The sequence below is a fragment of the Vanellus vanellus genome, assembly GCF_965231255.1.
Source record: "Vanellus vanellus genome assembly, chromosome: 3".
NCBI lineage: Eukaryota > Metazoa > Chordata > Aves > Charadriiformes > Charadriidae > Vanellus > Vanellus vanellus.
Genome location: NC_138907.1, coordinates 5,304,425 through 5,592,782, shown reverse-complemented (window position 1 = coordinate 5,592,782; position 288,358 = coordinate 5,304,425). Strand labels below are relative to the sequence as shown.

The window sequence follows — 288,358 nt, the reverse complement described above, 5'->3', positions numbered from 1 at the left end:
CAATTTTGAAGCAAGTTTTGGAACTGAGACAATGCCTATTTGCACATCAACAATTATTAATTGTTACACAATTACAATTATGTAATTGTTTCCACAGTTTTCTGGAATGCAATCTGTCTTCCTAGACTTTTTCTTCCCCAAACTGTTTTAAGTACTAGGAAGTTTTAGTGGCATCTTTCAAGCTCAACAAAATGCACCAAAGTGATCTCAAACTGCAGATTTTTTTTTTTAATGATATGATGATTTAGGCGCATCAGTGATTTCCTAATTCCTTGTGCTTAAAATATTCTCTTGAACTACCCAGAATTCAAGAAGTTTGAGAGATGCTGTATTTACTAATGCTGACAAAGGCAAAAAGCCAAAGCCACCTCCTCTAGACTTCAGAAGGTCAAACAAGAATAAACAGAGCCAAGAACTAGCCCAGAAATTTGGAACTAGAAGACGTGCAAACAAATCTTAGCCTCATTACAGTCATTATAACAAAAGTCCCATCAAATGTCTTCAGCGGGTACAGGGGGTTCGTCTTTCCTCCAAAAACATCCTGCTTCAGGCACTAAACACTCAAATTTCCAGTGCTGAAAAATACAGGATCTCAAATCCAGCAAAGCACATTACTATATACTTTTGCAGGACTGCTCTGCTTAATGTTGGCAGCCAGCATGCCTGGAGTATCAGGCATTTCTCACTCTCTTTCATTTCCTTATTTGACTTTGCTGACCCCAATTGTGATAGGCTGAATCACATCTTGTCCCCAGGCTCTCCAGTTCTACCCAGTCCTTACTCTCACAGGCACCCCCACTGAGGCTGGGGGATTTATTTAGAAGCACAAGAGTTCAAAGAGGTTTTGTATCTTTTTAATAAGCAGTTAATGCCAACACTTTCAGAAACAGCTTTTTTAGTGCATTTTTCTCCAGCTTTTACAATCTATTGTTGTTGCTTGTTCTAGACACTTAAACAGAAGTGACGTGTATGCAAAAAGGTTAGCTATGTAAATTTAGGTGTTCAAAGTGAATCCCTCTGAAATTTTGGATGTAAAGGATGAGCACATGCTCACAGAGCTATTTAGTGTCCTTACTATTGGATTTTCAAAAATTTCTGCTCCTCTATTCTATAGTGCCTACTACATCATAAACACTCAAAATAACAATGGACATTATAAGTATATCCCAAAGTGAGTGTTATTTCAACTATTCAAAATTCCTTAAAAGATGCCCAAATGCAACTCTCTGCTTTAAAACAAAAAAATGTTTTTCAGAAGTGCTTCAGTTGACAACAGGAGAATGATGTCCCTCCAAAGGGGATTCAGCCTTTCAGCAGATGTTGTTTAGTTAAAACACAGCAGGAAGGACAACATACATAATGATATTTACTTTGTTGCCTTTCTTCTTACAAAACATTGGTCCTATCTAAAAGGGAACAGTCAGATTTGCACAAAAGGCTTAATACCTCACATTAAACTAGGATAAATTATACTGCCTGCCAAGCAGCCACAGACAAAGGAAGTTTGTGCAATGGATATCACCAAACAAAACCAAAAGGGTGTGCTGTCAAATTGCTGCCCTTGTTCAGGAAGGGAGAGCAGTGTGGATAGCAGTTTCCCCAAACTCACCCTCAGCAGAGGCCTGGTGCAAAACACACCAAGGCCATGGGAAAGGATCCTGAGGCTTTGGGGGCTTTGGATCAATGCTATGGGACTCTGAATCATGGAGGAGTTGCTTCAGTTAAACACCAGTGCCAGGTAAATGCTCCCAGGTTTCAGGCTGCATGGTGACTCCTCACCTGCAACAAGCATTGCCAGAAAGAGTAAAGAGTACTGATCTGCTTCCACTGCCACATGATGTCAGAGGGGGAATCCCTGTGCCCGCAGAGACTTCCCCATAGCCTATCCTAGTGCTCAGTTAAACAGCAAACATGCCTTATTTATTATGCTACTTAGAAACAAAATTACATTTGTGCAGCCTAAACCAGAGCAACATCTGTAATTTGTGGCATTTCAACGCACTGCACTTATTGCCAGATTCAAAGGCACTGAGCTATGTGGCAGGGAGCAGGAGTCAAGCGTCCCTGTCACTTGAGTGCAGCACCACGGGGGAAAGAAGTCTACATAGGACTGCCCCTCTCTCTATGCCAGAGCTACCGAGTGAGAGTGAAGAATTTCCCTTGCTAGGGTGGTCCAGGGAAGTGAGGGGGTCACTCAAAAGCAGAGAGAGGTTAAATAATTTGTGACTTGACAACTCCGGAGAGCAGCCAGACCAACATCATACCCATTACCCTGTCATTCTGCAACATCTGCCTGTGACAGGATGATACATATTGCAAGGTATGACGAGCAATGTTTGCATTATCCTTGCCAAATTTAAAAAAAAAAAAAAAAAAAAAAAAAAAAAAGAGGAGAGAGACAGAGCAAAGTTGTCCCTAATGAGAAAAATAAACTTCCCAAATACAGACGTTTCAAGGCCTGCATTCTCACATCATGACCCAGGTTTCTGGAATAAATATCATGACGTATCAAAGAAGCATTTCCTTGAGACACTGCACCAGCAGTCACCGGGATATCTAGTATGTGAACCACGGCCACTGAGAAAGGGGAGTTATAGCAGGCAAAAGAGTGTACACAGTTTTGTATGGGACACTAACAAATAAGAGCTGGTCACATCCTTGTTATGAAGTAGAGAGGATCTTAAATTGCATGTGTCCTCAGAGTATATATGCTTTTAGCTCCAAAGAAAACAAATTATATATATGCTTGTCAGCAGTTTTAATGCAAAAAGACTTGAGAATGTTATGAACAACTAAATCAGATGATACAGAACTACTGCAAGTATATGAAAATGTGGACACTCTACCATTGGTGTACTTCCCCAAATTCAGGTCTTTCTTCACCTGAGTAAAGCCTACCTAACAGTTAGCAATGCAACAAAAACATTTCAAGGTTTTCCCCTCCCAGCCATTGCTTTAACAGTGGTAGACAAACACCCATTTAAGCTATATTGCTACCAAATATATTTTTCCCAGATCTTCTGCTTATTTTCTGAATAAGCTCTTCAAAACAAACAGAAAGGAAGACTACATTTTAAGGATGAATAAAAAAGCCATTACTATTATACAGTGTTATTATATCCCAATAATGAGGGTAAAAGCCAAATTTCCATGGAGGAGGAAAAGAACTAGTAATATACTTTTCAGCACTAACTATAAACATAATTCCTATTGTAGTGATGGAGAAAAGCAGCAGATTTCAGAGTACATAATGGAAGGCAATTTTAAATCTGTTTTAAAAAGGGGTGATGTACACAGATATTTGCATTTGCAAGCCCCTCCACAGTAATAACAAGTCACTGAACTCAAAAAAGCAGATCCCACTTCCCTAGCAGATCTTCACTGTGCTTTTGCATACTTGCTCATCAAAGGCTAGTAACCTTTCTGCTGGGTGTAGAGTTGCAAGTGAAAGACATTTGTCTGATCTGTCTTAGGTTCACGATCAAATTCAAGTAAGGATTTTTGGAATTGCCTCTTTGTGAAACTACATGAAAGGGATATTCCCATTTGCTTTCATATTTAACCAGGGACCTAACCAGAGCAAAGGGAATTTTCAAAGAGTGGCCCTGTTGCCACTGAGAAAGAAAACAGGCTGGCTATCACTCTGACGTTCAGATGTTATTAAGCCAAGCAATAAGAACAGGAGTAGCGTATCTACAGGAAGAGCTGGAGGCCAAGTGCAACTAGAACTAGTTCTCACCCACCCACTCCTCCCACGATTGCACCTTTCACAGAAGGTCCTGTGGAATGAGGAAGAGAAGAGCAGAGAAATACAGGTGCCAAGAAAATAAAGACATATAGACATATTCTTACTTCTCAAGCATTCTACCACACAACATACCTAAAAAACACACCTCACCTCCACTGCAGCTCTTCCTACCAAACTCAATCACAAGTCTTTCACCTTCACAAAGATTAATTGTACAGCACAGCCAGAGTCTGAACTCACAGCATGCTCACATCCAGGGCTCTCTATGCTTACCACTGAACTACCCAACAGGCTGATTGTCCTGTCCCTCCTTCTGAGCAGTCTGAAGGTAGCAAAGATCTGTGTAAACTCTTACAATAAACACAACTGCCTCATTATAGGCTCAGCAAATTATAGATTGGTAGAATGGTACAGATGGCAACAAAAGTAATAGTTATGGAAAAATGTCAGAAAAATAAATCTGAATAGCTACAGAAAAAGTTTTGTTTTTTTTTTTAATTTGAAATTGATCTGTGAATGTGCACAATTGAAAAATTAAAGCAACTCTGAACTAATTTCAAGTTTTCTCACCCAGCAATTTGTGTTACAGTTGTATTAATGATAGCTGCAAATGTTTGGAGAATAAAAATCACACAACTTTAATACAATTTCTGTGCATGGGTACTCACTAAGGAACAATCAGAAGTACATTGAAAGTACAGGATCTGGCTTTGACAGATCTCTTCAAATAAGGACAGAGTTAATTAAAAAATATACATCCCTCACTAGAATAAGCATTGCTCCCTGCAAGCAAAACCAGGGCTCACTACAGACAACAAGACTCAACTGCTGCCAGGTGCAGGATTTTGCAGCTACTGGCAGGGCAACGCTGGCTCCCTTGCAGGCAGGAAATGAGGCTGGAACACTGCGACCCCTAAGAAAAGGCAAAGACCTGATGCTGCTGGCCTTGTATGCAGATGAGGGGGAATTCACTCAGCAACTCATGATTATCCCTCTCCAGTTATCACCCCCTCATTCCCCACAGGTGGTCCCCTGCCCCACCAGGCCAGGGATGTCCCTGGGACAGTGGGATAACTTACAGCTCCTCTTTGTACCCACTATGTGCAATGATAGCAAAAAGAACAGGGGCAGCGTCAGACCCCTTGACAAAGCCCTCCCCAGGCATGCCCAGCTAGTGGCACTTGGGAACTTGTGCTTATGGCTGCAGCCAAGGGCACTGTGGAGACAGAGGCGGCAAAAGGAATAGGGATGGAATGAGACAGAACTAGGAAAGACTGACCAAAGAAAGAGAGGGAAAAAGAAAACTTTTAAGAGGAAAAAACAGGTGAAAATGCAAAATCAAGAGTGCCCACCATAAAGCAAACAAGGAACTGAGGAGTGAGGGGAAGAAACACAAGGATGAGTGAAAATGCAGACTCTGGAAAAGACTAGAGCACCACAACAAGGAAATAGTAGGTCAGAGAACAGAGAAAGAGCAGGCACAGGGAGCCCATGTTTTTGTTCAAGTTTTACTGAAAGTTTGGTTTTCTACAATGACCTTGATTGTTGGTTGGTTTAGTTGCTCTAGCAAAACAAAAACAAAACAGGAAATTCCACAGTTGCCTGAATCAAGAAATGTACAGAAGAGAAGGGAAATGACAAACATTTGAATTATTTTGGCAGAAATTCAAGTGGAAAAAATGAGTCCAGTTGATGTTTTCATTTTTAGAAACAATGATTTTAAAATTCTGTTTAAGAGATTTTTCTTATTGGTTAAGAGATTTTTCTTATTTCAATTGTTTGTTGGGAGAACATCTTGCATTGGCATATTTGATAATAACAGTAGGGCTTTTTAATCACTTAAAACAGTTGTTAACACTGTAACAATAGTTGTGTTTCAGTATTTGATAACTGAAAACTTCAAAATCTCAATGAACTCCATCGATATTGAATGCATGACAGCATCTGTCAACCTGAATTAATTTAGAGCCAGGCAACACTGACTTAAAGTTTATGCACAGGGCATGGTACACACTCAGGCAAACAGCATGGAGTATGCTTTCAAGTATATTTGACTGTACAAGCACACGAACCACCAATAACATCACAATATTTTTTTTTCCCCTTTATCTGAATCAAATACTAAAGTCAACAATATTGTGCCGGAGGTTTTGCAAACAAAAAGCCCAAGAAAATAAATGTTCCCAGTTTCTCAACATCAACAACCAGAATTTGTCTTTAATGCACAGATATAGAAAATAACATTTTATATGTGTGTCTATGCATGCATATAAACATTTTTTATTCATATAGCACATAGTTCCAAGCTTTTCAAAGGAGGAAACAGCATCTTTATAAGTAACAAACATTTTGTTTACTGTTTTATAAGATCTGAACTACAATGTTATCTCTCACAACTGCTAGTGTCATTTTTTATATATGTAACTATATTAGTAACGCCAATGTGTGATCATGCTGGTCATAACATGCTAGAAAATGTACTGAAAAGCATCGACGTAGAATTACCTCTTAATAACAAGGCCTCTTCCCATCACCAACTGTTGGTGTTTCCTTGAGGACTGGGTGGGTGGAAGCTTAATTTGGTTGCATAACATTCAAGGCCACATATTTTATGTGCTAAGAGCGCCTATTGACTTCAAACAGGAACAACAGGACCTAAACCAGGGCATAAAACATGGAGAGCATAGAAGAATCAATACCTGTGCAAAACAGTGTTAGTCAATTTAAATGTAACAATCAAGCATAATACCTGATGACTGGCAAGAGAGTAAATACGACTGTAAGTGTCCTGTATTATTTCTCCTTGAGATATGCAACAAAGAAAAAAAAAAAAAAAAAAAAAAAAAAGAGTTTCTCTATACATAGAATGAACAAGAACAACCAGATAACTCTAAAATATGGTGAAACAACAAAATCCTACCTGCAGCTAAAATATGAGATTAAGTTAAACAGGAAAAAAGTAGAAGAAATCTAAGTCTTCCTATTTGAACAAGCAATCATGTCTCTACTTTTCACCTGCCAGCTCCAGCTGTGCACAGCAATTAAACATACTACACTCACAGGCTCACACTATTGTCTTGTGGGATTTTTTGTTTAGTCTGTAGTAGATGGCTGCATTTTAAAATAATAATAATAAAAGAGAACTTTGTATTATAAGAACTCATGCCAAGCAACTACAGAAAATTTTGATGGCTCTTTCATTTCACATGGGGCTCTAATTTGCAACAATTACCTTCTTCCAGCATATGTGTGTTCCCTCTTTGTGACAGTGAATGTAAAAGCCAGGATAACTGATATTGGCGACAAGCCACTTGATATGACCTTTTCACTTAACTAGTTAACGCATTGGCCACTCCTGAGGTTTAATCCTTAATTCCTCACTTGGACAGAATGCTTATAGATCTGGGATTTTTTCTACAATGGATTGACCTATTTGTTTCAGTTCCCTTCATTTTCTAGACAATATGAACATCTCTGTCATTGACTAGAGCACACACCTTCATGAGATCAACAAAAATAGTGAGTTACAGTTTTGGTTTGTATATTTCTTTAACTTCGCAACCTATGAATATCAGGTACAATGTAGCACATCTGGAACAGACTTAACATGCTCCAAATAACGCAGGATTCTTTGCAAAAATATTCTCCTATAAAATAAGTCATCTCTATTTGTGGCCACCACTGGACTCACTGCTAAAATTATTATTTTAACAAAATGTCATCGTATTTATTGTGTTGCTAGTAACATCTTGGGGGTTTAGACTCTTACTATTTTAAAATTGCATAAATAAATTAGCATAAAAGGGAAATACTTTACTGAGACAATTCAGAGCCCACTAAATCAAAGTAAATAATCAAGAATCCTTTTTAAATGACTACTGGGTGCTATTCTCAGTTTATGAGCAATGTGTTTTTTATACCTCTTATCCAAGTGATCCTAGATATTCTTGTCTTCTGAGGAAGCTGGAAGCCACAGAAGTATTTCAAAGATGGCAACAATTCTTTCAAATCTATGACTGAAAAAAAAAAACCCTCTTGGATCCAATCCCACAAGTTCACATATCAGTAGTTTGCACCAATTCCTGCAAACACAAATTCCAGAGAGTTGTTGATGTAAACAATGTCACAGCAAAACTGAAGTTGATGGGTTTATACATTACTAACAAAGCTCCCCAAAGAACTCAAAAAAAAACCCAACCAACCCTCAAACAACTGACCAGTGCTACTGCTGAAAATCACCATTGGGGAAAAAAGAGCTCTGAAAATTAAATGTTAGAAAAGAGTTTAATCTATACATATCTACAACTGAACCAAAACGTTTCCTTACAGCTGAGACAGATTGTCGTAGAGCAGTACTTTCTTCCAGGATATGTACAACTACATGATCTGTTTTGCAGGGGAAACAGATCTTTTCCAAATGGCTGCACTGAATGTAATTTTCCATGCAGTTTTGACTGCAATTACCGACATTGCTGCTGCAAGCAAAGAAGGTGAAAGTTAACTGTGAGTTTAAGATGTGCTAAGCCATTAACACAATTGCCTTTTTGCAAAGTCACATCTTCAGTCAACAGCAAGATAACTTGTTTAAGTTTTGCTGATCAACTAAAGTTACAATAACTAGGTAGATTACTCTTTTTAAAGATTAAAACATGAAGCAGAATACTTGAGATATTCTCTTCCTATATAAAAATTCTATAACTTAAATAGATGCATATCTCTACTAGAAGAACTACTCTCCAGCAATGACCAGAGGGTAGTGTGGTATAAAAAAGCCAGCAGGATCAGATTAGGATAAAATTATTTAGTTCTTCAGTTTTAGAAACATCTAGTGTTTCAGCTGAAAGAGTCATCAGCAGAGTAATTGTCAAAGTTTAGCTTTATTAATGTCACCATAGTAAGTTACACTGCAATGAGGTGAAAAGGGACTGTTCACAGCTACCTCAGAGCTGCTGCTTGTTTGTCCCCATCTCGACCCTTCATGAAATACTTTCTCTGTAATAGAGACTAGCAGTTCATTAGTGAGGCTCATAGCTTTTTCTGATAACCTTAAATAGTACAAACATTTAAGAGAATTTCAGAGGTGGCTTTCAGTGGAATCGGTACTTCTGAATCACCGAGGGATCTTAAGAAACTTCCCTTGGAACTACAGGGGAATATTTTGCTATCTTACTGGCTCAGTGTGATTTTTAGTAGGAAAACTGTTGTAATTACAAATTAGGTTTGCAGATTCAAAACACTACTCAGTGTGACATCACCCAACTTTACAGCAGCTGTTACAACCTTAAACCTTTGTAGTGATTTAAATCTATTTGAACTCCTACAGTCCATTGAAGGCGACAGCTTTGCACAAAGGCTTTACTATACCATACTAATACAATTAAGCCTTAAAGCCCAGATCCTTTAAATTATTTCAGATGGACAGGCTGTCAGTCTCTACAAACATCTGTCACAAAGGGCCTCCAATGCTGCAAGGTCTTATTGGCAAGAAACAGCTTACAGGACTGGAGCCTGCCTTTGTATGGTAGCAAATAGGTACTTAGGTACTTAGGATGTTTTACATGTAACAAAACATTAGTGGGCTAATTGCTGAGCAATTATTTATTCAAACCTGAATCTTGGAATTTCTCAAAATTCCTGTCTTCTGATGTTTTTCTGTTGTTACTATGGGAGATGCAGAGCAAATATCCAAAAGCACCCCCTCAACAAAATACCATGTTACCTATAGAATCATAGAATTGTCTAGGTTGGAAGAGACCCTTGGGATCCTCGAGTCCAACCATCTACCCTACTCTACAAAGTTCTCCCCTACACCATATCCCCCAACACCACATCTAAACGTCTCTTAAACACATCCAGGGATGGTGACTCAACCACCTCCCTGGGCAGTCTATTCCAATGCCCAACCACCCTTTCTGTGAAAAATTCTTTCTTAATGTTCAGTCTAAACCTACCCTGTTGGAGTTTGAAGCCATTCCCTCTTGTTCTGTCATTAATTACCTGTGAGAAGAGACCAGCACCAACCTCTCTACAGTGTCCTTTCAAATAGTTGTAGAGAGTGATGAGGCGTCCCCTCAGCCTCCTCCTCCTCAAACTAAACAGTCCCAGCTCCTTCAACCACTCTTCATATGATTTGTCTGCTAGACCCTTCACCAATCAACCATTCTAGCCTTCTTGCCCACACCTTTCTCTTGACTTAGGCAGTTGTGTGCTTATTAGACAGACTGGCTTATTGAGTCAGCTGAAATTTATGCCCTCCTTAAGTACTTTCCAGGCAACTCAGTCCAATTTACTGCAGAGCTGCACATAAATCAGTATCACTGCAAGTGAAGGAATGAGAACACAACCAGAGAAAAAAAGAGGATCAGCGTCATCTGACCATCAAAATCACACCCTCAAATTAACGATAGCGCTAAGTGGGCTGTTCTGTAGGTAGTTCTCAGCCAGTGTAAGGGCTCATCTTCCAAACAAGATTCTGTGATCTACTGCCAAATTTATTCTGGTGTTGACTTAGAAAAGAGTTGGAAGGCTGAAAATGCTTCATGAATTATTGATAGCGCACCTTTTTGTACAGATACATTATTGTTTACAAATATTGTCACTATAAAAGGACAAGATGTGTTTGTTAATGCACCAGTTCCTATCTCCTAGTCAGTCAACAAGCCACATGAAAGGAGCAAGATAGATTCAATTAACACGTAACTCAGGATGTTTTATAAAACAGAACACTTACAGAATAACCCGTTTAATCTACTGCAGTTTTACAAGCTGAAATAATTTTTAAAAATTTGAACATACCTACAATTATTTTTTGTTCCTTTGTGTTATTATAGTTACAGGCCTAGAAAACTGGAGATTTTATGACAGCAGACTAATAATTAAATATTTGCTCAGATACCTTGAATGCATCGATTCAGCTTCTTTCTAGCTCCCTCCAAAATTCAATAAATCTATCAGTTCTGTCCAACTCCTCAATTTTCAATCATTCCTCTACAGTTCCCCCCTCATTATGTGATTTCCTTCATAAAAGCTCACAATCATGTTACTGTCCCATTCTCAGATATCCCCCATCCTTTTCACTCCCATTTCTACAGTTCTCTGTAACAAATGCCAGATATGTGGTTTTAAAAAAAAATAAAAATTAAAATAATTAAATCACCAAATTCCAGGAACTGCAGGTTTAGTATGAACTCTTAATATTATTACCCTAATAATAATAAAAACCCTCACAAACCTTGGTGATATTTACCAAGACTTGCTGTCTCTGGTCACACTAGACTTCAAAATTCTGTAATTAATCATCTTGATAGATATGAATATGGCAAATGTGCCTACTGTCACACACGCCCACAGACACAGTGAAAGGAAATTTCTGCCAGTATTTTCTTTACTTCTATAAACAATCTTTCATTTAAAGTATTTAACTATTTTGGTTTATAAATGTAAGATACTGTAGTAACGTAACAGCAAGTAAATTTACACAGTAAATCGGAGCCTTCAGTTTTTGTGATCATCAATAAGCTATACTGCTTATGTAATAGGAAATATAAAAGGGTCACACCCTAAAAGACCTGTCAAATATTTAAATTTACTAAACATGATCAGTACAGTGAATAAAGTTACCTCTCAATTTTAAACATAACACAGTGGAAGACCTCAGGTTCACAGTTATCACAGAAAAAAATTCATTTTTCCTGCAAATAATTTATTTTGATGCTCAGAAACTCAAAGTGCTACTAAATCAATGCAGGGAGTATCCCTGCATGGCAGCTTAAATGAATTTGAGAGCTTCTACGTGATCTAAATAACAGTTTTCTTGTCAGGCTTGCTAAAGAGTAGGACTAAAGAGCGGTACGTAAATTACAAGCATGTATCTACTTCCTCCTCACGATCTTAGAGACCAGGGGAAGAAAACAATGAATTACTGAGCTGAAATTGAGAACAAGTTCTAACAGCCTCACACACTTCAGCTAAATGTCTGCTAAAGAGTGAGAAAGTCACTGGTATAAAGCACTTGAATCCATCTGCTCTTTTCTCTCAGCAGGGGTTGTTTTATGTGGCATAGAGAAGAGACTTGGATGTGGGAAAACATTTTCTAAATATTATGAGCTTCTGAAAACTGTCTGAGGTGTCTTTCTGTGCCTAAATAGATCTCAAAATGCGATCACTGAATGCCACTTCTAATCGGACCTTTCACAAAATAAAACAGGAGAAAAAAAATTATTTTTTTTTAAAAGTGGACTGAAATCCAGAGTTACACACAATAGATATTTAAAGATTTAAGCGCAGAAAAAAGACCACAGGCCTGTCCCACTATGCTCTTTGCCCAGAAGGAGCCATCCCATACAAGTTTAAAATCATCCCCTAGTTCTAAATTGCAGCATTACATTTTAATACACATTGTTAAATATGAAGTAATATGCTTTTTTGCAAACATATTACATATAATCTCTGGTTAGTAATTTTTGAGAAAAAAAAGTGTTTTCCTCCAAATATGTCAGTAAGAAAAAAGGGCAAGTGAAGGAGCCTCTCTGCAAGACTGACACAGTGGAGCATGTCTCTGGGGAGCAGGGCCTTGCCACCCAACACACAGACAAGCTACAGCCCAGGGCTGTGCCTCACCTCCCCTCTGGGCCAGGCACAGTGATGGGTGGCTGTCCTGGTTTGAGCAACAGGATTAATTTATCTTTCAGTAATTTTACTTGTCACTAAGCTCTCTTCTAATGATCGGGAAAACTTCATTTTTGGAACTCTGGTGTCTGAATTTGTGAAAATACTTACTTTATAGCCAGCTATGGTACGTGGGTTTCAAGGTCTCAGTGTTTTCGAGCTCACCAGGTGCAGGGATGAGGAGCAGTGAGACCCAGGCACTTGACCCACACTGGCCAACAAGGTTATTTCATACCATAAACTTCACAGTCAATATAAATTAGAAAGTTTGCTGAGGAGTTTTCTCCCTTCTATGATGGCTGCGATCCAGAAAGCTTCTTGCCCCAGTGCTGGACCCCTGAGCCCTTCCCTTGGTCCTGAAGCCATGGCACTCGCAGTGTCTGACATTTGCTTCCTACTGATATAATGGGCTGAGTATAATCCTTGTATATTTTATATTGGTATTGGGATCAACATTGGTTCTTTAGTATTATTAATGTTAATTATTTAGTCTTATTCTATTAAATCTATTTATATTTCAACCCTTGGGTTTCCTTGTTTTTTCCCCAATTCCCCTTCCCGGGTGGGGAGGGGTCATCAGGTGACAGAACAATTGTCTAAAGGACCGTACATTTTTGTGGGTTCTTCAAATCATAACAGTGGCTCCCACTGGGGTCAGCCTGGCCATGTGGGAGACCTGGAGTGGGACAGAGACCACAGCAGCACTGTAAACTGCTCTGTAGGCTTATCAGGTGCCAAGGCACCTGCATGGGAGTCTGAACTGGGACCCAGGCAAGAAAAGTGGTGCTTTTTCATGAAGTAGAGCAGTGCTCATCCAGCCTCCAGTCCTGCAAGGCCATTGGCTTCACAGAGAAACGAGGATGCTCAGCACCTGAGTAAGGAACTTGAGACCTTATAACATAAGGCCACAACCTCCAAGTGATCATGCAATTTAATACCCTTGCTTGCATGTGCAGTCTCTGCAACACCAGTGGAACATCTTGTGTGAATATGTTTCTTTATCTTTTAGTTAAACACCAGTTATCAGGAATAGGAAATACTAAAAAATTTAAATCCATTTCTGGTCACAGTAAAAAACACCGAATATATTCTCAAGAGCAATACCCTGTATATAATGATAACAAATATGCAACACTGGGTGTGACTGCTCATACTTATGCTGTTTTGATTTGTCCATGACTGTCTGGGACAAAACACTCCAGTACTCTGTGCCATTAGTCAGAAGTTACGTATCTGTTACCACAAGAAAACTCAAGCCATGCAAAAACTACTACTAGTAAAAAGACCTGGAGGGAACCTACAATTCAGGTTATGAAATATGTTTATAAACTACATGTGCTCCAGTTCTCAATGTGAAAGTAAATTTCTCATTAGGTTTGCAGGCCAACTTTCGAAAGCACAGAAAAGGTAAACCATTAAGCAGTTAATACAGTCATATATATGTATAATGGACACCTCATGCCATCAGTGTTTTTTCCCCTCCATTGAACTTTATTCTCTTGTATCATTTTGCCTGCTGTTTGAAAAGAATTAAAATAGAAGGATTTAGAGTTGACGTGCATGCAAATTCACTCATTCTTTCACCATAAATTTGTGCATAAATGAAGAGCTAGCAACAGACCACATGTATTTTGACAAAAATAAAGGCACATTTCCTATGTTTATAATAATCCAATTAAGAGAGAAGGCTCAAAAACAATAACTCAAACCTACAAAAAGCAGACATTTTCAATGTGGCCACTAACAGGTAGATATTCTGCAATTATGTCCTTACCGTGAGTGCACTTATTTCTTTGTGCCATCACCACTCCTATCGGTATCAGTAATCTTCATCACAACACCCCATTTTCACATCCAAAAAAGTCTACACTTGTTCCCCTCACAGCATGCAAAACAGATGACAGGGTAACAGCTAGCAGAATTGCCCTTATTACCAGCAGAGGGATTTGTGAGGGGACTGAGTTAAGATTTACATGAACTAACATGTTAGTTGATCACATCTGAAAATACTTTTTTCTTATCCTGATTGAGATGCAACCAATTGTGCCAGATCTATGCTGCAGTCTGAGTCAAGTAAAAGAGCAAAAGACATGAATTGCAGGATAATATGAACAAGCAGCAACATTTAAAGCTGGGTGGCATAAGCACTGTAACACTATCACGGATCACAATAGTTATTACTCATCTGTATTCTCAATGATCTGCAAGGCCCCAACCTTATAACAGCTAATTTACCAAAGCAGGAAGATCCCAGTGGCTGATCATACTAAGTACATCCATCCCACAATACATGGAATCACACAATCACCTCAAAACCCACTTCCTTACCTACTAGGTCACAACGTGACTTTGATGCTTAAGTATCAAACAACCCCTTAACCTACTTTGAAAGTACCTAGGGGAGCGCATGTTCCAGTTCTACAGGGAGTAGATGAGAAAGGAAAACAAAGGTCTGCTTTAGACAAGAAAATGGATGTGGTCAAAGGAAGCATGCAGCAAGAGGTAAAAATAAAACCACACATCTTGCATGCTCCAAGAGCATTCATGTAACTATAGCTCCAGCCATGTGTATGCCTGGAGCTCATACCAAGCAGCATAATGCTACTCATCTTCCCTACCACTGCAGAAAAAGATGCTTTTCTAAATATTTTTTAAATCCAGGGGAAGAGCCAGGAGATCCTCAGGACTCTGGACTCCCCTCCACTTCTCAGTCCTACCCCGGCGCTAGCACTACCAGCTCCTTCCCGAGCAGTGAATGCAACATCATTAAACCCATCACTCAGCAAAAATCAAACCTTCTCACAGGATTTGGAGCCCTGAGGCCTAAGGGGAAGATGTTGAAAGTTTTATTGTGCTCCGATTCTTTCTGTATTAAACAACAGGCCCCAACCTCCCAGTCATTTTCCCTGAAGGGCTAATCACGTAATCATTTTTCAAGCTTTACCTCCAGTGATGGCCCTCAGATCCTAGGTTGGATGTAAGCATATTTCAACTCAGTCAGCACTTTCCACAGAAAATTTATTAGAAGTTTGCCTCATGCTAAAAAGTAAGAAATACTTTTTTTCTGTTCTTTCCAGCAATATCTATGACATGCCAGGCAGTTTCCAAACACCCTGTTCTTGCCTTGAGAAGTTCACAATGCACACCATAAAAGGACATGGGACAGGCAAACCCATACCACTGTGCATAAACATGCACACAAGAAGTTTGTCTGGACCTTGTGGAAGTCTCTTCTCCCCTGAGCAGAGGGATTCTCATCTGTCATAAATGCTGAGATAAGATGGGACCATTCTATTGTGACTTTCACAAAGATGATAATTATTCATAAGTTTCAGTCATCATGAGTCAGGTCCCTCACTTTCAATAACTCCACTAAAATATTCTTCATTGTGGTCTATTGTCCAGACAAAGAAATTAAAAGATACAAAATAGGTTAATCAAACAATGCAACATCATGCGAAGGAGACGTGAGTACTCACACAAGTCACCAACTAGAAATTGTGCTATCCTCCACTTCATCTTTTGAAGATGAAGGTAATGTAGTTTGACCACCCCCTGCTCCAAATATTAATTTATGTTGCAGAGAAACCTAAATTGTCCGTCACTTATCTAAGGTACAAAACCAAATCCTTTCTTTAAATCAGCTTAAATACATTATTTGAAAACTGAAGTATACCAATCTTTCCTAGAAAAAGTGTCATAATTCAGACACCAACCCTTCCTCTCCAATCACACAGGTAAATTTATGCAGTGAATTGCGGCTGATCTGCAGAATCTTGTCATAATTCCTTCATAGTTCATGACAATTCATAAAGAAGGAGGATGAGTAATTTCTCAAGAAAAACATTCTTACTGCACTTTGGAGATGATGTGAAATGTTATATGTTTATCCAATGAAATAGAATCTCTGAGCCTTTAGAAAAAGGTTTCTTGCTAGTGAAGTATTAATAAAGCTGAAAGAGAGGATCAAATAGCTGTCCAAATAACCATATCAAGATGATTTCACATTTACTTACTAACACCACACAAAAACCTGAATCAAAACACCATGAGGCAAGAACCTGGCATAAACCTCTCCTGTGAAGGTAATAAAACATAAAACATTGCTTCACTTCTAATCAGATTATCATATGAAAAGAGAAAGTTTTAAAGGCAAATTACACTTTAATTTAATCTGTATTTCTCTTTCAGAATTCTATTAGGATTTCATTCCAGGAGTGATGGAAAGATCATGACAGTCCCAGAAGCTTTCTAAAAACCGAGCCCCAACAGTTTCATGGTAAAATGCTGACGGTTTCTTCATCTGTTTGGATGAACAAGGTGGATCACAATGTGACTTCATCAGAAACTGTCAGGTGATTTTAGGCCAAGAATAACAATTTGTTTCAAGGAAATTTTTTTCCTTATTTAAGAAGAAAAATGCAAATGACAATAGCAGCGTAGAGTTAGGACTTCACTGCCTGCGAGCAGATAGACCACAGCTGCAACAAGAGGGAAAGTCACCTTGAAGTGTAATGCAATTCCCAGACCATTCAAGGTCCAGAAGAAATCCATTTACAGCTAAGATCTATATAAATATCGCATGCAAGAGAATGCCAGGACAGTAATGTGAGAAGGTGAGAAAGGAAAATGGACTATTAAGAGAAGGGAAATGAGGAAATACAGCTCAGGGATTCATTGGTTAAAAGAAAAAGTCATGAATGAAGCCTGATGTGGGACAGTATTCTGATATGGTCCTCAGAAGGCCAGGAAAGAGATTGCAGCATTACCTGAAAACGAAAAAGATATTTTCTTGCTTTTGGCACTTCGTGATTTCAAATGGAAACCAGATCTAATACAAAGTACAGTAATTTAGTCTTAAGTAAGGGACTCGGCAGGGAAAATGGTAAATGGTGGTATAAATGAGAAGAGAAGCTTTTCTTCAATAACTAGACATTTAGCTGGATAATCCCTGAGGATTCCTCCAATCCCAGATAAATTCTTGCCTGGCCCAAATCAGGGTACCCTTCAAGCCTTATTTGTACCCTTCTCAGAAGTCCTAAATGGCCACTGCAGCTGCCAGAAGTTTCAGTGACCTTCATCAGTGCTGTTTCAAATGAGCCTCACCTGGCACTCATGAAATAGGAGAAAACAAGAACAGGGAAAGGGGGAAAAGTACAGCATACTTGAGAGAACACTGTATTATCTCCTACATAACCTCAAGACTTACTCTGTCCTAATTACTGCAGACTTTTGCCTACTTCCAGAAGTGGATGCAAACCTAGATGTTAGCTGAGAACTGGGTGTGTCCAGCAATCCCCAGAACTAGAGTATGCAAAAAAACATCCTCCAAAGTCAAAGCAGTGTTATCAAAAATTGCCATATGGAGGGGCAACTCTTAACAGAGCTCAACTCATGAGCCACTTCTAAACCTGTGTGTAGGCATTTGTGATTCTCCAGTACTGCTGCGCCAACATCTCTGGTGGCTCTGGGGAAAAAAAGTGATATGAGGTAGTCAAGCACCTTCACTTAACATGCTAGAGGAAGCCACAGCAAGTTGACTGGTTGATTTCGCACAGACTACTAGCAAGTGCTTCTCTGACTACCTGTAAGCCACAAAAGCACTATGTACCAGTATGGTGAATATATCCCAACAGACAACTGAAGAGACCTCTTCCGTGCTAGGAATTTGTCAGCAAAAGTTGTAGTGAACTGAAAATTTCAAAATGCCACAGGAAATTATCAACTTGGAGGAAAATTCCCACATCCCCTTCTATAACGTACCTAAATTTCTTATTAGGGGAAAAAAAAAATAAATATCTATTTTGTTCAAAGAATGCACTTCTGCACAGAAACTTTATCAAAGCTATAGATACAGTGTATAGCATCTCCATAACAGAATGTTTCATTCATTTGCTCAGTCCAGTTCTTTGTCTTGGTAGAAAGAACTAGAAATTAGTTCTATGTGAGGAATAAATCCATAACAACATTTAAATCGCCAGCAGAGCCAGGAGACAGCAAGGTATACAACAGCGCCAACACTGTCGCAGAAAGGACACCTGACATGCAGATTAGTCACAACAACCATGTTTTATTGATTATAGCCTGTCATATGACAGTCCCTCTGCTATTTATGTACAATTAGCATCAAGTTTCATCCTGGGCTATTGCCACTTTGGATTTAATTTTACTTGGATCTGACTGCACATGAATGCATCTTCTACAGTTGTATTCCTTGGTGTGAGAGCTGTTTTCTCTTGAAATTGATTGGATAGATTTTCAATAAGGGCATAAAAGTGCTGCAATTCATAACTTGTGCCTTTAATCCACTGCTTTCAAAATGCACGTCACTGGTCTCAGGCTCAAAAAACATTTCAGGCAAGAACGGAGACATGAACTCAGATTAAGATTTTCTTTAGCTTTTTCACCCACAAAATGAGCTGAAGTTAATACTTTACAGTGTTAATTTGCACCTGCATTATGGCCAGCTGAGGAGAAAGGCAGGCTAGCTCTACCAGAAGCATGAGTAATCTCAACAGAAAATTACGTAGGTGGGTCAGGCAGCTCTCTCTTGAAATGCAGGGACCAGGCTCCCTGACTATTAAACCATTTTCTCAAAGGATGTCACGTTACTCAATGCCTGAGAACACTTGAGAGCTGCAGAACGCCAGCCCTGTGTTGAAAAGAGAGGGGCAGTGAAGCCCCACAGGTAGCTGTTTGGATTTTTTCAGAATCTGAAAAAAAAAAAAAAAAAAAAAGGTGTTCTTGAACAACAACAAAAAATACAAAAATTTATATTAGTCCTGTGTGATTGTATTTTGATTCAGCCATTTTGTTGAGTTAGCTAAAAGGTGGCATAAATATAGTTAAACATCAAACTCTATAGATGTATAGGTATCAAATACTACAATAATAGAAAAGCTTCAACTGGCACTCACAGTTAAAAAATGTGACAGAAACTTAAAGGAAAACCAGGCTTTGCTACTTTACAGACCCAGCATAATGCCCTGTAGTGTTAGCCAAGCTACTTTTATACACTATCTCTTCCATATAGGCTTCATGTTGGGTTTATCAACACAGAACATGCCTGATCTTGCCCTTTTTCCTCACTGCCCTGCAGTCAGTCACCACAGTGCTAAGTTCAAGGGCATTTAGAACATTATGGGAGACACTATGACACAACAGGCCCATGGGACAGTACACCATATTGCAATATAGTATGCTTGCAGCATAGTGTACTAATGTTTTGTATTTCTACACGATGCACAAACATTATGAACCAACTTTAAATTTCAGGGTCTTTTACATCACTGTGATGAAATCCCTCAAGAACTAAAGAGGTATAGGTAGAGAAGAAGATAAGCCTGAAACATGAACACACAAGAAGAAATCTGCATTGGTCTACAAGCTTTCTGGCTCCAAGTACACATACGCTTTTTGTTTAAAAACAACTGCAGTTAAGATATTCCTTTTGGACTCTAATGAAATCACAAAGTTATCACAGCTCCTGATACAGTAAAAGGTAAGAAAATAGAAGAGTTTAGGTTTTCTTAGGGTGGGGGTCCAGTTTAAAAGACTGGAAGTTTTCTATCCAAGTGCATATAGTTTTGGTTTGTGGGTTTGTTTTTTTTTGTTTGTTTGTTTTTGTTTGTTTTGGGTTTGGTTTTTTTTTTTTTTAACTTTGAGACAATCTCCTACGCTAAGCAAGATTTCTTCCCAGACCACTAGCTGACTACGGAGATAAATTCAAACCAATTTTTAGAGTCTCCAGCTGAGAACTGATGGTAGAACCCTTCTACCTCTCCCAAGTAGGTCATAGAGTACTTCTAATCAGTAAAAGCATGTTATTCTTTTTATCTGTGGCCACTTACTGGTCAGAAATGGATTTTAAGTAAAATCCATAGCCAAAACATAGTATTATGAAGTGAACTGCAATAAGGTATGTTACTGCTAGAGATGACCTTCTGCAATCTCAAGGAAAGCTAAACAAATAAACAAACTCCTGCAAGTAATTACCACTCTGCCAGGCTCACACTAAACAACCTCATGTACACAGATAGTATCCAAGTTACTCTGAGAGGAGCCTGTGCTAATATTGGCAACTGAAGCTCCATTGAAACACAGTCATGACAGAGGTCACAAATCATCTCTGGCAGCATTCAGAGAGTCTGTTCAGAACTGGAAAAGTAATGCTTATTCGCAAGCTGCTTATTTCTTGCTGTGTCTTGAAGGTATCTAGCGCTGTTTAAGCTTTAAGAAAAAGAAACAAACTTTGCCTTCAAACATTCTCAGAGATTGCCCAAAGTATTCTAAAGAGCAACAAAAGATCATCCTCCTTTTCACCCTTCTTAATAGAGTGACATATTCAGCTAAACAGCATGTTTCAATATCACCTCTAAGTGTTCTATGCTGTAAGTCTGACATATCTTTCTATAGTCAGTAGATACTATGGTAAATCTGTGGTGATGCTACAAAGGGCAGCCAGAACTCAGAACTAGGTTTTCAAATCAAATAATAACTAGTATCTAGGGCCCACAAATGAGAAGGATAAAGAAGGAGATTCTTTTTTCGCCTTTAGCTATCTGGTTGCTGGACAAAAATTTCTCTTTCCACATGATGTAACTGGCTGGTCTCTTAGAGAATGGGATTCCCCACATAGCAAGGAAACTTCTAGAAAGGTTAAATGGCATCATTTGTGTATGGAATGTTTTTGCCTGTGGGTTTCTCAGAAAACACACTTCCCTGCATGTACTGAGACTTCACAATGAAGTGTCAAGTGTCTTCTTTACTTCAGTCTTCACGGAATAGACTGTGATTAGATACTTAGTGAATGGGGACAGAGATTCACCTCAGAATATTTTTATCCCTGTTTCACTAATATGGGAATAGAGCTCATAAAAAGCAGTCAGTGTCCATTCAAATGGTCAGAAACAAGACTAGAAAGTAGGTCTTAGCCCTTTTTCCATTTGGTCACCCATGGACCTCAACACAATGGTATTTTATGGAGCAATTCATGAGGAAGGCCTAATGCTAAGAATCTCATGGGTAGTACAGATGATGAACAGTATAGAAGTTTGGAGACGGACTGATGTCTAGAAGTTCTCTTGTTCCCTTTACCACAAAGCTGAGTAGCCATTTAAATTAGCCTGCCTAAAGCTGTCTTTCTGTGTAAACAGCAGATTAGAAGCACTAAATAAAAGCATTGAAGTAATGTTTGAAATGTTGCAGTTATTGCATAAGGTTGTAATTAGTGAGTCTAGTAATTCTTTCCTAGACTCAGTGTTAACATGCTGTCTCACAAAGCGTGCAAAATAGTAGCAAGCAAGTGAAAACTACTACTTTTTAGTAGTTTGCAAGACATTTGTGGAGTATATTCCCAAAGCTTGCCTATATGGTTTAATTTTAATGCCTGCTATCAGCTTGTTCTGACCAGCACTGTAAATCACATCTACCTTGATAATCTAGACTGCTGGTATTTTGAATTACCTCTACTGCACCAGAATTTAGTTTAGTTTAGTCAGCAGATAGTGATATGCTTTCCAGGTACTTATAAGCTTACTGGTTGATCTGTATTTTAAAATACCCTGAACTGACAACATGCCCTGTCTGAAACTTTGAATTGCTCCAACTCTTATCTTTTCTGATAAGAGAGTTTCTACAAGGATGCAGTTATTCAAAACCACCACAAAATATGTCTGTATCATCAGTTACATCTAAGCATTACAGCCAAAACACTTGAAGCTTCATGATAGATCACTACTGGTTTGGGTCTCAAGGTTTCCAAGATCAGCGAGTTCCTGACCACTTTGCTGTCTTATCACTGCCTTTCTAAACTGCCAGAGATTCATGGCTGGGAGAACAGATTGGGGGTGGGGTGGGTTACGCTTTTATATTTGATAAAGAACTGTTTGGATCATTACAAGGTGTGCAAAGAAGAAAAGCCATATTTATCAGGAATTAATTTAACATACTTTACAGGAAGGTCTTTAGCACCGACTGGTAAAGGCTGCATTTCACAAATGCTTTGAAAGTGTTTCTGAGGAAGCCAAATGATACAGAAAAAAAAAGGATCGATAAATGTAACCCTTCTTCACTGTCATTTAAACAAAAAGCCAACACTCAGCCTATGCCATCAGGTCTTTCTCCATTGGAAGTTATCTTCCAGGTTAATTTTCTGCAGGAGTTCAGCTAAAGGCGAGTCAGGTATAGGTGTAGTGGGAGATGCCTAAGGTCTGTGTGCCCCGCACAGCAGTTATGCCCCTAAGCCATGTGATGTGGCTGTGGATGACTAATTCCAACTAAAGACAGACAGGCAGGGAAGCAGAGGGTGATCTTGCAGCTGAGGAACCAGAACAAAGTACAGAGCTTGCTTCTACCAGACTCCTTCATGATGCTGACTAAAAGCCACTTGCTACATCTGACCCTTAGGTCCTCATCCCTTCAAAATGGGAAGAATAAGGATACTATACTTCATTAAATTAAACTACAGGCTTTTTGTGGCAAGAAAAATAGTGTCATAGTATGCCTGTCATAGGTACTTAATTCTGAGCAACACCTGTTACAATGAGAGCTCAGACTTAAGATACTATTGAAATATACACAACAGTTTATGACAAGGAGAGATCCCGTCCTTTCCAAATAGCCAGACCCAAAACCTGCAGCATGACCCTCAGCTCCAGTTACAATTGTAACATGCATTTCACAAGGTTGTTTTTTCTAGACTTCCTTTTTATTTTGGAGGTTCACACTAGTTAATGAAACTTGTTTATATCTGTAGCACATGCATTCAGAATGCATGGGGGAATTATTACCTCATGCTGGTCAAACAATTCACTGATTTGTTTACAGAAAAACTGCGCTAAATAGCTGGACTGTTGTCATGACCCTTCACCCAGATCTTTTGATACTGGTTACTAGCATGTCAAGTAAAAATAAATTAAACAGCATTGAACAAGTTCCTACTAAAAGCATTAAGTGTAACTACAAAGATAAATTCCATATTATGTCTAACAAATTGTGCTCTTTGAGAAATAGCTTTCTCTTGTGGATGACTGACAGTTTTACACTAGTATTTACTACTAATTACCACTCTGTATCCCTATAAAACACAAATAGCTATAAGCAGATATTATTGTATAACTGCATATGTATGCTCCAATACAATACACAGTAAGGGACAAAAGACTCTGCAGTTAATTCTTAATGAAGCCCATTCCTATTTCTGTAGATCACTTTTCTCATACTGAGTCACATTTGCTATCATTTTTCTGCTGAATTATCATGCTTAAGATCACAATACTTTTCAGTGAACAAATACCAGCAAAAAATGTTTGCAGAACCTGACACTATAAATAGATTTAGATTAGGGTGAGTAAAGCAAATTTCCTTTATTATGTGATATGATAGATAACCCTAAACTCTCCTCCTCTCCTCAAATGACAACAGTCCTCTGCAGCAACACTTTCAAGCGCACTCCATCATTTCTACGCTGAATCTCTTCAGCAGCTATCACATTTCCGAAGGAGTGGGGTAGCTCTCGCAAGAGAAGCACTCTGCAGCCCAGCTAAGGGCTGTAAATTTCCACTGCCCAGCCTGCTGCTCATTGTGTGCCGCCAGGCTGCCCTGACCTTTCAGCAGCGCAGCCCCTCTCTTTGTGCCGCGTTTACGAGCGTTCCGGCGGCCCTCCGCGCTGCCGGCACGGGGTTACAACCGGGGGGGGGGGGGACGACGACGACGACGACACGGAGGAGGAAAGTCGGTGACAGAAAAAGCAAGTGAAAGAATTTAATCAGGAGATGAAAGCCGGAAGTGAGGCGATTTGCTAGACAGTTCCTGCTGCAAATAAGAGATCGATCCAGCTGCCAGTGAAGTTTGTATTGCGGTTACTATAAAGCAAGGAGAATCAGGCTCTTCGCCAGTTGTTTTATCGTGACCACAGAGCACACTGAGAACATGCATCTTTTCAGTCAAATCTCTTACCTAGTTGGCACACGTGAACACATAACTGATTTTGCAAATTAGGACCCTAAATACAGAGCCCTCTACTGAGGGGAGAAGAAATCTTAAATCCATACAGCTTTTATTATTTTTAAATAATCCCCCCCCCCCTTTTTTTTTTTAAGACAACTTTAGAAGGATACACGTATTTCTGCCTTTCCTGTCCTTCTTACCACCAAAGCTTCCCTTTTGATATGTGAAAAATCCAGCTCCTACCCTCCATCCTGACAGAGCGCCAGGGACAGCAGCCAGTGTGTGCCCCCCACCATGAACAGGGGGAGCTAGGAGAGAGGCAGAGCCATGGGAACAGCAGGACTGCACACACTGCTCCTACCGTGCAGAGTGCTCTGCTCTCAAGTCCAGATCAAGAGAATCAGTTGTCTGCTTTGAACGAATGCTCCCTCCTTGGTCATCCTTTACCTTTCCTTCTCTTACCTTTTAACATAATAAGGCTTTCTCAAAGGGCTGGACCCTGTGCTAAGCTCCTTTTAGCTCCCAGATCAAGGTTATAAATTGTAGGAGCAGAGAGAAGCCCAACTCGGAGTTTGCTGGGCTTTAAAAGCCAGCTGCCGGCTCCCTGTTGTCCTGGAACAGGGAAAGGGGTAGGTGCCATACCACCAGGTATGTGAAAGACCCTGGTGTATAAGCAGTAACAGAAGCCATATGAGGTTAAAAGAGGAGCTTGAGATTGCCTCTTTGGACTGATGCTAAAATCAGGGCTGTGCAGTCAGTACAGAAGGCAGCAAAAAAATTCAAAACGAAAGTTTCACTTTGGCAGGATGGGGAAGCTTGCCTCCTAATGTGCACAGTATCAGGGACAACATCAAGACAGAGAGGAGAGTTTGCTGCAAGATTTGGGGAGGCTCTCCTGACTTGTTAGGCCCTGGAGACTTAGCCTGTCCAAAGCATGATTTTAATGACAATAGAAATATAAGACATTATACTTTATTGCCTTACCATGTCCTGTGTTCTGCCTCCACTGTGTTTTCAGGTACAAAACATAATTCAGAGTGATCAACGCGATTTGATTTTAGTCACAGCAGAGAATATTTTACTCACAGGGAACAGCACAAGACTTCTTGCAATCCAAGGCTCTACCATCCTTTTTCTGGTCAATGGAGTTCCCTTGGGATGAACGGCACCTGCCAAAGCCCAGAGTTACGTCTGTGGTGGAATCACTGAAGCCAGAACAACTTTCCTAATTATTAGTGATCCACAATAATTAATGGACTCTTTTTCCCCAAATAAATTACTCCCATAAAGCTCAGAACTATGCTCTGCCTTTGATTGGTATCACCAATGCAAAACATGGGCATCTCCATCTGTTTGATCCCCTTTCTGAAAACAGGTCCAGTACTTGATAGCTGAGCACTACACTGCATCACCATGTGAATTTGAAGCATAGGTCATAGCTCCTTTTTCTCTATTTCACTCATCCTCTGAGGCCCTGTAGTCTCAGGAGGTCTAGCACTCACAGTTGATTCTGTTCTAAGGGCATATTTTTTTCCCCACTGACAGTAATTTCTATGATTAATTCTTAGATTAATTCTGAGATTCTATGATTAATTCTTACACCAGTATTATCCCATCATCTCTTCTCCCAAAGGGCTTTTAACTTGTCTTAACCTCATGACTGAATGATAGAAGGTATTAAGATTCATTGCCACTGGCTCTTCATCGCCTTCTGTGGTATCTTAGCTTGTCTTGTCTACTTCAAGGTGCCCCCCAGTACAAAATAAAACAAACTCTGTGCTGACTACATCAGGAATTGGTTGTTGTTGCTTCTGTTCTTGTCTCAGCAAGGAGAAAGCCTGCTATGCACCATGAATCCTTCTGAAGATGTTTTTACAGGAATAGTAGACCTTGGGACCCTGCTGTTGGAATTAATGAGAACCTGCCAGTTCCTGTCACAAAGGCAACCTGTCTGGAGAAAGGTACCATGTCTATCCCTTTGCTAAAAAAGGAAGACCTGTTACTGAAACAACAAAATAAAAGATGCTATCAGAAAACAAGGACTTGAGGGTAGGGTTAAATGTGAACACAAAAACAATACAAAAGAAGTATTTACTACCACATTGTCTTGAAATGGATGGACTTGCTAGAAACATCCTACTTATGTAGTTATTTACTGTTCAGACAGCGCAACTCCGTAGTGCCTTGGACTGGAAGGACCCCAGGCACTACTGCAAAGATGTTAGCAGCTGGGACTGCCAGCAGGCTACACTGTAGTTTTATTTCATTCTTCGTAAGCCACTTTATACCTCTGAAATGATACTTGGTGAGGTTGTGTTTGGTTTTTCAGTTGTTGGGTTTGGGTTGGGGGCAGGGGGCGGACAGGAAGAAATTGCAGAACTCAAAGTAAAAATTAATCAGCAAAGCTTCAAAGATATGCCTACACAAAAGAAAGGATCAGAGGAAGATACCTGGCAGAAGATAAAATGGTCTCATCATTCCTGGAGTTCCTAAACGTCTAAGGATATATTCCGCTTCAATTCCTGGCTTCTCTTAATACTATACAAGTCACCATCAATCCACCTATACTTGGGGCACATGCAAGATGACTGTGCTTTGCATGGACACAGCTCATAAAGCAAGGAAAGGCATTTCACTGAAGCATTTCACTCAAAAGGAAACTTGGTCCATGTTGTATTAAAGAACTTTACAAACATATGTACATTTAGCATATGTAAGCTGTGTGGGAGTTCTGCCAATTACATCCATGACAGCAGGACTGAAATGCAGAGGAATAGAAAATATATTTGTAATTTAGGAAGAAGAAACAAAGTTACTAGTGAAAAAGCACTCCCTATCTGAAATGAATTCACTGGAAATTAGGTAAGTAATGGTCCCTATTAAATTAAGGGTCTTTTCTTGCAATTAATAGGTGCAAGTGTATTGTGTAGGTATTTGTAAATCCACAGAATTAGATTGAGCTGCAAGCCCTTTGGAACTCAAGCCAGCAACCCTCTTGTGTAAATTTCTTAAAAGCTGCTACTTTTGAATAATTGTGATGCAGTAGTATCTACAAGAAAGTGTCTGCATAAACCTGCAAAGTTTGGACTATCTATAGCTGTTTTCTCTCAATTTTCAGGAGGCTGCAGACAAAGCATGTTTAATATATTAAAGAAAGTAAAAGTTAGCTTCAAAACTAAGGAGCAGTTTCCAATTTGCCCAGCGTAAAGGAGTGTTTGTTTTTTTTCCTTCCAGCAATACAAACTAGGTTAGATTTAGGTTCCTGCCCAAAACAGCTGTCTATAATACTTCCCACTGTAGTGAATCTAGTCCAAATTCATAGCCTTTTACATATTACAAAAAGCAAAAGAGTATTAAGAAAAGTAATTAAAAAGGGGATAAGAAGGAAGGCAGGAGTTAGAAGCTGCTTCTGGTTTAGACAATGAGAAAGTGAGATGTGCCAGAGTCCTACTGGAAATACATTTTCAGCCTTGCTCCTGGTTGGAGCTGGGAACAGGGTGCTGCAGCAGTCTTGTCTCTCTCAGGCTGTCAGACACAACTTGATATTCCTCTAACAATAACATCAGAAAAACTCCTAGCAAATTCTAGCAGACTTTGAAAGGAAAATACATAAAGAAAAATAAAGAAGTTATATACAGGAACAAGAATGTTGGAACTCAACTGACTTCAAACAAGTTGCATGGACAACTGTATACTTCACTTGTATGAGTCATGCTCTGATCGTAGTAGCTATAGTGTTGCAATAAACTATTCCCCTCCCCCCCCCCCATGAAAATTCATGTTAATTGTGCACCTACTTGTTCATTTTCCCAGGCACAACAATCAGTCACAAAGACACAAAGATGGCTGTTTTGGGCACCTACCTGCAAAAAAGAAAAAAATTGAAAAGCTAAATATTGTAATACTTTTCTGTATCATTGCATTTAATCCACCTTTTCATACTTAGATAAAATCCTGCCCTTCTGAAATCAATACTATCTTTCTTTAACTTGATATTTATGCTTTAAAGTGCAATCTAACATCAACTAATTTACTGTATTGATTTTTGTACCTGTTTTTGTAGCTGATAACATATATTAATATATACTAACGTATATATTAATATATACATATGCACTTACATAATTCCAAATTAACTAGAACATAAAGGATTTGAATATTCTGCCCCTCCAATCTTTCTGATTACATACAATTAGATCACCAACTATAATACCTATCAAAACTAGCTCAAAAATATATTATTAGCTGTTTATACAGTATTGTCAATCAACAAATCTAAAAGCCCTTTGCAAATGAGGTAAATACTTATGGAAAGGGTAAACCGAAGCAAGGTAAAATTAAGTGTGTTTTACTAGAAGTTGAGCCATAGCCTCCACATTTTTAGGCCAGGTAGCTATCCTGTAGGCTACACTTAATCTGAAAATGAGTCCTTGATTATGTAAGCAAGTGAAGCAGCTGGACCCCTGAACATGCTACTGAAGCATACAATCTTCTTCTAATGTATAAAGTTTTTTTTCCACTAATACTTTCTTGGTTTTACTCCTTTTGTATAGAACAGCCGTAACTAGATGAGAGGGACATTGGACCATTTGTGGATCCACTGTTTATGCCCTTGACAGATAAATAAGTGCAACACAACAGTGAAGGAAAAGCTCATTGCAGAATAATATTTATAATCAGAATGTACACAAAATGTATTAAATGCACAAGTGATAACACTTATGATACTGAAGCAACTGAGAATTGAATGCGAAATCTGAGCTTTACAAAAATCACAGAAAATACAATAGCCTATTATTAGGTTGTAGGATACAAAGACGTTTCAGCTAAAAGGCCTTATGTAACATCGCACTGTGCTATACTGAAGTTCCCCCATACTAGCAGCTTTATTACTCCAGGCTTAACACTGAAATAAATATCAGAGAAAATCCACAAGGGAGAATGTGAGGGTTTTTTTATACTCTATTATAAGCAAACGTGATAATGGAATATTGTAATTATGAATTATTATAGAAAAGTATGACTAACATGTCTAGACAAACCATGTTCACATTCACAACACAATCTACACCATCAATTTTGTTAAATTCTGTTAAAACATGACTGGCCTACCTGTAAGAAATGTTTCCAAGCTCTATCAAAATTAGGATAAAGAAGTTATAGGGCATAGTTGGAAAGGCAGGGGTCAGAAAAGGGTTAATGTACTAGTTTGCACTTTGACATAGCAATGTTTAACATTAGTTAGCACTTAAAACAGAGAAGACATAATAGTAACAACAAAATGTGCTAGCTATTTATGGTGAGTTTCCTTCTTCTACAACATCAACTTCAGTTGAAGTTACAATTCAGCCTCTGAACTGAAATGCAGATCCTATCCAGACCAGTAGATGGCACAAAGCATTTATTTCACTATGTTCATCACAATATTTATTGTAATGTCACAGAATCAGAGAATCGCCTATTATCTTCGAAAGTGTATTATACGTCCCTTTAACCTAAGAGTAGTAAATCCAAAGACATTATAAACTTCAAATGAATTAATAGCTCGTCCTAAAACCACTTAAAATAATATATATAACACTGAACAAAAATTTTATTATATACATGTCAAGAGGAAATAATCCTGCAATAGTTAGTAAGCAAACACTTTCTACATTTTAAGCCTGTTGCATATTCCTAACAATTGTTAATAATCTCAAATACCAAGTAAGAACTTGTTCAACGCTGCAAAAACGAATCTAATAAAAAGGCCCTACAGTGATACATGTGCAAAAGAATTACGCTAGTGAAGCTTTTAACTTCACCAGGTAAATCTATAGCAAAGAAGTGACTATAGGTAACAGTGAAAAATGCCAGGAAACAATTACAGCAGTTGCTAAAATATCTTGTGCCTTAGAAAATTAAAACTCTCAAACTTTAGAAGGGTAGAAGTAATACAAATCAGGTTAAACTCACAATGAAGGAAAAAAAAAAAAACCTATTTATTTTAAAACTAGGTAAAGATTTAAAAGAAACAGCAAAAAAATCACACCTAAAAAACCCTAATAAATTTGACAAGGAAAATAATCAAGAGCTCTAAGTCTAATAGCTTATAACCAATCATACAATAGCATCTAGGAAATCCACATCATTTTGGTGCCACATGGAACACACTTATCCAGTGTACAAGAGAACCAGTAGGTTTTAAACACCAAAAAATGCGTAAATATTTGCAGCTGAATCAGTTCATCTACAGCCATACTTCCAAGCATACTTCTGTATAAATCATTCATGACAGACAGTCATGGGTTATCAGGTTCTACAGAGGATCTTTCTCACCAACAGGAAAAACAGACACTAGAATATAGATAGATTGTTTTTATGATTTCAAAAAAGAATACACTCCCCTGAAACATACCAGTTGTTCGCTTTACTATTACTAACATGTTGGAAAACCTTAGTTCTTGGAAAGAAAAGAGAGCAAAGGAAGTGAATAACACTGAAATACAGGGCTGGGGAAGTACCTCATGTTCTGTAAAGCATGATGCTTGCTCTTGTACAATTTTGACACAATTCTGGGAATACTACATAAAGAAGAATCAGGCTACCTCACTTCATTTTTTAAGTTGAAAAGATAACCTATAGCTACATAATTATAGATTTAATTATACTTAATTTTATATTTTCTAAGAAATATTATGACATGTCACTTTACAGGGCAAATCACTTAGCTTTATAGCTGTTATTCACTGCAGAAGCAAATATTAAAAGCTATGCAATCATAGGGTAAATTATGCTCATATCTGTTGATCAAATTACAGCTTTATAACATGAGAAAAATTGTAAATAATGTGACAATTCATGGCTTAGTTATTTTAATAGAAAGTAATTTATCAAATAATTATGAAAAAGAAAGAAGCAGCTGGGTCTGCTGAGCTGGAATACACAAGCAAGGAAGTTTTTCTACATTGAGCCAAGAACTTATGAACTAAAGTGTTAATAGTAAGAGAGTCTTGATTTTTTTTCCTCTACTCCAGTACAACTGCAGGCAAAGCCCCAGTTAGTACTGTCCCTCCCACCTCTCATTAGATCTAGTGATCATGGAGATCAGTTCAACAGGCTGATCTGAAAGAAAAACTTTAGTTTTGACAGATTTGTCTTCTGCTGAACCAATCCACTTTGTGCCACATGCTTGCTAGATCCAACGCAAGGGGAGAAAGCGGGAACATGCAGCTAGCAGTGGAAGAAGCGCTTTTCCACACCAAAACCTAGTTATACCAGATTAGGTGTACAACCCAATTAATGACTGATTAAAAAGTGGAACAATTTAGTCTGGGACATTTGACAAGAGGTTTTTTTGATGGAAACATTTACAATTTTACAGATAAAACCAGAAGTAACAGATGTTTGCTCACTGCTGCAAAGAAACCATAGTAGCATAACAAAGTGACTTAATGAAATTTAGTGCCATATTTCCAAAGCAATATTATGACAACACCATTTTGCAGGGTAAATACCCTAGTTTTATTGCAGGGATGGACAGCTTGGCTGTTTGCCTTAATTCCTGAACATCTCAGACATCCACAAAGCACTTCCAGGTTGAAGTGGAGAGCAGTAACCCGGTCAACAATCACAAGAGAAATTTTCCCACTTGTCACTCCCAACAATCAGGCCAACGTTCTAAATTCACTGATCTCAGCTTACCTGGCAGTACAACACAACTACTTCCGTTGCATTAGCCTGAATACACAATGTGGTGTTTATGCCTACTGCAGGAAGACATGCTATGCCTGGTTCAGCATAGCAAAATTTTAGTAATACATTTGATCTGGTAGAGTGAACTTGAATAAAGCACTGCTTAGCATCACGAGACTGCTCTGTTTTGACTCAGTTCTAGGTACACTAAAAACAGATTTATTGTCCTGTGAAGCCATGGTTTATTCAAATCCCCCTCTCAATGCAGGCTGTAGGAAAGCACATGTTGCTCAACAGTGCCTTTTGAAAGTCACACACCTTCAGTCTGACTGATCATAGTCTCTCACACCAAGTAGTGGTCCTCAGTGAAGATATTCCAGAGGATTTTATTTACCTCTCGGTATAGCTTTGAGCACCTGATACTCTTGCTTAGCTGATTTCTAAAAATAAACTATGCCTTCCCTTTTTCTTCTGTATCCCTTTGGAAGTGGATCTTGATGCTTTGCTGCTGTCAAAACCTAGAGAATCTGAGGTGGTGACAAATACCACAGATACATCCTTTTTATACACAAAGATTTTTACTCCCCTGTCACCTTCTCATTGCACATCGTCTTCACACTCAAACCAGAGGTAGCACAGACTCATTGAAATATAACTGCTCCTCCTCTGAATTGTTGGTTTGCTAAGGAAGGCAATGAAGGCAGACTTCACAATCTTGATCATCCCACAGAGGGCTAAGCAGGGAATCAGATACCAGAAAGTTAACAGGAAGCTGAGGCAAACATCTGTCCATCTCCAGGACACATGAATTCACTCCTGACTGCAGCTGTTCCAGCTGAGGAGGCTATGCTGCCTCTCCACCTAACTCACACAATTTCTCTGTAACACATTCCTGCTAAAGTGAGCTGCACTGGTGTATATCTGCTAATATAGCTGTTTATAGTAACCCACCTCATTTTGATTTAAATGGATCAGAGAATGGTCATAGAAAAAGCTTAACTGGCAGTTCTGAAAAAAGCAGTAACAGGGATTAGCAATGTCTTTAACTGATATGTAACAGTACTGATGGTCCTTCATGGTGGAAACAGGGGGCAAGTACAGTGACTGTCACCAAGATAAAAGAAATTTGTTTCCATATTGAGTAAATTGTCGGTGTTCCACTCTAAAGAAGCAGAATAGTTACCTAGCATTGATGTTTTGCTTCTAACAAGGCATCCTGTCAGTGGCAACTTCCCAATGTTGGCAGAAAGCAGAGCACAAAAAAATAAATACAGACTAGGTATCTTTAGGAGTCAAGTAAAAGTGACAGTGTTGGAAATTTCCCTGGTGACTGCACTAAGACAATATCTATGTGTCTCATGAAGGATGCCCATATAAACACAGAAACAGACTGCAGCACAGATAACCTCGTCACAGCTATTAAGAAAAATCCTGGCCCAAAAGCAGCTGGTAGCAAACTGTCCTTCAGCTCTGGTAGTATCAATCTCAGTTCAGGTGTGACAGTAGATCTCATTCTTTGACGACCAGATTACTTCTCTGTTAATCTGTTCTCTCTCCAACTTGTGGAGCAAGAAGATTCAATGGATTACTCCTTAAATTAAACACTTGGGATATAGCAATGCCTTTGCTAAGCCTACACTGTGCTAAGCCCAAATTTACAGGACAAGCTTGGAATTTCATGGGACAGGACCCTAACACTGGTGACAAAAAGTCCTGAACTGTAAAATATCAGCATACTTAACATTAGTGTACAAACACAGAACATTTACTTCAAAGAGTAATTTTCAATTTTGCACCAGTAGTAATCTAAGGGTAGATTTGTAGCAGGTGGATCTCCGTAACACAGAAATGTTTGGGTTTTTAACCACACAAGGAGGGAAATGGGAAGAGATTTGTTCAAAATTCAAATCCCATAGTGTCTAAAGAAGACAGGAAGTGCTGGATCAGAAACAGGCCAAAAAGACTACCTCAGCAGGAGGTAGGAGGAGGATCAACAAGTGAAATTGCTCTTTGACAATGAGTATTGCTGAGATGGAAAGCACAAAGTACTGGCTGACAAAAAGAATAATGATGATTACAGTCACATGTGTTTTAGATACAAGATGATAGAGCAGACTGATTTATCCCAGCTGAACAGTAAAATACCCTTGTTATTGGCTATTTCCTTATAAACCTGGCTGAACAGCCCCCTCCAGGCTACAGAAATACTATATATTAACATTTAATCAAAAGTTTTCTTCCAGTAAAAATAGCATAACTACTATCCTACCAAAAACTTCAGAAAAAATTTCTATGTTAACAAAGGAAATACAAACTGCATTACAAAGATAAGTTAGTAAAAAAAGCTATTCTGGGTGACTACATAGGTATGGGTCTCCAAGGAGGCTTTTAGAGGTTCCTTCTCCCAACACAGTGACAGAAATAGGAGACATATTGAGTTTACAGATTGGTCAGCAGCACGTTCCATTAACTTTCCAAGGTCCTCAATTTTATTTTCCGAAGGGACAAAAGACACAGAATTTGTTGCTGAAATTAGCTTCCCTGGGTCAGGGATTACTATTCAAAGGGTGATTACAAACTAGAGGGTTTTTCTCTAGTCAAGGAAACAAATGCCATACTTAAGTATTTTAGCAACTCTTGCCACAGAGACAATTTATTGTCTCAGAACAATGAACATAAATACAAAATGAAATAACTCAATTGATAAATGCTGGCTACAATCTCCAGAGGAAAAAAAAAAACAAACCCACAAACAAACAACAACCCACAACCCCAAATCAGAATAAAACCTGCTTCTTTGGAGCCCTGTCAGCTTCTTTCTGAAATATGCTGATTTTGAACGACTTCCAAGGCTACCTTCTCACCTCTTGTGACAGTGGTTTTTTAGCTAACATGTTTGACTTCACAGTTTCAGGTCAAAAATATTTCCTCTGCAAACATGGGTAAGTCAAAGTCCACAGACTTCTCAACTCTCACTTTGTGTGAATGTTGCGAGACTTCTTTCCTACATTATTTTCTGACTTGGTAAAATTTTTGGGGGGATAGCATCTGTCTTTAGTTGTGTGTGGGTGCACCGTGCCTTTAACTACCAGGTCCCAACTAGTGGTACATTAAATCATAGTAGAACAATTATAAATAAAAATTATAGCTCAGAGGTAGAAACACTCTTCCCCCCCCCTTGTGGATAGCTATTGCAAAGCTACAATTAACCTCAATTAATAGGAAGGGTAAACTTTATACAGAGAATATGCTGTTCAGGTGTTCTTAATGAGAGCAGCACTTGGCACTGTTTAATCTGTCTGTAACAGGGAGCTCTGCTGGGGTGAAAATTAAAGTCGCTAAAGCTTAATCCAAGAGGAAAGTAGGTTCTCCCCCCTTACAAAAAGCAATTCCTCTAAAAAAGCTACCTAGTAACGTTAAGAATCTATTTGGACCCTAAGTGCATCAATAGGCCTTAATTGCCCAAAACAGCCTCATCCACACTCTGTCCACTGACCCATTTAAGCTCAAACTGAAGTCCCTAGCCCTTTTCTGAGCTGTGTAGATAGGTCTGTGCTCAGTCCTGTCCCCTGCTGTGCCTGACTTAAGTGGACTTCCTGGATTCCTGACCTCCAGCCTGCCTTATCACCACACATTTGTGTTATTTCTGACACAGTCATCACATTTCTGATGATCACTGGGCTGCACCCAGAATTTGTTAGTGTCACCAACCTCATCCAGCTACTGAAAAAATTATTTTCTGCAAACCTTACCTTAAGCAATAGTGTAACAATTAAGATCTTTTCCATTGCTCTCGCTGTTCCTTCCTCCTATTAAAATAAAAAAATATTAAAAGTGCCAGCTTATACTGCCTACAAGACTGGTGGAACTGACAAAAATGGATCAATTTCACTAAAGATAATAATATGAGAAGACTAAAACCTGTGCAGAACTGTCCTCTTTATCGTTTCTACTGTATGAAGATTTACAATTTCAAGTAATGAAGTTTCCCTCACATCCCTGGAGATACATTTTATATTCCATACACAAGAACTATTTCCTATTTGCTTTCTCAGTACTATCACAGTTCTTGTAACCTCTTGTGGACTACACAAAAATATAGCACTCCATGCACGCTATTTGTACCAATTATAGAACTATCACATAGACAAGCAGTGTAGTTTGATCTTTGTGCCATCAATCCAGGCTGCTAATCATTTTCATTTACCAATGAATTTTTAAATAACAGTGTTGCCCAAGGTAGAATATATCAGACAATGCATTGTAGAAAAATATTACTTCTCTTGAAGTCAAAGGATTTTGACTTCTGAATTTTAGGGGGTTTAATTGAAAAGTTCCCAGTGCATCTTAAATAACTTGATTTGTATGTAACTTTGCTTTTCAGTTGTATACTTTTGATGGAAGTTATATTGCATTATATTTCAGACACAGAATTAACTTGGTATGAAGGAGGGAGGGCAAACATCACCTGATCAGATGGCTGTTAACCTGGGAATGTCCTCATCAAACCTAAACAAGCAGGTACAGCAGAAAAACTGAATAAGAGTCTGGGTAAAGTAAGCGTTTGAGTAAGATAATTTGCTACAAAACCAAGAGTATACATTTCATTGTCTTATTTCCCCCTTAATTTTTTGTATTTCCAAGTTATGGTTTTATATACAGTTTAATTCATTATAAACCTGTACAGCTGCTGAAAGACAGTTCTGTCACACCCCCTCCTTCCCACTTAATCCTAGCTACATACCCATCCCTACTGGAAAAAAATGGTTCCTACAGCTACAGTGATCCATATCCAAGTTAAAACTAATCACTTTGTCAGATTTCATTTCAGTGCTGGCTTAAAGCGAATGTGAAACTATGGCCTCATTAATCAGCAAATTTTATCTAATTACCAGAATTCACAAGGGATGACCCTGCAACTGTAACATTTCACAGTTTCCATTCCCAAACTTTACGAGTTGTGTTCTCCCCTTTCATCAAACTTGTGACCCAAATACCAGCACACATGAACAAATTCCTATACCCCTTGAGACCCAGTTTGTACCTGCAATGGTCCCTGGCTCATAAATTACTGCTGTATTACATAGTGAAAAGTTCTTAATAGAAAATTCTCACCTGATTCTGCAAACTTTGCCTTATATGCACTTTATTCCTCCTGGTGTCAGGAGGTAGAGGAAGATATAGTGTCAGACTGGGAAGATTTAGACAAATCCTTTGTCCAGGCCCCTCTTGTAAAACTGGTCGCTGATCTCCACTACAAGCAATACAGCATCAGCCTAGGAGATGTCTTTGTTTCCTGCTTCGAAAATCTGTTCCATCTAGGATTTCAGAAAATACAATCATTTTATTCCAGCTAAACTAGATAGCTTGGTTTGTGTTTCTGTGACAAACTATTAATCTATCTTATATATGACAAGCATACGTATTGGAGAGAAGAAAAGCTTTTCTTCTGGACTACTTATGAAATAACACAGGGCTTTTACAAGCTCTTCTCACTAACCCAGCAAAGTCGGGCTAACAATAGCACATTTTCTTCTAGAACAGTTTACTGTATACATTTTTTTTTTTCCAAGAAAGTAACTATTCTGAAAGTTATAGATTATAATACTTATTTAAAATAGATTAAACATTTTAGTCATTATCTATTTCCATGAGAAAGTCTCCATGATTTCCCCAGAGTTCCCCTTTTGTGTGTAGTCTAGACTATCATAATAGATTTGACAATTATTTTTATTACATAACTTTGAAAACCAGACTCTCATAGAATTTGGTTGTTAGAAAATTCTGCTCTGAATAAGATCGGAAAATGTGTGGCTTTAAAAAAAAAATATCATGAATTCCTGTTGTTGGTTTGCTTTCAGAGTTGATTTCTCAGTCTAGAAAAGCTAAAGCCATTAAATATATTTTAGATTGTGCCAAACACGGCAATATCTATAGAGAGTTTTCCTTTTCCTATGCTTCCTGCTATACATAAGGAAGTAGTGGAACTCCTCATGCAAGTAAAAATAGAATTTGGCTTTAAATCACTATTCCAAATGATAGTAAAGTGATCATCCCAAACCAGCACTAAATAAAACTTGTAGTCACCGATTCACTAAGCTATCTGATTAAAAAGAGCCACATCAAAGCTGTACATTCTGCTAGTCACTCCCAGTTAAAAATTCTGAAGTATAAGTACATTTTTATTCTTTCTCATTATTTACTCCTACAGACAGAATACATTTCATAGTGCTTTGAGAAGTTAGGTGTAATAAGTAATTGTAAAGAAATTTTGTTGTATTTGTGGCCCTGATACTACACTGTTTACTGAAAGGGTGTTCCTCACTACCTCTCAACTAGACAGGAGAGACAGGCTTACATGACATACTATATTTTTATATTAAAAATAAGGTTGCTGTATATGTGGTTTCTGCTAAGTACCTTTATATTAAACTATTTTGGTGCTATGTTGACTTCCTCTACAATTCAACCTTCTGGACTACTTCTCTGTACTGTTTTACAGTTGGAAGGTATAAAAAAATTGTTAGTGGTGTTAAATGGAACAGATTCCTGCTAATGGATTATTGATTATACCCGAGTGATGTATTGAGTATCACAAGCAGAATGCTCTTCTCCCCTTTAGATTAAGGAACCTAATATATTAAAAATATTAACATTATATGCTCATTATTTTCATGAGGGAAAGTATTAAGCTGGGATGTACATTTCTGCTGCAAGAGGAGGTGGCATCTCTATTTTTTGATCACAGATTTTATGGAGTATTTTATCAAACTCACAGAACCCCTTTACAAAAAAAAAAAAAAAAATCAGTGTTAAGAGTTCTTCATTATTCTGCCATAACCACAACCTTGTTCAGCTGAAACACGTCACATATAATAATTTTCTACTTCCCCACCACCTTAAAGCTATCAATTTTAAACAAAGCAAGAGTGAAAGACTTAACAGATGAAGAGTGTAATTTTATTTCATATACATTGTCCTAGAAATTTCTTCTGTTTTGTAGGTTGCACGCTGACATGCAACTTAAAACTGAGATTCAGAGCCCCAAATCCTTTTCCATTTACAGTCTAGGACATATTAGATAGATTTCAGTTTAAGGCTAATTGCTGTTAGGTGACACTTAGCTAAAACATACTGCATTTCTTTCCTATAGCTGGAGACATAAATGCCAGTATTTTAGCTTTACTTTATAAGTTGCTGCTTCTCAGAAATAACTTGTGAAACAGGTTGGTCAGAAAAAGTCACCTTCACATAAAATCCTGGTAGGGGAAAAAAGAATCAAACTAGAAACCCTATGAATACACAAATTTTCAACAAAGTTTGTAATGAGATGAAAATGGTTAAAGGCACACCAGGTTTGCATCTGTAAAACACTGTCACACTGTGTTAATCTAGGCTTTCATTCTGATCCACAGTTCACTGGAATACTTAAAGGAGAACACATGCTTCTAATTACCAGTTTTCTCTGTGCAGGCAACTCTTAAGACCTGCATTTCCCAAAATATTGAAATCTAATTCCCTAGCAAAAAAAACCCCACATCCAGCCATCTTTCCTGCAGTCCCATAAGGAAAGATGAAATTATAAAAGGCCTGTCCATCAACATGTACTAGCTGGCTGTCTGTACGTGCTAGCACCTTCCTTGCATGTTTCACATTTTGGGAAGTAACTGCAGTTATTTTGACACAATGCTTTCTTATAGGGAGAAGTGAAGTTAACTTTTGACATTGAAGGTGTCTCCAACATCCCCCTTGGAAGTGCAGTGGCCTCTGTCACAAAAGGAATGCGTGGCAGCTTCCATTACAGTACTGTTAACCTCACATAGCACAAGGTTCACACAGTGCCTCCTTCTCCCAAATTCATTCATTGAAGGATTTGAACTCTCCGTGCACACAGACCACCCTAAAACAATGGCAAGCTTTTGGTTTCAAAAGTTTCTAAAAGTATGTATCTTTTCCTTCTTGTAGAAATGTACTCAGTCTTTAGATATTACCACAGATAACAAATGAGTCTAGTCTACCACATAACTGTGCACTGGCTGGGGCACTGACACCCTCTAACTTACTGTTCATTTAGAGCAGGACATTTCCAACAGTCTCAGACCAACAATACTTCCATTTGCTTTGGGGTAGGATGATTTCGCTCTGTGTCATTTTTAGACCAGGATGACAAGTTTCTCATTCTATCCTGCCTACAAAATAAATTGCTTATTGGTACCTGGACACAAAGAAACAGAGCTCGCAGGGATGCTCCCTTAAACTAAAGCATTCCAGAGGATTCTCACAAGGGAAAAAAAGATTCTAAGGATAGAAATACTCCTTTTTTATTTTTTTAAGTCCTACTTTTCTCTTCAGAGTGGGAAAGGCCAGCCACAAAGGAGCACGATCAAAGACTAAGTTTAGTCACAGGTATGACAAAAAAAAAAAAAGCAGCATTTTAAAAATATAGCTTGCCAAAGGCTGAACATTACTTTGTGGTGGACTGAAAGAGAGGTAAGAGTAAAAAGACAGTAAAGCTTACAACAGAAGACATCATCTCTAAATCAAGGAGTTCACTGTGAAAACCTTAAAAAAAAAAAAAAAAAGAGCCTTAATGAATTGGATCAAGATTGCTTGCACATGAATCATTTACAGCAGATATACTCTGGAAGCTACAAGCTCATCTTCAAAAAAACTTGGGAAGAACATTAAGAGTTTTTAGTTCAGCAAAGAATGTTATTTGCCTAAAATTTAAAGGGGGAGTTTCCTACAAATTGTTTCTTAATATCACCTCTCCAAGAAAAGCCTAAACAGTGACTTAGTTTCTACTCCTTTCCTCTTTCTACCCCTTTCTTTTTCCAACAACAACAAAAAAATCAATTAGTTGATTGATTTCCAAAATAAGCAAGCTAAAGAAATTTGTTTTGTAATTATGGTCCTGCGTTCACCGCTTGGGGAATATGCTTTAATTTCACAGGCTATTCAATATAGTACTGGGAAAGTGTCCTGACATAAGGATAGCCAAGTTGTATGTATGACTGTATGGAAGGCAGACAATGCATTAAAAACACAAGCAACTGCCTTGGGGCAGTTTAGAAGTAAGGCTCAGTTACAATGCTATAACTGGACTGAGATAAGTAGAAATTATATAGCAGTCTCACTTTGAGGCATAACCTGTATTTTATCCTAATGCTGATATGTTTATGAATTTGGCAGCCACAAAAATCTAGGAATTAGCATGAAAGTGACATCTACCACAGTGATATATCCTTGCATTCATATTCTGTAATCCACAATCCCAGTTACAGAAGGATATAAAAGACTGACAGTTGTTCCAGAAGGGGTTCTCTGTTATCTCTGGATATAAAGTGTTTTTTCAGATATCACTTCCTTTCTGTGGGCAGTTTAAATCAGATGAATGACTGAAAGACACATATGGTAAAACTGAAGAAGCAAAGATAACTGGAAAAAAATATAAGCCTGGATAGATGAAAATCAGCATTATGCAGCCATTAAGCATTGAAAAAAAAAAAAATTAGTGTAAAGCACTGTAAAGTTTCCAAGCAAATTTCAGCAAAGTTATCATATACCCATTGAAATCATGGAGAGGACATAGAGCTTCACCAATCCTGTAAATATCAAGAATTTAAGGAAGACACAACAATCATCTTTGGTATATCTATTCCTAAATCTGAACTTATTTTAATTGTTAAAGGATTATTGTCTCAAAAGTTAAACATACTATGCAAGAGGGGTAATACCCCAAATCAATATGTTATCACAAATAAGTATTAGCAGTTCAATTTTAAATAGAAAGTGGACTTAAGTAACAGACAATTGCCCAAAGGCAATTGTTAAATTTAATATCTTGAAAAGTTTATTGGGCAGAATCAATAGTCTATGCCAATGACATTTAGAGCACTAAACACTATGGACTATTTTATCTCAGGTTCCCAAACCACGTTTACAGTTTGATTCTTATTTTAGAACACAAACCCTATCATCTTTTTTTAATCCTTAAGGTACTTTAAAAGTTGCAATAGGTTAGACCAAAAAACAAGGCTAAGAAATAATATCAAAAGCAGATAAGCCAAATAAAAAAAAAAAAATCCCTTCTAAAACTAGTGAATGTTTCAAAGCTTACCAGATCTGGTTTAACACAAGGGTGACAACTTTGGGATCACCTCCTTGCAAGATTTTATTAACATGTCTTTACATTAGTCACTGTGTTAGCCAAAAAGCTCTGTTCTGGGACACATACCTCAGACTTAACACCAGTTTTCTGACACAGTTCACAGCTGCAGATACTAGAATCATAGAGCTTAACCTGTTAAAATTTGGGTACAGTTTATTCTTGAAGAACTTAAGCAATTTAGATAAAGATTTATTTCTCTTAAGTTACTGACTAATACTATATGCAAATATTCCTTTTGCATTATATATATGTATATCTCACTATGTTCACTTCTGTATTTACATACCAAGCTCCATTATAAAGGTTTTCAGTAAAAGTATTGTAAACCTCACTTATTTGAATGACTTGACTGGTGGAAGGGAAAAATTTCTTATCTTTCCCTTTGCCTTCTGACTACATTTGGGTATCAGGACAGTTCACATGAATATGGCAAGCAAGATTCGGCTAGCAAAAGAATTCAATTACCGGTGAAACACCACAAAGATTAAATCTTAAAAAGACTGCAAATGGAGAATTTCTCCCTTGTAATATACAGTGTTTTTTCTCAGTGTTTTGCTTAGTTCCTTCTTAGAATCTATTTTTCATGGATTTGTAGGTACTGTGAAAAGTTATTTTACAATCCTAAGTTTAGTGACTAATCCTTATTTACAGTTATATTTTAATTATCTTAAAAACTTCACCAAATAGCGTTCACAGTTTGTAGCTTTAGGAAGTTTATTGATGAAAGTGTCCCCACCCGTTTTTTCCTCAGCCATGTTTTACATATTTCATACCTTTGCTCTCTCTTCCTAAGTGTAAATTATTGATCATCTCCAAAATCATGCCCATCTGTTTATAACATACAGATAATGATATACCCAGGCTTAGCTACAATATTCTCTGAGCAGTCTCAACACTACTTTAAGGCAGCCACTACCCTGCTACTGTTCGAAGTGCTGCCCACAGATACTCCCTAATTATATTGCCCTTTCCTTTGCCCTGTCACTGAGCAAAGGCATACCTAATTTGCTCTCCACTTTCTCCCTCAGCTATTACTATCTCCCAAGTCTTCCCTTGTACTGAACTTCTCAGTTTTTCCAAGGGCACATCAGTTTTTGTTTTTCCTTTCCCCTCAGTTACATTCAATTTCCCATTTCCAAGATTTTTAGATTAAGTTGTATTATTTCTTCCTACTCAGTGTTTGTAACACCTAACTTAAGATCATTTGCCAATGCTGTTAATATTCTTATTACAGTCTCTCTAGAAAAATTTAAGAGACAGACAAGTTGCTTTCTTCCATGCAAGAATAAATTAACTAAAGGCAAAATCAGTCTGGCCAAACTTAGTAAAGGTAGAGTCAAACAAAAGTAATTGAATAATAAAGTATGTTCATTAGAAGCTCCCCCAAAAGAAAAAAACATAAAACAACACAAGATGCTCAGTGGGAAGAAGCTTGCTTAGGCAGGATTAGTTCTGCCATTTCTAGAATGCCATGAAGTAAGAGTGTAAGGACAGAACAAGTCCTCTACATTCCTTTCATTAGCCAAACATATTTCCTGGTCCTATCCCATCAATAATCATAGAACTGAGCTGGACAGCTGCATGAGAAAGCAGGAACTACAAGGCATCTTTCCCTGCTTTCAGGAGGAAGCTTTTGCAATGGACACTGAATGGTAAAGTAAAAACTCTGCAGTCATTCCACACCCCCCACCCCACCCAACTGAATGATTTGGGGAAAGGACCTTTACTGAAGAATGAGGTAGAGGCTGAAGCTGTTTACAATGACACTCATGACATTAACAGATTGTTTCAGTTGTGTGTTGCCCAGACATCCTTGGAAATTTACAGCTGGCAATTTCCTCTGAATGCCTCATTCCCTTCACTTCAGCCTCACTCAACACCTCCCTTCTCTTTTCTGTTGCCTTATTCCCCTTGGTTGTATTTTTCTTCCTTCCCTGGTCTTTCTGTTTACTAATCCTACTTCACGGAGTAAAGAAATTATGACACTAACTTGATGTTTTTCTCTTATTTGTATGACTCCTCCTGCTTTCAGAGCATCAGCTTTCCTAGGTACACACCACCTAGTGCTAGTATACCACCCAAGAAAATAGTCCTGTTTCTGAAAAGCCTCAGGAGACCAAATTAACTGTAACTAAGAAGTTAGCTAAACTGCTAAAGAAAGTTTACAAAAAGGGTGTTCAAAAACCCAAAAAGCTTTCAATAGTAAAATTATTTGCATGAAAGATAAAAGGAAGAGAGCTACACAGCTCTCTAGCTTCAGGGTTAAAGCTAGTAAGCACTACTTGCCCATGCGCATAATCTTTATTCCGTGACAATCTCAGACTACAGTGGCCCATCCCATCACCCATGAACAGTATGCGCAGGGATTAGACAAGCATTCAAAATATATTAAATCCCACAAACTGTAGGGCCCTTGTGAAGAACAAGCAGACTACGAAAGCTTATTTACTCAATTCTGCCCATATACTTTCCACCCCCACCCCCATCTTGGCTTTGTGGTTTTCATGGAAAGCTAAGATTTCCTCAGAAAAGGTAGAAAATAGCTCCTTGAAGTCTCTAAATAGAGGGTTGTATTGTATTACATGAGATTATTCCCATGCACTTCAGTCTTCCTTTTGTAAAGGAAAACTAAAGCTAAATATTCTTACAAATTTCCAACTTCATTCTATGTTATGTATTTCTTCCTCTGCCTAGGGAGTACTATCAGTGATACTGGCATACATTCATACACACTAAAAAAATATAATCACATCAGCTCAGAGGACCCAAGTTTCAGAGACAGTAAAGTAGCAACTGTTTGAATCTATGTGAAAGACCAGTATATTAGATCTGTAAACACTACTCCAATATGGCTCCATGATATAATACGTAGTAGTACAAGACAGCTAATCATTTCAGCATGTATTTCATCAGGCAGAAAACACTCCTGACAGTATTTATTAAAATAAAAGCTAGTGATATATGTCAAATTAAGAAAACAATTTGATCACATCAGGAGTTAAACTGTGTTCAAAGAGACCAGAAGTAACCAACATTTTCACATACAAAAATATTAGTGAATAATTATATACAGTAATACATAATTTCCAAGTTTTTTCAAACCGCTCAGGTTGGAAGGGACCTTAGGACATACCTTGTCCAACTTCCTACTCAACACTGAATTCAGACCAAGTTGCTTGTGGCTTTGTTGTGCTTAGTTATCTTCACAGTGAAAAATAGCCTTCTCGTCTCCAGTAGAAGACAGTATTTCAGTTTATGCCTATTGTCTCTTGTTGTCCTACCATGCTCTCAGTAATGCTCACTCTTTCTTGTAAGCTCAACTTCGGTACTGGGGGCTGCTAGTAGGTCTCCCCTCACCCATCTCTCTTCCAGGCTGAAGAAGTCTACCTCCCTCAGTCTCTTCTCCATCCTTGTAGCTGGCCTTGCATGGAGTTTTCAACATCTTTCTTGTACTTACGGACAAAAAAAAACAGGCATAGCGTTCCAGATGCAGCTAATGAGTGTCAAGTAGAGAGGAATAATCGCTTCACTTGACCTACTGGTTATGCTCCTGTTGATACAGCCTAACATGCAGTTAGCTTTTATCACTACCAGGGCACACTGCTGACCTGAAACCCAAGCAAGTTTTCCTATTGATTTCAGCAAGGCCTAAATACCAGACTGAACATCTAATAAAGGAGCCAACAGACAGGGAACAGTGGTAACAAAACAGCAAGCATAAGCTTACAACAACTGATAGTATGCCTGTGAGAAAAGTTGAGATCCAGACATACTCATCCTGTTAAAATAGCTGTTTTTTACATGACTGCCCTCAGTTTCTGAACCAGCCTTTACCTAGCTCCTTACAGAAGAGAGATGAGAAGTATTCTATTTGCTCATAGTACAGCATATTCAGCCATTGCATAAAGACAGGAGAGCCATTTCTAAGATTAAAATGTGTTATTTGAGATAAGCAGAGCCAGTGACACCACTTCCTACTACGTAGGAGCTAGAAACTATCCCCCTACTCAAGCACAGGATTTAGCTAGCAAACTTGCAAAGCTTGTGTTTGTTACTATTGCAATTTATTAAAAACACATTTCATTCTGGGGCATTACTGACACTTGATGAAAATGTGAAAAGCTGCATCTGCTTTTCTGTCTTACACAAAAATAGTTAACATTCAGTTTAAGAAACCAATTTCAAGGATTTAAACTCTTTTTTACTGCACAAAAAAAAACCCCAAAAAACACAAAAGAAGAAAATAAACAGAAGCGAACCTTCAGCACAGGCCAAAGGAGTTAAAAAAGAATCTGACTTTTAGGTCTCTTACATCAGTTTGTTTTGAACACCAGAGCTAGCTAGAACATCAAAACACACATAGAAACACTGTTTATTCTAAGCACTAGAGTTACAGCCCTGCTTTTAACCCATCAACAGCTTGCTATGTCTATACATTCTATTTGAATCACTTTCAAATTCAATCCTTTCAACTACAATGCTATCTTCAATTATAAGTCACACTGCAAAAACTAGAGATCTGTTAATTCTTACCCATGCCAACTCACCAGAGCAAGATAAACAAGGTGCGTTAAACAAAGCACTTTGTTACCATTATGACAGAGATGTTACAGGATGCAGATACTTTTATGCATGATAAAAAAAAAAAAGCGTTCACACTCCAGCTCTTAAAGTCCTTAAATGTTCCAAAAATTTTCCCAAGAGATCTGGCTTATGAATTAAGTACAGAAAAAAACCACAACAAGCAAGCAGCCCTCTGCTGTGACTGCTCCAAGACAACTGTTGCTTGTAAGAAAAGTCTCAAAGCTACAGTTTCCATTTATAAAGAGCAGAATAATTCACAATTTGTAAACTTACTAACTACAGACACATCACATAAATGTGTTTGTAGAAGCTTTGTGACCCACCTTCTTGAACTAAGGAGAGCTCAGATGATACACAACTTTCCATCACACCTCCTCCTGCCCCCCAACTCTCCAGCTGACCTGTGACTATCCTGGTGGCATGGCTATTTCTCCAGTAATACATCACACAGGACCTAATTTGGTATCACATGGTGTTGCATCTCCTCAGCTTCTGCCTGAAACATAACGTGTATTTGGATACAAGCGTGATTTCCCTAGCCATCCCTGAATTATGCAGAAAGAAACCACATAACACAAACCCACAAATTGAAGATTGAGTAACTGGAATCCCCACAGCAGTTTCAGAACTTGTAAGGCAGTCAAGAACCATAGTTATCAGAACTGTGTAAGGACATGTAATTATAGTTTATTTATTGAAGTGTGTTATGATGTGCATACTACTAGAAATCTTTTGGTGATTAGTACAGAGACTTAACCTTAAAATGTTACATTTCACAGAAGGAATGGTTTAAAAAAATCATAGAGAAAAATATAGGTTTTGAACACAATCCAGTAGTTTCACAGCCAAACACACACTATCTGTAAAAGCAGAAAGGTAGCAGAAAGACTTCAAAAATATACAACTAAGTCTCCTTTTTGTGACTTTGTAGCAACAGCACAGTCCCTGACTGTCAAGTTCCTTTCCATGAAGATACAAACTTCACACCAACAGTAATTTAGCAGTAATCTTTCTTTAGATCAGTTGAGATTTTCTGCACAATCGTGTCCCATGTCCTACAGTATTAGTATCAGGGAAAGCAGCTATACCAAAGCTAATTTTCCTGTATAAAAGGAGCCTGGTGTTTCTCAGCTAAACTTTGATTTATTGATTTAATTTTGACAGATTTTTTCTTTAGTGATTCTCTACCAGTGAGGAAGTGCCTGTTCAAACAGGAAACATATCATTACCCAATATCTAGTATTAATTATGTAAAGTGTCCTCCTTTTTTTGGACTGTGATCTCGAAAGCAGCCTCAGCTAAAGAAACAGATACAATGCAGAACCAATAACCTCCTAAGAGAGTATCACTCCTCAGTTCAATTCCGAACTACTGCACATTGCAATTTCATAATTTCACATAGCATTGTAGAGCTAGTAGCTTAGCTCATTTAACATAATGGAGTAAGTTCCCAGCATGAACATATAGAAACCAGTTAATAGACTCTTGGTTGAATAGGTTAGCTCCCTCTTAAATCTACCACCACCTTAAATGCTTTTGTAGAAGATAATTGATTTTTAAAGAAGCATGAAGCTTTATTTAAAGGTAAGCTTTAAGATATTGCCAGCAAGAACTCAAAACATTATATAAGTAGCTATCACCTATATGCAGTGAAAGTTACATAACTTGTAGAGAATAAATTGTTCTGATAAGGTTACCAATGTTCTCTGACAAAACTTCAACATTCACGTAGAAAAACTTGAGAAAAAAGCTTTATTAAGCTGGTGCTGTAGGTATCCTTCAGCTTAAGAAAACAAATACTGAAATGCTTTGCCAACAAAAAACGTTATAGGATAATAAAGAGTAGAAAAAGAAAATAGGGAAGATTTAGGCAGCTTGAACAACTAATCATTCTAATATTATTTAACACTTATGTTTGCATTCACAGCTTATAGCATGATCCCAAAGCCATTTTCCAGATTACTCCCTCCCTCCTTCCCCCCCTCCAACAGTGTCTCACGGCTGTCTGACCCTGTCCATTATCATCCCATGCACGCTATGCCAGAGTATTTCTTCCTATACTCACTCCATTCAATTCTGCTAGAGATTTTTAACAAAGCCATGGACAGCTTATCCTAGCCAGTTCAACCAAAATCTTCTTAGATCCTCTAGATGAAAAATAAACAGTAATTGAGAGGCTTATATTTCATATGCCAGGAGCTCAGACAACTACCAGTGCAGACCACTTAAAACAATAATTGATAAAGAAATTGTACATGTGGATTTAGGAGCACAGGTCTTACTACATCTCTCAATTTTCCAATTAATTTTTGTAACTTCTATTTTAAATAACTCAGGAATCAAAGGGCTTGTTTTTGTTAAGCTACTCTGTTAACTTCTATGAGTTCCATTTTATTTTACAGGTTGCTATAGTTTACAGTGTAAGAAGGTAGTTTGGCAAAGAATACTGGTATTAAAAATTAACCTCTCTATATCCCACTAAACATTCTGGAGAAGTCCATGGGACTGCTAGGGACAATTTAAAGCTTTTCCAGAAGACCACTACTAGAACTTCCAGATCTTCACTGTTCTGCCATTTTGAAACAAACCAACCAACCCCCACACTCCCTAAAAACGTGCAAAACCAAACATTTTGCCCGGTTTCTCAAAAACAACTGCAGGCTTAGTTTTTCAGCTCAGGGAAGAGATTAGGTTGATAGAAAAAGACCCTGGTTTTGTGAGCAAAAGTCAGCACTCCTGATAGGATAGACTTCTTTGTGAAGTCTCAAGATGAGCACATACAAGGTAGCATTATTATTATTTTTTTCTTTTAAACTGTGCAAAAGAGCTTAAGCATAAGCCTGCCTCCCTCCCAAGCACCTGGCCATAGCACAGGTGAACACCATCTCACAGTGCTACAGAGCAAGTTTCCTTTGGATACCACCAAGAGGACAAGGCATTCTACAAATAAAAAGTATGACTTCTGTGACAAGTTTCACTGACAGTGCATTGCTGTCCCAAAATCATAATCAAAGGGAAAGTTTTGCTTCAGACTAGGTGATGGACATTGCCAAGCTTGTTCCTAGATGGACATTTAAATACTTCATAATATTATCCTCCTCATAGAAATTAATTATTTCTGTAAGCTTTCTATAGCTATTATTTTCTCAAAAAAGGAGGTAAGTTTTTTAAGAAATGCATACACAGGTACTGAGTACCTTCACTACATGAGAGTTTTTTCATATGAGAGTCAGCAAGCACATTCTTCTGCTCCTTCAGGTAGCAATGAGACATACAACCATAGTCTGTTGAGTTTGCGCCACCACTGACAGGCCAGTCTCTGCCCTGAGATCACCCCTGTTCACATCCAGCAGACAAGCATTCCTCACACAGTTCAGGATTTCTCTTATCTGTGGGCAAACCAACCCTTCCAACCTGCACAGGCCTTGGTGAATGGAAGAGAACTGCCTAGGCAAGGAGTAAACCAGCACCCATCCCCTACTGTTACCCCTCCTGCCCGCACAGCCCACTCTTTACAGCTGAGCGTTTAGCCTCCTACCAGCCTCGGGACACCAAAGCACTGCCTCATCCCTGTGCTCAGCATCCCCCTCACTGACCGCACCCGCTCTAGAGAAGGAGACCTGCGAGGTAAGGCCCGCCATTGCCACACAGCCCCACGACACCAGCACCCCCTCAGGCAGAGCCCCCCCGCCATCTCATCGCTGCACTCTCACGGAAACAGCGCCTCAGCGGTAACGGGACGCCGTCCGAAGGGTACCCCGAGCCCTCCCGAACGGGGAGAAAGTCCCTTCTCCTCACAGACCAGCGCGCCCCCCCCTCAGGCACGAGCCCACAGCTCCTAACGGTCGCCGCCGCCTCTCGCGCGCCCTTCCTCTCAGCAGCCCGAAACGCCACGCTCAGGCACGCGCGTCACGCCGAGCTGCTGAGCCAACCAAAGCGCAGCAGCACCTGCGCGCGCGCTTTGCGAAGTGAAGGCGGGTCCGCCTTTGAGTGACAGCTCGGCTCGGCCTGTCAGCTAGCAGCGGCCCGCCCCCCCCTCTGCGCGCAAAACGCTGCTGGTGAGGGGGCGGATCCCCTCCATCGTCCCCCCCAACTCCCCCCTCCCCGCGGCCGCTCGCTCCCTCCGCCCCTCCGAGGCGCGCAGCGGATCGACAGGCCCTCCGGCCAATGACCGGGGAGGCCGCTTGCGCGGCGGCATGGCTCCGGACCAATGGGAGAGGCGGCTGGGCGGAGGCCCGAGGTTTCCAAACGCTCCGCGGCGCCATGGGCTGAAAACTAAACCGAGATGGAATCTCCCAGTCTGAACCGGTTTGAGCCGGTTCCGAGTCTGTGGCATTAGGAGGGGGAGACGCGCCGCGCTCAGTCCCTGCTACCACCACCGCCGCCTCGGCCGCCGTGCGTGTGACCTGCTTCGTAGGGGAGCCCGCAGGGGGAACGGCCGTGCGTGGCTGAGGGGGCAAAGTTGAGCGGCGAGCCCGGGGGGGGGTGGGAATGGGGGCGAACTGAGCGCCGGCCAGGCCGAGGGGAGGGCGGCAGCAACGGGAGTAGCGAGGAGAGACCCAGCCGCACGGCCCCGGGCCTGGGCAGCCAGCGACGCGGCAGAGAGCGAGCCAGGGCCCCGCCGCCGAGCCGGAGCTGGGGCAGCCAGGGCCACGAGGAAGGTAGAAGTTCCCCCCCTTACCCCCCTCCCCTCACACCCTTCCCCACCAGAGGCCTCGGGAGGCCGGAGCCCCGCGCTGATCCCCCTCCTCCGAACGAGAGGAGGGAAGCGCGCCCCGTCCGCTGCGCGCCCGGCGGCGGGCGGCCTTTGCGCCTGGGGCTGAGGGGAAGGCGCGGAGCGCTGCGCCGAGGGGAGCGCCCGCCCGGGGCCCGCAGGCTTGTGCTGGGCGGGTAGTGCAGTCAGGCCGGGGCCCGCTTGCGAGGGGGCAGTGTGGGGAGGAGAGGAGCGGCGCTGGTAACGCGCACCCAGCAGGGAGGGGGTGCTCTCGGCTTAAACACATCCCTCCCCCCTTTTCGGGTTTGGTGTGGTGTTTTTTTGTTGGTTTTTTTTTTCTTTTCTTTTATTTTTTTTAATTGGAGGGGGGGAGGCTTATTTTTGGTGGTGTTTATTTTCATTTTTTTTTTGGCGTGTGGTTAGAAACTTGGCTCACCCACCCCTACTTTTTGAAGGAAGAGGCTGTAAGAAACACCTAGGTAAGTAAGTACGGGGAGGACGGGGGGGGTGCGGGGGGGTGTTGCTGCCATGAGTAACGCGGGGGGGGGGGGGGGTGGCGGCACAGGAGCGGGAGAGGGGTACGGCCCTCCGTGTGCCCGTGAAGGCTCCGCTGTGGAAGGAGAGGGCGCAGTGGGCTCCGAGGAGGGAGCCCCGAGGGGCGGGGGTGTGTTTAAAATGGGGTTTGGGGTCCGAGCATCCTCGGCCTGGCCGAGCGGAGCGCAGCGCCGAGCCTGCCGCGGATGCTGCGGGGAAGGCGGCCGGCGGGGCGGCCCCGTCCCCCGTTACGAGGGGGCCGAGCGGGCGGGGGTTGGGATCGGGTACGGGCAAAAAACTAGGGACATAATCTGTAAATTATTAGGAGTGGAAGTTTCCAGAAATATTTTTTGTGTGTCTGTGCAGCAGTATTGAAACGTCCGCCTGCATCACGTGGGGGGCCCTGTATAGAGCCGAGGGAGGGAGCGGAGGGGAGGGGCTGCGCCGCCGCCGCCCCGCCGCGCTCCGCAGGGCCCCCGGCCCGCCCCGCCGCGCCCACCGCCGCCACACCGCTTCCCCCACCCCGAACCCCCTCCGTGCCCCTGTGGGGGGGGGGGGGGAGCTCGGCGGCCGCGGCTGGGCGGCCGGAGCAGGGGAAGGCCTCCCTCCGCCCTGGGTGGGTGTGAGTTATGTCGGGCGCGGCCGCGGCGAAAAAATTGAATGCTCGGAGGTGCGGGGCAGGTGGTGGCGGCGGCGGCCGGAGCGGTGCGGTTGAGTCCCGTAGGCGGCCCACGCGTGTGTTGGAAGCGGCGATGTGGGGAGAAGGAGCCGCTTCGTTTGCCGTGTGGGGCGCGATGCGAGCGCGTTTGCCGTGTGCCGCCCGTGCGGCGTGGGGTGGTGCAGCCGGAGGAATTTACAAGTGATGCAACTCAATTTCGTTGGAAGAGGATATAGTGGGGCGGTAATTCACTCGCGTTCAGTAGCGGAATTGCATGCTTGGGAATGGGGCAGAGTGCCTCTCCTAGGGGGGGTCGGTGTGTGTTTTTTGTTTTTTTTTTTTTTTTTTTTAATGGCTGGCCCCGACGAACTCGAAGTAGCCAGGTTGCAGGTTCCTTGTGAATACTCAGCTTTTCTTACTATTAAAATGAAAGCTTTTTATTCCCGTGCGCTACATGCTTAAATGGATCGCGTGTATCATAATAAGCTAACTGTTGTGTTAAACATAAAGGTCCAGGGTCATCGAGAGTTGGGATAGCTATGTAAACAGTGCTGTAAATGCAGTTCTTTTGACCTTCGGTAGATGTCAGATTCTTGCTACCTTGTGGTTCAGGTTTTATTTTTTTTTAACTTTTTCTTTTCTTTTGTTTCTGTTTCCCCATTTATTGGCACTATTGAAGAATTGAGTAGTGGTGGTTCTGAGAGCTGAGGCTTAAACCTGTTTTGGCGTTTAGGCATGTTGGGGGGGGGAAAGTATAGGAGCGTAGTAAATCAGAGATTATAAGCTTCATGTGGGCACACTGTTAGGAGTGGGAAATGCGAGTTGATTGCAGTTGGTATTGACCACAAAGCCGCCATTTCTGTATTTCAGTTTGCGAGTAGGTAGGTCATTTTGAAGATAATGCTGGGAGTGGCAAAGGGCCCTATTCAAAACATTTCCTTTCTGCTTCCATGTGGTTAATAACTTCTCTTGGTCACGTGGCTCCTCGTTTGTGCTCTTAGGGCTGCATAAAAGCCACTGAAAGAGGCTTAAATCTGAAATTAATGGCCCTACCTGAGGAATGACTGATTTATAATTTTTATCGTAGTTTGAAAACCGCTTTCCTAGCTCGTGGTTCAGCCATAGAGGCCAGATGTGAACAAAAAGGGGCGTGCCTGAAAGCACGCGTGTCTGGTGGGAGTATTAACTGCTCTAAGCTGATGAGTGTATTAATTGGTGCAATTTCCTTCTAGTAGTGCTGCTGGCTGCCCCTCTGTGAGATGAAATTTTCAAGTGTCCTTCCGAGTTAAAAGAATGAAGTCAGCCTTCCCTGCGGTCTTGTTTCTTGCTTCCATACTTAACATTGCAATTTTGAAAACTTTAGGAGTTGGGGGAAGACAGGTGTGGAGTGTTAGTTTTAATTTATTTTGTTTTCTACTTGATGCTTATTTCCTTCTGTTTTTTCCAGGTAGATGTTATAAAAAGGTTGACTGGATGTTGAGACGGAGCCCTCAAAATGATTATGGTAGTGTAGTAATACTAAGTGAGGGGTTTTTTTTTTTTTTGAAGTTAATTTCTTTCTGTATAGAAGTAAACAAAATTGCTTGACGCTACTTGCAAATATGCATTTTTAAACAAAAGATTTTCCTTGTCTGTACACTACCGTAGGACTTTCACTTGATTAGTAATAACTTGGGTTGAGGCACAGGTTTGTCTTGCTCTTTGCTTTGGAGCATGACTTAAATATGTAAGGCATAAAATGAATTCTTATTTACACATGAAGTTACTTAGCAAGAGCAGATCTGATTTCTTGCTTATGCCCAGCCATCCCCTTCTTTAGAGTATGGGGGGGTGTTTTTTGGAAAAGTTTCAGGTTCTATCTTTCTGAGTATGCAGATAGCTCTAGTGTAACTTTCTGAGTGATCTTGCGGTTGTCTAGGCTTTTGGCTGTTTCTCAAGTGAGCAGTTTTACATGAAATTTGTAGCGTTACGGAAGATTCTGAAAAAGGGGGTGAATGGCAGGGAGCTGCTGTAGAGGAGAGGGTAAGAATATGTGTTACAGTTGCCAGTGACTGTGAGAAGAGGGCAATAAACTTGGTCAGGTGCTTCCAGCATGGGGGGTGGTGCGAGAAGGTTAGAGTGTAATTTGCTATCCACAATTCTGTGTTTTCCTGGCTTTTCTTGCTTTTTGTAATTACCTTTATCTTGTACCAGTCTCTGGCTGGTAAGCATCTTACATGCGCGCACCCACAGTCACACACACCCCACCTGACTTGCTTTGCATAATATCGAGGCTGCTATATCTAGGACAAAGAGTTAATGCATGTGTCGCTGGTTTTATGGGACCTGAAACCTCCAGTAGAATTCCATTTCAGCTTGAACTGATCTAGTGTGGTGCATGGAGTAACCTGCTGACTTAACAGTCGCCTTACTTTGTCCTCTCAAAGTGCCTTCAAACAGTCAACTTTCTTAGTTTCAGTGGTAATTTTTTACTTGTATGTAGTTAACTTGTAAGGTCTCCCCCCCCCCCCCCCAAGTATTTGAAAAATGCTCTCTGGCTAATTTCTTACTGCGTATGTAGATCACATTTCACTTCCATAAACAATTGTTTAAAAGCTTTTAGAACTGATCTTCTAAATGTGCATGTTGGCCTTGGAAACTCAAAATTTGACTGAGATTGCTAGTGTGGATTTTGGTTGTAATGATACTAGGTATTTCTACCAGCAAACTTACTGGTTTACACATGTTTATAGACTGGTAGGGGTTGATACCCGCTTTGAAGTAAGTTTTAGTTTGCTGATAATATAGCCCATTGACTAGTCAGAGTGTTATTATGTGTTATACTTGCTGAAGACCCCGAGAATTTAGTTGGGGTAATGATGTGTGAATTTTTCAGAAAAAGCTTGTCCTGCTAGTTTCTCAACAGTTAGTGTTGTGTTCAGGGCTCTCTAGTACTGCTAACATAACTCATCTCATTCAAATGAGATGCTTAAGTTGAAGCATTTGCTTTACAACTACATCTAATAATAATTTCTTATTAATTGATCTATTTATTTATTTATTTTGCAGTAATCTATGCCAGCAATTATGACAATGTTAGCAGACCATGCAGCTCGTCAGCTGCTGGATTTTAACCAGAAATTGGATATCAATCTCTTGGACAATGTGGTGAACTGCTTGTACCATGGAGAAGGCGCACAGGTAATGTGGACTTAGAACCTTCATTTATTGACCGTGTTTAATGTTGTATCAGTTGAGCAAATTTAATTCACTTAATAAAAATTAGTAATATTAGTGAATTTACTGTGCTAGTGACTGGATTATCACTGGTGATTCGTGTGCCCTGGTTTAAAAGCAGGCCTCATGTAATGAATGTCGAGATGATGCTTAGAAAAATGTTAGTTTAGTGTGTGTTCATTTCTAGCATGCCTTCTGCTGTTGAAAAGTATGAGCAAGGACAATTTGGTAAGGGCACTTCTGCTTGCAGCTCACATTTTCTGACTTAGTTCTTCAGGAAGGTTTGAGTTGCCTGTTATTTATTATCATGGACAGGATTTTGAAGCCATAAATTTAATGTTGGCTTCACTGAAGGATTGTATTTAAAAGAAAAATCTTAATGAAGTTATTACTGTATTTGTACTTACGAAGAAGCATGTCACACACATTTAAGACGGGAGTTTGTCCTTTCTTATGCCTAGTTTCTTTTCCCTGTTACTATCTGTCTGCACAGGTTCTTGTACTCTTTTTTTCTTTGGACTTGATGCAGATTCTGAAGTCTTAAGTTGAAATTGGGGGAATGTGTGCATTTGTGTGTTTGCATATATTGTCTTGAAAGTGAATCTTGTATTGCTTTTATGTTATTTCCAAAGTAGTTCAAGAAATAGACTTAAATGTTGAAAGCAAGTATTGCTACAAGGGAGTTGGCATAGTTCCTCTTCTGGCAAATTTTAATTGTTCATGCTTAACAAATTGGGAGTTTCAGTGTCAGGCATCTCTTACTAAGATATTCTTGCACAACAATAAGAAGTGAATTAAAATGAGACAAAGTAGCTGATGCTTTTCTATTCCTTCCAGCTGTTAGAATAAACAGTAATACACAAAACAAGTATAAGCAAGTATATCTGTTTTATATTAAAAAAAAGTTTTTGTAAGGCTTGCTAACCTGAATTCCTACAGGTTCTGAAATACATTGCTGTTTTTTGAAATAGTTGCGTTTTGAGTTTCCTAAACCCAAATAGTTACTAGCTGTAGTTTTTAATATGATATGACAGAAAACTCTTGTAGCGTTTGCCATAAAAGTATGGACTTCTGAGTGCTTGTTTTGTAAGTGATATGTTTGTTTACTGTACTGCCTTACAAAGTAGGTGGTGCTTGTAATATTGTTTGGTTTGAATTGGGTTTGTGAAGTTGGGAAGGTTTATAAGGAGAATAGAGGATTAACACTAAATACAATGATCAAATTGCCATTGTTCTGGTATTGTGAGAAGTTGCTTCACTTAAAACAGCTGGGTACAGTCTCCGGTATTTAGAAAATTATTGCAGTAAGAAGCAAAAATTCAAGAGGTGGCACCTAACTGGCAAAAGTGAATTATGATATAAACTTACTTTAAATACATGTACTAACATGTGACGCTTAGTGAAAATTTGGTTTGCTACTTTAGTATGTTTCCAACAGTGGAGACATATTTCAGTGAGTTCGTGAGCTCTTACCTCTTCTAAGGAGTACAAAAGTTCCTGCAGGAAAAAAGAGTCTTCTCTGTGGAGCCTAGCAGCTCAAACCATGACTTAAAAGGGTGACAGGAATAATAGAAGTTGAGTAAACTAATTATTAAAATTGGGAGATTAAAAATGGTTTGCCTGAAATAGATTAGGATAGTATTAGAGTAAAAAAGGTTTAGAATGCAGCCTGGATGGCCTATGCTGAACCTGCGTTTGGATTCACTTGTCCCCTCCTAGGGCTTCTTATCTCTGTTTGCAAAACTCTTATCTGCTGGTCTATATTAGGCAAGAAAGACTGTCCTAGACTTTTTTTCTGTTCATAGCTTTTTTTTGGTATCCTTCTCTGAAAAGAATGAATGTCCCCAACCCCACCCCAGTGCAACACATGACTAAGGAGACCTCAGACAACTTATAGATGTTTACCTGGACTCATCCCACACTTAATTCCGTTGCTCTGTTAGACCTTCACATGTCCAGAAAGATGATATGCTAGCTGATGTTCTTCTTACTAGCAACAACACAGGCTTCGTTTCTGATTTATGTATTACAGTTAAATTTATACTTTTAAAATGAAACTACAGTAATTGATGTCCTGAAATGGGGTTAATGGGTATGAGAGCAAACTTTTCAGTGCTTGGGAGAAGGATGTTGAACATCTGTATTTTGTTGGTGTTGAAATTTACTCCTGTGATATGTCACCAGTGTTAGAAGCACTAAGGAGGCCAGTGTAAAAACACACCCAGGTTGAACCTGGAAGTAATACTGCTGTTCTGTCCCTCTTACACTAAACTGCATCAAAAGTGCTGATATTCTTTTCTTTTTTATTTATTTTTTTTTAAGCTCTGATGTCATACTGTGAGAATATGGTTGTACTGCTTTTGGATATTCCTTTTAAGATTTGTTTGGTACTTCTCCATATCAGATCTACAGGGAGTTACTTTGCTGGTCAAAGTCAGTATCAGACTGGGAATTGCTCCACTATGCTCTGTTATATCAAGTAGGGGTGCCAGTATTGTCCAGATATTTTAGACATCCTGGCTATTTACTGTTGTAGCTTTCAGTTTTAATTTGGTAAATCCCATACCAAATTTGTCTGTTTCTTGCATTATATGTGTATAGGTTTTGGGTCTTGATGGGCTTTCTGTCTTACTGAAAATACATGTTTTCTTACACCAGTTGAAGATTAGCTCAACTATGTTCTTTTAGCAGACTAGAAATCTGCATAGCAGTAGTAAGTTCTAACTGTTGAAGTTAATCCTAAAGCTTTAACTGCTTTGTGATGCCTTTGAATTGTCTCTACAGCGCAGTGAAAGAATAAGCAAAGTTCTGTTAATTCTTATGTAAGATGTTGATCTTGTTGGTAAGAGAGTATCTGATGCTTGCAGGTGACACAACTTGCAGCAAGATTTGCCAGTACACTGCATTTTTGGAAAGAGCTAACATCACTTGGCTCCCTAAAAAACGTTTATGGACATCCAGGCTTTTGAAAAGGATAGCTAAAATGAATTCAGCTATTTCAGCGTGTAATGGCTTCAGATGAGGTTTTGCAAGTTATTGAAACTATAGTATTTAGTACAATAATTGGTAACGTCAGTCCCAAGGAAGAACAAACCATTAGCATGACCGACTCCCTTCCTCCCCCCCCCCCCAGTCAGTTTTTATTACTGTTTTGTAAGCTGTTAAATACATCAAGGGATTCCTCAGAAGTAGGGATTGGAGACCTCTAATGCTCCACTCCATGGTTCTTCAAAATAAAATCGACAGTTCCTACATCAACGACTTTGCAACATGGTACAGTAATTCTTAAAGCTGGCATTTTATGTGAATGTTTTCAGGAGAAATTGAAAGTTTGGGTGCTCTTGAGTAAAATTTTATCTATGTGAGTTTCTTGAATGGGAGAAAACTTCATTCCCTGGTATGTTTTCCCTATAATGTGTGCTGTTCTCACATGTTCACTGCTGGTCTAGATGAATCATTCAGTATGGAAGAGTGGAAATAAGTAAATGACTGTCTTGCATCAAGGATTTGGAGTTTGGTTGTTAATAAACTGTCACACAGAAGGAGGCTTAAGGGACTTGTTGCTCCTAATTGCGTTCTGCCTAACTCTTGGATAAGTGATTTAAAGATGTGTTATATATTAATGTCTTCATTGACAGTATTAGATTCTTTAAGAAAATATATCCTAACATTTTTTTTATCAAACTTGCTTTTAGCAAAGAATGGCACAGGAAGTCTTGACTCACTTAAAAGAACATCCTGATGCGTGGACAAGAGTTGATACTATTTTGGAGTTCTCTCAGAACATGAATACCAAAGTAAGGAAATTAACTTTTATTGATTTGGTTTTCTTCTTTCTTCCATTCATAAACTTTGAGGAAGGTATCTCATTTTTAGCCATAGACTTTCTTGATTCAAACCACCTTTTTTTTTTATTGTCTTGTTACCAAAGTTGGCTTTAAACAAGAACTGTAAATGGGTGAAGTATTTAAACCTCCTTTTACATTGGCAAGAGTTTTTCTCCTTTTTTTTTTTTTTTTTTAAAAAAAAAAAAAAGGAAGAGCTAAATTGGAAATACAGTTGTTTTTTTTTTTTTCAAGGCACATAAAAGCATAATGCCAGTTCCAAAGACTGGTTTGTGTCTGTATACATCTGAGTAATGAAAAGTTTCCTAGAGTCATATTTTGTCCTTGGGTAAGTGCTTGGCTGTTTTTGCTCATTATGAGAGCCTTGTGCACGTGACTGAGGAGAGAATTTGTCCCTAGGTGTACAAAAGGCAAAATAGAAACCTTATTAGGCCAAGATTTTGAGCAATGAAAGTTAAACACCCCAAACTCTTTGTAGCATGAGATCAGTCTTTACTAATATGCAGAACACATTTTCTTTGTACTGCTGTTTTAAATCCATCCTTCATGGTAGAGACTAAAAGGGGCAGCATTCAGTTTTTTCTACAATTTTAAATGCTTTACCTAAGACTTCTGAAGTTTGAACCAAAAGGTTGATCAAGATGTGTTTTCACTGTCTTAAAGTTGATGATTATTCTCTCAAATGACGTGCATGTTTTTCTGCTTGATACACGCTGTGTTCGAACAGAAAATAATCGTGTTTGGATGGCTTCTGAAATCAGGCGGTATTCATGAAACACTTCCTTTTTTTTTTTTTTTTTTCCTCTGAAGTTTAGGGGAAAATGGTTTAAAGAACTTCCTCAAAGTGCTAACCTTTAAGTAACAGTGTTTGCCTGTTTGCTTGCCTGGTAAACTTTGCTTTTTATACTGACAGACATTACTAATGTTTAAGTTGATTTATCAACAGTATTTTTAAAAACTCAAATTTGTCTTGTGAAAAATGAGATGATTAGAGGAACAGAAAGAAAGCAACAGGTAAAGAATTCTTCAATTTACATAAATTGCAAATGATTTGGTGCTAAATTTATGCACTATGACATTTGGCTTTTATGCAATCATATTTTTTCTTTAATTAAAGCTGTTAACACTACCTGATATTAATCATAATGTTCCATTATGTTGATTGCTTGTAATAGGAAGAAAAGGGGTGTCTTCCTGTGCAACTGACACAGCTAGGCTTTGACGGCAGGCCTCCACAAGGTCTACCCTTTTGATTCCCTTTAACTGAATTCTGTTCATCAATTGTTTTTGTTTCTTGGGAGGTGGGAGGGAAAGGGATTCGGTGCATAGAATAAGTAATAAGGGTACCATAGAAATTTCTACCATAGGGATCATTTCATACTTTTTTTCAGTCTTTGCTGTTACCTGTCCCTCATCTTCATAACTGAGCAGTGAAGTGCTATTAGACAATTAGAAATAAGCAAACCAAGAGCCAAATGAATTTTGAGAGACTTCTATTTTTTTTGCACAGTTTAAATGTGCTTGCATGCACTGTTGGAATAGTTGATTAAAAAATAAGCTTCTAATAGTCAGATGGCAAAAGTTGTAATTGGTGTCAGTGGCTTGGGGGGGACTTGGTGTATCTTGTTATCAGGGAAATAGCAAAAATTAGAACTTAGAAATTAAGTGAAGCTTAAAAACAAAATAAAATCCTCAGCTCCTTGCAGAGTGGTCAGGCAGGCTGATGAAGTCTTCAAACATGGTATGGCAAGAAAGATGTGTAGGTCAAGATTGTATACATTGATTTTATTACTGCTGCCATTTTATTTCATGTGCAAGTGTTAGGGAAAAAAATGAGTATTACTAGTACTGAGGGAGAGGTGAACAAGACACTATGAGGGGGCAGAATTGAAATCACATATGTAGAAAAGAATGAGTAGAAACCTAGACAGCATGAACTTCTTTACAGTTTAAGGTACATGAATCTGAATTAGATATTTGAGCAGATAATGAGGGATAGGTGTGGCAAATTGCTAGAGGTGTCTGTCCTTTCTTTGACTCAGAGGAAATCCTAAGTGGGGAAACAAAGACTAAAGATGAGGTCTGTCCTTAGTTTATGTCAGGACTTTCATTTAAGTTTGTTTCATCACCTGGTGCTTTTCTAAAATGAAACTAGACTTGCCATTCTGGTCTTAAAAGCCAAATAAATTGACGTGTGGAAAAAAGTTTGGAAACAAAACTAACATTTTTGGTTAGCTGTTATCTGATCTGAAAGGGCAATTAATATGTGTGCCTGTAGAATCTAGAAATTTAACTAGAGTTTAGATCTAACTTCAGAGAAGTTAGCTCTGTATGATATCAACATTCATACTTTCAACATTGTTAGAAGCTTTTGTAAGTATGTATTGTGAGTCTGGATCAGGTGCAGATGGTGTCTATAAATCCATAGCAGTGGCTGAAATCACTTCACAGGAAGTGAAGCATTTTGCTTAAGAATGTTTCCATGCGTTTTCCTACATGATCATTCCCTTGATTTTGTTTAGCTTTTATGCTGAGTAATTAAGTAAATGTATGAGTTAAAGTCTAGCTGTTAAACTTTTGCTGCTGACCATGAAAAAAACCCCAACCCTGCCAACTTTGTGTTAATGCATAATTTTCCTTGGTACACAAGATTTTGGAAGGTGACAGAATATTTTGCAAATGCAGGATGTACATGTAAAGCTTGTGGAAACTTGGGTTGGATAGAGAAACAAAGGGAGGTAGGTTATGCTAAGATGAGAACAGCAAAAACAGTATTTTAACACAATGTAGTTTGGGACAGTCTACATTGTGGTTTTTTAATTAAACTGAAGTTTATGTGATCCCTTTGGTTGAAATACTAATGATCCTACTTTGTGTAACAACTAACCATTTTAAAGAGGAACTCTTATTCTCAGCCAAACTTTTAACTGTGAAAACTTGCGTTTACCTTTCAGGCATTGATGTGATGTTTTTTTTTCTTCTTAATCCACTGCAGATAAAGTAAACACAAAATTCCTCGTCCCCTTTTCTCTCCTGTCTATTCATGCTAATGGGGTTTTACATATTAAAGTTCTTCGATCATACCATCACAAACTTCTTTCCCTGTTACTGTGAGTTGGCAGTAGGGACAAATGGGCAGAGGGACTGGCTTTACCAATTACTTTGCAAATGAAACGGTTTCGGGTAAGAACATAGGAAGTAATTCCTGAAAGGTAAAAGGATTTCCAAGAGCTTATTCACATTTTTATTATTCTTTGACTGAGCACAAAAGTTCATCTTTAAATAGTAGAAATAGCTGCCATATTGGGGTGGGTATTGAAATTAAATAAACCTGTGGGTTGTCTTGCTGTTCCTAAAGTAACACACCAGTGAAGTTTGGGAAATACTTTCTTTAGAAAGTGTCAGGACATGTGATGCTAAGACAATTTTTTTTTCAGCTTTTTAGAGGAACGATAGGAAGCTTGAGACCATCCAAGCTGCTAAATATTTTAGGAGCCTGGTTGTGTTAATGCTTGTATGTATGAGCAGTCATTTATGATGCAAATTCATATCTGGCTGCTACTTTCTCTTCTCCAGATAGCCAAAATTGTCTGCCAGAGGGCTTTTCATTTTTTTTTTTTTTTCCCCCCTCCTGGTGTGAGCATGATCAAACAGCAGGACTTAGTATAGTGAAGAATAAAACAAGAAAAAAATGCATGAAACATCAGTAAATGGGTGAATAGACATATTTAATAAAATTGTTAGTTTAATAATCTTGAAGTCTTAGATGTTAAGTGTGAATGTCTGATTGAATGAGAGTCCTGAAAGTTAGTTAGTCCTACAGTAATGTACTCACATTTTGTTCTTCTCCAATTTCAGTATTATGGACTGCAAATCTTGGAAAATGTGATAAAAACAAGATGGAAGATTCTTCCAAGGAACCAGTGTGAAGGTAGGGAGGGATTTTTGTCTTCTCTTAACTTTGTGTATTAACTGATATTTAGCTGTCAGTCCACGTGTAAGTAATTTTCAGCTTCAAATACAACTAGGCTAGTAACTTTTCATCAGTGCTAAGACCATCTGTGCTTTTCTGGATGATGAAACCATGTCTTTCCCTTTTGTGACGATGTTCTCAGTGGGATGGTGAGCACCTGGAATTTTGTAAGTGTCATGGGAAGGTAAATGGTGTGACGGATAGTTTTGAAACATCATCACTTAAGTGTTGTACTGACTTACAGGCCAAACTTATCTGAAGAGGCCTAACCCTAGGCAGCTTCTGAAGTTAGCTCCTGGCCTTCAGGTGTAGGGTAGGTTTTGATTCTTTGTACTTGGCAGAAGAGGCTCTCTTCAGTCTGTCTGGGCTTTGCGTGTGGCCCCACCAGTGCACTGTCATTTTTCTGGTAGATTGTGGGCCGTCTGGTAGCGTGTTTAGATTTATGTGACTTTTTTGAAATTGTAAGCAGTCATAATTACTTACAAAATAGAAACACTAAGTAAATGCATAGTCTTACCTGTTAATGGTCATTCATTCTTTTAGGCAGTAAGATACTATAAAGTCTGCTTTTAATTAATCTAAGTGTATATGAAGCTAGGTTGCGGTAACTGGATTGCTCAGTGTAGGGCAAACCCCAGTCTTCTGTCATTGCAAGGAATCTGGAAGTCTTAAAATAAATGCTGTGGTTTGGTTTTGTTTTTTTCCCTCCCTCCCTCCCTTACAGCTTGCAAGGTGTGTTGAATTTTAGATGTTAGCTATTGTATATGAGGTACCTCTATGGTATAGGATTAGTGCTTGTTCACATAGATTTCTGTCAAGTCATGGTAACTTGGACTTCAAAACATTATACAACTACTTTAAATTCTTGACACTGAACTTTGTCACCATTCTATACTTGGCTTTTTATTAAAAGACGGTTTTGGAACTCATTGAAGTTATTCCAAATTTCTGTGTTCTGCTACGAGCTTTTATTAACAATGCTAAGTTGTGCTTTAAATTTTTACTGCCAGTGCTTAGATTCTGAAATTATATTGATTGAAATGTAATTGTAAATGCTAATGAAAACAAATGTGTAGAGGGAGACTTCCACAACTTTGTGATTATTCTCGCCTTTTCCCCTGCTGCTTCCAACTATTGGTTGACATATGAAGCATAGCTGCTCTTGGAAGTGGAAGTAAGATCTCACATTTGTTCTGCTGTTGGAAACAAACTTGCAGGCTTCTAAGAAACAGCTTCAACTAAGGCACGAACACAATTATGCCCTTTTGAGAAACAAAGGGAGCACCCTGAAGTTAAGTCTTCTGTGTGCTTTTAATAATTGATCTCAACTTGCTCATACCTTGTTGCGTTCCTGACTATGAGCACTTAGTTTCAGCATTTGGAAGTTGTTCTCCGTAGCGTTTTTGGCTGTGCGTGCAGAGCAGGAAGAAAGTAAGGAGTCAGTAGTTTGAAGCAGTTACTCAGCTTACTACTGCCTGCTTGTGAAGTGAGGTGTAGTAAAATAGGAGATGTCAGAGAGATAGACTTACTTGATAGTTTGGAACTGAATAAGTGCCAAATACCGAATACAATTCAGTAGTTATAAGTCTTAAAAAGACACGTTCTTAATGTGTAGAATAGATCAGAAATAGTGGTGGTAGGAAGAGGATGCTGGCTGTGCTTTGGGTCATGTTATCTCATCTGTTATTGGGATGCAAAGATAATACTCAATACATGGCTTAAATGAATTGTGGAACTGATATTTGAGTTGATGGTTTAGATTTTTGTTACTTGACTGCAGGCACGGTAGTACTGTTTGACTGGTTCCTGTCATCTGAGAAAATGCAGTAACTGTAGCTCGATACATTACAATGCAAAATAAAGTTACTGTCTAGCTGTGCAATCAACTTTAAGCATTCTGTTCTTATTTTTCCTGACTTCTGTACTACTTCTGAAGACAGCAGAGGGGGGGGGGGAAATCCTTCATCCTAACAAATGTGTGGTTTTAGTTCAACCTTTTAAAATATTTTCCCTTTCATAGAGCCAAACTAAAACTGTGAAATTGACTTTTACCCTAACATTTTAGGGGAATTGAGTTAGTTGGCTTTTTCTTGTCTGGTTTCTCCTTTACACAAATAGAAGAGGAACCAAATATATTTAGCATACTGTGGCATTTGATCCATCTTGGCCTCAGTGGTGTAGGAGGGAGAATCAATGTTTCATCTCTAATCCAGTTTCATCTTGTCTGTAGTGGCGTTGGTTGTTTTTATTTTTTTGGCTGATGATATTGGCTAGTACAAAAGAACTGCTCCAGAGCTCATTCAGACAGTTTGATGACCTGGGAGATAAGAAGGCTGGTTAAATTGAGGTTTCCTCGATTCTGACTCCAGTCATTTCTTTAGCTGACAGGATTTTCCTGTTTGAAGTATAACTGGTGAAATATGGGTGCAGGAAACTGAAACTCAATATAACAAAGTAATGCTTAGTAACCAAGCAATTCATGCAGGTTATAAATTGTTAATAAAAAGTTAATAAATAAAAGTTAATTTTGTCTTATATCTTATAAATATATATCTCATATATAAAACCTAGCATGTCTCATTTGATTTGTCTAGTAAATACAGCTGACAAATCTTAAACTTTGGTTAAGATGAAACTAAATCCATTTACAAGAAAATAGTGTTTTCCCTTTGTAACAATAGTATTACTTGAGAGTTGAAGTTAAGAGCAGACCCGAATTGAACTGTCAGTGAATGAAAAAGTTTTTGAAACAGAAAATTCTTGGACAAATAAAATGTCATTAATTACAGAGCCTGAACTATAACCTTTTTTGTGTATCATCCTCTCTCCCCCCTTCCACTGTACCTCAAGTTGTACATCAGAGTGACTTGTTGGGTGTGGAGGTTAGCCAGGGTGTTGTTACAGCTTCTGTCTGAATGCTGGGAGGTTTTAGCTTCCAGCCTAGAATTCCAAATGCAAGTAGGAAAATGTTTTTTGTTTCTTTTTTTTTTTTTTTTTTTCCCCAAGTGTCTTCTTTGGACTTGAAACTTCATTCTTAAGTTTGCTTTTATTTTAAAATTGCTTTTAGCCTTGAGCTCTTCTGGCCCTGGTACCTTTTAACTTGTTAAAAGTTTTTATGTTCCTCAGGTGTCTTTGATTTTGAGGGTTGAGGATGGTAGGCAGTTTTGGAAAGTTCATCTGTATCTGCCTATAATTCTAAACCAGGAATTCCAGGAATCGGACAAAACAATTTACACTTCTAAAATACTTATGTGATTACTCTGCTTTTTCTTGTTCTTGAATTTTTGTTTGCTTCTGGAGTTAGAGGTTTGAACGAATTGCTGACCTGGTCTTCTAGACAGAAGTGGAATTTGTGGAACACAACTGGTAAAATTGAATTAAATGAGATGCCTGGCCTGCACACTCAGCCTTCAGACACGTTTAGCAGTAGACCATAGCAATGGGTCAGACTTCCTTGTTAAAACTCATTTAGTCTTTAAGGTAATGCTTTGGATTGCTCTCATAGATGTATACAAAATGATGTAATGTGGTTTCCATTCAAACCTTACTGAAGCTGCTTTAGTGAAAGGCGGGTGGCATGTTCCAGAACATCCCATACAGTGGTGAACTTGGCTTATTTCCAGAGTATTGTACTATCATTCTCAAGTAAGAATTCTCAGTTTATTGAGGTGATACTAAATTGCTTTAAATTCTGATACTCTGTAGAGTTGATTGTTTAATAATGCTTATAAAGGATGTCATTTGATTAAAGTGCTGTGGTCTCAATAGGATTTTCTCTTACAGCGTGAAAACCTGCCTGAAATAAAGGCTTCTTGGTTTTCAGATTCAGTGATACGTTTCATTAATCCTGCAATGTGGAATGAAATTGCGTTCCCGTGAATTGAGTGAGCTTGTCTGGAGTGTTTTGAGTTGGAATGGATAAGCACTTCTTCATTATGAAACCTGAACTGCCTGTACAACTTTTCTCATTTTGAAACAGAAAAAAAAGTGAAGTGTTCAGAGAGATGTGGTTTACTGGCTCACAGGAAGGTCCTGGAGTTGAGTATAAAGCTTCCGATACAGTGGAAGCTGCTGTAGAAGAGATTTTTTTTTTTTTTTTCTATGGAGCAATTAGATATTTTAATGGAAATTTCTGACCTGCTTCACGAAGAGAAGTTTTTTGATTCTCTGTGTAATGAGCTATGTGGCACTTCTGTGTGTGTGTGAAGACAAGTTCTATGCCCATTTTAAGAATCTTCACGCATTAGCTTTTTTTTTTTCCCTGCTGAAAAGCAAATAGATCATTGATTGATCGGGTTCACCACTAAGGGGGAAATATGATTTGTGGGACAATATGGGATAGCATTGTTTCTTAAGACTAAAAATAAGCTAGTATTTTGACCACATTTTGGGACTGCTTAAACAGTTTAGTTTAAGCGTGTATGTGTAAAACATCCCCGGAGGTGACAATTCAGCTTTAGGATTTGAAATTCTAATATTGGTTGTGAACTAATGTTAATTTGCTGAGTTGCATTGTCCACCTGCTTCGCTTATGCCTCTGATTCGTTAATATAAGCGGAGAATTTATTAACTTTAGTAAACTAGTGTAAACTTGCATCTGCAGCACCACACGATAATTTTCAATGCTTATTAAATGTTTGTGCTCTGTTACTGTGTAAAAGGACGTGCCTGTATGTCTTAAGTACAAGAAGTGGTTTTGTCTACAGGTGTGTACTTGCCAATGCTGTGCATTCATGGTAATGTGCTGTATTTGGTCACGATAGGAACTCCTCTGAGCTCAGGTTACACAGCCTAGATGAGATGTAATTGCTTCTAAAAGTGCATCCAAAGGTTAAACGGTAGGATATTTCACACCAAGTTCAGACTGTAGAATTTACTACTGTTGGATAATGTGATGTTCGTCACTGTCCTGGTCCAGCTCTGACCATTGCATGGCTTGGGTCGCCTGTGAAAATACTTTCCCTCTGGAAAGTGTTTCAATTTTACTGTATGTGTGTCTGTCTGTAGAGGAGCAACTTTCACGTAGGGACTACAATATCTAATGCTCATCCAGAAACTTTCTAAAAGACCTTGAATTAATGTCCTTGTTCTGTCCTCCCTTTTTTGTACTTTATACAAAAGTACTTTTTGTGCTTTGCTTACCAGAAAATGTTAGCAGCGGCGTTAGTCCAGGCCTTCTGACAGTGATAATATCCGGCCTTTCTGATAATTAGAACATAGTTTGATGTTGGAGCTAGGTTGATCTACTTACTGCTTAACTGCTGTGGATAAAGGTGTTCCTCACCTGTGCGCTTTTTGATGTCTTTGAGCCAGTACTGGTGGTTCTCTGGCCCTTTAGTGAACTGGTCCAGGGAGCTAAGATGGCTGAAGATAAGTTTCAAAACATTTTTAAAACTACTGAACTTTTTTGGTAATTCTGTTGTTTGTTTGTTTTTTTTTTTTTTTTTTTTTTTTAGTAGTTCAGCCTCTGAACAAGTTCTTGAGCAGGTGCTAAGACTCAGTGCTGTGTGAAGGAAAGTTTTGGAATGGAAAAAAGAATCTGCTACCTTTAGTCACAGGTTGTTATGAGATCAGTGTAGTTGTAATGTTGGATGGTCCTTGAAGAATGTTACGTGTGTCTTTAGTATTGTGATTTTTTTTTTTTTTTAATTCTTTTTCATTTCAAGGTCTGTTGAACTGTTTGGCTCAATGAAGGGTCTAAACTTGGCAGTTGTGGTGTTGCCATCTTCAAGACTTGTTCAGCTGTGTCTGTGGTTGAAGGAGACCTTTTAGGCAGTGGTTGTGTGGCTTGTGCATGTCCTGTGGCTGCCTCCTTAAAATAAGTTTCTTTTAAGTTCTCAAAACAAACTGATTTTAGCAAATCCTGCTAAACTCTGCTACCCTTGAACAGTTTCTTGGACATGTTCTGCTGAGAAATGGTAACTAGCTTGTGTTGATTTTTGTCAGTCTAAAGTTGAAATATCTCTGTTCTACTGAGAATTATCATTCCTGTGGAAAGATAAAGAAATGAGCTATTAAATATGGAGCAGAAACCGCAAAAAAAAAAAAAAAAGTAGGAAATGCCATTTAGGCCAAAAAAAGCATTAGAGATTAATAGTATGACAGTGATTCTGTGATTCTGTGACTTTGCTCAGTGGATGGAAGACCTTAGAAGCCTGAAGCATGACCAGTGAAAACTAGCAAATTTTTTAGGTTGTCTTTTGAGCTGAGGTCACCACTTTTTTTTTTTTTTTTTTTTTCCTTCTTTTCAATTGAGAAGCTTTGGAGCCAAGCAGCTGTTTTCATCTGCTGACACCGAGGCCAGATGGATGGTAGCATAGCATTTGAGTTTTAACTAAACAGCAGAATACTATTGATGCGGCAAGATGGAAAATCTGCAGCTTTGGAGTCGACGTCTAAGAAAAATACTCACTTTCTAATACCTTTTTGAAATGCAGAGTTGCACCAGTAGGCTTCCCTTAGCAGTTTGGCAGACAGTTACAATAGTTTAGTTTCTGGCACTGCAAGCCTATTTCCATACTATTTTGGGGGCTTTCATATCTCATTTGTTGAATTACTGTAATGCTTCAGCAAAGTGTGTGTTTTTTAGCTTTAAAATAGTAGAACATGCCTATGATGTCAGACTAATGCTAGTGCTTGGTAATGGCTCTTACCCAGTGACTGACAGTGATATTTATTTTGTTAATGACCATTTTTCTGGAGTGGTGTGTGGACTAATCACAGCTGATAATGATGTATAGTTTCATTTGTAATTGGAGCTACTTGTAGAACAGCCTACTGTTTAGTATGTATCTAATGGCTCAAAGTCTAGACCTAGTTTTTCCAGATTTCGTGAGAATGCAATTACCGAACTGTTTTGTTTAATCCTGTTGCTCAGGCCTAAAAAAAATAATATATATATAAAAATCACTAATTCTGATAAAATCTTAAAAAAGTTGTAACCTTTATGTTTTCCCCCAGCCACTGTTCTGATGTTTTGAACATAAGATGTTCTTCTCAGTTTTGTCTGTATGAGTCAGTTGACTGTCTTGTTGAAGAAATGATTGAAACTAGATTTGGGGTTCATCAAGTTGAATAGCAAAACATAGACCTATTGTAAAATTTCAGCATGACAAGAAAACGCTTGCCCGGTTTGAAAGTGTTTAATCCCTGATGTGCTTAGATCGATCATTATGTCAAAGCTATGTTGAAGTAGAACTATTAGTAATGTTCATCTAGTTCATGACAAGAAAAGACATGCACAGAGGATCTGGAGTCAGATGTTTTTGTACAGAATGATTTTAGATACATATATTGTGATGAAAAGTCACTTGGAAAGTCATTGTTTCCATGTCTTCGGTCATTGATAGGTTAGTGGTGAGGAGGGAGCTGAGGATTAGGTGGCAAAATGAAACTTTAGGCAGTATAGCTTGTTACCGTTTGGGTTTTCTTTTGTGGTAGAGCTGAAAACTCTAAAGTAATTTTAAAACATTTGTAGAAGAAACACAACAAAATAAGTGATATGAATGCGGTCTGTGCCCCCAGTTGACAAATTGTTAATTTAAGCAAAAAATGCAAAAGCAATAAACCATAATTTATTAAGAGTTTTGTTATCCACAGCATCCATGTGTGCCATAAAAGCACAGTAGTCCAAATCCAAGTGCGTTGTACTATATTGATAAACAAAGCTTTAAGTTTTGTCCTTGTAAGATTGTGCAGGGAAAACTTTGCTAAGCTCTGGCACAGTGTTTCACTTTTAAATGCTGTGCACAGAAATTCCTGTGTTGAAAATGGAAATATGAAATGGATCACCTAAGTAAACTGGAGCATCTCTCAACTTTTACATGCAATGAAGGTGATATACCAAAGCTTTCCATGCAATAATAGCCAAGCTGGCATTAAAACTGGAGTCATGCTTAGAAAGCTCTATTTTTGGATTTCACTTTTTATTAATAAAGCATTAGTCAAAGAAAATGGAGGACTCTCTTGCTTGTATTTTTTCTTGCCATTGTAAACATTCACCTGAGGCAGTAAGAATGTATCTGCCAACTTTGGAGTTGTTAGATACGATTTGAAAATGCATAATGGGTAGAAATACATTTCACGGAGGGAGCTCTACAGCAGCATTTGTAAGTACCTGCTGCAGTACATGGTTGGGGTCTGGACAGTGCTGGATGCCACCTTTCTATCATCTGCCTAAGACTGTGCTGTGCAGTGCTACCAATGCAAAGTTTCTCGCAATTTCTTGCAGCCTTTAGGAAGCTGGTAGATTGATCTGGTGCAAATTACCACAAGCACACTCTAATCCTTAGTTTATCTTCCTTTTTTATTGAAATAATTTAAGTGTAAAGCTATTTTGTACATCTGAAATATCTTCTTGCAGAATTGATACAAAGGTGGATTTTTTCCATATAGCACACAAGTCAAGAGGGATACTGACTGACACATGTATTTGTGTTCCTTAGAGCTGTTTCTTTTTAAAAACATGTGAAGAATGTGAATTCATAAATATTTATTACTACACTTTTGGTATCTGGCATAGTTGAAAATAAATTCCTAACTTTTCTGCAGGTATTAAAAAATATGTTGTCGGCCTAATTATCAAGACCTCGTCTGATCCAACATGCGTAGAAGTAAGTGAATTCTTTTCAGGGGAGGAAGAGGGAAGGGAATATTATGCATAACCTGACTCCTCTTCTCTTCTCCAGAAAGAGAAGGTATATATTGGGAAACTGAATATGATTCTTGTTCAGGTAAGCTAGAGTTCATAAAGTTTTACGTCTTGTTATAAAGTGTTTGTGTTTGCATATGTATCTAACATAAGGATGCTTCACTTTTCAGATACTGAAACAGGAATGGCCAAAGCACTGGCCAACTTTTATAAGTGATATTGTGGGAGCAAGCAGGACTAGTGAAAGCCTTTGTCAGAATAACATGGTGATCCTTAAACTATTGAGTGAAGAAGTATTTGATTTTTCCAGTGGCCAGATTACTCAAGTAAAAGCTAAGCATTTGAAAGACAGGCAAGTATACATATTTAAATCTTAATAAACACGCTAGACTTCGCGCTTGCTGCTAAATAGTTGCTCTCACTTTGACCTTTTGAGCGAACACATACAGCTGCCTAACTTTATTTCTGAGACTGAGGAGTTACTGATTTTTCTTTAAAGCAGTACTGTTAGGTGATACCAAACTTATTTTGTACACACAGATATTTCTGCCTTACTGCAGGTAGCATCTGTTGACTGATGGTCCTACTCTTTTAACAGAGCATTCAGCATTGCTTGCATTTCCAAGCCAGAATTTGCAGGCACAGGCTTTAAGCTACTTCAAAATATGCATTATTACCATGAAAAGTGGTAAAAGCCAGGTGGCTTGTGAATGCCTCTGTGGGCATATGTCTTCAGGACCTGTTCTGTGAGCTTAGACTTTTTGATTAAAGTAGGTAGGATTTTTTTTATGGAATGTGCAAATGCTTAATTTTTAACTTTTTTTACAGCATGTGCAATGAATTCTCTCAGATATTTCAACTGTGTCAGTTTGTGATGGTAAGTCTTAATTCTTTAATGATATTTTTAAAAATAATTCCCCCATCGTATCTTAACAATATCATGAACACTAATGATTGTTTACAGGAAAACTCCCAAAATGCTCCCTTAGTTCATGCAACTTTGGAAACTTTGCTACGATTTCTGAACTGGATTCCTCTGGGATATATATTTGAGACCAAGTTAATCAGCACACTAATATACAAGGTACTCATGCAAAAATTGATGGCTCTTAAATTTAAATAAAAGTTGCAGAAAAGCTTAGCATGCAACACACTTGTAATACTTTATTTTTTTTTTCTTCTCTCAATAGTTCTTAAATGTTCCCATGTTTCGAAATGTTTCTTTGAAGTGCCTCACAGAGATTGCAGGTGTCAGTGTCAGCCAGTATGAAGAACAGTTTGTAACACTTTTTACATTGACCATGATGCAGTTAAAACAGGTAATGTTTTTAATAGATCTCTTGATTGTTTCATCTTGCAGAATCAATTTCAGTAGAGCTTAGTTCAGTTAACAAATTTATATTCATTATAGGGATCTTAATAAGACAAATATTCTTCAGTGGTATTTTATTACTTGATCAGAAGATGCTAAGTGTATTTTTCTGACTCTAGATCACAGCTGTATTTCTGCTGCATTGATTTGGTTTGATTAATTTAAGAGGCTTTTTGTGCACTGGGGCTGCCTGATGGGAAAAGTTGAGAGAGATGCAACAAAACATGTACTGCATGGCTCGAAAGGCCTAAGGTGACCTAACTTCTGCAAGTTGCTATTTAGTTTTTGAAACGAATAGAAACATTTGTCATACAAAGCCACTCTTTAAACTTATATAACTTGATTCCCCTCTGAGCAGTTCAGATTCAGATTCATGAGTTTGTAGCTTTCTTCACTGTATTTGCATATTCAGTGAACAGTTGCAAGGGATTTTTGACAATTGTTTTCCTCTCTTTGCAATGTTGGTCCAGCTAAGAGGTTCTTTAGAACAGGCATTTTAATGCCCCTGTTCCCCTCGCCTTCTAGTGGAGCTATATACGATTTTTAGTTACAGTTAAATTTAAAGGCAGATTTTTGCACACACCGAAGTTATTTTGTGTTAGGCAGCTGAACGTTATTCCTCAGTTCTTACAGATGATGCTCTTGATTCTAGATGCCAGTATATCTGGCCTAAGTTTTTCCTCAAAAAGTCAGTTGAATGCCAAGTTGGGTAATTGATGTGTTTTGCCACCTGCAGATTTTTAGCATGACTATTGCATATTAATTTGATGCAAACTGTTGCGTTTATTGCAAATATCTGACTCTGTCTTAACTTTGTAAAATGTAGTTGGAGAACAATCAAAACCACACAAAAGCTGGCAGCCGCAAAAGTGTTAAACTTTGTTCTCTCTTGTTCTGTAGCTTAATAGTGTTGACTTAAGAATGTAGTTCACTCCTTGATGACAACGTTGAAAATGTTTTGTTTGTATAATGATAGAATTTAAAAGCCAACACATCTCTTAAGAGGTGCCAGAGATCTCTACAAGATTACTGAAAAACATGTTCCGGTATCTTTCAGAGTTTTCCTTCCTAATTTCTAAATATTCTGGAGAAGGTCTTTAGTGTTGTTTTAATGTTATGATGATGTAATGTTTTGAAACTTAATGTTGCTAGGGGCAGGTAACAAACACATTTTTGGAACATCTTTGCCTAATGCCAGTTGGAAATGTCTGGTAGATACAGTACTTTCCTTGTTTACAGCTACTGTTAAAACAGGTGTAAAAAAAGGTTTAGTTCATCAGAGCTTTTGTACCTGTTTGCATTTTCACATTGCAGCCCATCTTGGGATTAAGCATGAAATGAAGAAGCTGTAAGACTTTCTTTTGTAAGAAAGCTCTGTAAAGAGGGGATGCCATGGAAAGCAGAGGGCAAAATATTTGTTCAACTACTGTATAAAATGGGAAATTCTTGATTATGTCTGTAATCTTTTTACTAGATGCTTCCTTTAAATACCAATATCCGACTTGCGTACTCAAATGGAAAAGATGATGAACAGAACTTCATTCAGAATCTCAGTTTATTTCTCTGCACGTTCCTCAAGGAACATGGTCAACTTATAGAGAAAAGATTAAATCTGAGGGAAACGTTAATGGAGGTAAGTTGCTCAGTTTGTCCGGTTTCAAAACGTAGCAAGTGTGTCCTTACACTCAAAGGATGTGATAGTAATATAATTTTTAGATCATTGTACTTATAGTGAGTAAGAAGAAAAAAAAAAATCCTATTTCCTTCATGTAATTAGTCAATCACATGAATAATACAAAAAAACCCTAGTATACTTCAGTGGCACTATTTTCGGTGATCCTATACTACTAATACAACGTCTGAAGAACATCAGTCTCTGTCTCTCCCTCTTCTTGTTTGTTCTTCCTTGAAAGTTTTAAATACTGCTTTAAAATAATATTTTTTATGTCCCATATTTTGTGTTTAACTTATAGAGAAGGTGTTGCTTTGACTTTCATCAATCTGTGTGAAGCAGCTCAGTTAAGTTTTTATTCAGCACCCAAAGCTGGTTTCTAGGGTACAGCGCGTGCTGTAGTTCAGTGCTTCCATCCTCGTGTGGTTTCTTGCCTAACTTGCCATTTCCTAAAGTTTAACTGAAAGGCTCTAAATACAATCCTCGAGGATGATACTCTGTTTCTGTGTAATAAAGACTATGTATGCCAGTAACGCTTAATGGCAGAGCTCTACCAAATGACTGTGCGTGCTTTATTTTGTAGTATTACTGGTCTTGGAGGAGGACCTCCTAGGCCTCAATTATCAGCTATCTTACAGCAGTTGCTGAGTACAGTGTTTACAGTCATCCTTCCTCTCTGCTTGTGCCCTTCTTTTCTTGGAGGCTGCTGCATTCTTTTCAGTTTTGACAGTAAAGTGCAACTTCGCTGTCAAAATTACTGGGATCTGTGGAAATTATTGGAAATACAGCTAAGAATGAAGGGTTGGAAAGGCTTAAATTCTAGGTGGCTACTAAACACTCAGGGTACAACCTCATACTGTAGTGAGGCTAGATAATAACATTAGTTTTTTCAGTTGTGTTTTTCTAATTGTGAATAAAATGTTTGCTGAGGGCGAGCTGTTCTGTGGTGAGTTGTTGCTATCTCCTTCCCACTGCTGAGCTCCAAGGGGATGAAACTGGCTCCAACCCCCCTTGAAGCACTGCTTCCTGGTCCCAGAATCAAGCCCTGTGCTGGTGCGGAGGTGATAGGTGAGGAACTGCCCTGAGACAGAAGGAGAAAAACAAAACCACAGTTTAAACCTGGAGACCAGGTTCTGTTGGGAGAGGGAAGTACATCTTGCAGATGGATTAGCTCAAATCTAACAAATGTCTGTCTGAATTCTAGTCTGTTTTCCAGCTAGTATCGCAATACATTTCTTCTGGAAGTAGCCCTCTACAGCAAGTTGGTTGCGACTACCAAATTGTAGCTTATTTAGAAGATGGACTAAGAGGAGTATCACTCTCGTAATTTAAAAAGAACTGTCCAACGGTTTCCAAATGATTCCTGAGCTTGCAAGTAGTAGGCTTTCAAAATAACTGTGAATTTCAGGAGCACAGCTCAAGCTGCTTCTACCCATGTTGAGGCTTTATTGGGAAGACCTATGTAAATGGCTGAAGCTGTTGCACGTGCTGTGCAATTGTGTGTAAGTTGGAGTGCAGTTCTTGGGTATTGGCCTCCTCTCTTGGCTGGTATGAATTATGTTAAATTCTTCTTCAAAACTGGCCTCTACAAAACTCGATTCTGAATGACTGAGTGTTGTATAGCATGTTGAAATGTTTCACAAAGTCCTTAGGCTGGACTGAAATGGTTGCAAATTTCACTTTTGTAAGTTGCAGTGTAATAGCATGTAGTTACAGTTACTTAAAGTTCCCTGTCATTCTAACCTGTTTATTCCTGCACTTTGGATGCATCAGATCTTCTGAAATTGTTTCACAGATTCATTGGAGCTGTGTAGACTAGTGAAGGAAGCAACATGAGTTATTGCAAGTGAAATTATCAAGAAAAATGGATGTGTGTAAGACAATGTAGGGCTGTTTTAAATCCCTCTTTGGACACTATAGATACAGATGCTGAATCAGGTCTTTACTGTCTAACATGCTCTGACTTGCTGTAGTACCTAAGCTATGAAAATGTCTTCAGGTTTCTTTGTTTCGTTCTGTTTGTTCACTGGGCTATTGCTTTAATATATTTCACCAGGGGACTGAAAAATAAGCTAGGCAAAAAATGTGTGGCTATGTGGTTCTAATTTCTATGGTTGGTATCTCAGTCCCCCAGAATTGCATCAGTGGCCTTCCCTTTTCAGTCTGCTGTGGCTGTTCTGTCAATAAAGAGATTGAAAATGTTCTGGTAGGTGACTTCTCTGGAAAGCAAGTGAGCAGATGGTTTTGATGGTTCCCTTCAGTTCTTCAGGGCATAAGGATCCAGAACAAAGTAGCAGTAATAGTCTTGAGATTAGCAGTCATTGAAACGAGCTGTTGAGGGTTTTTTGACACTCTAAAACAAAACGCCTTGCAGAAGCTCCAGGGGCTGGGAGTTTCATAATTTACAAACAGGCTTATTTGGCTATGGTGTTTTTTAAGATGCTTTTAGGCTACTAAAAACATCTATTTAAGAATTGATACACGCTTTGAAAATAGCAGTAATTAACAGGGCACTTTGGTTTTGAGTTGCTGCTCTGGTCACAACTCTGACTTTAAGTAATGTCATTGCAATGTTAATGCCTCTTGTTCCTAACCTTTCTACGTATTTGGCATTTTATCAATATTTGGATAACTGCACTTCAAGCAATGTGGTTTTATCTGCAGAAATAATTAGTAACCGGATGTGTAAACATCACTTTTCCAGGCTCTTCATTATATGTTATTGGTATCAGAAGTTGAAGAAACTGAAATTTTCAAGATTTGTCTTGAATATTGGAATCATTTAGCTGCTGAGCTCTACAGGGAAAGTCCATTTTCAACATCTGCTTCTCCATTGCTTTCGGGAAGTCAACACTTTGATGTTCCTCCAAGAAGACAGCTTTATTTGCCTGTATTGTCCAAGGTAATCCATGCTTAAGTAAGCGGACTGTAAAGACTTCGATAATGTTCCTGAATTAGAGATTTTGCTTCATGTAAGGAGTGACATAAGAGAACTTTTCTTGCTTTGAGTAGTTGGTAATTGATTCAACTCTAGTTATTTAATGTGCTGCAATTGCGAAAATACTTGAAGATGTGTGTATTTTCATGTTACGGTTTGATTCAATTGTAACTTTACTTTGCAACATACAGGTTCGATTGCTAATGGTTAGCCGTATGGCTAAACCTGAAGAAGTGCTAGTTGTGGAAAATGATCAAGGGGAAGTAGTACGAGAATTCATGAAGGATACAGATTCCATAAACTTGTATAAAAATATGAGAGAAACGTTGGGTAAGTGTACTAGCTGATATTTTTGTGCTGTAGGTCTGTTCAGCTGTGTCAGCAGCATGTATGTTACAGAATGTTAGCTTATGATTTGAAGTATTGTGTGGGTAAAATGATTATCAGTGAGGAGCAGGACACAAAATTGACAAGAGGAGGCAGTGTTGGTTTGAAGTTTTCTGTTTTAAGCAGGTAATGTCGTATAACTTGCTTAAGTAGTAATACACTGCTTAATTTTTGTCCCTTGCGTTTTCTCATTGAACAATATCTTTTGATGTTCCTGTACCAAAATGTTTCAGATCCAATGTAACTTCAGTTTTATCAGAAAGCTGTTAAATTGGAGGGATTTTTCTGAAGTGGTCTACTTCTTGTGTAGACCAAGCACTTCCTGGCAAACGCTTTAAGGTTTATGAGCTAGGACTGGGGGGAAAAAGTGGTGTGATGCAAAGTGTTGTGTGTTGTGGTTTGTTTTTTGTGTTTGTTTTTTTTTTTTTTTTTTATTCTCACCTTTGTACTTGTGATGTAGGTACAGCCAGGGTTAATTGTTCTAATATCTTTTCATAGAGAACATGAAAAAATATTGTATTGTATTAAATGTTTCATTTATTGTATTAAAATTATTACTGTATGTCCTGAGCCTTAGTTGTGTGTCCAGGTACGGGTTTATCTATATGGAAATGCAGATTTAGTTAGTATTTGATTTCTGTTGTTAACTATTGCTTATAATTATCTCAAGGATTCACTTTTTAAAGAAAAAAAAAAAAAAAGCAAGAATGGTGAAAGCTGTATTCTGTGGCACAGTAAAAATCTGTTTCTGAATCTGGCCTTAAATTGCTTTTGACTTTTATACTAGAGACACTAATCCTATTAAGAGCTGATGCAAGTGTGAGTTGTGATGCTTGAATTGTCCCACCTAGACTTGTTTAGGAGTACCGTCTCCACTGGTTGTTGCAACCAGCAGACTTAATGACACTGAAATAAAGAGCAGAAGAAAATGGATTGACTTCTTGCACACTGTATAATGTCCCCCATAGGTAGCCAATCCCATATTCCCTATAAACTATCAGTATGTATGCCTTTTGTTAATAATTTAACTTAGCAACTTTACTGATTTGACTGGTATGTGAGACATTCATTGATTTAGTCTTTTCACATCACTTGTTATCTTTTTCTTAAAACAAATTTAAATTTGCCTATAGAGTTGTGATCCAGGTTGTTGCTTTAAAATGTGCCTGTTCAATATTGATGTTTTTCAGTTTATCTTACACATCTGGATTATGCAGACACGGAACGAATTATGACTGAAAAACTTCACAATCAAGTGAATGGAACAGAATGGTCATGGAAAAATTTGAATACCCTGTGTTGGGCTATAGGCTCAATCAGTGGAGCAATGCATGAGGAAGATGAAAAAAGATTCCTCGTGACAGTAATTAAGGTACCATGATGCAAAACTAATAGCTTTGTCACACTTCATAGTTTATGCTCAAGAAACTGAGTTTACAAAAATATTGCTGTATGTTATTTGTAAGTTACCTCATACAGCAAGCAAGTTGATAAGAGTAACTTAATGAGTAATCTTATATCCTGAATTTAAGGCTGATAACTTCTTTAGCCATGAACAATGCGTTTATCCAAGTAGCCTTTTTGCTGTGAAAATTTCAGGGATAAAATTCAGTTTATGATGAAGCGTTATTCTTTGGGGATGCAGAAGAGATAGAAAGGGATTGCTAATGAAATAAAGGAAAGTGGTAAAATAACCCACACTTTTAACTAGCTGGCACCCTGCCATTTAGCCTTTTTCCAAATATTCATTGAGCAAAGTGAATTTTTGGTAAAAATGTGCATGGAAAGAGTGCAGGAACAGAATATTTTTTACAAGAGTAATGGACCTTACTTCAACAAGTCAAAGTCATGCGGAAGATTTAGTTTAATGTCTTTTATTTGATGTGGAATCTATATTGATATCAATGACTTGGTCAGTATTAAGTACTGTGAAGCTCATTGAAGTCCTCCCTGCAGAAATCTTTAGATATACTTAAAATAGAGATTCCATAGTTGAAAATACGGTGTTCCTGTTTTGGTTGAAACTTCAATAATTGCATTACTTCAGTCTTAACCCACTTGGGTTCTTTGTTTTTTATTTGGACTTTGAAGTTGGTGACGATAACCACTTTATTTTAACACAGCTCCTTGTAGGATTTTTATATTTCATCTTGTAGTGCTTTTAATTGAACTGGACAAACTTGGAGAGGAAACTAAAAATATATTGTGTTGTAGGATCTCCTGGGACTCTGTGAACAAAAGCGAGGAAAAGACAATAAAGCCATTATTGCATCAAATATAATGTATATAGTAGGTCAATACCCACGGTTTTTGAGAGCTCACTGGAAATTTTTGAAGACAGTAGTCAACAAGCTGTTTGAATTTATGCATGGTAATTATCTGCTTTTTACTTGCTGTTTTAATTATAAATAAAATTGATGCCCATACATGCACATGTATGGGGAGAAATACAAAGCAGTAACTGACTTGATTTATTTTAGAAACCCATGATGGCGTCCAGGATATGGCTTGTGATACCTTCATAAAAATAGCACAAAAATGCCGTCGGCATTTTGTTCAGGTTCAAGTGGGAGAGGTCATGCCATTTATTGATGAAATCTTGAACAATATCAATACCATCATCTGTGACCTTCAGCCACAACAGGTATGTCTTAATTCAGGGTTGTAGATAGTTCCTAAAGACCAATCAGAAGTTACTTCATATTGAAATGTAGTAGTGTTTTTCAAGGCTTGAATTTTATTCCTTAGTTCTTTGTTAGTGATAGTTTTACGGTATCAATAGTAGAATCAGGTTCCATTACCGAGATCTCAATTAGAATGCTTGGAGGGAGAATTAAAGTGCATTTAGTTGGAATTTTGATTTCTGGAATGTTTTAAAAAGTAAGTAAGATACTGAATCTAATTTTGTGGTTCTGATTCAGGAAAGAGTATCCTACTGTAATAGTATACCTGTAGCTCTTGTATTTGTGAAGGGGGGCAGGAAACAATCCGAAAGCGCCTGCATCTAGGAAGGGCACGGATCAGGAGGTGAGATAGTAGCGTGCACATGTGACATATGCCGAGATATTTGCTGTAAAGTACCGAAACTTTGGGCAGAGTGGCTCTGGCATCTGGAAAAAGGCTTAAACATGTCTGGTAATACTTATTTAAGAGTTAAATGACACACGTCTGAGCTTCCTCGCTTCAGGATGTGATGGCAAAATGAAGAAAGACTGAGGTGTATACAGTGGCATTTGAAGGGAAGGGGATGGAGATTTGTTTTATACGTGACGAAAGTAAGGAAAGAACAGAGAAGTATCTTGTAAAGTCAAGGGGGAAAAACGTTATTTAGACAGTGAAACCCATTTTTACCCTTTACTATGTTGTTAGTTCAGAACAGTGTAAAATTTTCCTTACTCCTTTTTAACCTTTCTGTTTGACTTGTTGTTCCAATCAGGTACATACATTCTATGAAGCAGTAGGATACATGATTGGGGCACAGACAGACCAGACTGTGCAGGAGCATCTGATAGAAAAATACATGTTACTACCTAATCAAGTATGGGACAGCATAATTCAGCAGGCAACAAAAGTAAGCTCATAAATTTTAAGTGTATTCTGTGCTCAGGTAAAGAAAACCTGCTAAATGTTTCTCTTACTCTGGGTTTATTATTTCACATGGCATGACACTAAGTGTACATAGCTGAGGTGGACTTTGTTAAATAATGGCTAAAGCGGTGATGGACATGACAGTAAAAGTGTTGCTTTGAGAGAGGAGAGTTAAATGACTAAACAAATACTGGTTTTAATCTGATGTAAAGGACAATATTCTGTTACTGTACAGAATATGTTTCACTGTTGTTTTTTTTTTTCCAAGGCTCCCTTGAGTCTGACTTAAAAGTGGGTTTTCTTTCTGAATAACTGAAAAGTTACAATGCTAGAAATACTTTTCACTCTTCTTGCTTTCTCTTCCATCATTCTCTTAAAGTACACCCTTATTTCTTACTTTTATCTTCTATTTCTTTCAGTCTTTTCAAAATACTTTATCTTCACGCATTGAAGAACAAGTCTTGCACTGCACAAGAGATCAGTCCATTTGGAGTTAATCTAATCGAGACCCTGAAACTTAAGCAAGCTTGAGTTACTTTTCTCACTCTGACTTCCCTCTTAAAACAAGAACATACTGCCTTTCCTTTGGACCAATTCTGTCTGTTTTCACCTTCTGAATTTCTCCTCCTTAGATTTTTTTTTTTTCTTTCTTCAACTAGAGTAATGCTTGTAACACTCTAGCAAAAATACTTCTGCAGAAGAGCAGAATTAAATCAACTGAGGTTTTATCCGGTCTCTCTGATTGAGGTAGTGGCAAGTGCCATGAAGTAAACAGCAGTATATTTAAAGTCATAAATTTCAGTGATATATTCTTTTAACACTGTGTAAGATTGTTGTAAGCTAAAGGGCAGTCTTATCCACTAACAAAACGGACTCTTAATTTTTTTAACAGAATGTTGATATTCTAAAGGATCCTGAAACAGTTAAGCAGCTTGGTAGCATTCTGAAAACCAATGTAAGAGCGTGTAAAGCAGTTGGCCACCCCTTTGTGATTCAGCTTGGAAGAATTTATTTAGATATGCTGAATGTGTACAAGTGCCTAAGTGAAAATATTTCTGCAGCTATTCAGGCTAATGGTAAGAAATTCCACGTTCTTCCTGAAAATGGGGGTTAGCAGTATGTGTCGTCAGGTTTCAGAGTACATTCCAATTAGGCTAATTTTACTGTGTTCATTTTATTGTTTGGGAAAGTGGGGAATGACTGAAAGTGCTGGTTCAGTGTTGTGGTTCTTTTTTTTTTTTTTGTGTGTGTTAACCAGATGTTTTATTCAAATAAAGAACTCCTGATTTTAGAGGGAGGGAAAAACCCCAATAAACAAGAAAGTTTAGGAAGGGTGCAAAACACCATAGATGCTTGCTTCGAATTAATAGGCATCTTGCTGAGACAAAGTTGTAACGTGTTCTTTTAGCTTACTCTAATTTTGTATATTAAAAGACTGTCTTTAAATAGAATCTCATTCATTTTTTCAAAAGATGTTGGCAGGGTTTTGGTATGATGCTGTGTTACTAAATAGCTTTATTACAGCTTTATTACAGAAATGTAACTGTAGTGAAGATGTCCGAAAGCCATGATAAACCAGGCTTGCAATCATTGAGAAGGAATTATCAATTACGTAACCTATTTTTACTAGATAAATCTCAGTAGAGTGTGCTTCTGCAGTTCGTTACAAGATTAAATGAGTCCAGTTACTGATTTGGGGTAAGGAACTGAACTAAGGATAAGGCATCTTAAGGACAAGTGTGGACTTTACACACGAAGACAAGTGGAAAGATTATTTCTCTTAGATGAAATCAGGAACTTTCTTGTTCTCCCCCCATCACTTGATGAGAACCAGATGTAAGCTCAGTCCACATAATTAAGTGAATATATGTGGTTTCCCTTCAAAAGTAAGTTGTGGCTTTGTTTTTGAACTCTAAGTAGGGTACTGTCAGTAGCAGTTTTGTAATGCAAATGGCAACTTGGACCTATGGAGCTAGAATGGGGAGGTAGTTTTTTTAATTTGCACAATAAGCAGAAGAAGTCTTTAATAGTCTTTGGGATATAAAAATCAAGAATCCTGTTTTGTAATATCAATTTAAGTTAATCTCTTTGTTACCTTACCCAATTAACTGAAGCTTTAAAACTTTTCAGGTGAAATGGTAACAAAGCAGCCCTTGATTAGAAGTATGAGGACTGTAAAAAGGGAAACTTTAAAACTGATTTCTGGCTGGGTGAGCAGGTCCAATGATCCTCAGATGGTAAGTAGGTTCATTTTATACAAACAACTCATAAGACAGAATTAGGAAGAACTCTGGTTTTGTTCTGTTGTTGACTGGTCACAGGAACTTCCTTCAGGTCTGTAAAATGTAAAGGAGAAAGTATGATCATACAGAGGTAAGCCTGAGCTACATTTGAGATGCTTCCGTTAATTTTAGGTGAGAGTAATCTTAAAGGGCATCAAGGAAGTTTAAGAGAACCCTATTGGAAGCCCTGCTGGATGGATACAGAGGGTGGGGAGCTTAAGGAAGTGTCCTGTGTAATGTGTTTCAGCTTTCTTAGGAAAAGTATTTTCTGTAACTAAACAACAGACTTTGCTATAAACTGTGTGCTAGAGACTTTGTTCAATAACTGCATTGTTATAACTGTGGCTTACTCTTTCAATTAGGTAGCCGAAAACTTTGTTCCTCCCTTGTTGGACGCAGTTCTTATTGACTACCAGAGAAATGTTCCAGCTGCTAGAGAACCCGAAGTACTTAGTACTATGGCTATCATTGTAAACAAGCTGGGTGGACACATTACTGCTGAAATACCTCAGATATTTGATGCTGTTTTTGAGTGCACATTAAATATGATCAACAAGGTATTTATATTTAAACTTTGGATAAGGCATCTCCCTGGTGACTGAAGACCAAAAAAACACCTGGGGTTTTATAAGAGTACTGGTCTTGACTGTTGGTACATCTTTAAGTGAAAGACACCCTTTTCTTGCAGTGAAGGGAGGCAGTATGTAGTGAACATAAGAGTTTATTACACAGCTTTCATTTTATGGAAATTAAGTGGGGGTTCATGCCTTCTTTCTGTGAATATCATTTCCCTGTGTGGTATCTTTTGGATCATCCCCCTGGGTTTTTTTTGCAGTCACAAAGTGCATTTGCGGCACTTGAAGGAATTTCTGTTCAAACAAACATACTTGAAGTCTGGCTTAGATGTCTTTAACCTCATTGCCTTAAATTTCTCTGTTCAGCTCTTGGTTTAAGTCATTAGTAATTTTTTCTGTTCTGGGTACTTAGAATGTCATGCTTCTGGAAGCACAAGTGTATTTCAGTCAAATGTCAGTGTGACACGAACGGCTAAAATTCATTAACACTTAAAATTTATGTATATAAGTACTGATCAGTCACTTTGAGTATTTTCTCACTAATGCGGTTCTTACACTATAGTGTGCAACATGTATTTCCGTAATACTTGAGCACTACCAGCTGATTTAGGGCTACTTTGCAATAGGGTGTAACCAGAAATTGTACCCCCATAGCAACACAGATGCTTACCCAGTGCCGAGACCATCTGTCTCCCGCTGTGGACTGAGTAGTGACTAAGGTGGTGTACTGACAAAATGTGTCTCAGCCTGTCAGTGTTGTGTAACTCTAAAAGATTGTCTTATCAAGCTTTGGGGAAAATTGAGGAAAAAAGCTCACTGGGAAATGTAACCTTTGCTTTGCATCTAAGGTTATTTTAAGCTTGGGATCTGAATGGTGTTCTGTGTCAGCTAATGACTCTACTTAACAGAAGATCTTATGATGGACCTTCAGGAAACTTTATTTTTACCTCCCTCTCCTTCTAGGACTTTGAAGAATATCCTGAACATAGAACAAACTTCTTCTTGCTACTCCAGGCTGTAAATTCTCATTGCTTCCCAGCGTTCCTGGCTATTCCACCTGCACAGTTCAAACTTGTTCTGGATTCTATTATTTGGGCTTTCAAACACACAATGAGAAATGTTGCAGATACAGGTAAATGGAAGCGTTCAATACGCAGGCTTCATTTGCGGTTTCAGATATTTTCTGGTAGAATGCTGTTTGCTTGCATCTTTTCTGTAGTCAAACTTAGTGTTCCGGTCACGTGATTGTGTACTGCATTTGCACAAGAACAATACTCTTCTGTCTCAGCTTCAAGCTGTCAGCCAGGTGTACGTTAATGGGCTGAAATACTGGGATGCTGTTTCACCCGGTAGCTGTAAGAGTACTGTTAAGAGTTTCTGCATGCTTTCTTTTCCATGGGAGGGTTGGTACTTTTCTGAAATGGCCAAACTGATGCAGTAGCTCGCTGCTGCTAGGACTGGTGTTACAGCTCGACTTGTGTAGTACTGCCAGTGGTGTTTGACTTCATACCTCAGGAGGACCGTTGCTCAGTAACTACTGACAAGTCCAGCAGAAAAGTGAATGATTGGGGTGGGGGCTGAACTCTCACTCTGGGAGTGAGCCCATGGCAGATGAAAAGGGAAACGCCTTAGATTGTTAAGAAGGTGACACTTCACGGAGCAGCTGAGTGTATCACTTCATTTAACAGACCTGAGTAATTAGAAAGCCCTCCAGAATGACAGTTATCAAGGGAGACTAGGAGAGGCTATATAAAAGTCTTAAATTCTAAAACCATTATTTTTTAAGATCTTGAGCTTATCTCAAGTAGCTGTCTTGACTACTGGATGAAAAAAAGTGTTGTGAAGCCATTTAGTTCTTAGCCAATTGTCTTGTATCAGCATTTGGAAGGGATGGGGATAAAACATACTGTTCAGTTACATTTTAGCTAGTAAAGTAACTTAAGTTTTCATGTAATTCTAAAAATGAAAACACTTCCCCTTCTTAACTTAGCAAACACTGCTTTTGGTAGAGGGTTTCTCTCACCTTCATTAGTACCAATAAATGTGATTGGTTCTTTGTACCTCTGTCCCCTACCAATGTAAATATAATCCGTGTGCCGTGTAAATGTGGCGATAGCCCTCTAGTGGCTACTCGAGGAAATGCTTGAGAAAATCATTGTACATACTGCACATGTAATGCTTGTCTTTTTGGTGCCTATCACAATTTCTTGGGATATTTCTATCGTTTTGGAAAAGGCAAAAATATGCACAGAGGTCTTAATATTGCTCTGTTGGTAAGTTCGTTTTTTAATGCATATTTTCCAGGACTTCAGATACTTTATACTCTACTACAGAATGTTGCACAAGAGGAGACTGCTGCCCAGAGTTTCTATCAGACATATTTCTGTGATATCCTTCAGCACATTTTCTCAGTTGTAACAGACACCTCACACACTGCTGGTAAGATATATATATATATATATATATATATAGAGAGAGAGAGAGAGAGAGAGAGAGATATAAAAGCTGGTTGATGAAAACAATCCTTTTGAACATCAAAATACTGCTATGCATCCTGTTCTGAATAATAACTGCATATGTATAACTTTGATCTGTTCAGGTTTGACAATGCATGCATCAATCCTTGCATACATGTTCAACTTAGTAGAAGAGGGAAAAATAAGTACTCCATTAAACCCTGGAAATCCAGTGAACAACCAAATGTTTATTCAGGAGTATGTTGCTAATCTTCTCAAATCTGCATTTCCTCACCTGCAAGAGTAAGTGTGCCGCAATTCTTTAATACTTTGCAGTGGGTTCTTACGTCTGGAAATACTAACGGATACGTTTTCTGTTAGTGCCCAGGTTAAGCTGTTTGTAACAGGACTCTTCAGTTTAAACCAGGATATTCCTGCCTTCAAGGAACACCTAAGGGATTTCCTGGTCCAAATCAAGGTACGTTTGGCGTGCTTTTTTCCAAGAAATGAAAAATGATTATTCAGCAGGGTGATATTGTTGGAAAATGCTTGGACAGCGTTCATTCAGTGATTGTTTAGGAGGTGCACCTTATTTTGTCAGTGAGAACTCTGTCAAAAGGCTTGCACGACTCTGGTGTATTGTAGTCTATTTCAGTGTGATTTAATTTGATAAATTGGGCTTAAATGTTATCACTTGTCCTTTATGCTGTGCATACATTTCACGTGTCTAAGATGGCTGCCAAACTTACTCTAGTGGGAAATAAAGCAAGTTGACTTTTATCCAGGTTTTCTTTCAGTTCTGCTTGGGACTGGGACATGTATTGAAACTTGCTAGAGTAATGCTAGGCTTCTATTTTTCTAAAGATGCTAGAATTCAGGAAGACTGTCGGAAAGAGTTTGTTAATTAGTTTTCAGACTGCATTTGTTGGGTATTTCAAAATTGTAAAGATACCGCTTTAATGGCGATATGCTCCAAACGCTGGGTTACTATAGCATCCTGTTGTGTAAGACACAGTGTAACTCGTGAAATATCTTGCGTTCCTTTATATTAATTCTGACTTTAGGAACAGAAAGCAAAACAAGCAAATAGCCTGGCAGGGAATGTGAAGGGAGGATGTTTTCTGTATCATTCTGGATCTTGGAAGCTTATTACTCTGCCTAAAGCATTTGCTGACAAACTAATGATTTTATGTGAATTATACAGGAATTTGCAGGTGAAGACACATCAGATTTATTCTTGGAGGAAAGAGAAACAGCCCTTCGGCAGGCTCAAGAGGAGAAGCATAAACTTCAGATGTCTGTACCTGGCATCCTTAATCCACATGAAATTCCTGAGGAGATGTGCGATTAAAAAAAAAAATAATAATAAAACAAGTTTTGCAGTTTTCTCTCTGTACAGCTACTTTGTTGTGATAGAAGAAAACAGCACTTGGATATTTGTTGACCAAAATGATGCCAATTTGTAAATTAAAATGTCACCTAGTGGCCCTTTTTCTTATGTGTTTTTTGTATAAGAAATTTTCTGTGAAATATCCTTCCATTGTTTAAGCTTTTGTTTGGTCATCTTTATTTAGATTTGCATGAAGTTGAAAATTAAGGCATTTTCAAAGTAATTACTTCATGCCCATTTTGTGGCTAAGGGGAAAATAGGCAAAACATAACTTGTAAAAGACTATATTGCAAAATACTACAATTTCCTGTAAGAGTATTGATTTTTTTAATTCGGGATCATTTTCTTTCTAGTCTGTCCTGCAGTCTAGGAGAAAAGGTAATGAGTAAACCAGATTGAATTAATTGTTAAGCAGAGGATTATAGTGCTGCATTTGTTTTGATCAGTTAGCAGCTTTTTGGACTGAGTGGTAAGGCTAGGCTACATGTATTTGCAAGTTGTATGGCAAGTTTGCAGCAAGATCATGTGCATATCATCCCATTGTAAAGCGACTTCTAAAGAGTATGGGAACACAGTACAGTTAGTTATTTTTACACAGTTCTTTTGTTTTTGTGTGTGTGCTGTCGCTTTGTCGACAACAGCTTTTTGTTTTCCTCAATGAGGAGTGTTGCTCATTTGTGAGCCTTCATTAACTCGAAGTGAAATGGTTAAAATATTTATCCTGTTAGAATAGGCTGCATCTTTTTAACAACTCATAAAATAAAAAAAAAAAAAACTCTGGCTTTTGAGATGACTTATACTAATTTACATTGTTTACCATGCTGTAGTGCTTAAAGAACACTACTTAAAAGCAAAATAAACTTGGTTTACATTTATTTTTCTTTCTTCGGCTTATTCTTTTATTGGATGAAAATGCTGTGATCATATTTAAGATATGTATCCTGAAGGTGTAGGAGAAGTTCCTTGAGCTCTCACTAACTGTTGCTTCTGGCTTCTCTCATCTCAAGGACAATGGCTGTGCCTGAAGTTAACATGAACTAAGTTGGGTTCCATTTGGAAGTACAGTAGCTGCTCTGACTTACCTCCATGAATAAATATTCCATACTATGTTACTCTAAGATGCTGGGAGTAAGGTACTCCTGCTCTCTATATGGACTCTTTGCAGTTTATTTCAAAGAGGTATTGCACTCTTATCTTGACTAAACAATTGATACTAGTACGCGTTAACACGTGTAGACAAGATCCAAGGTTATTTTTCTACCTAAAGTTTTGTAACTAAATGATTTTCACAGACTTACAAAGTATGGATACGAAAAGCAGTATGAACACTATGATTTTGTGTACAGTCTTGGCTTCCCCATTTTTGTAATGTCTTGTCTCTGTTTTCTAACAGTTGATGTTTAGTCCTGCCAAAGTTTTTCCATTTATTTGGTCTCTAATCTTAAGATTGTTACTGTGAGGCAAAGTATAGCCATTCACACAGAGCTGTAAAGCAAGGTTAGACAGTTGTGGAGGTGTTTTATGTAAGTTTGGACAGTGTAGTTTGTGCTGTATATTCCTTTCGACGTAGAAGTTGCATGAGTTAGCAGTTCGTGTAGAATTTAGCTGTGGCCAGAAGAATGTTGCCAGTCTTGAGTATTGGCCCCTTTCTGTTTATGAACATCTCTCCATTTGTTTTACTCTGCTGGCCCTAAAAAGCAGAGCTGCTTCTGCCTAAAGGTCATTTGGCAATATGCACGTTGTCAGCTGGCAGTTGCTGATCTTTGGAGAGAAGGTTCCTCAAACCCTTTTGGCTAGGACTACAGCCTACCCAAATTGTTAATTATTTTGATAGTTACTAAACCAATTCTGTTCTCTCCTTAAAAGCTCACGACTTAAGCTTTTTCATGTCTTCCTGTCCCATTGATGTATAGCTTTCTGTTCTGCTCTGTGAAGGCGGTATCATCTTTAATAGACAGTTTAAAGTAAAATATTTGAAGTACTGCTGAAGGCCATGTCCAGAACAGACATTAAATGGCTTGTGACCAGGCTGAGTTGCAGCGTTATAGAGCTACACATTACCAAAAGCTGTGCAGAGAAGAAAATCTTATTAAAATGGAAATAAATACCACCGATAGCGTGATGTCAGAATGATCATATCCCATGAGTCACAGAACTAAATACGGAATTGGTTCTGGCATGCAGAGGCAGCAACAGTGCATTGAAAACAGTTTTGAACAAAAAAAACGCACATATGCTTTTATGCATGTTAATTCTATCCATATCTAAGATTCAAGTTAGTCTGAGGCTTGTGGTCTGGTTGTTTACTGAAGAATTAAATCTGACCTAAACTCTCAACAAATCTGAAATGTATTTTTAAAGTTGATTCAGAGAAGAGTTGTTTCATTATTTTGATACCTTTTGGATTACCTAGTTACAAAATTTTAATCTTAGTTTTTGCTTCCCTTTTTGATCTAAAAACTTAACTGTGGTCTTGACTTGTTATCTTAAGAATTGGTGCCTTTCACTGATCTCTGCAGATGCTATAAAAATGCAGCTTATGCAGAGTTCTGGATACCGTTAAAGATTTGACTTGCGCGTGTGCATATTTCTAGTGCAGTTATCCTGAATGTGGACAAAATAATTGCAATGTACATCTTAAGAAAGTTCTAGTTCTAATGCACACTCTGTAAATTAGAATATATGGATAAAAAGCATGAACCATCATATAAACATCTACGTAACTTGTAACTATATGTAAACCAATGTTCTGTGCATATTTCTATACAGATTTTAAAAAAAATCAAAACAATTCTATGTACTTCAGGTACATTCATAAATACAAATATTGCAGGGTGTTTTCTGTGTTTACATGAATTGATTGCCTGTTAGCTGATGAAGACACCCCCAAGTACTTGTTTCAGGCTACCATGATGTGTTTGCTACTGTAACTGAAGCAGATTATTTTCCAAAGCATTTTAGGTTAGTTTGTTTTGTTTTGAACTAGAATAACTTGGTGTGTGTTAATCTGATTAAGTGAACTATTTTCCAATAAAGCTAATATTTATGCAAAAAAAAAAGCTTTAGAAATTCTCATCTCTCAAGGAAGCTTTTAAGAGTTACTTTAATAGTTTTTAGCACTGGAAAGGCAGCAAGATTTCAGCTGTGGGTTTCTTAATGGAAAAAAAGATGAGGAAGAGATGCTGAAAATAATGCATTAAAATGTAGAGAGACTGTGACCAAAGCGAGGAACTTGCATTAGTGCTGCATTGTAACAATGGGTCAGTCTGTCCAGTAGTCCACTTATCATTGGATAATTAATTATTGCTGATCCAAGACTTCTGGAGTTTGTATTTGCCCGAAGATATGTCTAGACTTTTTCCCTTTCTCCCCACATACTAGGTTTGTCTCCAAATGTTATGAAGCAAAATTGAAATGTCAGAGATAGTTGAGTTGTGGTGGTTTATTTTTTGTTTTTTTTCTTTTAAAGGAAAAAAAAAACACAACATTTTGGGTGCCAAAAATGAGTAAAAGAACATGCCTCTCCCTTCATCTGCCCTTCATGAATGCACCTGTGCACTCAATTTCTTGCGACTGAATTTATTTTTAGACTTTTAGACTTAGGAGATCCTTGCTTCATTGTCCAAGGTTGATTGTGGCCAGCAGTGTTCCCTTGAGAAAAGGCTTAGCCATTCCAGCTGAGGGATTCATTTTTCAGGTAAGATTTCACATATGATGCACCTTAGCAACTTCAAGCACACGAAATCACGATTGCATACATACATACATACCTGCCCTCTGTGCTGCTATTGGTCTTTGTACATGTGTACCTGGGAGTGCTTGTTTGTGCTGTAAGCAGGTACAAGACGATGGAGTGCTAAGGAAAGATAGGGTTGAGTAGTATTTTGGAATTTAGGAGTATGGATGAGTGACAGAAGTCAAAGATGAAAACAAGACACTCATGTTCTTACTTTTATTTCCACTTTGTAGGTTAAAAGTTAAACAGCACTTTTTCCTAGGCAATACATTGGGTAGTCTCTTTCGAGTCCCCCATCAAAGTATTTCAAGGGGCCTGATTTTTTTTTTGTTGTTGTTTTTATCATGAACACCTTTTAAATCATAACTCTCTTAAATACTGTCTCAGGTTTTCTTCTGAGTCTTGAGAAGTCTGTTGTTAGTCTTTGCTGAAACTACAGAATCCATGAAAGACTATTGGGAAGAATTGGCCAATTTATGTTGGCGGATGGGGGGAGGAGTTAAAATTTTCTCCGATAACAAGGTTACGTGTGTATGCGTGCTGCAAAGAGCTGACTGCAGCACACTTACTGCCACTGCTGGTTATTTTAACATGTATATTGATAACCAGGCAGGAATGACCAGTCTTTTCTTGTGGCATCTCTTTAGCATTAGATCTGGCTTGTGCATTTTGCATCAACCTTCATAACTGGGTTTATGAACTTCTTATATCTTTGCAATTAGCTTCTGAACTACCCCCAGAGCTTTACTTCTGAGCAGTTTGCAAGTTTCAAGTTAACCCTGAAAGCAACTGTGCAATCATAAGAGTTCTTCAAAGGAACATTGGAGACACATACTTCACCAGTAAAAAGTCCAAAAGAGGTCCAAATGTACCAAAAAAAAAAAAAGTGCTGTCTGTGCTCCCTCTCTTTGACTGGTAAGGTGGTTCAGTTGCTGATGACACTGTTGCTAATGCTCAGAAAAGTAGCTATTGCCTTGCCTTCAAATCGAAGGGATGACCGGTCATCTGACAACTACTTCATAGGCTGGAATGATTAAAATGAAGATTGAAACACTGTGAGGGATATTATCCCAGAATGAGGTTGAGAACCGTGGGTATAATCCTCAGATTGTCTCATCTGGGAAAAGCAGCGGTAGACTAGTAGCACTGAATCTCAAGCTAGTACAGTCACATCTCCACCAGACCTTTATGGGTACAGAAGTACTCAAACAAAGTAACTTCAACTGAATTGCTAACCATAGAATCATAGAGTAGTTTAGGTTGGAATGGACTTCTAAAGGTCATCTAGTCCAACTCCCCTGCAATGAGAGGGCATATCTCCAACTAGATCAGGTTGCTCCAACCTACCCTTGAATGTTTCCACGGATGGGGCATCTACCACCTCTCTGGGCAACCTGTTCCACTGTTTCACCACCCTGTGCATAAAATACTTCTTCCTTCTCTCTAGTCTGAATCTACCCCTTTCAGTTTAAAGCCGTTACCCCTTGTCCTGTTGCAACAGGCCCTGCAAAAAAGTTTGTCCCCATCTTTCTTAACCGAGATTGCAACCTATGAAAGAGGCTCCAAGATGCAGTCTGAAACCACTCTAAGGTGGAGCTTACCCTTTTTACCTGGCTGTACAGGGTGATTCTTACCACACCCAACAGCTGGTAATAACGGTTATTAGAATGCAGACTATTTTCTTACTAAAATGCTGTGCAGCTGGTTAGACAGCTGATTCTGGAGCAAACTGTTTAATGTAGCTTGGCAGCATAGTAAGCATTATCTATTCTTACATGACATGTTTTTTGCCTAATAGGGCTATAAATTGAGTGTATTCTCTAATATAAGTCAAACTAATTTAATTTGTCTTCACAGGATGCTGTGATAACAAAGTCTATTTAGACATGAACCTTGTTAAAAAGTTTAAAATGCTAATACAGCAATGCAAATCAAGTGCTGAAACTTAAAAGTGTATAAACTTGAAAGTGGTTCTGTTGCACTTCAGGCAGGTTTCATTGGTACCTTTACATTATGCAGGCAGAGACTTACTTCCTTTAGTGAAATGAAGGACTTCCTATGTGATAAGATTCCAACCATTTCCAGCATCATTCCAAACTAGAGGTCACAGATCTAACTGGACTGGCTGGATGTACCTTTTTGACACTATCCTCTGCATAGCAAAAATTACTTACTTGCTTTCCAGCTGTCACAGCTCCCATCTCCTCTTAGCATCTGCTGAAATCACTGGTAGTTTACTTTTTATTGTAAGTCATGGCAGCAGGGGAGTAAACACACAATCCATTTGCCTATCGCTGCTACAGGAATGGGAACCTACAGCACAGCAACAGAAAGTTCAAACAGAAGATAATTCAGTCATCCCACATCAGACAAAGCTCTGGTTAAAATAGTTGAAATGACTAATTTTTTTTTTTTTTTTTAAAAAGTTTTGGTTAAGTCACATTCCACAATTGCTATTCTGAGGTCAAACGATCAACTATGTATGCTCACAAACAGAGTGAAGGCTTAAAAATAGAAAGTATGAGGCAGGCTAGGAGAGGCTGAAGTGTCCCCAAAGAAGGAATGAGGCAGAGGCCAGTCTTAATACCTCAGCCCCTAATCCACCTCAGGGTGGCTGTTCTTGGTTTTGTTCTGGGTTTTTTGTTGGGTGTTTTTTTTTTTTTTTTTTTTTTCCTTTTGGCAAATGGTTAACACCATCTTTACCTTAAAGAAAAACAGGACTACAGTATTAGTTCAGTGCTGGGACATAGTGGGACATCATTAATTTTGGAAAGTATATGTATATAGGTTATCAAACTCTTAATCTAGTCATAAGTTTAGATTAAAAATTTTAGTTTTACTCAGGTCTTGCATTTATCTAAGTTACTTCTCTAGAAGAACTGTGCTGGCAGTTTACTAGAGCAAATATTTCCAGATGAGGAGCATCGTAGTCAAGGGAAGGAAAGAGGGCCTCCTGGGGATCAAACAACCTTGCAAGGATGGCACATGAGGAGAGAACAAAGGTCAAGAGGGAATTAAAAAAAAAGGGGCAACACATAGAAGAGTGGGAGGCTGATGATCACTGTAACCAGAGTCAGAGCTCCCATTGTCTTTTGTTTGGAAGCTAACATTTCATTTAAAAAAAAAAAAAAAAAAAGGGCAATTTCATCTCTCTAAAAAAATAAATAAATTCTTGTGTGCAGTAAAAAGAATTTAGCTGGCAATATTCCAGTCTGCACAAAAGCAGGAGTGACTCAAGGTCACCCATACTCTTCTGTTGTATTCATTGAACTTGGCATGTGATACCACACTTCAAATGGCCCCTGCCTTGTGCTGACTCCGGTGGTTATGTGGCACTGCAATCAGATCAAAGAGCTGATTTGTCAGAAAAACAATTTTCTAAGATGTTTTGGCAGTTGATTTTGGTTCTGTTATAAAACTTGCTGCAAGCTCTGTATAAGGAAGGAAGAGGGGAAAGAAAAGTGCAAATTCAAATCCATTTATGCAGATTGTAGAACTACGCTTTCTATCAAAAAATGTGGTCGTCTTCCAGATGCAGACAACTTGCTTGTATCGTATAGACACGGATTGATTCCATGCTAGTGGGAATACCTGTGCAATATGATGTTAAAGGTTAAGGAAGTGAGTAAGCATGACTTCCTGGAGATACAGGTTTTATATTATTTTGGTGTGACAAAGTTAAGATGCGTTCTAAGCTTCTCTTTGCACAGCTCTGGTTTCCAACTTCAGTAAGTTCAATTTTGATAATGGTAAGAAGTAAAAGGTATTCCAGCAAATGAAGACTGACACGATTCAGGAAACAGCACGTGACATATTGCAGAGAACTCATGAAAGCCATGGAAAAAAAAAAATTACATACAAAAGAATGATAATTGAAATAATCTGACACACAGAAGAGAAGACAGCGTAACAAGTGAAAAATGACATTTTATATATATATATATATATATATACAACATAAAAGCCTCTGACCCACCTTTGACGGATCTCGAAGCCTTGAAAGCAGTGCAGCAGAAAAGAAAGGTGGCTGGTACCTTAATTCAGGCATGAGCAAAATGTGATAACAGCGATATTCTGCAATGCTCTTCTGTTCTTCCACTATACAAGCTTTCAGGCTATCTGGAAGAGATCACACAACCAAAAAAGGCCCATCAGGGTCCAGTCCAATGTCATTTTAATAACTAAACCAGTGTGGTGGTTTAGTTTAATAACTAGTTAGTGGTGGTTAGATTTATGTCTATCAAGAGAAAATATATTGTTTAGAAAAGACTATGACTGTCAGAAATTAAAACATTTTTAAGTTACATATAACAAGAAAGAGCAGTAAAAAGGTTCAGGGAAGTTTTTAGTTTGTTTACTTGTAGTTGTCCTCCTACCTCTTGTATTGGTATCCTTTGTTGCTCTCAGAAATCCTGTTTGAAAAATACTTGCATTAACATGTGATGTGAGTTAAAGCGACACACAACAAGGAATCTGTGTCTCATGTAGACTCTCAAATAAGTTATTTTTCTCTTTTAGTTTAATTTAGTAGATGGAAATCTCAGCTGGGAATATTTAAGAATAGCTGTTTGTGTTGATAACCCCAACTTGGAAATTACTTAAAAAAGAAGTAGGGACAAGAAGTCTGAGTGAAAGATCATTCTAGTATATTCCTGACTTCCACAGTAGCTGTTGTAGCTGAGGTTAGGTCTTTTGATTACAATAACTTGTCTCTTATTTTTAAACAGAAGTGGAGTTCTTTTGTCTTAGCTTAACAAACTTCTGCCTTGAAGATTGTTGGGAGGAGAGCATTCTGCACGCTTGAGTAGGAGGCGATGTATACAACCACCAGTGGTGTTACCAGCCTGTGTAAATAGGCTTTTTTTTTTTTTATTATCTCCATAAGAACTGCTTTTACACAATGACATCAGGCTTACATATTTTATATTTCTTCCATTTAAGTCAGTCACTGAGGAACTCGGAACAGCTCCGCGTATTTTTTTCCCTAATTTGGCAATTTTGATTTATTTTACTTTCTACTAAACTATATTGCATCTGCATTGCGGCTATTAATAGATTTGCTTCCTTAATCCTATATACAAGTCAGTAAACTAGAACCATTCCGAATACTACACCGACTCGCCACTGGGTGGTACTACAGAAATAAAAACCACTACATGACACGAGAGAAGTCCCCGCTTCGGGGAGAAAGAGCCGCCGGGATCTATCATGTGATGCATATTCCAATTCCCTGTGCCTGGGAGAGTAAGCCTGTGAGTGCGCAAGACTAATAGATGGCAAAAAAAAAAAAAAAAAAAGGGGGTTTCTTACATGGAAAATTGCTGTTTGCCTGAAAATGCGTCTTCCAGGGCTCTGAAATCTTGTTCAGCACGTGCCCAGGCGTTAACTGCAGTTGTAAATTAGCACAAATTATGTAACTTTAAGGAAAATAATTAAGGAATATTAATTATTTTCAGATGCAGACTTTCGCTTTTCGCGGAAACGCAGCATTTCCAACTCCTCACATGCTGTACTTGTCATTAAACAGTTATTATGCAGATCACTGCTCAAGGCGGGGGGGGGGGGGGGGGGGGGGAAGGCAGGGGTGGAGAACTCAACCGCGTATGAAGTAAAAATAATTTAATTATCTGCGTACAACGCTGCCGTAGCGCTCTCTTCAGCCGTTGGTGATGGGGCGGGAAAGGCCCCACACCCGCCCGTCCCTGCGGCGGCCCTCAGCCCGGGCTGGGCGGGAAGGAGATGGCTGACGGCCCTTCCTTCCCTCACGCACCCCGCCGGTGAAAAACGCCGGGAACGACCCAAAGAGCTGAAAACCCGCCTAGAAAAAAAAAGAATCTCCCTTCCCTTCTTTCCTTCCTTGCCCCACAGCCTGGCCCTAGCAAGCGCTCCCTTCAGGCCGGAGGTCCCGAAGGGCCGCTGCCGCTGCTCCCCCTCTCCCCGCCCGCCCGTCTCCTCGCCAGCCCGCCGGCGCTCTAGGCAGGATGGCTCCAGCTCGGCCAACATATATAAAAAAGTAATAATAATCGTCATGAGGGAGTAACCGGGCGGCGGAGAGCCGGCCGGGTCCGCCTCAGGAGCCATCCTCCAGCTGCAGGGCCCCCGCGGGAGCGGGCAGGAGGATTCCACCGGCGGCGGCCGCTCGCTTTAAGGCAGGGAGGCCGCTCCTCCGTCCCCTGTCACGGCGGCGTGTGCGCGTTATTGGAGGAGATTCCCCCCTCCCGGGAGGCGGGAAGAGGGCAGGGAAACGCGCTTCCCGCCCTACCCCGGGCGCGCGCCCAGCCGCAACCGCCGCCGCCATTTTACCCTGCCGGCCCCGGCTGCCGGCCCGCCCCCTTCCTCCTCCTCCCCGCTCGGCAGCCCGCCGCTCGGCCCGGGGTGGGAAGGCGGGGCGAAGGGAAAGGGAGGAGGGACTCGGCCACCTTCGCCTCCCGCCTGGTCGGAAACTGCCGAGCTGAGCCCGAGCGCCCTGTCCCCCCTCGCTCCCGTCCCCTCCTCCTCCTTCCCCCTCAGCAAAATGGCGGCGCGTGGAGTCACTGGGAGGCAGTGAGTGACTCGGCTTCTCCTCCCCGCCGCTACCGCCGCCGCCACAGGCTCATTTGCATTGATCAGCCGCCCCATCCCCCGCTCCCCCGGATCCCAGACCGGCCCCTGCCTCTCCCCCCCCCCCCCCCCCCCTTCTCTTCCTATTCCTTCCCGCCCCCTCCTTCCCCTCCCCCCCCCCCCGGCTGACCCCCGCCCCGGCCCCCATCAATCATCAATCAGCAGCACCGAGTGGATCAATCAATGGTCGGGAGGAGGCGGCGGCGGCGGCTGCTGCTGTTAATGAACAATGTGTGAGAGCTGCGCCGAGCTGCTGGAGGTGTTAAATGAGAGTAAGTGCGGCCGCCCTCCCCCGCTACCCTCCCCCCAACACTCCTCGCCCCGGGCCGGGACCCCACGTACCCTCCTCTACACGGGCTGGGTTATAACCCCGCTCCATCTCCTTCCTTACCCCCCTACCCTCCCCCCCCCCCCCCCCTTGCCTTTCCCCGCTCGGGCCTCCTGGGCGCGGGGTTACCTCTCTGTGGGGTGGCCATAGAGGGAGAGCTTGCCCTGCTTTGCGGCTTCTTTTCCCCCCTTTCCCCTCCTCTTCGTACCGGGGCCGGGCGACTTGCGGCCTGGGGAGGTGTGCGCCGAGGGGCTGTCCCCGCCGGGCCTTCCGCAGAACCATCCCCCTCCCTCCCCCCCCCCCCGCTTCCCGCTCTCCCCCTTTCCCGCCTGCCCCCCGGGTGTCTGCGTGTGGGGCCGGGCGGGGACGTGACCCTGCCGTTGGCGTGAGGAGCCCGCTCCTCGCCCGGCATCCCCGGGAAAGCCGCAGCGGGGCCTAGCTGGCTGCTGGCTCGGCTGAGGAGGTGCCTGGGAGCTGCTCCGGTGGCTGCTGAGCAGCTGGAGGCCGGGCCTGGGCTGGGTCCCTTTTAAGCGGCAGACAAGGCGGCTCTGAGTGATCCTGCCTCCCCCCTCCCTCTCTCCTGCCCGCGGTGTGGTATGGCGGGGGCTGAGGGAGGGGGGGAACGGTGGTTTTCGGGTACCTATTTTTCCGAAGCGAGTGCCGGGCTGTGAGGGAACTGGCGCCTAAAGGAGCCTGGCTCGGCTTTGCGAGGGCCGGGCTGGCGGGGGGGGGGGGGGGGGGGGGGGGAGGAAGGAGCTCCCGGGTGTTTGGCTTCGGGGGTGGTCTGTTGCTTCCTTCCGAAGTTTCCTCTTTACAGGTGTTACCCAAAGAGCCGGGAGGGACTGAGGGTTAATACGGCAGATATCCCCCCGGCACCGCTGAAATCCGTTTTCATTCGGGGCACGAAATCCCCTTTACCCCTATGCAGTAGGCCTCGTGTATCCCTTGGAACCTGCTCTCAGCTCTCCGTGGCGGGCAAGGTACCTTCCCCGCTTCTCGGAGGCTTATCTCCGTGCACTGCTTCATGAACAAAGACTAAAAACCATGATTTCTAGAGATGCTGAGGAATTTAGTGAACTTATTGGTTGAAGTTTGTGATTAGCAGGAAGTTTAGCTATCTCCAATCTTAAACGTTTTTCCTGGTTGCACACTGCGGTCTGCTTAGAGGCAAATTGTGTTCCAAGAAAGTGAAGCATAGAATGCTTCCTAGAGCAGGATTTGGGTAGAGTTTGCTTTTTCTTAACTCTTATGAGGCCCAGTTGCATGTGATGTTTGTTCTTTTCTAAGATACATGAGTAGATACTGTGGTAGTTGAATGTTGGCCTCTTTCTTGCTGGGGAAGCGTGATATTTGGTGATGGCTAGCGTTTTATTTGAAAAGTAAATACATATGCGTAGAACTAACTTTCAGGAGCACCAGGAGGCTGGAATAAATAAGATTAAAAGGTTACCATCAGAGAGCTGTTGGGTTGTTAAAATTGTTTGCCAAGTTCGACTAAGCTTGTAATTCCAATATCTTGTTTTGAACAATCGTTGTGATGTTTACTTAATTTAGCAGGTATATCTTATCTTTCTCAACTGGAGAGGTGGGGAATATGCTGGTGTTATAGACTGGATGCTTATTTAAACAGGATGTTCAAAATAAGACTAAACTATCAATGGTATACTGATGACAACTGTTTGTTGGAAGAGATAGCTTTGCTTGGTTTTGACAGATTGATAAATAATCATTGTTTAAACTTGATCAAGATTGGTACGATCAATAGAAAAAAGTTGTAATGTTAAATCTGATATTTCAAGAAATCTCTGAAATTCCAGTATGAATTTAACTTTGGAACCGTTTTAAGGTAATTGGGATTTAGGCAGCTGGATATTCTCTTACAGGTAAAGCAATATCTTAAATGACTGTACAATTTTTTTTTTAAATATGTAGCTAGGGTATGGATAATTTAATGGTTCTGTATAATTTAAAGTATAAACCTGCTATTTATGGAAAGGAAATTTGGCTTTTTAAGTCAAATTCATTAGGGAAATTATGTACTACTATTGCTATATAGTTAACTTCCAAAAAATGCTGGTCAGATGACATTAGGTTTGGCACACTGTAAATAAACGTGACTATTTTGTCTGTGTGTTTGGATATGAAGGCATATATGATGGTGCATTGTGTATGCCACCTACCTTCTCACTGTATGAGAATGAGTTATGAGGGAGGTATACCTTCTTTTATAACTTCAAGTTGTGTTCTTTGCATTTCTTAAGTAATAATTAAAGGTAACATATAAAAATAATGTTAAGCCATGGTTTTTAAAACACTGCAGCAAAAATGAAAAGTGGTAGTAAAGAATGAGGTCATGCCCAAAATGTGTGAGCCAGAGACTGCCAGCAGTTTCCTTTTCTGCCCGCTGAGCATTTGGGATCGCCTCTTCACTGAAACTACTGAAACAGTGTTTTGAAAGAGGTCCAGGAAACATAATCTAGTTTGTTTTAGAAATTTCTTGCTAAACTAAATATTTTTACACAGAACACATACTGCCCTTTGTCTTCATTTACCCTCATGTTTACAAAATAATTATTTGGTATCAGTTGTATGACAGGTCACTTAGAAAGTGAATTGACTAACAACTCTTAATGTATTGTTTTGAAAAGAACACGTAGGAAGCTCTGGTTTTCTTCAGAAGCTACCAATTTGTGGATGACAGAAGGATGGAATTTAACAATTCCGCAAACAGCCAGGCATATTTTTATTATCAGCATATTAGTCTCACTGTAAACTGCTACAATATTAATCCACACCCCATAACAACGTGCAGAGCTGGAGCTTTTGTCTAGCATTGACCTTGTGTAGGCCCAGGGTTGTGTCTTGCTAGAGCTCATTACAAGACACCGGGTCCTTAGGCCTGATTTTGTAACAGATAGTCAATGGAAACCTGTAGTTTGAAATTATTTTTTGGTAATTTGGTCATTAGATCCATGTGTAAGCATATATATTATTTTAAACGAAGCTTCATTGCTATGCTTAAGCATGAGAAACAGGTAATGTTTTATGGACAGAAGCAACAATGTTGGGTTTGTTGTTTTTTTTTTTTTTTTTTTCTTTTTCCTCTTGCAGCTTCTTTATTTTCAGCATTTGATATGAAGTATGAAACCTAGTAAATTCCCTGATCTTGAAGTTATTTCCTGAGAAGTAGTAGTAGTTTCAAGTTGTTATTTGATCCAGGAACTCAGTAAAACACAAATTCCTCTATGAAATGCCCAGGCTTTAAAGCAGTTTTTGCATTGCAAGACAATCTGTTCGCTCAAAGTCTAATTTCTTGCTGAGTGCTCTAGGTATGTTAGCATCGCTTATGTTTTCCCAGGCAGGGGTTTAATAGGAGTAAAGTCTGGTCTGACTTCTGAATTAATCTTCCACAACGTAAACATTTTTAGTAGCCTTAAATAATAAAAAAGGATGACACAATTGTTTACATTTTAAGATAAGGACACTTATTTACAAAAGACTGAAGAACAGATTCTCATGGTGTTAATTATAGGGGCCCATTTAAATGTACACATTTTCTACAGTAAAATGCATGGAGGACATTATATGCTTTTATGTTAGTTTACAATATTCTGTATCCCCAAATGAACCCTGATATTGACACGCTGTACATTCCTTGGTTTCTTTGGATGCCAGTTCTTGTCAGTCTAGGAGGGAATATATTGAGTTTCATTTGTTCTTTAGTAATATTTACATTACTGTGCTGTCCAGAGGCCCTGATCAGGATAGTTCTGTTTTGCTAGGCACTGTGCAGATATCCAGATAGTCTAAACCCTAAAGTAAGCCAGGAAATACAGAAATGTATCATTAAACTTGGATTTCTCTGTCTTAAGTCTTTTACACCACAGTTTTGCAGGTCACTGTGTCACACCTGAAGGCACGGTAATAGTTTGAGCTACTATAGAACCATACTGTCATTGGACACTTACACAGGCTTCACTTCAAAGTACAGAGTATGTGATGCTCCATGATAAGTGATTGTTGAGTGTAAGATTGTCATTGTGTCCCTGGGAATGCCTCTCCTTAGCTTAAAGTGGAAATCTAGTTTTCAGACTGGTCGTGAGTCAGTTGTGCCTGTAGTCCTGGCTGTGGCATGTCCCAGAGAGCCTGACTGGGCTTGGTTGCCTATGAGGCTTCCCTTTGGGACTGCAACTGGTGTTGATGTATGTTGACTTAAAACTCTGTAGATGGTTTTGGTTTAGGTTTGTTTTGTTCTTTTTGCTTGGTTTGGTTCTTATAAAAATAAGAAAAAAAATACAACATGGAAAAATAGGTTTTATTATAGAGTGGCAGTCGTAGGTTTAGGTAACTTCGGTAGGCTTTGGTTATTCCCAGTTCTTAGTTTCTGGGAACTAGGTTTATTTTCTTCCCAGCATTCTGCTTCGCTTGCTTCAGTCATTACCTCTTTAGTCTGATTTTTTTTTTTTTTTTTTTTTCCTAGCAGATCTGAGACCTTATAAAATCAGCTCACATCTATGAGTAGAGGCTTCTAGTATTATTCTACTACACAAGCTTGCAAGCCATTTTTCTCATTACATTTTCTCTTAAACCTTTAGTAAGACAAAAAAACCAAAACCAGTCAAACAAAAAACCCCACCAAAAAACAAACCCAAAAAACTCACACAGTGTACTCAAGCACAAGAGCTGGATGTAGACTAGTATTACAGTTTTCTGTCCGTTTTCACTGTCAGCTGGTAGCAGAACTGTTCCCAATATGATCAGGTCTGTAAAACACTTGAGATACTGGCATGTTTTATTATTTGTATAGCTTCGGGATAGCCCTGAATTCGGATGCTGAAGATGCTTGACTTGACTTTTTGTCATGTAATTCTGGCATTTAGGAAGTACAAAGAGTAGACTTAGAAGTTGAGTGAGGCAATGTTTGCCTTGAGGTAGATAAGAAATCGAAGTATTCCAAAGCATTGCAGCATTCAGTTAGCTCTTTGGGATCTGGAGAGGGTGAATATTGTATGCTGTGAATATTCATGTATTATTTTAGATACAAAGTATATGTTATAATAAGATTATAACAAATATTGCATAGTTAACATCACTTGTTCTCCAAGAGCTGCTGTCACTTGTGCGGTGGTTGCCTGTAAGCTTCAGTATTGATTATTTGACTAACCCTAGTGTGTTGTGCAGATATGGTGTTTCATTTGACTGATGATTCCTCTTGTGCAAAACTGTGAAACATTTGTCGCTTTGTGGTGCCTTTTTTTTTTTTTTGCCTTTTTTTAAAGATTCATGTTTTCTTTCCACTTACGTATTTCCATGTTCAGAACCTCTGCAGACACTATGGAGGAGTTATTGGGGTAACTGCCCAACTTTATTAATTACATTAACCTAAATCTTACTGTCTCCTGTTGAAGAAAAGAAGGTCAATTGCTTATAAAATTCAAATTCAGTGATTGTTTCATGTTTGCTTTCATCTTTCACCCTTTTTAAGGGGATGAGCAGCCAGACTTCGAGGAAAATGAAAATAACTTTTCCTTTATTGCAGTATTGCCAAATTGCAGTTATCATGGACTATGGTGAAGTGCTACTCCAAATGAATCTGAGTAACCAGAGGAAAAAGTCAGAAGGAGGAACTTGTATGCTTTCTAATTGTGAACTTTCTAAAGCAAAAGGGAAGGTGACACTAAGAAAAAGTAGTTTTAACTTGTTGTTTGTAATTGTAAAGCAGTTGAAGGAAAAACTCTGTGACTTTAATGGCTAAAAGACTTATATTTTTAGAAAGATATTTCAGCTTTTTTTCTGTACGGTGATTTTGGGTCACATTGTTTGATGTGATCAAAAATGATTTTGTCCTGAAACTTTTCCTGTTCAGGCTGCTGAAGACTGGTTCTTTCTCATTGCTCAAGCAGCTTCATCAGTGATGCTGAAGATTAGTTACGTAAATCCCATTCTGCTGAGTTTTGTTGTGAGTTATGGACTGTTGACATATATTTACTGAGATCTTTCTCTTTGTATGTAGAATCTTACGTTGGGTAAGTACTTGTTACAGTATCCTCAAAGCTTAAGAAAGCCATGGAAGTTAACATCCTCACATTAGCTGCCACATGTAATATTAAGGAAATTCATTCCTTTATAGTAGAGATTCTAAAATTTTATGCTGTAGATGCTCCCAGCCTTCCCATTAAGGGGCCTGCACAGGCTCTACAGATATATTCTTGCTTAGTTATGTGAATAACTTCAATGAAATTCACGAGAGAAAAACATCCCTTGCTTTATTTTATTTTTTTAAACAATACTTGGCTAGTGTAGAACTAAAGTCATCTCATTCTCTGTGTAGGAAAACTTCCTGTTAAGTGTTATTTTCATACCTTTTGGTGCTGTGTGGCTTTTCCTCTGTAAGGATAGTTTTCAAGTTATGGAACTCCCAAGCAGTTCCTGAGATGTGTCCAAGGTAATGTGTTTCGGGATATCCTGGATGTTGTCAGTGTCAGTTCTTGGGAGAGACTAGCTGTTCTAAGTGCCCTTAAATGCTCAGGTGATGGGGAGTGTCATGGGATGTTATCGGTAAGAGGATGCTTGGGCTGGAAGTTGAAGCTGCGGTTTAAGGGGCAGTACCTTGGAGAGCAGACGCTGGCCCTGGTTCCCTCTGTCGGACTTGGAGGTGATGCATTGGCTTTTGGAGGACCAACAGTTTTGTCTTCCACAGGGAATTATGAGACTCGCCCTTTCTTTTAATTTGTAGAATTCCTTTTTGCTTATTTTTCTTCCATGTTAAATAGTAAAATATATTTCTTCATTGTTAATACTGACTTTTCACTTTGTGGCTTTTAATACCTTGCTACTTTGATTTCTCTGTGTCACTGCAGTTTGCTTCTGTCTTCCTGTGTTCAAGTAACATTGAGTCAGAAAAGTAGATCTTGCTTCCTGGAATAATGGTCTGTGGACCAGCGATGAGCAGTCTGCAATTTGGCATTTTAGAGACTGGAAGGGGAAAGCAGTGTTTACTAATAGGTTCCTATTATTTCTTGTGTTTTCTTCTTTCAGTGTTTAGTTTTATCTGAATACTTCATCACATTCATACTCTATCCTGCACGTCATCTTTGTTGCAACTCTTCTGTTAGTTTTCAAAGTTGTTATTTTTCTGTGCTCGTGATTTTTTTCCATTTCTCAGTTTCCGTTCTGCTTATTTGTATGCTCTTTCTGTTCTTCCCTCTGTCCTCCACCCTGCTAAATTCTTCAGTGTTGCTTTATGTATAGTTCTGTGTCTTCATATTACTGTCTCCTTTGACAGGTGTCCATAATAGATCCCCTCAGCCCCCAATATTCTATGTATGATTGTTCAGGTCTGATTCAGAAAAGATGAGAAATATCACTGTCAGAAGTTGCCTGTGTATGATGGCAGTGCTACATTGGTATCTTGGTGCTTCCAACAAGTCCTGTTAAGTCTCCCACTGTACAGAAGAGAGTTTCTTAGTGATGGAGGGAAAGAGCCTCTGTGTAGAATGGCTTTTATGATGTACTTTTTTTTTTTTAAAATTCATTTTTTATTGTAGCTCATCTGTTAGTTTTACCAGCTCAGTTAGCTAATAAGTAAGGATTTTTGTAGGCTAAGCTATGCATTTATAGTTGTCAAGATGCTGGGACAACCTGAAAAATAATCTTACCATCTTCAGGAGCAAGTGGTTGTGATGATTACTGAATGCTGCTTATACTAATAATAGCATGCTGCAATTAAACATAGTTGTGGCCATTTCATTTCTGTTGTTTAAGCATGTCTTGTGGTAACCTTTTAAATTTTGTGTAGCAAATTGGCAGTTTCTAGAGTCTAATCTGTGAAGAGGTGAGAAGCCATTCTTTTCACTTTCTTCCTTTCATTGTATGGGAATTGTTTTGCAATCTGAATGCTAAACATGGACATATAACTGTGAGGATCTCTGTGGTTTCCTTAACATTTGGTTGCAATACACAGCTCATTTGTAGTTTTACAAAGTGTTACTTTTGGGATTTTCCAGACCTGGTATGTATGGTGAAAGGTGAACTTCGTGAGGAAATTTGGTACGAATGTATTACAGCTATTTTCAGATAATATTAGAAGAGGAAATACTTGCCCTGTTTACCTACATGTGCTTATATGAGCATGTATAGAACTCCTCTGGGAAATTTAGTGCTGGAACAACTGGTTGAAGAAGTTGAAACTTGTCAGAAAAAGTCCTTGTGGAAAAAGTGCCTTTGAGTGTTGACCTTTATTTAGCGAATTTGTAGAAGGTCTGTAAACAAGACTTCAAAAACACATGACAATTGAGGCGTGATTTCTAGATCAGCATCCATGCAGACCCATCCTGTTCCTCTCTTCACACTAGATTGAAGAAGTCTCCAATTCTTTGCACTATTTTATTAATTTACTTCCACTTAAGAGTTTTTAATCTATGTAATTGTATACAGAAACAGGGAAAAATATAGGATGAAAACTAAAGCAGGGCACTGTCGTCTTAAATATGTTAGCCAAAAGGCTTACTATATGCACTGCTCGTCAGTAGTGTATAGATTCCTTAATAGTTGAGAAAGTGCTGCTTCCATACCTGCTGTGCTAATGAGCAGCCAAGAATGATTTCTTGTAGCCGCTTTTTGGCAGGTTTGTGAAGAACAGCTGAAGCACTGGAGCTTTCTGCAAGCCTTGAAAAAGTTTGGTGTGTTTTGTTGTTTTTTTTCCTTCTTCCACCTATGGAAGTGCATCATGTTTGTTTTGTGTGAAACTAGTGCCCTCAAAACCTGGAATATTTCTCTACACTTACAAGAGTAGAAGTCCCACTTTTTAAGCTGCAAGTGGGTTTTTCCTGAGAAGGTAGTTTGTTAGCCTCTTTCATGTTCCTCTGTAAGAAATCATGGTTACAAGAACTGTACAAATGGCATGGTATTAGTGGGTGTGCTTTATGCTGTGTTGTGCAATACTTATTGTCTTTATCTCTCTGTTGTGCTTCCCAACTCATTTTGGGGGGGATTTGATAGTTTTTAATCAGAGCTTAATTTTGTTTTCAGGAAGTGGTCATTTGCCTGTTTATTCATTTGTGACATTAACTATTAAATTCTTCCTAATTTAAGTTACCATGCAACCCCCTTTGTTTTCACTACTAGTGAAAATTTTTAAGTGTATGTGCAGAGATGTGAACTGAAAAACTAGTCTTTTTCAGAGTCCTCTTTTGCAGGTAGTCTCTGTGTTTTGCAAATCTAGTGATCAGGTTTCTGGGCATCAACAAAACTGACAGTGCTTTCACTTCTACACTCTTTCTGCTTGTAGCAGCTATGAACAGTGCTGGAAATAGACAATGGCATGTTTGCAAGGGAGGACAATTCCAGAAAAGCTGTAGAAGGGCCAGAATATAAAAATCTATTGGGGAATTTGGGAAATGGTCTGTCTGTGAAAGTCTTGCATAGTACAGCTTATGCCACCCTTTTTAGTCACCTGTTTTTTTGGACAGGAGGTATATGGTGGAATTCCATTCTAGGCTAGCAGTCATCAGTTGATAAGAGAGTCTGAACAACTTTATTTTTCCTTCTTGGAACTAGTATAGGATAGCAGTGGGGAGTGTGAACTCAAAAGCTCGGTAAAAGTAAGTTCTTTTGCTTAGTTTAAGGACTGTCAATGCAGTAATTTCTTTGCTGCATTGGCCAGTCTCTGACTTCTTTCACCGTTAAGAATTCACTATTGCTAGTTTACTTATGGTTGAACTAAGTTATGGATTTGTTTGATTTTTTTTTTTTTCCTGAGCTACTTTTTTTCTTAATCTTTGAAATTAAATTCTTACCACAAAGTATTTAAAGTCAAGTTGATCAGATTTGAGATAAATTTTCATCACTATCTTCGAAACTCACTAAGTCATAACACAGTGCCAGTTTGAATCTTTCCAAAGTGAGTTGGCTTTGTACGTTGTGTTTAGCCATAGTTGTAGATACTGACCCGTGTGCGCTTGCTGATATGTGACTTGCAAAATACTCATTTATATCAAAATGACATCTGTAAATACATTTTTTGATTGGGGGGGGATGCTTGTCATGAAACTTAACTGCAGTCTTGGGCCTTCTACAGACCATAGGCATTGCCCTCAGCCATCTCTTACTTCTTTCAGTCTACTAGCTTTCAGAAAAAAAAATATAATTATGCTTTAACCAATAAATTACTGAATATACCATATGTTTCAGTGAATTATTAAATACAGGTTATCTAGCAAAAGTGAGTGCAAAATTTGAGCGTATGTTTGAAAGTGAATGCAACTTTGCGCATTGCCTATCCTCTCTCAATATTTTATTCTCCTTTTTTTAAATGAGGGTTGCTTGCATCTGTGTTGATGAAAACAAATAATGTCTTGGAGTTCAAATGCTCAGGAAGCTCTTCTTGGGCTTTCAACAAATTGCCTGAAGCTCCATTTAGTATAAAGACCCATTGCCCATTTATCTTATCTCCTTGTTTAGGCAGGCTCAAATATACTTTGTAAGAAATAAGTTAATCATATTTGCCTCTCACAGATTTTGTCCCTAAAACCTGGAGCACAGTCATTAGGTGCTTTTGTAATGAATCTACTGGTATAGTCTGTTGCTTCTTACTGGCTGTGGTGGCTCAGTCGTGGGCTCTGGCCTTTTCTTTCTGGTTGTGGGGGAAAAGCTGTTGTTGTTTTCTGTAACTGATTCATAGCATGCCAAGTAGTACAGCTGCACTACTTTGCAAGGTTCTGTCTTGAAAATAGAATGCTTCCTGGTGTACATACTTTAATTTTTGCATTCCTTGCTACTTTTAATTAAGACTAATAGAAAACCTCTTTAGCGTTTGGAACCTTATTCTGGAACCTTGTGCAATTAAATCTTTGTTCTACTTATAAAATAGTTTGATAAACTTTGAGTTCTATGTTTTTACCTCAAAGTAGTATTTTAAAAAAGTCCAGAGGTGGAGTATTTAAAGAAAAATCATTCAAAGCCAGAGTCATTCCAGTAGTGACATTATTTTCTAAGTTAATGTTATTAAAAGGAAAGAATGCAAGTACTCTATTTTAAAAGGAAGGTAAGCAATATTTTATCAGAACAGTAGTTTTGACATAGACAGTGTCAGCCCTAGCTTTGAAATTTTCCTTGGGGTAATTAGTGATATGCTAGGAAATTCTGGTTTTATGCGGTGCTTGTCCAATCCTGAATTGCTTCCTTAAGAAACTTGTAGTGGCCATTGTCAAAATATTATGATGAGCAGCCTGACTCTCCGCATTTAGTATATGTTGTGGTGATGTCAAGCAGACTTGATTGTATGGGAATACTACCTAAATTAAGCTGATTTTTTAAATTATTATTATTAAAAGGGGAACTATAACTGCTTTATATTAAGGATGAAAATGCAGTCTTCCCAGAATTGTAATGTCTTATCTTGAAGTCAAAGACAATTTACAATGCTGCATTAAAATAGGACTCTGAAATAAGTACTATATTAGTAGTACTATAAGTACTACTTTTTTTTTTTTTTTTTTTTTTTTTTTAACTCCAGAGAGTGGCACAAATGCTTTGAAATTGCTTAGAGGTTTTTTTGTTAGTAATATGTAACTTTTATTTCCCTGGAGAGGGACGGCTGCAGTATCTTTGCTGCTGAAAATCCCAAGATAATGGAAGCATTAAGAGGTACAGTGCAAAGATACCGTAGATCTTTTCATAGACACCTTCTGTCTGACATGACTAACATTGAACCAGAGCCGATAAACCCTGCTGGACCCAGGCTCTCCCATGCTGTACCGCCAGGTTGCTGCTCCCCTTGCTCAGGCTTCCATGGAAATGCAACAGCCTGGACATCACATTGGACATCACTTTGTGTGTTCCTGCTGTGTGGTGCTGGCGTCAGTGAGCCCTTTCAGAAGCTGGAGGGTTGAAAATGCTGAGACTCCTTGGGGGGTCTTCTTGGGCCAGCAAAGCCAGAGCAATGTGCAGGTTGGCCCATTTTATTCCATTCACAGCCACATCATCCAGAAGCTGATCTTAGATCATTTCGTACTAGTGTGATCAAAGAAGCCATACCTGCATTACAGCATTACACATTTAACTGATGCAAGCTCATTCTGCTCTTTAAATGTTTGATGGTAGTCTTACATTTCTCTGTATCCATGCCACTCCATCCTGGATATGATACTGCTGCTTCTCCTGTCATTGGCATAACCCAAACTGAACTGCATATTTCGCACTCCTATCTAGTCCAGATCAAATGTCTACTGTGAGATAGTACTGCACGGATAAATTGTTTGTGAACTTTGAACTGTGGCTAACTCTGTGGGAATAATGTGGGTTAACGCAGCATAGTAACTTAGGCTTTGCTTTGTCTGAAAGCTGCAGTGCTGCTGCTCCATGGACTGGCTAATGAAGGAGCACATTTGTGTTTTGTGTTTGAGGTGGTATATCTAAGAGTTGATTTTAAATAATAATTCATCTGGGTAGTTCTGGGCAGAACCAGCCCCAGTGTTCTGGGTAAATTTTCATCTGATAATTGAGATTTGACTGCATTTAAAATTTCTTGTGGAACTATTGTCTTTGGAAGCAGTTGCTGTGACATGTTCTCTTTGGGAAGGTGAAAACCTTAAGATGCTCTTAATAAGGATGGTTGTTGGCTTAGGCAGATGTCTGTGGCCATTCTAATTTAAAACTTTTAACTTAAAACAGTCGTGACCTAGCATGCAGAAAACTTTAGGATGGCATCACTTTTCAAATATGACAATTCTTAAATTTCATAGAGCTTTTCAGAGCCAGCTTCTGCTGTTTTGCTCCAGACTGCCTTAGTGTATTATAGTAAAAGGAAAATAAGTGTTTGCTGGAGAAGGTGAGGGAGATAGGATGGAAAGGGAAATATGTGTTAAGAGAATGCGAGTCAGAGAGAACTTGGTGGTGGTTGCAGGGAGATATATAAAGACAGCAGTTACCTAAGATCAGCTGATTTGCCCTGTTCTGGTGAAGTATCTTACAAGTGCTGCCTGTCTGATGAACATACCAAGGCTTGTGCTACTCCTAGTTGCATAACTATGCTTTGCATTGGAATAGTGAATTGCAAGTCTTCAGGCCTTTCTGATCTCATGATGGCTATAAGGAATTATGCAGGTGCTGAATAAACCAGCAGATGACTGATTTTGGGTATAGTTGGGGGACAAGTTGTAAATTGCTTTCTTATTCTTTTGAGTAGTTTCTGTATTTCCATTCATCAGGACACAGGATTGTTTAGACTTGCAAACCTTGGTCATATTTGTTGAAATTGCTTTTATGTTCGAAAGTTTCAGTGCCTGACAGAGGCCAGTAATGTGATCACGGTTTGTTTTTCTAAGGAAATAAGACTTTAAAAGGGTTGCTAATACCTGTCTTATAAGCTATTATGTCTCTGTAATATTTGCTTTGTAATCTCTGTATACTCAGTTTGTAAGCAAAAGCTTGCAGGAAAGAAGTAAGTTTAACAAGGTGGAATACTTATAAATGTAAAAAATATAATGTCTGGTTTAGACTTAAGATGAATTCAGGTGTTTTATGGGATGGAAGTGAGTGTAGTTATCCATAATGCTGGGCTGTAGTGATATGATGAGGGTGGGCATTGACAACTCGGTGTCATAAAGATAGCATAAAGGCACTCAGAAGCACCTTAACAATATGATTACAGAATTTTATTACTACAGTATTTTGTGTTGCAGATCTGATTTTTTCTGTGTTAATCTGGCATTTGAATGAAGTTTCTAATACTGAAGAACTAACTTTCTTTTTTTATTTCATAGTACATTCTACAGTAGTGTTTCAGCACTCTGGTTATGTGTATCTTGACAGCATTCTGGGGCACTTTTTTATTTTATGGAGACTGAGGAGTGGAAAGACGACTTTTCCTCCCTGAAAAGTTGTAGGAGAGCTTGGACAGTTAAAAGTATTGCTATTGAACTTCCAGCTGACACTGTCCTTTTAGATACTTGTCAAAGGTGGCTTTGTAAAGGTCTGCAAGAACTGTGGTGCATAAATCTAAGGCAGCCATGAATTCCTTATAATGAAAAAGGAGTAATTCCAATAAATGACAGTAGAAACGGAATGGGGGACACTAAGCTCTGTGGTTATAATCTTATTTACTACTGATCATAAACAAAAAGAAGTCCCCTGCAAATAACAGAAAGCATGTCAATGCATATATGTATAAAAAAATTAATGTGCTGGTTCTCTGTGTGATAAATGGTACTTAAACGGAAGATTACATATATATTTCTTTCAAGATTAGTGTTATTGTCCCTAGTACTGTTTTGTTTAGTGTATGGCTCTTGTTTCCTCTGTTTAGTCTGTATCAATGAACAATTTCTGAGAATGATATCCATTTTGAAAGTGATCTACTCTTTCCCATGAGAAGCTGATATCAGATGAGGCTTGGGGGAGGAGGGGGAGGGTGCAGAATCTGTATGCAGCTGTACCTCGTTGCAATTTTAAATATGTATAAATTAGAGTTTTAAGGTATTTTCTATTGTTTACTTTTTGCTACTTTGCATTTCTGAAAGTGGAGAAAGTATACTTTGAAAAAAATTATTATTTTTACTTGCCATTTGATTTTGTACTTCGTGTGATAAGTGACCTTTGGTTATAAGATATTCCTCGCAAGTCTAGCATGATAGTTGTCCTTGAGGTCTAATTACAGTCTGTTCCTCTAGCTCTGAAGTTCTTGCTAAAAATGCACTTATGATCTGAGCTTCATTTGTTCACAGTTGAAATTATATTGCCCTCTTCTTTGCAATTGATTTATATTTTTCTCATCTTCTGTAATTTTCTTGGTTTAGTAGCTTTATTAATAGAGTATTTTTCTTAGCTTGGGAGATTGTGTAGTTTCTAGTACTGTAATACACTTTTAGCAAATCACCCTTTCGTGTGATCTACCTAGTCTTCCACAAGTTTTCATTTAAAGCTAGCCAAGGAAAATGGGAGACTGGGGAAACAGCAAGGAAATTTTCTTTTTTCTGAAATACTTTAAATTTCTACTTTGACCGTCATGTGTTTTGGCTTCTCGTCTGCTACTTGAATAAACAATCACATTTTAAGTATGTCTGCTTGTTTTTTGGGTTTTTTTTAAGAACATCTGAAAACTTATACACTAGAAGATGGTAAAAAAAAAAAATCACATTATTACTTTGGGTTAGTTAAGCAGCTCAGGTCTTTCTTATATGGTATTACTGAGACAAAAAGATCTCTAAACCATCTTGTAAAGATTCAGTGAAATGAGACATTGCAAGTACGCAGAAAGATCACATTTCCTACATTATATTTGTAGAATACATTTAGCTAGAATTTACCTACGTACTAGTCTTTCTTGTTTCTGCTGGTTAGTTCTGTCTTGGATGGATCTGTTTAAGGCCGCCTCCATTCTGTTTTTTCCATGCTCTAATAGTAACCGTACCTTCAGTTTCCTTGCCTTTAGATGAGCAGTATTAGGGTGAAGTTAATCCAGATGGGGCAGGACAATTTTACCTTTGCAGTCACTACAAGGTGTTTATTTCTCTCAGCCCCACGCTCCTCACACTTCCCAGCCCCCCGTGCTTACATAGCTGCCACCCTGAGTATTCAGTGGCTTACAAAGCCAACCAAAAAGCGGGTAGTTTTTTGTTAGATTGATAAATTGGATTTGCTCAGTTCCCAGTCTGGCTGTCTGGGTTCCTGCAGGAGCGCTAGTGATTGTTGGGAGTAGTTGAAATGCATGGCTATGGATGCTGTTAGTAGTGTGGACTTGAACTGGGTTATGTTGATCTTGAAATTGGATCTAGCACGGGGAAAAGGTGTTTGTGTGTGTGGAAAGTAAGAGGGAAAAGGAAGGACTGGAGGGTGAGAAGGTCTAAGAGGCTTTAACTGAGAAGAAAAATTTGCTAGAGCCAATTTAAGGAAGGAGTGGAAAGTTGAGCCTGGAGAGCTCAGGAATAAATTAGGGAAGGCAACTCTAACATTGCTAGCTTGTGGAGAAAGGAGTCTGGAGAAAGAAGCAGCCACTGGAGACAGGGGTGAAGGAGCTGAGCTTAGAATTGGAGTGCCACTGCTGAGAGAGATACTAATAGATCATGGAGTGACAGGCTGTAAAGCTCTGGAGCACATATTATCAATTCTTATTGATGAGAGCACACAACCTGCCACTTTGATGTGCTTCAGATGCTCTCAAAGCACACAAGTATGCCTTTGCACATCCTGTGGGAATGATTGCCTTAGGTATGAAACTAGGGGAAAGTCTTATCCACCGAATCAGTTTGCAAGGAGGGGGCTTGTCATAGTAAAATTTTTTGGAAAAGCTTGACATGATTGTTACTGCTGGGTTTGAAACACTGGGAGTGTGGGAGACTGGGGAGACGGCAGATTAAGGAGGATCTAAGGCATGCAGGATGCTTGAATATGGGAGGGAATAAAGGGTAGTGCTTTATTTACAAGTGGATGAGTTTGTTTTAACTACTGGCCCATTTGATGTAGAAGAAAACTAGTTTGAAAGAAGAGAGAGAGACACATCATCAATTGGAAGTGAAGTTGTATACAGCGAGGGTGTCTTTATAGAACTGGCTAAAATCAACAAATACACAGGGATGATAATGAGTGCAGTTGTCCTATTGCTTTTCTGTCTGTACTTTTTTCAATTAAAAAATATTACAAAGGCGTCTTAACCAATTGTTGCTGCAGTTCAGGCTGCGTGTGTCCCTAAAGAGAGGTGCTGTAAAATCAAGAGTATCCCCAAAGTTGATATTCAGAATAAGACAGGAACTTGAATGCCTAAGATTTAAATTTTGGTTGTGAGGACATAAATTAGCTGAGCTGAAATATATCATATCTGCTAAGGAGCAAAAGAGAGAGCTTCAGCTAAGGTCCAGTAGGAGAAGCCCTTCAGGATGTGTCACTAACCCCTTTTGGTAGTGACACAGACTTAGATCAACTTGAATTCAGTGAAAAACTGCAGCCTCAGTGTGGTTGCTCCTGTTTTGAATTTCCTGAGTATTTTCAGGAACGAGAACAATATTATTTCTAGGTACAGAAAACAAAAGGGAAACAATGTATGTGGCCACTATATTAAGAAGCAACGATTAGTAAATCAACAGCAGTTGAAGTTGGTCTACTGTTGTGATGTAGAATGCATAAACAGGGAAATAACAGGTTTCTCCAACTAGAGCGTAGACCTCCCTATTTTTTTGACCTGGGGCATATGCTTCAGTATTTCCGTAGCTTCTACATTCTGTACACTTGATGTGGCAATTGTAGCTTTTAAGGGACCGGTTTACTTAACTTTCAGTTCTTCATTTTTTCTTGATCTTATAGAGGGAAATTTGAGCATTTCAAACTATTGCAGTGAAAAGGCTGCACTGGAAGTTAGGAGTTACTGTGCTACTTGTTAGCGTGTGTGTTTTTTAAGTAGGGTGATGTGGGGATGAAGAAAGTTTTATAAATGTATATGTTAGATCCTACAAGTTAGAATTAGGTTTGTTGCTACTAATTATCGTCAACAGTTTTTCTCAAATTTGAAGGAATTAATCTTAATGAAACAATGCTCACAAAATTCAGAAAACAAAGGTTTTGTAAATCTTTTATACTGGGCGAATCTTTTTTTAGATACTGTCTATAGTTAAGGATCTGTCTTTTGTGGTCAGCTTGACCTAAATTGTTTGACAGAGTTGTTGGTTTCTTCAGCACTGTGCTTTGGCCTTGGGAGAGTCAAGTGTAATGGTAATTTGTGTTGTTTCAAATAAAAAGTAGTATCAAGTGATACCCGTCTTTTAGTCTGCTTGTCAGTTTTGTACTTTGTCCAGCGTTACATAGGGATCTTTAAAGCCTTCTAGGAGTGAGACAGAAAAGTGATTTTTAAAGTCTAATGGTGTCCTATTGAGAGACTGCTTTTTGTGTATTTTTATATTTGTGTGTGTGCATATATATGAAAATATGTATGTATGTTGTTGTGGTTTAACCCCAGCCTGCAACTAGGATCATGCAGTTGCTTGTTCGTTCCCCCCACCCCTCCCAGGCGGGCAGGGAGAAAAGAAGGCAGGGGGGAGGGGGGAACCTTGTGGGTTGAGATAAAGACAGTTTAATAGAACAGTAACGGAAGAGGAAAATAATAATTGTAATAATAAAGTGATCCAACACAAGTCACTCTCACTGCCCGATGATCGGTTGCCCAGCCTGTCCTGGGCAGTGATAACAGATTCCTGCCCCCTGGCTAACCCTCATTTATATATTGAACATGATGTCTATGGTATGGAATATTCCTTTGGCCAGCTTGTTCCATCTATGCTGTCTTTCAGCTTCCATGGGAATCTGAAAAAGTTATTGACTAATGTAAACATCACTTAGCAACAACTAAAATGATATGTGTTATCAACATTATTCTCATACTAAATCCAAAACACAGCTACTAGAAAAAAAATCAAATCTATCCCAGCTGAAATGTATGTGCATATGTAATGTCCTTATTTCAAAGAAGTCGCAAGTATTTGTTTTGTGTGATTATTCTCTGAAGTGGTATTCTTGTGAACTTTACTTTCTGATCTGTGCCAGCAGCCTTTCATTAGCTTTAGTTTTTGGAAACCTGTATTGATAGATCACATAAGACCTCACAAGGCTGAGGTTGGAAAAGAGGTTGAGGTAGGGATTCTGAAGAGCTTGCTTCTGTTAGAGAGCCTTTCCCACAAAGCTTGCTTGTGAATTAGTTTTGTAAGTATGTAATACTTGACATTTCATGTGAAATGTGGAAATGAATACTTACTTTTCTTATGAATTAAATGGTCAACTTAAAAGGAACGCTGACATTCTCAATTTGTGTAGCAATTAGGTAATTGCAGAAGCGTATGGAAATTTAGGACAAGGAAGAAATGAGAATTGTGCATTGATAGTTGGAGAAGGGTGTGTGGCCAGTAGACAGAATCCAGTGCCTTATATATCATTGGTTGATGTGTAAGTGGAGAAGTGGACTACCATGGATGTTTGGCTTATTAGAATGTATAAGCATTTTTCTAGATGGAAGTGAGACGATTGATAGTACCTCATTGAAGTATTTGGGTTTTGAATTCAGTACATAACTGTTCTGTTTTCTGGCTGAAATAAATGTGGTAAGCATTTATTATTTTGCCAATTAGTGATTCATTATGGTTAGATGTCAGTATAGACATTTCTATATTTAAAAATAGTAATCAACAGCTTAGCTAGTCTGAAATAACTTTATACATACACTGCACATTGTTCTTTTCTTGATATTTTTGTTGTGGGGTTTTTGGGGGTATTTTCCCCAATCTTTATCTGATCAGGAAAAGGAATTCAAGGTCTCACGGTCATCTCAAAATGCAGACTTTTAAAATCTGTGGGGGGGGAGGAGGCGCCTGGTTAATGAGTAGGATCATTGAAGAAGGTTCATATTTGAAAGTGCACATCAATCAGTGGTTCCCAGTGAAGCTTATGAAGAGTATTTCATAAGAAGAGGATTAGAAGATGGGGCTGTTCTCAATCAATTTTCACAGCAGTATTCGAGAATACTGTGCAGTTTCTATTTTCAGGTTAGTTGCGTCTAAACCATATCTCTGTTTACTGAAGCAAATATTACGTACTTTTGGTTGAGGACTTCAGTTTCCAATATGGAAAATATATTTACAAAATATATTTTTTTTATTTTTCATGCTATCAAAGATAATTTCTTATAAAAGTAAAGCAATTGCAGGGTGTGGTTTTTTTTTTTTTTTCTCTAATATGTTTATGTTCTTGTTTTCTTTAGTATCAGACATTGAAGGTGCTGATGGGTTGCAGCTCAGAAAGGAACATGCCCTCAAGATATTTGCTTACATCAATTCCTGGACACAAAGGTAATTTTGGAATGAGTTTGAATGTTGATGATAGTGGGTCTCAACAGTAGGTTTCACTTCTTAAAAATACAGTAGAGTGAAGTAGAATGGGCAAGCTGTTGATGTGTAGCTAAGTGATACTTGGAGAGTAAAGGACACTTCACTACTTATAAAATAAAAATAAACCTGTTAACCAGTGCATTTTGGGCAAAATGTATTTTGAATCTGATTTACGTTCTGGATGCTGTAATACTTGTGTAGCAATAAATAGCTATATTGCAATGACAAATAATGTGTGTTGCTGCTTTAATATGAAACTTTCTGACCACCTTCTGTGGGGGGCAGGGTAGGGTAAAAAGAGTCTAAGAAAAGATCATTCTGAGTGGGACCATCATGTTAAATTTTTCTCAGTGTCTGATACTCTGAGGCAAGATGACAAACGATTGCAGCTCATGGCTACTAAACTGATACAGAAAATCCTTTGCACATTGTTGTCTTAAATCAACTACGTTATTCCTTTTAATCTATTATTTAAATTACTGTTGTCCGTGTTTTTGTTGTTTAAATAGTTATATCAGCTGTTTTGCTTGCCTCATAGCTACGTATTTTTTTCCAGCACAAGGAATTGCATGGATATTAGTTTTTAGAAAGAATCTACAATAAGGATGTTTGGAATTCAGTGTTCAGTGGTCACAAGACCAAACTGAATTGTAAGAAATACTGACAAAAGCATAGAGAATAAATTGGAAAACATCATTCTGGTATTTAGAAGACTTCAAAAGAAAAAATGGAATGTCACATTTTGGATACCTGGGAAAGCACAATCCTCATCTTCCTCATTTGGCCCAAAGAAGGCACTCAAAGCCCATTAGACACAGAGAAGGAATTTTAAATCAAAATCAACAGCAGCAACAGAAACCAGCATTCTCTAATTTCTTGACAGGTCCTAGATCCCAAGTTTCTCTGAGAACAATTGCAACGTAGTCATTTTCCAGGTCATCATCTGTTTAGAGTTTTGTTCTCTTCAACAGCTAAGCATGACAAATCCATCCTGAAGAAAAAATAAAGACTAGATAACATTTAACTCTTTATTTTCTTCTGGTTTCTTTTTATCTTCCATATTCATGGTTTCATACTGTAAAAGAATGTGGAAAACAGTCCTTAACCTATTCAAAGCAGAGTCTAGCAAAGAGGCCACAGGAAGGAGTTTTACTTTAAATTTTAGTTTCGTGCCCTGTTTCTACTCTGCCAAATGGGCTTTTGAGAGTTCTGCTTGTTCTGTGCTTGAAGCCTTCCTTAAGAACTACTTTTTACTTTGTTACCTGTAGTTTAAATACCTGCTTTACTTCACAAGATCAGTTAGCAGCAACTGAACCTGAAGAATACCTTTTTCTTCCGTCTGCATGTTGTGTTTCCATTTCAGTTTTCTTCTGGAAATTGTTATGTTCAAAGAATTCATATTTGTAGTATACTGATTTTTGCTTTAATTTTTGGTGGAGCTCTTCTTCCTCTGAACGCATTCGCATATGTGAAGACTTAGAGGTTTTGCACATACCTCTATCTTGACAAAAAAAATGTGCCTTTGCCCAGTAGAGAATTCTTCAATATTGGTTGGCATTCAAATACAGATATGAGAGAAGTATTCACCAGACTTTTTCATTATTATTGAGAATAATTTGTTACAGCCAAGTGGGGTAGTAATTTGTAGGCATAAGTGATGGACGTATTGTACTTAGTTTTCCCCAAGGATAGATGCTTGAGGATACGCTTGGTTTTGCCTGTAATTCATTGTTGTCATTTGTTAATATGAAAATACATTTACAAGTAAATCACAAAATCTATTTTTCAAATGGGTGAAGACACTCTGCTTACGCAATATTAAAAGGATTTTTCTTCCTGGATAGACAGAACAAAAGGTGTTAGGTGCTTCCATCACTGTATCTGTGCTGGAATTAGAGAATACTGAATGTTTTCTTTCTGTCTAACCCACTGAAAAAATCCCACCCTGTATTCAGAATGTATATGCTTTCAGAGCTGTAGCTCAAGGGCATGTTTGTAGTCCCTCAAGAGGGGCAGCACCCTCTACCTGTGATAGTTCTAAGTTCTGCCTTTTTTCTCCTACAATTTATAATTTATTACACCCAGTTTCTAGATTAAATGCTATGCTTTGCAAAATAATTTTTTAATCACTTCTTATTGATGACTTCTTGCCCTATCTTTTGTCTGCTAATTTCTTTCAGAAATGGTACGTGTAATTTTTGTATTTTAGTATCTGAGAACTCTAGTCATGGATCGTAATCCATTGTGTTCCATGTAACTGGAGAAGGGTCTCCCCTGCAAGACAGCTACCAGTTTATATAACGGTTACATCACAGACTTTGAGTGAGAAGACCTGAGTCCATCTCAAAGATTGTTACAAGCATGTAGCCTTTAATTTTAGTCTTCGTTAAGCCCCCTTGCTTATTGCCTTTCTTCTCTACATTCTCTGGGATTTAGATCCTTTTAGGGGAATATCCTCTGCCTTTTGTTCAGAATGAGGAGATTGCTTGTTTGTACAGATGAAGCAAATTTTCCCAGACAATAGGTTCTAGGGTATCTTTCTATCTTGGGGGGTTTATGCACCAAGAATCTCTTTGACATACATGGTTATCCTTGCCCACAACTAGAGCTGTATTACAGAGTTTTCTAACTTGATGATTTATTGTTTTTTCTTATTATATTGATAAAGGGGTGGTGTATAGTTTTCCCCCTTGTTCTTTTCAGTTTACAGTGTATCAGTAGATATTCAGAGGAATAATCTCTGAGCCTACATAGTGAAGGAAGTGATGAAGATACTTGATACTGCTTTTTCCCGTACAGGTAAAGGGTGCCAACGCACATGGGGTTTCTATCCAAATGCAGATAAAAGAAGTGACCTTAAATACTCAATTAAAAATACAATTGTTTTGCAGCCCTGTGGATTTAAAAGTAACAATTCTTATACAGCTGACGAGCATGTCAGGTGGTTTACTGCAGTAAATATCAATAGAGAAAACCAGATGAGGAAGCAAATTCAGGAACATACTGAAGAACGCTGCTTCTGTAGTAGTACAGTGAACTTGCCCCTAAGATTTCTTTTGTATATTTTACTCACAGTGGCAGCTGCTAAAGGATAACAGGGTCTTCATAGTTTTGGTAAGCATTCGGAAGTAATGGGATGTTCACAGGGTTTAAGGAAGGCTTTGTGACTCCCACTTGCTGCTGAACAGAGTCTGTTTCATTTGGGTTTCCTTACTTTTACAGGTCTGTCAAATATTTTGTTGTTGAAAATGTTTTAATGTGAAGAGTCCTTTTGGTTGGTTACCTGTTCTGATTTTAGGTACTTCAGGAATTTTTATTTTTATTTTTTTCTGTTTTCTTACAGACAATGTCTGTGCTGTTTCAAGGAGTATAAACATTTGGAGATCTTTAACCAAGTAGTATGTGCGCTTATTAACTTAGTGATTGCCCAAGTTCAAGCTCTGCGGGACCAGCTCTGTAAACATTGCACTATAAATATAGATTCAACATGGCAAGATCAGAGTAATCATGCTGATGAGCCCCTGAATGTAGAAAGAGAGTCTCATGAAGAAGAAAATGGAGAACGGCAAAAATCTATAGAGAAAAAATTAGATTCTGGAAGAACTTGTATCCTGACAGAGGAGGAGTCTACAAAGAACACTGATGCTTTTAGCTTATGGAGCACTGATGAGAAGGAAAAGTTGTTGCTGTGTGTGGCAAAAATCTTTCAGATTCAGTTTCCTCTGTACACTGCTTATAAACATAATACTCATCCCACAATAGAGGTATATTTTATCTTTATGTGTATATGTAATTATTTTGTGAAAGGTTATTTGTTCTCATTAATGAGTAGACTGTGCGTGTTTGGTGATAGTTGCTTTCACACAGGATGGGCAAATTGAGCTCTCCTGTTGACTTCAGTAGAACTTTTCAGAGAAACTTTTTAAATGACACATACTCTTACACTTTCTTTAAAATATGCTTAATTGTTATAGGTAATATATTGATAAGTGTTGGATGGAACTGTACACTGAATTATTGTACTGTTTAAATAACAGGAAGGCAAAAAGGGGACTATAGCGAAGCCTTTCTTCCAGAAGGTAACCCATTAATAGTTTACTAATTTCTTTTCATTACAATCTATGGTTCTAGAAGCAAAGCTTCATAAACTAAACTTTGTGCAAGACCAAACTTACTTGTTAGAACAGCTGTTTAATTGACTGGTATAACTGAGCTCTACACAGTAGCTTTGTTCTACAGTGCTCACTTTTCTCTGTGATTTGTTATGGCCACCATTCACATTTTCCGTATTTTCTTCTGAAAAAACAACAAACAAACAAACAAATTCAAAAATCCTGCAGTGTTTAATTCATAGTTTCTGAAATAAATACAAAGTTGTTAGCGTTTCCAATTTGAAACAATATAGTTCTTGGAAATGTTGGGTTTCGATCTAACTTTTGGTAGTCTAATAACAAATAGCAGTTAACAGTTCTTTTACAATATTTTTATGCAAAGAGGTATATACTTAGCTATATGAAGAAAACTTCTATCCAACAAACATTTGAGAAAGTCCAAGTGGAGAATTAAAACTACAATTAACCCAGTTCCTTTTTTAATTTTTTTTTTTTTATGTAGAGAATTTGGGGAGTTCTGTTGGAGCTCTGAGTGGTTACGTTTGTTTTCTAAACTTAAGTCCAAAATGAGAAGATACCAAGTCTGGTATAATTTTTGATTCTGTATGCTAGAGTGACCACAAGATACAATCAATTTTTGTTGAATGAACCCTACCATATCTGACAATAAATCTAGTTAAAATGTGCAACGTAGTGGGTTTTTTGGGTGGGATGGAGTTTGGTTTCTTGTCTTATTCCAAAATATATGGGTGTAAGTTAACAGAGGTTGTTTCACAATAATATGTGTATAGAAAAATGAGGCAAAATTAGGATTTGTGGATTTCAGGTTTCCCATCATACATTTTGGCCTGCCTTTAAAACTTTCAACACACATAAATAAATCTGTAGTTCAGCCTCTGCAAGTAGGAACTGTAGAGGGTAGATCTATCTTGTCAGTTAAAAAAAAATAATCAATGACTACTCAAGTCATTTATCTTCTGTACTCTTATCTTTTGTACTCCTGTGGGATGCTTACTGAAACTGGCTTCATAGGAATATGCAATGAACAATTCTGGAACAGCTTTTCTATGTATAAGCACACTTGCTTCTTTTAAATGACAATTTTATGTATTTTTTTTCTTCCCTTTCAATTTCACTTCCAAACGACGAAAGATGATCTCAGAGTGCCTGGTGGGATTTCTTTTTCACTTGATGTACAGCCATAAAGTGATTTGAACACAGATATGCTGTAGGTTGCTGTACTGTGACTGGCTATCACTCCAGACATACTAGTATATATCATACATCATTTGAATGATTGAATACATTCATTAGCTGTCCTAAAAATATAACTTAAAGGGAAGCTGAGAATGAAAAACACTTTCCTGAAGTACAGACAAGTGAGGGAAAAGTTTTTCACTTTTCTGCTAGACTTTTTGTGTTTCCCGGTATGGATTACAGAGGCATGCTAGCCTGCCATATTTGTTGTTTACCTTTTTCCTTTTCTGGGGAAAATTTTTTTGTTTGCATTTAAGAGGTCCCAACATCATTTTCTCTCAAACTGAGATCTTCTATATTTAGGAAGCACTAGGCTTCTGTTATTCAAAAGTAGTACTGTTAGCTATTTTAATGTCAAAATTTTCTGCTACCATGAGTAACTAATTTACTGAGGGTTGGTGTTTAATTTTGGATTTCAGTCTCAAGCACATCTTACTTGAATTGAGACAAGTTGTTAGTCCTTGTAATGGGAGCATTTTTTGTTTTAGATGAGGCTTGGACTCAGTCCTCATGGGATCACAAAATGAAAAGCCCTGTTTTAAGTATATCATCTATACTAGTAAGATAAACAGATTCCTAAACAGGCCAAATCTGCCAAAAATTTGTTGAGAGAAGATTGTGTGGCTCTCCCTCTCAGCGTTTCTTTTGCCCTGGAAAAAGGAGAATTTTCTGATGCAAAACAGACTCCAATCTCCGCTCTCACTGTCTTCTGAAATTCCTTGTTTCATATTCTTGAGATTAATTTGCACAATTTCATTGAGTCATCATGTCCAGTAAGGTTTCACTTTGCATAGAAATGAGCAGTTATGCTGTCATTTAAAAATTTTCAATGTAAGGCTTTCACATGGTATTAGTACCTTCTAGTAACAATTAGCAGTCAATATGACTGTTAGCCATTGCTCTGCATACACCTCCAAGATCTTTATTCTTAATGACAGCAGACAGAAGACAAGTCTTGAACTGTGATCCTCTTATCAGGTGCTTGCCAAAGCCATTTTACACTTGACCATCTAGTGCAGAAGAAAATCATTCCTGTGAAAGTAGGAGTTTTTCCCTAGTTTAGGAGTTCATGTGGTTGCGTAAAAATGAACAGCAAAGCAAGATTTGTTGGTAGTCAAAAGGATGTCTGCCTGTATGTATTCCTATAGATCTTGTCCTTAAATGATATGGGCTAAGAATTATTTTTGTTCCTTACAACGTTTCTAAAGTGAAAGCGTGAAGACCGTGGAAGCCTGATTTGTAGCCAGAAGGGCTGTGTACGCTTGACAGCAGAAGCTACCTTGAACAAGTGGCCTTGCAGAGGGCAGAAATGTCACAGAACTAGGCTATATATGAGGACAGTGAAACCACATCATGTGGAAGTAAATCAAGCATATTGACAAGTATATAGTCTTGACTTGCGTAGAATGGATATGAGTCTGTATAGACAGAACGTTTGTCTCAACTTTTCTGAAATGGATGAGAAGCCTAGTGAAAAATGTCTTTCTACTAAGTTTGAACTTCCAAAACAGCGCAATTTGTTGCAGTCAGTTAGAGGTCAGCCCACTTCAGGAAATAAATACTGGAAAAAAAAAAAATCGGTAAAGAGAACATCTGGAAACACACCATTTGCTTCTGTTGAAATCTACCAGTATTTTTGGTGCCCAGTGAGAGAGGCCTTTGTGTCTCGTTTTCATCCTAAACAAAATTAGTTCAAAATATTTTTATAAATATGGTTGGTTGTTTTTTTTGAGAAACGTTCATACTTTGGAATTAGTTTTTTTGGGGTTTTTTTGGATGTATGGAATATCTTTAAAGAGGTCTTGCATACAGGGTAGTTTAAGACTGTATGCCCTATTCTTCTTTTCATACTTACTCTGTGCAGCAAGTGGAATACCTAGAAGGGACACCTCAGAGGGGAAGAAAAAATATTTAGAAAACAGATGCTCTTAAAATCCTGTAGAGAAAGAAGCAGTGATGTAAAGTGTCATCCTGAACTTTGCACCATCTCAGAATGAACAATTAAGCAGTTCTTGACAGAGAATGAAACGAAAGAGTAAAAAAATCAGTTGTTTAGGTGTCTGTAGCTGTAGTCCCTGATTCTCTGGAATCTTGTTATATATGCTTTTTCTTTTCAAGTAAACATTTTCTTGGAAAATAACCCTAATTAAGTGCCCTCCACCAAGATTGTCTCCATGTCAGACCTCAGCTAGTAAATTTTATCTGAAGTGATGGTGTTTTTTAACCATATGAGATTCCCATGAGGAAGTCTCTTATTTCCTTCTAAACTTGATCTTAAGCAATTCTCAGTCTCTGTTCTGTTTCTCATCTGCAAGAACAGAAGTCATATTTCCAGACTCAGTCTCTCAACCACAACACCTTTAGTCAGCTTTGTAGGACTCGCGGAACAGACCTCCATGAGTTTTTGATTTCTGTATTCGAAGAACTGTAGTTCACTCAACAAGTCCCTGTTCTATTCAAGAAAACTAATGAAATTTCTTACACTATTTCTGCAGTTTTCATGAGCAGAGCGCTGAACACCTTTTCTTGCTACTTGAAAACATACCACCTACTGGCTTCAAAGCTGTTTTAAAAATAACTGTTAAGAGTATCACGAGTTCAGGCATGACTTAGAGTTCAGCAGAAGAAAAAAGAAAATAAATGCTTAGATATAATATGAGCATATTGAATAATTCAAAATGTTTGTATCACGCTTAATCCATCCAAAATTGCTTGCCTCCAGCATCCTCGGGTATAGTTTTAAGAAGCTTACTCCTACACAGCTATTTGAAATATATTCAGGAAACTTAATTTAAAAACTTAACTTTATGTTAAACTTACATTTGATTTGTGAATATGAGAACTGGGTGTTTGGCATGGAGGGATGGGAAGGAGAAGAATGTGTGCTGTAACTACCTCCAAGTACCCATGGCAATGTTGCTGTTTTACAATCAGGTTTTATGTTATCCTCAGTGCCCTTTTGCCCCTAGCCATATGCAAGATACCCACAATATGTGTAACAACCCCAATAAGCAAAATTCCTGCTTTATACTGCCCAACAAGTGGGTGTTGTGAACATTAAAAAGAAAAGCTATTTTTCAAAACCCTTTTCAGTTTAGTACTTCTAGAAAATAGCTAACAAATAGCAGCAGATACCTAACAAATTGATAGGCTGATACAATTCCTTCCCCCTTTTTAGTTAGCTTAATCCTGTAGAGAGTGTTAGACGCTTATTTTATATGATATTTTTTTTTATATTTAAAAGAATATAGTAGTTGAAGTTAAGAATTTTAATATTCTGATGGGAATGAATAATATGACAGTTTAATCCCTCAAGTTATTAAATGTAGGACTGTAGGACATTTTAGATTTCATCTAAATTCAGGTGTTTGGATACGTGCCTCATCTTTATGCAAAAATTGCGTTCAAAAGCACCTAGTTTGGTTTGTTCTGTAATTCTCAGGCTAGTGTGCAGCCTGTGTGCCAGACTATCCCCTTTGCAGTATTCCTGTTGAAAAAAATTGGTGATGTGAAGGGAGGTGGGATTGAACAGTGATCTGTTAATCCAGCCATTGAGAGCCACTGCTAAGATGTTATCCGAAGCATATATTTGTGTACTTATAAATACATCTTAACAAAGGTGAAATGAACCGGAAAAGTATGTTTTGCAACGTAAAAGTGGAGCAAAGCTTGAGCTTCTGTCGTCTTCTAAATTAAGGGTTTGTTTTTTTCTGTTTGTTGACTATAATGTCTGTTAATGGTCAGTTGTTTTTTGTTCTATAATTGTATTTTTATTGCCTCAGTTAATTGTATTTTTTTTTCTTTTTAAACAGGATATTTCTGCTCAAGAAAGCAATATATTAGGGGCATTCTGTGATATGAATGTAAGTTGTCCATTTTTAAATAGGTGCACATTTCCTAGAAACTTAAAGTAGTCATGTTCTCTTCTGTATAGATTTGTGCTATACTGATGAAGCTTCTGAATTTCGTGTGTGTCTGAATGGATCTAGAATTGATTGTTCAAATTCTTTTTTTTATATATATTTCTAGGATGTAGAAGTACCATTGCACTTGCTTCGTTATGTTTGTCTGTTTTGTGGAAAAAATGGCCTTTCCCTCATGAAGGATTGTTTTGAATACGGAACCCCTGAGACACTGCCATTTCTCATAGCACATGCGTTTATCACAGTGGTATCTAATGTAAGTATTGTCTTTAAATTATTTAGTGTTAAACACAAAAAGTGAAAGGTCGGAAGTCTGGAAGAACTGTGTAGGACTGGGAAGGGAGAAAAACATTATAAGATTTTCCTTGTTAGGAATGTAGGGTTTGCTGGTCCACTGAGCATTTCGTCATCCAAAGCCTATACATCTCCTGTAAGCACACAAGTAGTTTTGCAAGTTTGTACCTAGATATCAAGATTGTAACAGCCACAGAAAAGACTTAAAAGAACGTTGTCGGGGTGATTTCTGTCCCTGAAATGGTGTCATGGGAACGTTTTTAAGTTTCTTCAGGCTGTATTAACTTTCTACCTATTTCCTATGAGGCACAAAGGAAAAGCCTGTGGATTCTTCTCAATATCCTGTGATTTTTATGTCATTATATGCATTTGCAGCATAGAGGTAACTATCTTTTATTTTCACCTAGTTTTAGAATACATATCCATCATCGTTTCTCCATTTTGAAATACTAGTAATTTTTGACTATCAGAATTACAAATTGATTTTGGTGGAGGTTCGGAGATTGGTGATAGAAATCAAAAACTGTCTCTGAAGGAGAATGTATGAAGACTTAGTGTAATGTGAGAATGTGAAGTTGTGATCCATCTTGTGAATGTTACATAGGGACAAAAAGGAAAATGAGTTTGTTATGCCTTATATGAAGTGAGTTTAGCATAATTTTGACACTGCAATTTTGAATACTTAAAATCAGATCCTTCTTTCCACACATCTTCCCTCCTTCCTTGTTGCTGTTACTGACCAGCCAGGATGATGTTCTATCTAAATAAGTATTGGAATATGTTTGCATAGAAGGAACCAGTGGCTGAAATAAAGCTGGCGTTGGTGATCTGTATTACTCCCTCCTGATCCTTTTGGTGTAATGATTCTTAGCTGGTAGGTCAGAGAACAACTGAGTAAGGCCATGATGTGCTCTGTTCTTGTAAGCGTGCACAGGAGGACTGCTGCAGGCTTCTGTTTGTTAAACTGTGGAGATGTATTCTCTTCTGGCCCTTTCTGTATGATCTGATGAGCTTTCAGGTGATAATCTGAGTTCTTCTTCATCTCTACCTGTTGTCAGTACAGCCTGCAGCCTTCATCAAACCGTCTGCTGAAAATTTATGGTCTTGTAGGTTATTCTGGTGTAAAGGTAAATTTTGGTCATGGAACCAAACATTCTTGCATGTCTGATTTTTGTTGGGCTTTTTTTGAGGGTGGTCAAAACTGTTCTGAACAATGAGTGGCAGCTCCCTATCACACCAGCACTTTTTTCAACAAGCATTCTGACTGCAAATCCCATTTCCTAGATATCCCATACTGGTGCATGTTTATAAATGCCATCTGCCTTTCTTCTTTGTCCTTTTTTGAAGTCTTTATTTTTCTCCACATAATTTTCTTTATTCTTAGTGATGTGCCCTAGCCCAAAATAACTTCTCAGCAAAGTTGCTCCTTTCAGATAATTACTTAGCAACTTTGCATTTATCTTTTGTTCTAGTAGGTAATAGATTTAGCTGTCTCTTGTGGCTATTTTAGGTGAATGCTATGGTTAAACCTGCCAGATAAAATGAAATTCAACCCAAAGCATAACCAGTAGAAGTACTGTTTCTTCACCCTCTTCCAGCATTGTATTTTTTACTGTTCAACTAGAATCTTTCTTTTGAACTCTGTCTGGCCTTGCTGGCAAATCTGTGTGAATTAGAGGAAAACTGTTTTAGAAAAAAATTTATCTCCAGATTTAATCTGTCAGTTCACTACAGAAAGTATAAGAAAATTTTTTATGTGTGTAGTGCTTTATTCATCTACTTCCTGCATTTTGGTGTCACTCAGAGTACTTATCAACAGTGCTTCTGACTGTCAAATGCAGTACGTTTATTAGTTCCAAACAAGGCAGCTAATCTTTTTGACAAAACACGTTTTACCTTGCTGATATTAAAAAAATAAATAAATAAATTCTCTACCTCTACAATAGTGCATCAGCTTCTAATTTTGATGTAATGTTTCTCTTTCTCTGTTTCTTTTTATATCATCTCACTATATAATGCATATAACTTAGGTAAATATAAATAATTTAATAAATGTTTCTGATTGTCTGTGAAATGATGTACCAAACTCCAATAAAACAAAAATAATCATTCACAAAACTGTATTTTTTGTGAACAAAATATTGATCTCAGTAAGGACTTTGCTAATTTGACTTGGTTTTACCGCAACGCATTTGAGTTTATGGGATTTATGGATAGTGTGAGATGTATGAATGACCCTGTCAATAATAGGTCAGTGAATAGCTCTTCAGTGTCAACTGTTAACTGGTTCACAACATGTAAAGCCAGAACCATAGTGCATAGTAACTCTTAAATACATTTTCACAGTTGTACCAACTCCTGAGAATGGTAGTTAAGTAGCCAATATTGTAGACTCCTATAAATACCCATGCTGGAATGTCTTTTAAAGTCTGTGAGAAGAATTGTTTGGCTACTACCATAAGTGTTTCAAAAATATTTTCAGAAAGATTGTAGTGTGGATGAGCCAATCGATTTCTCATTAAAAAGTTAAGCTTAGTAGTAGGGTCCAGGAAGTAGAATAGGTGAAGTTGGAAATAGTAAAAAGAAGTAAAAAAAAAAAAAAAATCATCTGCAAACAACCAGTAACAGTCAACTTCTAGTAGACAAGGCTGCATAATGGTGTGGAAAGCATTTGCTGTGTTTCTTTCACAAAGGAAGGTGAATATCTCATTAAGTGCACTGTACAGGTGCATATAAGAGAAGAATATTACCACAAATTAGTAAAGTCTGGGGAACTGAACTACTTGTTTGTGATTACTGGTGTCTCCTTTATATAGAGGACAGTGAAATTATTGAAAAGATGTTTTCTTGAATTTTTTCATCCAGCAAATCTCGATTGAGTAATTGTCTTTGTTAGACAAGCTTATGTTTGTAATAATAAAGCCAGCAAATGTAATATAATGCAATTTACTTCACACAGGGAGTTGGTTAGTTGGTACTCTAATTTTTTATCCAGCTCATGACTCTGCAATGTGCTTTCTTAGCAACCTGTGTTGTGGTAGGACTCACTGTTCCTTCTTAGGATATTTCTTTGCTGTCTTTTTTAGTTAGATACTTGGTTGCTCCTTTCTTCCCACATTTCATGTTCCGTGGTAACTGCTCAGTTTAACTACCTGATGTCATGGTGGTCGTCTTAAAAACTAGTAGACGCAGAGAAGTCCATGACCTACAGCTTGTTCTGCGGAGAGTTTAAACCTCACTGAAAAAACCTGTCATTATATATCATTTCAGTTTTGTGGATGTTGTGGAGGAATAACCACCTTCTCGGTGGAGATGAATTAATTGAAATAATGCTGATGGTTTCCAAAATGTTGGTTTAATTTTATTGTATGAAACTTCAAAATTCAAGTCAGAAGTAAAACCTGTCGAGATGTACTGCCTTTTAGAAATTAGTAACCTCTGATAAAGAGCAAATAATAAATAAACCAAAACCCTCTGCAGCTTGAGAATAGAACAGATGCAGTAAATAAAGCAAAAAAAAAAGTATGATGAAAGTTGTGGATTTTAAATGTAATTTTATACATGTTATTTTTATGTAATTTTATATGTTATTTTATTTAAATCATTTAGTATATTTATAATTGAGTTCATGATGAAAATTACATTTTCATTTCTAACGTGAAATTATCCATTAATTCAATCCTGAGGATGAAGGTTGTATGTAATGCAAGTATACAGATGCATGAAATGGCTTTAGAAGTTTGAATTAATACAGAGTGAAAATTACTATGAACGATGAAAGCTATCAAACCAAAATTTCCTACTTCAGTATCACAAAGATGTTTGCTTTTGTATTTGATACTTGCATATGAAAAAGAGCACATCATTGTGTTAAAAATCTAATTGTGTAAATACAATAGTATCTTTGTCATCCTTGCAGTTCCTTGCAAAATGTTATCTAATTCCTGTTCCTAGAACAAGCATCTTCTAGTTACACTTTCTATCTTTGGGATGTTAGCATTTTTTTTCTTCTTGAGACTGCCAATAGGATCAGAAGCCTACTCCGAATGTGGTTTTTTTTGCAATGTGAAGATTTGGCTGGTTTGTCTTGCAAAGTAGGTTGGTATTGTTACTGTGTAGTATTAGTTGCATTGTAAAAAGTAAGTCTGAAAATATTTTTTTTCAGAACTGACTCCTAAAGTTACTTGGCTAACTCCAGAAATGTTTAAAATAATTGCTGGAGATACAGTTTTACTACACCCTAGTATTTTTCTCTCCTGACAAGAAGGAGAATTTAAATTTTCTGCATACAGAATTTTCCAAAACCTTGGTGAGAATTTAGTCCTTAGCTGGAATTTACTGCATCAGTTGCAAAGATTAAACATTCTTTTAAGAACAAACACAGAGATGTAAATTGACATGATAGCTTTGAGTGACTGACTGTGTTAGCGATTCACAAGATTTGTATGTGCACATGATTAAAATTATGTGAGTAGTAGTAGCAGCTGCTAATGTTTCATCTGTGCTAGATCCCTTACCTGGCACGTAGTTGTCCTTCTGTAACAGGTTTAACAGGCTCAGCATTCCTTTTTGAAATGCAGATGGAACTTCTAACTTTGCCTGTGTAAGTAGTTTGGTTGGTCCTCTTTTCCTCACAGCGGTGTTAAATAGCTGTTTCAGGGTTTTTTTCCTCTGCATACATTTTCTTCCTGCGTACAGTTTTGCAAAGGTGGAAAGGAAGAATGGTAAATATGGGAATGCAAATATGGTAGTAAAAAACCCTGTGCTTAAACTGGTCATAAAACGTAATTTTATTTTATAGGATATATAACCCTTAAGAAGCAAAACATCAACACAAGTTAAATAATTTTACTTGATTTAGGAGAGATTTGTAAGGAACAGAAAGAATGTAATCATTTTCTTGTATAAAAGAAAAAGAAATCCCACAAGGCTGAGTAGCAGTTTTTCCTACTGAAGAAACTACAGAAAATTCAGAAATGAGACATCTGGGCAGTATGATACTATTTATACAAAGTTTACATTTTCCAATTGACTAGAATCAAAGATGTAACTCCTGTTTATAAGTCACAGAAACATGCCTCAGATAACAGCTTTGAAAATTAGAAAATTAAGAAGTTGAAAGAACTGAAGTTGAATGAAAAACAACAAAGCCTTTTTTTTAAAGTGGGGTTGCATGTGCAAATGTACCAGCAATAGTTAATTTTTTACCATTCTCATTAAATGTCATTAATGAAATTTTTATCTATTTATGTTTTTGCATTATAGATCAGAATATGGCTACACATCCCTGCTGTCATGCAGCACATTATCCCCTTTAGGACTTATGTTATCAGGTAAATTTTTAATTTAAGAATTTTTCTTGTGGGACTTTTTGACAGCACCTATTTATAATTTCAGCTGATACACCTAATTGTTCAAGTTGTTGCTCTGGCTGTATCATTTCAACAAGGAGAGTGAAGGTAACGTTTAGAGTTAGTTTGGGCAGCTCCTTACATCTATCTGATTTCAGTATCAATCAAATCAATCTTGTTAATAGCATTTTTACTGTGACATCCAGCCCTATTCTGACATGTTGTGTCGGGTTCAATTGTAATGCAGTTTCACTTACTGCATCAAACTTTACATAAAATTTGCAATGAGACTATGTAAGTAGAAGAGCAATATGTAGTCATTGAGATTTCATATACAGAGTTTCACTGAGTTTTAACACTGCTTCACATTTTGATGTTCTATATTTCCAGCTGGCAGGAACTGAAGTGTGATCAAAAGTCTACTCGCACTTCTATGTATCTAAATATATCTAGTCCCAAAGATTTTCTTTACATCAAGCTGGCTATCATGAAAACCACTTTAAAGTTAAAGTACTTATAAAGATATTTAATTATACAAGCAATCTAATTGGCTTTCTCAGGACAATAGAAAAAATCCAGTGAGCTGCTGATGAAATTATCTTGTGTATGTGTATCTGCCCAGAGGTGGAGGGCTGTGGTCACGGGTAATTCTCCTTCCAGTGGCCCAACATTAAACTTTTCTGGTGGAGACAATCTAAAAGGCCACTGCTCTTGCATGGACCCACAACTTCTCCAGGGCTTTGGATTTCTTATAATTGTAATATTAGAAATGTGCTTATACTGGTCGTAGTTTACTTCACTGATAGCAATAATTGTGCCTTTACAGATTATATTGTCTTAATTATAGGAGTATAAAATCACAGTCTTAGCAAAAAGAATTACATTGGCAACAAAAAAGTGCACAGAACAATGAGGCTCGGAACTATGTTTTGTATTTAAAAATGCGCTGGTTTTACTTGTAAAGAATTTTGACTGTAAAAATTCAAGTATTGGCTTGGCTATCGATCTTTCTTCCTGTAACCTCGTCTCTACAAAAATGATATCAGCAGAGAGAAGAGATCTTTTATTAAAACGTACTACTCTGGAGTTACAGTTCAGCCGTGTGCACTCCTTTAATGCTGATGTGTTATCTTTGAAATCTTACAAAGGTAATTATTAGCAGTCTAGGAAGGACAGGCAGAGGATCTTCAAGTTCTTGTTTCCGTTACATATCCCATTAATGGTTGTTAGTGAACCTGGGGATTTGGTTCATGAGCCTTACCTATCTTCTTGCAACGTATGGAAGTTAAAAAGAACGTTGAAGGATCAACAATTAGAGATAGGCTGATGAGAAGGAACTTGAGCTAGACAGAATAACACAGCCTGCAGTCTTTGCTGTTAATCCTCACTTGCTTGTCATCCTAAAATTCTTCAAGCATTTCCTATTTTATAACTGTAGGTGTAATAAGGGTCACTGGAATGAATAGAAGATTTTTTTTGTGTGTTCTCCTCATCTCTTCCCCTTTGCTTTACCCATAGAATATTTGCATCTGATTTAAAATGTGATTTGTCAGCAGCTTCTTGCCATAAATAATGCCCTTGATGTCTGTTCTTAGCATTTACAATACGTTCATGTCAATCGGGTTGGCAATATTGATACAGGATACACCTGTGGAAGACGCCGGCAGTTTAGAGAAGGAAGGGGATGTTCTCCCAGTGTCCGTTTTTGACAACTGAATCCTGATGGGAGATCTGGGATTTCTTAACATTATGAAATGCAAACTTTGTTTGTGAAGGTGCACTTAGGAGTGGGACGGACATGAAGCTTGGAGGCCGTGTAACAAAAATCATCTCTAGTGCTATACCATTGTATGGGACAGAAGTTAACACAGATGCTTTCGGTAAAAGATGACTTTCTTGATATATGTAGCTCACCCCACGTGGTTGTCAAGCTTACAGATCTTGTCTGAGCAGCTTGGGTCTCTAGGTCTCCATCTGCTTCTTACTTTAGTTAAAAAAAAAAAAAAAAAGGCAAACGTAATCCTGGGCACAGCAGCACAGCACCTTTGAAAGACATCCTGCAAGAGCTTCTGCTGCTATGCGAAGTAAGAAAGAGGGCTTGGAGAAGGTTTTAGTCTAGAATGAGATCTTGAGGCTCTGACTGTTAGTCTAAATTTCTGCTCATGTAGATTCCTTGCAAGAACTACATTTTGGAGTGCTGATCAGCATAAGCAGAAAGAGACATCACCTGACTGGCATCTTAGCAGCGTCTTTTATCAGATGAGGTTAACCTTTATGTTTCTGTTCTGTGGTTATTTCTACTAGGAATGGGATGAAATGAATAGCTAAGTGTGTATTTGTGTAGAGGAGGCCACTGCTAGAATTTGCAAAGTTCATGGACACAATCCTGTTATTGCTGCTGCTACTAAAATAAGACTAATAAATGTTATTTTCTGCCTGGGGAATGGAGCACTAGCAATCCTATCTTGCCTTTGAAGGGCCTGTGTTTCTAAGCAGTTCAGGAAAGAAATAAAGGATACACTTTTAATAAGGAAGCAAAGTGATTTTGATCTCCTGAGAAGGAAGCTTTTATTGATCCTAATACCTTAGAATTCTGCATTTCAAATTGCAAAATTCTCATGAAAAAAAGAAGAGACTTATTGACAAAGTGACTCAAGAAAATAAGTCATAACTTACTGTAATTATAACTGAGGGCAAGTTGTTGATGGTGTCTCTTTAGAAAAGTCATTGGTTCCAGCTGACTTCCACCTCAAGATCAGAGATGCTGTACATGGTTCCTGATACTGAATGCCTTAAGAAAGCTATAGCTATAAACAGTGGTGTTTTGAGGACAATGTTTTTTCAGTGGCAAGATCGTTGATTGAAAGTGTCATGGATAGTTCTGTCCTTTAGAAAGGAGGCAACTAGCAATGAAGTCCAGTTTTATGAGAAGAGGTAAAGTTGTATGTCTGATATTTTAAGTGCCTCTATAAACCACAAAAAAGTGCTAGATAGTATGAAGGAAAAGACCTAAAATTCTTCTTTCTTTGACATTACAGTTGGTATCACTTACTTAATGTTCCTCTGGTAAAATCTGAGAGCCGTGTGTAGCATTAGCTTTGACCACTATCATATTTAGTTCTAACCCTTCTTCCTCCCTTCCCTTTTTCCTCTCTCCCACTTCAAGACAGATCTTGAGAGATTTCTTTGCAAAGGATTCGTGTCTCTGCCCCAGTTAGGGAGAAACAGAACATTCTGTGCTCAGGCACATAGAAAAGATACTGCAAGTGGCAGTTGCTCCTGTGTTAGCCGTGTAGTCTCGGCATAGGGCACAACCATAGCGCTGGTATACGCAGAGGAACTGGAAGCTCCAAACAGAATTGTTGATCTATGATGCTTCCGGTGGAATACAATGAGAGAGAATGGAGCTAAAAGAATTCACATTACTCTTCTGCTTAAAAATATTTTTCTTAAGAATTTGGGTTTTATGGGAGTGCCTGAGACCACTCCTTGCGATTAAATGTCATGAAAAACTCCTGTAATAAGCCTTGAAGTTTTCAATTGCCAAAAATACTTCATTCCTCCAAAAATCTGAAAATTTATGCTGTAGGTACAAAGGATAGGCAAGTCAGGAGACAATAGCCAGGCAGTTAAGTGAATTCTTCGTACCACTGAAGGGCCCTGACTCATTCTGCTTGATATCCCTTTTGCAGCCGTGGTCCAAAGGAGTCGTATTATGGGGAAAAAAGATTATTTCACAGCTGAGTAGCTGAAGTCCTGAAGCATAAGATGTGATTGTAAGCGTTACATTAATATGGAACTGCATGTTTAAAACTGAACTCTCTCTATCCCCAAATACAGTAAATTTAAATAGTTTGAGTAGACTTTTTTTTTTTAATTAATGTATATGTGTTGCTTAAATTTAGATAATATATATTTACTAATTATTTTAAGTATGCCAGGCTGGTAGGACAGGTCCTATACATTCATAGGCTATCCTTATGTATAAAAAGAGGTATGTTTCTTTCCAAAAGTCTCATTTAGGCAAAAATGTCGGATTTACTCAGTCACACAGATCCTGAGGTATTGTTCATGTATTTCTCTAAGACTTAATGCTAATCAGAATCAAAATGACAAAAATTTAGGAATTAAAAAAAAAATGAAGGACAGAATGGAAGTCATTATTAAGCCATTGTGTGAATTAATCACATTCACATTTATATACTATGTACTGTTCTGATCGTTTCATCTCATCTGATAGGAGGAGAGACATGGTCTAGGATTTTTTTTGACAGGGAGGTGGCTGTTATACGAGTGATATGAAGACGATAAATAGGGAATGATAATTTGCAGTTTTTCAAAAACAAGAAATGGAAAGCGTGTAATACAATTGTCAGGTTGCAGACTTAAGAGAAGTGAAGGAGATAGGTTTTCACATGAACATAATTGTGAAACTAACTAGCATTGGTTAATGAGAAAGCCAAATGTATAAATAGAAAGAGATAAATGAATTCATCCATTTTTTTATATACAGGATAAATCTTTCATCTGCTTTTAGAGTGGCTATTTTGGGCTAAATAGACCTTTTGCCTTGCTCCGGTATCACTGTTCTTATGTACAGAAGTGCAGCAATTTTACAGTTAGTGTAAGGAAAGATGTGTGTTAATTTCCAGTGCTAGCTAAAGATTTAGGGTTTGTTAATAACAACTTTCTACTGGTAAAAGCGTAAACTGGTCCCAGTTTACTGATACAGATGGGCTTAGACCGCTGTATTTTTCCACAATAAAAATAAGGCTTGGCCTACTCTGCAAGTTTCTATAGTTTTAATTCTGGCAGTAAAGATACGATCATATTTGATTTGTCACCAGTGTAGTCGTACCAGTAAATTTTCTAGTGCAGATGCAGTTATACTCATAAAGACAAGTATGCTATCTTCTACATTTATACTGTGCCTGGTTAGAATAACCAGTTGTGTTAAAAAAACTAGGATGCAGGTTAACAAGTAAAAAGTGCTCTTTTCTCTGTGGCTTTCTTTAGGGCCTTGGCAAAACAGATTATACTGTTGAAGTACTTCTGTAGCTGTGAAAATGCACCTACACAATAGTTTCAATATTATAAAGTGGGATTTGTTTAAAACACTGTCTCTTAATGATACTATAATACAGAAAACATGACACAAATCTGATTCAGGTTTGGGCTAAATACAGTAAACATGCTGAAAGAACCTTAAAAATTTTATCGTAGTGTGAATTTTATGAATAAAAACAGGTTTATACTGACACTGTTGTATTAAAATGAAAAAATGTTTTGTTATATAAACTTGAGTGGCTTCACCAAACTGTCTAGTGTGAGGAGGATTTCAGGTGAAAGTCCTGTTACAGGAATCTAGTGAAGCCACAAAAGCACTCTTCTTTCTGTATATGTAGATCTGTGTCCATTCTCACCTGTCTGTTGCATACAAGCACTCTGTATCTGTCCTATGTAGGATGGGAAAATTCATATAGTTTATTTTAACATCTTTGAGATCTTTAGATATCCGTCACAGAACAGTTGAGTATGGCTTGGTGGGCATTATGAACGTTGAAGAGCTTTGGGAACTAGAGCTGAAAACGGGGAGGCAAAACTGGTCTGAGGTGGCTGATAGTTATATTGAGATGATTATATCTTAATGTGGACTGATGCATTTTTTTTTTTTTTTTTCATCAAGTGTAACCCCTCTCACCCATCTGTAAGTTAAAGATAGGTCACTTGGTCTGTCTGTTTTACTGCTGATCTTTTTCAAATGAGTATTCTCTTCTCGTTGCTACTTTTCTTTTGTTTAGAAATCATAGCACAGAAGCATTACTTTCTTGCCATAATCTGATTGCCAGTGCTCCACGTGAGAAGACAAGTTTCACAACTACTAACAGTGAAGGATCTGATTGCCTCTGCCCTTAACGGTCCTTCTTTTGTCCTGCCATTACTTATCTGTGACTTCTATCATAGATCTGCAGTCTCTATGACTATTTGCACTGAAGTCTCTTTTCTATGTTTGACAATGTTAAGTATCAGTTAAGTGTGTTTATTTTAAGGCCTCTACACAAGAGCTGTTAAAAAGGGGCTCAATCTAAATAAGAATCAGGGCCTGTATTTTTGCTTTTTAAAAAAAAAACAACTGATGTTTATATGAAGCAAATGCAAAGGAATGGTGCATAAATCTAGTTAAGTGTAGTTTAGTATCTCTTGTGTTTTTTAAAAGAGCCAATCCATGCATGTATTTGGCCAGTCTCCAAGGATAGATCCAGGCTTACGCTCTCAAACAAAAGGATATTTTTTTTTTTTAATGCATTTCTATGTAGTTAAATCTAGTTTGGATGTAGTTGAAACTTCAAAATGCTGAAGTACAGCAGAAGAAAATAATTACGCTAACCTTGTATGTACATACCTTTCACTGTGCAATCTTGAGTTGCTTCCAAATAAGCTCAGGAAAGCTTATTTCTAAACATTTTTCTTATGCATTCAGTTTAAAAGAAATTCTTAACTGTCAGTGTTTTGTATGTGAACTTTACAGGCGTTTCAGTATAGATTTTCTTGGTATGTCTTGAACTTGTAGTTGCTTAGGTAAGACTGAGGTTGTGCTAGCTTCTGTAAGTTAGTTCTTAAAAATGTTTATTTCTTCTACCTCCCATTTGCAAAGAATATCTGTACTGCGGCTCATTGGGCATGATTACATGACCCTTATCTAAGATGTCTGCAGTAGGAGGAACCTAGTGATTTAAAATTCTTTAGCCTTTTTGGTTTCTCTGTAACATTCCTAGGATCCTTGGCGATGCTTCACATGCGTCCTTAAAGATCATAATTATCGTCAATAAAAGAAACAACTTGGGCATGTGTTCCTGTACGAACCTGTTGGAAAAGCACAGGGAGTACTGATGTACAAGCACAGATAGCATATGGTTATGGCAGAAAAATTGTGCATGTGCCACATATACTCTAATTGTATCCAAACGTGATTGCACAATTATATTTCTTTTTCGTTCTGTGACTGAGGCCACAAACAGGGATATATCCATCTTCAGAGGATTCTCACCGTCAGAGCACGCTGTTTGTGGTCCACTGACACTGTTTCCAGAAATTCAGTTTTAAAGTATATTAAGATGTTAAGTGGATCGTGACACTTCAGTTTTAAATAAATAAACATGTTGCAGCTATCTGGACAGGGCATCTTCCCATGAAACAGATTTGAGGTTTATACTTCCAACCTACATTTCTGAAGAACTTCATGGGTTTCCTGTCATTTTGTGGAATGAAAGACATCTGAAAATGTTTAAAATAAGGAATTAATTTACTTTTTAAAATATACTGCGTAATTCTGTTTTCCCTTGGTGTTTTTTTAATTGTTGCCAACTTTTGATAGTGGTGTTTTAAGGCTTAGTACTTGTACAGCTATTGGAAATATATATTTGCTATAATCAAGGTGGTGTTCCAGGAATGTTCTAGTTTGACTCACACCCTTGTTTTTGTCTTCTATTTGTAATTTATTCTAGGTATTTATGTAAACTGTCAGACCAGGAGTTGCGACAGAGTGCAGCCCGGAACATGGCAGATTTAATGTGGAGCACAGTTAAAGAACCATTGGATACCGCCTTGTGTTTTGATAAAGAAAGTCTTGATCTTGCGTTTAAATACTTTATGTCTCCAACTCTAACAATGAGATTGGCTGGGCTGAGTCAAATAACAGTAAGAACTTTTTAAAAATATAAATAATATTTAGAAAAAATGTTTCTTTTTGTGTTTTATGAGTTACGGACTTGTTTGGGAGGCTTTTTTAATGTGTGAAAACAGCAGAATCCTCTTATATGCAGTCTTAGGAAATGATAGTCATGATTGTGAATATAGGGTTCACTGAGAGCTAAGTCCAAGTGATGGCTGTGTTCTGCAGCTTATGGAACTGTAACACATTTCCTGAAAAATTTACCATGCTAAACGAAACTCTTATAACCATGTTTTGTGGCAGCTATGTTGAAATTAACAGGCCCTTGACAGGGCTATGTTTGTTGTTTACAAAGGCTTTCAATCTATTTTCATTTTTACCTTTACAGTGTCTTGACTCTACTGTAACTAGCTGCTTCTTTGTGTTGTACGTACCTCTTTTTCCTGTTTGTTTAGTATAGTCTGTTTCTCAAAAGAGAACATTTCTGCATTAATTAGCAGAAGACTGAAGAGGTAAATATATATATCATCAAATAGAAATATGTTAAAACGAAAAAAATCCACCCTTTTCTTTCCCACAGAAATGCTCAAGATATGTTGTGCATCCTTTGTCTGTCATTGCTTCCTGCGTATATATTATAGCCTTAGAGACAGTTGTACAGAAGGTCAAACGTGAACTTTTTTTTTCATCCGAGCCTTTTCAATTTTGTATTTCTTCTGACATCCCTGTATTTAAGATTTAGAGCTCATATTGTCATGTTTGCCTTAATGCACAAAGTGATGAAGGATTGTAATCACAAATTAATGCACAAACTATACTAGAATGAACAAACGTACTCTTAAGATTTGTAGTATTTTCTGAACACATTTGGCCTTCTCTGTTCTGATTACGTAGTATCACTCAGTGACTCTCTTTATCACTGACTGTCAGTAAATACAAGTTTACTTAAATTTGGGGTTGCTTCTCACTATATTTATATATAGAAGTACTAAAAATTGTTATAATAAATGGCAATTTAAAGTAACCTGTATTTCCAGTCAGATTATTGGTATTTTTTAAGTAAAGTAAATCTTTAATTTACATTGGTATGTGACCTACTAAGTTAAAATAAGAAAAGGCTGTGAGCTACTTCCACTCAGTATTAATCAAACACTATTCTAAGGGTAACTGCATTTATTGGACTTGAATGCATTGTCCATTCAGTCTCACATTTATATGAATGAAAACATAATGCAGTTCATCCAGTAGAGATGCTAAAGCAAGATACAGAGAAAGTTAACTTTTGGAAGAAATAGTGACATTACTGTAAATATAATTTATATACATAAATAATTTATATGACGTTATATGAATGCTACTTATAATATACTCAGTGCCTGAATTCTAATCCTCTGTCAAAATTAGTGTAAAGTGAATTTTCAGGATTCTTTTTGTGTAATAAGAAAACTTCAGAGACACAATGAAGTCTTCGGTGAAAATAGAACATATATTTCTGTTTTGATTTTTTCATTACCACGTGCTTTTTTATTTGTGCAGTTATAGATTTCTTGTAATATCTGGCAGATAAATTTTAAAATATGGCCGGTAACTGGGCATAAAAGTAACTTCCTGTTTTTTTTTTTTATTCTGCACCATTTTGGAAAATGTTATTTTCAGTATCATTGATTTTAAAGTAAATTTCCAAAGTTTGCATAGTTCCAATTACATTAGATATATATTGCTATAAGTACTTGCCTTTGGTTTTGCACAATTGTTCTTGTTCAACTACTAATGTATGTCTTTTTGTGTATCCTTACCAAAAGAAAGTCTGAAAATAGGAATGCATCAGTTTATTTTTTCAGGCATGAATTTTATTTAAGGGAGTGTGAAATTGTATAATTTTAAGTAGTTATGATATGTTTTGATCTGTTATGATTGATAAATATGACTGTAAAAGTGAGATTTTTAATAACAGGCATGTATTTTTAGACTAAAACAAATAGGTATTATCTTGTAAAAAAACCCAGAATATTGTTTGCTAATAAGTTACTTTTTAATACAAATAGTCTCTAAAACTGCTCTTCAACTCTGATATTTCATTCTTTTTTCTCATTCAAATTATAGGCAATTTTCTCTTTTTGTCTCCTTTTAAAGATCTTATGAGGAGATTTTTGGAAGAAGCATCTTTTGATTTATCTTGTTTGACTTTTGAGTTTGAGAGGCATTTTGATTTATTTAGTTTTGTATGCCATGCCTGGGACAATTTTAATTGCCAGGTCTGTGCAACTTTGAGTGTGAAATCTGAGCCAAAATTAACAGAAATTTTGACTGCCTTTTTACTGAATCTTTCTGTCCTCTTTGCAAGCAAAGATTTGTTTACAAAGATGTAATGCAGTTCAGCTTCATTAGGATTTTCACACAACCTTCTCTATTACAGATGTACCTTCATGACTAGTTTTTTGAAGTTTCTTTTTTCTATTCATGTCTTTGATGGCTAGTCAAATTTGTCAAAGTAATTTCATTGAAATGTTCTTCCCAACCAACAGAATTTCAGCTTCCTGGTTTGTGTTCAGGACTTTAGAACTGATACGTGCAACAGCAAAATGTTTTCCATATCTGGACTTTCATTTGCCAAAAGTTGAGCATTTAGCATTGAAGGAATTCTTCATTTCATTCTCCAAATAGATGTGAAGATTCAAAGAAAACTTTTCGCAAAATTATGCGCAGAATATTTTAAAGTGTGAACTTTTCAATATATACTTTATTTCAAAGAAAAGTTTCTTCTGAAAGTTCACATGGAAAGTGGACTCAGATGCAGATTCTAATTTCAACTCACAAGATCCAGACTGAAATAGATTTGCTCAAATAATTCCTATGGCTTGCCCGATTGTTTCTTTTGTAAGATAAGGGTACTTTTGCTCTCATCATGGAGATGGAAATCTTGGACCAAAAATATCAGTGAATCTAAACAGATGAATGTCTTCTAACATGGAGGTGTCGATTTGTGTCTGCCAAAAGATTTTTTTTTTTTTGTGTCTGACAGCTAGCATGACCAGTCCTAAAATTAAACCTTTCGCTTTCGTGGAACCTCTTGAGACTCACAGAATACATGCTGTGTGGCATACAGAGATTATATTTGCGTACCACCAAATATAGACTTGCCTCCCTTGTAGAGAAACATATACATAATGTGTCAGATCATCTGACTGAAGTTCTTATTTACAAAACAAGGCTGAAGACAGACACAGGAAAGTTAATTTTAGCAAAGCAGGAGCTTGAGTGGTTGAATATGAAGTTGGAAATGGCTGCAGAAAAGAACAGCAAAATATACCTGAAGCTTTATTTTTGTTGTTACCTTGTTTCTCTTTGATTTCATGTCCCAGTCATCTGTTGAGGTGGTTCAGCTCCAAAATACCCTCTTCCCTCTCTACTATTCCCTCAAAACAGGACTCTTGTTTTCCTGTCCTTCCCGTTACAGATGAACTTATCTATGTGAAAATGAATGCTATAACTGATGTGGCCATCCTTCCTTTTTCTTTTTTTTTCAACCCCTTTTTATTTGGTTCTGTGCATTAGTGAAAGTGCAAATGCAACATTGTTAGGGTTTTCCTGAACAAATTCAGTGCAAGACTTGAACAGCGCGTGTTTATTCTTCTTGCATTTGTTTCCTATGTAGAAAGTTTAATTACCTGTGATGCCTGGGTCTTGAGACAAGACTAGCTAGGGAGATGCCTTTTTGTTCTCAGCTTTCTTTGCTGAAGACTTTATACCTTTGTTGTACTTCATAACTAACATGTTTGTTGTTACATTAATCAAGTGTTTGGGCACAGGCCTCTTTAGTTTCTTACAGTGTTACATATATGGTAAAAAATTGTAAAAGTATTTTATTCCATCTGTCATTTCATGGTAACAAAACATGAAGTGAAAAAATGTTGGGTGGTGAGTGAGAATAAGGTCGTGCAGCACTATCCTATGTGTACTTTGTATTGCTCTGTTGTGTCAGAATTCGAAGACTTTAATTGAAATTATTGGAATTTTCAAACCATTTTTATGCTATGAAAAAGAAGACCTTTTGTCAGAATTCCTTTGGATAAGGGAAATTTGGATCAACATGTGACCGTAGATTTAAAATTTGTGATAGTAACAGTTCAATACTCTTTCACTCATTGATCCCTTTCAAAATATTTTTGGTTGAGGAATAAGCCTTCAGAAAAGTTAGTGAACTTTCACTTCTCCATTTGACCTAATTCTAATTGGTCATTACAATTTCTTCATGAAGTTCTGTTCACATGTTTTTCCACTCCTATAATAGGTTTAATTTGAAAGCATCTATTAATAATTGTGTAATTAGGCTCTCATTTTATTACTTAATTTTAAATATTTTTAAAAATGTTATGTACATGTAAAGAACGGGATACAGAGCCATCTCTGTCTCGAAAGTTGATGCTGAGGAAAAGGATGGAAGACAGCTGTAAACCTTTTAACGGGCTTTTCTTTTCTCTTGGATATCCTGAATTTATCAGTTCAGATACCTTGCAAAGCTTCATTTTATATAAAAATACTTAATTTTCACTCTCCAATTTTGTAGACTTCCAACACTGATAATGAAACAAAAGAAATCTTTACTGTTGTAGTAAGCATTACAATAATGGGGAAACTCATCTTAAAACATCAGTTTCCGAAGTATGCGTTTCATTTCTCATGAAAACCTATGCGCAAAGTGTCTGCTGCACACCTTGTTTTGATTTCTGGAGTGGGTGGAGTTTTGTAACATCATTTAATTGCTTTAGTGAAAGAAAGATTGATGAAAAAAGAAAATTGATCCCTCTTGCCTGCTAGAATGCCTGTTGTTCAAATTATTGTCAAAGCGGTTTATTTACAAATGTTGAAAGTACTAGGAAAAATTTGTTTACTGTCACTAATAATATTTTTAAATGTAAGAAAACTACCTCACAAAACATTTAGATAAAATTTTAATTTTTTCTTCCTTTTTCTAACTGTAGAACCAACTTCATACCTTCAATGATGTGTGTAATAATGAGTCATTAGTGTCAGACACAGAAACGTAAGTAGGAACGTTATTATGAATACTTTAAGTGCACTATATGATTGCAGTACTTCTGTATTGTTGTTATGGATTATATGTGGTGGGGAGTAGTGTTTATTATAAATACTCTAATCAGGGGTTTAATAAATAGTTTTAAATGGTAACTTCAAAATTATTTCTAAATGTTTCTGGATTTTTTACTGACTTAAAAGATAGAGTCAAGGTAACCTTTAGAAAAATGTAGATACTGAAATAATAAATGCCTATAACAGGCCATTATCTCCATTGTGATGTATAAATAAGAACCAGCTAATTCATGTCCAAGTAGTCTTTTTGCTGTTTTCTCACTTCTGATTATTTAGTTAACTAAGTCTTGTCTTGCCATCACTGGCTCCCAGTCTTGTTATTAGTTTTCCACTGAGTGTGTGAGGCTATGCTTTTAGAACTATTTATTGTTTTTCTCAGAGTCCTTCTTTGTATAGTTCAGGTGTGCTTAACAATTTTAAAGGAGACTCCTATAAATCTTTGCGAACCTTCATGCGTGGGATTGTATTCCAGTGAGGAAACGTATTGATTTTTGTAGTAACTCTGAACTTTATGCTAGACCTGTCTAGAATTTAGACAAAAGTATGTCTTTGGGTAGCTGAAATAACTGTTCTTTTGAAATAATAGGCAAAGTATGAAAATCTGGAATTTTAATTGTGATATACTCTTTATGTTTATCTTGAGGTGTGGTATACTCTACATTTATCTTGGGGGTTGTATCCATGTACACATCTGTCTCACTACAGACACACACTCTCCACTATTTTTTTGCTCATTAACAAGAAGTCTGTTACAGCAGCAGTTGGCTCGCTTTTCTGTCTGGGTATTTTTATTACAGATGTTTTCATTTTAACACCTGCTTGTTGAAATCTGGCAGCAGTCAAGACCACAATACTGTAGATTTCAAGTAAATAACAACTTGAATATTTGAAGTGAAATTTATGGTAAGAAGTTGATATAGTAAAAATAAAGAATGAGAATCTAGGGCAGTTTTGCTTTCACAAAGATGTGGAAATACCTTGAGAATACAAAACAAATAACCACTTCTGATCAACTATTTCTTGTCCTTTGTCACTAAATCAATAGGTGAACATCAATCCATGCTATCCATTTTTTTCAAAGTAAATTGTGATACATACCGTCAGAAAAAAATTAAAGAATTCTCGTCAAGTATGACACAAATATCTTACTATGGTCTGATGAAACCTAAATGTAATGTTATCTGTTATTATTATTATTACTACTACTACTATATTTTGTGCTCTGGAGGTGTTGGGTTTTTTCCAAAGCCTCTAGTTCTTGTAGCAGTAGAACTAAATACTAGAGGAGCGTAACACATTGAGTATGTGAGGTGGCTTGGTGGACTGGGGTATTCTCAATATTGCACTGCCGGTTTATGGTGTATTGTTACACTGGGACTGCCCAACCTCAATTTTATCCATTTCTTCTCCTCCTTCCTTCATGCTGAAAATCTGAGGTGTTTCTTGGTTAGTTTATCTTCTGAAACACGTTGTGAATGAAATAGTTTTTTAACTAGTAGTAACTAAATAAGGAACATTAACATTCCACCAGTTAAACCTAATAATAAGCTGTTCGATTTTCTGTATCAAATGTGAAAAAGGAAGATTATCAACAGGGGGAAATGACAAGGGTGCATCAGTTTCCCTGCAGCAGAGCAGATGTACTATGCAAGAACATCAGAGTTACTTTAAAGCTGAAGGAAATTGTCAAATTCTCATTTGGGATATTACTTTCTTGGCAAGGGCATCTGTAAACAGCCTGTCATTTGAAAGGAATGCACCGTGAACAGAAGACCTTCTTTTCCACTTTTGTAGTATGTGATTTTTTTTTTTTTTTTTTTTTTTAAACCTGAATTCCAGTCATTCTGGTGTTTTACCTGAAAAGTTGGGTACAAACCAGTATCAAGTATTGCTGCTCATTTTCAGATATCTTTTGAAATCACTGATTTCTTCCAGCCAAACAGTCACAAAAGGCTGCTGCAAAAGCATGGGGAAAATGTCTCACTTCTACAGTTTGTTCAGTACAAAGCTTCCCTCTCATTAGAGACTCTGTTCATGAGAAATTTTTGGATGAGAAGGCACTTAGGGAGTTGGCAGTGATTGAATGAGCAGCGAAAGGAAAGCTTTTAGTTCCTATTTTCTTTCCTTAGTGGAAAAAGGAAGTCTAAGATTCATTTTGTACATTTGTAGCCTCTGCAGGTTTATCAAAGGAAGATGTTCTGCATTATGTCTGGTCATCCCCATTATGTGTTTTGACTTTTCCAGATGCGTTTGGAACTGTCAACCTTTGGGATTTCTCCTTCTGTATCTTGATAAGGTGGGTTTGCGGGAGGTATCTTTTTTTTCCTAAAAAAAAAAAAAAAAAAAGAAAAAAAAAAAGAAAAAAAGAGCTATCACTTAGTCCTAGCTCTTCCCATTTATTTGGAAGTATCATCAGGATTTTTCAGCGAATATTTTGCCAACAGTAGCTTCCCACCTTTATCTACATGGTTGCAATTTTTCCATGGTAGGACAAGCTAAAGCATCTTCCATCTAAGAAAACACTGGATTTCACAATTTGCACTTGAAAGCAGCAAAAAGCTAACATGGAGACATCTGTTTTCTAGCTGGAGGTATTTGTATGTCTCTTTAGATTTAGTTTACTTGACTGTCTTCTCTAGGGTTGAGGGTTTGTGGTGACTGAGTGTGCATATTGTCCAGATATGTGCAATGTCTCAGTGACTCAACTTCATAAAATCACTCAGAGATGTACTTTGAATTTAGCTATTCCAGGCTCTTAAGATAGAATCAAATTCTATGCAGTCCGAGGTACTGAAGAGTATGAAATCTATTGAAGCTAAAAATAATGAGACTGAAGAGAAGAGTGATTCTTAAAACTATTTTGCTGATGTTGGTTAGTGAAAAATGATCACGCCTTTCAGGGAGGGTATTTTTTTTGTTTGTGCTACTTGGACCACATGAGGAAAAATTGGTGTTTTTTCCTTAATGAGGACACTGTCAGCTTGTGGAAATAACATGTGTAAAGAGATATTTTGTTTTGCTCTTCACTTGGCAGGCAGCCAAGAATTTAGTTTCAGGATTCAGGTTGATGCTGAGGTGACCTCCTGCCTCATTTAAAAACTTGATTACCCTTACTTAAAAAGCTTCCTACAGAGTAATTTCAGGTGTCCAAAATTCCTTTCACCTCTGAACAGAAAGATCTGGACTATTTGTTCTCCTCCCCCCCCCCCCCTTTCCTTATTCATTAAGCTATTAAACTGCAAGTTTTGTATTGCTTTTTCCCTTCACCACTGTTCTCTTAGCTCATATTAACTCTTGCTTTCTCAATTTTTGTCTCAGCTCACCAACTGAATTTATGGCAGCATCATTTAAACATCTCCTCCCCTCTCTCTATTCCACATTCCAGGGATCTTTTTCAGATTTTCGTTAAAAAAATAATAGTAAAGTTTTCCACTCGGCTCACTAATGTTTCTTTCTAGTGGCATACACAGTAGTTTAATAAATATTCAAGATTGTGTCAGTGTGGTGGTTTTGAGTGTCAAATAAGATGTGAGTTTATAAGCAAAAACGTGCTTGAATGGTTGTTGGGAAGGTGCCTGCTGTATCCTCTTTGCATTTCTGATCCTAAACAGTTGAGAACAGTGTTTCCCATCCGTTGTTGTGTTGTAGATGCTATTTTAGTGGTTTTGTTAAGAAATGTTAAATCTTCATCCTTTGCAAGCTGCTCATTATATTTCTACATTTTTTCTTTTAAGATTTCACATTCTATTTTTCAGTGTCGTTGCTGACTTGTTATTGTATTTCATCCAGTACTGAGCTGGCGGCATAGCTGTGTGGTGAATTGTGTTGGAATTGACTGGTTGGATAAATAAGGTTTTCTTGGGCGGGGGGAATCATCTTGCTGTGGGATTTGTTCCTGGATCTGGGTCATCATGTGGCTACCAAGTATTGCACCACAGCCTTAGATTAAAATGTTTCTAGGACTTTAACCCAGTCCTCTTAGAGAAGCATTCTTAGACCTACCAGGAAAATGCATAAACTGTAGTTTCCTTCTGGATAGTTTTATTTATAATAATGAACAAATTCAAGCTCTAGTACTCGCCTTTTGTAACTACAGTTCACAAACATCAGGTTATATCACAAACAGCGTAGCTTCCACTCTCTTCCCCACAGTCTCATGGAATGCCTGGGGAAACTAATATCAGAAGTGCTTGAATTTCATTTCTTGGAAGTAAACCAGTTATTTTTGACAGACGGTGAATTTAAATTAAAAGTCTAGGGAGAAATTGATTAAGTCTAGAGATCATGTGGCTCAATACATTGTGTAGATTTCCACAATGCTCAATACATTGTGTAGATTTTGTGTGAGAAAGATTTAGAGACAATTAAACTAGAGTAGCTGGTACCTTTACTTTTTTATTTTCCTCCCTCATCCGTAACACAGACTGGTAGAGAATATCAAGTTCTTGAAATGACTTTTCCTCTTGCTATCACAATTACAAAATCCATGAAAAATAGCTAATACGTCTTATTAGCAAGGTGAATGTTCTCACTGCCAAGGTCTGTATGACTTAGATATCTAATTTGTAAAACTATCCTTTGTACTGCTGCTTTCGTGTTAGAGGGAAAAGCATATCTATACTTTGATCGTAATGCATGTTTTTCACTCTCACTGTTTCCTTCAGTGTAAAGGAGGAAAATTTTTCTATAACCTTTCGAAGAACCTCTTTTAAAAGAAAATTTGAGCATATTTTTACTGAAAATTGAGTTCTTGCTAAGTTGTCTGAATTGTAGTGATATTGTATAGTAATAGTCATACAATAATTTGGAAATTGCTCTATGAAAAAATACTTTTGAATTATGAAAAGTACAGACTACGTGAAAGACATTTTAACATAGCTAGACATTGAAATGAAACCACATTGAAAAATACTGAAAATTACACTTTAAATCTTTTAATAAAAAGTTATTCTAGGTTGCCCTGCTTATTTGGGGCAACTCAGAACTCAGTGAATTTTTATGAACTTGAGTGGATCTGAAATTTCTCAAGGCTGTAGGGCTTTTGATAATTATTAAAATAGAAATGGGAGAAGTGACAATATACGAACTTAAATCACAGGTTCATTTATCCATAGGCTTTATTTATATGAAGTTCTGGAATTGCTTTTGAGTTAAGATGTTTGCTCTGCATGAAAGTAAGGAAACATATCAAAGAGCTGGAAAACCACAGGATGAAAGAAACTTTTCCTGAAATGGAATTGTTGAGGAAATAAGTCAGACATCCTTCATTTACACTGAAATTAGATTTCTTTGGTGTATCCTTGAATCTGCTATCGTGAATATATTTCTTAGTATATCAAAGAACAAAATACTTAGTGCTGGTGATAACTTTGTCATTTTAAAAGGCAGTATATTTAGTGATCAGTGTGCCCTCAGCAAAACTTTCTGGGAGGAATCATTCTCTCTGGGAAACACAAAGGCTGCATTCTGCCTTTCACAAGGATCCTCTTGGTTTTGGTCATCCTCAACAAATCCATAGAGTTTTGTACCGCTGAGAATACATCTATTAAAAAAAGGCATTCCTTCAAAGAATAATCCATTATTTCTCGGAAGAAAAATGTTGCAGACTAGAGATAGAGAACTGCCGTACGCATTTAATAAAACGTGAAGAAACTCTGTAAGAGAGTTTTTGTTCTTTGGAGTAGATAAAATGCAACATATGACTCTGGATACAATGTCTAATGGACGTTGTGCCACTAGCAGAAGTATTTGGTTTGAAGAGACATACTGAGCAGTATATCCTTTCGTATTAACATCGTCTAGTGAATCTAGCAGTGTTTATTTGGGATTCATTCTGAAAGCTACAAGTTTAAAAATTCAGATCCAAGAAGAAATTAAGTGGTTCTGGAACAAAATTACCTCCCTTGACTTATGACTCAGGAGTTAAGGCGTTTGCCTCTTATAGAGGACCATATGCAATGATTTTTTTCACATTTCGTAACCAGAAGTGCATCGGTTCAGGTCTCCTGCATCTAGTAGGTGTGTGTTCACTTGTGTGACCATATCCGTCTACCTTTTATAGTGCAAAATTCAAACTATGAGGCTTTCTGCTTATATTTTGGTCACGTAGCAGGACCACTTCTTCCCACAGTAAGGGGAGGCAATGTAAAGCCATAAGAAGGAGCTGGGGGCCAATGGTCCATAAATTCAAGGAACAATTTTGCAGGTTTGCAGGCTGCATTCAGTTTTCAGAATGTGTTGGGCAATTGTGATTTAAGTTGAATCTAATATCAAGTCTACCAGCTGCCTGACAAAGTAAGAAGTAACAGAGCTGTAGTCTCTTGAGCTATATGAGCAATGCCACTATGGTGGCTTGTGCTTGTCAGCATGGAGGCAGGTGGCTAAGAGCATTTTTGAGAGCCATGTTTGTTGCTAAAGGAGATTGGTAGCATATTTTCAAATGAATCAAAAGTTCCTTTAGGTGTAATACCTGCAAAATCACAGCTCGCCTGTGAAAAGGTCTTACTTCAGTTTTTGTTAGACAGAAATCCAAGCCCTGAATGAGTCTGTAATGTGCACGCTCCAAAGTTTGGTTTGGGGTAGGCATCTTTGGGGGTGGTGGTTGGGTTTTGGTTTTGTTTTGAAATGAGGCTGTAGGAAGTTAAGTAGATCTGGATTTCATGGAACAGACCTGGCTTATCTCTTTTTATCCCTCTTTGAGCAGATAACCTGTCAAGCTGCCTTTTCAGTATGAGAACTAAGTTGTTAATAAGACATAAATGGTACAGCTGGTAAATTATTGTACCTTACAAGCCAGTTATTACTTAAATGTTAGGGGACGTTATCGTTTTTGAACAATATAAGAATATTTGATTACCCATGTTTTGGAATTAGAATAGAAAAGGACAGTATAGGAATGGTGTGAGTAACGTGAGCTATACTGAGTTCATCCATAGGGACCAGGCAATTCAAAACAACTGAAGAACTGGCAACGTGCCCTGGAAAAGCGAATCCTGTTTGGAAAACCTACAAAGGCAATCTCTTTTTACCTAAAGAATCTTATTTTCTTATTGTGGATGATAAAGATTGGCAATCCTGGAATTTTAATAGCGACCATAAATGTGACACAGCAGTGGTAAAAATCATTCTTCCTGTAGTCCTCTAAGACACCCCCTCCCTCCCATCCTCTCCTCCTTGTGAGACAGAGCGCTTTTATTCCAGGGCCATTTAAACTACAGACTGTGCTTTAAATACTGTGATGTCCTCTTATTGCTTCTGGTGCCAAAATCTGGGTAAACAAACGTTTGCTTGAAATGAAGGAATAAAAAGGAGCTTATGCACTAGTTTCCAGACAGGGCAGTGCTTTCTGGAAGTTCAGCTTCTGTTTTGGAAAATTTAGTTTCCTTGTCCTGTTCTGTTTGAATGTTTGCTTATGAATTGGCAGTGGGTAAAGTTCGTTATTGTTATAGATGAAACAAAATGAGAATTTTGAAGTATTTGTATGCTACACCTGTGTAAGTATGACCATACCATACATAGGTTTTTAAAGATATATGAATTGCTATTTATGCAAGAGACTCTGAAAATGTTTAAGTGGTTTTCTTTAAAAAATAATTTCTATTACTCCCACCTTTAGATACATTTGTGAACTCAATAGTCCTGGAATTTCATTATAAACTCGGGTTAAGTAGCAGCGTTTTATCAGTGTCTTACCTGTGAGGTCTTTGAAAGTGGTCTGCAGGTGGTCTGTTGAGCTCTATTAACTTAATAAAATTGGTAGAATTGTTGTTTACGTGTTTGCTAATGATCCAGGGGAGAGTGGGAAATACTGGTATTTGCCATTAGTCTTCCAGCTAAAGAAAAAATATGGATATAATTTATTTCCTACCTGAATGAATGAATGTTGAGTATGCTTTGTGTTCAGAAAAGTTTTTGTATACTTACTACAATTACAGATACTAATTTGAAAGACATGCTGTGCTGCGGAAGAGCACAGTGTATATATTATAGGCAGATAATTTTACATGTGTTCCTGCTCTTTTTTCATCTCTAGGTCAATTGCAAAAGAGCTTGCAGACTGGCTTATCAGCAACAATGTAGTTGAGCACATTTTTGGACCAAATTTACATATTGAGGTTTGTATAAAACTATTATTATTTTTAGCATAAACATGGAGGAATAACTTCTTGTTCTAGTAAATCTTTCTTCAATATGTTCTCACTTCGCAGATCATCAAACAGTGCCAAGTGATTCTGAATTTTCTTGCAGCTGAAGGGAGACTGAGTACTCAACATATAGACTGTATTTGGGCTGCAGCACAGGTATGTATAAAATCTTTATAATTGCAGGAGTGATAAAAAAAAACCAGAAAATGGCAAGTTGATTTTTTTTTTTTTATATTCATAAAGCTGAGTTTCTTACTTTTTCTTGTCTGAGTGTTTTGCTGACCAAAATTTTAAGTTAGGTAACTGCTGCAATTACTGTTTTTTCTTCAGGTGCAAGAATTCACCCAGGCTACTTTCATACAAGAGAAAAATGAAGTTGTATAGCAAAGACATAGTGTTTTCACTAAGAGTGGGGATGAACAGTGTAGGATAGATGTAATATTTTTACTATTGTGCTAAATTGCTTTGCTCCTATGTATTGTAGCTTCCATTTCTTTTACTCCTAGTGGGAACAATCAGGTGAAAATTGCGGCAGTGAGTTTACAACTGTGCTACAGTGCTGATGTTAAAATCTGTAGAAGGCACTGAGATTTTGGTTTTTGCTTGGTGAACCTGGAAACCCTGATAGGCTTTTTTCTTTCAGAAAGATACATTTGTATGCTACTTTTAATGGGTTGCTATGGTTTTTATTTTAGGTTGTGATTTTTTTTATTTAGGGGATTTGAATACAGTAGACAAAAAAAACCCAACCCAAACTCCCCTCCCCAAAAGCCAACCCACCCACCCTTCCCCAACAAACCTGGAAAAACCTCAAGGTTTCAGTGTCAATTTTTCTGAAAAATGCACTCAAAATGAAGGTCAGAGAAATAAAATCGGTCCTTTTGAACAGGTATAGGGAACATACTTTTATACATGTTAGAATTGGAAGGGGTTTTTTATGTATTCAATATTTCTCTGTAATTTGTTTCAATCAAATACTACTGTATACACATTCCTAAACCTCTGCTGTCCATTGTCATTATAGCACGCATCTGTTATGTTAATAAATGCTCATTATAACAGCACTTGCTCTAATAGGCTCAAACAATTTTCTGTAACAGAGTAATTAATAATTACTTATTTCACTTACATTTTTTAAAGGTATATTTTACCTTCCTTCATGTTTTTGCACTTACAATAATTCACACTAGTGTTAGACCCCTGCATTTTTCTATCTTTTATACTACTTTAAGAACTTAATATAAAAATTTCCTATGATAATTCTTTTACAGTTCACGTGTTCATTTTGACATATTGACATTTTCAAAATATATATGTCTATATTAGAATTAAGTATGTCCCGATTACTTCCTATAAAGGGTTTAAACCTCTAACGTTGTTTAAAAGACAGACACCTTTAGATTATAAGAATGTATTTTCCACTTTTTAAACTAACTTTTTGACAAAAATTTATCATCTCCGAGTTGAAGCAGACATCTGAAGATATTTAAATGCATCCTTGTATAGAACCCACATAATTTCATTCCAGTTTGAATCCTGTGAAAGATGTCCTGTACCCCATAAAATGCTGACAGGAAGGCAAAATAAAATGAATAAAGAATGAAAAAAAAACCCTCTGAGGTGCATATGTGGTAACCAACATTAAGAATGTTTTTTCGAGATGCTTCCTGTAACCACTGTTTTAATTTTTTAATATCAACATCCTTACAAACATAATGAAACCCTTTGAGTGACTATGAAAAGCAGCATTTAACCGAAGAGGAAACATCTAGGAGCATTGTCACTTTAATGTGTAGATAGAGTAGCTAGCTAAATACAGTGTCATATTTTTTGACATCCATTACTGTAAAGACAAAAGAATTATAAATAAACCTCACACAGTCTGTTCTCTCAGTCTCGCATTAGTCTGTAGTGTCTTTATTTGTATTTACCACTGCTGATAAGGTAATAATTGCAAATATTATTTTCCTTGGGATTTAGCACATACACTAATATTTCAGTAGTTATATTTAAGTTAAAATGCAAAATAAACTTCCAGTTCTTCTTTTCACCAAATCTCTTGCAACTAGAACTAAGGAAGATGTTGTAACATTTGACTTCGCTAAACTTTACATGCTTTACAATATAAAGATTAAGTTTAATCAAAATTGCAAGTCTGATGTAGTTTGGAATTACTGAACAAGTGTTTCCTGAGAATTTGTGCAAAGATGTTGTTTAATTGCTGCAATTTTATGAATCTTGGAATTTTTTAAAAAAGGTAATTTTGCTGTTCCTCTTATCTTCTCTGTTTGTTTGTACTTTGTAGCTAAAGCATTGCAGTCGTTACATACATGACTTGTTTCCTTCTTTGATCAAAAACTTGGACCCTGTCCCACTTAGACATCTTCTTAATCTAGTCTCAACTCTTCATCCAAGTGCTCACACTGAACAGGTAAAGACAAGGTGAACAACATCACTGTCATGAGAAAATAAATTATGTTATGTATTAAACAAGCATTATGGATTTGTCTTCTAAAGGAATACATGTAAAAGAGGTATTCACTAATGTGTAAGAGAGGAGAATATAAGAGTAAAGTCATGTGTCTTCCAGTAGGCCTTTTCTGGCTTTTGAATTATAATCTTTTTCAGAGATTTTTGAAGACTGCAGAACCACTGCAGATTTTAACTTCACGTCTGAAGTTAGTGTTTCGTACATTATTTTGTGCATTCATTTATTTTGATTAGTTCATTTTGGTGAACTGTAGTATTGGCATACCAAAAGATTAACAGTGGATCTTTGCATACAAAACCTACTGCTTCTTAATGGCACTGTTATCTTGTTTTGTTTATAGACCTTGTATCTGGCATCGATGCTTATAAAAGCACTGTGGAATAACGCACTAGCAGCTAAGGCTCAGCTGTCAAAACAAAGCTCTTTTGCATCTTTACTGAGTACCAATCTACCCATGGGAAACAAAAAAGGTATGTGTTTTTCCAGTAGATCTGGTAGCTAATTTTTTAATTTTCATAGTCTCCATGTTGACTTTGGACAAAAAGGATGTATAGAACTTTCTACTCGAACTATTTTTAAAAAGTGTCACGTTGGCGTATTTTTCAAGCAGAAGTTGAGGATAAAGACGAAAGCGTTAAAACTTTGTGAGCGCATTTGGAAAGCTTTCTATTTCAGATCAATTCCGTTTGTATATCTAAAGTAGTATGTATTTTCTTTTTTTTTTTTTTTCCTTTTTTTTAATTCAGAGGATGGTCCATAACTCATCAGTTAACTAATTTTTTTTCTGCTAAACATCTGTAACCGACTTAGCTACATGAAATCTTACAAAAGTTTTTCTGATTTTTACCTAGTTTTTGATATCACATGCTATTTCTGGGGTTTTTTTTGCTTGACTGTGTATTTCCCCACAGTCGTTAGTAAAGGTGGTGCCAAGCCATTTTACTGTAGTTTCCATTTCTTTTCCTACTGCTGATTTTTATAAATCATGGACAACTATATGCTGACAAAAAGATTTTTAGTCACTTATTTTTCCATCCTGCTTTTTTCCTTCAGAAGAAGAGGAGCTCAGAAGAGCAGCCCCTTCACCTTGTAAGTATAGATTTAGAAGTACACCACAATCTGATATGTTTGATACTACAGTGGTTTTCTACAGCTGTCGAATTTGAACAGAAGAACTAGTAAAAGTTTAAATTACGGGTTTTTTTACGAGAAGTCAAATGAAAGTTATATTTCATGTAGAATCTAGGAAATTCATATTTCTGTGCTATATACTGGCAAGAAGAGACATGAGAATTTTGTCATAAAATGCTCAGTGTTCTAAAAAGAATTTTAAGTGTTTAGGTACATGAATTGTTTGAGTTATGTCCTTGTTCAACTGTTTGCAGGAAGAATGCTGTTGAGTTCAACATTTGAGGCAGATTTATGTAATGCTGTTACATTCCAACTGATAGATATCACAAAGTAACTGGGAAATGTGGTTTTGAACTAGGGTCACCAGCAGCAAGTCCTCAAAGTAGTGACAACAGTGACACCCATCAGAGTGGAGGCAGTGATATTGAAATGGAGGAACAGCTTATTAACAGAACAAAACATGTACAGCAGCGACTTTCAGACACAGAGGTAAGAGTGAAAATCTTGATCTGTGAATTTTGTTACTGAGCTGCCTATTATTAGCTATTGAAATATTTTTTCTGTACTCGCTTCAGAACCTGAACAGGTGTATAGCATGTATGCTTCCCTGCAGCAGGATAGTGGATAGCTAGAATCTTTGCGTATGTTCTGTGCAGTTTACATAGAATATATTGTACCTTGCCTATGAACAAGTGTCCTCCAAGAAAACACCTCAAACAAATGGATTTCTGCATTTAAATTGTATTTCAGTAAGATTAATCTCTTAGTAAGGGAATGCATGGCATATTGTTTATGTGTCACACTGTCACTCTGTGTATGTGCAAAGCCTGCACATGTACCTTGTTATAAGTAAGGTAATGGAAAAATTAAATTACTGAATCTGAATCTTGCTCAGAGCGTTTTGTCATTGGGAACCATATTGAGAAAGAATGAATGAAAACTTGTAGATTTGACATGTTTCCTCATACATGAAGAATGGCGTTTGTATGATGACAGTGTTGATTATGTATTTGCAGTGGTGGTTTTATTTTTCCATCAACCTTAAAAAAAATAACAATAATTTCAGGAATCCATGCAAGGAAGCTCTGATGAGACAGCCAACAGTGGTGAGGATGGCAGTAGTGGTCCTGGTAGTAGCAGTGGCCACAGTGATGGATCCAGTAATGAGGCCAACTCCAGTCACGCAAGCCAGTCTGCTGGAAGCCCTGGCAGCGAGGTGCAGTCTGAAGACATTGCAGATATTGAAGCTCTCAAAGAGGAGGATGATGAAGAGGAAGAAGATAGGAGTCATAATCCTCAGAAAAGCAGCAGGAGCACAGATCTACGAAGCAGAAAACTGGAATCACAAACAGGCATTTGTCTGGGAGATTCACAAGGGGCGTCGGAGAGGAGTGGTGCAAATAATGGGGCAGGAAAGGACCATGTTTTTAACACTGACTCTGTGACACCGGTGGATAATCGAATTAGAATGCTAGATGCTTGTTCTCATGCTGAGGATGCAGAGCATGATATGACAGGGGAAATGAGCACTGCTCACATTTCACAAGGGTCTCAAGATTCTTGTATAACTCACACAGGGGACTTCCTTGGGGAAACTATTGGAAATGAATTATTTAACTGTAGGCAGTTCATTGGGCCACAGCATCACCACCACCACCACCACCACCACCATCACCATGACGGGTAGGTAGCTTGACATTTCTTCTGATTCCTTCTATAACAGAAGTAAAAGCGGTAGCAAAATACTTGGTTTGGGCAGAAATTTGTATGGACATATTGCTATAGTTCAGGATAATTTGTCTAACAGAGAAGATAGTTATTGCAGATAGTTACACAGTAATCTGTTTTGTTACCATCCGATTAAAGCTTTCTGTAAAGTTTTTGTATTGAATAACAAAATGTTAAAATTGTTTTGGAAAATGGTGTATTTACTTAACATTAAAGAAGTCAACACAATCATCATGATAGTGAGACCTTCAATTTATCTCTAATTCTTTTTTCAAATTCATATGAAGGTCTGCTGTTCAGACAGATGATTCATCCTGACTTTAGCTTTAGGGAGATGTATATGCACTTCTAGTCTGCTATAAACAATGTTCTCTTTGATATTGTCCATTCTAATATTCTTCTTTTACAGGCATATGGTTGATGATATGTTAAGTGCAGATGATGTCAGTTGCAGTAGTTCCCAAGTCAGTGCAAAATCAGAGAAAAATATGGCTGATTTTGATGGGGAAGAGTCTGGCTGTGAAGAAGAGCTTGTACAAATTAATTCACATGCTGAGCTAACATCTCATCTTCAGCAGCACCTTCCTAACCTTGCCTCCATCTATCATGAACATCTTAGTCAAGGTAAGAGCGGTAAAAAGAAAACAGAAAAAGAGAAAAACGTTGTATTCAATTCGGTGTCATTTTGAATTAGTCTCCAGTAATTAAAATAATCAAATTATTTTAACCATACATGTGTAATTGCCCCAAGAAATCATGGTGACTACTGAGATTTTAGTGTTTTTCCTAGAGATTAATTTTTGTATCACATTAGATGTATCTGTGTTTACCTTTTAAAAAATTTTTTCCCCCCATTTCTACTGGAGCTTTCAATGCAAGTTAATACAAATAAAGGCACTAAAGAGCCCAGCAAATGTGGATTTTTTTCTAGTCAGTTATTACAGTAAAGAGAAATGCGGTACCGAAGTGCAAGATAATTTTTTTTTTCCTCTCTGAAACCTTATCCAATTTTTCTTCTGGTGGGTGGATCTTATTGTGATTCTGTACGTTTGTCATCTTAAATGAATTAACCGTAATGGGCTGTACAGAGGATAATTTTGGAAAAATTAGTTAAAATATAACTTGATATCTTAGTGAGCTTGCCTTAAAGGGCATTTTATGCTATTTCATCTTACACTGCCAAATCTTCTAGTTTACTTCAGGGTGCAATTTAAGATGCTACTAAAACACTTCTCAAGAATTATATAATCTTTCCATATGCTATTGTGGCAGTTTTATTTTCTGCTTTATCCTTCTTTCAAATATAATGGAGGGCATGGTTAGTGAAGGTTTGACTTTTTTCTTCACTGTTCTGACAGAACCAAGTTTGCTATCTTCCAGCAGACAGTGAAACCAGTACATATCTTTTCATGAAACGCAGTTGAATAAGAAGTCTCTTTTTTTTTTCTTTAGGCTTAACATTTCTTGTTGTGTGGAACTGAATTATAACTGAATGTAACAGCCTGACATGGAAAATTGGGAAGGATTTATTTTGTACACTACAGAGTTGAATAAACTACTAAACTTTGTAGTTAAAACATGCTGTAAATCAGCATATTTTTTCAATATTTTCCATAGATATTACACATCTTACTGAAGATCCAAATTATTGTTTGAGCATGGGGCCTTCAGTGCAGATTATTTTTTACACCCCTAGTTTTGCATGTGCAAATAATTACAGTGTTCTGCACACAATCTAAATTTTCTACTTGACTTTGCTGTTACATGAAAGTAGTATCAAATAGTAGATAAATGAATGGCACCAGCTGTGACCACACAGAAGAAGAAAAATGTCTATCAGTGTTTATGAAAACATGATGAGTTTCTAAAATCATGCACTTTGATACTCTATTGTGTCTAAAAAATGGAAAAATGGTGTTTGTTTTTTCTTTTTTTTAGTTAGGTATAGGAGATCGTGCGGTATGAGAGGAATTTATTGAAATGTGCTTCTTTCTTGCTTTCCAACCATGGTACCATGGTAGTTATCAAGATACCACCCTTTGGACCACAATATTACAGAAAGACTTAAGAAATATTTTAATTATACTGTGAATTAAATCTAAGTAAAATAAAAAGGAATGGCACCTGGATCTGCAATTCTTAAGTGCTGTTTGTATTGCACCTTGCCATTAGCCAAAACCAGTGTAAATATTGGCTTAACTGTCCTGTGGACTTCTTGTATGGTCATAATGTTTTGTCTTCTTTTAAGAACCCATATGTGGAAAAAGGCTGCAATTACACTCTTGGGGTATGCACTTTAAAATAGCCAGGTTTACAAATAAAGCATGTTGTTGTTCATGCACGTAGAGAATAATGTTCAGATTAGATAGTTCCTTCTATTTATTCAAATATTTATTATTATTTATAATGGTCTTTATATTTTGTTCAGGACCAGCAGTTCATAAACATCAATATAATAGCAATGCGGTGACGGACATTAATTTGGATAATGTTTGTAAGAAAGGAAATACCCTTTTGTGGGATCTGGTCCAGGATGAAGATGCAGTAAGTTGAATAACAGAAAATAATATTTTTTAAAAGAAAGTAAATATATACTATTCAGTGACCTTTCTTTCTACTTGCTGTAGATTCATCTCTCTGAAGGGTTAATAAATGAAGCAGAGAAGCTGCTCTGTTCTTTAGTGTGCTGGTTCACTGACAGACAAATTCGAATGAGATTTATTGAAGGCTGCTTAGAAAATTTAGCAAACAACAGGTAACTTAAATCATAAATTATTTGTTTTTACATTTATCTATTTTTGCAACATATAGGAAATCCGAGTTGACTATAACAATTATTTAACTTTACAGGAGCACAAGTTAAACCAGACAAAAGCAAAAGTATAAAAGTAGTTTTCAAGGTGTTATGGATTTATCTGATGTTCCATTTTTCGACTCTATCAGTATTCTGAATTTCTCATCTTGTTGCGTTTGTCCGTTTTCTCTTCTGCCAGAGGTTACTGCCTTCCTACCAGTTGGTAAAATCGGGTCCACATCTTAGTCAGTTGAGTGCAAGGTCAGGTGCCTTAGTATAAGCATTTTGAACTGAGTATTAAGATTTTATATGCAACTGACTGAGGAACAGATGTGTTCTTTTCCACCAAGTCTGCTGGGGGGTCTAACTTCTGTGAAGAAGCAGCTGGAGGTAGAAGTAATACCTTGACCTCAGATAACTTGCTTTAATACCAGCCAAAGCTGTGAGATGCTACAGTTTGAAGACTGACAAAAGCAGAATTTAATTTGTTGATGCAACCAGTCAACTGCTGGACATAACTGGCGGTGTTACGTTACCTTTTTGCCAAGAACTGTATTTGTGAGATGAGTTACAAGTATACTGAGATACTAATTAATAAAAGAAATGTGAAGATACTTATCACTGATACGAAAGTTGTTATATGCAGTTTATGCACTCCTTGAGTTTTCCTACATAGTTGTTTTGTAATACGCACCTACTTCTCTTTTGTGTTTGAGGCAGATTTATTTCTGCTGTCATCTGTTTGTAGAAAAAAGATACTCATTTTGCAGAAATTTCAAAAGCTAAGTATTATGAAACTCAAAAATAAGAGGTTCTCGTTTGAAATTTAAACAATTTTAGTAAGAAAAATGTATATTGTTTTATTTTTATACTTGTCCAACAGCTGTGTGTCCAAGGTATTACATGTAAAGAATTTGAAGTATGTGTAGTTCAGATTCGGAATAGTAATTGGCTGACATGATGGTAAACTTCACACAGATATTTCCAGTGCTTTCAGTTAACCTGTTTGCTCACTGAACCTGAGCTTCTCAAAGTAGTTTTAAAATTGCCTGTTTTAATTTTGTAGCAATCATATATTGTCATCATTTCTCTCTTTCTCCTTTAGATCAGTAGTAGTTTCACTTCGTCTTCTTCCAAAGCTATTTGGTACGTTTCAACAATTTGGGAGCAGTTATGATACACACTGGATAACAATGTAAGTAGCCCCCTGTTCCCAAACAGACTAAACCAAGAGAAGTGATGACATTTTAGGGGACTGCTGCAAGACTCGCTCCTATAGTGTGGTCCAAGTTAATAATGACCTAAGGTTATAGAATCATAGAATCATAGAGTGGTTTATAGTTGGAAAAGACCTTGAAGATCATCGAGTTACAACCCCCCTGCCATAGATAGGGACACCTCCCACTAGACCAGGTTGCCCAAGGCCACGTCCAGCCTGGCCTTGAACACCTCCAGGGATGGGGCCCCAACAGCCTCTCTGGGCAACCTGTGCCAGTGCCTTACCACCCTCAAAGTGAAAAACTTCTTCCTAAAGTTTAATCTGAACCTGCCCTCTTCCAGTTTAAAGCCATTCCCCCTTGTCCTATCGCTACATGCCCGAGTAAAAAGTCCTTCCCCAGCTCTCCTGTAGGCCCCCTTTAAGTACTGGAAGGCCGCAATAAGATCTCCCTGGAGCCTTCTCTTCTCCAGGCTGAACAGCCCCAACTCTTTCAGCCTCTCCTCATAGGAGAGGTGCTCCAGCCCTTGGATCATCCTTGTGGTTCTCCTCTGGACACACTCCACTAGGTCCATGTCCTTCTTATGTTGGGGACCCCAGAGCTGGATGCAGTACTCCAGGTGGGGTCTCATGAGAGTGGAGTAGAGGGGCAGAATCACCTTCTTTAACCTGCTGGCCAGACTTATTTTGACGCAGCCCAGGATACAGTTGGCCTTCTGGGCTGCTGTCGCACATTGCTGGCTCATGTTGAGCTTCTCATCAATCAGCACCCCCAGGTCCTTCTCCTCAGGGCTGCTCTCCAGCCATTCCCCGCTGAGCTTGTTTTTGTGCCTGGGGAATTGCCCCGACCCAGATGTAAGCCCTTGCTCTTGGCCTTGTTGAACTGCATGAGGTTGGCTTGGGCCCACCTCTGCAGCCTGTCCAGGTCCCTCTGGATGGCATCCCTCCCCTCCAGCGTGTCTACCTTGCCAAACAGCTTGGTGTAATTGGCAAACTTGCTGAGGGTACATTTGACCCCACTGTCCATGTCGCCAACAAAGATGTTAAACAGTACAGGTCCCAGTACTGACCCCTGAGGAACGCCACTCGTCACTTGTCTCCACTTGGACATCGAGCCGTTGACTGCAACTCTTTGAGTGCAACCGTCCAGCCAGTTCTTTATCCACTGAGTGGTCCATTTGTCGAATCCATGTCTCTTCAATTTAGAGACCAGGATATCGTGTGAGATGGTGTCAAACGCTTTGCACAAATCCAGGTAGATGACATCAGTTGGTCTTCCCTTGTCCACTGCTCCTGTAACCCCTTCGTAGAAGGCCACCAAATTTGTCAGGCATGACTTGCCCTTGGGAAGCCGTGCTGACTGTCTCCAATCACCTCCTTGTTTTCTGTGTGCCTCAGCAGAGTGTCCAGGAGGATCTGCCCCATGATCTTGCCAGGCACAGAGGTGAGACTGACTGGCCTGTAGTTCCCTGGGTCTTCCTTATTTCCCTTTTTGAAAATATGGGTTATGTTTCCCCTTTTCCAGTCAGCAGGAACCTCGCCAGACCGCCACGACTTCTCAAATATGATGGCTAGTGGCTTGGCGACTTCATCTGCCAGTTCCCTCAGGACCCGCGGATGTATCTCATCAGGTCCCATGGACTTGTGCGCCTTCAGGTTCCTCAGGTGGTCTTGCACTTGATCTTCACCTACAGTGGGTGGTTCTCCATTTTCCTAATCCTCACCTTTGCATTCTGTGTCATGGGCAGTGTGGCTGCAGTCCTTCCCAGTGAAGACTGAGGCAAAAAAGTCATTGAGTACCTCAGCTCTGTCTCTGTCCTAGGTAACCAGTTCTTGCATTCCCTTCCGGAGAGGGCCCACATTTTCCCTAGTCTTTCTTTTCTCACTGACATACTTAAAGAAGGATTTTTTGTTTGTCTTGATGTCCCTGGCCAGATTTAGTTCTGTCTGGGCTTTAGCTTGTCTAACCCGATCCCTGGCTGCTCGAACGATTCCTCTGTATACCTCCCAGGCTACCCGCCCCTGTTTCCACTCCCTATAGGCCTCCTTTTTCCTTTTGGTCATGTCCAGGAGCTCCTTGTTCATCCATGCAGGCCTTCTGGCTTTTCTGCCTGCCTTCTTCTTTGTAGGGATGCATCGCTCCTGAGCTTGGAGGAGGTGGTCCTTGAATATTAACCAACTTTCCTGGGCCCCTCTTCCCTCCAGCACTTCATCCCATGGCACCATACCAAGCACGTTGTTCAAGAGGCTAAAGTCAGCTCTCCCAAATTCCAGGGTGGTCAGCCTGCTGCGCACCTTCCTCACTGCCTCAAGGATCTCAAACTCGACCATTTCATGGTCACTATAGCCCAGGCTACCCTTGAGTTTGACACTGTCTACCAGCCCTCCTTGTTGGCTCCTCAACCACTTGGAGAAGGAAGTTGTCCTCAATGCAATCCAAGAACCGCCTGGATTGCCTATGCCTGGCTGTGTTACCATTCCAACGGATGTCGGGGTGCTTGAAGTCACCCATGAGGACCAGGGTCTGTGAACGTGATGCCTCCCCTATCTGTCTATAGAGGGCTTCATCCACTCGGTCTTCTTGGTCGGGTTATCACCTGTCTGTTGTCTGGCCTAGTTGTATGAGCGTGTTAATCACTCAGGCCTAGATTTCTTTGTAATACACACTACTGTCATAACTGAGGTGAAGACTGATTTACCTTTTTTTTTTTTTTTTTTAACACCCTCCCTTTAAGTCCCAAAGGACTTGTAGAGAGTACTAGACCTCCAGTAATAGTGTATTGTAAATGGTTGCAATAACTTCATGTTACGTCGTTCTGTTCTGATTGTATATCAAATGCTTCTCAGTAAAAAAAAATTCGGTTTGTAAGAAAACCTTTGAAATGTGAAGTTATATAGTATAGCATTCTGTACTATAACGAACTGTATAACTAGCTGATCTAACTATAGAGAACTGACTACTGGAACTTCTGGGAAAGATTACAGTGATTATCAGCAATTTTTCTTTGCCTTTTTGATGTGACATCTAAATATATGCCCAGTTCTGAGTTTTGGCTTAGACTTTTTCTTAATTAGGGCCTTTAGGAAAAGGTTCTCAAAAGGTTCTGTCAGTCCTATGCCTGAAAATAACAACATTGTGGAGCCTTATGGATGACAAGGAAGAAGAGAGTACTGGAAAGTACTTCTGAATTCATGGTAGATGGAAAATTGAATGTTTACTTTGGTTTTATGCGTACTCAATTTTCCTATGGTAGGTGTCTAATTTCTGTAGCTTTTCTGATCTTTTTAAGCAAACCGTAATACTTTTTGCCCTTTAAATTGACACAGGTGGGCCGAAAAGGAACTTAATATGATGAAACTTTTCTTTGATAATTTGGTACACTACATTCAGGCAGTCAGGGAAGGACGCCATAAACATGCATTGTAAGTACACAACTGACTTTGAGTGATATTTTATGTTTTTAAATGTTTCTTTTCTGCTTTGCTTCTGGTGCTTCTGATGTGTTTTTCTAAGTAAATACTTTCTATAGGGACTTTACATGCTTAGGGAGACAAAGGTCTGTAAAAACGATAAAATTTTAAATAGCTTCCTTTTCCTCAGAAAGACCCATGCAACTCCTCTCCTGTCATTTTTGTCAGACATTATGTTGAATATTTGTTTACAAATAAAACAAGGTGATTTTATATATTCAAATCAGTTTAAAGTGATTTAATGTCATAAAACTTCAAATAGTCTAATTTTAAAATCTGTTGTCATTAACCTTTGCAGTAGTTTATTTCTGTTGAGCACATTTATCCACACTTTCCAATCTGTATGATTAAAATTAGGTGTATATACACAAGTAATACAGTTTCTAGCTTCCCGATCCCAGAGGAATAGACTATTCAGGTTTTGAGAGATGTCAAAGTCAGTATGTAAATGCGGGCATCCACAATTGAAAAACATTGCTATTTATGGGTCAAATTTTTACTTCATCATACATCTTTATATTGGATATTGATCTTGTGAGAAATTACTTCAAAAGCTGTCTGAAAGTGGGATGACATGCTTCAAATTCAGGCAAAATGATACGTTGTTCTGCTCCTTTGACTGTTAAGCTTCTACATTATAAATAGAAATAAAGTTAATGTTTTCATGTAAGTTTTGAAAATATTTTTATTGAAAGTACGCATCAGCTGGAATCAGAAATTCAGACTAGAAATATCAGCATTTTACAAGTTAGGGAAAAAAGTTAAGGTCAGATCTTGCAAGGTGGTAATGACAAAATGGTGCACTTGAATTGGACTATATGTCAAAAAACCCCACTTACATCCCCCCCCCAAACAACAAAAAAGTACCCTACCTAGTAATGACTAGTGTGTCATTCCACTTGTTTGGTGTGGTTCTGTAATGTGTACCACTGGACTATAAACTATATACTGAAATAGAAGTTCAGAAATAAACTTGTAAGAAAATAATTCTTTATTAAAAGGCACATATGTGAGTGGGGAAAAAAGTTATGACAATAAACAAATAAACTTATGTTTTTATGCAAATTTAAATTTTAGATACAGCCACAGTGCAGAAGTTCAGGTTCGTCTTCAATTCCTGACTTGTGTATTTTCAACTCTAGGATCACCAGATCATTTCCGTAAGTCCTTGAGGTTACCTTATCAGAGAAGCACCTCATCGTAAGGCTCATGTAGTTCTTAATTATCAATGTCAGCTTAAATAAATATATTTTAAACGGATGCAGTTTTAAATAATCTCTGATACTGTTTTAAAAGAAGGAAGATTTTTTGACAAAAGTACAGAACCAACATAGGAGTTTAGATTCTATTGCAGTTCTGCGAGAGCAAATTGTTACATTCTCTGTGCTTCAGTTTCTCTAGATAGGATTGTAGTAATTACTGAAATGAAGATAATATATTCTGGTTTTGTGGGTTTTGGTTCATGTCCATAATGTGTCCAGAGATCTTTTACTGGAGTGCACTGTAAATAAGTTGTGATACCAAACAGGAATACTTCTTTCTATTTTAATACTGTCAGAAATTGGTTTACGTTCCCTGTAGGGTCTTTTGCAAAAGTGGTATTCTGTATGATGGTTGATCTGTACAGAGGCTGAAATCTTTTCACTCTAAAAGGTTAAAAATAGAAATCTTTTGATGTGGCTGATGGAATTTGAAGTTAAACGCAATTTTCTGTGGTTTTAGTAACCCTTGGTGTCTTTCCCTTCCATAAATTGTTTTGGCTGCTCTCTTCTTAAGCCCTTGTAAACTAATAGCCTTCAGTGTTGTCTCAGCATCAGCTCTATACAGACTTTCAGTTGACTGTGTATTGAGGTCATTTGTTAAAACGACTGAGGAGTCACTTGGGTAGTCTCATTATAGGTAGTCAAAGTTGGCGTACAGTGCGTGGCTTGTCGTTCTGGTCATGGAGTAGAGTACAGGAAGGAATGAGAATATCCGTAGCCAAGAGAAAAAAAAACTTATGACACTGTACTCGCTATTGTTGATAGGATAGCCACAATTCTTTTATAAGAAATATGTTTGGATCGCAGATGTTTATATGCCAACTAAGAAAATAAACCTATAGTTTTCTTGAAAGGAGTAACAGCGCAATAGTTGGAGAGACACTGTTTTCAGCCACAGTCTCAAAACCCAGCTCAAAGGTGGACTCTAGGTTGTGCCCAGTAATTACTTATGAACTGAGAAACAACCTGCTGTTTGGTACGAGATCTCACATCGGCCCATGCTACTCATTGGTTTAGTGACAACTGACAGTGCTAATGACCAAAAACTAGCTGATTGCCAGGGCTAAAAGGGAAAAGTATGACAAAAACTATTTTGATTTTTCTGCATGTATTCTTCGTTTTTTTAGCATATTGCTATATATTTGATATTATAAAGGAGTAGTTAAAAGTACTTCCCAAATTCTAGGGTTGAGTTTAGAACAAGTGGACATACTGTGGCACTGCTTAGTAGAAGATTCTGAATGTTACGATGATGCACTACACTGGTTTTTAAATCAAGTACGAAGTAAAGATCAGCATGCTATGGGTATGGAGACGTACAAACATCTTTTTTTGGAAAAGGTATGTAAAGAGTTAATTGCAAGCTTATTAATTCTAATAAAAGCGTTTCTTTCCATATCAGCACTATTTAACGTATTTAAAATCGTTTCTATGAAGTGTATGCCTTCAGTAGTCTGGGAGGGCCCCACTTGTCATGCAATGATTTTTCTCTGCTTGGAGTGAAGAGGGGAAGGGATTAGCGTGAATTCTTTTTGCACTAGTATTTACTTGAGTGTTTCTTTGCAAATAGCCTGTGTGTTGTGTCTGAAGCTGTGTAGCATTTCATTTCAATTTGAAAAATAAAAGCCTCCCAAAAGTATACTTTCCTTTATAATAGCTAGCTACCTGACTTAAAAAATGACTTTTCTTCTTTTTGGGAGGGGCATATAAATTTCATCCATACATCCACTGAAAATTCAAACATGCAGCAGTAGAGCTTTTTGCAAGGGGTCCCATCCATTTCGACAGATGACATTACAGAATTGATAGATTGTGCAGTAATTAATGTAGTCTAGTTCTTTTTCAAGGCTACACAGTTTTTGTCTAGCTTTGTAAGCGTGTGAGCTTTTGAATGGCCACATGATGTATGCTAACAAGTTGTCCTGCTGTTGATAAGTTAAGCAGCTAATGTTCCAGTAATTTTTGTTCCCCCTGCACTGTTACAGACCAAATCAGTGGTAGAGAGGTTTGTTTAAGCCAATTATAGTTGATTTTTTGTATTGTATATAAAATTCAGAGTGTGATCTTTTGCACGGATATATTTTAATTCATCTACTAAATTCAAATATGATTGGTAGTAACAATGACATTTTTCTGTGCTAATGCAATAAATACCCTGTAATTGCTGTCTGTTCCCTCCCGGAATTTTTTTCCATTCTAAAGTGTATTTATTTTATTTAGATGCCACAACTAAAACCTGAAACTATTAGTATGACTGGCCTAAACCTCTTCCAGCATTTATGTAATTTGGCTCGATTGGCTACTAGTGCATATGATGGTGGCTCAAACTCAGAGGTAAGCTGAGATTCTGTGCTCATCTTTTTCTTCTTTCTGAGGGAAGGGGAAAGTTTAATTACTTATCTGCAACAGCGTAGCTCTTGAGAACTTACTGGCTTGCATATTGTTTACTGGTTTGATATAGTAATGCCGCAGCCCATAGTGGTGGGGTCTGTACAGACTCCTGCCTGGAGGAGAGCCCTAGAAGCTCAGGACTCAAAAGTTCCAAATGTGAGACTGAAATGGAAATAAAAAGAGGCCAATGATCCTGACCTTCCCTCACTTTGAGCATGTGTGGCTTTTGTCTCTACAGGTAGAGATAGGAAACCACAAAGAAAATTACACCCGTTACCTTTTACCGTTATCTTTGTGCAGTTTATCATATTCTTAGCATAACTGAACTGTATTCACTGTTGTGTTTAAAGAATGGGTTTGTAACATTTACTTTTCTAAGTAAGATTCAGATAACATTTTATTAGGCATATTTAATTCTGACTAGAAATCTGTTGTCAGATGTGTCTCTGTTGTGTCTGATGTGCTTTAGAAGTTTTTCTTCCGTAGTTTTTTCTACGGAGAAACTATCTTAGAAATAAAATGGGACCTAGGATATTTTTCTGTGAATTGATTTGAGGCAATTTTTAATTAAATTCTGTTTTTGCAATGAATACCAATAAGAGTTGTTGTTTTACGGCTTCATTTAAAAGTATTCCTGTTTGTCCAAAATGAAAATTCACTCTCTTGAATTTTAACCAGTTCTCCTTATGCTTTGAAGTATGAAGATATTTCTGGGAAAGTTAGGATTTTATAGTAATTGATGTGTGCAGTGATGAGAGCCCAAGCAGAGGAAAAGCAGGCATATTTTTAGTAATTTCATCAAGAGGCAAATAAAATACCCAGGTCAGAAAAGCATCACTCCCAATAAAATAATAAGGCAATTTTTTGTTTGTGTTTTTTGTTTTCCTTTTGTCAAAACAGTTGTGTGGCATGGACCAATTCTGGGGTATTGCTTTAAGAGCACAGTCTGGTGACGTCAGTCGAGCCGCTATCCAGTATATCAACTCTTATTATATCAATGGTATGAATATTCATTTTTGGTTTTGGTTAAAATATTGTAAAGAATATCTAGTGCTATTCTCTTTTTTTATTTTTAGTATTAAGATGCATAGTCTCAAAGTTGTGCTTATATGATTTTTACTTTAACTGGTGTTACAGGTAAAACTGGTCTTGAAAAAGAACAGGAATTTATTAGCAAGTGTATGGAGAGTCTGATGATAGCTTCTAGTAACCTTGAGCAAGACTCTCATTCAAGTCTGACCATTATTGAAAGAGGACTCTTAATGCTGAAGACACACCTGGAGGCTTTTAGGAGAAGGTAAATAGTTCCAGTGATATATTTGGATATGGAATTCATTTCCATTCTTCTTATCGTAATCATGAATGAGTTACGAGCTACTCTTAATTTAAGTAATAATTTCTTTGGGTTTTTTTGTGTAAAGTAAGGACAGTAGTGGATAATTTTGAAAGGTAATATATAAGGTTTAAACAGTTACAAGAGCTGGCTTTTCTCCTTGTATAAAGAAATATGGATGTGGTTCATGTTTCCCCATCCCTCACCAAAGAAACTTTTGCAAAGTTGTATTAGTTTTGTAGTTGTATTAGTTTTGTTTGGAAAATAGGGAGAATATCAATAACTTCCTCTTTATTTTGAAAAAACGGTGAACGAACGTGCAAGTTTGTCTTTCATCTCATTGTTTATAAAACATTTGTGTTAAATAGATTTTGTTGAAAATACTTTTTCAATGTTTTTACCTTCTTCTTAAGGTTTGCATATCATCTGAGACAGTGGCAGATTGAAGGCACTGGTATCAGCAGTCACTTGAAAGCCCTGAGTGACAAACAGTCACTACCGCTAAGAATTGTGTGTCAGCCAGCTGGACTTCCTGACAAGGTAGTTAAAAAGCCCTTTCACAAGTACATCCTACACGTTGTTGAATTTCAGTAAGTCCCCTGTGCACTTTGAAAAATAAAATACGTGTTTTATTTCAGATGACTATAGAAATGTATCCGAGTGATCAGGTGGCCGATCTACGCGCAGAAGTTACCCATTGGTATGAAAATTTGCAGAAGGAGCAGATAAATCAACAAGCTCAGCTTCAGGAGTTTGGCCAAAGCAGCCGCAAAGGGGATTTCCCTGGTAAGTCATAGTACTCATACCTCTATTTTTTGCCCTTACAAGGGTTCATCCATTTAGAGCTTAGATGATTATGTTTTTTTTCTTCCTCGGATATCCTGAATAAGCAAACATTATGATTTATTTTCTTCTAGCTGTAGTTACAGTTAGCATCGCCCTCACTTTTAATTAATAGCATTGTTTCTTAAGCATTACCATGTCTTTGAAATAGCAAAGAAAATGTAGATCTGCCAAAGGTTTTTAGATGTAGCCAAACTCCAAGTCCTAATAGACTTTCCCCCACATTATTTTTCTTCTCGATGTTGTTTTAATTAATTATGTTGTTTTCTGTAATTTCGAGACTCTGATACATAGAACCTAGTTCTATGTTTTGTGATATTTGTACGTTTCTGGCTCTACCGTTGATTCAGAATTTGAAGTCATAATTGAAATTCATAATTTATACCCTACGTATTCCAGTCAGGTGTAAGATTTTCCTTACTCCTGCAACTGCTTTTTAATTTATGATCATCCTGTAGCAAAAATGATCATTCATCCTCTTTTAATGCTCTTAATTTGGAATGTCACCTTGCTCCTGAGATGGTCATTCCTTGCTTACAGGGTGATGAATATGCATCATGTTGTTGTTCCCTTTCTTTATGTGTTTTGGAGTGAATGAAAATTTCTGCTTTATACTTTAGGAGGAGGGCATTTTCTAAGTCCTACTGATGCTATATATGATAGCATTCTTATCGATTGTTGCTGTTCAAAATGTTACTGTTCTCTGAATTATGTTCTCCTCAATGTTTTCTTGTTTTCCTTCTTTCTCATTATGAGCAAGAGTTAGCATGTAATCTATATTATCTGAACAAATTCCGTCCATGAACATCTTTTTCCAATACCACTCACCATTAGTATATGTCTAAACATGAATCTGACTTTCTTTTCATGGTTTAAAACTTTTTAAAAAATGTGTTAGAGAGACACTGTCAGTAAAGCAGACTGAATTTTAGACATCTTAATTACCTTCTTTGTGAAATCCTTTTCCAGCCACTCATCAGAAGCTGTTTTATTGAAGAAACTCTCTTGTTTTCACCAAGTATAACCATGTAGCAGAAATTTTTATTTTTGTTTCAGCTAGGATTTTATAAACACGTGATTCAGAAAATTCAGAATTGCAATCTTACAGCAGCTGCAGTTCAGTCATGTTACATATGTACAACTTCTTTTGTTTTGTAGAATGTCTGTGCTGATATCTGTAATTTTATACACCTTTTGTGGATGTTGTTTTATTTTTTCTGTGTTTATTACACTAATTATTAACATTCCATAACTGTGGGAAACTGGAGAACCATAAAATTTGTATCTGTTGATTCATAAACCCAGGGTCCTTTGCTAGTTTTAAGACCTGTATTAAGCCTCGAAGTGCTTTGTTGTGTAATTGATACCTGCATTGGCTTGATAGATGCATAAAATCCTCTAAGTGGCTAAACCTCGTATTGACCAAACTCCTGAAGAAGTGTCTTTGCATTGTTCTGTGTATGTCACCATGTGTTTGGAATAATCTAGTCACGTTATTTTTGCTTTTCAACTGCTAAATTTCTGAAGATAGGACTGAAACTGGGACTTGCAGTTAAAACCTGTAGTTTTACTCGTTCATACCCTATTTGGGGACTGTTCTGTAGATTATTTTTTTTTAAAGGACTTTCTAATAACATTTTGTTACAAAGATCTCTGAATTGTGGTTCAATGTTGACTGTTTACACTTTAAAAAAAAAATCATTCTGCATTACAGGAGACGCACTGTAAGGTACATAGTGCACACCTCTGTCCCAGTGACCTTTTACTGTGTCCATTCTAATATACCTGTATTAGTTAAAAAACAATTCCTGGTTAAGAACCTAAAATGGCTATTATTTTATCAACTGAGGGAGAAATCTGAACAGAATTTATCAAATTCCAGTAAAAAATAAATTCTCTTTACTCATGATGTCAGAGTACAAGTTTCTTTCTTGCCTTTTCCTTACAGAGCTAAATCTTGTTGTCCTTAACTGGTTTTTAGTTGTTTGCTCAGGTGGGATTTCAGATTCACAAAACAGAGATAACAGAATGTTTGTATCATCTTTTGGCTCTTGGAATTCTAGACTTGCACTTCTCTTTTTTGCTTCTTTTTGTTTTATCTGTTGATGACTGTGACTGGCACTTTATTACGCTGTTGGCCTCCTTTAGCGCTCCTGTTGGCTTGCCTTTTCGCCGCTGTGTGGATAGCAATTTCATTTCCAGCATCTTTGTGCAAAGCGTTACTTTCATTTTACTGCTCTTGGGATTCATGAACAAATGGTATGCCTGAAGTGATACCAGTTACATCTAACACCTGGTGTCTTAAAAGGAAATTTAGTTTGAGAAGATGAAGACACTGAAAATTAATGTTAAACAGATTGTTACAGAAGTGAGGTAACTATTAATGTTGAAAGTGAAGCTGCAGGTTCTGAGATGGAATAAAAGAACCTTAAAGCATTTATTAGTTACAGGTAAATTTCTGAAGTTTTTGCCATCATGCTTCTGTCAAGGGAATATCTAATAAGCCAAAACTTTGGGAATGTAGCTGTAAGTAGTAGATGCATTCACATTTATTAAAAGTTCCTTTTGACCCTCCTTCGCTACAATAAACTTTATTGGTATTATTTTACATTTACCAGACAACTACCACATTTTTCTTTTGAGGTCCCAATATCTATTGTAACATCTCTTGCTCATTTGAAATCTTCAGTGCTCAGAGAAATGTGAGATTGCATTTGCTTCTCACTCAGGGTTTTTTTCTGTATTCTTTCTTTGGAAATCTGTTACTAGTTTGCTGAAGGTAGATTTCTCTATTTTTTTTTTTTTTTTTTTTTGTGGATGATGTGTTGGCCTGCTGTCCTGGTTTCAGCTGGGAAGGAGTTAATTTCCTGTTTAGTGAATGCTGTGAAAGGAATGTCAATACTACCTATTGTTTTTAGTTGTTGCCAAGTGATGTTTACACTATTCAAGCACTTTTTTTCAGCTTCCCTTAGAAGCATAGACAGAATGATGAAATGGCCAGTTAAATATTCCATACGATAGCTGTCATGCTCAGTATATAAATGGGGGTTATCCGGGGGGCGGGAATCAGTGATCATTGCTTGGGACAGTCCCAATTCACTGGGCGGTGTGAGTGACCAGTGTCATTTTTATTATTGCTATTTTTCCTTCTCTGTTATTGTTTCTTTTAGATTGTCTTTATCTCAACCCAGGGGGTATTTTTTTATTCCCTTTCCCCTCCTCTTTTTCCCTCTTGTTCCCACCCTTCTTGTGGGTGGAAGAGTGGGGAGGTGAGCAAGCGACTGTGCGGTTTTAGTTGCCAGCCGGGGCTGGCGTTATCCGTTTGAAATGATTTTTGTCTGACTGCACTGGTAAGTTTCAAAGCAGGCAGCTGAGGAGGATGGGATCAGTTGTAGATACATGAGATTATTCCCAATTTCACATAAAACCTTCACGGTTTTATTGTTAACTGACAGATGTCTTTGGAGGGCTGCTGTGTCTCCAGTTTTTCCCAAGACCATCCCAGAAATTTTGTTTGGGCAGGATTTGAGGAACATACATATTTGCCTGATGCTTTTATTTATCTGGCAGTCCCATCGAAGTTACTGTGTGTACATCTCACTGGTTGCTCTGGTTTGGAAATATCAGCATATGAGTACTGCATCCAGCTCTGGGGTCCCCAACATAAGAAGGACATGGACCTAGTGGAGTGTGTCCAGAGGAGAACCACAAGGATGATCCAAGGGCTGGAGCACCTCTCCTATGAGGAGAGGCTGAAAGAGTTGGGGCTGTTCAGCCTGGAGAAGAGAAGGCTCCGGGGAGATCTTATTGCGGCCTTCCAGTACTTAAAGGGGGCCTACAGGAGAGCTGGGGAAGGACTTTTTACTCGGGCATGTAGCGATAGGACGAGGGGGAATGGCTTTAAACTGGAAGAGGGCAGGTTCAGATTAAACTTTAGGAAGAAGTTTTTCACTTTGAGGGTGGTAAGGCACTGGCACAGGTTGCCCAGAGAGGCCGTTGAGGCCCCATCCCTGGAGGTGTTCAAGGCCAGGCTGGACGTGGCCTTGGGCAACCTGGTCTGGTGGGAGGTGTCCCTATCTATGGCAGGGGAGTTGTAACTTGATGATCTTCAAGGTCTTTTCCAACCTAAACCATTCTATGATTCTATGATTTCAGCTGGTTTTGTGAAGCATCACCTGGATTTATTGTCTACACACATCAGCAGCAACTGTGGCTGCAGACTGCAGGTGATGGGCTTTCAGTAATTACCAGAAGAAGCAGGCTGGCTGTGCACGTGCTACACCGTTTATGTATTTATGACAGTGAAAGAATGAAGTTTAATTTTGCTGCAAATACATAGGCTTTTTTTTTTCTCTCATGTCTTTGAATACTATGTTCCTTAGCTACGTAATACACTGTTCTGAAGCATTTTCAGATTACAGAACGTGAGTACTCCCTAAGATTTCTGCAAGATTTTTGAAAAAATAAGATTTTTAAAGAAGTTTCATTGGAATCCTAATGTTGAAGTATAGTGGCAGTGTAAGGCTGCTCTTCACTGGTGTGGAGGACCAGGGCCTCGTGTTGGAAAAGGCGTACCTGTAAGAACAGTGGCTGAAAAGCATAGCAAACTTCAGTCCATGACTCTGCACCAGAATTGGTGGTTAGAACTATATGAGTACTCGGAGGTATAAAGTCATCGTGCGTTGTAATTCTTAGTTACTGCCTGATTGTCTGTGCCAAATGAAATGAAATTGTTAATCTTTTAGTTCAGATTTCTTGTTCAATGTTGAGAACTCTTGGAAGGGTGTGCTCGGTTTTCCCTTTCTGAAGTATATGACATCTTCAGTTCCGACTTACATTTAAGTAAGATAATTCTTGCTTCTTCGCCTTAGCTGACTTTTTCACAGGTGTGTGATACAAAGGGATTTTGTTGATGATCACAACAGTTTTCCATTATCCTTCTCTGGAATTGCATAATTTACAACAAAATATGGAAGGCATGTTTTAATTTGGATTGCGGACACTTTTCACTACTGGGTGAACTGTTATTGAAAAGGGTATTCCTAAATACGTGCTGGGAAATCTAGCTTATTGTAATAACCACTTTTCATAAGGAAATTGCATTAAATTTTTGCTTGATGTTAATTGCTGCTGAAGGGTGCGCTATTAAAAATAAGTCTTAGCATTTTCATTAGAAAATGAAGCTATGATTGCAGAAATTTATTGAAATAATGTTTTTATCCTAGGTGGCCTCATGGGACCTGTGAGAATGATTTCATCTGGGCATGAACTGACAACTGATTATGATGAAAAGACGCTTCATGAATTGGGTTTTAAGGATATGCAGGTATTACCAGCATATAGATAGCAGTCACTGAAAAAGATTGCTTGATATGTTCCTTTTGTCTTGTGCAGCTGATATATGTAGTGGTGGTGGAAGGTATATTTTTCTTCGGGAGCATCCTGCAGCTTTCTGAAACTAGTTGTTTCACACTATCCAACGTGTGTCTCCTGTGAGCTCAGACTAATACTAACAGTCCTTGCTGCTGTTGTCACTCTTTAAAATAATTAATTTTAAAAACGTAATTCTAGTTATGTTAGCGGATGTGAAAATTCAAGGTGTGAAAGAAAAATTTCGATTTTTTTCATTCATCAAGGAAAACTAGAGTTCAATGCAGACAAAATCAAGTATCCACATTTTGTCTGAATTGTTGGACTCTCATTATTTCCATAGTAGCAGTGACTAGCTCTTTCCTTTCATGGGTTAAATCTGAAGCGTTTTTTAATGCTTATTTGTATTTTTATTTTATTTTAATTCAGAGTTCCTGTTAGAGTGGTCTACTCATAAGTTTGCTGAAGTCAATAGTATGGAAAAGCCTAACTTGATTTTTATAAGGATGAATGACATCGTGACTCCTTTAGGGAGGTGGGACTGTAACAAAACTTACCAGCAGATTATAACATATGTTCTTTCTATCTAAAGGAAAACAAAAGTTCCACCACACACCTTCAGGGGTCTGCTAACATACTTTTAGAAAGATTATCGCTGGCTGATACGCTTATGTGTGCCATTGCTGGCTCTTAACAGTTGTAGCAGTTGGTCTGTCTTGACTCTTGCAGTTCGAAATAGGGTGGTCTGTTGGACTATGTCTTCACTTGTCCGTTAGTTTCTTTTGCCAAATGAATTGGGTTAATTCAAAAGCAAGCCCAGATTTTAAAATAATTTTTTCTTGTTAACACAGATCACTTTACAGAATTGAACTGTGGTGCAGTCAGATGAATTCTTACGTTTGCAGAACTTGGAGTGTGACAATGTTTGAATGGCTGGGTGGGATCATATATGGAGGTGATAACTAGTCAGCAGGAACAGTTCATCTGAGAATGGCTTTCCACAAGGTGGTTACGCCAGTATAACAAATGTCTGCTTTTCCAAGGGCACTGCTATTTGTGTTGCTACGCCCTCACCAGCATTATTCTGGTCCTTTGAGCCAATTTATCTCATTTTTCCTCTGGATTAGTTTTTGTGCCATTTCATTAATGTACTGAGAAAGTCAGACCAGTACTAGAGTCTCCCCAGCCTGAATGGCAAAATAAGGGATGACAGACAAAGAAACAGGACCGCCTACTGTAACAACAGCAAACAGTGTATGCAACTACACCATGGCTGCCTTAAGTGAAAGCCAAACCAAGATTTAATTATGGCAGTTGCTCAAAGTGCTGCTCAGTAAAGATTTTACAAAGGTATTGATGTGTCTGTAAGTTCTTAATTCTGATCCTGTTGAAAACATTCCATGCTTTTAGCATATGAATTTTTAAAATTGTTTCTCTCCTCCGCATTTTTTCTCTCTGTTTCTAGATGGTGTTTGTATCCCTGGGCGCACCAAGGAGAGAACGTAAAGGTGAAGGTGTTCAGCTTCCAGCATCTTGCCTACCTCCTCCTCAGAAGGACAACATTCCAATGCTTTTACTCCTTCAAGAACCTCATCTTACCACCCTTTTTGATTTGTTAGAGATGCTTGCCTCTTTTAAGCCTCCTTCTGGAGAAGTGGCTATGGAAGATAGTGAGGTAATTTAGAGTAATTTTATTGGAATAATTACATTTAAGTCTTACTTACTTGGATCTGTTTTTCCTATCTAGCCTACTTCTTGTGTACTCTTATCCAGTTAGCAGATACGTTTATTGTCTGTATATTCACATTTCATGTATGGTATAATCATTATCATGATTTTTCTGATTTTCATAACAACGTTGTTCCGATATGTTTTAAATGTTCTAAATATTGTAGAAGCTATAAAAAAGAGTAATTCTTGGGAAAGAATATTGATCATTTAAATAGATGTGGTGACTAATATTGGGAATTGGCTTGAAGAAAGGTCTATAAAGGTTTTATTGCAAAACCTCAGGTTTTATGTCTTGTATGCCATCATTAGCTTGTGGGAAATTAAATAACTACTAATACATGCAAACCAGTAGTTTATTTTTGAGTTTTATTAACACTCAAATATTTCAAAACATGTGATAATGCTGTAAAGATAATGGAACTTAGTTTCTTGCAGGTTCAGTGAGACTTCAACTATTGTGTTCTGTTTGTGGATTTACATTATATAGGAAACAGATGGCTTCTTAATTAAGAATAAATACATTTTTGGACTTTGAAATCTTATTTTCACGATGTAGTTCATAATAAGAAAGGGTGTTCTATGGTTTCTCAGAGTGCAAGGTGTGAAGAACTCCATCTCCATGCAGAAAACTTATCCAGACGTGTCTGGGAACTGTTAATGCTTCTGCCAACGTGCCCTAATATGTTGCAGGCATTCCAGAATATTTCAGATGAGCAGGTAAACAAAGAATGCTTGTTTTACATGTTTATCTTTATTATACTTGGATGTTTTAGTTGAAATTTGCCCAGAGGAATCTTAAATAGTAAGTATGTTAAATATGCTGAGACACACGTAAACCTAATAAACAAACCTAATAATTCTTACAAAATCAAACTAAACAGAGATGTCAGTTTAGTTCCTTGAAGTTTATTTTCATGATTTCTTTTTTTAAAGTTATTTAATAAATGAAAAGAATAGTCAAAACTAATTGTCACAGTCTTTTGGTTTGAATTGAAGTGGCAGATTCTTCATTTGCAGCCCTGCTTTAACATTATGACTGTTGTGACATCAATCCTTTTGTACTCTCTTCTATAATTTGAAAACAATAGGTACACTTACTTAGTCCTTTTTTGCCCTATAGATGGAAATTTTGCCTCTTTTAAAGTTGTTGAAATTACATATTAACAGTTTTTAGATGTTATGGTTCTTTATGGACACATGCATCAAAATTTTGGTGGATGTTATAATTTAGAGCATAACATTTCACTTCCTCTGCTTTAAAATTATGTGTACGTTAGCTTATAATAATGTTGGAGGTTTACTCAAATTTCATTGCTGAATTCACATAATTCAAATTTTTAATCATCTGTAGAAAAATGCTTGAAAATTTCTAATTTCAAATAATAGATGAAATATAAACCCAAATAATTTGTCCATGTCACTTTAAAAATCCTCTCCTTGCATTTTTTAGATAGATCAGCATTAGATATAATTGTGTTAATTGCTCTCTGTCTTTTTTATCTCTTAAGGGTAATGATGGCTTTAGCTGGAAGGATCTTCTGCGAATAAAAAGCGCCCATAAACTTTTGTACGCCCTGGAAATTATTGAAGCTTTGGGAAAGCCCAATAGGAGAATTAGACGCGAATCTACGGTAATAGAGTTCCTTGCACAGAATATATGTTTTTCTCTCTGAACCAAAGTATATATTGATGAGTTATTTTATAGTATTTTAATTCTTTAACTGTTTTTACAATGAATTGTTCTTGTTTATCTTTAGGGAAGTTATAGCGATCTTTACCCAGACTCAGATGATTCCAGTGAAGATCAAATAGAAAATAGTAAAAACACATGGAGCTGCAAGGTTTGATTTGTCCTACAGTATTCTGTGACACCTAACATAGTTTTTCAAAAAAGATGAAAACCCATTTAAAATGTTATCCAAGTTTTTGGTCTCATATTTAGGTATAACCTTTTAAACTTTTCTGTGTTATCAAGCCTGTAAATTTGTCATAGTTGTGTACAACTATTTATTTTGGTTTTCATAAAACATCCAGCTGAATGGTTTATCAGATTCTTTTTTTTATTCATTTATAAAGCTTAAATTGTTATCTAACTGAACTTAGTGATATGTCTGTATTTGCTTTTTCTCACATTGGTTCCATAATATACTTACAGTTTGTTGCTGCTGGAGGGCTCCAACAGTTATTAGAAATTTTCAATTCTGGAATCTTAGAGCCTAAAGAACAGGAATCGTGGACTGTGGTAGGTGTTTATTCACCCTTTTTCTCCAGAATAACATAGCTGTCATTTGTAAAGACTTCATTACTTTCAGCCTTTGTTATAGTTACTTTTCTGTTGTATGTGAAATAAATTAATTTTGTAATAGAAACCACCAGAGTCTGTGCAATTGTATCTTTTTCTTGGATATTTTATATTCCTGGAAAAATTTGTTTTCTTTAAAAACAAAATCTTCATACGTCTGCTTTTTTTATATTTTAAAACCAGCCTTTGTATTTTTCTGTGTATTTTTGGTTTAATTTTTTGTCTTAAAAAATCCTGGTTTGTAGAACATAAATTTGTAGATCATGGGAACATCTTAGAGGGAAAAAAATAATTGGGGTTCCATTTTTAGGAATGGTTGCAACTGCGCTGCATATCACAGTTTTTTTTAAAAAGTCAAAATTTGCCAAACAAGAAGGGGGTCCTTTATTTTTACCTTTTTTATTGCTTATTTTAGGGAAGGTCGTTATTTGAAAACTTTTATTATACTCTGTTTTTAAAAGCAGTAATCTGTTAATTGTCTTCGCATCTGAAGAGGCCAAGAAGTATCATTTTCCCTTGTTGGCTTTGAGGTAAAAGTGGTAGCACACCGTGGCTACAGTGTTAATAAAGACAGTTTTCAATAATGAACATTATTATTAGTCGTTCTTATATAATATCTTTTTTCATTATTATTCTGTTATTAGTTTGAGCTAAATTCACATCATAATGAAAACTTTTTTTAACAGAGTTAATTTTTATCTTTTATTTTTAATTCTGTGGCATTTGATTAAAAAAAACCCAGCTGATTATCCCATGCTCTGAGTCTTAAATAAATAAAAAAGGTAAATGGACAAGCATACACATGTATGTATAAAACTGATGATGGTTACTGAAATGTTAAAAAGAAGGCAGGTACACTTTTTAAAAGAGTTTTATAGTTTTTAACTGATTTTGATGTTTTTGTTCTAAAATTATTTCAGTATTAGAAACAAGTTGTCCTTTTCTCTATTCAGTGTATGAGCTGAATAATAAATAAAGTTTATATGATTGCTTTTATTGGTCTGTCCAGAAAGTGTGCACAACAACATGAAAATAATAACAGATTCTGCAACTAAGTGCCTTAGTACAGAGTCCTGATTTATGTATGTATAGGTGCTGGATAGCTGACCTGCTTCATGTGTTGCTGTGACATGGTGCTCCGTTTTTTTTTATTTGTACTCCCATAATGCACCTTCTGCTGGTGGAGCTGAGCAGGTGCTATGTTTGGCCATAGCCACGCAGCTGAGTGCATGAAAATTGATCTCGAGTTACTAAATGGATCAGTGGTTTTCATCTAATAAGAGATGTTACAATAGCAAATGGTATTTTTAAAGTAGTATCTATTGTCTCTGCATGGTTAAATATATTCAAGTTGAAAGCACTTCTGTATACCATACTTCATACCCTGTGCGTTAGTTGAATACATTGCAGGAAAGGCTCTTAACTCTTTGAGCTGAACTGCTGTACCATTTCCTCTGTTATTTCATGCGCTGAATAATAGAACGTCTCGAATGCACCTGTTAGTAGGACTAGATCATGAAAATGTTTTCATTGTAAGAAGTAACCTTTTTTTAACACCTTTCCTCTTTAGTGACTATTCTGCTGATGTTTTACCAGTTAGTTCCAGCCGTTTGTCCTTTATACCTTACTTAACCTTTTCATTTCAAATTCCATAGTAGGCATAGAATTATTTATAAAATAAATCCCTGAAAAAAAAATATTATCATTTTCTTGTTATTCACAGTGGCAGCTGGACTGTCTTGCTTGCTTGCTGAAGCTGATATGCCAGTTTGCAGTTGATCCTTCAGATCTGGATTTAGCTTACCATGATGTCTTTGCCTGGTCTGGTGTAGCGGAGAGTCACAGAAAAAGAACATGGCCAGGCAAATCAAGGAAGACTGCAAGCGACCATGTGAAGGGCCTTCATATACCTCGTTTAACGGAGGTAAGAGATAAACAGCGTGTCCGTTGTGTGAACATTATAAAAATGACTCCTTTGTTGTGTGAGGCCTTTATTGTGGTAATAAAGTAATGGAGTGCAAAAGATACTAATATTAATCTATATGCTACATGTCATTCTCTTCTAAAAAGTATTTCAATTGCTTTAAACCTGGCAGTTTTAAAAACTGGAATCAAAAGGGGGTTTGGTGATTATCCCTATTTCTTAGATTTTATTTGCCAAATTCATTACTCTTGTTTTTCATAGTAACTTGTTATATGGGCTGTCCACATTCTCACTAAATCCATTATAGATTCCTTTGGGAAACACTAAAATAACTCTAGTAAGGATATCTGAGCGAGCGTGCGGTAAACTTACCTAAACCTGTAAACCTTCCTACCAGATTCCTGCATGCTAATTTCCTAATGCAGACCAAGAAAATGTAGTATTTTGGCATCAGAGATGCGTTCGCTGTAAATCGATTGCTCTTGGGCACAGGACCAGCTATGATTGCCAGAAAGTGTAGATCTGAGCTGTGAACTGGAGCCAAACTTCCTATTTCTCGTTGTTACACATGGAAAGACCTTAACTATTCTTTAAGTATTCAGTATTTTTGACAAACCAGATCTTTAAATTGCCAAAGCTACTATGATAGAGGGAAATTATCAAATGCGTTAAATTTTTCAACGTTGGCTGCTGCTACCAGTCTCTATAACTGGTTTTAAATTTTTAATTGTCATTGATGAGCATTTTTGATTGCAGTGGATTTGCTATCTAAATATTTTAAAAATACTTTCTTCAGACTTTAAGTTGGAAATTCTGTATAGCCTGTCAGGTTCTCTAAAGATGAATAATTTAAGCGAATGTAGAGTCAGTGAAACATGTTGATCACAGAGACGGGCGAAATTTCCATATCCGACCTCATCCTCACCCCTGTCTCCTCAAGCCTAAGATTTTTTTAAATCCATGCTTTAAAAAATAATACTGTTTTTACTAAAATGATTGAGTAAATGGTTGATTTTTCTATTCAGTTAAATTGTCTTTCTTAGAGAAATAAAATGAAAATTTTGCATCTAGACTTAGTCAATATAACACAGGATTTTAGATCTGCTTTAATAAAAACCAGTAAGTTTTAACTGTGGAGATGCTATGACTTGTCTTTTGCTCTTCTTCCCTCTCCACAGGTGGGTTTGATTTAGAATCACACAGTGTGTATAATTTAAAAATAGATCAAAAAGCTTGTTGTTATATTAACTGTTTTTTTTTTTTCTTTTGACTTCAATTTTTAAAGGTGTTTCTTGTACTTGTCCAGGGAACCAGTTTGATTCAGCGACTTATGTCAGTTGCTTATACATATGACAACTTGGCACCTAGGTACAATATCTTTTTATTTTTGTAGTAAAGCTAATCAAGTGTGCACGTTTTCATCTCTGCTTTAAATAAAATAAATAGCTCTTTCGGTTGTAGTCCCTGTTAATGTCTCTAGACTTAAATTTCTGATACGGGTGTTAGACTTGCTTTTCTTAGTCACCTCTTCTGGTAGTTATCCTGCCCTTATAGGAGGAGTGACAGAGAGTGGCGAGAACTCTCACTGGTCGTCAGTGATAGAAAAATCAATGAACGAAACAAATTGTCAGAAATATTTTGGGGTGTTTTTTTAAGCGTCAAGTAATTAAGCATCATAGAATCCCTTGTTGTTTAACCAGTTGTTCTCCAGGGTATAAGACAGGAGGAACAAAATATATACGGTATGCTCTCATAAATTTTACATGCCAAAACTATTTCGTTGTCCCCTCTGTAGCAATTGGCGTTCTCGATTTCAAGGCAATAAAAAGGAGAAATTAAAAGAAATTCACTTTTAAGCTGCTTATTCATCTGCCGGTTTTGACTTATTTTTTCCATCTTAATAACATTAGTTTATTACTGCTGAAACTACCCTTTACTGTTTTAGTCAGTGTGCATGTACTGAAGGCAAAATTTTGCCTTCAGAACCAGGCTATTAGAGATTTTTGTCCTTTTTGCCTTTTGTCCTGAGAAAAGCAATTCTGTGTAAAACTGTGCCATGACAGAATCAGACCGATGGTGGGGAGGACAGGTTTTTTGCTACATTTGGTGTTGTAGAATTACTGGAGTCCAAATAATGAACAGTGCGTTTTACCATGTTTTTAAAGATTAAGGACGTTCAGAGCATTTCCAGTCAAGTCTGCAAGTGTGCCTAACTTTAACTTCTAGTTGAGTTTCAGGAATAATTTAAAATATATCCAGTACGGTCTTGGTTTCATAACCTTTTATTGCAATTTATAAAAATGTAAGTAAATAAATACAGACATTTAAAATTTGTCTAAAGTTTGCAAATGTTTGTTCAAAGGGTGATTTTTCTATGAAGAATACTAGCTTTCTTCTGTATGGGTCAGTTCTTAGTTTTGTTTTACAACTCTTGGATAAAATAAATGGGTTGTGGGTATTTTTTTCTTGACTTTTTATTTTGTAGTCAGTAAAGCTTGAAGATTTTAATAGGTTTATTTTTGTTGCCAATTTTGAATACTGCAAGAAATGAATCCTTTTAAGATTAAAATTCTAGTTTTCTTAGTGGGTACTTAAGAGTAACTGTGTTGTTTCTTGTGTGTACTTGTATTTCTAAGTGATAATCTGTTACATTCTGTGATAAAGTTCAAATGGCTTTATCTTCTTCCTGTTCAGGGTGTTGAAAGCTCAGTCTGATCACAGATCAAGGCATGAAGGTTAGTGCTGCAAAATAGCTGTATGTTGTGAACTAGTAGTAATGAAAACATACTGAAGATAAAAAATTACGTGTTTGTTTTATTCCACCATTAGAATGCTAGAAAACTGTGTTCCTTGGTAGTGTTAGGGCTGTCGCACTCAAGGTGGGAATACACAGAGAGGCTTTCCTTCTTTGGAAATTGTTTAATACGAAGTGAAGTTTTATACCGTAGCTATGCCTTCATCTTCAGAAGAGTTGGTTTTGGTAGGAAAACCGGCCGTATTCTTATCTTCCAATGAGCGGCATATATAACACCATAACAGAGTTGCCAATAGTCACTTTTATTCTGGTTTACAGAAATCATTCTGGGCCCAGAATTCCTTGGAGCTCCCCCATCTACCCCTCTTGTGAAGGTCTAAATGACCTGTGTCAGATTAAGTCTGTATCAAAGTAATTGTCAAAAGGACAGCACAGGCATGCATAAATGTAGGTATGTCCTCCTAGGTTTATACGTTGCCTTCAGTTTGTCCACTTTGTTCTCCCCTGGGGATATTAATGTCTATGAACTCAAATTTTCAGTAAATGCTGCATATTACCTACTATAGTCTTACTTTTAGCTGTTAAGAAGAAAGAAACAGATATACTAGTGAGTCCAGGGAAATGTTCGTGTTAAGACATGCTGCAACCTGTTAGCAAAGTATCAGCTCACTGCTTACGAAGTAGAGATGCAGGAAAGGATTGTACCCCAGACTGGTAATAGTTAGAGTAATTAATTTAGTTGTCATCATTAGTACAATGGTCAGTATTTAGTAAGTGTATTGGTAAAATTCTCAGTTTAGGTTGTATCTTATGTGCCAGTAAGGATTTAATCTTGTACGTTAGTCTCACTGAAATAAATGTCATATGTGCTAGAAGTACGCAACTCTTCCAGCTAAAAAGCCTCTTCTGTTTGTTAGAGTGATTTAATCTTATCTCATTGTCTTTCAGTCACTCATTATTCAATGTGGCTCTTGGTGAGTTGGGCTCACTGCTGTTCCTTGGTGAAATCCAGTCTGGCGGACAGTGATCATTTGCAAGACTGGCTAAAGAAGCTTACCCTTCTTATTCCAGAGGTACGTTAAAGGAGAGGTTATTGCATCAGTAATTAGTGCATAATATGGAATAAGACTAACTTTGGTTTCAAGCTACTAATAAATGCAAAGCATGTTGTTTCCTGCTAAAACTAGGCAGGATCTGACTTGGTTACTCGCAATCCTGTTTAAGAAGTAATCAGTTGTAGTTAAAATACAGTGTGAGATGGCACATTTGTGGTTGATTGCAAACCAGTTCCTAAACTCTTGTCTTTGTTCTTGGCTTCTGTTTGAAGGTAATTTTTTCATTATAATTTGTTGACGTTTCTGGGTGATGCCCTCTAACGTGGATTAGTCTAACCATACTTCCCACATATTTTTTTTCTTTAGCTATACTTTTTATCACAAAATGAGGTGAATGAGAGCTGATATAGAAATGTTTGTCATTACCGAATCTTGCCTAGCTTTAAGTGATTTTTTTCTAATGTAAGAAAAACTTGAAAATTGCATGAAGATAGAATTATTTTTTTATTTACAAGTGATTGCTTAAAGGTGCAATACAGACATAGTGTCTGTATTGGCTTTATTACTCAAGCACCGAAAAAGCTTACCTGCTGACTCCATTTAAAAACGCTGGAAAAGAAAGAGTGCAAACTTCCAAAGCTGGGTTAGAGATAGTCTATGGAAAATATAAAACAAAGAAGAAAATAATTCTTCTAGTGAAATTAAACAAATTAACCATACAGTTAGGAATGAGTAAGTATAAGTTCCAGCATCACACAGATTTCCCTAATTTGCCCAGATGCGGTATTTTCTAGTTGGTGATATTTCTGTTTTACTGGCTGTAATCTTTACTGTAGAAAATATATAACTCAAGAGACAAGAGGCACAGACAAATCAGCTTTTTTTGTTAGAACGGTCTCTTTTGCATTTTTCTGCAAGTAATTTATATGTACATTATTTCTAATACGTGTTTTTAGAAAGGCATTCTACCTTGATAACCTGAGTGGTATTATGAGAGGAACTTAATTATGTACATATGAAAGAAAAGTCAATAAAAGAAAAAAATCTTCTAAATAACATCTGTAATCATTTAATATTCATATTTTTCATAAAGACTGCCGTTCGCCATGAGTCTTGCAATGGTTTATACAAGTTATCTCTCTCTGGTCTGGATGGGGGAGACTCAATTAATCGATCCTTTCTGCTGCTGGCTGCATCAACTTTATTAAAATTTCTCCCTGATGCTCAAGCTCTGAAACCGATCCGGGTAAGAATTTAAGAAATTACAAGACTATTTAAACTTAGTTTTGTTAATATAAAAAGAAAAAATGGTAGCACGTATTATCATTGTGTCTGTTTTTGATACACTGAGATATTAAGACTTCAGATGCTTCCAGAAACTTCACAGAAGTAGTTAAAGCTGTGACACTACAGTAATTCAGAGCTTGCCTGTGCTTAGAGAAATGCAGAAACAGCATTTAGGAAGCGCTCTTCTTCTGGAAATTTAGTGTCCACATAACAAACTGTTAGGGAATAACAGTTGTGCTTTCAATATATGCTTCAATTTCACTTTTAAATGTAGGTAAGTCCATAAATAAATCAGTACGTTGTTTTACACGTACCTAGGTGCCCTCTGTTGTTGTGGCTGAATGTTATCGTTCCCCAGTCAATTGCTGCTGTTTTTCTGTTGGACTATGCCCAAACCACCACAGAATATTATTGTCCTCACAGCTCTACTAAATAGAAGAGATTCTTTGGATGCTGTCAAAGCTACTTCAGGAGGAGTTCTCACTGTTAATGTATGGAGGTTAATGGAGATGGTTTGAACTAACCTGGATGATTTAGCCTGAAGTCAATTAGGGATTGTAGACCTAGCAATGCATATCAGGGGAGGCTGTGCTGCCTTCAGCTGTTGTAGCTAGATCTGAAGGGGAGCACTTTTATGGCTTGTATGGCAGTGAAGTGTAAATCTCAATTTTGGGTCTGTCGAGCAGTTATTCTGGTGACCCTGTGGGGCATTTGATTTTAGGTTAGTGTGGTTCATGCAGTTTTAAACTGCTTTCGTTTTAAACTCTGTTGATATTTTTTTAAAAAAGTTAAAACAACCTACAGAAAATTTTGCATTATTTGACTCATTTTCAGAAGAGTTTAAAATTAGAATTGTACTAACTAATGTTGAATTCAGCCAAAGTTTCTCATGTTTTGTCCAGTCTAGCACTGAAAATTTTGCAATTTGGGGTGGTCAGGATGGAGTCAATACTATTTTGAATATTTTTTTAAGTATCTGGCAGATCATCCTGTTAATCTTTCAAGAAAATTAATAAATATTTCAGAAGAAAAATCGAACGTGCACTGTTAACCATTGTAAAATATGTTGCTCCTATACTTGGCTTATCTTAAATAGGGGCTTGTAGAAAGTAATATTCTCGTAACAGTAACTGGGCTTACTACATTTTTTTCACACACAGTTATTTTGTCTGAAGGTACTTGAGAACAAAAGCAATTTCTTTTCACAGATAGAGGATTATGAAGAAGAAACAGTGCTGCGACCAGGTTGTAAGGAATATTTTTGGCTGCTGTGCAAACTGATTGATAACATACACGTCAAAGATGCAAGTCAGGTAGGTTTTGCTTTGCATTCACATGTGCCATGGGTTTGCTTTCTTAAATGCGGATATTCAGCCCACTTTTACTTCAGTATGAGACGTTTTTACTTAAGATATGGTGAACTGCTGTAAACAGCTCTTGGAACTTTCCCATCTCCTAGCTTTCTTTACTCTCTAATGCGTACTCAGTAGCTCTTGGCCAAACAAAGCTTCAGATACTAAACCTGTATAGTCAGGAAGAGGGAATGGGTATAATACACAAAGAGGGTGAACTTAGGTGAAGGTAACAGACATTGGGAATACTGTAATTATCTGAGAGATTCACTGTTGATGTTTCAATGCGGTCTAAGGAGGAGGTAATGAAGTATTTGACTACAGCTGAAAGAGCAAAAAATTTCGGTTAACAGCCACTTAGCAGAGGTTAGAAAACTTTTTCACAACTTTTGAAACATTTCTAAAGGGTTAAAGCTACCTTTTGAGCAAACTCTGCAACTGCTTGTGCTGGCTGGTGGCCCTGCATAAATCTCTCTATTTCAGTCTTGTGGCAGGAGTGTGGGAAGAGAAGAAAGACAAAGCCTTAATCCTAGTTTCTCAAGAATGGAAAAGTCTTGTCCTCTCCTAACTCTGCATGTTCCCAGTAGAGGCAAAAATTTTGTTCCTCCCCGGTCATTCCTCTGCTCAGTTTCCTTCCATCTCTGTTTTATTAATTGAATCTCTTAGCTAGGCTATAGTTCTGCCTACTTCTTCTGCATGTTGCTCAAGCAAGAAATGCTAATGAGACTTTTCAACCTTCTGACAACAAATAGTGTGTTCTTGTGAGAAATAACAAACACTTTAAAATAGTACTGTTCCATTCTTTTCGGTATGGTAGATACAGTATTTTTGTGGGATCTGCAATTGAAAGAATAAATGTTACTTCATTTGAACTGCACAGCATTGATTTTAAAAAACAGTTTTTCTGTGTGCAATAACAAAATTTCATCCAGAAACATAACCATACTTTCAGACTAGGCTTATAGATTGTACTTCATAAAGTACATAATTATTTTCGATTTATATTCCATTTTCGTTATTTTAATCAGACCACGCTGCTTGATTTAGACGCACTAGCAAGACATCTGGCTGACTGCATTCGGAGGTAAGGTTTGCCAACAGTTATTTCACTTGTAAGTTGCATTACATTTATTATCAGTGGGACAGTTTTAACATTTCTTTTGTATACATGTGCATATATAGCAGAGAAATCCTTGACCATCAAGATGGTAATATAGAAGATGATGGACTTACAGGACTACTTCGTCTTGCAACAAGTGTTATTAAGCACAAACCACCCTTTAAGTTTTCTCGCGAAGGCCAGGTAAGAAAAGGACGCTGGAAGACCGTGAAGAGATTAAAATAGTGTCATCTCGTCTTTCAGTACTTTCTTCATTTCACCTTTTTTCCGCTATTTTGATTACAGGGCCCGATATATGACAGCGTATCATATTTCTAGCCTTAGAAAGATGGATTAAAAACACACATATCATTCCTTTATTAAAAAGTAGCACATACAGTCCCTTCCCTTTCTAACTATATTTAATTTCAGGATAGAGTTCTTGCATCCCAGAAATATTTTTTTTCTTTTTCATTTATTATCTTTAAATGTTTTTTAATACTGATCAGCTTTAACTGGTTTAAAAATCATTAACAACAGCTGCTTTTTAACCATATCCTGGGACAGTTGTAATCTAAAAGCAGCTTTTAAGCTCTACGTCTATACAGAGGCAGACGCATATTCCAAGAATATTACATTCTGCCTCTGCTTGTAAGATGGGAGAGTGGCTAAGCAGGGGAAGCTGCTAAAAAATTGTGGTTTGGGGTCACATTTAAAAAAAAACAAACAAAAAAAACAACTTGGTGGTGTAAAAGCTGACTTAGACTGATGTTTTTGCCTGGTGTATAAGCTGACGTAAACTGATCGTTTTTTCTATAGACTGTACTGAGCGTATGACTGGACGTTTAGTGAGGTTTCACCAGGAAAATAGTCCCCTGTATCCAATTATATTGCATATATCCTGTCTGTTATTCTGTCTTTTATCATAAAATGGCCCTGAAGGTAATTTTACAGTCCAAAAGTTTTAACAGTGTCCACTTTGTGCACTACCTAACATAAAGTTACATTGCTGACAGGATTTTAAAAGACTACTACTGTGTAATTCTCCTGGAATAACTGTATTTTAAGTATGGAGAGCTTGCAGATTAAATTAGAGCAAGAATTCAATGCACAGAGCGCAGTGTGGAGGATGATGTAGTAATTAAAATAGAAGAGGTATGCAAAGATCAGATTTATGTGGGTTGGATATATGAAAAGTATAAGAAGAAAACAAAATGGAAGCTTAAGTAGAGAGGAGTGATACTATACAGAATCCTAAAGTATGTTGCATGTATGTAGTATGTGACAGGGAGGCCAGAAATTTGATTTGAAAAATAGATGAATGTGAACGGAGCAGTATCCACAACCAACTTCTCAAAAAGAGTCTGGCTTTGCTGAGAGACATACGCTTCGTACGTTTTCTGAGACTAAGTCACGATCTACTGTTAATTTTTTTAAATTCTGAACATTTTTTAATTTTTTAATTAAGAACGCTTATTAACTGCACATTATAAAGAGCATCAGTGAAGAGTTTTGTATTGTGTTCAGTGTAATAGAGCAGGATTGTGAAACCACATGCTTCCCTTTGAGCAAAGGCTGGTGAAAAAATACCCAGGCAAACACTGAAGATAGTTTAGACTTGCCCAGAGGATTCTGATGTTCTGCTGTGCCTTTTCTTCCCTACAGATTCCTTCTCTTACTAATTAAACAAAATTACTGTTGGGCAAATATTGTCAAACTTTGAAGGTCACATTTTGTGACAACAATGGATACCTTCTTTGATGTCTTTTATAGATAATCACCGCCTACCTTATTCTACACTACGTGGACAAAAATACATTTTTAACATACACGAACTAGCACATCTTCACTAGAAAGGTATATCTTAAGGCCGCTTTGGTAGAGAAATATATTTTTAACAAGATTTTTGCGTTTAGCCTCTGAGCGAAGCCATCTATAGAGTTCTTTGTCTTCCCTGCTCCAACGTGTCAGAATTCGATTGGCACAAATACAAGATTGAAAGCGTTAATCAGAAAAAGATTCAGACCTCTGAAGTAATTGCTTTTCTAGTCTAGGACACCTTAAGGTGGCTGGTGTGTTAAAACACCTGTTTGAAAAAGGCTGCAGCACAGTCTAAAACTTCACTTAGTAAATGCAGCTGGTCTGCTGATGAGCTGTAATCATCTACACCTGACAAGTATGGTTAGGAATGAAAAGGAATCGGGCTGCTGCCCTGCAAGTGCTCCTGATGCAGACTAGCTACCAAGAAACCAGGTATCTATTTATTTTTAATTTTATGCATTTTCTTTCTCCAAAGTGTGGAGAAATCTGGAAGAACTTTGGTAAGCTATGTTGGCCAGAAGACCTCTCCATATTATTCAGCTACAAACATAAGACCCTGGTTATAAGATTTTATATTAAGACTATAGGAATTTCTCTGCACACCGGAACAAGGCTTTTTTATGGTTATTTTGCTGTGTACTCTACAGAAGACCATTTTTTGAAATATTTAGAATTTAGTTAACTTTTACGGCAGAGTCTGGCCCTTCAACCTTAAAAGGCTTCTTAACTGAATATACCTCAATGGAGAAATTCAGGAAGAACTTTTTTGTAATTACAGTCTAGAAATTGTAGAATAAAGTATAATAGCTGGATTGGTAGCCTGCGCTCTACAAATGGAGGAAGAATTTCGTTCCTAAAAAGAGAATTCAAGAAGGTACCTTTGGGGAAGAAAACACATCAAAATTCTATAGAGGCAGAGGATTTATTGTCTGATTATGTAGGCAACTAAAATGATACACTACTAATGTAATTTAATGATTAAATACAGTTTAAGATTGTAGACAGTGTACAGAAGCAGCGAAGTGTAGGCTGTGGATCATGTCATTGCCCTAGACAAGGTATGCACATGAATTGCTGGTTGTTTAAGGAAATTTATTGAAATATTGCTTTATAAATTCTGCTCAATTTTGTCTTTTGTGGTTTCTCATTATACCACTTAAAATGACTAATTAGTAATGTTCACTTTGTAGCTGAAAGGTGGAGGAAAGCCTTTTGTATGCTTCTTTGAAGGTGCTGGAGTTGTGGAAGAGTATGACCACCTGTTCTTGCAGACCTATACAGATCATTATTTTTTGTTGTCCTTTTAATATTTTACTTTTGTTTGAATTTTATTGAGTTAAATTGACTACATAAAAGGAAGGTACTGAAGTTTAGACAGGTCCATCTCAGTGTTTTAGTTTATTACTCTGGGATGCTAAAGATAAATAACAGTGTATATTATGTATTTGTCATCCAAAGGCAACCTGATTTGGTACAGCTGTGCTTTGTGCCTTTTGTAGTTCAGTTAATATTCCAAACAAGAAACAACACAAAAATACACTTAGAGTACATATGGAACATAATTTAGTGCATGTTTTATCGTTAATTACTGATTCATAACACTCAAACTAGTAGAGCAATTAAGGTTATGTGCTGTCTTTCACTATGAGAAACTAGTCTCAAAGTTACTAAAAATACATGTGTGTGGTTTGTCAAATTAAATTATCAGTCATGACAAGCATAATTTGTCATTCTTTTTCAGTGGACATGTTTCTCTTTAGGCTATAATATGTTTACAGTGCACTTCATGTAGTATAAAGAAAATTTTTTGAAATTTTAAATTCAGAACTTATATACAAGTCAGAAAGTTCTGTAAATTGTAGAGGTATAGAAAGTCTCTAGAAGTTTCTAGAAGACTGTTAATACATGATGGTTGTCTTCTAAGTATGTGTTCAAACTGCTAAACCTGCTGATTGAACTGTTTTACAGGAGTTTCTGAGAGACATCTTCAATCTTCTGTTCTTGCTGCCAAGTTTGAAAGATAGACAACAGCCAAAATGCAAGTCACATTCTTCAAGGGCTGCTGCTTATGACTTGTTGGTAGAAATGGTAAAGGGGTCCGTGGAAAACTATAGGCTGCTCCACAACTGGGTTATGGCACAACACATGCAGTGTAAGAGAACCTTTATTCATATATAGCTTTTGAGTATTTTGTGGAAAACTAGTCCATTTGCATTTTTTGTTTGTTTTGGTTTTGTTTTGAATTTTCAGATTTCTAAAGTTCAGTAAATAAAATGGAAGTGTACTTATAATACGGACTCCCATTCTGAAGAGTGTGTGTTCATGATGGGGATGGCTAGCCACCATTGTGAACAGTACTGCAATCGTGGAGTTTCCATTTCCTCTTGACATACATCAGAAGTGTCTGCATTTAATGGCTTTCTAAAAATACTGATCTCTTAAGAATGCATGGGTAGAATCAGGGAAAGGAAAAGATGACGCAGAATATTTTTAGACTTAAACTGCATGGTCTTACTTTCCAGGCACTGTTGCCACTAACACTGCTCTTAAAATTCCACTTTGTAGCTCTACTACTTATCCGCCATCACTTATGTTAGCGTCACAGAGCAGATGCAGGCATCTTTTGCTCACCTAGCAAATGAGTGGATTTAATTGCATGTGTAATTTTCAGATCATCTGTTCTTAATTATGGGTTATTTAAAGTACGTGGTCCTGATAAATGACACTGAAACGTAGATAACATTGTTAGAGTGGATTTTACATGTTTCATTGGCTTGTGCTGGATTTTAATTTCTGTTTTCTCTTTCTAACATAAAGAAACACAGTATGTTTACATATAAAGCAAAGTATATAAGTGCCGTGGAGGTACTGTAGATATATTGGGTATTAACACCACTGTCATGTTTTCAGAGTCTCTAATATCTTTGTAGTTGACTTTCAGTCTGTACCCAGATGTCTGCATGCAGTGCTAATACAATTTTGTTATGCCTCTTGGCTTTTGTGCTTCCTGTGTTTTGGAAACTCAATTCCTATGTATAATATGTAAATTACCAAAATTTGAAGTTAGTTAATATTTTATCTTCAATTTGCAAATTCTCATTATGCATTTTTAGCTTGACAGGTTTCCTTTCACATGCCCAGTTTAAATTCCTGTAACCTGAGGATCTGTAATTTATTATAATCTATGGAATTGATTTTGTGCCTTACAGTTCAGGAAGCAAAAGAGAAATCTGATCATAGTGTTTTGTGTTCTATACTCATATGCCTGGGGCCTTCTAAAAAGCTTCCAAAATCTGCTATGGTCTGGGAAAATATCTGAAGAATATATTTTATGAAAATATTGGATATTTCTGTTTGCTGTGCGTACATCTGCTGCTGCTGAGGTTGTCTGTATCTCTCCAGGTGCAATCGTTCATTTTTTACAGTTAGTGTTTTTCCCGCTCCAAATCCCAGTAACTGCTAGGTGCTAAAGTTTTCTGTAACGTTTTCCGCAGTTGTTACTTTATTCCAGATACTCTTCTCTAGATTGTCTGTTGCTTCCTGAGTTCTCCAAAGCCATCTGCTCTGTGCTCCTGTTCCATATTCAGTGTATCTGTTTCATGAATGTTAATTTTATTACAACTGGCAGAGTGCCATTGTCCCTTTCTGATGTGCAACTGACACAGGACTTCTGATACCTTATTTGTTTAAAGTCCTGTTACTCCGTTGATGTGATCCAAAGATTCTCAAAACTGGATTTTTCCACTTGGCTTATCTCTCTAATCTTCTTAGTCTTTAAAAATCTCTTATTCTTAGGCCTGCCTCTCTGTTTTCCTTAGGAGAAACGTTAAGGAAAATATTATAAATTTCCATCCTGTCTTTGGTTTTAGTGTTTTAGTTTTGTGGTTCACTGGAGAAATTTTTGATCCTGCTGCTTGTACCGTTGTTGTCCTCTAGTCTCACCAATTGCCGTCTCTGCTATTCTACCATTTTTTGTCACGTTTCTAAGTGATTGAAGCCAGGATGCTCTTAAGAGATGGCAACAAAAGAAAGCAAAATTTTCAAAAAGAAAACATCTTATTAAAGGAAATCCAGTATATTTTCCTTGGGACAGAAAAAAAATTATTAAAAATACTGTTACTAAGACTCGATTCTAGCAGAACTCTGTTCATATTAAAATGTACAACTGTATACTGTTCTTCAGGCTTATACTAGTATGAATAACGTAAAGTAGTTGTAGTAAAGTTTTAACTGCAGCAGCATTTTTCTTTAAAATTTCCACTAACGTAGCTCCCTTCATTGACGGATAGAAGAAGAGAATTATTGCTTGCTTTTTTCTGCTTCACAGATAACAGTGGTTTTTTAACTGAAGACGCAGGGAAGCCTTGGTGCATTTTCAGCAAGTGATAATTAGGAAGTGACCTGCTAAGTAGCTGATCAGCTGACTTGTCTCCTCGCTTTTCTCAACAGGGAGGGCTTACACTTCATGCAGACTCTGATCTTACTGAAGAGGGGATTTAGATACCCTCTGGTTGTTCATAACATTTCCTGCGGTGTTTTGGAGTTTTGCTTTCTGTAAAGACCAAGACTAATAAAAACGTTCTGTTCGAAGGAGGGAAACAAGAGCAGCTGCACTGCTTTCTGGGAAGTTTAAGATAGTGTCTGATGTTATGTTTGCAGCAGAAGCATGATCGGAATACAGAGAAATGCATAGTCATTTGAAGAGGAAGAAATTCAGTTTTATTTTGCTTAAAATACAATGTGAATATTACAAGTTTCCCTATTTCTTCCCGAGAAAAAGCTGTTTTCTATAATGACAGTGAGAAATAAAGGAGAGAGACATAAACGAGGCACAAATTTACCTTTCTAGTTAAGATCCATATGGAAGAGGGAAAGCTTTTATTACAAAATGAAGACAGTTGCTTAAAAATCCCAGGGTGGAGAAAATAAGATCTTCCTAAGAAATTCCTTGTCAGACTTCTGAAAGCCCTTTGTCAGATTGAAGTAGGAGGAAGATAATCCCAACATTTCTCATGAAGTATAAAGAAGTCCTCCGACTTCTTTGTAATTGCAACTTGATGAGCTATGAGCACAGCGATAGATGCTGAGTCCTGACATCAGAAAGGGTGAATTAAGATGTTGCAATTTAAGGATTTCAGTTAAAGGAGGGAATTTTGTGGTGTTCTGTCACGCTAATTACTTTCTTTAGGAGGTTAAACGTGGAGGAGAGCTTTGTTTCAACTGGCCGCTCAGCCTAATGTAACCAGGTAACATGAGGTCACGCTGCTGAGATTTGTTGAAACAGGAGAATTAAAACTCCTTCCCTACTTGAAGCTGCGGTTGTTTTGATGCCAATGCCAAAAGGAAGATTACAACAATTATTTGTTGTGCAACAGAACATCTTGTGGGTCTGGTCTCTGAAGATGCGAGGATCTGTTCAGAGGATGCCAAATAGTTTCCTGAATTTATAGCTGGTAGTATGAATTGAGAAGAATCCTTAATGAGCCTTTAATCTTTAACAAAATAATTAAGGATTTAAAATTTATATCTTGAATGCACGTAGCTTTTGTGAATTGTAAAATAAATCCAGACTACGTTTTTGCTTTTTTTCTATGTATCTCGGCATATACTTCAATAGAGGTAGGACACTCTACCTTTTTGGAGAATGATATCCTTGGAGATGAATAGCAAAGCTAAATGCCTTGCAAGTTTTTGTGTTAGACGTCTTGCATACCAAGGAAGGCTGTGGCGAATTTCTTTGGACACTGGATTAGTTCCCTGCAATTCAGTGCTTGTGTCATCTAGTTGCCTTTGCAGCTCAAATGATTAACTCCCCATCCCAGTCTCCTGCGTGGGATGCTAGGAAGAAAAGCCTGTCGGTGTCTAGAAGCAGTATTAATCACTTACAAATGGTTTGTCTAGTCTGGTTACCATCTTGACTGGCAGATGAGGAGGATTTTCCCATTCTTCCCATTTCTTGGCAGCCATATCAGAACAAGACTTATTAAGAAGAGTCTGTCAGACTTGCCTAACTTGTCTAGTGCCATGCTGTGTATGAAATAGATTGCTACATGTGGTATGAAATATAGAGGAACAGAAAACTTAAAGAAAAAGAAAATGTCTTTTCAATCTGATTCTCTAGGCAATTCACTTCTTGCTTACTCCTATTTTTCTTGTAGATTGCAGATCTCTTTGGTATATATGGCTTTGCAGTGCAGTAAAAACCATTCCTTTTCTTCCTATAAAAACTATTCCCAAGTTTATTCGAGCTTGTGTGTAGCCAACCACGTTATTTCATTGTACTTGTGTCTTTTCTCTGATAAGTGTCTATCCATCTTTTGTACTGGTCAAAAAGATCTTTTGCTAGCCTGGCATCCATTACAGTAGATGTCATTCTGAAACCATTGTCTCTTCGGAAAAGAAAGGTTTCGCTTCATGTGTGGTTATGTCTGATACCAAGTCTGTGTTTTGTGGTGTGAAGGGAAGGCTCCCTAAATTGAGTCTCTGGGTGCAGAGACTCTGCTTTGCTTTCTTTCAGTATGATATAGGGGTGTATAGGAATGGGTAGTAGAAATGATGAGTAGTTTTTGTGCTGGAGGATGACTGTTGTATGTTCGGGAACTTGTAAGTGTAAGTACCAGTTAAGTACATTCTCAGTAGTTCAGGCAGTGCGAGTGTTGAGAGAGCTATGATTGGCTTGTATTATAAAAAAACCCCCACCTTTCTTATGTATAAAAAATGCATAGCAGCCCATGTTTAGAACTTATTTTATTTATTTATTATTAGAACTTATATTTATGTCTTTGTGAATTGTACTTTGAATTGATCCCCCCACACACACACGTGTGACTTATTTTTTCCAGCTTCCCATGCACCTTACAAGTGGGATTATTGGCCACATGATGATGTTCGTGCTGAATGTAGATTTGTGGGTCTAACTAATCTTGGAGCAACATGTTACTTGGCATCCACTATTCAGCAACTGTACATGATACCAGAAGCCAGACAAGCAATCTTTACTGCAAAGGTATGCTTCAGGGTCTTATGTTCCTTGCGTGAGTTTTGGTAGAAGTTTAAATGTAGATTCAGTGCAAATGCTAAAAAGCTTACTTTTAAGACTTATTTCTTGATAAAGAATATTTCTTCAGGAGTTTAGTTTGCTTTTTGTTCAGTTGGAATCTTTTGCTGATACATAAAGTCAAGAGTTTGGGGATTTTTTTAATATATTTGTAATGCAGTAGGTTCTTAAGGTGGCATTGTAATAAAACATGTTCTCAAACTCCTATTTCTGTTGCTATCAACTAGATTTATTCAAGTTTAGTTTTACCGAATTGTATGTTGTTTCTTAACTGCTAATTTGTCGTTTTGTTAAAATAAATATCATTCTTCTTGAATGTTTATAAAGTCCCAGAGCATGTGTCTCATGCTACCAGAAGTACAGCAAGTCCTGTAAATTATTATACATTGCTTAACTTCCAGAAATACTACAATAGTATTTCTAACTATTTATTGTAAAGGAGAGAGCTTTGTTTTGGTCCCTGACATCAACAGGGCATATATAAGGCTGTCACTGCCAGTTAGGATATTTCACACATCACTTTTAGTTATTAAATTATTGGTAGTTGTCACTTAACTCCATCTAGAAATAGCCATTTATAAGTAAAAAATAAAAGAGGGAAGCTGCTGGTCTGCACACGAAATGCTTTATATAGAGACGAGATGAGAACTCCTACAACATCTATGAATTGAAAAAATTATTCCAAAACTACTAGTGTCTTTTGTAATACCTTCCCAAAAGTCCCTAGCTGCAGTAAATTTTTAGAAAATAGAGTTACTTTTTGACTTAGCTTTAATGTTGACATGCCAGAAGATGGTTAGGTAGTGCTTTATATATGAGTGTGAAATAGTGTACTGTTTGTTCTTATACACAATCATTTTTCTTAATTGTCCATAATAAAGTGGTTGGTTTTTTACTTAAAAAGATGATTGCTTCATCTTTTTAAGGGCTGGGTTTGGAAAGTTATAAGCAAAAAGATAAAGTCTTCTTTTATTAATTTCTTTTAGTATTCAGAAGATATGAAACACAAGACCACTCTACTAGAACTCCAGAAAATGTTTACATACTTAATGGTAGGTGTGAAAGAGAATATTTTATGAAGTATCCTATTTTTTTTAGGGGAAAAAAGGCAAGAAAAAGGTAGTTACCATTCTATATAGAAATTCTTGGCAGCTTTGTGCCTGAGTTTTGTAAATGAGTGTCTTAACTGAAATAGTTTTCAGCCACTTTAAAGCTGTTATTCAGCAAATCAGTTAAGCAAACATTGGCATAATAGTTTTCATGAAGAGACAGTGTAAATCCTAATCTAAGGTAGGGTTTAGCATTGGGAATTAACTATAATGAGTAAGCACCAGCTCTCAAACGTTAGTGATTGTCTACTGTGTTCTTAGAAAATGTTTGTGAAGTGAATAGGTGGGAATATCAGGCTCAGGTGCCACAGTCTGAGAGTCCTTCCTTTGTTTAAACATTTTAACCCCAGCACGTTAACACACAGGTGAACACAGGATGTTTACTATAGCTATGGGACCTCAGTTACAAGTGAGTTACAAGCATGAAAATCAAGTCTGCTTTTTAGTTACAGTCCTAGAGTAGCTGGGTATCGGGGCTGTGCCCTGTATGGACACCCTGTGCACCATTGCTAAATCTCTGAGTGGTCCAGGAGCTCCAAGGCCAGGCATCTCTTTGGATGCGATAATGGAGCAGCTTGAGACAATGGACCGATTTGAACCTTGGTCTGTACCTTCCCAGTGAAGTATTTGACTGATTGTTACAAAAGCCCTCCAGTTGGGAATTTGGGACAGTTCTACTATTGCCTCTGCTGTGTGTAGTCCGATTTCCAGATTGACTTTTCTGAATGGTTGATGGAAACTGTTCCTGCAGAAATGACCACGTAGGACAGTCTTTTGTGTGGATTTAAGATATTTGAGAGATACTTTGTATGTAGTTAAGGTGAATAAGTAGTAATGAATCACACAGATGCTGGGGAGGTCACACAGGACTGTTGGATTATAAGAATTTATAATTCTGGATTATAAGAATTTAACAAAATGGTGATTTGAGGAGTCTCTCCAGGTCTAACTGAAGATGCTACTGCAAGGACCATAGCCACAGGCTTCCATCACCACCAAACACACCTACTGGCTCTCCTGTTAGAATGTTTTGATTCTATATGTGAGCACCGTGCCAAGATCCCAATAATTTATATTTTCTTTTTAACAAACACTCTCCCATGAGTGTCTGTCTAACACCATTGTCATTAGTCCTGTGTCATGGGGACCTTGATGTAAAGGGTTCTGAGCTTGAGTCTTCGTTTAATCATGGAACAATTTGTTTGCCCCAGTTTCCCTGGTAATAAAATTAAATATATTGGGTTTGTTCATTGCATTTTTCTTGCTCCAATATTTTAAAGGTTAATCTGTTGAAATAAAGTGTTAAGAAGCAACTAGCAATTTTGAAATTTCGTAACCAAACAAAATTGACGCAGTTCACAGGTGTTCAGTGCTGTTAAAATAGTGAAACATTTCTGAAATAATGAAAAAAGAAAACTGAGGAGAGCTGAGTGTTTGTGTTCTTGGCACTGGCTTTTGTGAAAGAAAATCCTAACCACTTCGAAGACAAATACAGGAAAGGAATTTAGGCATATAGTGCCTGCCATGAATAATAAGAAAAAGATAAATCTAGGTGTTTACATAAGCGTGAAATAATATAGGAACATGAAATCATGTGAAGATTTACCGTTGTTAAAATTTTGAAGAAAGTTTATTCCAGAAAAGGTAATATTTACAGGAAGCACTGTCTTGCCACACATCCTTAAAGAAAAACAGTATGCATATCGTTGTTTACAAGAACAAAGTTCCTTCTGCTGTAAATAAGTTCTGCATTCCCAGTGTGCAAGGCAGTGGAATGAGGGATGTATTCTAAAGAATTGCTTTATACTGCAGATTCTTTTCTCTGACTGAACATACGCAGTTGAGAACTGGATGCTACAGTTTTATACCATAGAGAAGTCTAAATGAGAGTTAAACGCTTTCAAGATCTAAGTTGCTGATGTCCAGAAATACATAAATGCAGACTTATGTCCCTCATATTATATTTTGTATCTAAACAGATATGCAGAAACTGGATGTGTCAGGTTTTCAGCCAAGTTCTTTTTCTTTAATGATTCACTTTATTAAATATTATTTAATAATATTTTTTCTCATGCTATTTTAATAATGAATATCATAATGGTGATAATCAGTTAGTTTAAAACTGCTTTACATTTCATCAGAAGCATTTAAGCATGTAAATAACTTTGTTGCCTTATAGGCATGTGGAGATATTGTATGTAAAAGTATGTCCTTTTTTAAATAGACATTTGTATATGCATGTTTGCTGTATCTGCGTAACTTCAAAATATAAGGATTTGTGTTGATTTGATTTGCTTGATTTTTTTTTACCTAAAGGAAAGTGAATGTAAAGCGTACAACCCAAGGCCTTTCTGTAAAACCTATACCATGGATAAACAGCCACTGAACACTGGAGAGCAGAAAGATATGACTGAATTCTTCACTGACCTAATAACAAAAATAGAAGAAATGTCTCCAGAACTGGTGAGTTACCAAGAGGGAGCAAAAAGGAGCTTGAAAACTTATGGGTTTGCTCACATTTCCTTGACAGAATTTATTCATTCATTCACAGAAAAATACAGTGAAAAGCTTGTTTGGAGGTGTTATCACAAACAATGTTGTTTCTTTGGTAAGTATTCTTTCCCTATCCTTATCTTTTCAGGACTCTTTTTTTAACTTGTCAAAAACAGTTGCATCATTGCTTTTTTTCTTTCATTTCTGTGATTTAGGACTGTGAGCACGTAAGTCAGACCGCTGAAGAGTTCTATACAGTAAGATGCCAGGTGGCAGATATGAAGAATATTTATGTAAGTAATGCCAGGCTGAGATGTGTAGCATAGATCACAATTATAAATGAGTGCAGTCAAGCATGAGAGACTGCACCACGCGCTACTGAATACGTTGATGCTTTCTGTATCTCTAGGCTAGTTTTGGTGTATTTCTAGGTTGATGTTACTAGGCCGAATTGTTTCAGCTTTTCAATGCATCGTGCCATCAGCTGGTGCCATTTGGAACTGACTATAAAGACTGTCTTAGAGTCAATAATCGCTTTCTCCCTTATGTGTTTTTAAAAATGCTATGGCCATGTTTTATACGAGAGAATTGTAAACGTCAAAAGATTTGATATATACAAGTACTATTGCTTATTAAGATAATTTAAAACTTACACCAAAATAATTTTTAGGGTTTTGATTATTTTAAACAGTTTTGGAACTTGAATTTGAAGCACTTGAATTCTTTGGGACAGCTTGAAATATGGAGTACCATTTTACTGAATTGGTTCCTTAATTTTGTGTTTGGGTTAGGAACTGGTTTTCCTGTCAAACTCTTCTTTTAGTTCACATTCGTGGTCTTTTTGCAAACTTTTTGACACCTTTGACCACCTTTCATAACTTAGGGAATTATTAATTAAACTTACTGTAAGATGGAAAGAGAGGGGGTTGTAAAGCAGGCCATGCAAGCAGAAGGTCTAAATATCGAAGATAAACGTAAGCTCCTTTGTTTTTTGTTTGTGATACGTAGGAATCTCTTGATGAAGTAACTATTAAAGATACCTTGGAAGGTGACAACATGTATACGTGTTCTCATTGTGGGAAGAAAGTGCGGGCTGAAAAAAGGTATGATTAAGAACTAAACATTCCATATGTTTCTTTTTAGTAGATTAGTGAAATTACTATTTGGATTAGAGTAATCCTTTATATGAAACAGGATTGTGGTTTCGTTCAGTTTGCTACTGTGTATGGCTGTTGAGGATGTGGTCCCTGGGCAAATGAGCACATAACTAAGAATTTCCAAAACAAAGAATATAAGGTATCTGAGCAAAAGATCACCTAGTCAGTAAAATGTTCACAACCTTTTTTTAATGTCAATAAAAAGAAATTTGTAGAAATTACACCTTTTGAAATCTGTAACTTTTCCCGTTTAAAAGATCAAATTCTTTCAGTTTGTTCAGTGCTTGTGTTATTCATCATACGGAATAATTGCTTAGGTTTCATACCTAACCCCAAATTTCTTAATTAAAATTAGTAGTTTTAAAAATGTTTCCATATTTTAAAAGTTTGCTAATAAAGCAAAAGCTAAATAAAAATTTTATATTGTCTTTATAGTGCAACTAACAATTTCTTTGTTTGAGATGAAAAACCTCATACGTATTTTTGAGGCTGTGGGTGAAAGAGTAACCTACTCTAAAATTATTATTGTGAAGTTTGAGGTTTAATGCCAGATGTGTTCTGCACCGAAACTTGCCTGTTACAAGATTGTAACTCCGTCTAATGAGGGGATTGGCATTGTTAAATTCATTCATGACTCATTTTTCAATACAATTTTAGAAAACTGTCATTCATGCCATATTGAGCATATTTGATGTTTCCTTCAAGGCTAAATAGAATTGTTCAGTAGGCTAAGTTTGACCTTTCTGCTGCCAGTTAGACTGCCCTGCTGTAGGGCATTGCGATAGCTGAATTTTATGTTTATGTGACTTAGCAAAGATTTCCAATTTATGTTTGCAATAAATGTGTGGAAAATCTTTGTGAAAATACAGTTCAACCCACTAAGCTTTCATAAATCATGATTATTTTTAATCCTTCAGGGCATGTTTTAAGAAACTACCTCGTATCTTAAGCTTCAACACAATGAGATACACATTTAATATGGTAACCATGATGAAGGAGAAAGTCAATACACATTTTTCGTTCCCTTTACGTTTGGATATGACACCTTACACTGAAGATTTCCTCATGGGAAAAAGTGACAGAAAAGAAGGTATGCCTCCTAAAATGAATTCAGCAGGCTTTGTCTCTTTCATCTGTGTCTGGCTTTCCGTGTACATAACATATGCATACAATTAGTCATTTTAGTCATTTTCTTTTTAAGAAGATAAAATCAAATGTAAGTTTTAATCAACCTATATTCCCAAAGTCACGTATTTTATTTCATATGAGAAAACCAGCCAATTATTTTTCTTTTCATACACTGTTCAATTTTGAATTATTCTTAAATTTCTTTTTAAAGTACGAGAGAAATTACAAATAGTTACATGCAGTTTGTCACTGGCCTATTTTGATTTTGCAGGGTAACGCTTGAACTTCAGCAAATGGCTGACTAACTGCCGTCATAAATAAGATGTGCTAACTTGGAATAACTTAGTTATTAGTCCTGATCTCTTCAGTAGTGATGCTTAGCAAAAAAAGCTGTAACTCTTTCACAAGAGTTGGGATCTATGCTGCTTGTTTTGGGTGTGGAGTTTCTGGCTGTCTTCATTGTGGAGTTCTGAAAATTGAAGTGCCACTACAGGAAACGTGTAATATTGAAGTTCGGGTGTTTAGGAAATAACGGATTAAATACTGTCTTAAATTATTTCAGGTTTTAAGGAAGATGGTGACTATATGAAAGAAACTGAAAGTTACGAGTATGATCTGATAGGCGTAACGGTTCATACGGGAACAGCAGATGGTGGGCATTACTACAGTTTTATCAGAGATATAGTCAATCCCCATGCTTACAAAAACAACAAATGGTGAGTTAAGCAAAACAAAATGTTATCATTTCCTTATGTTTAAATAATTAAAACTTGTTGACGTTGTCAGATGCAATTGTATAGGAGATCTGTGCTCTCGGTTCCCCTCAAAAGCCCAAGATGTTGTATAGGTGTAAGTATATTAATTTAAGGCACAAGTTTATCTGTTGTAGCTGTAATAGTTGTCGAGTGCCTTGGCACAGGGGCAGCGGGAGAATGCCACGCTAACCTCGCCTTACAGCCAGTGCTTGTTTCTTGACATAAGTTATGAGTGTTTTATTTGTACAAATGAACGGTAAGATTTAATAGGTTGTCCTTCACAAAATCTGGTTGTTAGCTTGGACTGAGCATACAGTGATGTTTATGATTGTGGAATTTGGTCCTTCTCATTTTGTCAGTTTTCAGTGAAACAACAATTTGAATTTTAAACTTGTTGCATCCCGTGTGGCAGAAATGGTGTTACAATACCTAGGTTATCTAAAGCTGCTCTTACTGTGCTTTTTATATGGGGAATTCATTTCACATTTCATTTTCTAGTTTATCTTTCTGCTGATCTTTCTCTGTTGGCCAGCTCCTCTTAGATACAATTTATAGTGATATACTGGAATATTCGATAGCATTTATTTTTCTGTCACTTCTTTTCAAAGATTATAAAAAGAGACAGGATCTTCTCAGACGTAAGTGATAGAAAGATTAACAAATGCACTGGGGTATTTTGTTTTAAAAATAATATTATTTTTTTTTACCTATGACATCCCACTTCTAATTTGGAAACTTCTGCATACATTGGACACATCGTGGTTGTGAAGAGGGAGAAAAAGTTAGCAGAGATAGCCTGGGAAAGGGATGAGACATGGGTGTGGAAATAAGGGAGGGTCTTGCTAGCTGACATAAGAAAGCAGGGAACTCTCTCTCCCACTCATTTATGGATGTCATATTTCAGATTCTCGGCTAAGGCCACGGAATAGGAGACAAGATTTCCTCAATTCTTGTTCTCCAGAATAGCTACCTGGAGCATTTTTTTAAATGGTTCTAACCAGTGGCCCAATCCCTCCTCTAAAAGGAATCCATAACAGTGTACCACTTTTTCTCTGTCCCCTTCCAGTTTGAGTTCTGTTAGATGGAATGGTTCTCCTTTTTAAAATTTTTGTTTACATTTCACTCAAATTGAAAAGGAAAAGGCAAATCTTCTTGGCTGCATTAAAACCGCATCTGACCAGAATCAGGCTGGAAAAATGGGGAAAGTAATGAGACTCCTGATTAAAAGAAAAACCAAGGAATGTTGAAATGCTGACTTCCTGATCTTATTGAAAGGAAGTCACTTTGGGGATCAGTTTTTAGTTTGCTGTGATTCAAACAAGATACTGGAAATTAATAGGAACACTTAAATGTGAAGATTCACTTTAAGTGGTTGTTAGGCTTTATTTGCCCTTAGAGACAAACAGCAGTTGTTTCAAAAGCTTCCTGTTTTACAGGTATCTTTTCAATGATGCTGAAGTAAAACCTTTTGATTCTGCCCAGCTTGCTTCAGAATGTTTTGGTGGAGAAATGACTGTAAGTTATAACTTCTATTTTTGTCATGTTCAACCATTACTGTATCTCTTCTGAAGGCTTTCATGAAGGATTCCATGGTGTTCACCTTTGGTCTGCCATCTGTTGTGAATGCATATGAAACAGTTAGAAGCATTGGCTGGGTTTTATTAAACTTCTGACATCTTTGTTGTGCGGGCGGTACTTTATCTTATGTTCATGTAGATAGCTGTTCTGCCACCATGGATCTCTTCAAAGGGTCTCCCCGTCCTTTGGGAGATTAAAGACTTGGCAAAGTGAGACTGCTTGCCAAGCCGGTGATGCAAGCTTTCTAGCTTTTTATGTTTTTTGTAGAACAGAAGTTAAGCTGATAAAGGAGAAGGGTCTTAATTTCTCCTGTACTGACTATCCTATTATTTAATCTGTGAATATGAATCCAGATATTTTTGAGTTTTAAAAGACTGGTGTCAGACATATAGCATAGGTATTACTAATGAATCAAAATGAATGAGGAGTCCCTCTCTAAAGTGGTATTTCTTCACTATATCTGCTTTTTAATCATTATATTATTTATTTACTTATGAAAAAGTGAGTGTGAAACTAATTGAGGAATCCTTCACTTGGATGGCTTTGCTCAGACTGTTGACTGAAGGAATAATTACTCCAAGCTTATGCCTATTCTGGAAAAACGGGGCTTTTTGATCTTTGTCTGTGCCTTGTGTCAGTAATTTCCAGATTATGGTCTGTGAACCTCAAACGGTCAGATCATTTTTCAATGGTGAGAGAACTGAACGAAAAACCTGTCAGATCTGTGTAAGCTGTGCTGTTGGAAAAGCAGGAAAGTTTGAGCTCTGATAGCAGTAAGTGATCTTTTCAAGGTTAGGGATCGACAGGCTTAAATAGTTTTGCTTGTTCCTTTTATTCTAAGAAGCTAAAGTTTCTTAAGTTGATGTTTGCTTGCTTTCCAGTAGTGCAAGGTTTTGTAATACAGTATCAGCTTTGTCTTTTGGGTCAGCCCACTGCCCTTTGATATCAATCTGAATATTTTTACGCAGTATTAATACAAGTAACTGTTGAGCAACACTCAAACATTCTCAGGTTATGCTTAAATTGATTTTTTTAATATAATTATATATCATTATATAAAATACATTGTTAATAATGCATTATCTTAATATATCAGTACTGAGAGTAAGAAAAATTATCTCGTCTGATAATGTACAAAAACGTATTTTGTTTGGCAAATTGATAAAATACCTTTAGGTGCCTAAAAAGAAGAGGTGTCAATGAGATGGATGAGACAGGAAATTGCATGAGCTATAGGTCACAATATTGCATAGCAACTTTGAAAAATCAGAATAGGCCAGTGTAGAAGAAAAAAAGGAAGATGACTACTTTAAGCAAGAAATAAATTGTCAGCAGCCTCTCTGCAAATGTCTTGAAGTAGTTTGCTTGCACATTTACCTCAAACTGTCAATAACCAGGCCATTAAAAAAGCTTGTAATTAATGGTTTTACTTTCTTCTTGACAGACAAAAACTTATGATTCTGTTACTGATAAATTTATGGACTTCTCCTTTGAAAAGGTATTTCTCTTCTAAACAATTGTTGTATGATTTTGTTTCTACTTTCATGATTTATCTCTCAAAGCAAAAATTATACAGATGTTTTTTTCTTAAAGACGCACAGTGCTTACATGCTGTTTTATAAACGGATGGAACCAGAGGAGGAAAATGGCAAAGACTACAAATTTGATGTTTCATCAGAATTGCTGGAGGTACAAGTTGATTTGTTTTAACACCAATTTTAAAATGCTGTAGGAAACCCTAAACAAATCAGGAATCAGAATAAGCATAGGAAAGCAAATAAAATTTAAATCAATAAGATGGCAATCCTTTCATTTAGCTGTCTTCCTTAGAAGAATGTTGTTTGATAGGAAGTAAATTTTTAGCTGTTTTCTCATTCTCTGTCCCATTTTTTTAATTCAGATCTCTCGATCATTCTGTTTCATATTTGTAAAAAATGGTAGAACACTCTTTGTTTGGTTTTTGTGAGTGCTTATCAACATTGTTCTGAAGAGTTGCACCACCCTTTTCATCCTTCAGTTCCTCAACAACTTACTGCTTTGAGTGGGGACAGAATAAGAGAACAGTTCCAGCTGTTTGTTTGCACTTTTTCTAGTGGGTTGTGAAATTCTACGTGAAAGCAGTATATGATCTGTGACTATTTGTGCTTCTTGTGATGGGTAACATCTGTTGGAAAAGGATCCCTTCCCCCCATATCCAAAGAGTAGCCCGGGTGTGAGCGAAAGGGGTGGGGGAAACAAAACACAGCAACAGCTACGTCTGCCTGTTCTCCTTAGTGATTGAGGGCTGCTCTTAGGATACCTGGCTATTCATGTAAAGATGCTATTTAAGCCACGTATGGTCTGTGGAACCGGAAAAGGCAGCGCACAGGAGCAGAGTATTTCAGTAGGGATCTCGCTATGCTAGATATATCCCCAATTTCGGGATTTGTAAGCCATTCTTCGCCCTTTGTATCTCCTGAAAAGCCAGTTTCCCTGCTCCCTCTGGCCAGAAGCATTGCTTTATCATCTCTCACATGTTAGGTTCTTAACATAAAAGGACTCCGTCTCTAGCCAGCAAATCAGATCATGCTTTTTATCCTTCTCAGTCTTAAAAATAAGAAAAGTTCAATTCTGATTAAATCTATTAAACTCTTTTTATGTGAAAACCGCTACAAACAGATTTGGTCAAAAACATCATTTTGGAGAGAGAAACAGGGTTCTGCAGTCATATGGCAGGCTAAACTAATATTCGCTATAGTATGAATAAAATAACTTTGATCCAGTCCTTTAGAATAAAGAAAAATTTTCCAGAAATAATTTTTCATAAGAAAACATTTTGCTTTCTTAGCCATGGCAGGCGTTTAACTATTCTTAAAATCATGCTTATGTAGTGAAATAAACTGCTTTCTTGTATCTGATGTTAGCATTTTTTCTTCAGTGGATATGGCATGATAACATGCAGTTTCTTCAAGACAAGAACATTTTTGAACATACATATTTTGGGTAAGTTTTTCTTAAAAAATGTAATATTAATACTTCTTTTCTTCTTGCAGATTTTCATTATTTTATTTTAATTAACAAATAAAATTACTGACTCTAGGTTTATGTGGCAGTTGTGTAGTAGCATCCCAAGCACACTACCAGATCCAAAAGCCGTTTCCCTGATGACAGCAAAGGTAAGTAGTTCAAAAGTATGTCATGCTTATTTTAAGTTTTACCTGGTTTACATTTTAATTCAGACATTCTATAATTAATGGTACAATATTTTTTTTCCAGTTAAGCACTTCCTTTGTACTAGAGACGTTTATTCATTCAAAGGAAAAGGTATTCTATTTACTTCTAAATTCTCATGAAGTAGCTGCATGAATATAGTTAAAAGTATGTCTGTACTTTTTCATTTTAAAATTGTGATTTTGAGATGTAATGAGTGCCATAGATGATACAAAGTTTATGGTTAAAGACTGTCATTTAACACATTCATAGTAAGCACTGCACAGTGGAAAAAACGTGGGTTCTGGTTTTAGCTTACTTTGCCTTAGCAAAGCGTCAGGAACCACACGTCTTGAGTTCTTTTCGTTTGTAAAATTCCTGGATGATTCGGATCTTAACAAGCACTTGCTGAAGTCTGACGTGGAGAGGATTGTTTGCCATTGAGCAACAGTCGTGCTCGTGAATTTTTTGAGATATAAATGCTAGCATGAGCAACAAGAAAGTTCTATCTGAACTATCTTTATTCCCCATCGGATTTTACTTTCTCATCTGTGTTGGCATAATGCTACTAACGCTAAATTGTCTGGGATTAGCAAGACTACCACTGCAAGTGCAGTTGGACAGAAGCACATGAATAGCTACTACACGTTACATGTAACTTGCATTCGTTCCTATGTATGTACTGTTATTTTTCTGTAGGTGCAACTTATTACTAGTTTATAAAGTGTTTAGTGTTTATAACTATATTCTTAAAATGTGTTGTCCTAACTGACCGTTTAGAAGTGTTTAAAGATTAAGTTGCAATTTATTATTTTACATTAAAGTTTTTTCTGTATTTCTTTTTACAGCCTACAATGCTTCAGTGGATTGAACTGTTAACAAAACAGTTTAATAACAGTCAGGCAGCTTGTGAAGTAAGTGACTTAGGAACTCAGCAAAGTACAAACCAACTTTCTATATATTGTTTAACTTTCCTGGAGGTTCGTATCCCTGGAATATTCTGGACTATGAATATTTGGCATATTTGTGCACTATGAGATGAAATTCATCCTCTCTGATTACTGCAGATTCTGGGGAATGACTTGACTTTTATTTTCAGAAACCTATGGTGAGACCACAGGTCAAAATCATTTTGTCACTGGAATAAGAGAGACACAGTGTCACAACCTCTTTATTTGATTGATTATTACATACTGATTTGTGTAACTTGAGAGGTTTTTAAATGAAATCACACAAGAGAAACGGAAAGAAAGACTAATGTTTAAGGACTAGAATGGCAGGGACTGGAGTTGAATCCAGAGGAAGTGGGCAGTGAGATAAAAGGCTGAGGTGCAATGAAGAGGCTTATAAAGGGAATAAGAACAGCTAATGTGAGACTTAGCCGAAAACAAATTTGTACAGCTGCTTGTTTGTGAAGCTGTGGATCTTGAACCCCATGTGTAGACAGCCTGGAAACTCCTAGAAGAAGGAGAAAACGGAGGAACGTTTTTATATAAAACTTTTCAGGACACTGCCTGAAAAGTGTCTGGGACAAAGTGGAGAGGGACTGAGAAACCGTAGACAAAGAATTCACTGTGGTGTTGGTGAAAACAATTTTGAGATACTGAAGAAAATTTTGTGATAGGCTTTCTGTGATAGTTTAAATGTACAAGGAGCCAAATACGTACTGTATCCTGCCTTATTTAGTAGAAAAGAATTAAAATAATTGTTCTTTTGTTATCCTATTATTATTCATTCTAGGTTGTTAAATTGTTATGTAACATTCAGTATTTGGGTGATGCAGTTACGGTAGTAAGGTGTAGTCCTAAGATGCTTAAAATGAGTGAAGACATTTACTATAGTAAAGAATACTCGGGTACAATTAAAATAAGAGGAAGAACAACTTGGATTCTTTATTTTAAATCGTCTTTCTTTGTGACGAAAACAAAATTCTGGGAGTCAGAATACTCAGCTGTATTACTTGCTGAGTCAAACTTTGAATGAATTTCTGTTATTTCTATACCTTTTCTGACTCTGGAGGTAGTAAGGCTTTTTCAGATGTTAACACGCAAAAGGGATCTAATTCAGGAACTGCATTCTTGTTTAAGCCTATCCTTATTCTACAAAGTTCTTCAGCTTATGCTTCATTCTAAGCATCGTTTTTTATTCTGTTGACATCACTTTTCAGGATAAGCATGTTCTTCCAGATAATTGAATATAATGGCATGCAGAACACAGGGATAAGAAGATACTGGATATACATTTAGCTTGATGTTTACTGCTGTTGATCTTTATTCCTTTCTTCTCATGCACAGAAGACCTTTAGATTTCCCTTGGATTAAAACTTGCCTATTCCTTAGTAATAGTAACATCAATTTCTCTTCAGACTTTAATATCATGCAAAAAGAAGATTGGACTAGAACAAGTTTGGAACAAAACTAACAAAGTATGTATCTTCTGCAGTGGTTTTTGGATCGTATGGCTGATGATGATTGGTGGCCAATGCAGATTCTAATAAAGTGTCCCAATCAGATTGTGAGACAGGTAAGAAAAAATGTTCCTTTATAAGTCAGGTGACTACTTGACCCATGCACAGAAATGGACAATTACTGACACATACAGTGATTCTGAAAATTTTTATTAACGCTCATAATTGTCATCATCTTTTCTATTCTTGCATATGATTTAGAGAATGTATTTGGCCATCAGAGCATTATTGTTGCTTGAAACAAAATCAATATTAATATAGTACCATAGTTGTACAGTTAGGATCACAAAATGTCACAATAGATGCAAATTAAGGTTTCTGCAACTCCCTTAATTAACTCTACAAATTTGAACACTTTACATAAAAAATGGTTTTTTTTTTTAACTAGTTCAACAATAATTCATCAAGGTACACATTCAGAAAATAAAGAATGAATAAATTATGTACATTCAGTACTTCTTAAAAGCTTCATTTCTGAACTTCCGCATTTGGGTTTTGTGAGTAGATTTAATTGTATAATATTACACCACAAAGGTTTTTTAACAGCCTTTTCTGAAAATTTTTAAAATTTAAAAAAAGCCACCTAGTTTAGTAGCATTTGGATATTCAAAAATAATAAAATATTATTAATGGTCCCAGTTATAAACATGCTTCCTTTGCAAGTTGTTTAGGTAAAAACTTTAGCAATTACTTTATCACACCTGAATTCTTCAGTTGTGTTTCTTATTATTAAAGTAATATTTCCATATAGAACCACACATAGTTCCTGTATGCAACGCATTATTCAAGGAGTATATTTCATGGCAAAACTATGCAAGATCTTAGGCAAAGCTCTAAGCCTTGATGAATATTTTACAAATTAAAAATTACAGGAATTTAAAATTTTCACATAAATTCTTATAGCCAGGGACCAAATAAAAAAAACTTGCCAAAAATATCTAAACATTTCAGAAAATAGAGACAGAAGAAAAAATAATGTTTGTGAGCAGCAGTCTTAAGTCATGTTTAAGTAGTATACAGTGCACACCAATATTAAAACCTGGTTTTAGGGTTCTTCCGTCAGATCAGTTTATAAAAACCAGATTTGACTCCGTTAAAATATGATGTGTCAGTACACTAAGAAATGGAATGTGGACGTCTCGATCTCGGCTTTAACTTTGAATCGCGTAGAGCTGGAAGTGGTACTTGGAGACAGAATATTCTTTGCTTAGAAAATGTGTATTGTCATATATGTAAAAGAACGAACACGTGGAGTTCATTTACTGCTGTATTTGCAGATGTTCCAGCGTTTGTGTATTCATGTGATACAGAGACTGAGGCCAGTGCATGCACATCTTTACCTCCAGCCAGGAATGGAAGACTGGTAAAATAATAACACCTGACAATTTCTACTTATTACATGTGTTGCACAACTGTTTTCGTTTGAGGAATTATTCAAAATGGTCCTGTAAACCTAAAATAGTACTGGTTTTAATCGTTCTTTATTATTCTACCCAAAGGGCTCTGATTTATTTAAAAAGTATTATTGTTGTTGGAAAAGCCAGTGTCTAAAGATACATTGTTTGAAACGTTTGTTCCCTTAGAATAGATTTTCAGCACAGTCTTTTTTTTTTTTTTTTTTCACTGCCAGTAATACACTGCACGTGTAAATCTCACTACTTGTACATGAGAATCCGACTGTAAATTGGATCCAGAGGCATATAGGTGCAAATTTTCATTTGTACATCCAGTAAAAGAGGTTGGAGATGAGTCTAGTCCTGTGTCATATAGCTAAATCACAGTTTTTGTCAAAAAGTAGGAAAAAAACTATTGGATTCTCTTTTGTTCTGTTAATTATCAAGAGAACTGTCACTTTGTCTCCAACTATGAAATATTTATTCATTTTGATACATAATGAGATGAAGAAGAAAGTGTTTTTTGTTTCATCTCTTGGGTTAAGCTTATGATCCTGATAATAACATTTCTCCAGAGCAAAAATGGCAGTGTTTGTAATAACTATACTGCCATAACAAAATTCAGGCCGTGAAGATACAGTTTTTATGACAAAACATAGAATTTCATTTTCTCTGGAAGCCTCACTTTAAAAGACTCTGTCACTTGTTTTGCTCATTGATGAGATCCAACTTTCAATAGATGAATAAGGTTGAAAGTGCATGTTTTCTGCCTTGTCGGGATTCTGTGTATGTATTTAGCAGACCGCCTTTCCTTAGTTCCGGAGTAAAATCAGCTATAACAGCATTTTTTCTTGAAACTCAGGAAATTTGAGATGCCAATCAAGAAGATGATTTTAAGTAGGAGATCCCCTAATGCTGTTTTTTCAAGAATTCTTTTTCTCGCTGAGAATACGGATTTTTATTAACCTTTCAACATTTTGAGTGACAGATGCTACCTTTAAGCCATGTTGTTATCTAGGCTGTACTTGGCACAAGAGAAAGTGTTAGAGATCTGAGTATGAGAGTAGGACAGAGGAGAAAACTAAGTTTTTCTGATATGAGTTTGTTGGTTTGGGTTTTTTTTTTTTACTGGTTCAAGATGACTTTATATTCCATGTATTGTGTGAAATATCTAAATCGGATTTTCTTTTCAGTTCGGATGACATGGATGGTCCTGTGGAAGACATCGGCAGTCGCTCTTGTGTAACACGCTTTGTGAAAACACTCTTGTCAATTATGGAGCATGGTGTTAAGCCTCACAGTAAACATCTCACAGAATATTTTGCCTTTCTTTACGAATTTGCTAAAATGGGAGAAGAGGAAGTGAGTATAGCCGTGTCATTTGGGGAATTAGGTATTTATAGGCATGTATGTATTTTCAAATAATTCAATATCTGTGTATTTCAGAGCCAGTTCTTGCTTTCACTGCAAGCCATATCTACAATGGTCCATTTCTACATGGGAACTAAAGGACCTGAAAATGTAAGTTTGAATATCTTGTATAACGAGAACTAGTCTTTCATGTTTTACGTACGTGATCAATAGTGCTGCGTCTTTCGAACAGTCTTTCAGCTGTTAAATTAAAATTGCTTCACTCGTGCAATTTTTTTCAATGTTTAAGTGAATATAATATTTTAAAAAGATACTGAATTGGCTATTTCTCTTTAGTATAGAAATAGATACTAAGTAAAAGCCAATAAACTTGACCTTGTCATGCTATTAATGGTAACAATTGATTACTTATTCCTATTGTACAACTGAAGCTTTCAAAATTACTTGCTTTTTTATTAAATAGACCACCATATCAGGCTACGTAATGGCTTCAGCCAACCCAGCTTTTGCATTTGTAAATACAATTTAGTTTAAGCTTCAACATGAAAATCAAGTGATTAGATGTTTGCCTGGTTTGATTCATGCGAGTTTATTAAGTTGTTTTGAATAAAGGGACAGAATATATACAAGACCGTGTACAGTCTCTTTGAAATTAAGGCTCAAAATGTCCACATTGAAGTTATCTTTTTTTTTCCTTCAGCCACAGGTTGAAGTACTTTCTGAGGAAGAAGGGGAGGAAGAGGAGGAAGAGGAAGATATACTTTCTTTAGCAGAAGAAAAGTACAGGCCTGCTGCACTTGAAAAGATGATTGCCTTGATTGCTCTTCTAGTTGAACAGTCTCGCTCAGAAAGGCAAGGGCTTCCAAAAAACCCAAGTAAATTCTAATCTAAGATAGTTGAGAAAGGAATTAGAGTTTTTATGGGTTTGTTTTTCTTTTTTTTTTTTTTTTGTGGGCTTTTTTAACAGCATAAATGAGCTTGTATATGGGCTAATTATATTTTTAACCTTTTGAAAGACAAATGTTTTGTCATTGTTGACCAAATAGAAGACTCGGGTAATCCTTGAACACATTCAGTTGCCCACGTTTGGATTTCTCTTTTTATTTGGTCTAAGTACAAATATTTGTTATTTTTGTTCAGTTTTATGTCAATACCTTTATTTCCTCTTGTATATTGTAATACTGAAGAATATAAACTAACACTCACAGTGCTGTATTTCCCCTTTACCTTACTTAATAATCTCTGAAGTAAAATGATAAAGGTTTTTTTGTATTTCAGGCATTTGACTTTGTCACAAAACGACATGGCAGCATTAACAGGAGGAAAGGTAATTCACTTAAATATGGCTGTATAAGCCTCAAAAAAATGCACGTGTGTGTACGTATGTAATTGTAGACAGTGTACTAATATATTACTGTTTGTTGCAGGGTTTTCCTTTTTTGTTTCAACATATCCGTGATGGTATCAACATCAGGCAAACTTGCAATCTCATTTTCAGTTTGTGTCGGTACAATAATCGACTTGCAGAACACGTAAGTATCAGAAACTATAGCTATTTGTTGCAAATCTTATCTAATAAGTATAATGGGGTGATTTTTATTATTTTAACTGAATAAGCACAAGTCTAAGTGAGTTTTGTTTGTTTTGTTTTTAAGATTGTGTCCATGCTTTTCACATCTATAGCAAAGTTGACTCCTGAGGTATGTAAACATACTACCTATATATTAAATATTTTGTATTGATATTTTAATGTTTCAAATTACTTAAATAATCCTTTGCTAATCAAACATCTTGCATGGAAGATGATCCATGGAAGTTTTTGTGACATTAGATGAAGTCTAACTGCACTGTATAGTAAGTTTTCTAAAGCAGAAATCTGGTATGCAGTTTAAGATGAAAGTTTTATTCAAAGCCAAATAACATATTCCTAGATTCTCCACCTATATGAATAAAAAAAAAATGATAACAATAAAATGTGCATGCTAGAATAAGTGGAGATATGTAATTATCTTCTGGTTGTTCAAGTTTTGGGGCACTAATTTGCAGTTCTGTGCATGCAAACACATTTCTCGGAATAAATTCCTGCCCTGGTAATAACAAAAGTACAGAGTTACGGATGTATTCCACGTGAAAAATGTACAGAGTGGAGAAATGTATGCTCACACAAGGACATTCTTGTATACTTCTGTCAGAAAAGAAAAAATAATCAAGAAAAATTGAGGGCACGTCAGGCAGAGGAGACATGATCATGGTTTGAAAAGAAGCACATACTAAATCATTCTCATGACAGCTTTGCTTTGTGTGATAGAATGGGCACTATCAGATGACAGTCTACTTCCCTCCTGTCATGCTAACATTTGCTACATTTTTATGCTTTTTTGCTTTGCACATATACACATGCACCAGAGGCATTTTTGGTGAGGTGCAAAATACATAATAAAAATAGTAACCACTTTATTGAAGCATTGTTAAAAGCCGGGTGAGTCTTAGCAAACTTAAAAATTCGTATTAGAGCCAACGTGTTAGAGTAGAAATGTTGGCCATTTCAGAGGAAAACAGTAAACTAATAATAGCGATCAGTGTAATCCCTCAAAATGTGCTGCTTTTCGATAAACTGTTCAGGATCCATGTTACATGGTATGGAATACATAAAAATAATAGCTTCTCTGAAATAGCAAAACCTTCTATATACGTAAAACAGGATAAATTGGTGAATTCTTCAAGACCGTGCAGCAGTTTCCCCCCCTTTGTTCAGAATACTGACTGTCTCCAACAATGTTGCTGTTATTTCCTTGGAACTATATACTTCTACTAAACTGATCCTATCTAGTATGATCATGTTGCCTTGCACTAGTTGTAAAAAGTGGCTTAATTCCACTATATCCATGTGTGGATACAGTAGAATTAAGGTGTATATATATGTGGTTTATTTACAGATTAAATAATAAGGGATTAAAAGTAATATAAATGTTCATGTCAAAAGTTCACAGAAATATATTTTTATGCAAATGTTTGCGGTTTTGTTTAAAGTCTCTAAAAAAAAATCAGTGGATGAAATGAAATAGATCAAAATGGATGTTTTTATTTTTGTACGTTACAGGCAGCCAATCCTTTTTTCAAATTGCTGACCATGCTAATGGAATTTGCTGGTGGACCTCCAGGAATGCCACCCTTTGCTTCTTACATTCTGCAGAGGATATGGGAGGTACGACATGTAAAAGAAAACAGAAGCTAAATTGTCTTTCTCTTGTTCGTTTTTTATGTCTATGAAAAGGTTTTTACAGTTCGTCGTCATCCTTCCTGCATCAATTCTTTTTTTTTATGACAGTTTCTCTTCCAAATAAACAGCAACAGCTAATAGACATTTAAAAGTTCTGCTTTAATTTTTAATGTTATTTTAACAGCATTCTGGTTAACTGGCATTTCAGTTAAACTTTAAATTTTAGTTTAATGAGAAATTAATGATTCATAATAAGAGCCTAGAATGCATCTTTAGGCAAATACCACTTATTTTCCTCAGTTATCCTTTTGTAAGGACTGTAAAATTTTGCAAGGTCCATCCTTTGTTAGGTGGTTTGGATTTTTTTTTTTTGTCCATTATGTACTGGTCCTTTTAATATTAGTTTGACATTTTTTGTTCTCTGTAAAATACTCATTAACATTTTAAACCCATAAAATACAGCTAAACTGAATCTAGTTAATAATTGCTGTGTCGCAGGACCATTCTTGCTTGCATTTCTAAAGCAAGAAAGAGACTTTTTCACAAAGTTGGCACAGGGATAAATTCCTTGATCTGAGAAATAGATTGGGAATTAAGGCTTTCACTTCAACTAGCTGCTCTTTTGAGTTCCCAGCACAATTTACTGTCTTTATTACTGTCTGAGAACAGTGTGTCCCGCCTGAAGACTGCTGAGGACAAGCTGTTGAACATTCATTCCTTTTAATAATCTTTAAAAAGCGGGGGTGGGGTTTTATTACTGTGCAGAATTGAGACCTCTGGTAAAACACAAACCTGTTTTACCCACTGAAGCACTGTGGGATAGATTGTGGGTTCCTGATCAAAAGTATTTTACGCTTGGTTAGGAGCAGTTATAGGATAGGAACCACTAGGTAATCTGGGAAAGCGTATACCAAGTGTTCGTTAGGTGTCTAGTCTGAATATCAATTAGCTGTAACTGCTGTACCTCAGGTAAGGAGAGTTCAAACAGCGGAACTCAAGGTCAGGAATTACATCTAGCTGCTTTCTGTATACAGGGAAGCAGCAGATTTATTAATTTCTCTCAGCATTAAGGAAACCTTTCCAAGAGAGTTTTTGATAATATCCAGGTTGTGGCATGAAGAACATGTGTTTTATGCTTCACAGTAGCCACAACTACTTAACATGTAATTTGTTAAGCAGTCCTCTTTTTTTTATTTCCCTCCTTATTCTCAGTGCACAAACTGAACCCGCAGAGGAGGCAAGTCGGTGGCAGGTTGGAAAGCCAAGCTTTTAGCAGTAGAAGTCATCAGTTCAGTCTCTGGTTTCACCAGCGTTGTTATCCTTACCTTGTTGACACAGGTCTGGAGATACAAATTGTGTAGGCAGGGGTGAGAGGCCCAGTGGTTAATGCACAGACAGACAATTTAGGGTGTAGAAGCTACTTTTGCAGCCGCTCCATTTTAGAAGTCGTTAAAAAGTGATTGAGCGTTGAAGACAGTGAACAACGATAATCTCTTTCTTGGAGATATCCTCCAGCTATTACAAAGGAAATTTGACAGATCAATTTGTCCTTTCTAAAAAAAAAGGAGGAGATTGTTCTTAATGTGTTTATTTTTAAATGGAGATTAAAATTTTATAAGCAGAGGTTTGGGCGTGTCAGCCGCTCGTATTCTTCAGGTGGATTAGAGTAGCTGGGAACAGCTTCAGCAGTTCAGTTACTGCCTGTGGTTCCTTAAATCAATAGAGTTCCTTTTTCCTTGTCTGGGCACCTAGACCTCAAGATAAAATGAAAACAATTTTAAAAAACTAGCAAATGAGCAAACTACATTTATTGGCTTAATACTACGTCAACAAATTTTTAACTACACAGAAGCAGAAAGGCACAGGAAGCTACCTTATCTCCTTATTGTCTGTAAGGCTTTGATAACTGTACAACAGCACTCCACAGGCTTTTCATTACCTTTGAAGAGCACTAGATGAATTTATTCCTTGAAATTGCATATTCATAAAAAACATAATAGCTATCCTCAGCATGAAGCTGTATGAACACATTTGCATGCCATTTATGTTCACAGAATCACAGAATTATCAGAGTTGGAAGGGACCTCTAGAGATCATCTAGTCCAACTCTCCTGCTAAAGCAGGATTGCCTAGAGCACATTTCTCAGGACTGCATCCAGGCGGGTCTTGAAAATCTCCAGGGAAGGGGACTCCACAACCTCCCTGGGCAGCCTGTTCCAGTGCTCTGTCACCCGAACCGTAAAGAACTGTTTCCGTGTATTTGAACGGAACTTCCTGTGTTCTTTTGATATAACTTGTATAAAAATACTGATTCAGTGCTAGGGTTTTGTGTTAGCTATTTAAAAAAATATATATTTATTTGTTTATAAAGACAAGCTTGTTCGGTTTTCTAAGTCCTTAGCATTTCAACTCTTAAGGATCTCAAAATACGCAGAAAGGCTATGTAGAGTAACTTCCTGGACTTAGATTGAACTTCCAAAAGCTTTGAACAAGATTCAGAAGCACAAACCGGTGAAATTTTAACAAGGATTTTCTTTGTCTGCCAGAGCACCTCAGTCTTGTAGGTGCTTTGATAGCCCTATGTGATTTTGAAAAAACATTTTGAAAGTCTTAATAGTTATGTTTAGGGCTTTTTAATACAATCAGTACATAGTATCAAGGTTAATATATTCTTTTTGATTTTTCCACTCTTCTTTCAGGTCATTGAATACAACCCATCTCAGTGCCTGGATTGGCTGGCTGTGCAAACACCTCGAAACAAACTAGCTCACAGCTGGGTGCTGCAAAATATGGAAAACTGGGTTGAACGTTTTCTTCTGGCACACAACTATCCTAGAGTGAGAACCTGTAAGTTAATTTCAGTTGAAGAAAACTATTCTTCTGTTGTAGCAAGTTACTATGCATGTGGTGTTCCTGGCACAAATTAAATACGTGCTTTTGTACTTGGCTTTTCTTCCTTTTCCAATTGTTTTAGGATTGCTGTATTTTAAAATATTAATACAACTGTGGTGCCTCATCAAGGCATGCTACCTGGTTTTGATGAAAACCATTATTTCATTTTGTAACTTGAATAATACATTAGTAGATTCTTTATCTTACGTCTTTAATCTACAAGATCCAGGAAAACCCAAAGAAGAAAAAGAAGTAATCCAAGGGGTTCTCCATAGTTTCCATCACATAGTTGTACTGTAGGTAGGAATAGTAAGTGTTCTTCTTTCACCCATCACAGGGTAATCTTTAGTTGAGTCCTTTGAACTTGTGGGTCAAGGAGAAGAAGCCTGTGCGTCTCGCTAACTCCAGGATGTCCTGGCTCTGTAGTTTGTTCTGCCAGGAATCCCACTACCGGGCCATTGCCAAGATCACACTTTCAGCCTTTCCTGTGTCTAAATTTTTATTTAAAGGAGATTCCACAGTAACGTGCCACACCGAACTTCAATACTACTTATCTGTAGTTGAGGGAGATGTGGTAACTAGAGGTACAGCTTTGCAACAGACACCAGTTGTTAACCTCTCTGAAGAGGTAATGGCGTATGCAATAATGGCAGTATGCAGTTCAGTCATAAGAAGATATCTGGGTTTGTATTTCTACCATGTTAAAACTACATTGTGTTAAGATAGTTAGAACCAAGCAGCAGACAGGAATATGGGGTGAAGAGCCCTGAAAGCAAGTCTCAACACCACTTTTGACATGCTAGTTTTATCCACTCTGATTGGGTTTTTTTTGTCTTCAGTATGAATATAGTAACGCCAGATTCTGTAAAATGCTTCGAAATTGGTAAACGAACCACACGATGTTGTTCAACTTCTGATTAAATGACTGTTAAGCGTGTGCGTCATTTCTCAAAGGTGTAACAGATTTGTTTTTGTTTGAAGCCGCAGCCTATCTCTTGGTGTCGCTTATTCCAAGCAATTCCTTCCGTCAGATGTTCCGATCAACTCGCTCATTGCACATCCCTACACGCGATCTGCCTCTCAGTCCAGATACTACAGTAGTTCTTCATCAAGTCTACAATGTGCTTCTTGGCCTTCTTTCAAGAGCTAAGCTATACGTTGATGCTGCTGTTCATGGCACTACAAAACTTGTGCCCTACTTCAGTTTCATGACATACTGTTTGATCTCAAAAACCGAGAAACTCATGTTTTCTACTTACTTCATGGACTTATGGAACCTTTTCCAGCCTAAACTTTCTGAGCCAGCTATAGCCACCAACCACAATAAACAAGCTTTGCTGTCTTTTTGGTATAATGTTTGTGTCGACTGTCCGGAGAATGTACGCCTTATTGTACAGAATCCCGTGGTGACGAAGAACATTGCCTTCAATTACATCCTCGCAGACCATGACGATCAGGATGTGGTGCTCTTTAACCGTGGGATGCTGCCTGCCTACTATGGCATCCTGCGCCTCTGCTGTGAGCAGTCCCCTGCGTTCACCAGGCAGTTGGCTTCTCACCAGAATATCCAGTGGGCCTTCAAGAATCTCACGCCACATGCCAGTCAGTACCCAGGAGTAAGTAGATCGATACTAAAAAATACCATTTCATTGTTAGTATTTCCTCTCTTACTGAGTATCTCTTTTAATGAGGGGTATTAAAAGACTTATTTAACATATCCAGCGGTGAAAGTATTAGATTTTGCTATCCTGGTATAAGAAACTACTAATGGGTTTAGATCAGATCACTGTAGTTTGTGGGGGGATTGTTTTGGATTTTCTTCCTTGCTGTGTAGCAGTTGGAGAGTTTTTTCTTGGGAGCGGACACTGGTGTTTCCACTGTTCTTCAGTATTTTTTACGCCAGTCTAGTTATAAGAAACAAGGAAAATAGCCTTTAATGGTGGCCTCAAGAAAGCCCGTTATGTTCTAACACGCTAAGTTGGAGGAAATCCCAGTGAGTGTCGTCTTTGCTTTCAGTTTCTGGAATAGGGCCAAGATTTAGCCCGTTGCATTCAAACGGAGCGTGACCTTGGGAACGCTTGCGTACCTTTTGCAAAACTTCGGTACACTGGGACTTGTTGCCCTGTCTCTACAACATTATGACATTTGCAGTAGAGAGTAGATACTAGTTAACATAGTCCATGTGTAACAGTGAAAAAACAGGCTTACCTAGTTTTTAAGAGGCGAAATATGCATTTTTGTGTGATTACTCAGTGAATATTGCTTTGAGGTCCTTTATAGGTGTACAAGGACAGAAAGAATACAGACTTTTTTCGCTATGTAGAAGAGGAGGATGCATGGAATCTCCTGTGTTGAAACTCTGTCTAGTTCAGCTCACAGAGTAAATTTCCACTCTGACAGTCCTGGGAGTATTCCCTCAGAATTCTCAGTTTGTCTCGCTTGGGACTTTAGTTACTCCACTGTCTTCAGTGTTTCCCATCCACACAGCGTTTCAGCAGTTTTAGCGCAAGCAGGTTTCTGAATTCTGTTACTTGGAATATCACATTATCATCAGAGAATGCATATACCCGTGCACCATGTAGATGACCGCCTACATTCCTGAAGGAAAGACGGGAAGTTTGATCAGATGGATCAGGATTTCAAGTTCTTTTCTATATATGTGTGTGTGTATGTATATATATACGTGCGTGTGGCAAGGAGCTGTGCTGTTAGGAAGCATCAAAACATCCATTTTTAAGGTTCAGAAGGGTTATCTCGAATATCTGTGTCCTAATCCACACAGTAAATAGTAAAGGGTGAAAGCAAACTGCATTCAAGGTAGATAAGACATATCCACCATTTCTATGTCAGAATTTTAGTTTTTAAGAACCATTTAGTTTTAATTATTTATGGTTTAAAATGTTGTCTGCTGATTTTATAACTTTGTTGTAATGCTTAAAAATATTCTCATCTAAATTTGCTCGCGTGTGTTTGTTCTGTGTTACCTAGTAGAAGTAATACACAATAAGGCATACAAATAAGATATAAACCATAGCATACTGACAGAGATTACTCTAACCTAAATATTTTTGTGTGTTTTAGGCAGTAGAAGAGCTGTTTAACCTCATGCAACTGTTTGTAGCTCAGAGACCAGAAATGAGAGAGGAAGAGATAGAAGATATAAAGCAATTTAAGAAAACAACCATAAGCTGTTACCTGCGCTGCTTGGACGGACGGTCTTGTTGGACTACTTTAATAAGGTACGTTAGTAGTGAAGTTGTAGTGTAATAATCTAATCCTGTTTGAGTAAGAACTATATTTTGCCAAATGTAAAGTACAATAAAAATCAGTGTTGCTGTTTTCATATTTTTTGAAAAAGTTTTGGGGATTATTCTGTTCAAAAGTAAGCAAACAGAAAGTTTCAATTATAACTTTTTTCCCAAAATCCATTGTTAGTGAATATAGTTTACTTTAGAATGTTTCATCGGCTGAAAATTCCGAAACTAAGCAAATATTTTACAATGAAAAGATGTAAACCAAGTTATATATTGTGAGGGTTCAAAAAGAAACACTGTGACAAAATTGCATCAGTAGAGCCCTTGAAAAAAAGCTAAAAACAAATCAATCAACGTTCTAATTCAGCATTTAAGCTGAAATGCCATTCTCAGCCTGCCGTGCTGAGTCTAGATTGGCAAAGCAGTAATTTCAGCTGCTGCTGTTGACGTGTTATTTTGGGGTAGAAATGTTTTTTAGGAACTGTGCCTGTGGGACAGAGTTTTATTATATTGTGTCTTCAAATACTTTTTCGTTTCTAGTCTGTCTTCGTACATCTGAAACTTTGCTTAGGTATTTTCAGTATAACTATAAATTGCTTGTGTACGTAGCTCAGGTGTTGGGGTTTTAAATGCAACTGTTGATGCATTGAAAAGCTCTTGTGAAAAAAGGGAAAATGACCTGTGTCATTTGGAGGGATCGCATACAGTCATCTGTCATAGCACGCAACTGCATTTTCCCAAATTCTCTGGAAAAAGTGCTATGTTGAGAGGAATGGTTCATTAGTTATGGATCATTGTTTATTTTTGGTTTTGCTGTAAGCATAGGATGTTCTGACAGGAAGGTTTTTATACATTTAAAAGTCCAAACGTATGCTTAACTGAATCTATTTAAATGTATCATTTGACAAGCATAAACTTCTGTCTTCTGAAGTACATTATTCTCCTCAGTTTTTAGCATTTTTGCAGACGTTATTTGGGAAATCTTTATGTAAAGGTTGTTTATAAATTACTTTCGATGACATAAAGGAAGTTGACATCAGAGGTATCTTTAAATTAAAAAACGGGGGGAAATGAAGAGAATAATTCTTTGAGGGTTTCTTTGTTCTTCTGTGATTATTTTCAAAAAATATAGCGCGAGCATAAGAATTTTAAGCATGTGTATGAATTATGAAAAGATTACGTGTATTTATTCAGTGTTCTCAATGTCTGGATTTTTTTCCTAGTGCCTTCAGAATATTATTAGAATCTGATGAAGACAGACTTCTTGTTGTGTTTAACAGAGGATTGATTCTGATGACTGAGGTGAGTACTTTCTCATTTAATTATAATAAACATCTTGCCTTCTTGTCAAGTCATCCCTTCCTTCCTGACAATGTGTTTGCTTTAAATTGTTTTAATGTGGTATCATTTAAAATAAAGATAAAAAATAAGTTGATTAAGTACTGGCATACATGTAAAACCTTACATTCTTAAGGAATCATAGGAAGGACAAAAAAAGATTGACCAGACATTTTGCACGTCGAAACACTGACATAGGAGGTTCAGTGAATAAATTTGAGGCAATACAAAATCTTAATACAGGATAAAGATAACAGGTTAGTTCATAACAGTGATTTGGTAGGATAACTAGAAAAGGATGTAGCTTAAATAGGAAAGATGATGAAGAAATAAAAGGCTGATGTCATCTCATATATCAAGGATAGATACACTTGCTCTGACGTTCATAACGGAGAGTAAATTAGGCCAACTGATAAAGTTGCAACTAGCAACGGCATGTCATGAGTGGTAAGAAATCAGTCTTGGCTTTCTTCACTTAGATGCTTCCCCTGTCGTCTTTAATAAGAGTTCTTTAGTAGTAAAAAGATCAGGAAAACGTTTGCCTGTTTCTAAGACAGAGGGTAAGCCACCAACAGATTATGTTGAGAGGAGTGAGTTGATGCTTTTTTGGTGTCATTCTCTTTATTACAGATCGACTGTGAGTAAACAGATGAGCACAGTCATGCAATTATTACTAGTTAAGAAGTGTTAAGGCAACAGGTTAAAATACAGAAATAAAGGATACTCAGATGCAATTGCGATTAATATTTCTGAACACTTCTTGAGGGACTTCCGAGGCAATTCTCCCTATCTTTCCTACCTATTGTGCTTTTGTTTCCAAGGAGTGGTCTAAGAACACACAAACTAGTTTTCTCTCCAATGAAACTAAACCTAAAGATGCATTTCTGGATCACGTATAGTATATCCCAGTTGTAAATGGATATTTGGTCCATGAGACCAGACCAGAATTAGTTCAAAGTAGAAGAAAGAAATAACACAGCCCTGAAGTGGGTACAGTTTGGATGTCACGCCCCTGCCCACCGCCAATGGTTTCACTTTACAGATCCACTCGTACTGTCTTGCAAAAATATAGGAAAAGCCTAAAAGACTGCTGAAAAAGCTCTGAACTGTTAGTGGCTGCGCTTTTTTTTTTTATTTATTTTTTTAAGATGAGTGAGATACCAGAAGACCGAAAAAGGGTCAATACAGTGTAATAAAGGATCATATTACAGTGTAATAAAGGGTCAATACAGTGGGTGTAAGCTCTTGAATTCTGTTCAGCACTTCCATTATTGAATTGATGGACGAGAACTTGTGTTTATTAAATGTCCTGGCAATGCAGAATGGAGAAGGACGCTTGGTCCTTCTGAAACAAGAATAAAAAATCAAGATTGTCTGGATGTGTTAGAGAAAGTGTAAAAATAAGATGCAATTCATTCTTGGCATATGTAGAATGGTGTATTTGGGGAGGGATAATAAATTGGTAAAAATCCATGGTGCAAAACAAATGGATAGGAGGCAGTTGTAGCTGGACAGTAAATGGGATATTGGAATAGATTGCTTCAGAAGGTGTCAGCCAGCACAACTGGAAGTCATCAGAAGGACTTTGAGCAAACATCTGTTGAGGATATAAAGATATTTAGTCTGCTGTAAGGCACGTGGATGGACTAGATGATGCTTTGAGGTTCATCCCAACCCCATTTTTATATGGTTTATACAAAAAATTATCTTAACTTTTTTTATGTCACCAGTTTGCATTTTCTGGGACAAAGTGTGATATAAAAACCTGGAATTACAATATCAGGGAGAAAAATAAGAATTAAGACACTGCAGTACTGTTGGAAAATCGAGTTTTAATGAGTTTGTTTTAAGTGTAAGCCTTCTGATTACCTCTAGTTAGCTAGCTTACATTCAGCGGTGAAAAATACTGCATCAAGGAGTTGTCACTTCCAGCAAAGTTTTCCACTTAGCAGGGTTAGCCATGTATCTTTTGTCTTCACAATAATATAAAAATGGTGTATTAAGCTTTTGCATTGTAGGGAATGAGATTACTGTTTCTGTGTCTTTAAAATATCCCGGTAGCTTAAATATCTTTTCTTACATCTCGTGCTAGAATTTTGCAGTTCAGAAATTAGTTGCTTTTCCTTCCCAATATTTCTATAAATCACAGCTGCTAGAAGGCATTTTAGTTATAAAAGGAGAAGGAATTAATCTGATGTATAATCATATAGCATACATCCTTAAGCAGCATTTTGAAAAATGACTAGTGTCTATATTAATCTTACGTTTTTTTCCCCAAATTCACATGCCCATGTCTGTCCTTATGCATCTCTAATATCACTTTGCATGTTGGCGCAGAAAGATTGGGATGACAGATATATAAAAAAACCCCATGTCTCAAATTATGCTTTGCTTTATTGACTTTTCAATGAAAGTTATGTGTGAAAACTTTGTAATTATATTGAGCCACTAATAGAAAGCTTTTACCTTGGAAACAAATTAAGGCTGTTTGAAGTGTCTGTGTCTATAAGCTGTATTGGATGTGCTCACAAGAATGCTCATTTCTTGAGTTGAGATGGGTGGTAGCGACTTGTAGAGGGGGCTATTGTTATTATAAACTTTACAAATTCGGTTTCCCTCGGGCATGCATTTAAGAAAAATTTAAAATTACTCTGGCTTTTGGCTTAGGTGCGAAGAACAAAAATCAGCCTTAAGATTCACTTTTAAGGGTTAAGACCAAAAGCAAGTTTTGGTTTAACCCGCCATACAAGACTACTGGTTGTTCATTGTTACCAGAACTAGATGTCTGGGTCAACAACTGTATTTGGTTGATATAGAAGATACCTGGTGGTTCGTTTGTTCTCTCTCTCTTCCCTTCTGTCTTTCAGTCCCTTTCCCTTCCCCTGGCCCTTTATTCTCCACCGCCCCCCCCTCCCTTTTTTTTTTTTAAGACTCTTGTTCATAGTAAATATACTGATTTTATATGCAGATTTATTCTGTTTTTAAATGTGGTTATCTTTGATTAATTTTGTGATTGTATCTAGCACCGTATATTTTGATATATCTTTTTTGAGCATAAAATAAATGTAAAAGTGGTATCTGTAGGATAGATAGAAATGATAAACAAGTGTGTTAATTTGGCACCATAAAGTTTTGGCTTTTTTTTTCTTTTTAGTCCTTTAACACATTGCACATGATGTACCACGAGGCCACAGCTTGCCATGTGACTGGAGACCTGGTAGAACTTCTGTCTATTTTCCTTTCGGTTCTTAAGTCAACACGTCCATATCTTCAAAGAAAAGGTTTGCTTGGAACTCTTCAAAGGATCGTGCCTGTTGCCTGTGAATTAATTTTCATGACCCAAAACCTAGTAGTTTATCTTGATTATTATCTGTGTTTAAAAACTTCCCATACAGTAGGAGATACCATTATTAACTTATTAAATTGTTACTTATTAAATTATTTACGGACATAATACAAAACCGGATGAAGTGAATTTAATAGCAGTAGACCAGTGAGTTTGAGGTTGATTAAGATCATGCTAGAGGAAAAAGAGATTCTTCAGCAGTAAAATTCTATGCTTTATTTAATGAGCTTTTGAGACATTAACCTAACAGATTTCTATGGTTTTTACATTTGCAGATGTGAAGCAAGCTCTCATTCAGTGGCAGGAGCGAATTGAATTTGCCCATAAACTATTGACTCTGCTAAATTCCTATAGTCCTCCAGAACTAAGAAACGCTTGTATTGGTAAGTCACAGTAGTTTAACTGCAGTCAGGAAAGACCTGGTTTGCACAGTTCCCTGCTTTGAAATTTAAATTCCATTTTTGCAAGTGCATATGCTTCCTAGGTACTCTGTAGATTGGGGTTGTTTACATTAACATTGTCAATACATCAGTATTGCCGCTGTTCTTATTCTAAATAATCCTGCTTTTGTCAGGTTAAAATTAATATTCCTACTTCCCCAGGCACGCAGAGTGCGTGCACGAAAAGTCATCGTTCACTCGGAGAAACCAGCTTGCTACCTGATAAGGGGCATGTGTAAGGAAAAACTCCTAAATTCAGGCATCAGTGAGTTTAGAATCAAATCTCAAATCTTACATTAAAATTCAAATATTAAGTAATGCTCCACTCAGAAGGATGCATGGTGACCTAGTTAGTCTGAGTAACGGCTTTTACCGTTTGTTTTTGTGATCCATTACTGTAAGGTACAATAATGAAGGTAAAGCTTAAGTAGCTTGTAGAATTGAATGGATTCAATTTGCTTTTATAATTTTAGGTGTAGACATTATACATAATGTCTCTCTTGCATTAGAAGACCAATTTCAAAAAGTTTTTCTAGTTTAGTTTTTTTAGATATTATTTAATGGACATAATCCGCATTTTTTATGCATGCTGATGAAGGCCTGAAACCGTGTCCGAATTACCATTTTTTGGTGTGATTTGTATGCATTTTCCCCTTATTTTGAGTGCCTTTCTCATTGTCCTCCTGACTGCTGCTGGTTGACATTTTCCAGGCATCAAAGCTGATACGTTTAAGAAGAAGGGAAGAGGGTAATTTCATTGAGCTTCTACTTTCTGCAAGCTGGCACCCCCTCACTGGTGGTTGATCTACCACTGAGCAGGTTTCCTCCCAGTGGCAGTGGTGAAGGGAATTGGGACTGATTCAGGGGTGTTCACTTTACACGCTGTTCACAGTAGAGCCCACCTCCGTGGTGCACACTAAGTGCAGCAGAAGTGGTATGAAAGAGAGTTTGAAAATGCATGAGCCTGAAGTTAAACTGTTTGCTGTTAAGAAATAACAATATGTAATAGCAAAACCAACTTTTTGTTTGTAGATGTCCTCAAGGAGCTTGTACTTTTAAGTCCTCATGATTTCCTACATACTCTGGTTCCATTTCTACAGCACAATCATTGTACATACCACCACAGTAATATCCCAAGTAGGTATTTCAGTGATCGTATTTTGAAGTTCTCTTACACTATTATTACTCTATCGTGTTCCTTGCTGATATCAAATATTGACCTTTTTAATATATCCCTATTTTATCCTAACTTATACTACAGTGTCTCTCGGACCTTATTTTCCATGTCGTGAAAATTTGAAATTAATAGGGGGGAAAAGCAATATTCGTCCTCCACGTCCTGAACTTAATATGTGCCTCTTGCCTACAATGGTGGAAGCCAGCAAGGTATGTAAATGTATGGTCTTACAAATCGCTATTTCTCTATGGTTTTCCCTTTGTATAAAAATATTGTAAGAATCCAGTAGCATAATGCATCTACGTTTTTCTTCGTAAACAAAGCATAATTCTTCTTCAAGATGTGTTGTCCTCATATACTCCATTCTAGATGTGCACTCCAGAAGCACCATTTCCCTGCCCTTGGTGATACACAGCTTCATACTCCAGGCTTGATAAGAGTTTGATCCTGGTATTCAGGAAAAAAACAGAGCACACGTTTTGATAATCTTCCAGTCTGTTTGTGGCATTTATAAAGAAAATTCAGGAACTGCCCAGGGATTGTCCAGATGGGTTTCAAAGTACGTTAAGATTTATTACCAGACAGCAGAGTAGATCCTCCAGGTTTCATTAGAGTCCGTTCCACCGGGACTGAGGCATAATCTACTATTTGTTTGGGTAACATACCTGAAATATCGCATAGGGCTTTAAGTCTTACTTTCCATTTCCCTTCTGTGGGCTTCCTGATGGGATGCCAGCCTTGGTGGGGCTGCTTCCTAGTCACTTGCCACGTCCCATTATTACAGTTGCAGCAACGGTGGGATTCAGCTCACGTAACTTTGCTTATCTAAAATGTCAGTGTCCAGCTCTTTCTGTGGTTAATCGCGATGAATGATTACCCTCGGAAGGAGAGAAAGAGTTGCCCTCCTTCCTGTCTTAGACATCCGAGTCTGGATGAGGTGGCTTTTCCTCTGGAGGAGTCTCTCTCTCTCCCCCTCTCTCTCCCCCTCTCTCTCCCTCCCCTCTCCCCCCTCTCTCCACTGACTGCAGGGAATACTGAAATGACTAGATTTTAGATAGCAAAAGTCAGGTAAGGTGAATCCCACCCTAAAAGGAATATGTATGGACAATCATTTGAAGAAGGAAAACTGGTTACTTGCTGTACAGTAACTGTGGTTCTTCAAGATGCTTTGTCCACACAGATTCTGTGGTGGTCCTCCTGTGCTAACTCCGAGTCCTGTCATAGGGGATTCTTATCGGTGAAGGAATTGAGTGGTGGTTGAAGCCGCCATACCCCTTATGCCCTCAGGTACAGTGGTCGCAAGGACACACTGGGTGCAGGCACAGCCCCAGTGGACACTGCTATTCAGAAAGAATCCAATCTCCTGCACATGGGGCCTATGTGCACGTAGATGGGAATCTGTGTGGGCAACACATTTCGAAGAAGCACGGTTACTGTAGGGTAAGTAACCCTTCTTTTTTAAAGCTTTCAAAATGATGCTTTGTATATTTGTGCGCCATCAAATTTACTCTATAACCAAAGGGGTTTTTAAAAAACATGTAGAACCAGAGATTTTCTGTAGTGTTTTTTTCCATCGTGTATCCAGAGGTAATGGATGTGACAGTAAATGATGTAAATATTTGAACTTAAGAAGTCGTCATATTACATGACGTGGTATTTTACACTTTATAAGGAATTCCTATATAGATTAGGAACTAGGAGATTTTTAAGCCTCTAAAGCCACATCCACGATTACGTTTCCCTGTGGTTTTGCATGCTTATTTTTCATTCATTTGTTTTGATAAGATTGCGTTTGTTTGCTTGAGTTTTGAGATTCCCTTTTGGCTATCTGGTCTACGGAAGCTGATACCATTTTACATGTATACATCCAAAAGATATCAAAATACTGGCACACAAAACCCTTGGCCTATATTTATCATTTGGTTTGAGACACTCCTGATAATACTGCTTTGAAAGCTTGTGAAGCTCAGTCTTGAAAAAATTCTGGCTTCTACAGATCGTAACTGACAAATTATGATTTTAAAAGCAGTAGTGTATATATATTTAGGTATCTGTATATGATTTAAATTACTGCGTTCTTTTCTTGTCATCTCCAAGATGTGGTATTCGTGCAGCTTTGCGTCTTCTCAGTCTGTCGATTCAGAGTACTACAATAAAAGTTTCTACTGGTGGGGGAATGGCATTTGCCACCCCTCCTCCCATCTCACTGATGGTCTTGCCAAGGGCTGGGTGAGGAGACGCAGCTGCCCTGGGTTGGACCTGGAAGTTCCCATCGTGTTTTCCTGTAGTACTTGATGAAACACTTCTGGGCGAGCAGCGCAAAAGCTGGATGCTTAGGAAATCTGGTTGCTGTCCAGTCACTTACATAGTTTAAATGAAGCTCTCTTAAATCTTCAGGGCAAAGATGATGTTTACGATCGTATGCTGCTAGACTACTTCTTTTCTTATCATCAGTTCATCCATCTACTATGCCGAGTTGCAATCAACTGTGAAAAGTTTACTGAAACTTTAGTTAAAATGAGTAAGTATGAAGGATAAACAGCCTAAGGATTTTTTTTCTGTGATAACTTTGAGTGCTTCTCCGCTAAGTTTTATATTCAAAATCTTTAAGCAAAAGAGCTTGTGAAACTTGCTGCATTAATCGTTCAGGACATTATTTTTATCCACAAAACTGCATGATGTGTAAAATGTAGTGCAATCATACCTACCTGACTGTCACACTTCAGGCCTCTCCAGTGAGAGTTCAGTTTCCGTGTGTGTTTAGAGTTTAATACAGGAGTTACTGAAGCTGCTGTTGTTGCTGTTGTTTGGCAGTTTAAATGGCTTTGGGTCAGCTCCCGAATCCTCAGCATCTCTGCCCATGGCATGAACTGGCAATCTGCCCAGGAGCATGCCTGACTATCTAGTCAGCCGCTGCTGGTGCTGGTTCTGTTATTACCAACCCGGGTTTATTTTACTGCATAGTTTGGGGAACCATCACAACATTTAATTAAGTTTATAACCATTCAGTCATGTAGTTTGTACCCGATACTTGTTTCAGCTCTGCCAGTAGATTCCACCAATGTTTGGGTTTCTTCCTGTCACAATGTAAACCTATTTTTTTGGTGTGTGAACGAGGCGTTCCTGGCTTTATCTGTCTGACGACTCCAGCCATTCTGCAGGAGAGCATCCCACCTTGAACTGCCCCATTGAGTCCACGTGCTACTCCAAAGGTGCATTGTGGAGTTAGTTTTTTAATTTTGTCTTCCACCACGGACCCCAGGGTAAGCTGAGTTCCCCAGGGGGTAGATGCGGAGGCACAAACCTCAGTGTCACACGTAGCTATTACGTGGGCACACAGACTGGGAGCCGTCTCACCTCTGTTGTCTAAAAATTAGACATATAGCCAGATTTTCCTCTGTCGTCAGCGGAGACACATAGATTCCTTCCAAGAGAAATATATCTTCTGATTCTTAAATATCTTAAGCAGATTGAACCACCTTCTGAAAATACCTGCTTGTTTTCTTGTTTTCTCTGCCTGTAGAAGCTGGCTAGCCAGCTAGCATTAAGTACTACTTCTAGACAAATAAAACTATAGCAAATTAATTTTATCCAAAGAACAATGATAGTAGAATGTTCTTTTGATCGCCTGAATCACCTATGTGCTTGTTGCTTGTCAGGCTCTTCTGATTGTAACGGTAGCGTTGTTAACATTTACTATAGGTTGTGTTAGTATAAAGCCTGCTGGGAATGCATATCGTCTGCTGTTGTTCAGTGTATCCTTTAATTCTTTCATGGTCAATGGGTAACGATGGTGCTTGGGTTAATAATGAAGATTACCCTTTAAAAATTATATGCTGGTTTAAAAAAAAAAAAAAGAAACCTAAAACTGTTAAGTGCTGTAGCTGACCAGTTGAAAATGTAAGAGAGTAATAAAATAACCTACTTGCAAACCCAGAACTAGAGACAGCTCTTTGTTTTTTTTTATATTTCACAGAAATGCTGAAAGGATACATGTATTTATTAAATGTACTGTAAAAACTTCGCAGATGACAGGTCTTTCTGATTATAAAAAATGCTTAGAATGTGGTCTTGTAAAATGATATGGCGCCTTGGCACTACTTTTATCAGGAAGCGAGTATCTCCATCAAAATTTTCACAATAACTTACTTTCTCATAAAATTTCAGGTGTCCTAGTTGCATATGAAGGTTTACCACTTCATCTCGCGTTATTCCCCAAACTTTGGACCGAGCTTTGTCAGACTCAGGTAAGAGTCGGTGGGTTTGAGAACTAACAGAATGGAAATACAGGCAAAATACAATGAATGCGAAACGGAGATTATCCCATAAATTTTAACTAGTGGGTATTGTTTAATCATTCAAAATACTAGTATTTTGAGTAGAAAATACCTCTGCTTGTGTTGCCTGTTATCTGATAAAACCTGCTAAATTAAGTGTAAAAAATCTGGCCAATTGCATTTGAGCCCAGTACGCCCTAGGTCCTGCACAGCACGTGGTATTGGCATGGTGGCAGTCTGTGCGGTGTCCAAAAATGACTTCATCCTGCCTCTGTGAATTTCCAGCTTTTTCTGTAGTGTAAACACTGGTATGATGAAATAAAAATTGGGAGATCTCCAAGTCCTGGGTATTGTCGTGTGCCCACTGCAAGGAGGGGCCTTTGCACCTCTGCGAGAGGAGCCTGTAGTTGGCTCCCAGACCACCAGCCCTTCAGATCCATACTGATGGTGATAAACTGCATTCCTATGGAATAAACTTCATAAAAAGAAAATGTGAAATAATAATTGACAATAATTAATTTGTACAATTTACTGATACCTGATAGAGCTGACATATTTTTATCAGCAAGAATGGTCCAGTATGAATTACGAACGTCAGTGGGCCTGGTGAGTGATGACTTTGCAGTGTTCTCTCTCTCTCTCTTCACCAGTCCGCAATGTCAAAGAACTGCGTAAAGCTCCTCTGTGAAGATCCAGTTTTTGCAGAATATATAAAATGTATTCTGATGGATGAAAGGACCTTTCTTAACAACAACATTGTGTACACTTTTTTGACCCATTTTCTTCTAAAGGTATGTGTTTTTTTAGTGGTAATGTCGATTTCAAGAAATATGGTCATATATGTTCTTTCAGTTTAGGATACTGTTTTCACAGTTCCTTTGTTTTGTGGTTTAAAAAAAATACGTTCTTTTCACAGGTCCAAGGGCAGGTGTTTTCTGAAGCAAACTGTGCCAACTTAATCAATACTCTAATTTCAAATCTAATAAATCAGTATCAAAGCCTAGAATCTGACTTCAGCAATCAGAGAGTTGAAGTTTCCAAAGCAAGCTCTACTTTAAACGGGGTGAGTCTTTTCTAAGCTGTTCAAATCTCAGCATTGTTTAGGAGGCAACTTATTTTCTATGGAAGCTCTTCAGTGCCGTGTGCCAGGTTCTAATTGAAGAGGTGGGCATCGTTAGCTCTACTTTGCCCGTCAGCTGGACTCCTGGTGGGAGCACGGGAGGTTACCTTAAACTGTCTGGCTGGAGATGTTAGCCCCTACCAATAAGATAGATGTAAATTCACAGAGCGGCAGTCCGAGCTGTCCGAAATGCTCCGTTCCATCTCAGTGTGCCCAGCACGTGTGCTTGGGGTCTCTCAAGCCAGTGGTGGGGTCCCTAAGAGTGGGAGGAGAGCAGCAGATTGTGGAAAACAATTAATGCAAAGCGCAGTAGAATTAATCCTAGAACATTCTAACCCAGCAAAAGATTTCACCGTATGGTGAGCAGCACAGTATTGTCATCTGCTTAGGACAGATCGCAGATCTCCGTTAAGGTCAGAGTATTAGTAGTGAGTGGGAAATTTCAGTAGTGAAGTATATTTAGCATTTGATCTTTTGGATGTTCAGAACGTGTTGAAGCCTCTGCTTATTGCGCAGATCTCTCTGTGTAGGGTTAATCAAATATGAGTTTGAAATAAGGCTAGTTAAGTTTGTTTACTTCTGGTTTTTCAGGACCTCCGAGCACTTGCCTTGCTGCTTTCAGTGCACACTCCCAAACAGCTCAATTCAGCCCTGATCCCAACTTTACAAGAGCTTTTAAACAAATGTAGAGCTTGTCAGCAACAGAGGAACTCATTACAAGAGCAAGAAGCCAAAGAAAGAAAAACTAAAGGTTTGCCTCCTCTAATGGCGTCACTCTAACAGTTCTAAGGTTTTACAAAATTAACGTAAGGCGTTGTTTCCTTACCACTGCAGGGTTGGGCCATTTCTTGGCTCCAATCCCCAACACTACCCAAGAAACAGTATTTTATTATGGAGCTAACATTCTGGACAATTACATGAATTGTCTGTAAGGAAAAAAGTATTTATTAAAGCACTGTGTTTAATATGGAAAATGCTAAAAATGTGAAGGGCAAGGCCTATTACTTGGATGTACGGTATGAAAGCAATGCATTTTCATTTTCCCTAAGTGAGTTTTCTTTTTTCTTACAGACGATGAAGGAGCTACCCCTGTAAAGAGAAGACGGGTCAGCAGTGATGAGGAGCACACTGTAGACAGCTGTATCAGTGATATAAAAACTGAACCTCGGGAGGCATTGACCCCAACAAGCACTTCAGATAACGAGACACGGGACTCTTCCATCATCGATCCAGGCACTGAGCAAGACCCTCCCTCCCCTGAAAACAGTTCTGTCAAAGAGTACAGAATGGAAGTTCCATCTTCATTTTCAGAAGACATTATGTTAGCAACACGGTCACAGCACACGGAAGAGCAGTCAGGAAACGGTAAATTTGAAGAATGCAAAGAATTTAAAGACCTGCAGGCTTCCAAGGATTCCATTGGAGCCGAGGAGGACTCGGAGTTTCCTTCCACATCGATTTCAGCAGTTTTATCTGACCTCGCAGATTTGAGGAGCTGCGATGGCCAAGCCTTACCATCCCAGGACCCTGAAAGTAGTTTATCCATCAGTTGTGGCCATTCCAGAGGACTCTTTAGTCACATGCAGCAGCATGACATTTTAGACATCTTGTGTAGGACCATTGAGTCTACGATTCACGTGGTCACAAGGATATCTGGAAAAGGAAACCAAGCTGCTTCTTGACATTAGATGGAGCATGTCTGCTTTTAACTCTGTTTTTTTTTTTTTTTTTTCTTCCCCCAAAAATGCTGTTTGTATAAGTTTTGCTTATTTCTGTTTTGTGCTTCAGTTTGTCCAGTGCTCTCTGCTTGAATGGCAAGATAGATTTATATGCTTAATTCTTGGTCAGGCAGAACTCCAGATTTTATTTTTTTCTTCTTTTGCATCTACCGTACACTTTCTTAAAGGGCAATCAGATAATGGCTATGTTTTATGTAATTAAGAGTTCACTGTAGTGGCTTTCATTTAATATGGCTGTCTGGGAGAACAGGGCCTCCTTGCCCTGTATGATGTAATTTAAACTTATGGCATTTTTACTGTGTATAATATGGTGTCCTCTGTGCCAGTTTTGTACCTTATAATAGAGGCAGATTGCCTCAGATCGCTGTGGTTCTTATTATCAAAATTAAGTTTACTTGTATACTAAACAACCACAAGAAATTTGATTCTGTAAAGAATCCTCTTTAGCTGTGGCCTGGCAGTATATATATGGTGCTTTATTTAACAGAATACCTGTGGAGGAAATAAAGCACACTTGATGTAAAATTAATTGTTTTATTTTTATTGACATGATCAATTGCTATTCTGTGCACTTCATTAAACTGATTGTGATGACTTTTCATTTGTTTATAATATGTTGCTTCAGTCTTTGGATTTCTCATCAAAGACAACTTCAAAAATGGAACAGGTGCAGAGAGAGGTGATGATCAAATGTATGTAATTGATGTAAATCTTGCTCCTTTTCTGGTTTGCTTAGCATGAATGTTCAGTCACACAGTTGAGAGGGATTGGTTCTTTTTCCCCCAGTACGTTAGAACATGAAGTGGTGGTGTCAGAAGTCAGCGGAACTCCTAATTTCTCCAATTTTAACCTCTGTTCAGTTGCATTTTTCTCCTGTACCACCTGCAGACTGGCTTCCCTTCTTCCCTCTGCCCCTGCGGCCCACTCAACTGGCCGCGTTCCGTCGCTTTCTTGACAGTTTCTCCACCCCAGAACTGCTGGAATGACTTTATCACCTTTCCCTGTCACCTTTCCTCCTGTTATTTCTAAACAGTATCCATTTCCTATGTGACTTTTCCAGACTGTCAATGATGGTGGTGTTAAGTATCTGATTAAACTTCATTTTCAGCTTCATTTTCCAGTTGCTTAGCTCATTTGTTTTTCTGTTGTCTACATAACACATCTACCTTAGCCTTTCTTGTTCCGAATTCCTTCATTCTGTCTAGTATTTAATGTCATTTAGCATCATTCGCTTCTCCACAATTCCATTATGTGATGCTTTTGTGACTCCTCTTACTCTCTTTGAAATCTACTCTCATTTTTTTTTAACCTTCTGTAATTAATCATTTGTCTTTAAAGTTTAGACTTTACATTCCCCTTGATTAGTGCTTTTATTCCTGCATTTACAGACACTATATTGATGCTGGTGAGTGCTTAAGTTGGTTTCCTCATTATTCAGACATGAAGTAATTGTTTTCGCTCTCTTTAGGAATAAATTTTATTACCCTTTCTGATCACCTTCTCCAGAGGTTGTAATTTCAGAGAAATCATCAACAGCTTCTAGTTGAGACTTCTACATAATGAATACCAGAATTCATCTATGAAGTCTTCGACCAAGCCTGCTGGTTGGTGGTTGGGTTAAGATGCCTTAAGGAAGGCACTCCCCTATTGATCTAAAAATTTTCAAGAGATGAAGCAGCCATTATGAGCCTTCGGTGAGTAGCCTCAGTTAATTAATTACTCTTATTTAAAATACGCATCTGATTTTTGGTATGTTGTCTAACTTCACCTTTCAGCTGTTGCACTTTGTTGGCTTTAGCATCTCTTAAAGGATGAGATCACACTCTAATTCCATTACTAAAGAGTACGATTCGGTCTTTCGTGATGTTTTTTTCATTATTTTGAAACCCATTTTTGAAGCGTATACCAAGTATAAACAGTATTTAATGATGATTTCATAAATTATACACTCTTCATCCTCTTCTCTTTTCCCAGATGAACATAAGCCTGTCCGTGTTCAGCTGGTCACTGACTATTGACTGAGTTATTTTTAGGACATCTTCTCCTACAGACCTGTATATGTGATTTGCAAATGCTATTAGTAGTTATTTTGTATTTTATTGTCAATTATTTTCTCCCAAATATCTAACTGGCCATTTAGAATCGCCCTAGGAGTCCATTTATTTGATAACCATTTTCCATTAACAAAGAAGTTACCATTTCAGCGATGCGGTATGTTGGGGTTTGGTGGCTCTGGAAGCACAAAGTACCTTTACATAGCAAGACGTGCATGAGCTGTCTCAGGCGAGCGGTTCCCTCTGCAACAAGCTACATCAAATTTGACAAGGTATTATAAACCATGTTGGTTTGCTTTAATTAAATGATTATCCTGTGGTTCTAAACTGACTGAGTTTAATACTAACTTTTCTATTATTTTGCTCAAAAGTTGTTGTCAAGATCACCAGAAGTGTCATTATTCTTACTGCTCTTCCCTTACATTACCTTCTGCTTTCCTCCTTCCTGCAATTTCTGCTCGTTTTTGTTTTGTTTTGTTTTGTTTTTACCAGTATTTGTTTTTTTAAACAAAAGCACTACATCAAACAAAACTGTCTTTTCCCATTTCTGCTTTGTCTCTTCTTTCATGCTGCTTGCCCTCCCTGGAATGGTTTCTGTGCTCATTAGTCTCTTTTTAGAACACATGAATTCCAGCACATTTGAGCATATTTCATTTAAACTTTCTACATGTCTCCACTCCTGTTGTTTTATATTGAGAGAATTGTAGGATAGGGAACTCTTCGCAGAGACTTATTTAGAAAACAAACTACGTTTATGATATTGTTACTTCATTATCTGTGATACTGTATGATTTATGTATGATACCATCACATTGTTATCATCGTACTGTTACTAAATGGTATGTAATTCCTAACCCTGTTCCACCCAGCTCAAGGGCTGAGGATAACAAGTAGTTCAGTTTAACATTCTTTGGTTTTTATTAAGCTCTTGGAGCGTCTATGAGAAATACAAGACATTTTAGCACTCAAGAATAAATTGTTTTGCCTCTCTGAGCTGCTCATTGTCCCCTTTGTGCTATGGCTGGCTGATGGTGCCACAAATCCTCCTGAAGGTGTCCTGTTCGAAGTAAAATGAACTTCTCTTTGATTTTTCTGATTTCCAAAATAACTGTGTGCCGAAATTGAACTTTCAGGTCAGCAGTATGCTATTGTCAGCGAAGTTCCGGCACATAGAGTGAAGATGGGAAGAGTGCAGGAATGTCAGTGAAGCAAGAATGAAAATTGTCCTTTTTTTTTGCCTGCAAGGACAGTCTATTGGGGCTGTCTGTGGGCATGAAAGCTGACTGCCCCCTTCTTACGCTAGGCTGGCCTACAAGCAGGGTGAAAAGGTAGGTACTTCATGTTTTTAACTCAAGAAAGCTTGTACATATTACCAAACTTACAGCTGTGCAGGCACAAAGGAACAAGAACACTAAAGAAGATCTCGCCTGCAGTTCACTACCCTTTCCTTAAAGAGGAAATGAGGGCTGGCTGGGGCTGTTCCTCCTCGCACAATCTTGGACTTCCCAGCAACAGTTGCAGAGTTTTCTGGGGGTTTTGGCTGTCCCACAACTGGAAGTGAGTGGTGCAACACTGCAAACACAAGTAAGTCACTCTTTTTTTTTTAACACTGATGATTCGTAATTGGTCCAGTTTGATTGCTACTGGAAGGAGACAAGAAAATTTAGACTAGCAAGACATACATGTAGCAGGCACTTGTGACCCGAAGATGGAGAGGTTTTTAGTCAGGAGGGAAAACTGGCGATGTGTACTTCCCAGAGAAATGCTAGGGCTCTAGGATACACCGTTTGAAGAAACTTGAAATTAGATGTAACAGCCTCCTCTCAGACACTACATTGTCACAAAATCTCTTAGATCATCTACACACAAAACTGTTCAGCCTGATCTCTGTCTTAAACCTAGATTGTCTATTTTTATTTAAAGGTTGCCCTTTGTCAACCAATACTCTCAATCATTTTTGTATTCAAAATGTCAGGCTCTTTGTCCTTGAATATTTATCAAAAAAGATAACTACATTTTCAGCATTCAGAAAAAGAAAAATGCTAAAACATGACATTTTGTCAAGAGGCTGTTCTCCGGCCTCTATCTGGACACCTAAAATAATTTATCCTGTCACTGTGAGGCGTTTGTTCTTGTAACCACAATGAGCCTCACCCAGATTCAAAGGGGATAAATAACTGACTGCCAACTTCCCAGGGAAAGCCTCGCCTGTAGAAAAGAGCAGCACATCTTTATCTTCTGGAGGATGTACGCTCATGTGTGGTAAGGTTGCTGTATGTTGGTGTCCTGTAAAAATAAAACACATAGGACTTATCTTCTATACAGGCTCATTTAGTTTGGCAGTATCGGTTAATGAAGAAAATAAACAGCATGTAAAATCACGTTTTATTGAGCCGACCACATTTTCCAAAGGCAGCTTGCCCTTTTTTGGTCAGTTTGTTTCAAATTGCGTACTTAATTCATACACTTTATAAAAAGCATTTGAGAATTAAATTATCCTTGCAAACCTTGCAGAGGGCCATAAATGATTTAAGTAAGTGGAACATTTACAGAATTGCAAAAGGAAAGCATCATTACTGTTCGTTTCTTCCAAAATAAATTTCACACTGGGGTCAAGTAAGGGAATCCAGTGCATGTAGACTTAACAGTGGTAACCGTCATACCAACCCAAATTACATGACATCATTAATTATCTTTCCCTAAAACTGTCTTACAGAGTTAGAAACAAATTCAGGCTGCAGTTAAAGCAACCTGAAGAAGTATTTAAAGAAGCTGTAAACTATATCCCCCACATTTCTTGAAAGATTTAATCTATCACCAGTTTCAGAGTCACTTTGAGTTCACCTCTGGTGGGTGCCCCATCTCCTCAAGGGATTTAATTTTACACTGCGTATTAGAGAACCACAACTGTTTCCTATTGATTCACGTAGCTTACCTACCTCTGACAGTAGAGCTGTACTGCAGCGCAATCGCTTTTGCTCTCTGAAGTTGCAGGCAAGCAGAACAGAGATCCGTTTCCCCAAGAAAAGCTGTTTATATACATAATCTGACTTACTCACCACCTCATTCACTAAAAATCCATAAATAATGCTTAAATTATATACAGTATCATATAAGTGGGTCTTTATTCTTCCCACAAATAAATTACTTTTTAAAAAAACCCAAATGTTAACAAAGTATAAAAAGCAATGCCCTAACAAAACACCAGTGCTGTTGTCATTCCATGTTGTCTTTGGATTGCTGCAGTAAAGTACGTATTTCTTCAAAATACTGCTGCTTCCAACATTGTCTTGTACTGTCTTCATTAGAGGCAGGAACTCCTTTGCACTCTAACTGCAGTTCCGTCTGAGCAGCCATATCCTTGAAATTCAAGGCAACCGTTGCGTAATGTTCTGAAGGGAGAAAACAAGACATTTCAGTAAAGTGTTTTTTAAAGGATCGCATTTGTTGTTGCTAATTTTTTATCTGCTTTTGCCTGTGTCTGAGCAAAGTCTCTTTTCACAGTTGACAGCTGCTATGGACACCAGGCTATTCTCCACAGAACGCAGACCAAGGAAACTTCCAGTTAAGCACGGCTGTCACCTTTCACGTTTGTTCCTTCACCCTGCAAAGCACAGCCTCTGTTAGAGGTCCTCAAAAAGACTCACCATCAGGCCAGCTTCTACACCTCCACTTCAGGACAATTCTTTGGCTTGGGACCTGGAAGAAGATAAGGAGGTTTGAGATAACTCATATTATGACTACTCCATGCTAATTCTACCCTGAAAAATAAGGAGAGGGAGCATTATTTTATGTAATAGTAGACACACGCATGTAAACAATACAAAGATGGGGGTTTGTTGTTTGGGTTTTTTTAAATAAACTGTTGTCATCAAGCTGTTTGCTACATTCTTCTGTTTTGTTTTCTCTACGGGAAAAGGCCAGGGTGATTACTTACTGAATATAAAACAAGGGTTTTATTGGAGACCTCCAAATGGCCGTAAGAGAGTCATATTTTCACCTCTGAAATCTCTTAAGTATGACACAGTGTGCCCCTGATTTTCTGTGAAGCAATCCAGCCTGCTTTAATGTACAAGTTAGGCAGTACTGCGTAAAAATGATTTACAGCCTGCCACCAGCTCATGTGAGAAGGGGAGGTACCGCTTACTTAAGCATAAGTATATGCATTAAAGTCAGCTGAAGTTTGGGCTAAATCAGGCTTATTGCTTTCACCAAGCCATTAAGTTTATATTTTGGCTGTTTCATCTAAATAGTTCCTTATCTAATTGCAAAGGTTGATGAATATAACTGACTTCATTCAACTTCCATAATGGGATGTTCCCACTGAGGCCAGTCTCAGGTGTAACAGCGCTGCAGCACGTATGTTTCCAGGCTGAGCCCTTCCTGGAATCAACAAGAAGTTTTACTAGGTTCAACCAAGAATCCAATTTTCCAAGGCTTTGCTTTGTTAAAAATTGTCCAATTGTCAGTGATACTTACTGCTCGTCACCTGAAGGGACATTAAGATACCAAGTCTAAGCTCAGCAACTGTGAAAATGATTTTTCAGAGGTTTCAAAAACAGAGTTGAGCTCCAATTATCAATTTTTCCCTTCTATTTGCAAAAGTGTTCAGTTGGGGAGAGCGTAACGTTTGCCCTGAATAGAACAGAGATCATTTCTCTAGTTAAAAGAAGAATTGATAGGGATTTAGGAGATAAACCTGCTTTCTCATGCCTCCTAGTAAAAAAAGATGGTGCTGAATTTTCTCCCACACTGCAGGTCATTAAGCGTAGTCAGTGCCTGCTCCTTTGATAGGCAAGAAAAATCACGTAACCTAATACAAATTTTTTTGGCTTTTAAATAGAGGAACTGAATATGCATTAGAGAAGGTGAAATGTCAGAAAGTTATGCTACTTTTTAGCTCAAAGAAGAAATTGACACCACCCCGCTCCATTTTTAAAGTGCAAAGTAGGAGCTTTTTACCAATTCTGCGTATTCAGCACTGACGCAACCATCAAACATCTGCAGTTTGCCTCCTTTCTCAGCTTCAACCACAGCAGGACACTTGGAAAACTTCTGTACCAACTAGCAAAAAGAAAAAAAAAAAAAACCAAACAGCACAAGTCAGTTAACTACAAATCTATACTGATACATAATGCACCATATTAGGGCGCTTTTCTGAAGAAATTAACTAAACTGTAATATACATGAGTCTTAAAACACTAATTGGCCTTTTCCTTGTATACAGCACTCCACTGAGCTCTATGGTACTAGCAGGGACTCATGAGGTGAGAGAATGAGAATATAAACGCAAACAAATGCAAAAGAAGCCTGTCCTGTTAAATGCAAAGACCAGTAAAGACTCCAGCCACCTGCAAGGGGCACACACAAAGTATGCACGTGTACACACACACACACACACACAGACTGGACTGGCTGGTACTAGCTTTGGAAATGACGCAGACAGAACAGCACCTCTAAGAAGGTGCAAGAGAACTGCTGGGAGCCGTTATTGTTTCCCATTGGTAGTGTTGGGATTCTAATTTAAAGGTCTCTGATACCAGACCAGGCTCTTTTGAAGGACACAAACCCAAAATTAGTAACTTTCTGTTTTGTGCCCTATAAGCAACACTATCATCGCATCCAATAGTTAATCTAATTAAGCTGTAAGCTGTGGATAACAGTGCCATTACTGAGCACTTTTGGCTCCTGAATGACAAGTACCTACATTAAAAAAAGCTAAGCTTTTTCTCACAAGCACAGGAGCACATGATTGAACTGCATACAAACTACATAAAGATGGAGCTTTGCTTTGTTTTAGTTGGCTTTTCTTCCTATTAAGGTAACAACTGGCAAAAAAAACCAAAGTAAAGGTCTAAGCCACCCTAATAAGCTGTCATTAAAAAGGTAAAAGTAGAGCAATCCGACTGCCACCTTCTAGTGCTTTCTGACTGCTGTCACAAGGACGTGCCACATTGTCAGTGAGGCCAGCTGCCCAGCCTTTGCACCTTCCTCAGAGAACAGACTGAAACACCACCTCAGGCCTTTTGCGTTTTCGCCACTGACACTCCTCAGGCACTTAAAAGGTGAGGCTATTCACCAAAACTTGAGGAGCAAATGATGACAATTACAAATACTTAGTGAAGTTACAAAAAAAGGACAGCTCTTGAAGCCTTCAGTTTCTGGACAATCACATCTCTCCATTTAATGTATGTAAGGAATATTATCTGTACTTGACACTGTGACACAGTTATTACTACACAGCTACTCAGCCATAACAGCATCTGCATTAAGCTATAGTGCCTACGGATATATCACTTACTTCCTTAGTTGTGAAGATGCTGTAAAGTTCATCTGCTGGAGAGTTGAATATTTCTCTCATAAGTATCTTCACTGTTGGAATTTTTACACCAACTGTATCGAAAGACTGCGGTGAAACAAAATCCTGTAAAGCAAACAATACTCATGTGAATGAGTGCAAGATCAAACATTTAGAAGTACTGGAATGGCAGGATTGTTGTTACCTGCACATTCTTAAACATACTGTGTTGTGAATATATATTAATTATCCAGTCTACATACTTACATATTTATTTGACAGTATTATTAATCATTATTCACTAAGTGACAAAACTATGAGTGTGTGATTTGCTCCAAAGACATCTGAAGCTGACTTTAGACTGGTGGCCATGATCCATGCAGGTGAATTCCAACTTCACCTTGCTGAAGCTACAGCCGTTACAAAACAAAGCATTAAGGAGTCCATACATGCTGCTGTACTGCAGAACTGTGCCCAGCATCTGGGACAGGTCATTTCTGTATTACAGGCCCTAGTAACAGCAGTGAGGAGGCAGTTCCACTCCAAATGCTTGCCCTTTGGTGGGTAACGACAGGAATATGCAACTGTTACCATAGCAAAATCTATAGGAACTACATTTATGATAATAATATTAAAATCATACAATGCTTAAAACCAGCATACCTGCACGGTGTGCCCACTTAGTTTCCGCTCTGCAGCTGGCTCCTGACCAACAGTAGCTTTTGTTGGCAGAATCATTCCCAAGGTAAACTCTGTAATAAAGAAAAGCACTTTTCAGTAGGAAATTGAGCTGTTCAACCACCCTGACATTTAGCTATGTCATGAAGATCGCTGGCCAAAACTGTGGAGAATGGGAGTACAGAATGGAACGTCCAACTCCAATTCAGTCTCCCCATCTTAACCGTGTTTTTATTAGCAACAGAGCCTAAACAGCAACTTCCCTTAAAAATACAGGCATTTCAAAGTCACCTGCCCCAAAATTACTAACATCTGCCCATTAAGGAATGCACCATCTCCATGAGCTTCTGTACAGTACAGCAGAGAACTGACAAGCTGGGGGTCGGGACTTGCTTTGCTAGCCAGCCAGTCCGGCCCCACAGCGCTCTCTGTGGTCAGTACCTGTAGCATAAAACAGCCTGGGATGCTACTGAAACTTCTGGACACTGCCATCTCTTGACTGGTAGGACTAACTTATTTCATCTCAGCTGGTGAGAATTAAAAATAAAAACAAAACAAACCCACGGACTTGTCAATATATTACCAATCTATTCAAGAAAGAAGACCGCATAAGAACATACCAAACATACTGGTTTAACTAACCTGTTTTAAGTGCTTTCAGGTAATCTCTCAGGGCCTCTCTGACTTTTGTGGTGCCTTCAGTTCTCATAAGGTCCTTCAGAACATCACCTTCCCCCTTCTTTTTGCTAACGTTTATCTAGAAACAGAAAAATTACAAGATCTAAGAGGCATCTAAACACAAGCAGTTTGGATTCTGGCAAAGTATTTTGGCTTTGTTTACTATATTCAGAGGACAGCTGCAATTTCAAGTTCATTATCTTCTCAGTTTATCCTACCTTTGCTAAAAATAAGTCCTCTTGGGTCTTGACATAAATAAATGTAGTATCTCATCTCCACAGTAGCTTAGTCAAGTTCATCAAGTATAGACAGAGTTGCCTACTACACAGCACAGGTTGAGGAACCTGTGGAAGCCACAGCATCAACTGCGACACAACCAACAAGGAGATTCCTTTAAGTTTGGCGGGGGGGGGGGAGGACGGGAGGGGTACGCGGTTTGTTGGATTTTTTTAAAGACTACAACAAGCAGAGGTCTTCTCAAATTTGTAGTTAGTATATCGTAATTAGCAAAGAAAATCGTGCACATTCCTAGTAGGTAAATTTGAGAACAGAGAGAAGTCATTATTCCAAGTATAAAAAATGAAAACACAAAATAACTATCCAAGTGTAATTATCCCACTTAATCACAGCATAAATCAAAATATGAGGCCTATATGTTGATTAACACTTTATTTAAGAATTCTGAACCTATATAGCCGTATCAGTATTTCACACCTACCTCTGTATCATCTACCTCATTTTCTTCTGACAGGTTAGGAATTTCAACAGATCCCTTATGTTTCTCACCAGACTCTTTCACTGTACCTGTATTAACATAACGAATTCTTAAATGCATTATTAAAAACTATTATTTCCCCCACAGCAAGTTTTATCTCAGAAATTAGTTGTACAAAAGTGTTACTTGAAGCAAGTTGCCTAGAATCTAATTTAAAGGAACTAAATAGCAACGAAAACTGTCAAACGTGTCACAGTTAACTTACTTAGTAAACTATTCCCCGAACTGTATTTTCCTGTACAGATGCATTAAGATACATACATGCACACAGGCACATCTCAGCACAGTTTGCAATTCCGTTCTGCCACTGTGCTCACCTTCAATCATCAGCTGTCCTAATGCCCTCCACCTGCAACAACTCCTGTCTGCCAACACAGACTGTGAATCTAAAAGGGGGAGGGGAAAAAACGTCCTCTCCCCCTGAATTTGCCTGCTGCCTAGAATGCTAGCTATTCCTTCCCGAATAGCTGAAAAGCTCCCAACATACAGGCACATCACCAGAAAATGTATACCTGTTCATTAAACATACATACAACTGAAGTTTTTTAAAAATACAAAACTTCACTTGAAAATTTTTTAGAACAATTGTTCCTACTCTTTAGTAGCTTTACCATGGCCTGCCGACTAATCACTGTACATGTCAGAAAGACTTTGCAAGGAAAGAAATTATGCTCCTTATCTGCATCTTTCTGGGCAAAGGCCCGCCATCACTTACCTACACAGCTCTATAAACACCTTCTGGCATATGACCCCTGTACTGTACTTCTTCACCTCAGACCTTACTGTGAAAAGATTTAATTTAAGGTCTGACACTTTTTTCTTTCGCTGAAAACTCACCCCCCTTGCTTTACAAAAGCATTATTATTTAAATGTATTCACTATTTAGACCATGTTAAAATCTCTTTAGCAAGCAATAGTGGAAACATGCAGCTCTGCCCCAAACCCACTTATCTTCATACTGTTGTATCAGCTTTGTTGTCAAAACATACTCAACTCAACACCAGCCTTTATCAATCTATCAGCAAAACTCTAACACACAAACAACCCAGCGTTAAGCAGGACTGCAGAAGGGGATGAAGGCAGACATAGTATTTCTTTGGATTCTCACCTTCAAAGGCGCTAGGCTAGATCCAGCTACTACTTAACATCACTCTCCTTCCATTATTTTTAATTACTATCCTGAAACGACCACCATGCTGTAGGGGGGTAGCCATGCACAGATATACTCTAACATGCTACTGGTCAAGATCACAGTAAAGTACCAACAAACACTCAAACGTTTCTCAGCAAAAAAAAAGAGCAAACGACCATTAGTAACACAAAGCGGAGTATGGTGCAAAGATCCCTTCCTAGTCGGGATCTATGTGAATAGTGCAATATGCAAAGTCAGTTAATCCAGAAGTAGACAACCATGTCCACACAGCAGCAGCCTAAACTAGAAGGCCTCTCTTGGGTTTCTCAAAGTCTCCCAGGAGAACCTGTTACCTCAAGTACAAAGCCCTGTGAAATGGTTATATACCACTAAAACACTTCTAGCCCCAATACAAATCACATGCAGCCATCTCAGTTTTCTCTTTACTGCTTTCTTCCAGCCCCAGGATTAGTACAGGCAAAACCACGCAACATTGTCTTTGCTGATAGTAAAGCAAACCTTATTTTCAGCTGCTGTCCCCAAAGTGCAAGCATGCAGAAAAAAGTTTTTAGGAGCAAAACACAAACCTGACTTTTATCATTCAGCTAATTTTATTAATGAGTATTAAAATAAAGATTGCCAAATAACCCGGCCAGACAACAAATTTAAATTCATTAAAAGAGTAAATAGATATTTCCCCCCCTTCAAAAAATTGCTTGTCCGAGGGATTAATGCAGCTGGTATCTGTGCTGGGCAGCAAAGTCCAGTCAGTGAACAAACAGCTGGTTGGTCAACATTACACAGGTGGAACGTTGGTACAGCTTTGCATTTTTAGTATCACTATAATGTAAGAAAAACTATTACCTTTTTATCAAACAATCAAATTATTTGTCTGAATCCTACGGGAAACCAATAACAGACCTAAGAATAAACGATTTGTTTCCTGCCAATCCAGTATTTTAGAAAATTAATAATGAAAGCATGTCGCAGAAAGACCTACCTATAAACCCACTACTGAAATACCTATGTTTTAAAAGGACATACCAGTTTTCATAAAGCTTCCATCACAAGGTAGAATAATGCATTGAAATCCTCATTACATCTTCAAACAAACAACACAGAGAACAGCCATTTTGCTCAATTTTAGCGCCATTAAGTACCCTTAGTTCCTCACTTTCTTGTTGCTCTGTAATGTAAATAGCTAAGGGCAATGTTTTTCCAACATTGGACTTTTCAAACCGGCTGCACATTTCAGTATTTGTATCATCTTATTCTTATGTATCCAAATTTTAATCATAGCTTGAATTACTAGTTATCCTAGAAGACTTGTAGAAGGAAATAATCACAGCAATTAGTGTTTTTAGCAGTTCAGTCTGAACTCTCATTTCTAACTCGGTGCTTTTGGAAAACACACACAATGGCTATCAAATTAAGAAAAAAATCATCAGCCCCAGCTCTTTTAGAATTTCACCGTGTAGTAGCAAACTCCTTTAAAACTAAACTCTCAAAGCACATTACCCACTGTACTGAGCAAGTACCTAATATAAATCGGAGTTGTCTGTAGTTAAACACTGAAAAGCATAAAGACCTGGCAGAGGAAAAAGAATTTATAAAGAATTTGTATAGAAATACAAATAAAATACTGTATTTACCTAATTCTATGCCTTATACACAGAAATTAAAAAAAAAAAAAGCCCACAACAAAACCAAAGAGTATTTAAAATGTAGATGATTTTAGCTTATCTTGAAAAAACAACCCAAAATATCAAAAAGGTGATTGCAATTGTTTAAACTGTACTGATACTAACTGCACAAAAGGGTGTAATGTTTGCTTTCTTCTCTGTTAATATCTAGATGACAATTGTATGTTCTTCGTTTATAAGACACTTGTAACACTTAAAACCGATAACTATCAATACGAACCAAAATAAATAAATAATAGTACTTCTTTAAGTCCCCCATTATTATGGGAGCAGACCTCCATTCCAAATCTGTTCAAATAGGAGCACTAGTCTCAGCATAGGAATAACCATTAAAGTCCCTGTCAGCCAAACCAGGAAAAACAGTCATGAAAAGTGCATTGGAGCAGACCACAGCATTACTCGATACACTGATCCAGAGACTACAGTCCTGTTTTGGGGCACAGGGATTAAGAGGGGGGAAAATAAGAAAGGCCCTTGGTATTTCCACCTCCTATAGTAACAACTGAGGCCTGAGAAATAAGTGCAGTATTTTGTGGAAGAACAACCTGTTATTTAGCATTGCAGTATCGATGTACAATTGCCCATGCAGGTGCTTTTTATCAGCTCTTCCTGCTTCTTACTCCAATGAAAGAGATGGTCCACAAACTGCCATCAAGTTTTAAGCATCTAGTAAATGGAAAGAATGCCTTGACGTTACCAAAAGTAAGTTATCAGGTCGGTCTGCAAATAAAGAGCGGCCAAGGAACAAGCACAGCGGAGGATGAACCTCCAGGAGCTGGGGCTGCGAGCAGATGCATATATGGACACAGCCCCTCTTATCGCAAATAATCCAGAAGTATTTCTAGTTACCTTATTCCCACTAAACAGTTTTTTCCTCGTAATTCATTATCCTCAAACTGCACTAAATTTTTTGAAACATCTGCACTTTTACACTGTCTTAACTTTCTCCTGTTTCCTGCTATCAACATGCATTGGGCACCCGGCTGTAATTTGCGCACACCAAGAAACTGAAACAATTCAAGCACGCTGTTCTAAGCAACACATATCTCACCACAACAGAAGTATTTACTTCTTGCAATGCGAGTAATGCTGTGCAGATATGCTGTTAAAACAATGCTAAGAAATATCTGTGGTACAAAAAAAAAAAAAAAATGGGTGAAGGGGGAAAAAAGATAAGCCAGGGTTTCAAGATTATTTAAAAATAAGCGTTTGCGACATTTCAGGCCCACGTGTGTCCTGCAATCTCCCTACGACTTGATTCACCGAAATTCACGAAAATAGCGCTGTTTTTCCAACCCAGAAGGGACAGTTTCCTTTCCAAAGCGATCGCTCCTGATCCCACAGGGCAAGTGAGCAGAGCCAGCTTTGCAAAGGCCACGCATCAACCCGAAGACAGCCCCTGTGTCGAGGCACATCTTCCCACGAAAGCTGGGGGCCACGGCTGGAAACATGCTCACCCCCCCACACACACACACACAGCCCCTGCGCTCCTCGCACCCGGGAAAGGCTAAACAAGCCCGGGGGCAGTCTCTCCCACCGCAGGCTGGCTGGCTCCTCACCGCCAGCGCTGGCCCGCACCGGAGGAACCGCCGCTAGCCCGTGGCGAACGCCTCGGAGGAGGACGGGCACGGCACCGCCTCACCCACCCCCCCGCCGCGCCGGTCCCCTCAGAGCCGCCTCCCCCCCCCCCGGCCCGGCCCGGCCCGGCCCGTACCTTTCCAGCTGAGGCGCAGGTTCCACTCGTAGAAGAAGATGAGTTTCCCTTTGCGGCTGTTGCAGGACGCTTCGCCTTCCACCTGCTTCAGGTCGCTGATTTCGCAGCGCCCGGCCTCGCCCTCCACCACCAGCCCCACCAGCACCTCCTTCAGCTTGCTTTTCGACCAGCTGGTCGCGTCCCGCTCCGTCCTGGCCCGGGAAGCGGGGCCGTTAACGGCATTTCCCCCCTGCCGCACACACGCACACAGGCTCCCCCCTTCTCCTCCCGCCGCCTCAGGGAGCCCCCGCCGCCCTAACGGCCTCGCCGCGCGCCGCCCCTCCCCTCCCCTCACCAGTGCCAGTTGTTGACGTTGGTGGCGTCCGCGCGCTCCTCCACGATCCAGCGCGGGTCCCCCTGTCCCCACTTGGCCATGGCGCGGCCCCGGCCCCGGCCCCGCCGCAGCGCCCGCCCGCCTCCGCCCGCTTCCGCCCGCCGGCGACCCAGCCAGAAGGTGCCAGAAACTTCCCCTCCCCCGTTCCCCGCCGGAGGAGGAGGAAGGCGAGGCCGCGCCGCCCGCCCTTCCTCCTTCCGCACGCTCCCCTCGGCGGGGAGGGAAGGCGGCCGCCGCAGCACCCACACACCCCCCCCTCCCCCCGGGTCCCTCTCACTTGCGGCGGGGCCGGTAGGGGCAGCTCCTCCTGCGGCGGGGGCCGAGGCCTGAGGGTCTCCGCGGGCGGCCCGGCGGGAGGGCGGGCAGCGCGCGACTAAGGAAAACACCGGCCCCGCGTTCCCAACGGTTAACCGCGGCCGTTAAGTCCTGTGGGAAAGAAGAGGCGATCGATGCCCGAGGAGGTCTCCGCGGGAAATAACGACAGGGCGTCGCGTGCGGTACCGGTTTTATTGCCTTGCCGTTATGCTCGCGCCGTAAGCGGTTAAATCCCCCGTTAAGGCAGCGCTGCGCCTGGGCCGGTAACCGGGCGCTCCCGCCACGCCGCAGCCCTTCCAGGCGATGGGTTATTTCCTTTCTTGTCCGTCGCTAAGAGCACCAACGCCAGGAGCAGCAGCAATTAATCTCTGCGTAGCGTTCCCCTATTTCTTAGTGCTCATTTAATTCTGTGGCGTTCCGATGAGTGTCGTTGTGGTTTTCCCAAAACTCTTCTTCATCAAGTATTCTTACTGATTAAAAACGATCATCGTCAGGCTCATCGTCTTCAGACTCTGTGTCCAAAATAATGGCCACTTCTGAAAATTTTACTCCTTTAATTTGTTTTTTAGGGGCCTCCTCTTCATTGGTGCCTGTCAGGAAGCAATCCTGCAAGAAAACATAACCCAGATGAGGCAGAAAGCTACAAAGGGTAGAGTGTGGACAAATTCTAAGCAGCACAAGTCACATAACTTCTGCACGTATATTCTCTCACTGAAGCTTGCAAAGAAAGCATTTTTAAGGCTGCATTGCTTTTAAGTTTTAGGAGCAGCACATGAGAACCCTTTACACATTTTGTAAAAGGTAGAAGAGGGCCATCACAAAGCCCTTCTAAGCAGGAGGAAAATTTTCATAAGATTGTTGGACTAGATGATCTCTAGAGGTCCCTTCCAACTCTGAAAACTCCGTGATTACTTTTTATTACTTCCATCCCAACTTTACTTTTTTTGATAATTCTTCCATTTTTTTGATTAACAATGATAAAATATCTTTCTACTCCGTTCTTTGCAGTTGGAAAGCTAATTACCTGTTTTGGTGTGGATTCTGCAGTGGGCTGGGCATCTACATTTCGAGGTTCAGCAGCTTTTTCAGATGCTGCATTTTCTTTATGATCGCTGTTGCAATCTAGTGTCTCAAGGTAATAGCATTTTTCGTTGGCCGGAAGCGTGTCTTTGTCAGCATCGTCCATGTTGCTAAACGCTATTGTTTCAGCTTTCCTGAAAGAGTTAAGAGAATTCATAACACCATGAACCTACAAACAGTTAAGTGACAAAAGCCTTAGCTGCTCTAAAACAGAGTAGCGTGTACGCTGATCTCAAAATTACTTGGGATTTTACCCAAGGGAATCCTAAGTAGTTGCTTGTATCTTGAAGGGCTTTTTCTGCAAAAAGCTTTAACGATGTGCTAAAGCGCAAGTAGGAATTTGCCCTTGTAATTTTCAGTACAAGATTAAAAGTTATTAGCTTCCTTCAAGTGTAGAGTTCTTAACTTATAATTGTAAGGGTTCTTAAAAATCCATCTATACATTCCTGAGAGATACAAGGAAAATCCTGTGTTACCAGAATAAACGAGAATCATATCTTCTGATATGCTATTTTTTATAAATTCGCAATATCAGCATTCTACTTACACATTATTTGTGTGCTCTAGTTTCTCTAAGCTTCTCAGACTTCCATTTTTGTCAGCTGCACACAGATTATCAATACCCTCCATAATTTCATCTTGTTTCTTAACCAAAGGCCGTTGATCATCCTTTCTGAAAATGATAACGACATTAAAATAAAATCGCTAATTCTTTTCGAAGATTGGCTTTACAGTTTAAAAACAGAACATGAAGCATTTGTGTCATAAGTTTAATACACAACATTTATTTTTGGTATTATTCCGGGGATTAGTTGGAGTATTTCCTATTTTTCCACACAATTGTTGGATTACATATTTAACGGTAACAGGGTAAATACCCACTGTCCTCTTGGAAACACATTCACATTCGTCTACTATGCGGTTCTGCTGCCACTGAAGTTAGCAGCAAAACCTCCCTTGATTTCAGCATTCATGGGGTTAGAGGAGACTTACGTGGGTATATTACAGCTGCTTATGCCCCCCTTCACAGTTAAAATGTAAAAAGAGAGAAATCTGGATAGCAGAAAAGTATTTGTTTCTGCAGTTGCTGTGTGACAAACACAAGAAGAAACCAACTTTCACTTACATGTAACGCATCTAATATCTACAGTACAACACCAGGCTCTTTGTTTTAAAGCAAATCTTAGGCAATTCTCCATGCAAATATCAGTAATTTATCAGATAAGTACTTTTCAAGTTGACATTTGAAGTAAAATTACTACTTTTAAGTCTAAATTACATTGTTAAAGTAAAACTATTTGTACCTTTTGCTTTTTATAGTAAAAAGCACGTATGCCAGGAAGGCTATGAGGGCGCAGGCTAGCAGAACACCGAGGACGATCGTTGCAATGAGTTCAGGACTTGCTGAGTCTGCAGGAACCTCTTCTATGGCAGCAGTAACAGGTGTTGAAAATACCTGCTTCAGTTTTCTCTCAATTTTACTCTTCTGCGCCCTAAGTTTTCTGAAGATAGAGGAGTAAAATGCTGATGATTTATCAGACCTTCATTTTGGCTTGAAGAGTAGTGAAGAAAATAAGAGAATACCACTCCCTGGTCCACCAAGACCTTTTCTGAAGATTCAGATTTGTCATGTTTTTCATTCAGGAAAAATTCTGTTTTCTGGTAACCAGCCCTGGTGCTTAGGAACTGAAATGCTGCAAAGCTTGGAAAATTGAACTTGAGAGGTCAGTATCCTCTAAATCACCAGGGCAGCCACATACAGTCTTACAGATACCAATAGCGCTTTCCTCAGAGGAGGAGGTTCATCCGTGGAGACTCTTTCCTATGACCACAGGCTCCATTAGTATAAGAGAGGTGTTGAGTCTAGAAACCCATGTTTAATTAGCAGCTGCCCTTCATAGAATGTTTATAAGAACATGCATTCGTACCACTGTCGTGTTATGAAAAAATGTAAACTACACCTAAAATGTAAGCTTTTAATCAACATTCTGCAATTCTGAAGTCGATATCTATTTTAATGATATTCTTTCTGCCTCAGTTTTCTCTAAAACTGACTTTTAAATATATTTTGCCCAATTAAACGGCCTTATTCATGTTTTTGACAAGCTCTGAAAATTAGCTTTCAATAAACAACAAAAGCTTTCTGAATTCTAAAAATTCCATTTAAGCCTTAAGTCTCAGATAAACTGCTATTTGATCCAAACCTGTCCCGTCCAAGACATCAATAATTTTAAGGGAAACAAAACCTAGCTGTGTAGCACTGACACCAAGAAGACAGACTGTGCCATACAGACCTTTTTACATCTTCTGCAGGTACTTCCTGGTTTTTCTCATCAAAAGCAATAATTTTTACATAAGTTATATCAGTGTTGCTTCTTGCTTTTCTTTCAGACTCATTGGAATAAACATCAACAATGTATACGTTCCATGCAAGTTCATCTTCCAGGACCCTGCCATCATATTAAGAAAACATTTTAAATTAACTGGGCAATGACTAATTATTTTACTCTGGAAATTCAGTGACAGAAAAGTAGCACTTAATACAACACTTTGCAGATATTTAGTATTTTAATCTAAGCGCAAAAAAATGCAGGATTATCATCAGCAAAGGAATTGCCCAATATCGTTGAGTGATTAAGTAGCAGAGGAAAAAAAAATCCAGTCCTTGTCTCTGACTGTTAAGCAAAGATACTTTTCATTAGTAGATGCTATATAACTTCTGTACATAGCCTAGAAATCTTAGATAGGCGCCATTAGCGTAACTGAACAATTAATTAGAGAAAGGGAGGGTTAACAAACCCTTATACCTAGATTTCATAACCAATATTGCATAGTATATAATATATTTGGTCACGCTTTTCAAAGCAACATATGGCCCATTTCATGCTTGACATTGTTTTATAAATACAGGCAGTGATACCTATAGAGTACTATAAACAGTAAAGGTGGGGAGGAGGGAAATTCAGTCTCATAATCCTCATTGTTTTCTCATCCTTTTTCACAGATTTTCACGCTGGATCAGACCACTGGCCCAGTTAATCCATCATTCTGATAACAGTCAGTACCAGCTGCCTCAAAGAAAGCGGCAGAGCAGCTCTGGAATTTCCATTTCATTTTTACCAACAAGAAACTTGTGCTATAATAGTGTCAACATCACAAACTTATTTTTCCATCCTTCAGAGCGATTTCCCCTCAACAGCCCAGGACTCAGTATTTCCAATGTAAATATATGTTTAAGTATAAGCAAACAAAAGAACTTGTGTCTTCATTAATATGCTAAAAAGGCCAAAACACATTTTTAATTGTAGCGTGGCCATCCACACATCCCTAGCTAATCCCCTAGCACCGTACGGCTGAAACCTCCTTGAGAACCTCTGCTGCTGTGCTACGAGGGCAATTTGTCATTTGTAGCACAGGTGGGTTTGGTTTGTGGCTTCTATCCTGTCTGTCTCCACATTTGTATCTTGAGCCTACTATCTGTGAAAAACCTTATCCTAGGCTGTTAAAAATCACAGAAACATTAAGGTAGGATTAGACCTCTTGAAATCATCTAGTCCAATGACCTCTTTGACATTTGTCAGCTCAGGCCAAAGCCTTACCGGGTAAAAACTGGTGGATTCCTGTGAATTCCCTCAAATGATTCTGAACGACATCAAATTAAAGACCTAGCTTTTCATGGGCACTGGCTGCATCACCTCCCCTGTAGGCTGTCAGATGCCCATCTCAAAGGCACTCTAAATTTGTCATTAGATATTAGAATAAGCTTCACAGTTTCAAAATACCTTTTTACTTCAGCAGAGTTTTTTTCAACAACATTGATCGTCTGATTAAGTACCACCACCACCATGTTGTTACTGGAACTGGAATCAACAGTTACCTAATTAAAAAAAAAAAAAAAAAAAAAATCACATGTAAGGTTTTCTAAAGCATTTGTACCTCTCTTAGACTGACTTTCAAAAAAAAAAAAAAAAACAAATAAAACACCCCTCTGAAATACAATAATTGTCAGTCTTCATGCCTACATATTTTTATATGTCAACGGAAATGACCACCTCATAATTCTTGCCTGAAAGTATGAAGTAAATATTGGTGTATCTGACAGTCTCGCTATATGGTGTTAAGTAATTTTTTTGTCATTACCAAGCCTAGCCCTTCTGGTATGCAGAGTTTTGAGGTGGAAGCAAATCAGGACCATAAATAGCAATCTTACTTACATTGACTGTTGTCCGGGCTGTGAGTCTTCTTGTGCCTTGGTCTGCAGCTTGGACTTCCAGATAAAATGTTCCAACCTTTCCTGCTACAGAAACTGTAAAAATCTGCCCTGTATTTTCATCGATGTCGAATTCGTTCATTTGATTATTCACTAAGCTGTACAGCAGAAGTCCGTTGTCTCCTGAATCTGGATCTGTAGCCTGGGTTTAAAAAAGGTGAAAAATTTGTGAAACTCAGCTTGTGGCTTTTGGGCTGCACATTGCTCTTCAATCATTAAACTCTGCAGTTTCTATTTGTAAGTTTGGAGTGTTCCAGGACAGAGCTGTTGTATTTTTCTCTTTGCACTAAACAAAGTGGGGTACAAACTATCAGAATCAGACCAAGAGTGTAAAAGGGGAAATAAATTTCCCATGAAGTCTGAAGGATTCTACAGCTACAAGCATAAAGGGAGCAGGCTAGAATGGAGAGATAACACCAGACTTTGGAAAAGATGAGAACTGCTCCATTTTGTTATTATTTTCCCATTTGGGTCTGATAGATAACAAAACAGTTAGCAGTAGAGAACGGTGGTCTGTGCAGTATGTAATCCATAACAGCAGCATGAGTCAGAACAGACCGTAAAGCTCTTCTGACGGATGCACTGGTAGGACAGGTATGGAACAGTTCCTTAAACACCCCATCCTTCACCAACGTTATGTTGAACCTGGATGATGGGCAGAATCTGTCTCAAGCTTTCAAGAGCAGCTTTAACAGCTCCTTTAACCCAATTTAACTGTTGAAGAAATCCAAATCTTTCAAAAGATTTCTGTCCTCAAAGAGCACAGAAAGATACTGTACCTCAACTGTAATAACTGGGTACTTATAGGGCACTGAGTTCGGTATCCGAGCAGAGTAGGCATTATTCAAAAATGCTGGCTCTTCGTTTACATCCTGCACGGAGATGGTCAGCATTGCCACATTTTGAGCAAACAGGCCTGTTAAACCAACACAAGTTAACTGCAGCAACCAACACCAGCAAAGCACAACTTGCAAAGGCCGGGTCAGGCTGTGGCTTTGCAGCAGTATCTCTGCTGCACGTGAGGATGAGGGAGAAGACAGGGAAGGCAGCAGGGATGCGCCCAGAGGAGCTCGCTCTCACTCCTGCCGGGGCTTCAGTGAGAGCAGGGCAGTTCAAGGCAAAAGGTGACAGGACCGTCAGCCCTCTCCCGGTGGCTGTGCTCTACCAGGCAAGGAGCAGGCAGGTTCCTCCAGCTCCTGCTGAGTCCAATGCCCAGCTATTACATTCTTTTCTGAGACCACGGTAGGGCCCTGGGGAGGGTTTGCACCCTTGGAGGAAGGCTGCTGCCTTTCTCCGCACAACCTTGACCTTCAGCTTTTCATCTTTCATGTCAGACTTTTCAGTTAAAGAGAATTACGGTTCCTATATTGGGTTGCAAATACAGAAGATGTGTTCATTGCTCCTGATTTAAGTTGGAATGTCCTCCAAAAGATAAAGTTACCTGAACACTGGACTTCTGCGGCAGATGAGAGATTTTCATTTGCTTGAATTAAAATCACATACTGAGAAACTTCCTCATAGTTCAAATTAATTGCTGTTTTCAGCTGACCAGTTTTTGGATCCAATCTAAAATGACCTGAAAAGAAAAACAGGCACCTTCGTTGTTATCGCTACCATTTCACTTGTGTCCCTCCTACCTTTTGTGTCTTAGTTGCTCTTAGGATGTTTCCATGGATCCTCTCTGCTCTTAAGAACGTGAAATGCAACACTTCCACTGGCTGAGCAGCAAAGGCACCACAGCTGGGCTCCTATCCCAGACCAAACAGGCCTTAAACATGTAAAGGAGCAACATGCTTGGAAAACAGAATTGCAGCTTCTTGTTGCACAACTCCTTTTTCACTGCTTTCCAAGTTTTCTCTCGGGTTCTAATGATTTCCCTTTTTTGTGCACCAAATGGAGTTGCAGCACAGCCACAAAAGCTGAAGGAGGGCAGATGCCCTGACAGAGGGGCAAGTGCAAGAAAATGATAGACTAAAAGTGATTGGCAGGGAGGAAGCTGCTTGCTAACAAACTTCTATTTTGGCTCCCTCAGCCTGCAAATTACCCTAATTTAAGACTACAGGAACCCATTTTCTAGCAAGTTACCAGCACCTCTTTAGCCAAAGATTAACAAAGTCCATGCTGAAGAGCTCTGAGAGACATTCTTTGTGTACTTTCATTTTTTAAAAATACAAGTTTTAATCCTTGATCTCCATCTCCTCATTTATATACAGCAACATCTGCCACACAACAGACAGGTTATTCTGTTATCTTAGCTATTTTAATTCATAAGGGAAGTAGTACTCACCTTTTTCGTTGCCAGATACGACTGTATAATCAATCGGTTTTCCTAAAGTTTCAACCACAGCAAAAGCGTAAACGAAATAATCCACTCCTGTGTTTTCCCAAACGGAAATGCTAATATAGAAAATAAATGATAAACCATGTTAAGTTTCCCAGCAGTTGTTACACTGTCAGGATTTGAAATTTAACTCTTTAGGAGCGAGTTCTGTGTGCACTAGATGACCTGCAGAGGTCCCTTCCAACCCTGACCATTCTGGGAAAATCCTGCCCCCTCCCCTCTAGTTGTTTGCTAGAGCTCACTGACTTTCAGAGTGCAGTGCAAGCCCTGATTTTCTAGCCAGATATTTGTTTATCCTTGAGTAAAGGCTAAGGAAGAATGTTTTATTAGTGTGCAAGAGGAAAGGGACAAAGAGTCTGGCTCATAAAAGCCGCACGATAAATAAATAAAAGGCGATGCCCCGCATCACATTCGCAGAATCACTGGCATAGCAAAATTTCCTGGATGCTTTGTTTAAAAAAACTGATGTCCTTTCTTCTGCATGGAAAAATATGAAAATTAGCTTCAACTTTCAACTTTACTGTGTTTTCCGCTACCTGGAGACTATATATCAGTTATATAACTTAATATGAAAGTCTCACCTCATTTCACTCGTGTTAAACCGAGGAACAAACGGACGGTTGTCAAAGACGTCAAGAGTAATCACAGCACTGTCATTTAAAGATGGAGAGCCTTTGTCCTTAGCCATCACTGTTAAATGGATCTCTCCAGAACTAAACAGGTTTCCAGTTGTAATTATTTTCCCCTCACTTGTATCTTCTATCAGGAAGAACGGGCTGAAGTCTTTATCAGGGAGGATGTAGTACTCGATCAGGCCATTTTGCCCCTGCCATGAAAGGAACACAACTTCACGTAAGTCTCGCTTGCAGGACCAGGCTATTTCAGTGCCACAAGTCCCATAGTACAGACGCATGGGAACCTCAGTATTTCCATGCTTAAATGGACAGAATGCCAGAGGCATTTTAAATAACTAGAGAGAACCAGGCTCAGAGCTACTTGGTGGTTAAGCTGTAACACAAGAGCAGCAGCAGGGGAAAGAGCCAATGGGCAGAGCCCCCACACTCCCAAATTAATTTTGATGTTCCAAGATCCAAAAAAAAATACCCATAGCAATACTAAAGAAAACTACGTGCACTGGGAGTACATTTTGAAGGGTAGGATAAACACTGAAACAAGAGATTTGACAGTGTCTAAATGTCTCTAGTGAATTTATTTCAATAACAGTTAATTTGTTTTGAGAATTAAAACTTTGGGTTAGCTATGGTAAGATGGGTGCCGATAAAAACACAAAGCAGAAGAAAAATCACAAGCAGGTGGCCAGTTACACAGTAACAGAGTGAAGAAAAAAAAACCCTAATGAAAATAAGTTAAGGACATGCATAGAGGGGGACAGTCAGAGTCACGAAAGAGAATCATATAAAAGTGCGATGTCAATGAGAATAAGCCAAAGTCCCTTGGATCCTTTTCACAGCTTGAGGAGAAGCACAGCCTCCCCACTGCTATGAGGGTAAGCCCTGTTCCCGCCTGCCACAGGAGAATTGGACACATTTTACTCTGTGCACATCACTTCACTCTCCGGAGACAAGCCGTTTTGACAAACCCTGAGGGTTTGCTCTGTTGCGCTTTACTCTGTATTTCTAAAAAGCATTATACTCTGTTCTTCCATGGCTCTGCAGCACCAGGATCAGACCCTACCATGAACGCCTGTTGTCACTAAGTAATCTGTGGATTTATAATTATTTCACGAACAGGAAGAAATAGAGACAAAGTCTAATAATTTCAGTGCTGGACTCTGCCCCAGAATCCTGAAAGGGTGGTGCAGGGAGGATGAGTGCCACTCTGCATGGCAGAGGACCAGACATGTTATCTGAAGGATGAGTTTCATGAGGGTCTCAATGAAGATCTCACAGACTCCAGCCAACTTTCATAAGCAATTTCACTTTTTATATAAAATAATTGAGAAGGATGACAAAAAAGGGGCCATTAGATTATTTCCAGCAATATACCACAGCTGCAGCTATTTTAACCAAAACTATGCGGGAAGAAACAAGGCGGCACCTGCTACACCTATTTTGTTGTCACTTCTAGGTGTTTCATCTTTTCAATGATATAATTAAGTAGTTATGTAGTCATGGCGATTTGGTTGGCTACTGGGTATCTCTGACAGTGCCTGGATACTACTGGATGGGTGCCGTACAGACATATCAAACAAAATTACTTTAAAAAATGGGGACAGAGATAATTAGCTGGGCTACCACAGCTCAGAGGCATTTGGAAAGCAGGCATTTCCATGTTCAAGCCAGCTATATGATGTTTGGCTTTTACAGGTTCTTCTAATTCAGAAGTTCAAATAACTTCTCAGATATTAAATTGCTTCAGTCCTTGTATACTTCCAAAAGACTGGTACAACTCCATATAATAAGGGGAAAAATTAAGGCTAATATAGCTGAAGGAACATGCCCAAAGACAGGGAGTACATCAGTGTCGAGGCAGAAGCATCAGAAGTCCTGCTTTCCAATTCCAGTGCTGTTAGTCAATCAGAATTCACTTTCTGCTACATTTGGTATTTCATGCCTAGAGAACGGAGAAAAATACATTTGGGCTGCAGCTTAAAGCAGTGTCAAAATCAAACAAGAGTACTTACCTGATCTTTGTCAGTAGCGCTCACAGTTATGACATGAGCACCTACAGGATTAATCATGTTTATAGAAGCGGAATAGGAATTCTGAGCAAATACCGGAGCATTATCATTCACATCAATCACTAGAACAGTGACATAAGTAGTTGCCTAGAAAACAAAATGGTTTCATGCATTTTAGAATGTCTTATTTAGAGAATTTTTTTGTTATTTGCATATGCACCAAAAAGTATAAATTAGACTTTGAAAATGCTGTAGTAAAATCTTGTGTTAGGTTTAATTTTGTGAACTCAACATCAGAGATCACTACAGGATTTTAATACAAGAGAAGTGGGAATTCAATGTTGCGGTAGGATTTTACTTCTTGAAAGGTGCCTGAATGAGTTAAGAACAGGATGTGTTTAGGAGGCCAACATGTCCTGCTGCTGCTGCTAGATGCAGTTAAGGGAACCACACATGTTCTTGTTCTGTTAAATAAGTGTGTAATATTTTTTCAAATAAAAGAAATACAGAGGAACAAGAACAATTTGGCGAAAATTACTTTTTCTCCTGTGAAAAATTATCAGGCACTTACAGTACTAACAGCAGTAGGCAAGAATTCCAGTTGCCCAGCACAGGTTAGTCTGCAAACAATTCAAGGTCAGATTCTACCATGCATGATTATGACGTATTTCACCTAATTATGGGGTATAATACTATTCATCATGGACAAAGGTCGCAAAAGTCTAGCCCTAAACACGATTAGGTGACTAATTTATTCTGCACAATAAATGTCTTTGATAGATCTCCCTCCCATCAGTTCAAAATCCACTCTGACTAGAAGAGTCACTGTTCATTACAATAATGGTCTTTTACCTGATGGAAAGGGGCAGATTTATTGTTGACTGCATTCACTGTAAGGTTGTATTTATTCATGGTTTCGTAGTCAGGAGAGTTCTTTATCTTAATGTTGCCATGTATTCCATCTATTTCAAATATATTTCCTCCACCACCTGAGATATATTTAAAGAAGCATTATCAATGAATACATCTTAAAAGCACATAATTAACTACACTCAAATTGTATGTTTACTTGTGTCTTGAGCTCATTGAAACAATTTTTTAAATAGCATATAGATAACGTAGAAGAAAAACAAAAAAATATTTTGAGTGGATGAGCATTTGAAATGTGAGCCAACAGAATGGGTTAACAAGTTTTGCAGGTACATCTGTCACACTCAAAAAGTAATAGTGCTTGAGGCACTCAAGTGGTGATGGACAAGACATCGGAGTTATGGGGTGAATCTCTGGAAGCAAGTTCCTCCAAGCCTGTGCAACTCTTAGAGGAAATTAGAGGTGTTCCCAGGCACTTTTATTGTCCCCTGACCTTTTGTACATTCAGTCTCATGTTTGCTGGTTGTAAGAGTCATGAAGCACTGTAACAAGACAGCGCTCCTGCCAAGATCTCTGAGAGGAGATGTCACAGAATTTATTCCGTCTCTGTTGAAGGTGGACTGGAGTGGCACATAGATCTAATGAGAAATTAATTTAACTGCCAAAAGACCTGGCAGTGACTTTTACTGGTTTTGGCCACCCTTGTCCAAAGTCACCTCAAAGTCTGTGTGCATATTGGAAATAGAACTCTAAAAACATATAAACTGTATACACGTTGCTCTTGATGGTCCATACAACAAAACCAACTGTTTCAACTCCTGCAGGCTTATGGTCCAAAGGGGTCTAAATCTCCATCTCTGTCAGATTTGGGGGCAGAGGCAAAAAGTGTACTCTTCGCAACTGTAATGACATCAGCTACCACAGTTAAAGGTGACAGGAAGCACGAATCAGAGCTCTCAGTCACTGCAGTTCACAAGCTGGCACATTAACGGAAAATGAAATTGAAGGCACTTTATATTAGTAGCCTGGGCAGAGATCGGAGGTAGCAGAGTAGGTGACCTGCTGTCTGTTGTAGCACTTCTACTGCAGTGGTAACGGTGTCCAGCACAAGGGGGAAGAAGACAGCTCTCCAGCAGCCCTCGATAGTGAATCAAGTCCCTGACAGACTTGTGAAACCATTTACATCTGCTCCTAGTAGCTGCGAAATGCTCACAGTGCACAGGCTGAGGAGAGGCTTAATTTAGCAGCATTTAACACCCGGTGGAGACACAACGGGTTCTACAAGACAGGGATGAATTAGGCCCTAGACTCTTATTCCTCATTCAAGAAAGCTATGGGCATTTTTTTTTTTTTTCCATCAAAATGACTCCTGTTGATGGCAGCTACAGCAGTCAAATAGCTAAAAATTTTTTAAAAAGCTGTTTTTTAACATAATTATGGCTATGATTAAAAGCACAACAATTTGTAGTTTCTGCAAAAGAAGTTTCTACTCGATCAGTTTGAAAGCTGTATGAGCATAAATTAGTAAAATACCAAGCCAGGTGAAAATGAACTTTCTTGGCTTATGTGGAAAGTGTTAACAGATAACACACATAATGCTATTTATGTTTGTAACAGTATAGACAACAAAGTGACAGTTGTTCCAGTGCTGCGGGAAAATTCTTTGTTACCTGTTAGGCTATATAGAATAAACGCATTGTCTCCTGTGTCTCTGTCTGTTGCTGTGATTTTTCCAACTATGAATCCCACAGGTGCATTTTCATTCACACTGAATTCAGTCACTGGATCAAAGACAGGCAGGCAGTCATTAGCATCAGTGATCTTTATGACAATTGTGCAGTAGCCTCTTTTCTTCTCAGGGATTCCATCATCTTCAGCATATATCACGACCTGTAAGTTGCACAATTATTGGTAATGAGAAATCATACAAATAGGTACTTGCATAAGGATTAAGAAAATTGAAAACTTAAGTAGTATTTTGTCAATTAAAAAAAAAAATCTTTTTATATAGAACCAACAAATTCACCAATATTTTTGCTTTGACCAAAATAAGATCATAAAAAAAAAAAACAAATCCAGCAGTGGCAGCAACAATAAAGATTAACTGAGAATCGTATCTGCAAGACCTCAGTCCAGTACAGATTCAAGCAGACAGCACTGCACACATGAGCTGTCATTGTGAAGTTAGTTATTTATGTGTTGAAGTGTTTGAGAGTCTGTAAGACAGGTGAAAAATGAGCCTTGCTTGAATGTCATTATAGTCTAAAGGCAGTGTCTTGCTTTAATAATGCAACACATCTTGAAAAGCCCATATGCTAAAATAATGCATAAAATGTTCAAGCAATATCAAGCTAAACAAAAACAAAAGTGTCACCTGTTATCCAAGGAAAGACAAAGAGTTCTGAATAATGGAAAGACTTAAGGGATCTAAAGCAAACCTGATACTCTGTAGGTTCCTCTTCATAATCAAAGGAGACAGTGGAATAAAGAATTCCAGTTGCTTCATCTATCCTGAATTTTAGTCTGTCTCCACTGAGAATGCCATATGTTAGGAAACCATTTCTACCTGTATCATTATCCTGAGCTTTCAGCTGGACAATCTGAGTAGCGGGTAAATTCTGTGGACAAAGAACAGATTGAGGCTGTCAGAGACTTTGGATAGCTGTGATTTCTTGAATTATGTGAAAGGAGGAAGTAACAGACACTGCATACACTTACAATAGTATAGACGTTTTAAAACATCAAAATTATACAACTCATTCAGCCCGGTAAGAGAATCTCTTGTTTTCTCTAATTTACAGAAAAGAACTCTTTCTTCCCCCATGCCTCTACCTACAGCAGCAATCTTCAGGAAGAAAAATCACCATGATTTCAAACAGGCCAGATGTTAACCTCAAGCATCTGACTTGCTGTTGAGGAATTATTCATGTTTAACAGCCTCTACTCCTATGAAACTCAATAGGTGTTCTCAACTTCAAAATCACGTTTCTTTCTGAACACTATTTAGTTAACAGTTATTCTTTTAAAAATAAATAATCTATTTTTTCCATTTAGAAAATGTTATTTGCATTAAGATTAACAGTAAGTATCAGTGTTTCACCTGCACAGCCATTTGAGACCTGATCTGAAGTTATTTGATCCAACAGGGCATTCGGTAATTCCTACTGTGTAAATATTTCACATGGAAATTAATTTTTAAGGTTGAGAAATGTAATTCTAACTCTTCTGCATTAAAAATAGGTGTAATAATTAAACCTATATGTAGCTCAATGTTAGAAGTGGACTAGATTTTAAATCAGTTGTGGCTGTTAAAGAGAATGTGCGTGAGTAAGCTGGGAATCTCAAAGTCAAGGTACTTCCTATATAAAATATAAACATGATCAATGTGCTTTTAAAAAAAGTAGCTAGCAGATTAAAGTGCGAAAAGTGTTATTTGAAAATTAAAGAGTGAAACGTTGAGCTAGATGATTTTGCATAATTAAATGCTGTGGCTTCTTTTGCAGGCTATCATAACGTAACAGCCACAGACTGGAATCTGTCTTGCTTTCTGCTACCGATTACTTAGCATCAGGAAGAATCACAACAGATTGTACATGAGCAAGAGGAGAAATGTCGCTAAATTAGAGACTTTTGCCTGCTACTTCTCTGTATGAAGCTCCCTTACAAAAGGCTGAGTGAGATTCTACGAGGTGCCCAGCACATTCACTAGATTTTGAATGCACGTGAATATTCTCTGTGTACAAATATGCAAAATGGAGTGGCTGTTTTTCCTTCGTGGAGCCCCTTATTAGTAAAAGATTAACTGTTCCTTCAATATGTCCACACTTCTAAACCATTCTCTGTGTGTACTGGGATTTTCAGCTTGAAATAAACCTTAAAACTTCATATGGCAGAACAGAATGAAGGCATGTCAAGTTCCAGGTTTACTTCTATACTCACCAAAAGATTTTTTTTTTAATTATTTTGAGGATTTATTTTTGTGATTCAGTTTGGATGACATTTTCTTACCTCTTCCAATCTTTTTTCTAGTAGAGAAGATGGGAAAACAGGAGGGAAATCGTTTTCATCAATAACTTCCACGCTCACAGAAACGTCTCTAAATATGCTAGCATTAGATGAATCTCTTGCTCTCACATTAAAAGTGACTGGAAAGTCTTCCAGTTTCAAATTCTTTCTTGTTCTTACGACACCAGTGGATGAATCGATAATGAAATACCCTGTTTAAAAAAAAAAAAAAAGACAAACAGAAATTATTCTGTTTATGATTTTATTAGTTAAAACTGAAGTTATAAAACCATTATGTATATGAATATTGTATGTTGCAGTATTCTTCAAAGAACAAAATAAAATTCAACATGGATTTACGAGAACGTTAGATGTATCCAGGGCTGTAATTAACAAAACCAAGTAATTCAGAAGGTCAGATGGGAACCAAAGGGGAGCTGTTCATTCCACCACTCTCCAGTCAGAAGATCTTCACCTTCCTCTGAAACAATCAGGCTATTTTTCCCTGTTTCAGCCAGAAACTATTTTATTTCCTATCAAGTCCTGTTCTTAGTGAAGATGAGGAATTCTGCAAAAAACTTAAAGGGGACCGCAAATTCATACAAAACATTTTACAAAATGAAATATAAAGTGGCTGAGTCCGATGATACAATAAAACCAGCTTAGTAAAATCAGTTAAAAAAAAAAAAGATACATGACAATGCACTGATCCAGTTGATCCTATGTAAACTTACTATACGCATTTACGTTTGTTAAGAAAACATTGCTGAGTTAGTTCTACCAGCAGTCTTCATGCTGAATGAGGTATTCTTTCTGCAGTCACTGTAACTTTATGCCTGATCAGGTACCACCTGATCTTCCTGCAGCAGACATAAAAAAAGAATACAGCTGGTGCAGTCAGCTCTGTATCATGTGGCTTTAGCTAATCTGACAGAAATTCAATCATGTGCCCACGCCTGATCCACATCAAATTTGTCCATCTTGTTGATATACATCCAGTATTAATGGCTGTAGAACTGAGATAAAAGCAAAAGGAGAGAGAGAAGAAACAATCCAAAAAGCAAAGCGCTCTGCAGCACTAGTTGTTTAACACACCCTCTTTCTCGTTATTTCAAATAAAGAGCTTACCCTTTTCATCTCCAGATACAATACTGTATATCACAGGCACCTTATACAGCGCACTGATCTGTACAACAAATGTATCTGGCAGCGTCTTCTCACTCAGAGGGGGAGGCTGATAGGCTGTTTCAGAGAACACTGGGAATGAAATGTTGATGGGAGCTATCGTTATGGACACCTGCAGAGACAAGGAGATGACTACAGGGGTTATGTGTTCAGGTTTAGCAAACTTTTCTACTCAGGTATGCAACAGCAGAAGTCCAGAACTTTATCAATAAGAAAAAGCCTATGATTGCTGCAGTTTGACACGTTAGTGTCTTGAAGGCAGCGAAGGTTAGTGAAAAATGTCCACATCATCATCAGTTCAGGTTCACCTGTATGCTCTCCTAAACGTAGAGAGGGATTCCAGTTCTTTGCATACAGCACATTTCAAATGGCTTGTCTAACTAAACAGCTCTCAGAAAGAGGTACCGATCTGTATTTGCAACAAATTCTTCCAACAGAGAATGTATGACCAGAGCAGGAGCTTGTCAGTACAGCATATTGAAATTATTATAATTGGCTATATATGAAAAATGGTGACAGGCAATAAATAAATAATGCTTACTGCTTCACAAAAATAAATATAATTTATTTCTAAATGATACCAGACACCTGCTGTCCAATGCTGTGAAGAATGATGGCTCATAAGTCTACATTTTAAGATTCGGTTGAATATGATTTTCTGCATGTCTTTATCCATACACATTGCTAGTCTTTTTTTTTTTTTCTGTTCTGCTAAGCTGTGATATTTAGTGGCAAAAGATCACCAGCCAGTTATAAGCACTGTGTAAAACAATATGTCATCATATTTACATTTCTCAGTCTTAAATTTATAAATTTATAATTTTCTTTATTATAAGAAAATAAACAGGAACACCTTATTTGCTGTCTGCTCTTTATTATATCACATACTTCTGTTATGTCCCCTCTGATTGTCCCACTCTTTGACCTTGCACAGAAGTCTCCACTCCTCTAATCTTCCTCCCTCACAGTATAGAGCTTCTGTCTGTCTTTTCCAAAATGGAATAATCAAAACAAAGATGGGTGGTGTGCTGGCAATTGCTCTCACAGCATAACTTTATAACTGTTATCATCCTGTATCCTGTTCCTGAAACACGAGCGGGACCGTGACATTCTGATTCTCGTCTTGCATAGTTTCACCTCAGTAATACCCATTTCCTGGTGTAGTTACACTCAGTTTAGAATAAAACAATCCGGGGAATAAACCGCACAAGTAGACACTAAGGCAAAAATTTTAGTACCTTTACAGAAGTTGAAAGAGGCGGCACACCCGAATCAGTAGCAGTGACCATCAAGGAATAATACAGGGGAACAGTCTGTTTGGATAAATCTCTTGTTAACGTGAGTATTCCTGTGGTACTGGAAAGACTAAAGAGGCCATCTGAGTCTCCACCTGAAGAGACAAAACCAAGTGTTGGAGATGTTCAACGGAGCCAGCAGAGACAAGCAACTGAATTACATGCCCAGGATTTAAGAGACACGGGTTGAAAGCCTAATCTGTATCTGCGATTTGGAGCAAGACACCTGCCCTGTCTCGATTTCGCATCTGCTTCACAGCAGCATTTGGGCTGGAAGGGCCCTCGTGAGGCCTCTCGTCCAACCTCTTGGCTCAAAGCAGGATCATGAATGAATTCAGAGCAGGTTGCACAGGGCTTTGATCTGTCAGGTACTGAAAACCTCCAACGATAGCCACTGTGGGCAACCTGCTCCAGTAGTTACCCTCACAGAGGGCTTTTTTCCACCTTATATCCAGTTAGAATCTCCCACTTCAATTTATGACCATTATCTCTCGTTCTCCTGTTAAGCACCTTAGATTAGCAGCGTGCAATACCCTAGTAATAAACACCTGTAAGAGTTTTTATCCTAACATACCTGATATATTGTAGAAAATGCCTTCATCATAACCTTTGCTTTCATCTCTTGCATTGATATCTACTACCAGTGTGTCAGCTGTAGAATTGTCTAGAAGGATCTGGTAATATGAGGGCTTGTCAAATATGGGTCCTTCTTCATTAACATCTTCCACAGTAACTAAGAAAAAAAGGTCCATGTCTGAGTGTAAACATGAGTTTCTCTTAACGGTTACAAGCTATTTCTTCAGCTCCTCTGAATTGAGTTGGAGCTGTTTCAATCTAAACCAGATGGCAACCTTGTTTTCTGTACTTCAAAATGCTTGCCTTTGTGGATTAAATAATTTATTGCTCAAACAATAGTTTCCCACAACGGCTGCATTTCTGGCCAGCATGCTCTCTCTACTATCTGTCATGAATAATATCATCTTATTGTTCTGCTGGGCTCCCTTCTGTGTCCATATTCATCTGGTATCTCCAGTCTTTGGCTTGGATTGCAAGCCCTGTGAGACAGGATTGCTTAGTTTTATATTTGTATATGACCTGGCATAATAGGGTCATGGCCCACAATTAGTGAAACTGGTGTGTACAGTAACATAAATAACCGAGAGCAACAAATAATGGGACCGATGCTTCCAATCAGACTGATCAAAACTAGGGCTGGCCAAAAACTAGGATACCAACTTCACAGAAATCTTTTATGTTGTGTTGGGAAAAAAAAAACACAAGATTTGTTTTTTCCCCAAGAAAAAAAAATAAATTATTTATTTCCCCAGGAAAAAAACAACGGCAATATAGTACTTTTATTTTAGCAGGACTAAAAATCACTGTCAACATTTTTTTTAACCACCCTAGAATCAGGCTTTCTGTAAATAAGCAGAAAAAGAACTGAGTTGTGTTTTTTGAAACCTTTTCAATCAAAATGCCAATAGGTACTCAACAAAGACCATAGAAACATTTGTGAATAACACTGATGCAAGTAATGTCATTTTGTGTGAAAAATCTCCATTTTTGACAAGCCAAACATTTTTTTAGAAAAAATTTCATCTGGCTATAGTCAAAAGGTCACATAGTCATTTCTGATAATTTACTTTAGCAGCCTATATTACTACTGAAAGCTATCTTTATGCCTTATAATTACACATGATGAAATATTCCCTAAGGGAAACAAAGGAAAACTAGAGCTACCTGTAATGTTTGCTGTGTCCTGAAGAGATGGCTCTCCAGGATTGAAAGCTTTCAGAATAAATGTATACTGGGAACGACTTTCATAGTCCAGAGGCTGCAGACTTGTAATATTTCCAGAAAGCTCTCCAACATGAAATGAAGAAGTCTCTCCAATTATGGTGTAATGAATAATGGCATTGTACCCTATATCTTTATCTGTGGCTGCTGCACTCAAAATCTAAATAAGAAAAAACAAACATACAAAAAACCAACAGGTTTAGAGCAGAATCAAGAGAGTGGCGAAACATACACACAAGACTGGTATTTAACTATATAGTGCTTACTAACTGAATTACTCATATGGCCAGTAATTGCATTACTAGAATACTGACAGAGCATATAGCAGGGCTTGTAACAGATGTTACAGATTCTTAGGTGGTAACTCTTCCCTTGATTCCTGTAAACCATTAGTTCACATCTGCAAGGCAGATATAGAGCCAGAAATGGATATAGTGGGAGAAGACAGAAAACCTTAAGAACAGGGGGGTGCTGGATATATGCACAACACCTACATCATCTTTAAAACATGCTGCCTGTAGGTCCTCTGAAAACTAAATCCATGCAGTGTGGCATCACTGCTGGGGACAGGAGGGAAAGGGAGAGCGGCACAATGAGGGTTTTAGGAACCTGAGTCAGTGGGATAGGCACTCCACTGTCATATAAAATAATCATGCTGTGTGATTTTAAAGACTCCACAAAGTAAAAAAAATATGTTTAGCAATGCACAGTCATCATAGATTACTACCACTTCCAAGTTTACATAAAGAAAACAACTGCAGAACAGCCAATTTATTCTTAATGCCACATACCACACATGGAGGCTCATTCTCTTTTACAGTCACGGAGTAGGATTTCTGGGGGAACACTGGTGGGTTGTCATTCACATCTTCTACAGTGATGCTTAGAACTAAGCTTGTAGATTGCGATGGTTTGCCAGAATCAGTGGCCTGTGAAGAAACAACTTGTCATTGCTTGCAGCATTACACTGCTACAAACTTATTTCACCAGTTCAATTTTGTTCTGAAAATTGTGAAAGGAAACTTTGTCTCAGAAGACTTTCTGCTGGTCTAGTTATGACCCAATTACATTGCTCTAGCCCCGTGCTTCGTTAGGTATTGGGTGTCTCCCTGCAGCTGGGTACCCTCACCGTATCTCATGCTCCCGCCTCGATTCACGAACAATTAATCAAATGCTCAAGCCTGGAGCCAGGTCAAATGTGTCACGTCATCAGAGGTGGCAATAAACCATAGTAATAAAACCATGGTATGAAGATGCATATCTGTCATGTGGCATTTGAAAGAATAAGGAAATCCCTTGCATTTTGATAGCTTGAAGTGTCTACAAAGCAAGTTGTGACAGTAGCTAGTATGTGGCAAATTCACAGTGCAGTTTTACATTGCGCTAACACCTGCCATAGAAAAGTTCAAATCTATAGGTACATATAGACAATTCCCAATTAGTCTTAAAAAGTGTCCGCTTGTATTAATTCTAAAATTTTCAGAAGACATTGTTCCATTTTTAGTATGTTTCCTTGCTGTTCTGAATATGTTCCACAAGTTCCTTGACCTGTTCAATTATTTGTTAGCAGTAAAGGTCTCCTTAAAATATATTTGAACACAATGGCCAGTGCTGGAACACTTTGCATGCAGAATAATTTATCTGATTAATAGCAGTAAAAAAAAAATTAAAAAAAATCAATTAAATCAGCTAGAATAAATAGATACTCACATGAATGTTGGATGAAACTTTATGCTGTCAACTTTTTTTTTAACTTGGAAATCTATATTTAAGGTATTTCAAAAGGTCTAAGTACATGTATTTTGAAAAATAAAAAAAAATAAGGGAAAGACAATATGGATTGACAAAGCAGTAGGAGCAATACAGCAGTATGGCAGCTGCAAGGTCTAAAACGGACTCAGGAATGCTTTGCAGATTTCAGAGTTAGCTATCATGTAACTATGACCATTAAGATCTGATGTTCACGGGTCATTTATTCACTAGTACTAATCTACACAGCAGAAAACAAAGCTCTGGGTGCAAAACAAAGTCAAAATCCATTAATGAATTCTAATGGAATTCAATAAGATTAAGTGTTTTTCTTGTGATCATTCGGTATTTTCTCTTATGTTGAGAATTTTGTGAACTTGCATCAAATTTGTCAACTTACTATTATTTTCAATTCATAACTGTCCATCATCTCTCTGTCTAAGGATTTTTTTGTCATCAGCTTGCCAGTGGAACTGTTAATATAGAACATTCCAGCAAAATCGTCTTGCAGAGAGTATCTTATAAGTGCGTTAACTTCTACATCCAGATCAGTAGCAGAAAATACGCCCAAGTCTAGACTATCTGCATTCTCAGGAGCTGATAGTTTAGTTTGAATCAATGTTGAGAAAGCTGGAGCATTGTCATTGATGTCATTGACTCTCACAGTCACCTGTATTTAAATAAAAGAAAAAAAATAGAAAAAAAAAAAAGAGACAAAAATATTCGAGCTGTAGAACAGTATCCAAAGGAGAATTTTGATTCATTTTAGTCTATGGAAGCCTATGGGGAAAAAAAAACAAAAAAAAAAACAAAAAACCAAAATCCACCCCAAACTAAAAGCGAAAGGGATACATAGCCAAAGGGATACATAACAACTTCAGCATTTTTCAGCATTTGAGCATTTTCGCAACTTCAGCATCTCAGCATTTTTATTTTTTTTTATTCTCAACTGCTACAAGTGAGATAACACACTCTAATTGGAAGAGATGAGCAGGATTAATAATCTGGGGGGTTTGACTCATCTACCTCATGCATTTGACAGAACTATGCACAGAATCAGTTTCAGTGTTAATCAGTTTCTCTGGTCATGGCTTGTTCACAGAGGAACTATCAGGCGGTAACACAATTGATGAAGTTGACAATATTTCAAGACAGTAATATCTCTTTGGAAAGAAAAAGGGAAACTAAACAAAAGACTCCCCAAATCCTCATGCTTGCATAACAGATGACACTTATCTCGATATTGCCTGATTTTTAATATGTATTTAATATATTTCATATTCCTTTTTAAAAAATATTTTTAAATGCAGTATACTTTACCATAGCAACAGCTGTATTGGGTGGCACCACAGAATCAACAGCTTCGACAATGATGCTGTATAGGTCGCGTTCTTCTCGATCTAGGCTGGCAAGAGCCACAATGTCTCCTTGGTCACTAACAGAGAACTTGTCGCTATGAGATTTCAGAGAGTACGTTACTTGTACGGCTATGCTGCCAGTCAGAGCCTTCACAGTGCCAACAGCAGTCCCAGCTGGTTCATCTTCTTGAATGCTGAACCCATAGCTGGAGCTATCAAAAGTTAGGCCGAAGCTAGTGTCGTTTACCAGCAAGTAGAGAGTAACAGAGGCTAATGAGAGAAAACAAATTAAAATAGTGAGGTTGCTGCTAAAATAATCACAATCCGTGCTCCGTTTCCCTGAATTTTTGAGGTACTAATAGAAATGACAGAACCTGGCATGTAGGAAAGAGAAGGAAAAAAAAAAATAAAACCAATAGTAATAAGGATCAATATGTAACACATAAAACATGATGCCTTTTATACCTAACTATTGTTCCAGAATAACCCCACTTCACTGATCACAGCAGCGTTACTTCAATATGACAGAAGAGCAAGGATCACCAATTTGAAGTTAATGGGATATGCAGGTAATTTCCACTCCTTAAAAAAAAATCTTACACTAAATTCCTTTGTAACAAAAGAGAAGGGATATACATAAAACCATATGAGCGCAAATTCTGTCATGGCCACTCATCCTATTTTAAGAAAAACAATTGTTTCTCCTGTTCATGATAAATCAAAACTAACCCCTAAAACCAAATGAAAAAGTTACAGAAAATACCACGTAACTGAATATTTTTTGAAAGAGCAGAAACTTGTTTGAGAGTTATTTGCCAGTTTCTAATTTAAGTGTTTCTAAGACACAATAAAGGAAAACTGAAAGAGAAATACACATTATCAGTATTACTTTAATACAGTCTTTTTAGAGTGGCTACTACTATGATGTCCTGGGTTTGGTACCATAAGCACCACTGCAGAATGACAAAATTGTATTTCTAAACAGAATTATTAAATCAAGCTTTCTGTTAGTATGATCAGCCAGGAGGAAATCAAAGGGTAAAAAGTAAATATTCATCATTGCTGAAACGTAACACAGATTCTAGCCCTAATTCATTTGGATTTGACAATGATGGGATTAATTTCAAATTTCAGTGTTTGCAAAGGTTACACTGAGAGGGGAGGGAAGGTGAAAAGGTATCATTTACCATTTGATGTAAGCTGAGGAACTCCATGATCAGCAGCAATAACTATCAGTGTAACAACTGTGTCAGCTGTGATATGGTCCAAATTACTGCTGAGGGTGATTTCTCCAGTGCGGTTATTTATACGAAAATCATCAGAACGGTTCATGAGGCTGTATTAAGAGAAATCAGTACAACATTCATATTAATGGCATTAGAAGTACCACCTACTTATTGTTACTTCTGTAACAATCACTCAACAGACAGTACTTGTTTGTTTGTAAAGAACAGCTAAGCAACAGGTTTTAATTGCCATGTCATTAGCCTAAATATATATCGGGCTTTTTATTTCCAAGTACGTCTTCCATCATGAAAAAAAGGCAGCATTCATGCCTTCAGTTCCCATTATATCCCAAGCCTTTGATCTTCCCATGAATAGAAGGCAGATACTGCACACTCAGCTGCATATTCAGCGGTATAAGAAATCCAGATGACATTTGTTTGAAGACTGCAGACCTGCTAATTCCCAGTGCTCTGCAAACTCTCAGATTACTTTTTCTTGTGTGCAATCCACTTACGTGTTTAAGGTAGAATACCATCTCATAGGTAAAAATAGTATCTTTCAAGACATTAGTTTTAAACACCCAGTTTACTGACTCATTCACCTGGCCTTCTCAATCTATACTTCTCATGTCAAGGTATCCTGGCATTTTCCATGATATAGGTCTCATCCAAAAAAATCTTTCTCATTTTTTTTTATGCATAGTGCATTAGTAAAGTTAATATTTCTTTAACTCCTCCTCCCAACAAACAGAAGATAGGTGAAAAAGTAGTCATTCTCAGAGATTCATTTACTTCCTACTCAGAAACTCCAACTTATACAAAATTTCAGAAATTCAAACAAAACTTGGCTTTTGGGTTTTGTTGCTAAGTTTATCGTTTGACTGCATTCTCTTTCTTATGGTGTAATCATGATTTGACAAGTTCTAAAACACAGAGTAATGACTGTCCTTTTTCCTACGTTTAAAAATCATTACTGATTATAGCACTTGTAAAATATCTATGAACAGGTCTTATCTTCTTAGGACCAACAAAAATACTTTGTGAGAAATAAAAATACCCTTCTGTTTCTTTGTGGTGCGTTGACCCTGGCTGGATGGCAGGTGCCCACCAAAGCTGCTCTATCACTCCCCTTCCTCAGCTGGACCAGGGAGAGAAAAATACAACAAAAGACTTGTGGGTCGAGATAAGGATAAGGAGAGATCATTTACCAATTACTGTCACAGGCAAAAAAGACTCAACTTGGTGAAAATTAATTTCATTTATTACCAATCAAATCAGAGTAGGATAATGAGAAATAAAACCTAAATCTTAAAAACACCTTCCCCTTACCCCTCCCTTCTTCCTGGGCTCAACTTCACTCCCCGTTTCTCTACCTCCTCCCCCCAGCAGTGCAGGGGGACCGGAATGGGGTTTGCGGTCAGCTCATAACACATTGTCTCTGCTGCTCCTTCCTCCTCAGGGGGAGGACTCCTCACATTCTTCCCCTGCTCCACCTTGGGGTCCCTCCCACAGGAGACAGTCCTCCACAAACTTCTCCAATATGAGTCCTTTCCACGGGCTGCAGTTCTTCACGAACTGCTCCAGCATGGGTCCCTTCCACAGGGTGCAGTCCTTCCAGAACAGACTGCTCCAGCGTGGCCCCCCCATGGGGTCGCAAATCCTGCCACCAAACCTGCTCCAGCGTGGGTTACTCTCTCCATGGGGTCACAGGTCCTGCTGGAAGCCTGTTCCAGCATGGGCTTCCCACAGGGTCACAGCCTCCTTTGGACATCCACCTGCTCTGGCATGGGGTCCTCCACAGGCTGCAGGTGGATATCTGCTCTATCATGGGACCCCATGGGCTGCAGGGGGACAACCTGCCTCACCACGGTCTTCATCATGGGCTGCAGGGGAATCTCTGCTCCAGTGCCTCTGACGCCTACACCCCCCCTTCCTTCTTCACTGACCTTGGTGTCTGCAGAGGCGTTACTCTCACATATTCTCACTCCTCTCTCTGGCTGCAATTGTGCAGGATTTTTCCCCCCCTTCTTAAATATGTTATTACAGAGGTACTACCACCATCACCAACTGGCTCAGCCTTGGCCAGTGGCAGGTCCTTCTTGGAGTTGGCTGGCATTGGCTCTGTCAACATAGGAGAAGCTTCTAGCAGCTTCTCACAGAAGCCACCCCTGTAGTCCCCCTGCTACTAAAACCTTGCCACACAAACCCAATACATTCTTTAACAAAAGATACTTAATGACCTCACAGACACTTACCTGTATGAAATAACAGAATTGTTCCCAATGTCAAGGTCAGTAGCAGACACGGATAGTACAGACACTCCTTCTTTTGCTGTGGCTACATGTACATTGGCTGAGTATTTTGCTTTCGTAAACTGAGGAGGATTATCGTTCACATCTAATACTTGAATGCTGACATACGTGAAATTCTGGCGTGTGACAGGAAAAAAAATCATGATTCAGAAAATGCACAGAAACTTAAATTTATGAATAAAAGGAAGTTGCAAATAAAGAATAATGTGTTCCTCTCTATTACCTGCCTTTGAGGTACTCCATGATCAGATGCCACCAACAGCAGCTCATACTTCTCTTTAGTTTCTCGGTCTACATAGCCATTAACCAAAATCGTTCCATCCTAGAGAAGGTAATACAGTTCACACACGGATCATTTTGATAACTCTTGTACACCGACTTCTCAAAAGACATGAGGGATTGAAATCCTGTGTTCTCCTTTGGACAAATATAGTTCAGATTCCAAGCAACGTCTGACCAGTATATCTTAGTTTTTGGATGTTGAAGTATACTTCCAAACTACAGAGTACATGCTGGTTTTGATTTCATGTGCACTAGAATGGTTACTGCCAACTCCTTCTACCTGATGTATCTTACTAAGTCGAGTAATTTCATGAAAAGAAGTACCTACATACTGGTTTTAGCAAATCCAAACCCTTACCTGTTGGATGCTGTATGGATTATCACCATCCTCAGCTGATAAATAGTAAGTAACTCGTGCGTTCTCTCCCTCATCCAGATCAGTAGCAGTCACATGTCCAACTCTAGCAGGAGCACCCAACATGTAATCTCCTTCCAGAATCGCAAATCTATATGGCTGCATCTGAAACTCAGGGTTATTATCATTGACATCCAAAACAGTGATATGGAACAAGGCACTTGAATTAAGCCCATTCATTTCAGCATCAACTGCCCATACCTGCCAAAGTAAGAAACAAAAATGGAATTTTAGTTGACGGTATTGCCATTTTAACCATCTGATGAAGATACAAAGAAGGGTTTGAGGGAATGAAGTAGAAATCAGCCAAAGCTGCAGAGTCTGTCCCCAAATTTACTTGTAAAGTGAATCCAGATGTAGTCTCCCTATCCAGTTGTGTGTCATTCCTTAATGAAAGGATTCCGGGGATATCCACAGTAAACAAAGTACTGTTATGAATAAAGTGTCCTTGAGAAAAGCCAGCCTAAAAAGAAAAACATAGTTCATTTAAGATTAAAATGATGAATGTTTAAGTTTAAAAAGATAATCTAATTAAAATTAATACCTGACATTTCTTTAGGACTTCTCATTACAGAAGTATAAGTGCTTTGCAAGGTTTTATAAATGAAATCTTGCACCCTGAGCTATGAGAATAATGGACTTCTTTGGAAAACAGAAACTGGGGTAGGTAGAAGCTCCTGCGGGCTTTCCTGTTTGGGTCAGGTCCTACACATTGCCTCCCTAAAGCTCTCTAAGACCAATCCCCATAATGCGAGGAGCAGCAACACACAGTTCAGTGGTGTCTGAACTGGGAGAAGCATTTATGCTTCTTGAAAACTGACACAAGCAAGAATAGTATAGCAAATCAGAAATCTCTTCCTCCAGATCAGCTCCCCAGTGCCATGGCTACACGTGAAATTTCATTATAAAAGAAGCAGAGAAAGAAACAACTTTTTATAAAGCAGAGTGAAATTGTGTCATTTCCTATTAAAGAAGAAGAACCTCTATCACTTTTACAAATGCCTTTCTACTGAATTAAGCTGATACTAAGAGCAGGTTGACTGCATTGCAGAATTGCACTAACAAATATTGTCAGATAGGAGCAAGTAACCGAGCAATATTAAACCAGAGTTGATTGTTTTGACGTAATAAGCAATAAGACAGAACTTTAAAAACAAACAAACAAAAATCTGTTCTCTATCTGGTGTGACATACATGCATTTATCTCATATGCACGTGCACAGAAACAAACAACTTTTTATGTCTTGAGTTATGTATCTGAAGGGAGAGAAGCTCTCCTTAGCTTCTCCGATATAGCCAGTAAACTGTTTTGTACAAGGTTTTAGCTTCCTTGGTTACGGAGGTTTTATTGCTGGCTCCGTAGAAACCAAGATGAACTTTTAGTGACACAAAATGTACTTATTGCCAGCCATTTAAGAAGTAGCCTTTGGCCATTTACTACTATGCCTTTTTGCAGGTTAGTAGAGAAAAACATGTCATTTTGATTTATCAAGATGTGATGAATTTGGTACCTACCTCATCCTTGTCAGTAACACCGAATGTGTAGATAGGACTACCCTTTTGTAGGTTTTCAAACACAAATATATCATAAGCTGCCTGATTAAATTCTGGTGGGTTATCATTGACGTCTAGTACATGCACGACAACAAGTGTTTTAGCGCTGAGACTTGGCTGCCCTCCATCTGATGCCTCCACTTCTACTTCAAATTGCTTTATGGTTTCATAATCCAGCTGCTGGCTCAGGCTGAGCTGGCCTGTGGTCAAATTGACAAGAAACACTGGCGAGGAGGTTGTAGGTTGCTGGCTAACAATTCTGTACTTCACAAGGGCATTGGCCCCAGCATCCCGATCAGTAGCAGATACTGTCAGTAGTGCCTTTCCAAGTACTTCATCTTCAGGGACTCTCACTTCATAGCTATTTGATGAGAAGACTGGAGTATTGTCGTTCACATCGTCGATAATGACTGTCAAATTGAGAGCTGTAGACAGCACGGGCTGGCCTTGGTCACTGGCAATCACTGTTAAGTTATAGAAGCCTTGTTCTTCTCTGTCCAGTACCTTTTCCAGCAAAATTGATCCCGAGTTGTCAATACTCATTTTTCCTTCTCCACCCTTCAGAGTATAAACCACTAATCCATTAAAGCCCTCATCCCTATCCGTAGCTGACACATGGGTAATACTAGTTCCAGCTGATGTGTTCTCCAAAACAGTAATGGTAGCACTGGCTGTACCAAACACAGGACTGTTATCATTGACGTCTGTAACTTTGATAAACACTGTAGCATAGTCAGTAGCACTTCCATCTGACAAGGAAATATTTAGTATATAATTATTCTGGGATTCATAGTCCAGTTTGGTTTTTGTCGAGATGATTCCATTGACATCAATCTCAAATGTAGCAGATTCCGTCAGTACTTGAAATGTAACTGGTATATGGGGATTTAAAGACTCATACTCTACCTGTGTAAGATACAGCATATTAACGATAAGTGAATTCAAACCAATAAACCACTGTCTAAAAAAGAATAACCGTTTTAAGTATGTCTGAACTTATTTTAATAATTTTATTCATTAAAATAAGTAAGAATCAAGCCACGATATACATAAAAATAGAGCTGGAGAAGACTGTGTTTTATAGGAACATCACCACTACAGAAATGAAAATATGTACAATACTTAATAAAAATAGCAGACTGCACTTTAACCTTTGGTTCTGTCTTTCTTTATACAAAAAAAAAAAGTGAAAAATTAATTAACTCCGGCAGCCAATAAATCAAACACTGAAAGGCATTATCTTCTCTCTGCTTTGGTATCAGACCTCCCATCTGTCTTCAGAATTGCATCTAAGAAGGAACTAGCACAGTGCATTCTGGTGGCCTGCTTATCTGAGCATTTTTAGATCGAAATAAGGAGCAAGTTCTAGAGCCTTCTTTGAAAATGCTTTTATGACAGCCCTCTGATAGGAAGTCTCCATTTCCTAGCTATATCATGTCACAGGGTTTTAGATTTATCACCAACAGATGAGTGAATATTGCCTATCAAAGTCTTTGGGCCACTATAGGCTTTGGAGAATATCCAAAGTCAACAAAGGGCTAAGTATGAAAGTTTACTTTGTCAAGCAGTTCTGGGGTTTATTTTGTTTGGTTTTGATGGTGGGCTTTTTTTTTGGTGGTGGCGGGATTTGTTTTTTGGTTTGTTTTGGTTTTTGTTTTTATGTTAAATGGCAGCAGATGCCATCTAAAGGTTTGCAATGGAAGGAATAGGCTTCACAGCTGGTAGGTTTCATCTGAGGGATGTGATCAGTATGTAATGTATGCAAAGCTTGATACGCAGAAAAGAAAACATAACATCTAGTTATCCATAACTCAGGGGGATATAGACATTTAGAGAACACATATTACAGGATTTTCTTATAGCTGTCATATCCTATACAAGTGACAGAATAAAGTTGTTCTTACTTTTGCTACTTCAACAGGACTGACTAGCTCTTCTTCCACAGACACATTATATGTTTTCTGAATAAACCGAGGTCTGGAATCTCCAACTGCTAAGATTTGTACTGGCACTGATGAACTTCTTGGAATTGTCCCACCTGCAAGCAAAAGAAAACAAGCTCCCAGCAGATGCGCAAAATACCTTCTGCATAAAATATATACTTTTCCACTGGTACTGATTTTTTTTTTTTTTTTTTTTTTTTTTTTATAAAATCCTTACTGCTACTATTACGGTATTGCTGGGAGGTCCTAATCAAGATCAGAGTTTCATGTATTTGGTGTGAGATTTATAATACACGAACCTGAATAAATAACACAATATTAGCACAGACAGACAAAGGATGGACTGATGAATCTCTTTTGTAACCGTATTTCCCCCAATACCCATTTTATCTATGTGGCCATAATTTGAAGACACAGAGGTCATATTGACCAAATCAGGGGAAAATTTGGAGGCTGAAAAACACTTTGTATGCTCATGCTACCAGGAGTGAGATTCCATTCCCAGGTAACATTTACCTCTGTCCTTATTCAGATCATAAATGTTCACCAAGTTCTCTGTTACTCTTTCAAAACAAAAAAAACCTCAACAAATACAGCAAAGGAAACATTTGTGCTGGTTGTCCTAAAAATGGCTTTGGCATCTCCATTTTAGTTTTTCAATACCCACATGATGTGCAAACAAAGACCAAGTTTCTCATCACATTTTACTTTCATTTTACTCCATGTTGACTGAATTATAAATTCCTAGCTTGTGCCTGAATCTCTCTATTCTATGCTGTGCAACACCACTCAATAATTAAAGGAAGGTGTGAAACGTATATTATTTTGCACATTCTTCCCATAGCCATAAAGAAAACTTAGGTTTGATATAACAGCATCAGCACAAAGTAGAGTTTTACCAGAGATACAGCAATTACTTTGGATGAATAAGACAGCTTTCTTCCTATGTTCAACATCAAGAGCAGATAAAAATATTTGGTATTTTTGAAACAAAGTATGGGAACACATTTTGACAGCATTCCTT

General features: G+C 37.9%; 4 protein-coding genes and 2 long non-coding RNA genes across 6 annotated transcripts; 3 read left to right on the top strand and 3 right to left on the bottom strand.

Moving 5' to 3' along the window:
* Window positions 1-51,276: 51,276 nt before the first annotated feature.
* XPO1 (exportin 1) lies at window positions 51,277-89,917 on the top strand. The gene is made up of 26 exons (XM_082481198.1): window positions 51,277-51,454; window positions 51,931-51,986; window positions 55,748-55,879; window positions 59,611-59,712; window positions 63,619-63,691; window positions 72,284-72,345; window positions 72,421-72,465; window positions 72,554-72,735; window positions 73,212-73,260; window positions 73,348-73,467; window positions 73,574-73,702; window positions 75,230-75,388; window positions 78,132-78,329; window positions 78,557-78,695; window positions 79,943-80,124; window positions 80,967-81,123; window positions 81,233-81,396; window positions 82,189-82,323; window positions 83,233-83,416; window positions 84,471-84,577; window positions 84,985-85,179; window positions 86,161-86,329; window positions 87,502-87,636; window positions 87,797-87,956; window positions 88,035-88,131; window positions 88,858-89,917. The coding sequence occupies exons 3-26, from the start codon at window positions 55,754-55,756 to the stop codon at window positions 89,002-89,004; spliced, it is 3,216 nt and encodes a 1,071-aa protein (XP_082337324.1). The 5' UTR covers window positions 51,277-51,454; window positions 51,931-51,986; window positions 55,748-55,753; the 3' UTR covers window positions 89,005-89,917.
* Window positions 82,446-100,404, bottom strand: LOC309670316. The gene is made up of 7 exons (XR_014268990.1): window positions 100,348-100,404; window positions 98,090-98,165; window positions 97,156-97,191; window positions 96,756-96,898; window positions 94,954-95,092; window positions 92,814-92,899; window positions 82,446-82,856 (listed from the first exon to the last, which is right to left on the bottom strand). It is a non-coding gene; the product is annotated as an uncharacterized lncRNA (long non-coding RNA).
* Window positions 99,517-241,894, top strand: USP34 (ubiquitin specific peptidase 34). Its single transcript, XM_082481199.1, has 80 exons — window positions 99,517-99,651; window positions 119,443-119,530; window positions 122,913-123,333; window positions 128,751-128,801; window positions 128,968-129,117; window positions 134,421-134,488; window positions 142,012-142,204; window positions 147,161-147,222; window positions 155,323-155,404; window positions 155,498-155,590; window positions 157,740-157,865; window positions 158,266-158,395; window positions 158,979-159,014; window positions 159,415-159,545; window positions 160,123-160,739; window positions 161,194-161,408; window positions 163,213-163,328; window positions 163,412-163,539; window positions 164,684-164,773; window positions 168,122-168,217; window positions 169,343-169,425; window positions 170,714-170,868; window positions 171,748-171,861; window positions 172,819-172,918; window positions 173,056-173,215; window positions 173,665-173,791; window positions 173,890-174,037; window positions 179,320-179,420; window positions 180,930-181,139; window positions 181,787-181,912; window positions 182,704-182,826; window positions 182,953-183,036; window positions 183,351-183,437; window positions 185,221-185,421; window positions 186,707-186,789; window positions 188,116-188,156; window positions 189,125-189,249; window positions 190,325-190,477; window positions 191,727-191,831; window positions 192,899-192,954; window positions 193,053-193,173; window positions 196,759-196,942; window positions 201,633-201,796; window positions 202,834-202,899; window positions 205,273-205,419; window positions 205,508-205,564; window positions 205,665-205,742; window positions 206,458-206,552; window positions 207,524-207,696; window positions 208,297-208,450; window positions 209,926-210,004; window positions 211,512-211,565; window positions 211,661-211,756; window positions 212,985-213,049; window positions 213,147-213,222; window positions 213,323-213,370; window positions 214,105-214,170; window positions 215,699-215,779; window positions 217,001-217,086; window positions 218,311-218,479; window positions 218,564-218,638; window positions 219,189-219,340; window positions 219,767-219,815; window positions 219,916-220,020; window positions 220,144-220,188; window positions 221,589-221,693; window positions 224,408-224,555; window positions 225,582-226,216; window positions 227,682-227,839; window positions 229,078-229,156; window positions 232,347-232,473; window positions 232,814-232,921; window positions 234,011-234,115; window positions 234,240-234,364; window positions 236,553-236,676; window positions 238,323-238,402; window positions 239,083-239,223; window positions 239,349-239,495; window positions 240,144-240,303; window positions 240,624-241,894. Exons 1-80 carry the CDS (start codon window positions 99,609-99,611, stop codon window positions 241,232-241,234), a joined length of 10,656 nt encoding a protein of 3,551 aa, XP_082337325.1. The 5' UTR covers window positions 99,517-99,608; the 3' UTR covers window positions 241,235-241,894.
* Window positions 241,895-242,787: 893 nt separating this feature from the next.
* On the top strand, window positions 242,788-244,730 carry LOC309669630. The gene is made up of 3 exons (XR_014268924.1): window positions 242,788-242,985; window positions 243,496-243,617; window positions 244,479-244,730. It is a non-coding gene; the product is annotated as an uncharacterized lncRNA (long non-coding RNA).
* A 217-nt stretch (window positions 244,731-244,947) lies between these two features.
* LOC309670535 (activator of 90 kDa heat shock protein ATPase homolog 2-like) lies at window positions 244,948-256,746 on the bottom strand. The gene is made up of 9 exons (XM_082481515.1): window positions 256,658-256,746; window positions 256,324-256,514; window positions 251,718-251,803; window positions 250,964-251,078; window positions 250,307-250,395; window positions 249,647-249,769; window positions 248,308-248,409; window positions 246,993-247,044; window positions 244,948-246,737 (listed from the first exon to the last, which is right to left on the bottom strand). Exons 1-9 carry the CDS (start codon window positions 256,735-256,737, stop codon window positions 246,562-246,564), a joined length of 1,014 nt encoding a protein of 337 aa, XP_082337641.1. The 5' UTR covers window positions 256,738-256,746; the 3' UTR covers window positions 244,948-246,561.
* Window positions 256,747-257,195: 449 nt separating this feature from the next.
* On the bottom strand, window positions 257,196-263,986 carry LOC309670273 (uncharacterized protein). Its single transcript, XM_082481148.1, has 9 exons — window positions 263,803-263,986; window positions 263,141-263,277; window positions 262,306-262,503; window positions 261,874-261,968; window positions 260,386-260,541; window positions 259,396-259,593; window positions 258,639-258,764; window positions 258,036-258,225; window positions 257,196-257,617 (listed from the first exon to the last, which is right to left on the bottom strand). Exons 2-9 carry the CDS (start codon window positions 263,252-263,254, stop codon window positions 257,486-257,488), a joined length of 1,209 nt encoding a protein of 402 aa, XP_082337274.1. The 5' UTR covers window positions 263,255-263,277; window positions 263,803-263,986; the 3' UTR covers window positions 257,196-257,485.
* Window positions 263,987-288,358: the final 24,372 nt, after the last annotated feature.

Excerpts from the sequence above, each read along its gene's own strand:
- LOC309670273 (XM_082481148.1), bottom strand. The coding sequence starts at position 263,254 with ATGCTGACCATCTCCGTGCAGGATGTAAACGAAGAGCCAGCATTTTTG. Across the intron at positions 260,542-261,873 it reads AACTCTGCTGAAGTAAAAAG|GGTCCTGGAAGATGAACTTG; the intron begins GTATTTTGAAAC and ends ATATGATGGCAG. Across the intron at positions 259,594-260,385 it reads CCTGCAGAAGATGTAAAAAG|AAAACTTAGGGCGCAGAAGA; the intron begins GTCTGTATGGCA and ends CTCTATCTTCAG.
- LOC309670535 (XM_082481515.1), bottom strand. The coding sequence starts at position 256,737 with ATGGCCAAGTGGGGACAGGGGGACCCGCGCTGGATCGTGGAGGAGCGC. Across the intron at positions 249,770-250,306 it reads TAAGTGGGCACACCGTGCAG|GATTTTGTTTCACCGCAGTC; the intron begins GTATGCTGGTTT and ends TTTGCTTTACAG. Across the intron at positions 248,410-249,646 it reads GCATCTTCACAACTAAGGAA|TTGGTACAGAAGTTTTCCAA; the intron begins GTAAGTGATATA and ends TCTTTTTGCTAG.
- USP34 (XM_082481199.1), top strand. The coding sequence starts at position 99,609 with ATGTGTGAGAGCTGCGCCGAGCTGCTGGAGGTGTTAAATGAGA. Across the intron at positions 163,329-163,411 it reads TGGTCCAGGATGAAGATGCA|ATTCATCTCTCTGAAGGGTT; the intron begins GTAAGTTGAATA and ends TACTTGCTGTAG. Across the intron at positions 196,943-201,632 it reads TATGGCACAACACATGCAGT|CTTCCCATGCACCTTACAAG; the intron begins GTAAGAGAACCT and ends TATTTTTTCCAG.
- XPO1 (XM_082481198.1), top strand. The coding sequence starts at position 55,754 with ATGCCAGCAATTATGACAATGTTAGCAGACCATGCAGCTCGTCAGCTG. Across the intron at positions 59,713-63,618 it reads CTCAGAACATGAATACCAAA|TATTATGGACTGCAAATCTT; the intron begins GTAAGGAAATTA and ends CTCCAATTTCAG. Across the intron at positions 81,124-81,232 it reads GCTGTTTGAATTTATGCATG|AAACCCATGATGGCGTCCAG; the intron begins GTAATTATCTGC and ends GATTTATTTTAG.